The sequence below is a fragment of the Channa argus genome, chromosome 2 (assembly GCF_033026475.1).
Source record: "Channa argus isolate prfri chromosome 2, Channa argus male v1.0, whole genome shotgun sequence".
Taxonomy (NCBI): Eukaryota; Metazoa; Chordata; class Actinopteri; order Anabantiformes; family Channidae; genus Channa; species Channa argus.
In genome coordinates, this window is record NC_090198.1 from 29,537,671 (window position 1) to 29,816,083 (window position 278,413).

Genomic DNA, 278,413 nt, shown 5'->3' on the forward strand with positions numbered 1-278,413 from the left:
TCCTGAGTGTACTCAATTGAAGTGGACCCAGAGAGAGAGACAGAGCCAAGCAATAGGGAAGGTAAGGACGGTTTTATCGTGACTGGATGCACAGTTAGGAACAGGAGGAAAGGGGGATGTAGGTGAGGGGGCGCCGTTCATGGAGGGGGAGACTGGCAGGAGGAGCTTGGAGTCCCGATGCAGGAGGGAGCGATGGGGCGGTGAGATGCTGGAGGAGGGAGGTTGGAAGCCAGGGGGCAATGAGCCGTGGGATCGAGGAGCTGGAGAAGAAAACTGGGCGAAGTAACTGGGTGACTGGAGGTTCTGTAAATGTGGTGAACAAAACAAGGATGTTTTAACGAGTTCAGGTAAGATGGCTAGAGTTCTCTGATACCGTGGGGTTACTGACACGATCTGGCAACTTGTGGTGTGGAGGAAACCGGTATATGAACAGCTGTCATCAAGGTGAGTTATTGCGTGCAGGTGTGGCCACTACTGCAGCTCCAGGTGTGTTAAAACACAGAGACACACACACACATACACAAAAACAGACAGGGACTGTGGGGTGGGGAGAGGAAGACAGGGGAGCGGGTGCTGTGATGGTTTTAGAACGTCATAGGTCATAATTATGCAGAAAGAAGTAAATGCTGAAGGCTTCACAGACCTTCAAGCTCCACTGTGTGAGCATCGTGTACTATGATAAGTTCTACATTGACCTTGTTGTGAAATGTCTATTGAGTCTATGAGTTTGACTCTTAGCAACGATTTGGCTCAAAATTGTAACTATGCAGCTTTTAATAATCTAAATTATTACCAACGTAAGTCTCCTAGTCAGTTCTTCAAGACAGAGACTAACATACAAATCCAAAATGATTAATTCAACAAATACTAATTTTATGTTTACAGTCAGATCAATTAGTAGATTTTGTTGAGCAGCTGCTAAAATGTGCTTTATTAAAACACCACTGATATGCAGTTAATATCCCTCCTGGTTGAGTTATCACCCACTTATTCCAGAAACCCACTAAAAACAACAACAACAAACCACAAGACTTCTAGAACAATCTCTTATGGACAGATGAGACCACGCTGGAGTGATTTGACTTGTCAGTATTGTCCACGTCTGTTTTTGGCTTCATTTTTGGTAAATAAGTGATGATACAGAGTTTTATGTTGTTCTTCTGAAGTTGTGTTTGCTCAATACTAAAACTTTTGAAACAACATTTATTAAAAGACTAAGTTTGTATTTAAGATTAACAAAATAAAATATTAAATAACTTATTGCTTTTGGATCATATTGTGTTTGCACAAAGTTAGATGAGATGGCAGTGGTGAAAAGTAAAGTGCATTTACTGAATCTAAGATACTTGTCTTTACATTTCAGAGGATAATACTGTAAATGTACTATTGTACAATAATCAGTTATTTTCTGAGTTATTGTTTTGTTACTAAAGGAACAACTTAATAAAGAAAGACACAGACTATGTATTATTAATATCCAATTTATTAAGAAGTGATCAAAGAAATCAAAGTAGAATCAGTTTAACATTCTGAATAATGATCTTGAGTAACAAAGTCTAATATGCAAAACCTTCACCCCCCAACATCCTCCACCTCACAACCTCAACAAGGCCTGTTTCAAGCAAAGAGCCACGGTCCTGCTTCAGGTTCTAGATGCTTCTGTTGCTGTCGCTTTGTTGATCTGGGCCTTTGGTGTAGTCAGGGCGAGTTGAGGTATCTGGAGGACGGCCCTTTGCTTTAAAGTCCTGCTTGGACAAAAACAAGACAAAAACAGGATTATTAACAATCACAGATTACAGCTGTTACAGACCTGTTTTGCTGGTTTGTACCGTTCTGCTGTTAGATAGAAATCTAATCTGTTTGTGAAATGTGACACAGTCTGTGACTTCAGCCTCTACAATCAATGTTTATTGAACCTTTATCCTGTAGACAATCATGTCCAGTGAGGCATAAATATGAGGTAATAACGCCTCAGTTCGTTGGACTGGACTAGTTGGTGAAGCTGTTTTCCTGGAATAAATAAGAGCAGCGTCCTGCATCAGACGCGTTAGGAGAAGCTGCTGAAAGCTCGCTGGCTAACTAGTCCTCAATATCAGGATAATGTGCAGCGTTCAGGCCGAGATCTTTCTTCTAAACTGTGAAGGACTGTGATACCACTAAGTATAAATGTTGGCGCAAGAAAAGTAAAAAAAAGATTCAGATCTAATGAACAACAGGTAACACAGAGTTTTAATCTGAGGTGTGAGACTTGATAGCAGAGTAGTTATTGTCACTCACAGCACTGGTAAAGCCTGTTGATACGGGCGATGTCGTTGGAGCTCATCTGGGTCGCGCCCCCAAGGACCATGTTAGGGTTGCTCTTGGCGCTGATGGTTGGCAGGCCATTTTTGGAGAAGGCGTAGCTGTAGGATGAAACACACAACACTTTTGGTTTATGCCGTACACTCTCAAACACACACACACACACACTTACTGATGTGCTGTACGTCATTGTTTCTGCGCAACACACACTCACTTGGGGTAATGCATCACAGAGTTGAAGTCGTAGGGAGTACCCAGGTTGTTCGTCTGCACCTTCATAAAGTTTGACTCCATTCCTGCACAGAGCACAGCAAAATATTCAGAATTGTCCCCTTTTGAAACTTGTCATTGACACAGACCACGTCTGTAAAGAAAAGGTGTTTGTTGTTAAACTGACCTGTTTGAACGTTCTGTGTGTATATATTGACATATGAATCTCTGTCAGAGCGGACGTGTTCATGGTGGAAGCCGAGAGCGTGTATAACCTCATGTTGCACTGTGCTGTAGTAGATGCAGCCATTTCTCTGCAGGGAGATCGGCTGTTGATTCCTCTGACGGCCCACGTAGGACCAACACCTGAAAAACAAAAGCACACTCACTCAGAGAAGTCACTTGTCATGTCCCACAGCCCCCAGTCCTTTGCACATCATCCTATTCCAGAAATGTCAAAGCTGAATTATAATGGTGTAGCTGTGTGTGTATGTGTGACTGTTCCTACCCTGTTCCAGAGTAGAAGATCAGGTAGTCTGCCTCAGTGGACCTCCAGACAAAGCGAATGCAGGTCGACTGGTGGAAACTCACCAGAGCCCTAATGATGACGTCACGCTCTTGTGAAGCTGTGGACACACAGAACACAATCAGTGAATCATGATTCAGTTTCCCTGAATCTCAGATGGAGACGTTTGTAAGTGCGACACACTGAGCTTGTTCAACATGCAGTACACAGTGTTTAGACTGTGATTTGTTTCACTGTAGTGAAACTTCTGTAATGGTGACTAGAACCACACAAATTGACATTGACTGGACTTTTTACTGTCCAAAGTTTCTGTAACTTACAGAAGTCACCGGTCATGGCAACGGGCACATAGACGTAGGATCCAGTTTTGGGCCACTTGCAGCCAATGGCCGTGCAGGGGTCAGCGTTCCTCTTCAGATTTGGCATAATGTCCCCATGAGTCAGTGTTTTTGCTGCAGAACAGACAGACATTTTTATGAATATCCAACTCTGCAGTTACATGATTGAGATACATTTGTTCTTGACTCCTGCTTTTATTTCATTTAATTCCTGCTGCCTAAGAAAATAGTAAAAACTGATGAATATTCTTCTGCTTGTTTAATCTGACCCAAGGCACAAATCTAATCTAAGATAATAACTTTTCTCTTAAGTCCTGTGTTTTGTGGTCAACCTTCATATGACAAACTTTGAATGTCTAAATACAACATCACAGTCCTCTGTTCATTACATTTCCCTTCACAGCAATATATCTCTTTTGGTTTGTGGCCTCATGTACAAACAACCTGCATTAGGGTATGTTATAAGGGGGACGGTCTGGTTTTCTTTGTGCCATGTTCATATTTTGGCCACAGGAATTTAATTATACAAATACTCACTTAGGTTGGCATTGGTCTTGGCAATCATTTCAAAGGCATCTCTAGTCTCATCTGGAGAAAAACACAGAGCAAACAGTTGAAATGTAAATCATTAACATGTCAGATGTGAAGGGACAAGAAGGGGAAAAAAAATCTAATTTTACTTTGGACTGAGAGGACTTGTCCACTTTTTAATTCTTGACAACTCTGCAACACAGAAACACAGAAGGACACGTTTTGAAATCATGTTTTCTACGGGTCTCAGTTTGTTTTATCCCAGTGCTGAAAGACTCAAACTTACTGAAAGAATGGGCGTCAACGAAAGCAGGAGGAGGAAAACTGGAGTCATCGTGATCCTTTTTCAGCTGAACTTCAAATCTGTAAAAAAAGAATCTGACCAGTGTTTGGTCATTAAAGATTAAATCAGGCAGATGCAGTAAGTTCTGAATCAGCCTGGTATAGAATAAGGAGCAGATGGAGATCAGAGGAGTTTACCTGATGTAGGACTCTGATGCTGGATGCAGCAGGTTCTCCTCTCCTCAGTCTTTATAGGCCGCTCACAGGGGGTGCGGCTGATCTGAGCCTGTCAACCCCTCGGTATTTTGTTTATGCCACTGCTGCAGTCAACGCAGGTCACAATACGCTTCTGGGAACGATCAAATGGAATTTAATATGTACTAGAGGAAGTATCCAAGCCCTTTGTTGACTGACAACAAGTGGTAAAAACAATTCATTCGTCCCGTCAATCAAATATATTTAAATAGATTTAGAAGATGTGTGATGGGAAAAAATAAAAATTTTAAAATGTGGTGACAGTGAAAAATAATTTGTTAAATAGATTTAAAAAATGGTTTAAGCTTTCATAAAAAATAAAAGATTTGGTTTTCAAATCTAACAGGACTAGTAGTTTCATACAGATTTGTGACATGAAAAAGTTCCTGGCAAAGCTATCGTAAGGAGGGGCAGCAAGAAAACCCCATCTTTAGTTTATCACCATCCATTTTCTGCTCATGCTCATAACGGAAATCAGTTCCAGGCTATAGGTGGATCCTGCAAGGGCCGAATAAAATCTGGTGGAGGGAGCCTGTTTGAGATTTAGGTCATACAAGTCAAGATCCATAGTGTGGAGAAGGGGAAAGGTAGATGCACAAAACCTTGACCAACCAGTTCAAAGTCAAGTTTGATGGCACTGTTATTCTTACCATCTCAGAGAAGAAGTAAAAGCCTCGGGAAGTTTGACAGCTACAGACACAGAATCCATCCAAGCAACTTGCACAGCACTGGATGCTGTGTCTGTAGCTGTCAAACTTCCCGAGGCTTTTACTTCTTCTCTGAGAACAGGCTCCCTCCACCAGACTGGATGCTTGGTCACAGACTCTGGACCCTTTCAAACTGCCAGCAAAATTATCTACACATTCAAGTTTGTCCATTCAAGTTTGTCCATCCATGAGATATTTCACAGTGACAACAGAGCCTCCACATGTTTGCTTGAATCCCCCCCCTCCACAGTTGATTATTCCTGCAGAGGTTGTTTAAAAATGTCTTTCATTTGTGTAAATGCAAACTTTATTATTCTCATCTCCTAGTTACCTATGAACTTTTCAAACAATCCCACTATTTCTGCTTTTTAATGAATTAGTGTGAAAGGGTTTGCACTGTTGAAATGATTTTAAACTTTCAAGAGGTGAAAGAAGATGTGGAAAAATAAATTATTGAGTGAGCAGAAGGTTAACATGTCAATAGTTTTCCAGAATTGTGATTTCAGGGGATAGAACACGCATTGAAATCAATCAAGTAAAGCAGGAAATAGTGAAAACGTACCGTGTAAAGTTAAAATAATTATGCGTTTGCACACTGGTCTGGATGCTGTATTGTATTGACGTATTGGAATATTCATGCAGAGGTAGTGTCATTTTTTACATTTCTATAAATGCATACTTTTTTATTTTCACTTCCTGCATATTTTCCCCCGTTTCTGGTTTTCCAAAAATTAGTGTGAAAGTGTTTACACAGTTGATTTTGTAAGTAATATTACTTAATGACTCCAATTGAACAAGTAAAGCAGGAAATGTTGAAAACTTATTCATCCTCTTTGAGCTTTCACTTTTATCTTTTGTTGTAATGCACCTGCTAGTGGTTCTCTGCTAGTAGAACAATACAGGTCATTGGAATGTTCCAGTAATGATGCAGCACAGTGAAACTAACCACTGTAGGAAGTGTTCTTGCCCTTAAATGACACTAAGTGGTGTTTGCTTCAAACCACACAGCTTCAGATGTCATGTTACTAAGTCTGTGTACAGTAGCAGACATATAGCAGATGATGTTGCTATGTTTTTGATTGAATGTTGCTAGTATGGATGTCAAACTGTAAGATTTTGAATATAAATTGCAAAGCTCTATGAATAAAGGATTTCTGACACTTACATGAAAAGCGTTACAGATCTGCAGTTGTTAAATAAAGGCTCCCACACTGCCAACACGTTACCATTTGAATTAATACCAACAAAGAGAGACGGTGCATCTGGATGGTGCTGTGATTTGCAGGAACGGTACAAGAACAACCCCAGGAAAATACAACTATTGATATTTGTGCAGCAGCTAAAAAAAGTCAGTCGGACCTGAACAGATCCTTTTAAAAAGCCTTATTTGGGCCCATGAGCAAAATCCATATTTAGTGTTAACTGTGAATATTTAGTTTAAGTCTGTTGCAAATGTAAAACTTCTGGAAGTTAACAGAGCACTAAGACTAAAATGCATTATGTCAGTTGAAAGTGGAAAAGCCTGGCATACTAGAATCCTTTGGCAATTTCTGGTGTATGAAGCGCTAATATCAACAAATACTGCAGGCAGAGTCACAGCCCTGGCACATAAGGCTCAAGGCAGAGCTGCACTAAAATCTTTTCCAACACCCCCCACATTGATATCACCAAAGGGAAAGAGAAGTGAAAACTACTCCAGGAGGAGGTAAGAACAGTAGGAGAGGAGGACAGGACCTGCAGAATGATGGCAATGACTCAGTAGAATCCATCAGTGCTGGAATCAAGTGGGCAAAGAAGACTTGTCTCTCAAATCTAGCAATCGTCTTGAGTCAATTGAATTGAATTCAACTTTATTTAAATAGCGCCAATTCACAACAAAGTCATCACAAGGCACTTTACAGAATAAAGTCAAGACTATAAAGACGAATAGAGGAAACCCAACAATTCCCCCTTGAACAAGTCCTAGGCAACAGTGGAGAGGAAAAATCTCCCTTTAACGGAAGAATGCTCCAGCAGAACCAGGATCAGGGTGGACGGCCATCTGCCTCGACCGGTTGGGGTGAGTGGAAAGGGGAGAGAGAAAAGAAAAAAGAGCAACAAAAGCAACAACAAAGCAGATCAGAGCAGAGGGCCAGCCAGGACCTCTTATGACATCAACAGTACTAGTACTGGTACTGAGTGGGTAGTCTACTTCCTACCAGAGTACTAGACTCTGTAATGGACTGGCAGTTGGTGGTGGACCTTGAGGGGCAACCAAAGGTCTCCCAGTACACTGTAGCCACCACCTTGGAGGCCAATAGTGTTTGATTCCACACAGCAGGTTATGCTCAGGGAGTTGACAGTACCTTGGGAAAAGTGCCTGGAAGATGCAATTAAGAAGAAGCTTATCAAAAATGATGGCCTGGTCAGAAAGTGTGGCTGGAGAACAAGATACTTTACAGCAGAGATTAGGTACAGGGATTGTGCAGCCCGATCTCCTCTCAGCCACAATGCCAAGCATGCATTGCAGCAAAAAGCCTCAGGGAGGCTACCGGGTCAAGAGGGAACAACCACAGAGGAGCTCATCTGCCGAATAGACACAATTTCGGATCTGATCAGCTAAAGCTAGGTCACTTGGAGGAGGGTGTGTGATGTCACTTGATAATTCCAGGAACATCATTGGAGATGTGTCCAGGAGTATCAACAGGACTTTTTAGATACTGGACTGAAACATTGCGTGGTACACTGTGGCCCTCATTTCTTGAAGTGTAGTCCCAGACAACTTCAAAGGTTCCACATTTCCTTTACAGATTTAAGTTCATTTCTGTGTTTTGACATATTTGTTTAATGTCTTAGTACAGTTTACCGAAAATGACATAATCACATTTTGATATTTAATAGGGTCAGAGAATGCAGCACTTAATGTGGAAATTGTCGATTTATAATTTTGGAGGTAAACCGGTAAGAATGAGTTGGTAAAGCACAAGCCAAAGGAATTTAGTTGCATCACACTTTCTAACAATGAAACCTTTAACAAACATTTTTTTTAGAGGAAACACTTTCTACTTACGTCATAAATGTCCAGGAATCTACACATTCAAGTTTGTCCATCCAAGTTTGTCCATTCAAGTTTGTCCATCCATGAGATATTTCACAGTGACAACAGTGCCTCCACATGTTTGCTTGAATCCCCCCCTCCACAGTTGATTATTCCTGCAGAGGTTGTTTAAAAATGTCTTTCATTTGTGTAAATGCAAACTTTATTATTCTCATCTCCTGGTTACCTATGAACTTTTCAAACAATCCCACTATTTCTGCTTTTTAATGAATTAGTGTGAAAGGGTTTGCACTGTTGAAATGATTTTAAACTTTCAAGAGGTGAAAGAAGATGTGGAAAAATAAATTATTGAGTGAGCAGAAGGTTAACATGTCAATAGTTTTCCAGAATTGTGATTTCAGGGGATAGAACACGCATTGAAATCAATCAAGTAAAGCAGGAAATAGTGAAAACGTACCGTGTAAAGTTAAAATAATTATGCGTTTGCACACTGGTCTGGATGCTGTATTGTATTGACGTATTGGAATATTCATGCAGAGGTAGTGTCATTTTTTACATTTCTATAAATGCATACTTTTTTATTTTCACTTCCTGCATATTTTCCCCCGTTTCTGGTTTTCCAAAAATTAGTGTGAAAGTGTTTACACAGTTGATTTTGTAAGTAATATTACTTAATGAATTCCAATTGAACAAGTAAAGCAGGAAACGTTGAAAACTTATTCATCCTCTTTGAGCTTTCACTTTTATCTTTTGTTGTAATGCACCTGCTAGTGGTTCTCTGCTAGTAGAACAATACAGGTCATTGTAATGTTCCAGTAATGATGCAGCACAGTGAAACTAACCACTGTAGGAAGTGTTCTTGCCCTTAAATGACACTAAGTGGTGTTTGCTTCAAACCACACAGCTTCAGATGTCATGTGACTAAGTCTGTGTACAGTAGCAGACATATAGCAGATGATGTTGCTATGTTTTTGATTGAATGTTGCTAGTATGGATTTCAAACTGTAAGAGTCTGCTGCACACTTTAATTTTGAATATAAATGCCAACACTTTACCATTTGAGATGGTGCATCTGGGTGGTGCTGTGATTTGCTGGAACGGTACAAAAACAACCCCAGGAAAATACAACTATTGATATTTGTGCAGCAGCTAAAAAACTCAGTAGGACCTGAACACATCGTTTTAAAGAGCCTTATTTGGGCCCATGGGCAAAATCCATATTTAGTGTTAACTGTGAATATTTAGTTTAAGTTTGTTGCAAATGTAAAACTTCTGGAAGTTAACAGAGCACTAAGACTAAAATACATTATGTTGCAAAGTTTTACTTAAGTAAAGTCTTGAATTTGTAACCTGTGTAACACGAGTGAAAAGCTCTGCTAGCAAAAAGACTAATTTTGAAAAAAATGTGCCGCACATTAAATAAAAGTGAGGTTTAAATTAGTGATGCTTCAGTGTGTATTACTGGCAAAAGTGGGCATTAATTACTTTTAATTACTTCAATTAGTTACTTTATGTAGTACTTTATCTTTTATGAATTTCCCTCCATAATATGCCATAATGTCTTATGTTCTGTATTAACAGTACACAAAAAACACTGAGACAACTTTTATAGTTGTTTAGCTCAGCTCATCCATTAAAATGGAAATAAGAATTCATGAAGTAAAGGTGGTTCTTATTTGGTGCTCGTGTGGAATCAACGTGTCAAAAAAGAATGTTGCAATTACACACTGGGTCTGGATGCTGTAGGTGTCACACATGTCCTGTCCACTACAAGGACATTGTGTTGCAAAATATATAGTTTTGGAATATTCATACAGAGGTGGGGTAAAAAAAATTAAATTCTATAAATGTATACTTTTTTATTCTCATTTCCTGGTTATGTTCTGCCTTTTTAAACAATCCCCCTGTTTCTGCTTTGCAAAAAAAAATTGTGTGAAAGGGTTTGCACAGTTCAAATTGTTAAAAAAACTTTTATTTTGTAAGTAATATTACTTAATTAATTCCAACTGAACAAGTAAAGCAGGAAACAGTGAAAACGTATCCAACCTGTTTAAGGTTGAACCTTTTTTCTTTTGTCGATTCGTAGTTATGCATCTGCTAGAGGACCTATTGTAGTAGAACAATACAGGTGACATTAAAGTTCCAGGAATGGTGCAGCAAAGTGAAAGTAACCACTGTAGGAAGTATTCTTGCCCTTAAATGACACTAAGTGATGTTTTCTTCAAACGACAGAGCTCCAGACCTCACGCGACTAATTCTGTGTTGCAAAATGAATAAAACATTACGCTGTAGTTGCAGCTTAAACTAAGTTAGTTCAGCTTGAATTGAAGTCACAGAGATGCCCGTTCAAAAATAAACACATAGTGAGGTTTTCTAAATCTAGAAACCAAAGCTCCTCATGAGATGCTTTTATTGTCCAGATACTGTAAGAGACAGTTGGTCTGCTGGTACGCAACAAATTAAACTATTTAGATTCAAGATTCAAAAAACTTTATTATCCCATGGGGAAATTGTGTTGCCTTGTTACAGCTGCTTTCCACGAGAAAAGTAGAAAAGAAATTAAAAAAACTTTCACCAAACCAAGACAATAGACAAGTACAAGTACAAACTACCGATCAAGAAAAAAGCCAGTAAACAGAAATGAAATAAAAACATTACTATTTCTCCTTTTTACAGAAGGGGGGTGAGTTGAACAGTTTAATGTCCACTGGGAGAAAGGATGTCCTGTGCTGTTCTGTGCAGCCAGCACACAGTGGACTGGGTGGGAGGGATTGTCCAGGATGAAGAGGAGTTTGGACGACGTTCTCCTCTCAGCCACAACATGCAGAGAGTCCAGCTTCTCCCTCCTCATTAGTTTGTCCAGTCTGTTACTGTCTTCCACCTTCATAATGCTGCCTCAGCAAACCACAGCATAGAAGATGGAGCTGGCTACAACTACAGAGGAATAAAGCTGATGAGCCAAACAATGAAGTTGTGTGAAAGAGTAGTGGAAGCTCAGCTAAGGGCAGAGGTGAACATTTGTGAGCAGCAATATGGTTTCATGCCTAGAAAGAGTCCAACAGATGCAGTATTTGCTTTGAGGAACCTGATGGAGAAGTACAGAGAGGGTCATAGGGAGTTGCATTGTGTCTTCGTAGATTTAGAGAAAGCGTATGACAGGGGACAGAGAGAGGAGCTGTGGTATTGTATGAGGACGTCTGGAGCGGCAGAGAAGTATGTTAGAGTGGTGCAGGACATGTATGAGAGCTGTAAGACAGTGGTGAGGTGCTGTAAGTGTGACAGAGGAGTTCAAGGTGGAGGTGGGTCTGCATCAAGGATCAGCTCTGAGCCCCTTCTTGTTTGCTCTGGTGATGGACAGACTGACAGATGAGGTTAGACAGGAATCTCCATGGACTATGATGTTTGCAGATGACATTGTGATTTGTAGTGAGAGCAGGGAGCAGGTGGAGGAAAATCTAGAGAGGTGGAGGTCTGCTCTGGAAAACAGAGGAATGAAGCTTAGCCGCAGTAAGACAGAATACATGTGTGTAAATGAGAGGGACCCAGGTGGAACAGGGTCCCTCTCAGAAGCAGGTATAGGATTCTAGGGAGTATGCCAGGCAGAAAGTGGATGATGATAAACTAAAGATGGGGTTTTCTTGCTGCCCCTCCTTACGATAGCTTTGCCAGGAACTTCATGTCACAAATCTGTATGAAACTACTAGTCCTGTTAGATTTGAAAACCAAATCTTTTATTTTTTTATGAAAGCTTAAACCATTTTTTTAAGCAAACTCTTTAATCTATTTAATAAATTATTTTTGACTGTCACCACATTTTAAAATTTTTATTTTCTCCCATCACACATCTTCTAAATCTATTTAAATATATTTGATTGACGGGACGAACGAATTGTTTTTACCACTTGTTGTCAGTCAACAAAGGGCTTGGATACTTTCTCTAGTACATATTAAATTCCATTTGATCGTTCCCAGAAGCGTATTGTGACCTGCGTTGACTGCAGCAGTGGCATAAACAAAATACCGAGGGGTTGACTAAGCTCAGCCTGTATCACTATCACATCAGCCACACCCCCTGTGAGCGGCCTATAAAGACTGAGGAGAGGAGAACCTGCTGCATCCAGCATCAGAGTCCTACATCAGGTAAACTCCTCTGATCTCCATCTGCTCCTTATTCTATACAAGGCTGATTCAGAACTTACTGCATCTGCCTGATTTAATCCTTAATGACCAAACACTGGTCAGATTCTTTTTTTACAGATTTGAAGTTCAGCTGAAAAAGGATCACGATGACTCCAGTTTTCCTCCTCCTGCTTTCGTTGACGCCCATTCTTTCAGTAAGTTTGAGTCTTTCAGCACTGGGATAAAACAAACTGAGACCCGTAGAAAACATGATTTCAAAACGTGTCCTTCTGTGTTTCTGTGTTGCAGAGTTGTCAAGAATTAAAAAGTGGACAAGTCCTCTCAGTCCAAAGTAAAATTAGATTTTTTTTCCCCTTCTTGTCCCTTCACATCTGACATGTTAATGATTTACATTTCAACTGTTTGCTCTGTGTTTTTCTCCAGATGAGACTAGAGATGCCTTTGAAATGATTGCCAAGACCAATGCCAACCTAAGTGAGTATTTGTATAATCAAATTCCTGTGGCCAAAATATGAACATGTCACAAAGAAAATGAGACCGTCCCCCTTATAACATACCACTATGCAGGTTGTTTGTACATGAGGCCCCAAACCAAAAGAGACATATTACTGTGAAGGGAAATGTAATGAACAGAGGACTGTGATGTTGTATTTAGACATTCAAAGTTTGTCAGATGAAGGTTGACCACAAAACACAAGACTTAAGAGAACAGTTATTATCTTAGATTAGATTTGCGCTTTTGGTCAGATTAAACAAGCAGAAGAATATTCATCAGTTTTTACTATTTTCTTAGGCAGCAGGAATTAAATGAAATAAAAGCAGGAGTCAAGAACAAATGTATCTCAATCATGTAACTGCAGAGTTGGATATTCATAAAAATGTCTGTCTGTTCTGCAGCAAAAACACTGACTCATGGGGACATTATGCCCAATCTGAAGAGGAACGCTGACCCCTGCACGGCCATTGGCTGCAAGTGGCCCAAAACTGGATCCTACGTCTATGTGCCCGTTGCCATGACCGGTGACTTCTGTAAGTTACAGAAACTTTGGACAGTAAAAAGTCCAGTCAATGTCAATTTGTGTGGTTCTAGTCACCATTACAGAAGTTTCACTACAGTGAAACAAATCACAGTCTAAACACTGTGTACTGCATGTTGAACAAGCTCAGTGTGTCGCACTTACAAACGTCTCCATCTGAGATTCAGGGAAACTGAATCATGATTCACTGATTGTGTTCTGTGTGTCCACAGCTTCACAAGAGCGTGACGTCATCATTAGGGCTCTGGTGAGTTTCCACCAGTCGACCTGCATTCGCTTTGTCTGGAGGTCCACTGAGGCAGACTACCTGATCTTCTACTCTGGAACAGGGTAGGAACAGTCACACATACACACACAGCTACACCATTATAATTCAGCTTTGACATTTCTGGAATAGGATGATGTGCAAAGGACTGGGGGCTGTGGGACATGACAAGTGACTTCTCTGAGCGAGTGTGCTTTTGTTTTTCAGGTGTTGGTCCTACGTGGGCCGTCAGAGGAATCAACAGCCGATCTCCCTGCAGAGAAATGGCTGCATCTACTACAGCACAGTGCAACATGAGGTTATACACGCTCTCGGCTTCCACCATGAACACGTCCGCTCTGACAGAGATTCATATGTCAATATATACACACAGAACGTTCAAACAGGTCAGTTTAACAACAAACACCTTTTCTTTACAGACGTGGTCTGTGTCAATGACAAGTTTCAAAAGGGGACAATTCTGAATATTTTGCTGTGCTCTGTGCAGGAATGGAGTCAAACTTTATGAAGGTGCAGACGAACAACCTGGGTACTCCCTACGACTTCAACTCTGTGATGCATTACCCCAAGTGAGTGTGTGTTGTGCAGAAACAATGACGTACAGCACATCAGTAAGTGTGTGTGTGTGTGTTTGAGAGTGTACGGCATAAACCAAAAGTGTTGTGTGTTTCATCCTACAGCTACGCCTTCTCCAAAAATGGCCTGCCAACCATCAGCGCCAAGAGCAACCCTAACATGGTCCTTGGGGGCGCGACCCAGATGAGCTCCAACGACATCGCCCGTATCAACAGGCTTTACCAGTGCTGTGAGTGACAATAACTACTCTGCTATCAAGTCTCACACCTCAGATTAAAACTCTGTGTTACCTGTTGTTCATTAGATCTGAATCTTTTTTTTACTTTTCTTGCGCCAACATTTATACTTAGTGGTATCACAGTCCTTCACAGTTTAGAAGAAAGATCTCGGCCTGAACGCTGCACATTATCCTGATATTGAGGACTAGTTAGCCAGCGAGCTTTCAGCAGCTTCTCCTAACGCGTCTGATGCAGGACGCTGCTCTTATTTATTCCAGGAAAACAGCTTCACCAACTAGTCCAGTCCAACGAACTGAGGCGTTATTACCTCATATTTATGCCTCACTGGACATGATTGTCTACAGGATAAAGGTTCAATAAACATTGATTGTAGAGGCTGAAATCACACAATGTGTCACATTTCAAACAGACACAAACAGATTAGATTTCTATCTAACAGCAGAATGGTACAAACCAGCAAAACAGGTCTGTAACAGCTGTAATCTGTGATTGTTAATAATCCTGTTTTTGTCTTGTTTTTGTCCAAGCAGGACTTTAAACCAAAGTGTCGTCCTCCAGATACCTCAACTCGTCCTGACTACACCAAAGACGCAGATCAACAAAGCGACAGCAACTTGTCCTAAATGTGTAAATTTGCTGCATAACTGTGCAAATGTGGGATAGAAATCTGAAGCCCCATCATGTCTCGGTTAGACCCTGTTCCTATTAGGTCTTGTTGTATTGTTAATAAAACCACATGATCTGGTATCTGTATCCACAGAAAACCCCACCGATGTTACCAGTCTGCAGCTCCAGGCCAGGTTGATAGGAAACAATTAACAGCTGAAATTGAACATGTAAAGAAAACATCAGGTTTCTGTTTCATCTTTTTAGAAAGAGACACTTTTGAACCAATTACAAGCATCTAGAACCTGAAGCAGGACCGTGGCTCTTTGCTTGAAACAGGCCTTGTTGAGGTTGTGAGGTGGAGGATGTTGGGGGGTGAAGGTTTTGCATATCAGACTTTGTTACTCAAGATCATTATTCAGAATGTTAAACTGATTCTACTTTGATTTCTTTGATCACTTCTTAATAAATTGGATATTGATAATACATAGTCTGTGTCTTTCTTCGTGAAGTTGTTCCTTTAGTAACAAAACATTGACTCAGAAAATAACTGATTATTGTACAATAGTACATTTACAGTATTATCCTCTGAAATGTAAAGAAGTATCTTAGAATCAGTAAATGCACTTTACTTTTCACCACTGCCATCTCATCTAACTTTGTGCTGACACAATATGATCCAAAAGCAATAAATTATTTAATATTTCATTTTTTTAATCTTATATACAAACTTAGTCTTTTAATAAATGTTGTTTCAAAAGTTTTAGTATTGAGCAAATACAATTTCAGAAGAACAACTTAACAAACGTGGACAATACCATAGACTTTCTGGGAGGAAACCGGAGTACGCGGAGGAAACCAATGTGAGCACAGGAGAACATGCAAACTCCACACAGGAGCCACAGTCAGCAAACTAGATTCTAACCAAGGGTCTTAGGTTTGAGGCTGCAGTGCCTCTTTCCAAATGACCAAATGAAACCATAAAAAAGTGGTTCATTTTATTTTGTTATCTGAAAAGTAAGTGAGGTACCTCACACCTGATACCCTAGTATCATCTCATTTGCTCACAGACCTTGTGGACTCACAGGTTAAGGTCTGCAGTTGGACCCTCTTGGGGGAGTTGGATCAGGCCAATGTATTTGTCTCCATTCTTTACACGACCAGCTGCTGTCAGTGACTTTCAGCTGTGGAAGATCAGGATCAGTGGAAAAGGGAATGATCTGCTTTAGGGGGATGTGACACTGTCTTAGATGAGTCTCCAGATCCCTTAGAGATTATTACAGTGAATGTCAGTTAAGTGTATCATCTTTGACAGGGTCTAAGTTTGATCCGAGTGTCTTGGAATGAACAAACATTTCACCCAGCAAAAGCTATGTCTCACTGTCAAGCATGTTTGACCCCCACCTGTATTCACACCAGCTACTGTTTCAACAAAACAATCTATTGTTCCTCACCGTCACACCCCCACCCCCACCCCTGGCTATAGGACAAGGGGAAACTACACAGGGTGACAGTTCCAGTAAAGTACGTATATTACAATAGGAGTCTTCTCAGATTTCTCTTTAAGTCATGTTGCTGTACATGTTGTATCATATATACAGTATTATAGCTCTTTAAGACTCCTTTTAAAAATATACTTGTGGGAAACTTGAATTTTCCTTTACCACAACATTTGCATATTGTAGCTATGATGGTAAAGATTAGAGAATGTAAGAATGTTAGAGTCAAGATTAGGAAACTAATCATCTTGTGTAGCTTTAATTTAAAAATAAATTGATCATCACTGTTATTACAAATCCTTGACGGTGCAAACGTCTGACCTCTATGTTCATGCTTTATACCTCACTGCCCTGATAAAACTGTGCATTGTTTGGTGGTTCTAATCCTGTCCGTGGGCCGGCTGACGTTTGTCAATTTATTACAGAGACTAGAACATGAAATTGGGAATAAAGGAACTGCACTAGGTTGGTTTAAATCTTATCTGTCTGATAGATTTCAATTTGTTCATTTTAATGATGAATCCTCCATGCACACAAAGGTTAGCTATGGAGTTCCACAAGGCTCTGTGTTAGGACCAATACTTTTTACTTTATACATGTCTCCTTTAGGCAACATTATTAGAAAACACTCCATAAATTTCCACTGCTATGCTGATGATACCCAGCTATATTTATCTATGGAACCAGATGAAAAGAATCAGTTAATAAAGCTTTAAGCCACCAAGACATAAAGGCCTGGATGTCCCACGTTTTACTTCTAAACTCAGACAAAACTGAAGTCATAGTATTTGGGCCCAAAAATCTCAGAGATATGATGTCCAACCATATTGTTACTCTAGATGGCATAAGTCTGGCCTCCAGTGCTACTGCAAGGAACCTTGGAGTTATTTTTGATCAGGATTTGTCCTTTAACTCACATATAAAACAGATCTCTAGAACAGCCTTCTTCCACCTACGGAACATTGCCAAAATTAGGAGCATCCTGTCTCAAAGTGATGCCGAAAAACTGGTCCATGCATTTGTTACCTCTAGGTTGGACTACTGTAATTCCCTACTTTCAGGATGCCCCAGTAACTAAAGAGCCTGCAATTAATCCAAAATGCTGCAGCAAGAGTGCTGACTGGAACTAGCAAGAGAGATCATATTTGACCTTCACTAGCTTCTCTCCATTGGCTTCCCATTAAATCTAGAATAGAATTTAAAACCCTGCTTCTTACATATAAAGCTCTGAATGGTCAGGCTCCATCATATATAGAAGACCTCATAGCACCATATCATCCCAGTAGACCACTTCGCTCTCAGAATACAGGCCTACTTGTGGTTCCCAGAATTTCCAAAGGTAGAATGGGAGGCAGAGCCTTTAGCTATCAAGCTCCTCTCCTGTGGAACCAGCTCCCAGTTCAGATTCGGGAAGCAGACACCCTCTCTACTTTTAAGTCTAAAACCTTCCTCTTTGATAAAGCTTATACTTAGTTATAGTTATGCTGCTATAGGTTTAGACTGCTGGGGGACCTACCCCCCGATGCACTGAGCTCCTTTCCTCCTCTTGACCATCTCTCCTCTCCTCTCATCCAGCAATTGTCACCACTGTATGTCATTAACTCTGTGTATTGTCTCCCGTAGTTGTCTCTGTCCTTCTCTGTCCCCCTCTCTCTGTCCCTTTCTGCAGGTGTCCCTGGCTTTGAAGCTGTGTGTCTTCCAGCGTAACCCGATGTTTTGTTGTTGCTTTTTGTTGCTCTGTTCTTTTCTGTCTTCACTTTCCACTCCCCCCAACCGGTCGAGGCAGATGGCCGTCCACCCTGAGCCTGGTCCTGCTGGAGGTTTCTTCCGTTAAAGGGAGTTTTTCCTCTCCACTGTTGCCTATGGCTTGCTCTCTATACATCTTTATAATCTTGACTTTATTCTGTAAAGTGCCCTGAGATGACTTTTTTGTGAATTGGCGCTATATAAATAAAGTTGAATTGAATTGAATTGAACTGTCCTGGTTCTGATCCTGTTCCTGGGTTGGCCGAGGTCTGTCCTGGTTGTGGTCCTGTTTCTGGCCGATGCTTGGCACCTCCTGCTCCTGTCTCAAGGCTGGTCGATCCCACCACCAGTTCTGATCCTGTTCCTGCCTCAGAGTGGGTTGATGCCGCCACAGGTTTTGATCCAATTCTTGTTCTTGTCACTGGGCCACCCGACATCTCCCTTGCTTTGGATCCTGTTCCCGCAGTCCTCCTCCGCGACCTGCCTCCGGATCGGCCGATATTTCTCCTGTTCCTTGTTTGGATCCTGCTCCTGGAAGGGTCGACTCCGCCTCCTTAGGTTGTGCTCCTGCCCTGCTCCTAGTCCCAAGCTGGTTGCCTCCCCTCTTGCCAGGATAGTCTACGCATCACGAGTTCCTGTTCCCAGCTGACCGGTGCAGCAACAGTCGCCCCTTCAGGTCCAGCACCTGGTCCACAGTGGGTGAGTTCCTCAGCTGCCTCTGGGTTGCTAGATCTCCCAGCTACTCAGGGCTGAGGAGGCTTCCGCCCCAGACACCGGCCTCATGCCCTAACCCTAACTGAGAAGTTATAATACTGTAAAAGTAGAAGTCATGGAAGTTAAAAAAAAAAATGGGAGAAAGAATTAAATCAGTCAGTTGTAGCTGCAGTCTCATAGCTAAGGAAGTTCATTCTCTAAAGAAACTGATTGAAGGGCTCCCCACACACACAATGTCAGTTTTTTCCAGCTTGAGAAAGTAAAGAGTGTCTTTTATCTCTGGGATGTAAGAGGAGGTCGTGGTGATGTCGGCCACTAGTCTCCTGGCCAGAAAGATGAGAAAAGCTAAGGCATCTTTTTAATACGGTGGCCCTGAGAGCTCACAGCACTGCAAATCAAGAAAACAACTTCAACAATTTGACCACACAGACGCAGCATTAAGAAGCTTGCTGCAAATAGCCACAAACACAACAGGAATGTGTCCGGGAGCAACTAAAAATACATTTGCAAATCTAAATATCTGTCAGTTTGTGGTCCCCCCTGAATACAGCGCTATGACAGTCGTCCACTAAAAAGTGACAAACACTTGTTGCCATAGTTTCTTACAGTAGCTGACTCTCCGTTAGTAGGTTGGTAACAACAAAACAGAACAAGCAGAAAAGAAAAGGAGCCTGTGCAGGAAATGTTTGACTTTTAACTGCCCCTCCTCATTGTAGCTTTGCCTTTTGTTACCCAGATGTTTTTTTCCCATGTGTCAGAAACAATATCAAACTCCTGGTCCCCTTAGTTTTAATAACTTTATCTTTAACTTTTGAAACCATTTTTAAACCAAAGTGCTTTTAATTTGAAAAATGTTCCTTTTAGTTTTATGTGTAAGGCATTTTCTCTTCCAGCTGCTTTATGGTATAAAGTCATTTGAAGGACTGAAAGCACCTGAATGCTTCCTCCAACATTGGTTAGCTTCATTTTGATGCCTCTTTCCTGGAACGTGTGACCTGCATTGTTCCACTTCAACAGCTTGAGACAAGCAGTTGCACAAAGAAAATTCCCGCAGGATGTCTGAGGTAAACTGGTATCAGTAACACAGCAGCTACACCCTGTGTGAGCTGCCTATAAAGACTGAGTAGAGGAGAACCTGCATAGTCCTCCAGAGTCCTGCTACATCAGGTAAACTCCTCCTACCTTCATCTTCTCCGTATTCCTGTCCTGGCTGATTCAGACCTCACTATTTCTGCCTGATTTAATGCTCAATGACCAAACACTGGTAAGATTTCTTTTACAGATTTGAAGTTCAGTTTGACCATGATGACTCCAGTTTTCCTCCTCCTGCTCTCAGTGATGCTCATTCCTTCGGTAAGTCTGAGGCTTTCAGCACTGAGATTAAATATTTCTTTAAAAGCAGTTAGTTTCTAAATGTGTGATTGTGTGTCTTTGTGTGCAGAGTCTTCTGCCAATAAAAAGTGGGGAACTCGTCTCAGTTCAAAGTAAATGTTCTTTCCTCTTCTTCTCACGTCACATCTGACATGTGGATACAGTTTAATTTACATGTTTGCTCTGTTTTCCTCCAGGTGAGACTTTGGATGCTTTTCAAGTTATTGCCAAGGCGAATGCCAACCTAAGTGAGTGACAGCATTTGTATAATTAAAACATGAACACGAAGGGGAAAAACTAGTTACTGTAGTGAACATAATGTAAGTCACTCAAAGTTTGTCAGAAGTTGGACACAAAACACAGAACTTTCCCACAGGCGACTGGTTCAGGTCCACTGTAACTGCTGTTTTTGGCACAAGTCACGCAACTATTTTCTACTAATCAGATCAGCTTTTACTATTTTCTTTGGCAGTAGGAATTTAATATTTAATATAAAATCACAAATTTGATGGACATAATAACTCAAAGAAAAGCACAGCATTTAGAAAAAATGTCAATAAATCATATAAATGCTGAATAATGAAAAAAATGTCTGTTTGTTCTGCAGCAAACACACTGACTCACGGGGACATTATGCCCAATCTGAAGAGGAACGCTGACGCAAGTGGGCAAAGAAGACTTGTCTCTCAAATCTAGCAATCGTCTTGAGTCAATTGAATTGAATTCAACTTTATTTAAATAGCGCCAATTCACAACAAAGTCATCACAAGGCACTTTACAGAATAAAGTCAAGACTATAAAGACGAATAGAGGAAACCCAACAATTCCCCCTTGAACAAGTCCTAGGCAACAGTGGAGAGGAAAAATCTCCCTTTAACGGAAGAATGCTCCAGCAGAACCAGGATCAGGGTGGACGGCCATCTGCCTCGACCGGTTGGGGTGAGTGGAAAGGGGAGAGAGAAAAGAAAAAAGAGCAACAAAAGCAACAACAAAGCAGATCAGAGCAGAGGGCCAGCCAGGACCTCTTATGACATCAACAGTACTAGTACTGGTACTGAGTGGGTAGTCTACTTCCTACCAGAGTACTAGACTCTGTAATGGACTGGCAGTTGGTGGTGGACCTTGAGGGGCAACCAAAGGTCTCCCAGTACACTGTAGCCACCACCTTGGAGGCCAATAGTGTTTGATTCCACACAGCAGGTTATGCTCAGGGAGTTGACAGTACCTTGGGAAAAGTGCCTGGAAGATGCAATTAAGAAGAAGCTTATCAAAAATGATGGCCTGGTCAGAAAGTGTGGCTGGAGAACAAGATACTTTACAGCAGAGATTAGGTACAGGGATTGTGCAGCCCGATCTCCTCTCAGCCACAATGCCAAGCATGCATTGCAGCAAAAAGCCTCAGGGAGGCTACCGGGTCAAGAGGGAACAACCACAGAGGAGCTCATCTGCCGAATAGACACAATTTCGGATCTGATCAGCTAAAGCTAGGTCACTTGGAGGAGGGTGTGTGATGTCACTTGATAATTCCAGGAACATCATTGGAGATGTGTCCAGGAGTATCAACAGGACTTTTTAGATACTGGACTGAAACATTGCGTGGTACACTGTGGCCCTCATTTCTTGAAGTGTAGTCCCAGACAACTTCAAAGGTTCCACATTTCCTTTACAGATTTAAGTTCATTTCTGTGTTTTGACATATTTTTTTAATGTCTTAGTACAGTTTACCGAAAATGACATAATCACATTTTGATATTTAATAGGGTCAGAGAATGCAGCACTTAATGTGGAAATTGTCGATTTATAATTTTGGAGGTAAACCGGTAAGAATGAGTTGGTAAAGCACAAGCCAAAGGAATTTAGTTGCATCACACTTTCTAACAATGAAACCTTTAACAAACAATTTTTTTAGAGGAAACACTTTCTACTTACGTCATAAATGTCCAGGAATCTACACATTCAAGTTTGTCCATTCAAGTTTGTCCATTCAAGTTTGTCCATCCATGAGATATTTCACAGTGACAACAGTGCCTCCACATGTTTGCTTGAATCCCCCCCTCCACAGTTGATTATTCCTGCAGAGGTTGTTTAAAAATGTCTTTCATTTGTGTAAATGTAAACTTTATTATTCTCATCTCCTAGTTACCTATGAACTTTTCAAACAATCCCACTATTTCTGCTTTTTAATGAATTAGTGTGAAAGGGTTTGCACGGTTGAAATGATTTTAAACTTTCAAGAGGTGAAAAAAGATGTGGAAAAATAAATTATTGAGTGAGCAGAAGGTTAACATGTCAATAGTTTTCCAGAATTGTGATTTCAGGGGATAGAACACGCATTGAAATCAATCAAGTAAAGCAGGAAATAGTGAAAACGTACCGTGTAAAGTTAAAATAATTATGCGTTTGCACACTGGTCTGGATGCTGTATTGTATTGACGTATTGGAATATTCATGCAGAGGTAGTGTCATTTTTTACATTTCTATAAATGCATACTTTTTTATTTTCACTTCCTGCATATTTTCCCCCGTTTCTGGTTTTCCAAAAATTAGTGTGAAAGTGTTTACACAGTTGATTTTGTAAGTAATATTACTTAATGACTCCAATTGAACAAGTAAAGCAGGAAATGTTGAAAACTTATTCATCCTCTTTGAGCTTTCACTTTTATCTTTTGTTGTAATGCACCTGCTAGTGGTTCTCTGCTAGTAGAACAATACAGGTCATTGGAATGTTCCAGTAATGATGCAGCACAGTGAAACTAACCACTGTAGGAAGTGTTCTTGCCCTTAAATGACACTAAGTGGTGTTTGCTTCAAACCACACAGCTTCAGATGTCATGTTACTAAGTCTGTGTACAGTAGCAGACATATAGCAGATGATGTTGCTATGTTTTTGATTGAATGTTGCTAGTATGGATGTCAAACTGTAAGATTTTGAATATAAATTGCAAAGCTCTATGAATAAAGGATTTCTGACACTTACATGAAAAGCGTTACAGATCTGCAGTTGTTAAATAAAGGCTCCCACACTGCCAACACGTTACCATTTGAATTAATACCAACAAAGAGAGACGGTGCATCTGGATGGTGCTGTGATTTGCAGGAACGGTACAAGAACAACCCCAGGAAAATACAACTATTGATATTTGTGCAGCAGCTAAAAAAAGTCAGTCGGACCTGAACAGATCCTTTTAAAAAGCCTTATTTGGGCCCATGAGCAAAATCCATATTTAGTGTTAACTGTGAATATTTAGTTTAAGTCTGTTGCAAATGTAAAACTTCTGGAAGTTAACAGAGCACTAAGACTAAAATGCATTATGTCAGTTGAAAGTGGAAAAGCCTGGCATACTAGAATCCTTTGGCAATTTCTGGTGTATGAAGCGCTAATATCAACAAATACTGCAGGCAGAGTCACAGCCCTGGCACATAAGGCTCAAGGCAGAGCTGCACTAAAATCTTTTCCAACACCCCCCACATTGATATCACCAAAGGGAAAGAGAAGTGAAAACTACTCCAGGAGGAGGTAAGAACAGTAGGAGAGGAGGACAGGACCTGCAGAATGATGGCAATGACTCAGTAGAATCCATCAGTGCTGGAATCAAGTGGGCAAAGAAGACTTGTCTCTCAAATCTAGCAATCGTCTTGAGTCAATTGAATTGAATTCAACTTTATTTAAATAGCGCCAATTCACAACAAAGTCATCACAAGGCACTTTACAGAATAAAGTCAAGACTATAAAGACGAATAGAGGAAACCCAACAATTCCCCCTTGAACAAGTCCTAGGCAACAGTGGAGAGGAAAAATCTCCCTTTAACGGAAGAATGCTCCAGCAGAACCAGGATCAGGGTGGACGGCCATCTGCCTCGACCGGTTGGGGTGAGTGGAAAGGGGAGAGAGAAAAGAAAAAAGAGCAACAAAAGCAACAACAAAGCAGATCAGAGCAGAGGGCCAGCCAGGACCTCTTATGACATCAACAGTACTAGTACTGGTACTGAGTGGGTAGTCTACTTCCTACCAGAGTACTAGACTCTGTAATGGACTGGCAGTTGGTGGTGGACCTTGAGGGGCAACCAAAGGTCTCCCAGTACACTGTAGCCACCACCTTGGAGGCCAATAGTGTTTGATTCCACACAGCAGGTTATGCTCAGGGAGTTGACAGTACCTTGGGAAAAGTGCCTGGAAGATGCAATTAAGAAGAAGCTTATCAAAAATGATGGCCTGGTCAGAAAGTGTGGCTGGAGAACAAGATACTTTACAGCAGAGATTAGGTACAGGGATTGTGCAGCCCGATCTCCTCTCAGCCACAATGCCAAGCATGCATTGCAGCAAAAAGCCTCAGGGAGGCTACCGGGTCAAGAGGGAACAACCACAGAGGAGCTCATCTGCCGAATAGACACAATTTCGGATCTGATCAGCTAAAGCTAGGTCACTTGGAGGAGGGTGTGTGATGTCACTTGATAATTCCAGGAACATCATTGGAGATGTGTCCAGGAGTATCAACAGGACTTTTTAGATACTGGACTGAAACATTGCGTGGTACACTGTGGCCCTCATTTCTTGAAGTGTAGTCCCAGACAACTTCAAAGGTTCCACATTTCCTTTACAGATTTAAGTTCATTTCTGTGTTTTGACATATTTGTTTAATGTCTTAGTACAGTTTACCGAAAATGACATAATCACATTTTGATATTTAATAGGGTCAGAGAATGCAGCACTTAATGTGGAAATTGTCGATTTATAATTTTGGAGGTAAACCGGTAAGAATGAGTTGGTAAAGCACAAGCCAAAGGAATTTAGTTGCATCACACTTTCTAACAATGAAACCTTTAACAAACATTTTTTTTAGAGGAAACACTTTCTACTTACGTCATAAATGTCCAGGAATCTACACATTCAAGTTTGTCCATCCAAGTTTGTCCATTCAAGTTTGTCCATCCATGAGATATTTCACAGTGACAACAGTGCCTCCACATGTTTGCTTGAATCCCCCCCTCCACAGTTGATTATTCCTGCAGAGGTTGTTTAAAAATGTCTTTCATTTGTGTAAATGCAAACTTTATTATTCTCATCTCCTGGTTACCTATGAACTTTTCAAACAATCCCACTATTTCTGCTTTTTAATGAATTAGTGTGAAAGGGTTTGCACTGTTGAAATGATTTTAAACTTTCAAGAGGTGAAAGAAGATGTGGAAAAATAAATTATTGAGTGAGCAGAAGGTTAACATGTCAATAGTTTTCCAGAATTGTGATTTCAGGGGATAGAACACGCATTGAAATCAATCAAGTAAAGCAGGAAATAGTGAAAACGTACCGTGTAAAGTTAAAATAATTATGCGTTTGCACACTGGTCTGGATGCTGTATTGTATTGACGTATTGGAATATTCATGCAGAGGTAGTGTCATTTTTTACATTTCTATAAATGCATACTTTTTTATTTTCACTTCCTGCATATTTTCCCCCGTTTCTGGTTTTCCAAAAATTAGTGTGAAAGTGTTTACACAGTTGATTTTGTAAGTAATATTACTTAATGAATTCCAATTGAACAAGTAAAGCAGGAAACGTTGAAAACTTATTCATCCTCTTTGAGCTTTCACTTTTATCTTTTGTTGTAATGCACCTGCTAGTGGTTCTCTGCTAGTAGAACAATACAGGTCATTGTAATGTTCCAGTAATGATGCAGCACAGTGAAACTAACCACTGTAGGAAGTGTTCTTGCCCTTAAATGACACTAAGTGGTGTTTGCTTCAAACCACACAGCTTCAGATGTCATGTGACTAAGTCTGTGTACAGTAGCAGACATATAGCAGATGATGTTGCTATGTTTTTGATTGAATGTTGCTAGTATGGATTTCAAACTGTAAGAGTCTGCTGCACACTTTAATTTTGAATATAAATGCCAACACTTTACCATTTGAGATGGTGCATCTGGGTGGTGCTGTGATTTGCTGGAACGGTACAAAAACAACCCCAGGAAAATACAACTATTGATATTTGTGCAGCAGCTAAAAAACTCAGTCGGACCTGAACACATCGTTTTAAAGAGCCTTATTTGGGCCCATGGGCAAAATCCATATTTAGTGTTAACTGTGAATATTTAGTTTAAGTTTGTTGCAAATGTAAAACTTCTGGAAGTTAACAGAGCACTAAGACTAAAATACATTATGTTGCAAAGTTTTACTTAAGTAAAGTCTTGAATTTGTAACCTGTGTAACACGAGTGAAAAGCTCTGCTAGCAAAAAGACTAATTTTGAAAAAAATGTGCCGCACATTAAATAAAAGTGAGGTTTAAATTAGTGATGCTTCAGTGTGTATTACTGGCAAAAGTGGGCATTAATTACTTTTAATTACTTCAATTAGTTACTTTATGTAGTACTTTATCTTTTATGAATTTCCCTCCATAATATGCCATAATGTCTTATGTTCTGTATTAACAGTACACAAAAAACACTGAGACAACTTTTATAGTTGTTTAGCTCAGCTCATCCATTAAAATGGAAATAAGAATTCATGAAGTAAAGGTGGTTCTTATTTGGTGCTCGTGTGGAATCAACGTGTCAAAAAAGAATGTTGCAATTACACACTGGGTCTGGATGCTGTAGGTGTCACACATGTCCTGTCCACTACAAGGACATTGTGTTGCAAAATATATAGTTTTGGAATATTCATACAGAGGTGGGGTAAAAAAAATTAAATTCTATAAATGTATACTTTTTTATTCTCATTTCCTGGTTATGTTCTGCCTTTTTAAACAATCCCCCTGTTTCTGCTTTACAAAAAAAAATTGTGTGAAAGGGTTTGCACAGTTCAAATTGTTAAAAAAAACTTTTATTTTGTAAGTAATATTACTTAATTAATTCCAACTGAACAAGTAAAGCAGGAAACAGTGAAAACGTATCCAACCTGTTTAAGGTTGAACCTTTTTTCTTTTGTCGATTCGTAGTTATGCACCTGCTAGAGGACCTATTGTAGTAGAACAATACAGGTGACATTAAAGTTCCAGGAATGGTGCAGCAAAGTGAAAGTAACCACTGTAGGAAGTATTCTTGCCCTTAAATGACACTAAGTGATGTTTTCTTCAAACGACAGAGCTCCAGACCTCACGCGACTAATTCTGTGTTGCAAAATGAATAAAACATTACGCTGTAGTTGCAGCTTAAACTAAGTTAGTTCAGCTTGAATTGAAGTCACAGAGATGCCCGTTCAAAAATAAACACATAGTGAGGTTTTCTAAATCTAGAAACCAAAGCTCCTCATGAGATGCTTTTATTGTCCAGATACTGTAAGAGACAGTTGGTCTGCTGGTACGCAACAAATTAAACTATTTAGATTCAAGATTCAAAAAACTTTATTATCCCATGGGGAAATTGTGTTGCCTTGTTACAGCTGCTTTCCACGAGAAAAGTAGAAAAGAAATTAAAAAAACTTTCACCAAACCAAGACAATAGACAAGTACAAGTACAAACTACCGATCAAGAAAAAAGCCAGTAAACAGAAATGAAATAAAAACATTACTATTTCTCCTTTTTACAGAAGGGGGGTGAGTTGAACAGTTTAATGTCCACTGGGAGAAAGGATGTCCTGTGCTGTTCTGTGCAGCCAGCACACAGTGGACTGGGTGGGAGGGATTGTCCAGGATGAAGAGGAGTTTGGACGACGTTCTCCTCTCAGCCACAACATGCAGAGAGTCCAGCTTCTCCCTCCTCATTAGTTTGTCCAGTCTGTTACTGTCTTCCACCTTCATAATGCTGCCTCAGCAAACCACAGCATAGAAGATGGAGCTGGCTACAACTACAGAGGAATAAAGCTGATGAGCCAAACAATGAAGTTGTGTGAAAGAGTAGTGGAAGCTCAGCTAAGGGCAGAGGTGAACATTTGTGAGCAGCAATATGGTTTCATGCCTAGAAAGAGTCCAACAGATGCAGTATTTGCTTTGAGGAACCTGATGGAGAAGTACAGAGAGGGTCATAGGGAGTTGCATTGTGTCTTCGTAGATTTAGAGAAAGCGTATGACAGGGGACAGAGAGAGGAGCTGTGGTATTGTATGAGGACGTCTGGAGCGGCAGAGAAGTATGTTAGAGTGGTGCAGGACATGTATGAGAGCTGTAAGACAGTGGTGAGGTGCTGTAAGTGTGACAGAGGAGTTCAAGGTGGAGGTGGGTCTGCATCAAGGATCAGCTCTGAGCCCCTTCTTGTTTGCTCTGGTGATGGACAGACTGACAGATGAGGTTAGACAGGAATCTCCATGGACTATGATGTTTGCAGATGACATTGTGATTTGTAGTGAGAGCAGGGAGCAGGTGGAGGAAAATCTAGAGAGGTGGAGGTCTGCTCTGGAAAACAGAGGAATGAAGCTTAGCCGCAGTAAGACAGAATACATGTGTGTAAATGAGAGGGACCCAGGTGGAACAGGGTCCCTCTCAGAAGCAGGTATAGGATTCTAGGGAGTATGCCAGGCAGAAAGTGGATGATGATAAACTAAAGATGGGGTTTTCTTGCTGCCCCTCCTTACGATAGCTTTGCCAGGAACTTCATGTCACAAATCTGTATGAAACTACTAGTCCTGTTAGATTTGAAAACCAAATCTTTTATTTTTTTATGAAAGCTTAAACCATTTTTTTAAGCAAACTCTTTAATCTATTTAATAAATTATTTTTGACTGTCACCACATTTTAAAATTTTTATTTTCTCCCATCACACATCTTCTAAATCTATTTAAATATATTTGATTGACGGGACGAACGAATTGTTTTTACCACTTGTTGTCAGTCAACAAAGGGCTTGGATACTTTCTCTAGTACATATTAAATTCCATTTGATCGTTCCCAGAAGCGTATTGTGACCTGCGTTGACTGCAGCAGTGGCATAAACAAAATACCGAGGGGTTGACTAAGCTCAGCCTGTATCACTATCACATCAGCCACACCCCCTGTGAGCGGCCTATAAAGACTGAGGAGAGGAGAACCTGCTGCATCCAGCATCAGAGTCCTACATCAGGTAAACTCCTCTGATCTCCATCTGCTCCTTATTCTATACAAGGCTGATTCAGAACTTACTGCATCTGCCTGATTTAATCCTTAATGACCAAACACTGGTCAGATTCTTTTTTTACAGATTTGAAGTTCAGCTGAAAAAGGATCACGATGACTCCAGTTTTCCTCCTCCTGCTTTCGTTGACGCCCATTCTTTCAGTAAGTTTGAGTCTTTCAGCACTGGGATAAAACAAACTGAGACCCGTAGAAAACATGATTTCAAAACGTGTCCTTCTGTGTTTCTGTGTTGCAGAGTTGTCAAGAATTAAAAAGTGGACAAGTCCTCTCAGTCCAAAGTAAAATTAGATTTTTTTTCCCCTTCTTGTCCCTTCACATCTGACATGTTAATGATTTACATTTCAACTGTTTGCTCTGTGTTTTTCTCCAGATGAGACTAGAGATGCCTTTGAAATGATTGCCAAGACCAATGCCAACCTAAGTGAGTATTTGTATAATCAAATTCCTGTGGCCAAAATATGAACATGTCACAAAGAAAATGAGACCGTCCCCCTTATAACATACCACTATGCAGGTTGTTTGTACATGAGGCCCCAAACCAAAAGAGACATATTACTGTGAAGGGAAATGTAATGAACAGAGGACTGTGATGTTGTATTTAGACATTCAAAGTTTGTCAGATGAAGGTTGACCACAAAACACAAGACTTAAGAGAACAGTTATTATCTTAGATTAGATTTGCGCTTTTGGTCAGATTAAACAAGCAGAAGAATATTCATCAGTTTTTACTATTTTCTTAGGCAGCAGGAATTAAATGAAATAAAAGCAGGAGTCAAGAACAAATGTATCTCAATCATGTAACTGCAGAGTTGGATATTCATAAAAATGTCTGTCTGTTCTGCAGCAAAAACACTGACTCATGGGGACATTATGCCCAATCTGAAGAGGAACGCTGACCCCTGCACGGCCATTGGCTGCAAGTGGCCCAAAACTGGATCCTACGTCTATGTGCCCGTTGCCATGACCGGTGACTTCTGTAAGTTACAGAAACTTTGGACAGTAAAAAGTCCAGTCAATGTCAATTTGTGTGGTTCTAGTCACCATTACAGAAGTTTCACTACAGTGAAACAAATCACAGTCTAAACACTGTGTACTGCATGTTGAACAAGCTCAGTGTGTCGCACTTACAAACGTCTCCATCTGAGATTCAGGGAAACTGAATCATGATTCACTGATTGTGTTCTGTGTGTCCACAGCTTCACAAGAGCGTGACGTCATCATTAGGGCTCTGGTGAGTTTCCACCAGTCGACCTGCATTCGCTTTGTCTGGAGGTCCACTGAGGCAGACTACCTGATCTTCTACTCTGGAACAGGGTAGGAACAGTCACACATACACACACAGCTACACCATTATAATTCAGCTTTGACATTTCTGGAATAGGATGATGTGCAAAGGACTGGGGGCTGTGGGACATGACAAGTGACTTCTCTGAGCGAGTGTGCTTTTGTTTTTCAGGTGTTGGTCCTACGTGGGCCGTCAGAGGAATCAACAGCCGATCTCCCTGCAGAGAAATGGCTGCATCTACTACAGCACAGTGCAACATGAGGTTATACACGCTCTCGGCTTCCACCATGAACACGTCCGCTCTGACAGAGATTCATATGTCAATATATACACACAGAACGTTCAAACAGGTCAGTTTAACAACAAACACCTTTTCTTTACAGACGTGGTCTGTGTCAATGACAAGTTTCAAAAGGGGACAATTCTGAATATTTTGCTGTGCTCTGTGCAGGAATGGAGTCAAACTTTATGAAGGTGCAGACGAACAACCTGGGTACTCCCTACGACTTCAACTCTGTGATGCATTACCCCAAGTGAGTGTGTGTTGTGCAGAAACAATGACGTACAGCACATCAGTAAGTGTGTGTGTGTGTGTGTTTGAGAGTGTACGGCATAAACCAAAAGTGTTGTGTGTTTCATCCTACAGCTACGCCTTCTCCAAAAATGGCCTGCCAACCATCAGCGCCAAGAGCAACCCTAACATGGTCCTTGGGGGCGCGACCCAGATGAGCTCCAACGACATCGCCCGTATCAACAGGCTTTACCAGTGCTGTGAGTGACAATAACTACTCTGCTATCAAGTCTCACACCTCAGATTAAAACTCTGTGTTACCTGTTGTTCATTAGATCTGAATCTTTTTTTTACTTTTCTTGCGCCAACATTTATACTTAGTGGTATCACAGTCCTTCACAGTTTAGAAGAAAGATCTCGGCCTGAACGCTGCACATTATCCTGATATTGAGGACTAGTTAGCCAGCGAGCTTTCAGCAGCTTCTCCTAACGCGTCTGATGCAGGACGCTGCTCTTATTTATTCCAGGAAAACAGCTTCACCAACTAGTCCAGTCCAACGAACTGAGGCGTTATTACCTCATATTTATGCCTCACTGGACATGATTGTCTACAGGATAAAGGTTCAATAAACATTGATTGTAGAGGCTGAAATCACACAGTGTGTCACATTTCAAACAGACACAAACAGATTAGATTTCTATCTAACAGCAGAACGGTACAAACCAGCAAAACAGGTCTGTAACAGCTGTAATCTGTGATTGTTAATAATCCTGTTTTTGTCTTGTTTTTGTCCAAGCAGGACTTTAAACCAAAGTGTCGTCCTCCAGATACCTCAACTCGTCCTGACTACACCAAAGGCCCAGATCAACAAAGCGACAGCAACTTGTCCTAAATGTGTAAATTTGCTGCATAACTGTGCAAATGTGGGATAGAAATCTGAAGCCCCATCATGTCTCGGTTAGACCCTGTTCCTATTTGGTCTTGTTGTATTGTTAATAAAACCACATGATCTGGTATCTGTATCCACAGAAAACCCCACCGATGTTACCAGTCTGCAGCTCCAGTCCAGGTTGATAGGAAACAATTAACAGCTGAAATTGAACATGTAAAGAAAACATCAGGTTTCTGTTTCATCTTTTTAGAAAGAGACACTTTTAAACCAATTACAAGCATCTAGAACCTGAAGCAGGACCGTGGCTCTTTGCTTGAAACAGGCCTTGTTGAGGTTGTGAGGTGGAGGATGTTGGGGGGTGAAGGTTTTGCATATCAGACTTTGTTACTCAAGATCATTATTCAGAATGTTAAACTGATTCTACTTTGATTTCTTTGATCACTTCTTAATAAATTGGATATTGATAATACATAGTCTGTGTCTTTCTTCGTGAAGTTGTTCCTTTAGTAACAAAACATTAACTCAGAAAATAACTGATTATTGTACAATAGTACATTTACAGTATTATCCTCTGAAATGTAAAGAAGTATCTTAGAATCAGTAAATGCACTTTACTTTTCACCACTGCCATCTCATCTAACTTTGTGCTGACACAATATGATCCAAAAGCAATAAATTATTTAATATTTCATTTTTTTAATCTTATATACAAACTTAGTCTTTTAATAAATGTTGTTTCAAAAGTTTTAGTATTGAGCAAATACAATTTCAGAAGAACAACTTAACAAACGTGGACAATACCATAGACTTTCTGGGAGGAAACCGGAGTACGCGGAGGAAACCAATGTGAGCACAGGAGAACATGCAAACTCCACACAGGAGCCACAGTCAGCAAACTAGATTCTAACCAAGGGTCTTAGGTTTGAGGCTGCAGTGCCTCTTTCCAAATGACCAAATGAAACCATAAAAAAGTGGTTCATTTTATTTTGTTATCTGAAAAGTAAGTGAGGTACCTCACACCTGATACCCTAGTATCATCTCATTTGCTCACAGACCTTGTGGACTCACAGGTTAAGGTCTGCAGTTGGACCCTCTTGGGGGAGTTGGATCAGGCCAATGTATTTGTCTCCATTCTTTACACGACCAGCTGCTGTCAGTGACTTTCAGCTGTGGAAGATCAGGATCAGTGGAAAAGGGAATGATCTGCTTTAGGGGGATGTGACACTGTCTTAGATGAGTCTCCAGATCCCTTAGAGATTATTACAGTGAATGTCAGTTAAGTGTATCATCTTTGACAGGGTCTAAGTTTGATCCGAGTGTCTTGGAATGAACAAACATTTCACCCAGCAAAAGCTATGTCTCACTGTCAAGCATGTTTGACCCCCACCTGTATTCACACCAGCTACTGTTTCAACAAAACAATCTATTGTTCCTCACCGTCACACCCCCACCCCCACCCCTGGCTATAGGACAAGGGGAAACTACACAGGGTGACAGTTCCAGTAAAGTACGTATATTACAATAGGAGTCTTCTCAGATTTCTCTTTAAGTCATGTTGCTGTACATGTTGTATCATATATACAGTATTATAGCTCTTTAAGACTCCTTTTAAAAATATACTTGTGGGAAACTTGAATTTTCCTTTACCACAACATTTGCATATTGTAGCTATGATGGTAAAGATTAGAGAATGTAAGAATGTTAGAGTCAAGATTAGGAAACTAATCATCTTGTGTAGCTTTAATTTAAAAATAAATTGATCATCACTGTTATTACAAATCCTTGACGGTGCAAACGTCTGACCTCTATGTTCATGCTTTATACCTCACTGCCCTGATAAAACTGTGCATTGTTTGGTGGTTCTAATCCTGTCCGTGGGCCGGCTGACGTTTGTCAATTTATTACAGAGACTAGAACATGAAATTGGGAATAAAGGAACTGCACTAGGTTGGTTTAAATCTTATCTGTCTGATAGATTTCAATTTGTTCATTTTAATGATGAATCCTCCATGCACACAAAGGTTAGCTATGGAGTTCCACAAGGCTCTGTGTTAGGACCAATACTTTTTACTTTATACATGTCTCCTTTAGGCAACATTATTAGAAAACACTCCATAAATTTCCACTGCTATGCTGATGATACCCAGCTATATTTATCTATGGAACCAGATGAAAAGAATCAGTTAATAAAGCTTTAAGCCACCAAGACATAAAGGCCTGGATATCCCACGTTTTACTTCTAAACTCAGACAAAACTGAAGTCATAGTATTTGGGCCCAAACATCTCAGAGATATGATGTCCAACCATATTGTTACTCTAGATGGCATAAGTCTGGCCTCCAGTGCTACTGCAAGGAACCTTGGAGTTATTTTTGATCAGGATTTGTCCTTTAACTCACATATAAAACAGATCTCTAGAACAGCCTTCTTCCACCTACGGAACATTGCCAAAATTAGGAGCATCCTGTCTCAAAGTGATGCCGAAAAACTGGTCCATGCATTTGTTACCTCTAGGTTGGACTACTGTAATTCCCTACTTTCAGGATGCCCCAGTAACTAAAGAGCCTGCAATTAATCCAAAATGCTGCAGCAAGAGTGCTGACTGGAACTAGCAAGAGAGATCATATTTGACCTTCACTAGCTTCTCTCCATTGGCTTTCCATTAAATCTAGAATAGAATTTAAAACCCTGCTTCTTACATATAAAGCTCTGAATGGTCAGGCTCCATCATATATAGAAGACCTCATAGCACCATATCATCCCAGTAGATCACTTCGCTCTCAGAATGCAGGCCTACTTGTGGTTCCCAGAATTTCCAAAGGTAGAATGGGAGGCAGAGCCTTTAGCTATCAAGCTTCTCTCCTGTGGAACCGGATTCGGGGAGCAGACACCCTCTCTACTTTTAAGTCTAAAACCTTCCTCTTTGATAAAGCTTATACTTAGTTATAGTTATGCTGCTATAGGCTTAGACTGCTAGGGGACCCACCCCCCGATGCACTGAGCTCCTTTCCTCCTCTTGACCCTCTCTCCTCTCCTCTCACCCCGCAATTGTCACCACTGTATGTCATTAACTCTGTGTATTCTCTCCCGTAGTTGTCTCTGTCCTTCTCTGTCCCCCTCTCTCTGTCCCTTTCTGCAGGTGTCCCTGGCTTTGAAGCTGTGTGTCTTCCAGCGTAACCCGATGTTTTGTTGTTGCTTTTTGTTGCTCTGTTCTTTTCTGTCTTCACTTTCCACTCACCCCAACCGGTCGAGGCAGATGGCCGTCCACCCTGAGCCTGGTTCTGCTGGAGGTTTCTTCCGTTAAAGGGAGTTTTTCCTCTCCACTGTTGCCTATGGCTTGCTCCAGGGGGAATTGTTGGGTTCTCTCTATACATCTTTATAATCTTGACTTTATTCTGTAAAGTGCCCTGAGATGACTTTTTTGTGAATTGGCGCTATATAAATAAAGTTGAATTGAATTGAATTGAATTGTCCTGGTTCTGATCCTGTTCCTGGGTTGGCCGAGGTCTGTCCTGGTTGCGGTCCTGTTTCTGGCCGATGCTTGGCACCTCCTGCTCCTGTCTCAAGGCTGGTCGATCCCACCACCAGTTCTGATCCTGTTCCTGCCTCAGAGTGGGTTGATGCCGCCACAGGTTTTGATCCAATTCTTGTTCTTGTCACTGGGCCGCCCGACATCTCCCTTGCTTTGGATCCTGTTCCCGCAGTCCTCCTCCGCGACCTGCCTCCGGATCGGCTGATATTTCTCCTGTTCCTTGTTTGGATCCTGCTCCTGGAAGGGTCGACTCCGCCTCCTTAGGTTGTGCTCCTGCCCTGCTCCTAGTCCCAAGCTGGTTGCCTCCCCTCTTGCCAGGATAGTCTACGCATCACGAGTTCCTGTTCCCAGCTGACCGGTGCAGCAACAGTCGCCCCTTCAGGTCCAGCACCTGGTCCACAGTGGGTGAGTTCCTCAGCTGCCTCTGGGTTGCTAGATCTCCCAGCTACTCAGGGCTGAGGAGGCTTCCGCCCCAGACACCGGCCTCATGCCCTAACCCTAACTGAGAAGTTATAATACTGTAAAAGTAGAAGTCATGGAAGTTAAAAAAAAAAGAATTAAATCAGTCAGTTGTAGCTGCAGTCTCATAGCTAAGGAAGTTCATTCTCTAAAGAAACTGATTGAAGGGCCCCCCACACACACAATGTCAGTTTTTTCCAGCTTGAGAAAGTAAAGAGTGTCTTTTATCTCTGGGATGTAAGAGGAGGTCGTGGTGATGTCGGCCACTAGTCTCCTGGCCAGAAAGATGAGAAAAGCTAAGGCATCTTTTTAATACGGTGGCCCTGAGAGCTCACAGCACTGCAAATCAAGAAAACAACTTCAACAATTTGACCACACAGACGCAGCATTAAGAAGCTTGCTGCAAATAGCCACAAACACAACAGGAATGTGTCCGGGAGCAACTAAAAATACATTTGCAAATCTAAATATCTGTCAGTTTGTGGTCCCCCCTGAATACAGCGCTATGACAGTCGTCCACTAAAAAGTGACAGACACTTGTTGCCATAGTTTCTTACAGTAGCTGACTCTCCGTTAGTAGGTTGGTAACAACAAAACAGAACAAGCAGAAAAGAAAAGGAGCCTGTGCAGGAAATGTTTGACTTTTAACTGCCCCTCCTCATTGTAGCTTTGCCTTTTGTTACCCAGATGTTTTTTTCCCATGTGTCAGAAACAATATCAAACTCCTGGTCCCCTTAGTTTTAATAACTTTATCTTTAACTTTTGAAACCATTTTTAAACCAAAGTGCTTTTAATTTGAAAAATGTTCCTTTTAGTTTTATGTGTAAGGCATTTTCTCTTCCAGCTGCTTTATGGTATAAAGTCATTTGAAGGACTGAAAGCACCTGAATGCTTCCTCCAACATTGGTTAGCTTCATTTTGATGCCTCTTTCCTGGAACGTGTGACCTGCATTGTTCCACTTCAACAGCTTGAGACAAGCAGTTGCACAAAGAAAATTCCCGCAGGATGTCTGAGGTAAACTGGTATCAGTAACACAGCAGCTACACCCTGTGTGAGCTGCCTATAAAGACTGAGTAGAGGAGAACCTGCATAGTCCTCCAGAGTCCTGCTACATCAGGTAAACTCCTCCTACCTTCATCTTCTCCGTATTCCTGTCCTGGCTGATTCAGACCTCACTATTTCTGCCTGATTTAATGCTCAATGACCAAACACTGGTAAGATTTCTTTTACAGATTTGAAGTTCAGTTTGACCATGATGACTCCAGTTTTCCTCCTCCTGCTCTCAGTGATGCTCATTCCTTCGGTAAGTCTGAGGCTTTCAGCACTGAGATTAAATATTTCTTTAAAAGCAGTTAGTTTCTAAATGTGTGATTGTGTGTCTTTGTGTGCAGAGTCTTCTGCCAATAAAAAGTGGGGAACTCGTCTCAGTTCAAAGTAAATGTTCTTTCCTCTTCTTCTCACGTCACATCTGACATGTGGATACAGTTTAATTTACATGTTTGCTCTGTTTTCCTCCAGATGAGACTTTGGATGCTTTTCAAGTTATTGCCAAGGCGAATGCCAACCTAAGTGAGTGACAGCATTTGTATAATTAAAACATGAACACGAGGGGGAAAAACTAGTTACTGTAGTGAACATAATGTAAGTCACTCAAAGTTTGTCAGAAGTTGGACACAAAACACAGAACTTTCCCACAGACGACTGGTTCAGGTCCACTGTAACTGCTGTTTTTGGCACAAGTCACGCAACTATTTTCTACTAATCAGATCAGCTTTTACTATTTTCTTTGGCAGTAGGAATTTAATATTTAATATACAATCACAAATTTGATGGACATAATAACTCAAAGAAAAGCACAGCATTTAGAAAAAATGTCTCTTTGTTCTGCAGCAAACACACTGACTCATGGGGACATTATGCCCAATCGGAAGAGGAACGCTGACCCCTGCACGGCCATTGGCTGCAAGTGGCCCAAAACTGGATCCTACGTCTATGTGCCCGTTGTCATCACTGGTGACTTCTGTAAGTTACAGGAACTTTGGACCCCAAATAAACAGTCCAGTCAATGTCCATTTGTGTGGTTCTAGTCACTATTACAGATGTTTTACTACAGTGAAACAAATCACAGTCTAAAGTTGAGTTGAGATTAGTTGAGTTGAGATTCAGGGAAACTGAATCATGATGGAAACGGGAGTTAGTCTGATTCACTGATTGTGTTCTGTGTGTCCACAGCTGCACAAGAGCGTGACGTCATCATTGGGGCTCTGGTGAGTTTCCACCAGTCGACCTGCATTCGCTTTGTCTGGAGGTCCACTGAGGCAGACTACCTGATCTTCTACTCTGGAACAGGGTAGGAACAGTCACACATACACACACAGCTACACCATTATAATTCAGCTTTGACATTTCTGGAATAGGATTATGTGCAAAGGACTGGGGGCTGTGGGACATGACAAGTGACTTCTCTGAGTGAGTGTGCTCTGTTTTTCAGGTGTTGGTCCTACGTGGGCCGTCAGAGGAATCAACAGCCGATCTCCCTGCAGAGAAATGGCTGCATCTACTACAGCACAGTGCAACATGAGGTTATACACGCTCTCGGCTTCCACCATGAACACGTCCGCTCTGACAGAGATTCATATGTCAATATATACACACAGAACGTTCAAACAGGTCAGTTTAACAACAAAGACCTTTTCTTTAGAGACGTGGTCTGTGTCATACAGTTATTTGTCTAAAACCAGATTAGCCACAATGACAAGTTTCAAAAGGGGACAATTCTGAATATTTTGCTGTGCTCTGTGCAGGAATGGAGTCAAACTTTATGAAGGTGCAGACGAACAACCTGGGTACTCCCTACGACTTCAACTCTGTGATGCATTACCCCAAGTGAGTGTGTGTTGCGCAGAAACAATGACGTACAGCACATCAGTAAGTGTGTGTGTGTGTGTGTTTGAGAGTGTACGGCATAAACCAAAAGTGTTGTGTGTTTCATCCTACAGCTACGCCTTCTCCAAAAATGGCCTGCCAACCATCAGCGCCAAGAGCAACCCTAACATGGTCCTTGGGGGCGCGACCCAGATGAGCTCCAACGACATCGCCCGTATCAACAGGCTTTACCAGTGCTGTGAGTGACAATAACTACTCTGCTATCAAGTCTCACGCCTCAGATTAAACTCTGTGTTACCTGTTGTTCATTAGATCTGAATCTTTTTTTTACTTTTCTTGCGCCAACATTTATACTTAGTGGTATCACAGTCCTTCACAGTTTAGCAGAAACATCTCGGCCTGAACGCTGCACATTATCCTGATATTGAGAACTAGTTAGCCAGCGAGCTTTCAGCAGCTTCTCCTAACGCGTCTGATGCAGGACGCTGCTCTTATTTATTCCTCCAGGAAAACAGCTTCACCAACTAGTCCAGTCCAACGAACTTAGCCGTTTATTACCTCATATTTATGCCTCACTGGACACGATTGTCTACAGGATAAAGGTTCAGTAAACATTGATTGTAGAGGCTGAAATCACACAATGTGTCACATTTCAAACAGACACAAACAGATTAGATTTCTATCTAACAGCAGAACGGTACAAACCAGCAAAACAGGTCTGTAACAGCTGTAATCTGTGATTGTTAATAATCCTGTTTTTGTCTTGTTTTTGTCCAAGCAGGACTTTAAACCAAAGTGTCGTCCTCCAGATACCTCAACTCGTCCTGACTACACCAAAGACGCAGATCAACAAAGCGACAGCAACTTGTCCTAAATGTGTAAATTTGCTGCATAACTGTGCAAATGTGGGATAGAAATCTGAAGCCCCATCATGTCTCGGTTAGACCCTGTTCCTATTTGGTCTTGTTGTATTGTTAATAAAACCACATGATCTGGTATCTGTATCCACAGAAAACCCCACCGATGTTACCAGTCTGCAGCTCCAGTCCAGGTTGATAGGAAACAATTAACAGCTGAAATTGAACATGTAAAGAAAACATCAGGTTTCTGTTTCATCTTTTTAGAAAGAGACACTTTTGAACCAATTACAAGCATCTAGAACCTGAAGCAGGACCGTGGCTCTTTGCTTGAAACAGGCCTTGTTGAGGTTGTGAGGTGGAGGATGTTGGGGGGTGAAGGTTTTGCATATCAGACTTTGTTACTCAAGATCATTATTCAGAATGTTAAACTGATTCTACTTTGATTTCTTTGATAACTTTTTCATAAATTGGATATTGATAATACATAGTCTGTGTCTTTCTTTATTAAGTTGTTCCTTTAGTAACAAAACAATAACTCAGAAAATAACTGATTATTGTACAATAGTACATTTACAGTATTATCCTCTGAAATGTAAAGACAAGTATCTCAGATTCAGTAAATGCACTTTACTTTTCACCACTGCCATCTCATCTAACTTTGTGCTGACTCAATATGATCCAAAAGCAATAAGTTATTTAATATTTTATTTTGTTAATCTTAAATACAAACTTAGTCTTTTAATAAATGTTGTTTCAAAAGTTTTAGTATTGAGCAAATACAATTTCAGAAGAACAACGTAAAACTCATATTTACCAAAAATGAAGCCAAAAACAGGCGTGGACAATACTGACAAGTCAAATCACTCCAGCGTGGTCTCATCTGTCCATAAGAGATTGTTCTAGAAGTCTTGTGGTTTGTTGTTGTTGTTTTTAGTGGGTTTCTGGAATAAGTGGGTGATAACTCAACCAGGAGGGATATGAACTGCATATCAGTGGTGTTTTAATAAAGCACATTTTAGCAGCTGCTCAACAAAATCTACTAATTGATCTGACTGTAAACATAAAATTAGTATTTGTTAAATTAATCATTTTGGATTTGTATGTTAGTCTCTGTCTTGAATAACTGACTAGGAGACTTACGCTGGTAATAATTTAGATTATTAAAAGCTGCATAGTTACAATTTTGAGCCAAATCGTTGCTAAGAGTCAAACTCATAGACTCAATAGACATTTCACAAGAAGGTCAATGTAGAACTTAACATAGCAAACAATGCTCACACAGTGGAGCTTGAAGGTCTGTGAAGCCTTCAGCATTTACTTCTTTCTGCATAATTATGACCTATGACGTTCTAAAACCATCACAGCACCCGCTCCCCTGTCTTCCTCTCCCCACCCCACAGTCCCTGTCTGTTTTTGTGTATGTGTGTGTGTGTCTCTGTGTTTTAACACACCTGGAGCTGCAGTAGTGGCCATGTAACGTCCTTACAATGTTTCCTCCTGCTAATGTGCTTAGTTCAAACTTTTGATTTGTTTTGTGGCTTTTATTTTTGTAACTTCCTGTAAGACGGATGTGTTTTAATTTGAAAGGACAGCTAACACGTAAAAAGGGAACGAAGCTTAACAACGGTAATAGACGGTAAAAGGTAACAGACGGAGAAATAAAACAAGACTAAAGACATTAAGGAGACGGTTACGGACAGTGTCTTTTTGTGTTTAGCTCCAGTTGAAAGTGGTAACAAGGTTGGTTTTATGATTTATATAAATTTGTAAGATATTTGAATTTTGTGTTGATTAAGTTGTTAAATTGTCTTTATGTTAGCTTAACGTAAAACTGCTATACGACGTATTAACGGTCTAATATGGTTTGAATTTATTGTTTTGTCTGTGTTTACTTTGTGTAGCTCTTACGTTGGTTGGAGGAAAAGGATAAAGAAAATAAACAATTATCAGACCATCAGTAATTTCTGCTACAGTAAGAGCTCGCGCCTCAGCTGCTCCGCCCTTCATCATGGTCATAAGGTCCTTAAGGCAGCAGAAGTTGGTCTGAAACTTTGAAGAATTAAAGATAAAGAAGGCTACAATGGACATGGAGGTTACAGAGGCCTCATCTGCATTTGCTAAAGACGCCAACCAACAGATTGCAGATCTGCAAAGGCAGATTTATGAATACAAAGGCTTGCTTGAAAATGCAACTGATAACACAAGACAAGATATCAATAAGACATTACCGTGTACAAAAAAAATGCTCGCTGATCTACAGCACCAAATTAAAGACACTACAGAGGTTCTTCGCCGCTCAGAACGTACCAGAACACCAACTGAAAGGATGGCCGCTTACCAAAGGGAAGAAACGACCAAAAAGGAAAAGAGGCTGATTGGCTTATATGAACATTGGAAAGTTCAGGTACGTAAGGCAAGAGAAGAACTAAAGTCAGACATCACTGAAACTGAATTGTAGACATTTTCGAGAAAGAGAAGGACGACATCATGAAACTCTACGCTGAAATTAGAGATTATATAACACCAACAATCGATTTAAGACGGAAAGTAGATGCATGTGAGGCAGTGACCGGTGACATAATTAAAATCCTATATGAAAGATTAACTGGCATTGATGGAGACCTTGATGCAGAAAGGGAAAGATGTCGCCTCCGTGAGCTGCTCAATCAAGACTATGCCCTTTCCATTTATGGTTCTACTGCTGCACAGTCAAACATCACCCATAGCTCCTCATCTTCCTACGTTGCAGCAAAGCGAGCAGAGCTAGTTGCAAAGGAAGCAGAGTATATCATCCTTCTAGAGGAAACCAAACAAAAGGAAAAGATAGAGGAACAGCACAAGAAAGAATTGGAAATTCAACTCTCTGAATTGGAACGTCTGCAGGCTGGAAAGGATGTAAAGGCAGCGAGAGCCAGGTTGGAAACATACGACAGAGAAATTATTCAGATGACTGACATTCAGCCAGTTGAGACTGAGCAGGTGAGCCCAAATCCTGTATCTAAACCTCCTGCATCACATCCATCCAACACTGCCATATTTTCAGCACCTCCTGAAGTCCCTGTACTAGCACAAGCTGTTCAGGACAGTATGTCCTATGCCTGAGCTGGCAGTGTTCACTGGTGAGCCAATCCACTCCACTGAATGGAAAGCCTATTTCATGTCACTTATAGATCGAAAAGGCATTTCCCCTGCTGATAAGTTTTATTACCTCAAAACATATGTTAGTGGCCCAGCTCGTAAATGCCTTGAAAGGACCTTCTAAAGAAACGATGAAGAGACGTACCAAGATGCCTGGAAAAAACTTAACCAACGACATGGCCAGACATTTGCTATGCAAAGAGCATTTAGAGAGAAATTTGCATGCTGGCCAAAAATACAGTCTAAAGATGCTCAAGGTCTTAGAAACTTTGCAGACTTTTTGAATGCCTGCCTTCAAGCTATGCCTCATGTGAAGGAACTGGGAGTATTAAATGACTGTGAAGAAAATCAGAAGCTGAAACAAAAAACTACCTGACTGGACAGCAGCCAGATGGAATCATCAGGTAGCAAAGGCCCTTATGGAAGGCAAAGAGTTTTCCAGTTTTAGTGCATTTTCTACATTTGTGTCACCAGAAGCAGAGATTGCTTGCTACCCAGTCACCTCCATCTATGCTCTAAGTTCATCTGAGGCTCGCAGTGAAAGGGGAAATTTGAAGGAAATCAAAAGAAACAAGGCAAGTGTTTTCAGTATCCAATCAGCTGTGGATTGTGACAAGCAAATATCACCAAATACAAATATAAGATCAGTATGCATGTTGTGTTAGGATACTCACCGACTACACAAGTGCCCCAAACTCTTGAAAAGGTCTCTGACAGACCGTAAGATGTATGTTAAGGACAACAGATTGTGTTATGGCTGTTTGAAATCAGGTCATGGTGTAAAGGAATGTCGACGCCACCTCAGGACCGTCTACTAGTACGTCAGTGATTGTTCCAGTGTGGGTGTCACCTGTTGTAGATCCATATAAAGAAAAACTGGTGTATACATTGTTAGACACTCGAAGTGACACTGTTTTCATTGACCAAGAGGTAAGCCGTAATATGAAAGCAGATGCTTGTTCAGTGACCGCCATGATGGGAAAAAATATAGTTGTAAGCAGTGAGAAGTTGTCTGGTCTTCGCGTTAGGGGTTACAGCTCAGCCATACACATTCCCCTTCCTCCCACTGACACAAAGGACTGTATACCTGCAAATCGTAACCACATACCCGCATGTGAAACAGCCAAATGCTGGAGACATCTATCATCAATCAGTGATGAAATTCCCCCACTCCTCAGTTGTGAAGTAGGTCTCCTCATAGGCTGCAACTGTTCCTGAGCCTTGGCACCTAAACAAGTGATAATAGGAATAGATGATGAGCCCTATGCTGTACAAACAGACTTAGGTTGGAGCATTGTTGGCAGAGCAACACCTTGCCATGACACAGAAGTGAAGAGCAGTCTTTGCCACAGGGTTTCTCTCAAAGTGGTTCCTCCACTAACACCCATGGAAGCAATCCGTGTTTTAGAGAGCGACTTCAAGGATGCATGTGGAAATGAAAAAACTGTGTCTCAAGATGATCTTGTCTTCCTCAGCAAACTGAAGGAAGGAATAAGGAAAAACAAGGAAGGACATTATGAAATGCCTTTGCTCTTTAAGGAAAGGCCACATATGCCTGACAACAAAGAGACTGCAGAAGTTCGACTCAACCATCTCAAGAGAAAATTCTTTGGAGATGAACAGTATAAGGAAGATTACATAAGGTATATGGGCGATATTATCCAAAGAGGCGATGCAGAAGAAGCCCTGGAAGACGGACTGCCTGGTGAAAAATGGTATATTCCACATCATGGCATCTATCATCCTAAAAAACCTGACAAGCTCAGAGTCGTGTTTGATTGCTCTGCTAAGCATAAAGGCACCAGCATCAATGAGCATCTTCTGTCAGGGCCAGACGTGATAAACAATTTAACAGGAGTACTCATACGATTCCGACAACATCCCATTGCCCTGACATGTGATATTGAAAAAATGTTCCATGAATTTCATGTCCAGGAGAATGATCGCAACTACCTCCGCTTCTTATGGTGGAAAAATGGAGACTCAAATGTACAACCACAAGAGTATAGGATGAGAGTAGACCTCTTTGGAGCAGTATCCTCCCCTGGATGTGCAAACTATGGGCTAAAACACCTAGCCAAAGAAAACGGTCTCTTATGTCCATCAGGAGCCAAGTTCATTGACAGAGACTTTTATGTAGATGGGTTACATGTACCGAGGGTGTTAATAAGGCCATAAAACTAGCAAAGGAGGCACGTGAATTATGTGCTAAGGGTGGTCTATGTCTACACAAGTTTGTGTCAAACAACAGTGCTGTTCTGCAAAGTAAACCCACATCAGAACACGCAACAGACATTACGACAAAGGACATTGCCTTTGACGGCACGCAAATAGAGAGAGCATTAGGGATTCAGTGGAATGTTGAAAGTAATCTTTTTACATTCAGCAGTGCTCTGAAAGAACAGCCTCCGACACGCCGGGGCATGTTGTGTACTGTTGGATTCATATATGACCCCCTTGGATTTGTCGCCCCCTATGTGCTATGTAGGAAAAGAATCCTTCAAGAAATGTGTCACCAAGGTACTGAATGGGATGACTCACTACCTGAACACCTTAGACCATGGTGGGAGAGTTGGAAAAAGGACCTTGTCAGTCTTAGAAAAAACATAGGTAGCTCGCTGTTATGTTCCTACTGACTTTGGAAAGGTTGTGAAGCGAGAATTGCATCATTTCTCTGATGCTAGCGCAACTGGATATGGACAGTGTTCTTACTTGAGATTGAAGAATGAAGCTGACGTGTTTCTCCCACAAAGGTGACCACTATTCCACGTTTAGAACTGACAGCTGCAGTGGTCTCAGTTACAGTGAGTAACATGCTGAGAGAGGAGCTAACTTACACCGATGTGGAAGAATACTTTTGGACGGACTCCAAAGTCATCTTAAGCTACATAAACAATGAAGCAAGGTGCTTCCACACATTTCTCGCAAATAGAGTGAAAAATACGTCATAGCACAACTCCATCAAAGTGGTTTTATGTTTCAACAAATGAAAACCCTGCTGACAACGCATCCAGAGGAAGAACAGTGGATGAACTACTTTCATCTAACTGGTTCATGGGTCCAAAATTCCTGTGGGAAAAAGAAATTCAGCCTCCAAGTAATGATATTGTGGAGCTACCTATTGGAGACCCAGAAGTAAGAAAGGTACAGACACTACAAAGTCACTGAACTAGTGAGTCTTGCAGACCACCTGTTGAAATTTTCATCCTGGCCCAAGGCTATTAGTGCTATTGCACACCTTAGAAGGCGAATCTTGAAAGACAAATCAGAAAGACACGCAACGGTTGTAGAATGACAAGATGCAAAGTGCATCATAATCAAAGACTTGCAGAAGAAGTCACACGAGGAAGAAATAAGAACAATAAGTAAAGGAAATCAGCTGCCAAGCAACAATAGGCTGCATTGGCTTGATGTCTTTCTTGACAAAGAGTATTAGGGATTCACTGGAATGTTGAAAGTGACCTTTTTACATTCAGCAGTGCTCTGAAAGAACAGCCTCCGACATTCTTCAACACTTCCAAGTTCACTCAAGCACCCAACAGTAATTCCCAGAGAACATCACATTACAAAGCTGATAATTGCATACTACCATGAAAGGGTTGGACATCAGGGAAGGGCTTCACCCTCAATGAAATAAGATCTAATGGCTATTGGATCCAAGGTATGGATAGAGCTGTCACATCTTACATTCACCAGTGTGTGACTTGCCGGAGATTAAGGAGACCTGTGGAAGGACAAAGAATGTGTGATCTTCCTATAGAACAAATCGAACCATCTCCGCCTTTCACATACTATGGCATGGACTGTTTTGGGCCTTTTATGACCAAAGAAGGTAGAAAAGAACACAAAAGATATGGCCATCCACATAGAGATGCTGGAGGATCTGTCAACCGCTGCATTAGTCAATGGTCTGCATGCTTTTATTTATCAGTGAGACAAATTAAGTGTGACCAAGGGACTAATTTTGTTGGTGCCAAAAATGAACTCTGCAAAGCTTTACAGGAAGTTGATGCAAAGAAACTGACAACCATCCTGGCTTCAAAGCAATGTGACTTTGTAATGAATGCAGCCCATACAAGTCATGCAAGTGGATTTTGGGAGCGACAGATTAAAACTGTAAGAAATAACCTCAGCTTCACTCTCTCACTCCTCCAGGCAATTTGTTAAAGAGGATCTGTATGGACAAAAAAGATGGCGACAAGTGCAATACCTGACAGCAGTTTTGGACTTGCTGGAGGAAGGAGTACCTCCACAGCATTACTGTTAGACAGCGATGGCACACACCTAAGAAAAACATTCAAGTAGGTGATGTAGTAATAGACACAGATTAAGTTCACCAAGAATGGAGTGGAGTCTAGGAAGAGTGGACCTCAAGGAAATTAGAAAATCTCACACTTATTCACTTGTTCACAGGAACGCAGAAGGACAGATGGTGGTAGACTTTGCAAAGAGGATGGAAATGGCTGTAGTGAACACTTTCTTCCAGAAGAGGCAGGAACAGAGGTGAAGAAGGTGCAGGACTTTAAGTACTTAGGGTCAATGCTTCAGAGCAACGGAGAGTGTGAAAAAGAGGTGAAGAGGCGAGTGCAGGCAGGTTGGAACGGGTGGAGAAAAGTGTCAGGTGTGTTGGGTGATAAAAGAGTATCAGCGAGAATGAAAGGAAAGATGTTCAAGACTGTGGTGAGACCAGAGATTGTTGATCAGCTTAGAGACAGTGGCACTGAAGAAAAGACAGGATGCAGAGCTGGAGGTAGCAGAGCTTAAGATGTTTTCTCTGGACATCCTCAATGATTAGAATTGTGATGCATTAGGTAGTTTTCCCCAACCGCTGCAGTGCCTTGCGCACGGCGACAGTGCAGTTCCTGTACCAGACTGTGATACTACTGGTGAGGATGCTCTCTATCGCAAATCAGTAGAAGTTAAACAGGATGGCTGAAGACAGGTGGTTCTTCTTCAGAGTCCTCAAGAGAAGATCACTGGTGACCCTTCTTGACCAGGCTGGAGGTGTTGGTGGTCCAGGACAGGTCCCCTGAGATGTGGGTCCCCAGGAACTTGAAGCTGGCAACACCTTCAACAACCATCCCATTGATGTGGATCATGTGTACCAGGTCTCCAGGACCAGTCGCTCAAAGCAATGTGAGTGCTACAGGGCGGTAGTCGTTCAGGCACTTTGGGGTGGAATGTTTTGGCAGTGGCACAATGGCGGTGGATTTTAAGCATGTAGGCACAGCTGCTGAGACAGATTGAAAATGTAAAAACCTCAGCGAGCTGACTAGTACATGCGCTGAGCATGTGTCCGGGGATGCCGTCGGGGGCAGCAGCCTTGCGTGCGTTGATCCAGCTTAGTGCAGCATAGATGTCTCTGGAGGTCAGTGCTGTTTAATAAGTCTGGGTCATAGGAAGCTTTGACGGCAGCTTTTCACATTAAAATACAGGGTCACAATTTAATGAACCATTTAAAACAATATTCAGCTGCTCATATGAAGCTGTGAGGCTGCAGTGCCTCTTTTCAAATGACCAAATGAAACCATAAAAAAGTGGTGCATTTTATTTTGTAATCTGAAAAGGAAGTGAGGTACCTAAAGCCTGATACCCTAGTATCATCTGATTTGCTCAAAGACCTTGTGGTCTCATAGGTTAAGGTCTCCAGTTGGACCCTCTTGGGTGAGTTGAATCAGGCCAATGTCTTTGTCTCCATTCTTTACACGACCAGTTGCTGTCAGTCACTTTCAGCTGTGGAAGATCAGGATCAGTGGAAAAGGGAATGATCTGCTTTAGGGGGATGTGACACTGTCTTAGATGAGTCTCCAGCTCCCTTAGAGATTATTACAGTGAATGTGAGTTAAGTTTATCATCTTTGATGGCATTTGGTTTTTAAAAAAAGGCTTTACATCAATCAGCGAGAGGACGATGTTGTCAAACTACAGCTGTGCATCTACTTCAAATGTCTGTGGTTTCAAAAACGGTCAACCAACCATTGCTGCCAACAGTAATCCTAACCTGGTCATTAAGAGTGCAACACAGATGAGGCCCTATGATACTGACAGGCTTTAAGTAACTACTGTTACATATGTTAAAACTCAGTAAAATCACACAAAATGTGTATTCCCATGTAAAAGCAAAACAGCACAAAAAAAATTATATTTTTTGTTATTGTTAATAGTTTTTTGTTCATTTGTTTGTTTTTGGCTCATCATCCAGTTGTCAGATGATTTCACCAAAGGCCCAGATCTGCAGGTCTGCAAGAATATTACAGTAACTGTGCATATGTGAAGTCCTGTCACAGTTAACATCTGCTGAGTATTTCAGATGTGTTTTATTTTTAATAAATTTGCAGATATTTCTAAAAGTCAGTTTTCACTTTGTCACAATAGGTTGGGTCTGAAAACTCACTGAACAGTACAATGAAGTTAATTTTTCATTAGTGAATCGAACACATAATAATAAATGTTGATGTCAACTGGCCAGATTCTGTTAATGATCCTTTTTTATGCTCGGTTTAAAAATGTGTCTCAGGTGATCAGCTCAAACTACCAAGACAGATGAAGTCATTACTCAAACCACATGCTGAGCTGGTCTGGGACACAGCCGACCACATAGTTTTTGGACAGGTGTAAACAGGTAATGTGTCTGGGCTGTCTACATGAGATGTAATCGCTCAAAACACATTAACACCAATGTGAACAGGGCCAGTGAGGCCACGAATCAATAGTGAGTCAACTGTAAGCAACAGATTTCACATGAAGATATTTCTAAAATATCAGTATTTTCCCCTCATTGATCTTCATTGATCTGTTCCCACAGGTTCCTGCAGGTCTGGTGATGGTAAATACTCATCTCCTGCTAACCATAGTTCTTTCATTGTTTAAAGTAAGAATTGACACATGCTGTGGAGCTTCTATGTTATTTGTGGACTCCTTTAGCAAAAGTAAGCTTTCACTGCTCTCTACTGGCCCAGATGGTGTATGACACCAGTAGTTAAAGAAAAAATCCACTGTAAAAATATTTCAGTGAGCATGTTACAGTGATTTTTCACCTGCATTACAACTGGATATAATCATGGAGAAAAAAAGCAAAGCATCATAAACTTGAACAATGAGTTAATGTCACCAGGTGATTTATTTTGGACCCATGTCTTTAAACCTGTGGTTACACACTGCTACTTTCCAGATTTGGATTTAGAGAAAAATCTACATAACACAACAACACATATCGAGTACTGCAGATACTATATACGTAAAAAAGAACCTTTATTCTGAATGATCAGACCTTCTGTAAGAAGGTAGAAGAGGGCTAACTTCATTAAAGGAAGGGCATTAACTTCACCTCCATCAACCAGCTGCAATGTTAACTTGTAACTGAGTATTTTCAGATTGTTCAAAGTCACTACTTACTTTGTCCTGGTCTAGGAAAAGTACATGAAATATGTAATGGTTGAGTTCTCTTTAGTATGAAGCCATCTTTGACTAATGTAACATGACCTTTGATAGAAAATACCAATAAGGAGATTTAAACAGTTTTAATGACCAAAAAGCAATGTTTGCTGATTAGCTGCAATCAATAATGAATAATGTAAAACTACTTTTAGAAGTTTTCCCTATTTTGATAAAAAATAATAACTGAAATTCAGCTAGACAGAGTCCCCAGACAGAAAAAGTGACATGTGAAGTAAAAGACTAGAACTAACAGTAAGTGATGTCATCATGGGGTGCTGTAACACAGGAAGTTCTTTATGTCCAAACAGTCTCTGGTCTCCAAAGTGCCCGTGTTATTCTTGGAAAAGGCTCCACAGTGCTGCCAGGGGACGGGGCGGGTGGGCAGGTCAGAGAACATCATGTCTGCACCGTTGATCCAAAACCAGTTACCAGCCAGGAAACGTAGACCTGTCCACACCTGAGGACAGGAAACAACCGATAAGTGTGCTTGGATCCCCTGCAGTCCACAAAATGGTGAAGTCAATTTGGATTAATACATTTTAACATTTCATACATCCGTACGACAACACCTTACTATCATCTCCCATATGTTCCACTCTGGAGGATATAACTGGGTCCTCTGGCCAAATTTCCCTCAAACTGAAGAAGCTACTTTGATGAGTAGTGAAATGTTTCCAACCAAGAAGAGAGAAGTCAGTTGAATTTAGCTTATTTATCACATTTACTAGAAGAATGAGACCTGTAAGAAGACCTTTTCAGCACTGTCGGCTATTTTGTGAGGTTTAAAAACAGATGCATCCATGGCTTAAGTCGCTATTGATTTTGTTAGCATGAAAGCAGAGCTCTGCTTTGTGGGAAACGACCAACAGGGGGCGCTCCACACACTGGGAGATGCAAGATTTCATAGTCCCAGAATCAGGTGTACGAAGTGCAAACTGTCTGGTGTAACCATTTATGTAGCTAAAAAGCAAAACACATTTGGAAACAGCTGGAAATGAAATTTTCTGGCTTTACTGTCATTGGCCATAAACACATATAACTTCAGAAAAAAGATCTCATGTTATTACATCTTATAACTGTATATCAACTAACATAAAGCCACCTCATCAGTGTCGGCCTCCGTGACCTTGCTCATCACGTAGTTGTGTTCTTCTCCGGGCTGCACACTGACCAGCTGGTAGGAATTGTTATTTCGAGACGTGAAGGTTTTGCAGTATTCCAGCGCCTCCTTCCAGGTCTTATTCTTCTTCACGAGGACCAGGTTGTCCTTGACACAGATGAAGGGATACCGATCGGAGCAGTTTTGGGTAGTGAGGGTTTTTTTCAGAGAGTAGATGGCGACGCAGTCTCCGTTGTCCCCTTCCTGGTTTGGGGCCCAGTTTGTGTAGTCAGACAAGCCTGTGCTCCACTTCCATGTGGTTCCTGCAGAACAGATGTGCAGCAATGAAGAGAAGGTGACAGTTAGCGGCTAAAAACAGGCTCCAAGTGTTCTGAGATACAGAACAAACAGAGGAATGGTGATTGTGTGATTGTGTTGGTCTTTACCATCTCTGTACAGTCCAGTCCAGAGGGGGAAGTCCTGCTCATTGACAGCTGAGTCCAGGTAGTTGTATTTAATAATGGCCAGATCATTGTACAGCTTCCTGCAGTACTGCTGAGCGTCAGACCAGGTCTTTGACTGATTTATAAATATGTACTTGTGATTGCCGTCTTTGTCACAGATGAAGAAGTAATATTTTTCACAACCAGTGCCATAAAACCTTTTTGAGAGAAATATTACAAATAAATTATTGTATTTATTTATGTGTACATGCATATGAACATCTTTATTGGAGCACATAAGCTAAACTGTAAGTGAAAAAAACATTATTCAAAAACTATATTACTTTTAGAGGAAAGATATGCCAAATGTTTTAGTCCAGGTGATTTACCACAGATCACATTTTGCACTACTGCTGACGATTTTATATGACATATATATCATATTATATATCAAGACAACACTGCACAACAACTCACATCTAACCTAGTGATTTTTAAAATTCTCCACTCTTAAAATATGAATTGAACAAAGTCGTAGAGCCAGGGCAAGGAAAGGTCTGTCACATGCATAATAACCTGCCTGGGATTTAATGGATGTGCTTGCAAATACGAAGAGTAAGTCACTGGGTATAAATCTGCTAAATATCGAGTCCTGTATAAAGTTAAGGTTGTAGTGATCAATGTGGCGCAGTGGTTTATTTACATGTAAGTAACATTAAGCTAGTTCTGACCAAGCAGTTTGATTGGACAAGACGGATTCCATGGGACGTTTAACTGTATGTATCGCTCCGCTTCACCGCTGTTCTAATAACCGTTAATTACGCTAACTGCCAGAGAGAAGAGCAAAAATGCAGCAAACACAGTAAGTCAAGCAGCATGAGCTTTAAACTGCTTTCAGACTTGGCTAAATCTGACAAAAAAATAAATATTAAGTCCGTTAATACAGTTTTAAACTGTTCTTACTGATAAATGTACATGAATCCAATTAGCTTGGCCACAGCTGGCTGTAAGCAGCCGTGTAGTTAAACTAGTGCGCAGGAATTCACTCCTTGTCCATGTTGCTTAGCAACAGTCAAGTCAGGTACAGTTTCGGATCTATTATTGTTGGCGGAGCTAAATAACTGATTCGATGAACAAATATTAAACAGTTGTTGCTTATTACTGTCAACCAATAAATAGTAGAACAGTTGGGTAAAAGCAGTATCGCACTCGAGGTCGTGCTGTTGCATAACTTCGGCCACGAGCAAACGTGCGTGCAGCAGCTGAGCGTGTAAAAAATTACAGCAAGCAAATTACAAACGTCTTTCATGGTGGATTTGCTACTCGTTAGTTTGAACACCACATTGCTGCTGTCACCTTGTCATATTCAAGTGTTTCTGGACACAGGACCAAACTGTGCTACAGCTGCTGCTTTAATCTTTGCTTTGTCCTCTGGGCTGCGGTAGAAACACGCCAGTACAACATGTCAGCCTTCGTCAGAAGATCGAACCCACGATGGAATAGTGACTACACACTAACAAAAGCAGAAACACGCTACATCTATAATAGAAATCTTATAAATTACTACTTTTAACTTTAAAATGGAGCTAATATTTTTCAGCATTAGTGTGTGTGTGTGTGTGTGTGTGTGTGTAGTTGTATTGAACATTTCACCAACAGCTGTTAAATGACAGAATTATTTTTTCAGTTAAACCAGTAAAAGAATCACGAGAGAAACAAAAAATGTTCATATCAATCTAATTATCACTAATCTCACTCTCACTGGCAGGTAACTGTGCGTAATAAGAAGGCAAATGGTCAATGTTTTCTTGACCTTTATCTTTTTATTTATAAGTGCATGTGATTTGATGATACTTAACATTGTTACGAGCTTTAAAATCTCATCACCTTCTTTCCTCGTAACTGACGTAAACACAGGTATTATTAGGCTTTGTCTTCTTTGTTGCCCACGGGTAGAAATGGAAATGTTCTTCATTAGGCCAAATCCAATAGCTGTAGTTGTGGGTAAATTGCTTGCGCAGGCGGAACCATGCATGATAATTGTTCAATTTCAAAGTTTCTACATCTGACTGATTGTAGATGATGGCCAAGTCGGTGTAGGAGCTATTTAGAGAAAAGAGAAAAAAAGAAAAAATTTTTGAAAAGAAACCTACCAGAATAAATAGTATTTCAAGATTCAAACAACTTTAAATGAAATAAAAACATTACTATTTGTCCATTTTTAGTCCCAGAATCAGGTGTACGAGGTGCAAACTGTCAGCCACAACATGCAGAGGGTCCAGCTTCTCCCTCCTTATTAGTTTGTCCAGTCTGTTACTGTCTGCCACCTTCATATTGCTGCCTCAGCAAACCACAGCATAGAAGATGGAGCTGGCTGCCACAGACTCATGAAACATCCACAGCTTGGTGCTGCAGACGGTGAAGGACCTTAGTCTCCTTAGAAAGTACAGCCTGCTCTGTGCTGTTTTCTCTATATTGATGCTGCATTAACTGATCACTCAAATTTATTGTCCCGATGGACCCAGTTGTTGTACTGCGAAACAACTCCCCCCCTGCAGTGGAGAGTACTGTACCAAATACTGTGATTGAACCTATTCCAAAGGAGCAGCACAGTACAGTACAGTAGTAGAACAAAAAACAACATTGCATCAGGGTAAACGAGAGGCTAAAGTCAGATTCTAGAAAAAGTGAGACTTTAGTTTCACTGTGTGTGAAAAAGAAAATCCCTTCTTCTTCAATCGACGTGTGTTTACACACAAGCAAACGGTTTGTGACAGGTTGTGCTTCAGCCCTAACTCTATCCTAACTGCTAAGTAGGACATGCCGATTCCTTTATTTTACTGAAATTTGTGCAAGTCACAAAAGAGAGAAGTCATCTGAGGAAATTGTCCTGATTGAAGCAGAAGGACCAAGTGGACCAGTCATAGTTGTAGCAGGCCGTGTCGCCACAATGTGTGGTTGTATTTTTGAGGAGGTGCAGGCTGTGGTGTAGGGTCCTACTGCATAGGGTCTCTGAGTTACCTACGGCATCTAAATCCAGCTCTGTCTTAAATGTTAACGTGCAGTGATAATATCTTTGTGTAGTAGCTTAAATTTATACGCCATTAGGAATCTTAGTATTCATGAGTTAATTAGTCCAAAAGAAGAAGAACAATGGCAGCTGTGATTAGTTTCGACATAAAACCTGATATTGCATAAACTGAATATTGGACCTATTAATGTACTTGAAATGAAAAATGTTTCTGTAAATGTTTCTGTCAATGTCATCTGCAACCATTCAACATGTAACTGAAGGATTTCAGTCTGAGCCTTTTTAACTGCAAATTAAATATTTTAAGTTGTTGGACAGTGTTTCCAGTGCCAGAATATTTCGATGAAGAAGAAAAGCTGCAGGAAATGTAGAAGCTGCCAGTAAAATAACTGCATATCTCTAACACCTGCTACTTTCACTGCCCAAGAAAATGAACATGAACCTGAATCCTCTCTGAATTATTCGGAGGTGGACAGTTGTGGTTCTAAGACAAATGATTCAACACTTATCAGACGGGTAACCACCATTTGTGGTACACATGTTTCCCTCAGGGTGAATTTTAAGAACTTTATTGAACCTCAGACAATCAACATCATCATTGGGTTAAAATTTAGATTTGTCAAATAATTAGAGGTGCTGATGGACGGAGATTTTCTAGGATCATACACGACTTCTAGGTCACTTTAAATTAGTGTAACTACAGAGAGTTTATGTTTCATCTATTTTGCTCTTTTATTCCATGTTATTTCCACAGTTCATTCAAGCCTCACTTTAAATAAGCGGAAATAACTTCTAACAGACGTCTTGAAAACAAAGAAGACCAACCTCTTGCAGAATGTTCGGGCCTCCCGCCAGGTGTAATGGTTTTGGATCGGCACCAAACTTTTCACCAGCACTGATCCCAGGCCAGACATGGAACAGGCGAGGAGGACGAGGAGGAATGGTACTAGGAGGCTGCTCTTCGTCATCATCATAGCCACGGTTCTGCTGTAGAATGGGAGTCACACTGTAAACACTGTGACCTTTTCAACATTTTCTTTGCTAAGCAGATAAAAGCTGACGGCATCATAATATCTCTGATATATTAGTTAGATGTGAGCTTGTAAAAAAACTATTCAACCATCAATAATCAGTAATCAGTACTTTATTTTGAGTCAGTGGTGGTACCTGTTACGATGTGTTGAATTGCTGTGAAGACTGGCTGCTGTTCGACGATCCTCCAATATTATGTCTCACGTCTTTGAGTTGGTCATATCAGAACAATCATTTGACTGGCAGATGCTCTTATGTCAACCATCAACTGAAAGTCACTGCAGAAAACATTTGACTGAGGACAAATGAGGAAAACATTTTCCTACAGACTTGAAATAATACAAACATATTATGACCCAGAAGCAACACAAGACGCAGGCAAATGAAGCAGTTTGTATTGTTTAATTTGTGCTGTCAGAGTCACATGAGGACATTTCAAATCGAACGTTTAGTCACTGCTCCAATTCTGCTCAGGATAAACCTACATTTTACTAAATAAAGGACATTTATCATGGATTTTCTTTATAATAGGAGTCAGTTTAGTCCACTACTGCTAACTGCAGACCAGCCATTCATGTTTTCATTGCTGTTTTCTTTTTCGTGATCTCTGCATTGAGCTGTCTGAGCGTTGCCACGACCTCCGTTTATGTAGTGGAAAAGCAGAAGTTCATAGAGAACAAATGCTGCAGTGGCTCAGGGATGATTAGACCTGAGTCTGTCCCTCTGTGGTTCGTGTTGGAGATTGTCTTGTTGTCTCGTCATGTGACTTACTGTGACTGAATGATTTACAGCTGTTTAAATAAATATTTCCCATCACCGTTTCCCAGATTACAATTTTCCACACATAATATTATTTTCAAATTATATGTTATTACATGTATATTTTTAATTTAATTTTTCCAAAATCCAAACACTTTACTAACATTACTAACTAACAGACACTAAAAGGATACGTGTAACATGTCCAAACTGTAACACCAAGTCTTTCCGTACTCTGCAAATGCTCTGAGCTGAGCATCTGTAGTCTGGTCATAATTCTCTGATGAGATTTTCCCCACAATTACTACAGTTTTAATATAAAAACAGCTTTCAGCTTTAACATTCATGTCTTTGTGTGTGTTCGTTTTTGGGGGTTTCACATTCTTCATTATTCTATTATTTAAATGTCTGAGTTCACAGTGAATTCTAGGTTTATGACACTACTCACTAACACACACATTTACATTTAGTCATTTAGCAGATGCTTTTCTCCAAAGCCAAGATCTGTCAGGAACATGTTTTCTGACAGGACTTGGCTTTGAATTCTGTCTTATAACACTCAACATTTCAGCCCAGAATTAAAATAGTTATAGAACATAAGCTAAAATTAATATTCTTTTAGAAATACATACGTACACAGAAATACATAGTTTTAGAGTATTTTATTAGTGCAGATTAGATGATAAAAACTGAAATGTAAGAACATAAATAATTATGATAATAACCTGTGGTGATTGTCCTGTTCAAACTTGAAATTACTTTACATTTTAGGACATAAAACAACATCATGCATTGATTTTCTCCACTGTTAGTCACTTTTACAAATCTTTGAAGGGGTGGACTGACTTTCTTTGTCCACATAAAGGCTCCAGTGACTCTTTGTCTACAATCTGATGTCAGTACTCTCAACCAATTTAAGTTAGTTAGTTAACGTCCGTGTTAAAGTTTCGTTGTTTACATGACCTTCAGTTACAAAGTCAACAATCAGTGTTTCAATTTATCACAATGAAAGACCACACGTTATTTCCTGTGTTGCTTTGGGTTTGTCTGCTGTGAACTTCAGCTAAAATTCATGACCTTGGCTGTTTAAAATCCCCTCTACTCACTCATTTTCTACTTCCTATATAATACAATATATATATGGTACACTGAGTAGTTCACTCAGTAAGCAGCCAATTGGCCTGTTTGAGCTGTGCAACAGTAATATTCTCATCTAGCTGTCTAAATTTTACCTTAACTTTAATACAGTAAAACTGAAACTCACCTATTTCATGTGGTGAAACATAAATAACCAGGATTGAATTCTGTGTTATAACATCTCAGGGTGCTGCAGCACCTATTTTATGAAACACTGACCTCCTATAGAGGCAGGATTCATTCTTTGACCTGTGGCAGATAAAATGAGAATGGTAACAATGCAGAGTCACTGCCAAACTCAAGCATTTGTCCAAACCCAAAGGCCGGATAGAGGGGTTCAGTGAATGTGGAGTGGAAGGTGTGGATGTGAATCCTCTTGATTGAAGAAACTATGGAGGGAAGACTGTAGAAGGACACAGTACCTGCAGAGTAGTCCAGGTACACACCTACTCTTTGTGAGTCGGATGGTTTGGGTGTATCTATTTGTGTTCGTGTGTTGTTGTGCCAGGCAGTGTAACTCTGTTTCGTGCAGCTCAGCCTCCAGGACTGATCATTCCAGCCAATACGGCAGTCATCACTGTCTCCGCTCCTCCTGATCCCTCTGTAAGTCACTCCTATATCAATCCTTCCTTTCCACTTCACCTCCCAGTAGCAGCGTCCAGTCAGACCATCGCTAGACAAAAGCTGTTTACAGCTGTCAAATCTCTCAGGATGATCAGGATATGGCTGCTTCTCTGTGACCACCACCACTCCTCTGTTGTTGGCAAACAGTAAGAGGTTTCTGTTTGCTGTGTTTGTGTCCAGTGAAAGATTGCAGAAATCTGTGGGAGGAAATAAAAATGACCCTTTTTGATCATATTAACCAGTTTGTTGCTGTTTTTTGGTTATTGTGCTGTACTGTGTCAGTCAAATCTGTCCACACATTTTGTCTTATTGGGATTTAAAAATAATTTAAGCTGTAATCTGGAGAAGGCCTGTTTTGTGGTGGTACCAAACACATAGAAGATGGTATCATCAACATAGAAAAGTGCATTGCATTGCAGATCCTAGGCTTAGTTAGATAGATAGAGATATTTATGTGCAGTGGTGCTAGTTTTATTCTTTGAGGAAAACCTTTATTAGCTATTTGGGAACTTGACGTGAAAACATTACATTTACATTTAGTCATTTAGCACCTACAGTTTGAACTCTACCACAGAGATATCGTTTGAACCAGTTATATATGTAAATAAATACAGGTTCCAGCATCAATCTTCTCATCTCATTTTCCTGACGAAATGGTAAATCAATATTCCTTCCCTGACCTGAAACTAAATATTACAAAGCTGACGAATAACATTGGTGTAGTAATTAAAATTTCAAAACATTCACAGCCTGAAAACAAAGACATTTTCCAGCTTGGTTCACTCTGTGCAGATTACGAAATGCAAAGTGAAAATAGCAGCAGCTCTTAAAATTAGTAAAAGCTTTTAAAAAAATTAAATAACATTAATTGGGAAAAGGAAAACACCTTGACTCGTCCTTACAGATATATTCAGATTTCAATGGTGACTTCTGGTGGACTGAGATCCTCGGGATGGACAAATGCTTTGAAATAATTCTTTTACACATCTTCTGACTTTTGCCTTTCCACAACTTTGTCCCTGAGATCTTTTGAAAGTGTGTTGCCATCCATAGTTGACTATTTGCTTTACCTGTGTTCAAGGAAGAGATTGTGTGTGTGTGTGTGTGTGTGTGTTATTAAATTACTAGTTATTTGTTTTAACCTATCAGAGCTGCTGCTCTGAGTTTCATTTCAGGCTGTGAAAAAACAAAAGAAATAGGAATGAAGAATGGGAACCTTTGAAAGCGGGTGATTTTCTACCATTGAAGAGAAGAGCATAAATAGATAAAGGCATCATATCTTTGTGGAGAATTCCTCATATTAATAAACAGAACAAACACAGATTTAGTATTTTTGTCATTGTAAATGTTCTGCCTATGTAGAGCCGTTACCCAAAGGGTTTTAAGGTGTTGCTTCAGATTCACCCATTCACACTCCCTGCCATACAAGGTGCTCTCCTGACCCACCAGGAGACACTTTGGCTTCAGTGTCTCACCAAGAGACACTTCAACTTGAAGCCAGGACTGGAAGTCAAACCACTGACCCTGTGGTTTTTGGACAACTGCTTAATTAACTGAGCTATAGCCGTCCTGCTTGATGCATTGTCCTGTATTTTGCAATGGTTTGACAGGTGCCCAGCTAGAAAATTAGGAGCATCAGATGTGTTTCTTTACGGATCAACTGTAAATATTTACATTGATTTGTAGTTTTGATCAAATATGGGTTAATACATAGCTCCAGAATATCAGACATGCACACATGGTCCTAGTGCAACTCTACGACAAAATAATCACCTGTACCTAAATGTTTCCAGTTTCCACTGTGGGTTTTTCACTCCAGCTTGAAGTTGCTTTATTCCAAAGTCCCCTGGATGATTAAAGGTCAGGTCCAGCTCTCTCAGATGGGAGGGGTTGGAGGTCAGAGCTGAAACCAGAGAAGCACAACCTTCCTCTGTGACCAGACATCCAGACAACCTGCAAACACAAATACTTAGTTTTAGATTCACACCTACCTTAACTAGCTACATCAGCTGAGGCTCATCCTCAGTCTCAGCTCAGTTTGGACTTCAGGGAAACACCCTGGTACAGCGATGGTATGACTCGTATGCTTCAGACTCCGTACCAGTCTACCTGAAATGTCTAAGCTGCCTCCTCATTACAGTAAAAACTTTCTGAGTAAGACTCTGTACATGTAAATTAACGTCATTAAAATGTTGTCCAATTTAGTTTCCTCAAACATATTTGTAGAATTGTTGGTTTTATCATTAAAAAATTAGGAAACAATGAAGGAATCATTTCATGCTACGTATTAATATCCTAGTTCAATAACAGAAATCAGAATCCTAAAGTGCACAGATAACTTTACTGAGAACATTATTGGCTGAAAAGTTTATACCTGAGAACCTCCAGATGACAATGAGGACTCCTGAGTCCCTCTGAGAGCAGCTTTACTCCTGTACCACGCAGGTCATTGTCACTCAGGTCCAGTTCTCTCAGATTAGAGGTTTTGGACGTTAAAACTTTGGCCAGAGCTTCACAGCTTCTCTCTTTGAGGTTACAACCACCCAACCTGAAGAACAAACAAATTAAGGGTTGTTCTGTATGATAGGAAATATGTTAGCATGTTATTGTTTTCATGTATCTCAACACCTACAGAGATGTTTTTGATGCTTTGACCACCGGCAGCAGTGACAGAAGTCCTTCCTCTGAAGCTGCAAATGTCCTTAAGTTGAAAACATCTAGATCTTTTTCTGACGACAGTAAGATGAAAACGAGAGCTGACCACTGAGAGGAAGAGAGTTTGATTTCCTGGACTCTTCCTGATCTCAGGTACTCTTGGATCTCCTCCACTAGAGAATGATCATTGAGCTCATTCAGACAGTGAAACAGATTAATGCTTCTCTCTGCAGAGCCACAGTCCCTGACCTTCTTCTTGATGTACGGCACTAGTTTGTCTTTGACCTTTGGTCTACTTCCTGTCTTTTTCAGCAGTCTTCTAAGGAAATTCTGATTGGTGTCCACTGAAAGGCCTAAAAGGAAGCGAACAAACAGGTCTAGGTGTCCATTTGGACTCAGCAAAGCTTTGTCCACTGCCGTCTGGTAAAAGTGCTTAACTTTAGATTTGTGATTTAAAGGCAGCCGCCTTCTTTTCAGTAAATTTACACCAGTGTTGATGAATCTCAATAAGACGTACAGAGCGGCCAGAAACTCCTGAACGCTCAGATGAACAAAACAAAACACCTTGTCATCATTCAGCCCACGTTCGTCTCTAAAGATCTGTGTTAATAGTCCTGAGTAAACTGAGGCAGATTTTATGTCAATGTCACACTCTCTCAGGTCTTCTTCATAGAAGATCAGGTTTCCTTTCTCCAGCTGCTTAAAAGCCAACTTTCCCAGAGCTAAAACAGTCTTCTTAGTCTCTTTGTTCCAGACTGTATCTGCTCTGCCAAGATACTTTACATTCCCCTGTTTGGTCTGAACCACCAGGAAGTGGATGTACATCTCAGTCAGGGTCTTGGGCAGCTCTCCTCCCTCTCTGGTTTTCAATACATCCTCCAGAACTGTAGCAGTGATCCAGCAGAAGACTGGGATGTGGCACATGATGTGGAGGCTTCGTGATGTCTTCAGGTGGGAGATGATTCTGTTGGCCTGCTCCTTATCTATAAATCTCTTCCTGAAGTACTCCTCCTTCTGTGGGTCAGTGAACCCTCTGACCTCTGTCACCATGTCAACACACTCAGGAGGGATCTGATTGGCTGCTGCAGGTCGTGTGGTTATCCAGATGCGAGCAGAGGGAAGCAGGTTCCCCCTGATGAGGTTTGTCAGCAGCACATCCACTGAGGTGGACACTGTGACATCGGTCAGGATCATGTTGTTGTTAAAGTCCAGAGGAAGTCGACACTCATCCAGACCGTCAAAGATGAACAAAACCTTGAACTCTTCAAACCTGCAGATTCCTGCTTCTTTGATTTCAGCAAAGACATTATGGAAAAGTTCTACAAAGCTGAAGTTTTGTGTTCTTAACAAATTGAGTTCTCTGAAAGTCAACGGGAAGATGAACTGTATGTCTTGGTTGGCTTTGTCTTCAGCCCAGTCCAGAATGAACTTCTGTGTTAACACTGTTTTCCCAATGCCAGCCACTCCCTTTGTCACCAGAGTTCTGACTGGTTCTTCTCTTCCAGGTAAAGCTTTAAATATATCCTCACAGCTGATGGTTCTTTCTGAACTTGCAGTTTTCCAGGATGCTGCTTCTATCTGTCTGGCCTCATGCTGATCATTGATCTCTCTACACTCCCACTCTGAGATGTGGAGCTCTGTGTAAATCTCATTCAGAAGTCTTGGGTTTCCCGCTTTGGTAACACCCTCAAACAAACACTGAAATTTCTTCGTCAGGTTAGACTTTAGCTTGTGTTGGCAGATGATGGCTTGGGTTTCTGAGGAAGTAACAGATTTAATCAGTTATTAGATGTTTATCACATTTATTCCCTGGCTTCATTTAATTTAGATCTTCTCCCCTTCTGTTCCTTTAAGCCAAGATCCAACTTCCTTAGACATCTTTATTATGTCGTCTATGTGTCTTCCCCATACGTCCACCAAATGTTCACAGACTTTCAGCTTTTCACTGAATCACCTGCACATCTGGTTTCCTTTCATTAATTATCCAGCCCTTAAAATATGTCTGTAATTCTCGCTAAAAAAGGCCTCCAGATGACATCACTTGGTGAGATCTTCGGTTCAGAGTATGTCATCTCGTTACTCACTATGGAGTTGGTAATCATCTGAACTCCTAATAATAGAAAACTCCTCCAGGTGATGTCATCTGGAGGAGTTTTTCAGCTAGAAGCAGAAAACTATTTAAATATAGTGAAGTCATTAATGTACATTTACACCCTGAATTAAAGCACTACAGAGCAGGATAAAAGTTTAAAACCATCTTACTGCTGTGCAGACAGTCAGCCAGCTCCTCCTCCTTCATGCTCCTCATGAAGTTTAGCGTTAGGTTCAGAAATGAATTTCTCTTGCTCTTTCTCTGCTCATCTTCTTCATCTCCCGTCAATTCTTCATCTTCTCTCATCCACTCCGAATCCTCTGCACAATCTACAACCAGGACTTTCTCCAACTTCTTCAGGTCATTCTTTATAAAAGCAACCATGTCTTCTTCAAGCCGCTAGAAGAGTAAAGTGTATCATTAAAAATGCTCTGACAGTGATGGAAAAAATTTGAATACTTTGTCTAAATCTCTCTGCTGAAGACCAACTCGTCTTAAACTGAACCATGGTGACTGTTTTCAATCTTTAGCTTATCATGCAAGATGTTGATAAAAATTTATTTTTTATGTTTTGTTTTATTATGTGTTTAATAAAACATTTCTTTGTTTGCAACTATTTGATGGTATTGAGATTCAAAGATCTTTATTAATCTCAGAGGGGATTTGCTTTGCCTTGTTACAGATGTTCCCTGTTCAGTAATACAGAAATAGGAAAAAAAACATAAATAAATAATAATAATGGCCACATTTGCAAAGTTCTGATATAATTAATTTAATCTGCTTTCTAATGCTCTGTATTAGTTAACCAGACATGTTTTAGAAAAACCAACCAGTTAATCCTAGTTTTCTTCTCTGATTTTTTCTCCTCTAAATGAATTTCTTAGTTTTCAGGATCTTTACAGGCCGAAAATTCTGTCAGAAAAACTGTATGTATCCACTCTGTCCCATCCCACAACCACTGGATTGCATTAACTTGCATTAACAGGTGGAGATAATGTTGTGCCTGATTGGTGTCTGTGCATATTCAAAGATCTCTTGTACAAAAATTTGTTTTTTCTTTTCTCTGTCAACTACTATATGCATTTAAGTTCAGCTTCTACTTGTGCAGAATGATCTTGTCACATGTATTGATTTATTACTTGTTTCATGTTATTTTATGACCGTGTTTCCTCTGTTTACAGGACAACAGGAATATGCTGTAACTGGAAAGGAAAAACTGAATATTCCAGTCACACTTCCTTAACAGTTACAGTAAATGTCTGTCATAAAAAATGTGTGCAAACAGGTTTGAATGGGGATTTTTACAGACAGAAGAATAAATGAAATTTTAAAACATTTTCAAGTTCAGCTTAATTTTTACTGTTCTGAGTTTGAAGGTGCTTAAAGTGATTTACATATATAAATCACAGCATTCACTCTGAATCCAACGTGTGGGCAAACAGTGACACATTTACATACCTTGAAAACAGACTCCAGTTTTGGTTGATGATGCTGGTCAGACCTGCAGATCCAGAAAAGATAAAGCCATTTCATGTGTGTCACATGTGTTCACACCTCAGAGTGTTGTCACTATATTTGTACATTGTTGTGGAGGGACTAAAGGATTTGGCAGAACCAAACTTTCAAACTTTCAAACTTTCAAAATATAACTGACAAAAAAAAAACACATTTGTGATCAGGAATCTACGTGATTATGATGATTATGTGAAAAATGACTGTGAAGTTTCTCTTTAATCAACCTAATGTTAATTATAATGAAAAATGTTACACCATGTTGTACTGTTGTTACCTTGACCTAATCTAACCTCCTTAAAACCTTATCTGTGTTTTTGTTACATGTTTATTTCCCTGAAATGTCGCCTGCAGATCTTGTCCATAACAATAGAACTGGGTCCTAATGAGTGATAAGCATTTGGTTTTTTTTCCACCGCAGTACATTTCCTTGCAGAACATGTGAGTGAAACTGAATATTTGAAATAATTAAGCTAAAATCAATAAAATCTGACTTTTGAAATCTTACCTTTGCTTAACATAGTTTCGGTCTTTTCTGAACTCAGTGGATTCTCTTTTAGACATGTATCTCTTGACGAACACACCACTGGGTTCAGGTGGCTCCGGTCTCTCCTGCTTTGCTGGGCTTCTACATTCAAATTCCAGGTAATGAACAGAACTTAAATAAACTGTAGAAGCTTTAAGTGCAGATCAGTGGGTTCATTCTGCCATACTATTACTTTTTGTAGTGTTTCTTTCTTTGTCCATGTTCTTACCTTGGCTCATAAATCTTCCCTCCATTGGTGAACTCAATTGGTTCATTTTTAGAGGCATCACTCTTCATGGACACACAAGTGGGCAGAGATGAGTCTGGTCTCTCTGGGTTTACTCGTCTTCAACACAACATAAGTATACAACTGGATTTAGCAGACTGTGCTGGGCAGCTCTTATTAACAGACCTGTCTGAATCTCACCTCTTCGCTCTGGACTGTCTGTCATGGAGCTTGAACAGAGCTGTTTCAACAGCAGAGACCCCATGTTTTTTCTCCTCGGCCTCATTCATAGCGAAGTGTTCCATGTCATAGAAAAAAGCTGGACTGGTCAGGGGAAATCCATTTAAAAAAGAACTTTACCAAAGGAAACATGATTACTCCAATTGCCCATTTGTTGTAAACAGGTCACCACACAATTTAGTAGCTGAGGAATCTTAGAAAATCCACCTCCAGAAAATCCAGATGAAGTGTAGCACAGCAGTGAAACACACAGCGCGCTCGTCCTCCTGACTGTGGGATTTATTTCTGTAACCTTCTCTTAAAACCAGTTGAACCTGTAGCAGCAGGGAACTGATGCTGTTTGTAGTTTGATTGTGTCTCCAATAGATGGAGCCATTTTCTCCTAAACCCATTATACAGGCGTGAAGCATTAATACTGTGCTAGAGAACACAGAGGATCCTCAGGGGCTCAGTGTGTAAAAGGCTGGATGATGGATCAAGTAGGATTAAGTCAGAGGATTGGATCCCATGACCATCGCTAGTGCCATGTCTGTCGAGTGACCACTGTAAAACCTGACTGGATGACAACATGGAGGTTGTTCTGAAAATCTGAGAGTTGATTGGTCAGACTGCTCATTCAAGGGTCTTGGCCAGTAATAGAGGAAGAGAGACAGGTCTGTAAATCAAGGGAGGGGTCAAGAATAGGCTTATTAAGCGGGGAGGGGGGGGGGTAATCTGGACCTGCTTAAATGAGGTGGGGAAGGTGCCTGTTGTGCACCTGATTGACAGAGTACATTACAACAAACAAAAATTAACATACAAAACAGGTTTATTAGATTAGAAAGGTTCAATTTGTTTGTCCTCCCACAGATTTCTGCAAACTTTGACTGGACACAAACACAGCAAACAGAAACCTCTCACTGTTTGACAGCAACGGAGGAGTGATGCTGGTCAAATAGAAGCAGCCATATCCTGATCATCCTGAGAGATTTAAAAGCTGTAAACAGCTTTTATGTAGTGATGGTCTGACTGGACGCTGCTACTATGAGGTGAAGTGGAAAGAAAGGGTTGATCTAGGAATCACTTACAAAGGGATCAGGAGGAGCGGAGACAGTGATGACTGCTGTATTGGCTGCAACAATCAGTCCTGGAGTTACACTGCCTGGTACAACAGCACACGAACACAAATAGATACACCCAAACCATCCGACTCCCAAAGAGTAGGTGTGTACCTGGACTACTCTGCAGGTACTGTGTCCTTCTACAGTCTTCCCTCCATAGTTACTTCAATCAAAAGGATTCACATCCACACCTTCCACTCCACATTCACTGAACCCCTCTATCCGGCCTTTGGGTTTGGACACATGCTTGAGTTTGAAACTCGATTTGTGTTTCTTGTACACACCGTCCTCCTGACTAATGACAAAACCATTCTGAGCCATTTTGTGCAAATCACCAACACGTGCACGCTCACATACATCTTTTTCTTATCTTTGATGTGGATTTGTTGGGTTCATTGTAAAGCAACAGCATAAAAATAAATTTCATATTGTCTGTTTCACAGCTTTCCCAATTGTGCATTACTGTTGTCATAGTATCTATCTAGTCAAGTGCAGTTCCACTGTTCTTGGATGCTGTATTATCGTATATGTGTGAGCAGTATTATCCATAAGCAGCATTTTTACTGTAGTTGTTTGTTGTGCTTTAGTAAAAAAAACTTGTTCGTGTCTCACCACATATATATTATGATTATCTTGCATCTGCCCAAAGGAAAACTGTGTAATGAAGACTGTGGGTGTTTCAACCTTTAACAACAGCATGCAAAAGAAGAGCATCACTCAGAAAACTGCAGACTGAACTTTGAAAAAATGAAAATAACAAGCTGAATATATATTAGCAGACGGTTCATTAAATTAAACCAAAATAAATAGATTTGCATCAAAAAGACCTAATTTCCCCAGTTTACCAATGAAAGTTGTAGGCTTCTGGCTTTTTGTTATCTCATTGGGGTTGACTCAAACATTCGTGTTTGTTTTTAATAATAATATATTATAATTCACCTCCTTTGTCTTTATTTTAACAAACTGAATTTCAGTATTTGTAACATTTCAGTGATCTTGACCCTTTGTGCTCAGTTCTGTTGTGTACTGTAAATACATGTTGTAGTAATGAGCAACAGAAGTGATGGTAAAGTGAGCTGTGCTGCTAGCGGAAGGACACGTGCACGCGTATGTACACGCACACAAACACACACAGAGCAGATGACGGATCAGCTGACGGTCACATGGGTCAGTCAGCTGACGCTAACGCTAACCTGCCAAACGGACGGTTCTCCTGCGGCAGAGACGGAGCTCACGGTCGGACAGGATGCCTTTCTCCGAGCTGTACTTTAACGTGGATAACGGCTACCTGGAAGGGCTAGTTAGAGGGTTCAAAGCTGGAATATTGACCCAGGCGGATTATTTAAATCTCGTTCAGTGCGAGACCCTGGAAGGTGAGATACAACGGATAATGGCTAGCGGCTAACAGCTAGCCGACAGAGCTAATTCCACTGGCTTACACAAGCTGTCATTCTCGAAGCTAACTAGCCTAGCTCGTTCTACGTTAACGATATTGCTGATTTAAATAGCTCTGAATAATTATTTTTTTACTATTGTCACTTAGTGATAACCTTAATGTTTTACAACGACAGTCTGCACAAAGTAAGGTAGATATTGAATTCAATATTTGGTTCTCTAGGTTTGTCAGCTAGCTAGCTGCCTAGCTAGCTAATCGTATGCTAACTACAGTTGAACACAATTAGCCGAGGTGTCATGTTATTCCTTCGTGAATTGATCAACGATGGGCTTTTTAGAGGAACTGAAATTACGGGAGGAAGAGATTTTTCACAATTTCAACAGTCTTGTAGTCCCATATCACTGGAACTCTCAGTCTTTTCTGGATGTCTTTAACTGGCAGCTTGTGACAGTTTTCCTGTGGTAAATAAAGCCGATTTTATTGCAGGAAACTCAGCTGTTTTACTGCAGTTAAGCAGACGCGTGATGTGAATAACATACTTCACAAGCTTGAAATCTACTAATTTACCATTTATCATGTTCTTGCACCCAGCAGTACAGTGTAGATTTCTCTACATGATCAAAACCAAACTTGATTTTTTTTTAAACGCTCAAATCAGATATGGAAATGCAGGATTCTGTGGCGGTTTCTGTCTTTTTTCCAAGCAAAGTGTAACTGACATAAAGAAAATATTCGATACATAATGTGAAGGTTGGATAAAACAAGAGAAAGATCATATGTACATAAACTGTGATGGGATTTTTGTTGCTTTTGTTTCTTTAACATAAAAGTGTCCAAGAACTGATGAAAATGTAACTTTTTGTAAAATCAGACATATTTGCAAAGACAATGTCTTTGTCTAGAAGGAATCATACACATGTACAAAGCAAATGTTCTTATGGTTGTTGCTGTGCTGGAGGCAGTTAGATGCTTTATGTTTTGTTTGACTTTAAACATAGTTAATCTGGTATATAAACTAGGTTTGGGCAAACCTGCACCTCCTATGTTTTAAACCCTTACAATGAAGCTTGTCATTGTTGGGTGAACTTTTGTGTCTAAAGTCTTCATTAAACTAAGTAGAGTTACGTGGTGACCAGGATGCAGCAAATGTCCTGTCCAACTTCTGTGCAACTAACATATTAACTAACTAATTGTTTTAGCTCTAGATCTTTATTCTTGCAGTTAGCTTAGAGGTTTCTCAGATAAACACTCTACATTAACTATAAGACATTTTCTAATTAGCTCGACCTTCTCTCTGTGTGTCTCCTGCAGATCTGAAGCTTCACCTGCAGAGCACAGACTATGGAAGCTTCCTGGCGAATGAGGCGTCTCCTCTCACAGTGTCCGTCATCGACGACAAGCTTAAGGAGAAGATGGTGGTGGAGTTCCGCCACATGAGGAACCAGTCGTACGAGCCTCTGGCCAGCTTCATGGACTTCATCACGTAAGCAAAATACAAGTTCTAACAGTTTTTGTTGTTGTTGTTTTGTTTTTTTAATAAGTAATTGTAGAAAAGGCAATAGGAGCAACTGTGCCGTGGTTTAAATGTTACCACTTTTCTACCAATGGTAGAAAAGTTTAATTGCATTGTCTGATATTTGAACATTTCTAAATCACCTGTGTTGTGTGGCCTGTGTTTTCCTATAATAATGTGATTGTCCTATGTGACCCTCTGACTCAGTTGCTCATATTGGCATTTCCAACTTTATGCTTATGTGTTTATTTGTCCTTGTTTTGGCCTGACACATAATTAGCGATGTAGCATAAAAACCAGCTCAGAGAAACATGACACTTATTGTTGTTCCTGCACCATGTTGCCAGAGTTGAAATGTGGAAAGTCAAGTGTGTTAGTTCAGTGAATAAATAGTCGAATTTGTTGAAATGTACAGTATACTGTAGTATATTGGTGGTGGAAAAAAATATTTTAATTGTGATGAAAATGAAAGTAGAGTGTAAATGCACCAGCTTAAGGGTTTTTTGTGCCGAGGTGCATTTTCGTACACTGAGCTTATATGCACTTCTGTAAAAATGACTATTAAACATGATCAGTCAGCCCCATCATATTCTTCATGGGAACGCTAACTTTGGAAACCAGCTTTCCTGTTTGCACGACCGTTAAGAATTCAGGTTTCGTGAGAAAGACAACTGTAACCTGATTACTTTAGTCCATGTAAACACACTGCTCATTACATTTTTCCAACAACAAGTTGCTGGTTTCCTTATTGAACATCATGAACAAATCTCGTTGTGCCTTAGGAAATTGTGATGGGAAGTTTCAATGTGTCCTGACATACTAAAGGATTAGTTAAGGAAATAATCAGCAGATATAAATAACTAAAGTAGAGTTAGACCAAGAGAAGGTTGGAATAGGTGTGTTTTTAAAGGGCTTAATGAAGGAACAAATGTTTGTGTGATCATTTTAAGAAGACAGGGGATTTGATGTCTCTGTTCTTGTTCTTGTTGTTCCCCTCATTCCACCACCCCCCACCCGGTGATTCAGGTACAGCTACATGATTGACAATGTCATCCTGCTGATCACGGGAACTCTGCACCAGCGAGCCATCTCCGAGCTGGTGCCCAAGTGTCACCCGCTGGGCAGCTTTGAGCAGATGGAGGCCGTCAACATCGCCCAGACCCCTGCTGAGCTCTACAACGCCATCCTGGTGGACACACCCCTGGGTATGTACCTCGAAATGAGGGCTTTAGAGTTCATCATAGTACTGAGACTGTCATAATTCAAGTCTTCAATCATCCCCGTATAAATGGTGATCAAAGAAATCCTTCCGTTTGAGTTTTACTTGATCTTAGTCCTGCATTTGATACAGTGGATCATGGATTATTGCTTAAAAAGATACAAAATTGTGTGGGCATCTCTGGATCTGCCTTTAATTGGGTTAAATCTTTGAGAGAAGAGATTATTTTTTTCCTATACATGTGGGCTCTGGGTTATATTATGCTTAAAAACATTCAATATCAAATCTATGTAAAGCTCAAGCCAATAATCCACTGAATTCCTTGCTGCAGTGTATTAATGCGATTGATACCTGGATGCATCAGTGTTTTTCTAAACTTAATAGTGACAAACTGAAGTTGGTGTATTTGGCCCAAAAACGGAAAACAACTTGTGCCACTTCACCATAAGAGCTTTGGGTGTTGTATTATAATCTACTAATATCAGAATTTTAGATATATTAGGGATCTGTTGTCTAAATGACGTAGAAAAGCTGATTGGATTACTCGGGTCTTCCAAAGAAAACTTTTACAATACAAAACATTTATAACTTGTTCAGAAACCCACACTAAGGATTTGTGTTAGAACGAGAAAAGTAGAACATATTATGTCTGTTTTTAAAGGCTGCCAGTTAGTTTTTGAGTAAGATGTTTTACTGGTTTAAAGTCACAGCTTTGACTCTAAATACATTTCTGGAAAACTAATTCTTTATGAACCTGTTAGATCCTTGAAAGCAATTTCAATCCAGACTTAAACCAAATCTGCTTTTCAAAGCCTTTGATTGAATAAGTATTAGTAAATATGTTGGGGTTTTTTTTGGTATTGTTTTATATATTTCTAATAGGATTTATGTGCTTTTAATTTTTTGGTATGTTCATATGTTATATTTATGTTGTGGTTATCTATGGTTGTATATTTTAGTACTTTTATGTCGTTAAGCGCTTTGTTTTGCCGTGTGTATGACGTGTGCTACATAAATAAAGTTGCGTCATGTTGCTTAGTAGTGTCTCAGTATGAACAGGAGATGGAGCCAAGGCTTAAAGAAGCTTTCTACATTCAGATCACTTGGATTCACAATCAAACTCTTTTCTTTTCAGCTGCTTTCTTCCAGGACTGTATATCTGAACAGGACCTGGACGAGATGAACATTGAAATCATCCGTAACACGCTTTATAAGGTAAATCATATTATAGTCACGATAAAGCTACTTCATGCAATTTTACTAAATACTTGTGTGCTGTCAGAATGTAATGCAGGATGAACTAAAACAGCAATAAGATATAAAATGGTTAAACATTACTAGAAGTTGTTGAACTTGTGGCATCAAAGTAATATATGCTGTGCATGTTTTTGTTATGTACTGGTAATTGATTATTCTCTGGCTTTTTAGCATTAAGATGGAAATAATTAACATTTCCCGTCAAATGGACCAAATATATATTTTTTATTCTAAAGTTTTAAATGAAAATATTATTTGGAATTAAAATTAAGATGTAATCAACAATGGACGATTTTGCTTTAATATTTAAACCATTTTATTTCTGTTAAGTAAAATCATTATTAAATATTAATACTGCGTCATGTGCTCTCAGGCTTATCTGGAGGCTTTCTACAAATTCTGCTCCACCCTGGGAGGAACCACCGCTGACACAATGTGTCCCATTCTGGAGGTGAGATCTCAAAATGAGCATCTTCCCAAATATCATATACAACTGTCAGATCTGCCACCTGTGGCCTCTCTGACTTTGTCCCCGCTGCAGTTCGAGGCCGACAGGAGAGCCTTCATCATCACCATCAACTCGTTTGGCACTGAGCTGTCCAAGGAGGACCGTGCCAAGCTCTTCCCCCACTGTGGCAAACTCTACCCAGAAGGCCTGGCTCAGCTAGCGCGGGCCGACGACTACGAGCAGGTCAAGGGCGTCGCTGATTTCTACCCTGTGAGTCCGAACACCAGTGGCCTGCAGAAATCACAGGAGCATTTACTCTGTCAATTTATGCAACATTTTCCTTTTTAATATTTGTGTTTTATTTTTGTTAGTCTTTAGTTTTGTATTTAACAGCATCTGAATATGTTGCCTGTGCTCCTCAGGAGTACAAGCTGCTGTTTGAAGGTGCTGGCAGCAACCCAGGAGACAAAACACTGGAGGATCGTTTCTTTGAGCACGAGGTTTGCTGTCATCACATTTTCACTTGTAGCTTCTTCCAGGAGATGAACAAATTCTATGACAAATGATCACATATTTAAATTCCGAAGGAAATTAAACGGGCTGCATAGAAGTCTTTATTTCCATAACACTGAAGCTGTTAGTCCTGATCCACAGAGTCATTAATAATAAATGGCACTTTCTTGGGAGCTGAGGCACCTGTGAGTAGATTTGCATAGAAACAAACATTGCGCTCAACTGAGGTCTTAGTAATAATCTAAAAGTTGAAAAAAATATGTAATTGTGTGGGGCTTTTTTTGCCGTTTTGATGCCGTCGTTGGGATCCAGAAAACTGCCATCACTTTATTCCTGAAAGCGCAGTATGGAAAAAAGCTCATCACTCACTGGCAAACGGCATAAAGTGGCCAGCGAGTGCATATTCGTACTCCACATGCAAACGCTAGAAACTCCACTTGCAGCCGGGGGATTCGGTTCATCTCAAGATCCCACAGAACCTGGCTGGGTTTTACACTTTGCGCCTGATTTTTATTCTCTCCAAAACATGTAGTTCCCCACACAGCACCAAAAGCAATTTTCCTGCTCGTCGTTGATAATCTGACGACGTCCATGATGGAAAACAGGGTCTATGTTTATGTTAAACACAAGCCCACATTATAGGGGGCCACTACTATTTCTTTATCATTCTCCCCCCTCCTGTATTTTTTCTGCTCCTCAGGTGAAGCTGAACAAACTGGCCTTCCTCAACCAGTTCCACTTCAGTGTTTTTTACGCCTACGTTAAGCTGAAGGAGCAGGAGTGCAGGAACATCGTCTGGATTGCAGAGTGCATCGCACAGCGGCACCGTGCCAAAATCGACAACTACATTCCCATCTTTTAAACCCCTTCCTCCACCCCCCCCCCCCCCCCTGCTCCTTTTCTTCCCCATGTCATTTCATTCTATAATGAACAGTGTCCCTGGTCATGGCTTAGTGGTAACGATTCTGATGGTTTGAAGCTAAATTTCTTCCATTCTCCACTCAAATGTGTGAATGGCTTCTCCACTCCATAGTTGTTGTCTAGTCAGGCTCATTACAGCTTTAATACATAACTTAAATACAGTTTTTTTTTTACCTGAAAAAGAATCAGATTAGACTCGTCCAAGAAGAAGCTGCTTGTTTTAATCAACTTACCAACGACACTCATTTGACTTTCAAACTTGCCTCTGATTGTCTAAACCTTCTGACGCTGTGTGTTGGTTTTATCGGCACACCCAGTCCACCTGACGCCTCGATGGACAAAGTTAAACCAGAGGAATTTTGTAATCTATTCTTCCCCCGACCTCCTAATGAGGCAAAACGCCAACCACTTCTTTGAGATCACGTTAATATTCAGGTATCTGAAACAGTCAAGGATTCAGTAAACTGCTCAATAATAACATTCCTCTACTCACCATCAGTCACCAGGTTCTGTACAAGCTGTATTTATTTCTGTTTCAGTGCTCGGTTTCGTCAGCGTATCTGGTTATTGCTGTGATGTTCCCTGAGTGAAATGTGTGAGCTCCACTTAATTTGTCTTAACTAGATTATTGTTAGATATTAAAACTCCAACAGCTGAACAGGAGCTCCCAGCCCTCACCGTCCCTGGTCCTGTGTGACCTTTCTGTAAATGAACAGAGAGGGAGCGAAATCTCGTGAGTATAAGACAAATGTAATGTTTCAACTATAAAACGATATATATATATAAATATTTAAAGATGACTAAATGATTTTTTTTTTCCCCTCATGCTGTAAAAATTGATTTGTTGCCGTTTATTTGTGAAATGTGTTGTAAATGTGACAAACAATAAAACAGACTAAAATGCACTAATGCAGGTCTGGAGAAATAAGGACTGGTCAGTGATTTCCTCACTTTACAGGTGTAAATAATTCTGCAGAAATGTGAAAAACATTTTGATGCTAACATACATTTTACACGCGTGTACGAAATTGACATATTGGAAGGAAGAAGTGGAGAAAAACTTCTCTGTAGAAATGACAAGTTTTTACATGTGAAAGTCAAATTTAAGGCTCAAACCCAAATAGAAAAGCAACAAAAAGATCAGACAGTGTTTGCAGAGCATCCTTCAGTAAATCTTAGCTGTAAGCTGTTGTAGATTAAATCTATTTCATGGTCCCAAAGATGCACAACAACCACAAAACAATGCAAAATGACTCAGAACATACAAAGCAGCACAGAATTATCAAAAACAAACCATCCGCAATAATTTCCTCTCAATCGGTGATTATACAGGTCTGGGTCCTGTCAGTCTGTCCGACCACAGTTGTCCTCAGGTTGCTTTGTAGTCAGAAAGGTCATCCCAGAGGAGCACGTACATACCCTCAGTGTCCTGAGTTTGAAACCCGCTCAGGACCTTTGCAGCATGTGATAGCTGCTCTCTGCCCTTTGCTTCCTGTCTGCTCTCCACCTGCGCCTAGTAAGGGCAGAAATGCTTAAGCTTTCATGGGAATCCATCCAATGTGTAATAAGACGCCTCAATCTGATTTTGTTCTCAGACTCACTGTTTGCATGGACGTAAAACGCTACAAATTCAAACTTCACTGGTCCAACCTGAGACCAAAGTAGAAGGTAGTGTCTAGTAGAACCGAGGTTCTCAAGGACCCCTGCTCCACTTGGTTCCAATTAACCCTCCACTACCCACTGCTGATTACCTGCATCAGGTGTTCAGGTCAACTCAGATGAGGGTGAAGACGCACGGAAATGGCATCTTCCAGCCTCTGATTGGCTGAACACACCTGATGTAGGTAATCAGCAGTGGATAGTTGGAAAAATGCAAAGTAGACGTCTCTGAAGACCAGGATTGAAAACCACTGTGTTAGAACAATGCTAATGTTCTGATGTTAGAGTAAAAGAGTAAAGAGCTTTTCCCAAAAGTAGCTGCTGAATTTAGGGTGTTAATACCACAACAATCTTAAATAAAATATTTTTTTCATTTTAATAAGGGTGATAAGTGCTGCTTGCTGCCTTTTCCCCCCATAGTCTTCTCAGCACACTTTGCTTTGTTGGTACCACCTGACCAGTGGCCCTTCAATAACGTGACAGCAGGTGGATCTGTTAAAATGATCCGACGTTTAGTTTTATACTTTTGTCAACAAAGGCAGAAAAAGGCTTAGAAAATTAACTGAGATTGACAGCAAGTGAACACAGCCTGAGGCTTCTTTGGTTGTAATTGAATCCAATCAGGCTGTTGAGCTCCAGCTGCTGAACGTCTGTCAGAAAACCTGCACCTCTCATCAGAGAAAGTTTGTAAAACTCTGAGGGAGAAAACCCACGGAGCATCCAACCATGACTTTCCTGCTGAAGACTAAAGGCCACCTGTTTAACCTGCACTGCTCTGTAGGCCTGACGGACTGGGACATGGACAAGGAGCTGAAGCTGGCGACAACCACTGACCAGTTCTACCATGGTGACAGGTTTTCTCTGCAGCATTTGTACATAATGTAGGATGAAGAGTGATAAGTCTTCCTGCTCTGCCATTCCACTCCACAGCACACGTGGACGACTCTGTTTATGTGGCAGTTTTCATGTCAGGCCTTAATTTCGACATCTCAGGCAGAACAAACAAGTGAAACCAACCGATTTTAAAGTCCATTTTGTCAGTGTGTAACTGCCTGTCTGTCTCTGACGACAGATGAGAAACTGAATGAACAGTACGTGGTCCAGAGGCCTTCTGCAAGAGCTTCAAAGAGAAAGGATGAATTCATTTGGTACGATAAAACCTCAGGTAAGCCTGGATGTAAGTGTGGCTGTTCAGAACCTGCTTTCTGTCTGCGAACATTTTCACTGCTCAAGTGGCTGTAAAATAACAATTCCACTCAAACATTCTGTTTCTTCTGGTCTAAAAGTCTAGTAGTCTGAGCATTTTGGTGTATCGTCCACACTTAGAGCTGCTGCCGGCCGTGTTTTTCCTTTTCGACCGAAAACGTGTTTGCAGTTTTTATTAAGCTGAATAACAATAAAAAATATATTATTGAGGCTACTTGGGTGGTGGAGTCGTACGGAGCGTATTATATCACCAGGTGCTTCGGATGGTTTGGCCATTTGTGTTGAATGTTACAAGTTCAACATCACAAACTGTCACAGGGACTTGTGTCTGCAGGCTGCAGGATCAGAATGTGCATGTTCACACATGAAGCCCACTAGAAGAACATCAGTGACTACATGTGGAAATTAAAGTGTACTTTTAATATCACTTTAGTAAAAGGAAAAACATTATTTCCACTTCTGACAAAGTTCAGTTTTATCTGGAATAACAGCAGCCTCCTCCAGTATTTCTCTGGTTTGATTTGATTGACAAAGCTGACTCTTGTCCAATCTTGTATCTCTGCCTTGTTCGTTATATTCTATTTTTTCCTGTGCAGACACCTTTGTGAAGCCAAACCTGTGGCTGTTTGTGAACCCAAACATCGCCTGCCCGATCCAGTACAAAGAAAACCCGGCACAGCCCTGTGAGCCTGCTGAGGAAACTGCTCTGCTGGAACCTGGACAGACCCAAGGTCCAGCTGCAGCAGGGCTCCACATATTTCCTCCCCATGATGCTTCTCTGCAGGAGGAACTGCTGCACTCTGTCATGGTACACGCTACACAGCAGCAGACACATTCAGCTGTCGGTGTGCTCTGGTGGTATTCTCCACGTTCACTGTGAAACACTTTTACGTTTGACGTCTCGATTTACATATTGGAGCGTAGTTCGTGACATGTCAGGCATTTTGTTTAGATTCCAGTCATGACATTTTTCAGCCTTGTCAAATACGCACAGTATATAAAGAGATGCAAAGCTGAGGTTTTCATGGTTTTTATAAATAAAACCTCTCTCTACACACAAATCATGAGAGAAGAGGCCCATGGCCACAAAAAGGGACCCCCCCCCCCCCCTCATACCCCCTTTCTTCTTGGTCATAAATCTGTCTGTGGTGATTCTTATAGTTGTTTTTGGAAGATTTTTTTTTTTTTTTTTTTTTTACGACTTTCTCTCTTGCTGGTAATGTGTTGTACGGATCATTGTTCAACATTTGTAGGTCATTTTGTATTTTTGTCCTTATAATGTGTCTTAATTGAGCTCATTTAAACAGTAGATATGAACAGTGCACATTTGGATTTCTGGGCCTGTTTGATCATCCATCCATGATTTAAAATGCATAATTTTGGTACAGAGAGGTTTTCTTAATAAAATTGACAATGTAAAATGTAGTAGGCTGCACTATTTCTGCAGCATCTTAACTAACTGCTTATTGGGATTTTAATCTGATAACATAATTTGTGTATTATGATGCCAATCTGAAAAACAAATTCAGTCACTACAGTTGTTTAATGATTGCGGGAAAATTAAAGTTCATTTGAAATATATACAGGTTGAAGTGTCTTGTTTGTGTGTGTGGCATAGACCTCAGTTATTGTCTAAAAATGATTAAAACACATTAGGTAGATTCAGGTTAACTCTCTACCAAACATTCTGGTAGAGAGTTCATATTCTGTTCATATTTTGGATTAAAACAAATCGACCTTTTGAGTCATGTTCTCCATTTAGTGTTTCCTTGTATCACGGCCTGTTTAAGCATGAAATCTCTGGAGTTATAGTGATTCACATTAGTTGGGACAATATTGATGTTAATATATTTTGGAATGAAGACACGTCTGACTAACGTGGCTTTAATAGTTTTTAGCCAGAATTGGAGGTCTACATATGAACATGCTACAGACTGGGTTGGTTTTAATATTTGTCCGTTATGGTGAATGTGGACAATGATTTAATTTGGAAATTGCTGTTCATAAAATACCTCATTTTCTTTTCAGCAGCAGTAAACTTGCGCATTGGATCTTTTGTGTGCTTAAAAAAAACAAAACAAAACAAAAAAAATCATATTCAAGACTACTGCAGGACTCAATGGATGGATTCAAACAAGTTTTTCTTTCCTCTATCAGATGAGGAGTGAAGACATCTCGTGTCAACCAGTCAAGAGCAGACGAAAGGGGAGGTCCACAAAGATCAGGGTAAGGTCCTCACTCTTATCAAACTAACTTACTGTATGTAGTTATGAATCTTTATTATCAAAATATAAAGACTGGAAAGTTTTTAGAAGCTTTAATTATGCTTCAGAAAAAAAAACACATTTTGGTAAAAAAATTCTATGTTTAAGTCCGACACAACTTGTTTGCTTGAGTTTCTCCTGGGTGCTCAGGAAATGCCAACAAAAAACTGGAATAAATGGCCTTTGAATGTGTTTGTGCCTGTTTGCAGGATAATAAGCCCCTGAAGCCAGGATGCTGGCCTCGTCCGCCTGTCAATTACTGCATCCTCATCGCCTTGGCCCTGAAGAGCAGCCACACCGGGAGCCTCAAGGTCCAGCAGATTTACAACTTTATCAGGTAAGTTTCTTCTAATTACATCCTAGCTACTAAAATTTGGGCTGTTAATGCATCGTTTAACAAAACCTTTAAACACTGTCTACATTCTGTACAACCACCTTTTTTGGTGGATTTAACCTTGTCTCCTTCATATTCCTTCCTGCCCTTTCTTAGAGAGCACTTCCCCTTCTTTCAGACCGCTCCAGATGGCTGGAAGAACACCATCCGTCACAACTTGTGCTTCAACAGCAGCTTCCGCAAAACCTGCAACCAGTTGTGCAGAGACGGCAAAAGGAAGTCGTGTTTTTGGCACCTGACTATGGACGGACATCGCCGGCTATCAGACGAAATCCACACCTTCAAGGGAGAATCCTTCAAGCAACTGGAGAGGAGCATGCCCCACCCAGGTGACTCATGATAAAACACGATGCCTTGAAGGGGTGAATTTAGTGAACATCTACGTGAAACATTCTCTACTGACCAGACTTGACTATCACACTAACTCAACACTATTAGGTAAATGATTTCATGAAATAAGCTAAATAATTTACTGCAGTAAGGAACAGTCAGCCCTCACTTTGATTAGGTCCCCATTTTACAAACAAACGGGACACGGACTTCACTAGACCTCTGAAGGTTTGATGTGGAATCTGGCACCAAGGCATCAGTAGCAGATCCTTAAAGTCCTGTCAGTTGTGAGATGGGTTGTCTGTGGATCGGACTTGTTTTTACAGCACATTCCACAGATGCTTGATTAGGTGCGTTATCCTGTCCCAGCAGGACATTGCCCAAAGCGTCATATCTTGCCATCTTCCCATAGTAGATCTTGGTGACATCTCTTACCTGGGTAAGAGACCCACACTGACCCTCCCACCCACATGATGTAAAACAAAATGGGCTTAATCAGACCAGGCCTTCGTCTTAAGTTGCTACGTGGTCCACTTCTGATGCTCACACACCCATTGTACACATGCCCATATAGAATAAACTGCCACGGATTGTGTGTTCTGACACCTTTCTGTCAGAAATGGCAATAACTTCCTGTTTGTTTTTTAGGCAATTTTAGCTGCAGTAGCTCCTACAGGATCATACTACATTCGCCTTTACTCCCCATCTGCATCAATGAGCCTTGGTCATCTATGACCCTGTAGCTAGTTTAGCAGTTTTCCCTCATTGGACCACTTTTGGTAGGTCCTGACCAAAAGCTCTTATGGAGTTGCTCTGACCCAGTGTTGTAGCTATTGTAATTTGGACATTGTCAAAGTCGCTAAGATCCTTACGTTCGTCCATGTTTTCTGCTTCTAACACATCAGCTTCAGGGATAAAAAGCTCAGTTGCTGCCTAATACGTCCCACCCAACCCGTGTTATTCACTTACATGTCAGTGGTCCTAATGTCGAAGCTGATCTGCGTGTCTAGGTACCTGCTGGGATTTGAAAATATTGGACAATGCAGTAGCAACCTCCCCTAAAGTAATAGAGTTGTGAGATGCTGAATATTTTTCGGCTTATCCCGTGAGTTCAGGGTCACCGCAGCAGATCATTTGTCCGCCTGTTGATTTGGCACAACTTAATTTTTTTTTTTTTTTATCTGGGGGTCCTGAGGGGGGGGGGGGGGGAACCAGCACTGAACGGCTGGGGATGGGAATTGGCTGTTGGGGTTTCATGCTGAATATTCATTACTAATGAATGTTTTCTTTTTGTTGCAGATGTAATTTGGAGTTTACTTGAACGGTGATTGTGGTTGTATCAAAGTTTGCACAATAAAACATAATATGCTGAATAACTTCCTGTCATTGCTACACAGTGAATATCGGTTTGGTTTTTGTTCTGTGATTAATTGTGTTCTTAAATATTTGCAGCTAATGTGACTGCTATTATTTACTTGACACTAACAAAAGTTCAGTGAAGCGCAAATATATGCTCAGTGGTTTCATCAGTTAAGTCTGGACAGATGTGCGTGTAATAAGTTTATCAATGAGTCAAAGACTTTTTTTTTGCCAGAAATGCTGTCTAGGCATTTCTGGCATGTAACACTGACACGGGCTTACAGCAACCTTGAGTTCTTATTTTTGTTTAATACCTCAAATCTAATCAGTTCATCCTTGAGTCCAACAGACAGACATGTAATAAATCCTTTTTTTTTTTTAAGTAAGCCTGTGCAACTGGGCAGAGCAGAGAGAACTGATTCTGACTCCCACGTTAGTGCGATCTTAAGTTACACTGTAGCTTGATGGGTGCTACTGAGAAATTTAATGGTCCATTCATATTTTGTTGCATTAGATTTTGTTGCAACCTGGTAGATTTTTATTTATTTTTATTATTTTTTTTATATTCTCTCAGAATATACAAATTTTTTTTAAAAAAAAAATCACATTTGGTAGATGAATACAAACAGTGACTGGACTGTGTTCTGCGTTCATGATGTCCACATGTGACTCTAACAACAGGAACTGACGAATGCAGTGATGCGGGAATTTATTTGCTTGCAGGAACATAAACAAATTCATATAGATGAACATATGTCTTTATGATTTCAGGCCTATAGGAAAAGCTTTTCATTTGTCAACAGTCAAATGGTTTCTGAATATGCAGTGACAGGCTGCTGGTGGCTGACATAAGTTCATCTGGTAGTCAAATGATTTTTCTTCTGATCTGAAAACCTCCAAACTGTTTGTATTTTTACTTTAAGTTGGAGGCTCACTGAGCAACACTGAGTTTTCCTCAAGAAACTGAGCAGAACCCCAAATCAGAACAGGTAGGATGATTGATCAAGCTTGGTTTTGTCTGGCATTATATTTTACTCTTGAATCTGTTTGCAGATAAAAGCAGTTATTAATCTAAATATCACAAAGTTTAAAAAATGTCACATTGTTTATTCACACATAGACACATCATGGCAAAACATGAACCTTTCTACAGCAGAGCTGTGATGATGACGGTGAACAGCAGCATCCTCTTCTTCTTCTTCTGCCTCCTCCTTGTCAGCAGTTCTGTGTCTGGACTTACATCTGTATTGGCTAAATATTTTTGGCCAATCCAAAATTATTACACCTGGCAGGCGGCTCAACAGTATTGCAGGAGGTGGATTTTCTTTTATTTGGAGTCATCAGTACCTTTAAATTCTTAGCTTCTATCACCTAAAGTGAGGTTTGAATGAGCTCTGGTAATTAGGAGAAATGGATCACTTGTCTGACAAACTGATTGGTCTAGAGTTGCAGTGTCAAACCACAGTCTCACTCTACAGTTGAGTTGTTTTTTAACTTATTCTGACGGGTCATGTTTTCTTCTTTTCTATCTAACTAGCTTTAATTACAACTATGACTTGGCCATCTTCTATGATCAGACCGATGTAAACAACTTGAACTTGGGGTCATATAACGCCTGGGTCGGCCTGAGCAGGACTTTGAGTGGTTGGGTTTGGACTGATGGAGGGAACTTGGACATCAACCATCAACCCTTCCAATGGTGGGACCTGCTAAACAGGAACGCTCGCTGTGCTGTTGTCACTAACCAGCAAGGGTAAGTACCAAAGTTACTAAAGTACTGTACTTACATTCTACTTGCATGTAATTTACTGGATTAGTTAGTTTTACTTAACTGCAATTCAGCTTAAATAAAAAAAAAACAACATTTATTTTACACCTGTAGCTGCAAACCTAATGGTCTAAAAAGTGCTGATGTGATTTTTTTTTCAGGAAATGTTCTCAGCTGGAAGAAAGTTTGTTCAAATGTTTAGTCTGTTGCTAATTTTCTTGTCTTGTTATCTGATGTAGTTCACAGAGCTCGCTCAAAATCTGAAGCAGGACTTTCAATAGTTCAAACTTTAAAAACAAAAACCCTGGACTAACTTTGAAGTTTTTCCCTTTTAATAAAATCAAATTTGATATGAATCAAATAATTCTGCTGTGATTTTGATTCATTTCTCTCTAAAGGTTCGATGTGACTGATTGTGGAGAATATCACTTCTTCATCTGTCACCAGCATGGTCACCAGGGCTACACTTTCGTAAATCAGTCGAAGACGTGGTCTGACGCTTGGCAGTACTGCAGGACTGAGTACGATGATCTGGCAACTATCAGAAACCAAAACGAAATGGACTCAGCTGTCACACCGCAGGACTTCCCCCTCTGGACCGGACTGCACAGAGACGGTAAAGACTAACAGGATTACACTTAGTTCTTTTCTGATGGTAAACAAACTGTCATCTCCTGTTCATTGCTGCACTTTAACATCTGTTCTGCAGGAGGAACATGGAGGTGGAGCACAGGCTTGTCTGCCTACAGAAACTGGGACCCAAATCAGATTGGGGACAATGGAGACTGTGTCGCCATCTCTTCTTTGAGCAAAACGATGACCACCCAAAACTGCTCTGCTCGGTATCCCTTTATCTGCTACAGAGACAACCTGGTCCTGGTGAAGGAGAACAAGACCTGGGAGGAGGCGCTGAAATACTGCAAAGACCTCACGTCTCCAAATAACAATCCCCACCAGCTGGTCAGTGTGCAGCCCAGAGACGAATACAACTACATGATGAACAAGGTCATAGAGGCCGACACTGATGAGGTGGGCGACACATGTAAAACATGATCTGTCTTTATAGGGTCTTTTGTGTTTAGGTTGGACAAGTGACAGGAAGTCCACCTCCACCAACCAGCTGGTTCAACACAGCTAGAAATTTGAGGGAAGTGTGAATCATATTATGGTATAAAAGCAGAAGGGCAATTACACCTTACTGTCCCTGTCAAGAAAGAATTAACGGTTTACTGCAAAATGACAAACTGAGCGTAACGAAAAGGATTTAGGGGAGAGTGTGTGTGTGAGAGAGAGATATCAGACTCAACAAGTTCCACCAATAAAAATCTTTTTTTTCAGACCTAAACCAACCAGATTTACGTGTCTATATTTTACTTTAATCCTGGACAGAAATTGAGGTATTAGATTGACTGTTATATATCCAAGCTGGTTTCCATTTAAACCAGTGAACCCAGCAACATCCACCATCAAGGTACCATGAAGATAAACATTGCACATAAAATATCTTTTCTGAGGCCTTTTGTTGGATCCATGGAGGATCATTAGGTTGTTTCCTGTCCTCAGGTGTGGACAGGTCTACGTTTCCTGGCTGGTAACTGGTTTTGGATCAACGGTGCAGACATGATGTTCTCTGACCTGCCCACCCGCCCCGTCCCCTGGCAGCACTGTGGAGCATTTTCCAAGAATAACACAGGCACTTTGGAGACCAGAGACTGTTTGGACACAAAGAACTTCCTGTGTTACAGCCGGTGGTGATGACGTCATCGTCTGCATCAGAGGCTTCCCCATCACATTCTCTCTGCATCTAGAATCTGTTAATCTTGACACTGCACCAAATCAATATTAGTCTTGTTCTTTAGATGCTTTTAATGATGATGATTTTGCTAATGCTAATATTTGTCTCGCTTGGCCAAAAATTTTCATGCTCAACTCATTTGAGGTAAACACACAGTCGCTGTTCTTCCCTATGTGTCACTTACAGTTCGTCTGATGAGAGTGAAACATTTCTTCTCATGGTACTTTCATGTCTTCTCCATCTGCTAAATGACTCAGTGTAAATGTAGTGAATGATAAATGACAGAAATGGTGCGTTGGAGAGAGAGAAATCTTATTTACCGAACAGCTCCAGACTGAATTAATTTACATTTACATTTGGTTCTTTGGCAAATGCTTTCAAAGAGTGTTGGAAGCTGCAAAACAGTTCTGCCTTCAATAGTTTTTGCAGTGAAGCTGCAGATTTAGTTTGTTGCACAGGTGTAGGTCTGCTGAGCTAAAGAGCTGAGCTATGATTAACGTGCATTTAACTTTTGTAAGTACTTTGGAAACATGTAATAAATGGTATGTTAGATGTTTATTAATGTGTAGTGTTTTTGCTGTAGATGTACAGACGGGCTCTTCTGCTTTCATTCTGCAATTGGAACCATAATAGAGAGACAGAACCCCCCCCCCCATGTGCTTTATGTGGGGGCCTTGTCATGTTGAAGGAGATCACGGAATGGACCCTCCTGCTGTTTGTCCTACATTTCTTGTTTAAAAGATCTGTTATAAGACCCCAAAATGACCACAAAGAGATGCACGATAACCACAAGTGACAAAAAAATGGCCCGAAACAGATGCGAAACTAAAACAGCCCCACAATATTTAAAATAGTCCTGAATTTATTAAAAACAGACACGAAAACTAACACAATCTCAAAATGACAAAAAACAGACACAAATTTTCCAAAAAAATGTATCATTTCAACCATCAGATTCCGAACCACAAAAATTAAAGGGTGGGGGGGCTTGTCCCATGTCTCCTGGCCATCGGCATAGAAATGTTGCATCGCAGGATAAAAGTGATCACTCAGAATAAGTTTGTATTGATTTGCAGAGAACCTTCTTTCTAAGGAGACAAGTGGACTGAAATAATTCTCCACTCATTGATTCACATTTTTCTTTTACTTTGTCACGTTTCTGTCTTTTATATTGTAACTGTGTGTTATATTACTATCTGACTATGCAGCAGCTGAACTTTACAGTATGAGCATCCACAGGAGAGGAGGTACGTTGTTCATTGATGCATTAATGACTTGCACTAACAGTCACGGGATCCTGTTCCAAGTGTTGGGTGGTGCTCGTTTTAATGAACTGAACAGGTAAAGCAACTGATTTGACTTTCAAATTAACCTCTGATCTTGCAAACGTTGTGATGCTCAGTGTTGCTTTTTTGCAGCATGCTCAGACCACCTGACCACGGCTGTGGGAATAGGTGGACGTTTGGTTTGTTAACCTCCCGGCGCAGCAAACACCACGCAGCTTTCTAAACTTGTTAATTTTGAGACATATGAAAGAGTTCAATGTCCAGAACACTGAGTGTTTTAGATTGAATCACTAGGCTCAAAACATGCACTGACAAACCCTCAGCAATGAAAAAGAAGTGAATACAGGTTAAATACTATCTGTGCTCCTACAATGAACCCTCTTCAAAGTCACATAGAACTTCTCTTGCTGACTGGATCTAAACTGTGTCCGAGATTTCGCCTAAAACTAGAGTGAAATGAGTGGGTTTCACAAGAAAAGGAAAACTACAATAAATGATACTAATAGCATAATATTTTGTATTTAAGTAAAAGTAGTAGCATAAAATCTAGAGAGGTGGAGGTCTGCTCTGGAAAACTGAGGAACGAAGCTCAGCTGCAGTAAGACAGAATACATGTGTGTGAATGAGAGGGACCCAGGTGGAACAGTGAGGTTACAGGGAGCAGAGGTGAAGAAGGTGCAGGACTTTAAGTACTTAGGGTCAACGGTTCAGAGCAACGGAGAGTGTGGAAAAGAGGTGAAGGGGTGAGTGTAAGCAGGTTGGAACGGGTGGAGAAAAGTGTCAGGTGTGTTGTGTGATAAAAGAGTATCAGCGAGAATGAAAGGAAAGGTGTTCAAGATGGATATGGTAAATGGTAAATAGTCGCTTATATAGCGCTTTACAATGTAGCTTCCCATTCACCCATTCACACACACACTCGCACACCGATGGCGGTGGCTGCCATGCAAGGTGCTCACCTGACCCACCGGGAGCAACTTGGGGATCAGTGTTGACTTGTAGCCAGGAGCGGGGATTGAACCACTGACCCTGTGGTCCATGGTCAACTGTCTTACCAACTGAGCTACAGCCGCCCGCACAGTAGGATATGGCAGAAGGATGCTCAGGTTGGAGCTGCCAGGCAGGAGGACTAGAGGAAGAGCAAAGAGGAGATTTATGGATGTAGTGAGAGAGGACATGAAGTTAGCTGGTGTGAGTGAAGAGGATGCAGAGGACAGAGTTAGATGGAGGCACATGAGTCGCTGTGGACACACCTGAGAAAAGAAGTAGTGTTTAAATAAAAGTTACTTCAGGTATGAAAAGGTTAAACACTCCTTGTGCAGAAAGGCCTTTAGTCGGTGTTTGGATTTGGTTTTATTTCATCATCCATCCATTTTCTCCTGCCTATTCAGAGTCAGGTAAACTGGAAAGTGTCCAGAAGACTGTTCAATTGTCTGAACCACCTCAATGTTTTCGTCCTGATTCCAAAGAGCAGCAGCTCCACTCTTAAACGTCTCCACAGTGTTGTGGGTATCAGAGGCACGTTGTTTGGAGCTTCACTGATCAATGTCATAAAGTCGGGAGGTGGGATAGAAATGGAAAATAATAGAAAACAATGAAAAAACAGAGAAGCTGAGCAGCTTGCAGGTAAGTTTAGAAATGATTAACACACTTCATCTGTTCTCCTTTTTTCCACTCAACAAGTTTAGTGAACGGAACTTTAACTTCTGCTTCCTGTTTAATTCTACATCAACGCTGCATGTTTGTTGTATTAATGTGCATATGCAGAAACAGTGGCTGTATGTTGCAGTTATTGTTAAGGTGGTGGTGAAGCTCTGTCTCCTGACACCGTAGAGAGACATATACAGACTGAAGAAGCCACTTGCATTAAGACCAGCAGCTCGTCTTGAGGATGTGAGCTGTTCCCTACGATGTTTAACAGCTTGGGCAGCCCCTGCTCCACAGGAGGTGCAAGAAGGTAGAGTGGTCGTCCATCAAACCCACAGTTGTTGGTTCCATCCCCGGTTCCTCCGATCAGCAGATACTGGCATAAATGTTTGCTGCCATCTGAGCAGTAACTACGATGTCTAACTTTTATTGACTGAACCTGCTTATTTGGATATTTCTTTGCAGTGATTATTTCAGGTCTCTAGACAAATCTCCCTGTCCCATTTGCCAGCAGTCAAATGGCTTCTGAAGATGCAGTGACTGGGATTAGATGAATCTGCTAGTCAAATAACTCAAAGAAGTGGGATGCACAGCTGGAGGATCAGTTTTATCACTGAAGACCGGGGACGGCAAAGCCATGCATCAAAAGAGGTAATGTCACTGACTCTACACAAGGTGTATTATTGATGTTAATGTGGTTAATAATTCAATTTTAAGTCTGATATATTTCAACCCAGTTTCCTAAAATGGTGAATAATGACAGAATACAATTGTGTAGAAACGTTAAATCATTGTAAACAGTACAACTCCTTAAATGTTAGAATTGAGAAATTATTTTCTTTCTTTTGGAAAATTGTTGCTTATTTTGAATTTGACAGCAACATGTTTCCAAAGACGTTGGGACAGGGCTCAAAAAGCAAACACTGGAAAACCCACAGGAAAAGTTTTCCAAGGCTTTAAAAAATAAAAACATAGTAAATCTTCAATATCCCGATTGGGTACTAATCCCAGAGATGAGTCTCATATTTAAATCATTTGCAAATCGTTGCATTCTCTTTATCTACCGGCATCGAGAAAGTATTCACAGCGCTTAAGTTTTTCCACTTTGTTACACCCTTATTCCAAAATGTGTAAAATTCATTACCTTCCTCCAAATTCTACAAAAAATACCCCACGACGACAACATGAAAGAAGTTTCTTTGAAATCTTTGCAAATGTATTTAAAAAAAAAAAACTGAAAAAAATCAAAGTTGATTGAACATGATTTGGAAAAAGCACACACCTGTCTGAATAAGGTCCCACAGTTAACAGATTGTGTCAGAGCACAAACTAAGACATGAAGTCAGACGAATTGTCTGTAGACCTCAGAGGCAGGATTGTATCGAGGCAAAGATCTGGGGAAGGGTACAGAAAAGTTTCTGAGCATTGAAGGTCCCAATGAGCACAGTGGAACTAGGAGACTAGTCGGGATCGAGACAAAGATGAATGCAGCAATGTACAGAGACGTCCTTGATGAAAACCTGTTCCAAAGCGACGGTTCGTCTTTCAACAGGACAACGACCCTAAGCCCACAGCCAAGATAACAAAGGCTGCTGCTATTATGCCATTATTGTTGCTAAAGGTGGTTCAACAAAATACTAAATACTTTCTGGATGCACTGTACATTTGACACATGCTCCCAATGTCAGTTTTTTTTCACCTTGTTTATTCACATCCCGGTTCAACATGACCTGCTCTTTGTGGCAGAATGGTGACGATGAGGAAAAGCAGCCTCCCAGGACCTTTCCTCCTCCTCGTCCTCCTCAGCAGTTCTGTGTCTGGTCTGGGAACAGTGCTGGTGAAAAATTTCATGCAGTTCCAAGATTTTTACACCTGGAAGGAGGCTCAAACATTCTGCAGGAGGTGGGTTTCCTTTTTATTCGAGCAGCCATCAGTGTTGGACGTTAATATGATTAAAGTGAGGCTTTAATAACCAAATGTATTTAACACAGATCAAGAGCAACAGAAGTGAGCATCACTCGTCTCATAATCACTTTGTGCTCACACTGTAGCTTTGAATCAAAGAATAATGGGCCTCACATACACACATGGCAGCTAGAACGTTTCACCTAATATTAACAAGGCTGCACTGATGTTGCTTTCTCACAAGTTGCTCTCGGTTCTCCTTGAAACTGAATAGCAGTTTCTGAGTCACACTGTTAAACAGAATCTGTAGAGGGCAACTTAAGCTATGCTAACATAAGACTTGGCGTTATTCCTCCCTGCTGTGACACTGCTTTACTTAAAATGTGTGAAACGCGTTGCACACGGAGATGGGGGCAATGAAAAGAAATAGTTTCTGTGAACAAAAGCAAACTTAAAGTTAAAACATTTTTTTACATGTTATATTAACTGTGCAGAGGAGCAGTGGAATCCTCCTGTCACACACTCATTGACCTGCCCGGTCAGCAGTGCAGAAATATTCACTCCTAAGAGTTTTGGAGCGACGCTCGCCCAACTGACCAATCACAGAAGAGCAATGATTTATGCTTGAGAAGTACATTTTTTTGGCATCTTATTTAGTCTAATTTGACCATTTTAAATACCTGAAGGGCTGTGGAGCAAAGAAAGACTGTTTCTATTTCTCAGTCATGTTAGCACTTATTAAAGCTGCACACTGGACCTGTAAAAACAGAATGGCAGTGGGAAAATGGGCATCTGGGCACAGGCCCCTCAACTCACACATTGGTTCCAACATTTGAGCCTCCTGAACACTAGAGCCTCCAGGCCTGTGCCTGATTCCTACATGGAGGCAATGTCATTTTGTTTTTTGGTTTTTTTTTTTCCAGTGACATTGTGCAGTTTAAAATGTTATGCTCAGAAAAAAAGACTCCTCCAGATGACATCGTCCGAAGGAGTTTTTCATCATTAGTTCAGATGATATCATCTGGAAGAGCTCCGGAAAAGCAGATTGACCCTGATTACAAACTCCCTAATGTGATCAACAAGATGACTTCATCTGAACTGAAGGTTCCTCCAAATGCAGACAGATAATTTCAGATTTGTTCACACGTTCTACCCAAACTAGAACCAACACAGACGAGCTGAAAGTCAGTGAAGGCGTCCTTCAACAAAACCCTTATGACAACAAACCGTTTTTAATTAGTCAAATTTACAATCACTTTTATTGTGACAACTCACTTTGTGTAACCAAACCTTTGTTTGTCCCAATAGGTCGAACTACTACTTCGACTTGGCCTTCCTGCAAGACCAGTCGGATGTGGACGGTTTGTACATGCAGCCATATTCTGCATGGATTGGCCTGAACAAATCCCTCCTGAGCAAGTGGACCTGGTCTAATGGAAGTGCCATGAACTTTATCCACTGGGCACCGAGCTACCAGTTCCAGGCCCAGTCCCTCTTGCCTCTGGGCGATGTTTGTGCTTACGTCAATTTCGTCGACAAAATGTAACGTGAGACTGTTTTTGCACCAAACATTGTAACAGTGTTAGGAATCTGAAAATCTCATGTATTTTATTTGATTTTCTGTATTATTTTGAATCATTTCTAATGGGGGCGGCAGTGGCTCAGTTGGTAGAGTGGCCGCCTACCGACCATAGGGTCAGAGGTTCGCGGCCTGCTCTTCACACATGAGCCACATGTCAAAGTGTCACTGGGCAAGACACTGAGCCCCTAACAGGCCATCCCCATCCCCAGCTGTGCAGCACTGGTTTTAACCCTGGTAGAATTTGGGGAGGGTTGCATCAGGAAGGGCCTAAGGACCAGAAACAATATCTGCATATATTTTGAATAATTTCTGAGCTACAGTCAGTTAACTTATCAGCTACAGAAGTAATTTTACTTTTTTCTATTTCTCTTTATAGGTTTTATGGCACTACTTGTGGACAAAATTACTTCTTCATCTGTTACAAGCTCATCAATGATAATTATGAATACATATTTATAAATCAATCCAAGAGATGGTCTGATGCGCAGCAGTACTGCAAAAAGCTGTACAATGATCTAGCAATTATCTCGAGCGAAGCCTTCCTGAACTCATCGGTGTTGCCGCAGGACTTCCCCGTCTGGACTGGACTTTACAGAGACGGTAAAGTCTTAACACAACCACAACTGGCTGTGCTTTTTATGAAGTATTACTTCGCAGTCAGTTTTATAAATCATCCAATGGTTGGTTTGTTTATTGTGTTTTGAGATGGCCCCAAATCTAGAAGCCAGAAAGTAGAAAATTAAGTTGCAAGTCCTCTGCTGCTTTATGCTAAAGCTACAAGTAACTATTATTGTCACAAGAAAAAGTTTGGCCATGAAAAGTGATCTTCAGTCACAAATATCAAAAGTTCTGAGCTGATGAAAAACAGTCACGATCTTTCATATCTTTATTGAAAACATTTGTTAAAGTGATGGCAACACTCGGCTTCTGATGTCACTAAACGTCAACTGGAGTCAGATGTTAGCGAAGCCTGAAGCCAGGCTCACATCAGTAGAGTAATCGCAAAGACTTCATCAGTCCACAATTATACAAACTGTTCTGTGGCTACTCTCCATAGAGGTCAGGAACCAGCCAAGATCACTCCAAAGGAACAACACATGTTCAGAGAGGTTCAAAGAGTCCTGGGCCTAACAACCACAGATTTACTAGAGTAGGTTAACATCTCAGGTATTCGAGGCAGGACACCACATTGGAAGCAATTATTCTTCCAAAACAAAAACATTGCAGAGCAGCTGAAGTTTGCTAAAGGCCGCATTAACAATCCACAACACCCCTAGAAAAATGAAATGACAGTAGAATTTTTTGGGAAGAACAGCACTGTAAAAAGAGAGAAAAGTACCAACATAAAAGCAAGTGGAGGGAGCCTCATGATATGGGGCTGCTTTGTTGCTTCTAGACATGGACCACTTCACTGTCGGGGGGTAAATGCATTCTCAAGTTTAGCAAAATATCCTACAGAATAATGTTAGTGTAGCTGTCTGCAAGCTTAAGCTCAGAGGAAGCTGGATGATCCAGCAGGATGATGACCCTAAACACGGAAGCAGGTCTACTACAGAATGGCTTTTGCTGTGGGCCAGTCAGAGCCCAGACCTCAATGCAATAGAGATGATGTGAAATGACCCCGAGCCATTTACACCAGACGCAAATAAAGACGTGCACTTAAATCTATTTTTTTTTAAAAATCTTCCTTTCACTTGCATGTTGTGAACGTTGAACACTTTTTTTGTAAGTCGCTTTTGAAGCGTCTGTTAAATGTAAATGTAAGTGAAGAATCATGATTGTTTGTGTTTTACAGTATCACTTTCTCTTCACTTGATTTAAACCAGAACATAAAGTAAACAATTTATTCTAAACAATACTGATTATGGTAATTATGGCAGAACATGTGGAGTAATTATTTTTTTTTAAAAAAGGGTCAAAGGTCACTGTTGGTAAAGGTGGAGCTGATTTTAATGTGCTGAAAGTTGGTTAACTCGCAACTTTAACATCTGTTAACATCTGCAGGGGGAATATGGAAGTGGAGCACAGGCTTGTCTGACTACAGAAACTGGGCCCCAAATCAGCCGGGGGACAACGGAGACTGTGTCGCCATCTACTCTCTGAGTAAAACCATGATTACTGAAAGCTGCTCGGCTCAGTTTCCCTTCGTCTGCTACAGGGACAACCTGGTCCTGGTGAAGGAGGAGATGACCTGGGAGGAGGCTCTGGAATACTGCAAAAACTTCACGTCTCCAAACAATGGTCCCTACCAGCTGGTCAGTGTGCAGCCTGGAGATGAATACAACTACATGATGAGCAAGGTCCTGGGGGCCGACACGGATGAGGTGGGTTTAAGTTCAGCGAACGAGTACGGTAACAACAAATGAATGACACTACTCTACCACAGCGAGGCGGCAAATCACAAAAACCTTGTAGACAGCTGTTAAAATGGCCATGTAGGTAAATATTAATGAGGTTAAAGCATCCTGGTGCAGTTCATCAACCCATTGCAATTGACCAATGACATTGTTCGTTAACGTAATATGATTGCGTTCTTTTTTTTAAAGTAAGGTCAACCAATCAGGATTTACAGTGATGTGCCTTTTGGTGCGTGTGAGAAGTTCAGCCTTAGTTGCATTTTGTTCGCATATTTCTTTTGTCTTTGCTTCTCCGTGCTTCACTCTCACTTTAATCATCACTAACAGCACTCGTTTTAAACCTGAGGATCAAACTGGCCAGTTACTGGACTCAAACAGCAACAGACACTATACAAATGTTGTGCAGCCCACCGAACATTTTTTTCTTTCCATCCACCCCAGCCGGTACACTTTACAATGAGATGATGTCATGCACACAAGATCTTTTTTACTTACACATATCAAACCTTCATGATCTGAACATAAATATTACACTTTGGTCCCTGCAGAGGAAGCTTTTGTTGTATCCGTGGAGGATCATTGGTTGTTTTCCTGTCCTCAGGTGTGGACAGGTCTACGTTTCCTGGCTGGTGACTGGGTTTGGGTCAACAGTGCAGACATGTTGTTCTCTGACCTGCCCACCTGCCCCATCCCCTTGCAGCACTGTGGAGCCTTATCAAAGAATAACGCGGGCACTTTGGAGACCAGAGACTGTTTGGACAGAAAGAACTTCCTGTGTTACAGCCCGTTGTAATGGCGTCTCCAACACCATCGCTCCGATTGTCTCTGCATCCAGCATCTCTGTTTATGTTTTTGGGTGCACTTTTGTTACTCGGTGTAAAAAGAAATGAGTGAAGAGACAAATATGTCTGTTTTTGCACCCAACACGAACATTTGGGTTGGATACCAAAAGCTTCAGCTTATAGATTCTGGCATTGTTCCTATGTAATGAGTTAAGACCAAAGTAAGCAGCTCGTTCTCTGAGGATCAGTGCTAAAGTCTTAGTGTAGTTAAAGCTCATACTCATGCTTGTCAAGAAATTAAAAATGATTAAGTTATTTTACCTTCATATTCCTATGTAGACTCTACAGTCCACATTTCTCCATCCAGGATCTCGTCCTGAATTTCTGCTTTGTTCGTCAGAAGGTTGCTTGCAAGATTGCTAAACTGGAATGAATTACTGCCCAGCAACTTATTTTAAAGGCAAAATGTTTAATATTTGCAACTGTCTGAGGTATCTGCGAGTACTAAAATGTACTTGTACTTGTACAGCCCAAGGGTTTTTTCTTTTAAACAGTTTCAATTCCTTCATTGCATTACAAATATGAATTCATTCATTTTGACTCAAGTTATTTTCTGCCCCTGTTTAGACATTTTAATCCTCATTTTACCTTTTCATTGTGCATTTTTGGTAGTTTTGCATCATTTAAATAATCTGTCTGTTTTTAGTTCTTCTGTCTCTTTGTCTCTTCATTTAGTTATTTTGTGTCTTCAGCGACCTCCTGGTCTTTTTCAGCCTGGGTGGTCCCCAACGGGGCCTGTTCAGTCATCTCTCCATGCTCAACTTTTATTAAGGCCTAATGTGAACACACACACTTTAGTAACACTCACACACAACAGACAAAATGATGAGTATAAAAAAAGTAAAAGGAGAATTTGCACCTTTCTTTTTATTTCCTAATTTAATATAGTTTAACATGTTTAATTCTTCCAAATTCACAATATATTTGTTTAAACAGACATATTTTACTGTTGTCAGATGCCTGAACATGTGTAAGATGCTGTTTAATCAGGTCCATAAACTAGATGTGAAGCAGCAGTCATTTCAAAGCTGCTGCTGTAATGTAATAAATCTATAGAAATCATTGTTATTAACAGCTCTGTTGTGTAATGAGTTCTGTGGAGACTTTGTGATGGGAGAGAAACAGCATCTGAACTGGACAGAAAAAGATGCCTTTACATATTGAATCAGCATGATAGAGATACACCCACAGAAAGACAAATTAAAAGCCAAAGGAAACAAACTAAGAAGCAAACAATGCAAATCACATTAGGAGCCTGTTCAGCTTCTTGGCATATTTGGTGATGATTTATTTGGGGTTTGGGTTCAGTTCGTCCTCGTGCCTGGTGTGTGTCCACAGTGCAGTTTTCACAGTGTTTAGCTGAGCAGACGTGGATTCAGCGATTAACGTGGAGAAGGGCCTCATCAACAACCTGCTCAATACTCATTGTGAGCCATGTCCATGGTGTAATGGAAACACTGGAGATGGAACTGAGCGCTGTCAGTGATCCGAGTGTTGCTGTGCAGAGACACACTCGCTGTAAACCACAGCTGGACGCCGCACGTAGGGCGTGTGCAGTATAACAGAAGCATCAGTGTGCTGAGGAGCAGCTGAGGTTACGCTCCTGCTGTTCCCCAGACCAGAGGACACCATTATTGGAAACATCATAGAAAATGGAGAGACTGACTGAATGAAACATAACTGAGTTTTTTTTACACTGTTCAATGAAGCTGGCAGGTTTTCAGCGATGCCTCATGCTCCTTATGAGCGAGCGATGGAAATGATCTGGATTTTGCTGAATTAATTAGTTTGACTTTCGATTTTCTTGTGAAGAAAGTGGGGAAAAAGTTAAAATGGAGATTAGAATTTCCATGACCCACTCTCACCATCACATTTGGAAAATCTGATGTCACCGTTTATTTTGTGGATGCAAATGGATCCAGACGCTGTGAGATCTTTCTATCCATTATGGAAGAAACGTTAAATATGTAAACTCACCTTTTTTTTTTTTGTCTTTATTTGAAACTCAGGAGGAAGAAAAGTCTGTCAGGGGAATGGAAAGTCATTAAATCACGTGCTTTTGCATTTTGCTCAGGGTTTGTGCTTTGTGATGTGTTGCACACCCACCTGACAAGGTTTTTCCAACATGTTGCCTTCACAGTGTTTCACAGTTTGGCCCCATTTCTATTTTTCCTGTCCACACTGTTCCCCATCCAGCCACCAGGTGTCTCTCACTCACACACCTCCCCTTTCTCAGGTTCACCTGCTCAGGTGTTCAGGATGCAGTTTCTGGCCCTACCAGCCTTCTCAGGGTTTTGCTTGTTGCTTTTTTGTTTCTTCTTCTTTCCCCTCTCAGCTCTAAATTTACCCCAAGCGGTCAACAGGGGCATCAGGAGAGGAAAACCAGGCAAATAAGTAGGAAACTAGGAAAATTTGACAATTTGAGGGAACAGTTTTTTGACTACTGGTGTGAAAAGTTATCATTTAAAACTTCATAAAGGCAATAAACAGTCCAGTTGAGCTGCCCCCAAAACCCCTTTCAGGTGGATCCCTTTTAGTTAGAATAGTCAGCTTCCTGTAATAGTCAGAAATACGTTAGGTTCAAGAACCAGCAACAGAAGTCCAAGAAAAAAGAAGTGTTTTTCCTCTGCTACCTAGTGTTTGCTGAAGACAGAGCTGGTTCCTGCCAGATTCACATTTCCTGCTAACCCTTTGATAACACTATCACAAATCCCAGCCTACATCCTGACATTTCCTATTATCCCTCCCTGCTTTTTCACACTTGGACTTTAAAGTAGCCTGTTTTTGTTTCTATCTAATCTACTGTATATCTGTCCAGCTGCCTGGCTGCCGCACTCTTTCTGTTGCAGCTCTGATGAATACCAGAGTATTACTACAAAGTCTCCTGAGGAATTGATTCATTCCAAGCTGAACAACCAGCTTTCTTGGACTAACTGCTGCTTCTTGACATCACCTTGAATTTATTTACTTGTTCTGTCTGGAGCAGATCTGCAGCGACTGCTTTCCTCTGCCCGTGACGCCATCTTTAAAGGACACATGGCAACATTTACTGCGGCGAGAGAGACTGACGGGCCAAGAGTGGAGAACCTGAGCTGCAACGTTCAGGCCAAAAGTTCACAAAGGTACCGTAAACTAACAGTAACTCGTCTGTCAACCCGATTGTGAATTTAGAAACCTGAGGGAAAAAAGACAGGAAAACGCTATTGCACAGAGGCATGTTGACACAAACCGAGCAACGAAATCTGCTCAAGTTCTTTCAGCTTTCACAGAGAAACTGTCCTGATAGTTGAGAAAGAGTTTGGTGGTGAATAAGGAACCACTGTAACACCGCTGCCTGTTATTTAACGTTTATTGTAGGCAGTGTATATGTAGTGTTTATGCAAAATATTATATTTTGCATAATATAACTCATTCTGTCCATGTAACAGCCTCCAGCATTCATAGGAGGAGTTCAAAGTTACCGTTAAAGTACAGTAATAAACACATTAACAGGACATGTGTCCTTTAAAGGTCCTCCGCTAAATCTCACTAAAGTTGTAAAACTCAAAAGTATATTAAAGGTCTGTTGTATTTTTGTCCATTGGTGGCGCTATGGGGCAAGGATTGAATGACTGCCTCATTAATTGTTTAGTTTTTGCCCTCCAGCCCACGTACACACTCCATCTGTTGGTTTCATGGTCTACTGATGAGCCAGAACTTCAGTGACATGCCAACGAAGGGTTTGACAGACCGAGCAGACAGTCTGCTGACCAGTGTTTGGGAGGGTTTGTCATCCGAGTTTTGACACCGTGTCCCACACTGTTGGTACTAGTGCAGGGTTGGCCACCTCTGGCATCGAGAGCTGCAGGCCTTCTTGTTTTCAAACTGCCCCTGCACAACTCCCATCGTCAGGTTTCTGATGACAGAAGCAATGTTGGAGGAGTTTCAGTGATACATATTTCATATATATCACTGTTCATTAAAAGTAAGGAAGTGACTTGTTACTTTCACAAAACTTGATAGTGATGCTGCCACCACCAAGCTTCACTGTAGAGATGGTGGCAGAGCCTGACCTTCAGGTGACCAAGCAGGTGGTCATAGGTCTTTTACTCACAGTAACTTCTTTAACATAAAGAGTGTGGATACAGTTCTCCAGTATCTGCAGAAGACTTAAGATCTTTTAGATCTTAAATACACAAGTCTGTGCCTTTTACAAATGATGTTCAGTATTTTCCAAAGGGGCTGTCTGTATTTTTTGCAGTTCATCACTAAGTATTAGAGAGAAACTCTCTATTTGTATTTTTATAGATGTGATATAAATTATAAATGATCAGCGTGAACCCAGATTAGACCTAAAGTCAAGTGTTTAAAGATTCCACATGTTTAAAGTTAGTCAGGTCCTGATCCCCATCTGATGCAGTACCAGTTGCACCTCATCCTTGGACTCCTGATGGAATCAAAAATACATTTTTATGCAATGAAACCTTCTCAATCATGTACTTCTCTTGGCTAATAATGGAATATTTTAGGCTGTGACTATTCCCAGATTGAAAGTTAATAAGATTAATTCAAAGTACAACAGAAAAACGACCCTTCAGCTGAAGTTAACCTGCTTTTTGGTTTTCAGAGGATAACCGTGGGGAATGTGTTGTCTTTTTCCTGCTTTAAATCTCAAACACTAAAACTCTTCCTTTGGGGAAATATTGGAGAAAACTGCTGAAGTTGGCTGTCAGGGCGGCGGCCTCGCTCTGAGCTGTTTCAAAAGTCACACTGTGTTAAGTGCTGTGTAGAAAGTGTTGCTGTAGAAACCAGTTTGTGGAGTGTTTGTGAGTGTTTCATGCTCCTGCGGGATTTAGGGGGTGTGTGTAAATCAGTGTTGGCTACAAATGCCTCGGTGACCTAATGCACATCTGTGTGTGTTGGACTGACACAGTTTTGAAGAGAAAAGTTTCCCCTGTCTTTCGTGTCTCATCGTAACATCTGAGCACAAACACAGCGGCGTGATCTGCCGAACCGCTCCGACAGTGACGAGGCTGAGCAGATCAGCTCGTCACCTCCAGAAGCCGCTCCTGTTCTGAGCTGCCATGTCTTATTCATAACCTGCTCAACAGTAACCAGATCCAACAGTGTCTTACTTCCTGCAGCCTCATTCTCAGGCTGTTCCTCATATCAGAGTCAGAACAAATAGGACGGCTTCTTTTCTGATCAACTCCTCATCAGTTATGCTGTTTATTGTGTTTCTATGCATACAGCATCATCCACGATCCTTTAGTCAAGGTCCAATGAAGATGGCACGATGATGAACAGTCATTTACAGCTGCCATCGTTCCCATTCTTATTGTATGCAGCCACAGTTTATTTAAAACATGGCTCATTTGCTAAAGCTGTTTGTGTTCTACAGGAAGTGGTTCCATCAACCTTCTGCCTGCAGACACAGTCACTCTAAAATGTCGGACCCTGCAAATTGAAACTTTCAGGCCAACAGGGCCAGATTACTAAACACCTCTTTGGCATTTATGTTATTTTAGATTTTGTCATGTCGGAGGAGACGGTAGATTGAATGTTTTTCTTTGGCTTAGTGCTTTTAAAAGTGAAGACACAAACACAAGCAGCTGTTAGCTGTGACGCGACAGCACTAACCGTGGCACCACCGCGCACCGGTGCTGGTAGGTAGTGGTGACCTACCCAAACATAACTATGAGCTGATAATGACATAATAACTCATCATGCGCAGACATGATAATATCAAAAGGCCATAACATGTAACTTAAGCCAGCACTAGAGTAAAATCCAGAATTATTCCTCTCTGCTCCACCCAGCCTTCCCTTTCCTTGCTCTGCTACATTCTGCCTGCTACATCTCTATCCAACCTTGGTCTTAGGCAGAACCCTGGGCCAGTATGAAAATATAGTAAACAAGCTGCCAAATGTGCAAATCAAACACAAATAATTAATATTTTGTTCTTGAAGTTTTTAAACATATTTCTATTAGAAATATTACAATTTAATATTCTGTAAAAAACATATTCAAAAGACTTGTGTGTGTGTGTGTGTGTGTGTGTGTATACAAACATGCTGAAGTACAGAAACACTAAAATCAAAGACGAAAAGAAGCTTGATGTCCTACTTTAAGCTGTTGACCTTTTGTTGTTTCTAGATGTTACACTCAGAACCAGACATTAACCTTATAACCACAACGGCTTCCAGCTCGTCCCGTCAGGAGGTCGGAGTGTGTTCCGCACGTTGCTTTGGCATAAGTTTTTACGCCAGATGCCCTTCCTGTCGCAACCCTCCCATTTTATCTGGGCTCAGGACCGGCACCATGGTGGCCCACAGTGGCCCTTGGTGGCTGGGCAGAACCACACCTGGTGAGGTGGGATTTGAACTTGCGGCCTTCTGCATCCCAACGCATTGCTCTGCCCTTGCTGCTTAAAACCCAATAAAATAAATAAAGAATTCATCAATTACCAAACTAAACAGTGAGATTATTAGACTGTTTGGTTGATAACTTTACTATATACTAATATATATCATCTATAGAACATTGGTAACTTCCAAGTGATTTTTTTCAATAGAGAAAAGCTGTTGTGTCACAACCATTAAGTTTTTAAAGGTTAATAACGAACCACGCAAAGTTAATTGGTTCCCCCACAACAAGCAGCTGCTCCCTTCACAATATACACACATATGTCACGGATCCACTGTTGTATCATCTTACATTCCCCTTGGGAGAGTCACATGACCCCGTTAGGGTGGGGGTGGGGGGTCAAAACGCTTCAATGAAATCCACATGGAGGGAGGAGAGAGTTGTTACTAAACAGAGAGGGAGAGAGAGAGAGAGAGGCCGACATGAGCTGCAGAGACAGAAGAAAGAGAAAAACAGAGAAGCCGCAGTGAAAGGTCCAAAACTTCAGAACCAAGATCAGACACAGGACCATAACAAAAAGAACCAGAACCCAGGATCACGGACCAGGAGCAGCCAAGTCCACCATGTCAGAGTCCATCAGAAGAAGAAGCTCCAGCAGGCAGCTCCTGCAGAACCTGATCAGGTGAGAGAGAGAAATTCTTAAACACAATCATGGGTTTGTTTTCTCACTCACACCTGCAGCATCAATGTAGCTGTTTGATAAAAGTAAAAGGAACAGATCAGAATGTTCTGCAGTAATTATAAGGTAAAATTTACTGGGTAATATTTGTCTCTTGCTTGTTCTCCCGGTACTTTTGTACCATTGGTGGAAAGTAATAGAGTTTATCTACACAGATGCGTATTTTTATTACAGCATTTCATTTTAAAAGTAAATATTTCACTTTTTGCTCCAGATTAGTTACAAATTAGTCTATAGATAAAATGTACTATAGAGCTCGGATTACTACAAGTACAATGGTATATGAAAACGCTTTACCCAAACCCCAATTTAGTATATTTAGTATTTAATATACTAATAAAACACATGGGGCCATTCTGCAAACTGAGCAGTCAAATTAGCAATAACACAAGCAGACTGAGCCTGAATCATCTTGAAACTTGACATTTAGGTAAAGCATTTGACTGAATAGTGAAATGATATCACTGTCTGCTCACTGAAGCTCTAGTACCTGGACTGCATCAGTATTGTCCAGCAATAAGTCCTTCGTTCACAGAAAATACATTCAGGTTTTTCTTCCAGTACAGTTTTCATCACTTTCCAAAATAATCCCAGCTCCCAGCAGAACGTTTGTAAAACAGTTTAAAGAGACACGGAACATTATCACCTTCATGAAGCAGGACTCATTGCAGGACTGATGAATCAGACTGACTTGGTTTTGGCTTAATGAACCTACAACAAAGGAAAAACGTGATCCGTTGTTTCCCTCTTCTTATAACTTGTCTCATGGTTGCAGGGGTGAGTTTGGAAATTAAGACGTAATGAGAATATTTTAGGGCCCGTTGTCTGCTAAGAGCAGGAAATGGCAGTTTGATTCCCGTCTCCTCTGACCTGTCAAAGCGTCCTGCTGCCAGACACTGAGCCCCACATTGCTCCTGTTGTGTGTATATTCACTGCTAAGTAGCTTCAGAGGAAAGCGTCAGATGTAAATATCTTCCACGTACCTCCACCCAGAGGAACGTGGGCCTGCAACCACATGAAACACAGAACACACACGTGCTGAACCACAAAATAAAACATTCAAAACACATACTAAAGCAAAACTAATGAATCTACATTAATGACAGCATAACATAAAAATAGCGCTATTTCCAGTTGTGAGGTCACAGTGGTGGGGAGGTGGGAGGGTGGGGGGATCCAGATTTGCCTGTTTTAATGATGCAATTTGATCGCGTCACACCCAGCAGACTGTGTTGTTTTTCCTAACTACTGCTCCTGATTGTCAGTGAGGTTACGTTACTTCGCTGCTTGGTGGAACACTGCTGTCTGATTTCACTGAAAATGATACGGAGCTCTGAGTTCAATGACTTCTTTTATAGCATCAACTTCCTTAATGGCCATGACATCATCTGGCTGAGTCCTGACCTCCCTCCTGCTAAACTACACAGAGACACACACACACACACACACACCCACACACACACAAAGAAAATGCCGTTCTCCAGGCCTCCATTGCCTCATTGTGTAAATGGTGGAAAATTTGATGCGTATCACACAGATTTCCTCTGTAACTTTCTCATTTCACATTTAAACGTTGCGTTAAATGTTCCAGCAGACCCTTGAGATCCTTTTTACAGTACCCCAGACCACTCTGCACAACAACAATAGACACGTTCAGCAGTAAAGAACAATGCAGAGCATTGACACTGATATTTGCTATATTTTAATCATTTTTTTGTGGGGTAAATATTCTGAAACCTCTTGAGCGGCGCCTGAAGCGGTATTCTGAATATTGACTCTGCAGCTGCATTACAATGCAAATCTTCTGCCTCTTATGCCACATTGGCAGAAAGGTATAGTTTGCATTTGTGCAAACTACTGTAAATAGAAATGGAGAGGTTACATCAGGCTGTGCATATGTGTAATTTGGTTCTTACTTAGCTAAAAAGTTGTTTAAAGTAGGCAAATGTGAATAGGAAGAAGAGATGAATAGGAAGGAAAGGGAGAGATTCACTCCAGTGGCTCAGTGCTGCACAAGCAAGCAAACTGTGCAAGTTCAGTCGTAATTCAGTCTACTGACCTGCTAAGGCGACGCTTTTCAGAACCACGGTAGAAAGTCAGAATGCAGATTCCCACTCACCAACAGAAAAGCAGGGAGAGCATCACAAGATGGCGCCTGCACCCCCAACAGTTTTGCCCCAAAGAAGTAGTGTCTCTACTCTCAGTCCTTTAGGGCTGTGACACACATCAAGCCCATGGTCGACCATAAGTCTGTCGGTGTAGATTTGTGGTGTGTCCAGCACCGTACGGACTTTTTAGACCCATCTGTGGCTTTTCAGCCGATTCAGCATGTTGAATCCATGGGACGACTGCGATTGGCTGTTCAGCTCGAAAAGTCAGTGAACGACAGGAGACCAAGAGCTGCCAGCACCTGCAAAGCCATTTACAACTTCTTATCCGACATATTCTTGGTCAGTGGCTATAAATGATCTGTGATGAGTGAGAGTGGTATGAAAATGGTACTCGGAGTACTTACAGTTTGTATATTTGTGGTTCCATGGTGTTACACTTTCTCTTCCTCTCACACAGGTGGACAAACATGCTAGTTTGGCGTTGGGTGTAGTCTTCATGGTGTGTTCAAGTACCAATTTTGGTAGTTGTATGCTGTGTTAAGGTATATCCAACACATTTACAATGCTTTAAAGAAATGTTACCTTGTAATTATGTAGGACTACTGTATGTCCTTGATAGAATCTGCTTCTTGGTCACTTCTAAAAACCCTTTAACCAGCCTATAAGGCAGCACTTTCCTCCTCCTTGTGTCCTTTCAGGTAGGAGGAGAAGGAAAGTAATCTGATCCATGCCATTCGTAACTATAGACACTGTCTGTAGGCTACTGCACAATGATGGAAATGACAATAAACACACAAATTTTTTTTTTTATAAAAATCCTATGGCCTGGTTTGTTAGTCCCACTAACACTGTCATCTAATCATGACATAGGAACTAAAAGGGCCTATAGCATGTAGTAAGAGTAGATTTAAATAAGCTGGCTTCATTTGCTTCTTCTAAGGTGGAAAATAAATCACGCAATTCTTTGGAGAAGAGTTTTATTTGACAAATGCGCTGCAAAGCTCGATTAGGCTTGATGGTACTTTAAGAATTCTATGCTCCTTGTTGCTGCATTCGCAGTAGCAATAATGACCTGATCCCCAGTTGAACCATTTCTCCCAGAAATGGCCTGACTAAGAAACTGAAAGATTGAATCAATTTATGAACCACTTCTGCCAAAGTGGCTTCCAGTACATCTCCATCATGATCTCATGTAGGTCACTTACCCACATAATAACGATGCCAGCATGTTTGACACAACTGTTCGTAGCCAGTGTTCTCACCCACCAGCTCAAACAATGACATTTTTGTCAATCTTTAAAAAATGAATCTGAGGCTTTTTGTGATGATCTCATTCTGGCAAATGTTTGAAGAAGCAAGGGGCTGACATGTAAATTAATCACAATTTATGGGTAAAAAACATAGCAATTCATTCACCCACAACTGGTATAAAAATGAATTATTTGCACGTAACGAGAACCAACAAGCTTGAGGCTTTGGCCTGTTTTGCTCCATGATGCTGCTGCAAAGCTGTGTTCCTTACTGAATTCAACATCTGCAGATTTTAGCACCAAACTAGGGATTACGCACACAGTGGGACCTACAAACAAAGATGGCTGCTGCCAAAAGTGGGGTAGACATAAATAAATCAGATGGACGCACTAAGAGTCTTAGATTTTACTGATTGTTGACGTACTAAATGCATAATTAAGAGATAATTGTAGTTTATTTGCTATGAATGCAGTGATGTCATCGTTTTCCCAGATGTGCAAACTCAGAGAATTGTTACTGTGGATCCACCTCATGACAAACAGCAGTGTCTAACACAGGTAACAAACACATATTCAGAGGTAGAATTAATGGAACGTTACTGCTGTGATAAACAGGAGTGCTGGTCAAAAACTAATGTAAATATCTGTCTTACACTGGAATGTTCCAGCATCAGACTGGCATTAAAAGGGCGGTTTAAAAATTTAAAAAATCAATTAACAATACACAACCTGGTCATTTGTGCCGAGGTTCTGTATCACCACAGTTCCACAGTTTTCCTCTCACCTGAAACCCAGTTTGTCTTTATATCCTGCTTCGATTATCAGAAATATAGAAACTATTAGCCTACACAGAATTCAGACTATAAACACTAAAAACACTAAAATCATCTGGAGCAGCAACCTGTCAATAATGCACCAGCTGTAGGTTTCTTCTTTTTCTCGTTGTTTCATTTGATGCACATGAAACAAGCTTCTGCAGTCATAAGACAAAATCCTTCACTGTTATTACGGGTTGCACCATCTGTGTTACTGCATGTAAGATGAGCCCCGGTCCCCTGCTGATGAGGTGTGTTTGTTAAATCAGAAGCTGGAAGATACCAACTTGTATGAAGATGGAGTTGGGGAAGACAAAGCAAACTGGTATCTTCCATCTTCTGAGTGAGCACAGCTGTTCAGGAAGATCCGCAGTGGGCAGAGCACTGGTAGTTCGAAAACAAACAAGGCAGGGGTCCCTGAGGGCGCTGGCCTATCGAAAACCTGCACGCTTAGCCAAACAAACGTAGCCTATAAACTGCTGAACTTTCAGACTGCCAGCCTGCACCGATATGCCCACACTCTGAGGTCCAAAATTTGAAATTCAATGCAAGATTCAAACCACTCCCACTCCAGAATTGCCTTGTTACAGCTGCTCCAAAAGAACGAAAACAAAAAGAACTTCCAGATTTAAAAGTAAAATAAATAAATAAATAAATCTAAGGATAAATAAATGAAGTTTACTAAACACAAGTTTACATGACTGTATCCTCCCATCAACTCTAAAGTCACCAAACTGTCCATGTATTGTTATTCTTTTGTCATTTTTCTCACGCTGTATTTGCTTATATTGACAATAGAATTTTGTTTTTTGTTTTTTTCCATATTTTTATCTAAATTTAATTGAGTTTTATTGTTATTGTTTTTTAGTGATTATTTATTATACTGTTTTTATCTTTAAATTTTGTCTCGCATTAATCTCAAGTTTAACTTTTTCCTTCGTAAAAACACACAAAAAACAAATCCCTGCGCGAGATCGAGATGACGTCATTTCCTATTGCCGACAAACCGTCATCACCGAAAAACTAAATTGATATTTTTCCACGACCAAACTTGATTTTTTTTTTTGACTCGGACTCTAAATAAGTCCACTAGGATTTGGAAAATACAGTGAAAATGTGGGTGAGTGTTGTCACGATTCTAATCGCCGTTTTGCCGAGTTTCGGGAGAATGAAGCTAGTTCTGTGACTAGCACGAGCTGCGGCTAAGCTAACGTCAAACCGGACATTACGCTGTCCGACGTCAAAGCCTTCATTTTTTTAAAATTACATTTGTTTTTATATCTTCCAAATAGATATTTATCCATCCATATAAACTACAGTCATTTTTCATAAAATAGTTTTACAGCTTTCTGTAGAGTGTGGAAGGGAAATGATGCAGCTTGTTATACTCGGTGGGAGGTCCGGACTCGGGTGCTCAGGTTCTAGTTTCAGAAAAAGAATATATGACCCTTTATTTATGCTGAAGTGGATCTGGTACATCTGCTTGGATCCTAACAACTTACAGAATATTTTTGTCCAGTTATACTAACATTGCTCTACGTAATTGTTGATATTGACATCACCCGAACACAAGTCCTACAACTTAAATGACCCTTTAGAAAGGTCACTGATTTGTACCAAAACAAAGGCAGTAGGTGTCACATTTGTAATCATGGCACAAAACGGAGTATTAAAGCTTTAAATGATCTGGATCGGGTCTAAATAGGGTGGCTTCTGATTTCGACCTGGTCTGAGGGGGCTTAGATGTTTGAAATAAATAATTGTATTTCTGAAACATTTGCTTCACAAATGTGAAACTGTCCTAAACAGTCTAGAATTAAAAAAACAAAAAACTAGTCTATATTTGTAGGAGTTGGTTTGTGGCTAAAATACAGGTCGTATTGTAATGTAAGGTTGTCTTGACTTTTCTCTTAACTGCAAAATTGAAAGCTGTGAATTGGAAACTAACCTGACTATTGGTTTTTTATAAGAAAGGGGCAAAGTCTCCAATGAAATGAATGAAGCTTAATTAAAAGTTACTGGGCAACCTGTACTATATCTGCTGAGCCACAGTGCCCCACTGCAGTAACTAGGCTAAATGCAAAAGTGAGTTCACCTAAAGTTTTGACAGTGATTTATCATTTCACAGGAAACGTTTCAAGTGCGTGAAGTCAGAGTTGGGCTGAGAGGTTGACCATAAACCATGACGTATGTTCAGGAACAATTTGAGCAGTAATATTTAGTTTTTTGCTTTCTCTTCAAAATAAGTTTGTCTGACCTGAAGAATGAACTTAGACTGATTGTCTGACTGTCTGGTTGTTGTGTTCTTAGATCACAGCAATTAACTTGGGAAAGAACAATGTCATCGTGGCCAATGAAAAAATAGAATCCAAATTGTAATAAACTGAAAATATGATTTTAAACAATGACATCAGACTGGAAAATGACTTTGTACTCAGGGTCCAACAACCAGTTCTGTTTTCAGAGGTTGACAGTTTTACACTGACAGCCAATCAAAAGGCTGACTGAGTATTTCCAGAGTTCTTGTTATTCAAATTCACTGACAAGATTTTCTCCAGACCTCTGTATGAAATGGAGTTCTGGCCATTTAGGATTAAAGTCTCTCTCCATCTTCCATCCTGCTCCTCCTCCTCCTCCTCCTGCTCTTTGTTTCTCTCCAGAGATTGAAATGAAGTGAAACAGCACAGCAGCTGGCTCCAGCTCTGCCAGATGTGCACGGACAATAAAAAGACTTATTGTTATCAAGTCCCACCCTCTGAAAAGTGAAATGCAGAATCAACTTTTTGCATGAGAGAGAAAACCAAGAAGTTTGTACTTTCACTAGCCTCATTTCACTGTTGTAAGAGACAAATTATATATATATATATATATAAAAATATAAAAATATACAATTGATCAGTGTGTAACTTTACCAAAATGATGTTGGATTCCATAGTTTTCTCTGGACCCCTGCCAAATCTGACGAGTGACGACAAGGGTCGTTATTCAACCGCTGGCTGTCTAGGTGGTGCCCAGCAAACGATGTGGGCTACAAAGACAATTGTAGACGTTTTTGGGGAAAACCTAGGCTGATCAGGAGAGATGGCCTCCATCCTACTTTAGATGGTGCAGCTTTCTTATCCAAAAATATGGCTGGTTTTATTAGACAACCAAACATCTGACAATCCAGAGTTGAACCTAGGATGCAGAGATCCAGTCCTACACGCCTCTCTGCAGTATTCTTACAACCATCACCCCCCCACAACTCCCACATACCCATAGAGACTGTGTCTGTTCCCTGACCAACTAAATTACATAAACCAAAATTGAACACGAGGAGTTAATCATGTTAACCTAAAAAAGATTGCTGCACTTACAGAGCAAAACCCCAAAACTATTAAATGTGGATTATTAAATATCAGATCTCTCTCTTCTAAATCTCTGTTAGTAAATGACTTAATAAGTGATCATCAATTCCATTTATTTTGTCTCACTGAAACTTGGTTGCAGCAGGAAGAATATGTCAGTTTAAATGAGTCAACCCCCCCAAGTCATATTAATGATCATGTTCCTAGAAGCACAGGCCGAGGTGGAGGAGTTGCAGCAATCTCCCACTGACAGCTTACCAATAAACAGACCTAAACATAGGTAGAACTAGTTAGGAAGCAGACACCCTCTCTACCTTTAAGTCTCGGCTTAAAACCTTCCTCTTAGATAAAGCTTATACTTGTTGTAGTTGTAGTCATGCTGCTGTAGGCTTAGACTACTGGGGGACCTCCCCTCCCCCCCCCAATGCACTGAGCTCCTTTCCTCCTCTTGACCCTCTCTCCTCTTCTCTCACCCCACATTAGTCACCACTGTATGTCATTGACTTTGTGATTTTTTTCATTTTTTTTACTTTTTAAATTCGTACATAACGTTTAGAAACACCTACAAACCTTTGTATTTTTATTAACTTTTGCTGATTTTATTCAATCAAATGTTTAGAAGTCGATCACAAAATCAATGTAATAATAAACGAATGTTAAGCATATTTGAACACAGAAACATGGTCAAATCACATTTGCATTCTAAAATTTACTGTCCTCAAAAAAACGTCCCTTTGCGTCAATGCCTGACAAATCTGTTATTCTACTGATTACTTTTGGAGATATTCAGGTGCCGTTTCCTCCCAGGCTTTCTGCAATACTTCCTAAAGGTCTGCTGTGCTGGTTAGGCAGTGTTCCTAAACTCTTCTCCCACCTTCTCCCACCCCAGCTGGATAAGGTTCCGATCTGGTGACGGAGCTGGACAAGTCATCACTGACAGTATTCAAGCAGCTACTCCTCTGCAGATAATTGTAGCACAAGAAGAATGCTTGGTGTTATTGTGTTGCTGAAAAATGAATTCCCCGTATGCCTCTTCAGTATGGAGTGCGTTCCATGCTGGTTGAGGATGCCTTGCACATGAAGCAGATCAACCATTCTCTGTTCACTAAAGCTTCCTCAAATCATCGTGTTTTCACCACCATGCTTCACGGATGGTGTTGGGCAGCGCTCTCTCATCTTTTATGAGCTCTGCGTCTGACACGTGTTCTCTGCTCTGACCCAAACTCCTCAAACTTTGACTCATCGGTGCAAAAGACTTTGTTCCAGTCATCTGAAGTCCACTGTTTGTTCATCTTGGCTCATTGTAACCTTTACTTACAATTTTCCGTCTTTAGTGGGGGTTTTTGCCTTGGCGACTCTGTCCATGAGGCCATCTGCCCTGAGTCTCCAGCTCACAGTGTCTGAATACACTGGACACATGTGCACTTTGGCTTTGCAGTGCGTCTTCTGCCCTGATTGGATCTAGTAACTGCAGGTCTTTTGGAGACTATAGTGTACATCCCATGAAGAAATATTTCATTTCTTGGTTGTGTCTAACAAAGAATAGTTTTCCTTTCCCAGGACAACTATAGACTGACATGTTTCTAAGAGAAACAGTTTTTGTTTAGTTTAAAATGAAAATGCCAGGTCACTGCCCCTGTGGAGGAAAAGCCAAATATAACCTAACATTATTAGTTTAGTGGACATGAACATATTTAAAGATGTTTTAACACCTGTGAAGATGTTCATGATTAATTTCAAGAGCATCTGCACAGATTTGTCAGGCGGTTTGTGCTGAAAGTAAAGTCTAAGATGACCAGTACTGCAAATGTAACTAAAGTAATACGTTACTGCCCTGGAAAGTAATATTGTATAGTTATGTGCATTCATGCGGTTTGTCCCTAACCTGTCAAATCAAAAATAGATTTTTAAACTAACAGAATAAGAACTGTAGCAGTAAATGGCTTCTGTGGCTTTGTAGCTGAATCCTGGCTGGTTTTGATGTGCTGACATCCTGTTGGTGTCCATGTTGACTGCAGGGTGACGGAGCAGCGGAGCCAGGAGGATGCTGAGGAGGTGGAGCGGGAGCGAAGGAGGAGAGCCAGGGACAGGCAGAGAGGAGAGGGGGGCCTCTCCTCACCAGAGCCCCCCCTTCACAGCGACCTGACCCTCAACACAGAGTCAGTTTGACAAACTGTCACACACACTTTACTTTCGTCTACAGGTGTTACAGCTTCCTTACAGAGCAAAGCTGTCTTAACGTTTTCTTCTTAAAACATCAGCATCCCCCATGGATATTTATTGCAAAAAAGAGATTAATTGAAGTATTTGCATCACTTTCACGATGATATGTTAAAGTTGCATTAATTTTCATCTCTGTGTAATCTGAACACATTACACTGCATCTGCTTTATCCACAGCTGACCAAAGCACAACAGCAATTAAATTACAATTAAAACCTTATTTACATATTTTCATTAAATATTGGCAGAATTGCAACTATACCCAAATTGGACATGAGCTGTCCTTGATGTTTACAGCTGCATCATCTGCAGATAACAGGTGAACAGGTGTGCTGTGCTCCACTGATCCTGCAGGTAAATGAGCTGAGGTGGTTGTTTGGTCAAGCAGGTCTCCTAAGAGAAGATCTCCTGAGTCTGCACCTAATCAAGCCTCCAACTCTTCACTGGTTCACACATCATTGATGGCTCCTTCTGACTGGAATAATTGTAGGCAACTGCTGTCGTATAATATTAATGAACTGCCACAGCAGCTACACAGCTGTGTTTAGTTATATAAATTATTCAGAGCAGTGATCTAAAAGCACTAGACTGTCTTCAGCCTCAATCTGTTATTCACAAACCCTAAACAAAGAATGAAATAATGTGTATTTTAATTTTGCTTTGCGTAGTAATTTTAAAATTAATCAAATATCTCAATGTTTAGATATTTTGCCATACTCCTTCTTGGAAAATGGTGTGAATCATTGCTTTGAGTAGATTTTGTGACCTGCTTCAAATGAAGAGACTTTAAGAGAGATTTTAAAAGTGTTATCTTGGGATAGTTTAAGCAATTGTGACTGTGATACATTCCCTGCTTGGATAAGATAAGAATGTATACGAATGAAATTAAAATGATCAGTTGTTATCTGTTGTATTAGTGCAGTTAGGGTTCAGGCTGCTGGCCTTATACAGGAGGCGGCTCTGTGGCTCTGTGTTTGATGTCTTCATGGTTACCATCTCTGTTGCCATGGAGCCTGAAGCTGCAGGTGCCATCTGTCACCTGACACCTCTCTCAACACTCTGCTTTATTAGATGATATCAGAAGGAGGTCAGCAGCAGCAGATAAACCCTCACACCCTCCGGCTGATCTTCACATTAAACGGTTGAATGTTGCTATGTACAGTGTTGCTTCTCATTAAATCAATAAACCAACCACTGATGACGTGAGGTACAAGGTTTATAAATAATACAAATGCATTATTTATTTTTTAATGCTGGGTTGTGCGGGTTGTCGAAAACATGAGTTTTACCTACATAGCAGCCTGGTGGCTCAATGTGTAGAGCATCTGGCTGGGAGGCAGAAATCTCCTTGCTCAAATCCTGATCCAAGCACCAGATGTGTCTTTGAGCACTCCGGGCTGGCTCCCCATGGACCGCCTGTGTTTTCCTGTTGCTTCCCTGAGGGAAATGGGTTAAATGATCGCAATAAAGCTTCTATTCTATTCCACATATGGTCCATTACATTATGAAACACTTGTATTTAGAATGCATGTAAAAATTTCAAGGGCAGCATGTTCCGATTATACACCACATACTTTAACATAATATATTTAGATGCATTTATTTATTTAATTTTTTTTACAAAAGTATGTATTAGCTGTAGTCAAATCACTGAACAAATGTCGACGTGGACTTCGTTTTCTCCTGTGTGTCTTGCAGCAGCTTGTATGTTTGGTTCTCTGAATTTTTGGGTCTCCTGTGATGCACACATTCACACAAAACTGTTCTCCACTCGATCCTCAGGTTCGATGAGGAGCTGAAGGCCTGCTCCTTTCTGGTTCTGGAGGAGGACGAGGGTTTCAGCGACTGGAGTCACAGGTTGGAGAACCGCCATGAGCAGGACGAGTGCAGGGCCAGGGAGCAGAAACCTTTAGCACCACAGTGGAAACCAGAGTTTGAAGAGGAGGAGGGACAGGATCCAGAGCGAAGCCGCCTGTCCCGAGAAACTTCAACAAGCCCTCCAGGGAAGGTCTGCTTCTGACACCTTCCTGTGCTTTCCGACACAGAATAGCATGACAGTAGATCACCGTGCTGACCTGCTTTGTCTTTGTTTCAGACGTCCAGCATCAAAAAGGACGTCAGGACTTCGTACAGCTCTTCAGTGTTTTTGCCACAGGACACCAGGCTGCAGCACACCACAGGCCAACCAGCAGACAGGACATCCTACCTGGCGGCAGGGACATTGAGACCATGGTGGGCTCCCCACTCTGTCTTTCAGTTTTACTTCCTCTTTCAATGTCCCAGCAATGCTTTTGTGTCTTGGTCTGTTTAAAAATCTGTTTATTGGTGTTTATTGGTGCATTGTAGAATACACATAGTAACATATGTCAGTACTTGAACTCATTTTGACTGATTAAAAGGATTCTGTATTATCAACAAACAGGTCATTAATATACCTGGTTAAAATATATTGAAAAATGGTTAATAGTTGTATATTATCAATCTACTGTGCATGCTGCCAGTCTTGGCAGAGGACCCTAATCATAGTTCTCTCCAATGTCTGTCTTACTTTGTGCTTAGCTGCTGATGTCTGAACAGTTCTGTACTAGTCAAGTTTATTGAAAAGTTCAGTTGTCTTTTCCACAGTGGAGGGGCCTGCAGAGTGGATGGGGAAGCGGAGCAGGAGGATCAGAAGGAGGAGGAGGAGCAGTTGCAGCAGCAGCAGTTGCAGCAGCAGCAGCAGCAGCAGCAGCAGCAGCAGCAGCAGCAGCAGCAGCAGCAGCAGCAGCAGCAGCAGCAGCAGCAGCAGCAGCAGCAGCAGCAGCAGCACATTATGGAAGATGATGATGAAGAACTAAGCTCCTCATATGAAAAGAAGGAAGAATTTCAACTCAGCAGGGAGACAGACAGAGAGGAGGTGGAGGAAGAGCACAAGATGCCAGACAAGGTTCCAATACTGTCGTAATACTATTAGTATTGCTGCTACTATTAAAGTTTTACTAGTGGCCCACTAGTGAAGGGAGCTGATATTTTTTATTTGGTTGGTGTTTCCATCATCCATCATCTTTGTCCACCATAAGTGTTCATCCAAATTGTCATGAAAATTGCATTGGGCAATGTCTAATTATTTCTATCGATTTCTTCACTTTCCCTAAACTCAACATGTAAAATAGATGTTCATCACACGTCCACAGTTAAAAATAGGTGCTGGTTGGACATCAGTGATCAGTGTGCAGACAAAACTCCAAAATGTTCGGGTTTCTCCCTTTGTAGTTTTATACAGAACATTTCACCAAACATTTCTTTCCCCTTAGAAAACTCACACCTCAATTTGGCTGCAAATCTGAAAGTAATAAAGGAGAAGAATGCTGTTTTGGCTTGCAGGGTGTAGAATTGAGGCATGCAGCCTGATAAAAGAAGCACTGATGTAACAAATTCCAGCAGTTAGTGCCCGTGTTCTGCCATTCATTAGTGTTTTCCCACCAAATAACTGTATGTGCAGTGAGCACCCAGTTCTAAAAGTGTGAACCATCATTCAAAAGAAAGCACGGTATGACTGCTAGTTAGGTAAAACCACTGAGTGTTAGAGATCACACTGCCAAGTATGGATTTATAAAGACACAATGGTCACTAGGGCTGACACCATTATGAGTGACGAGAGACGCCCGCTTGTCTCGTCAGGGTTTGACGCTAATGCTTTTTAGACCACTTGTCCTTTGGGTGATGTTTCATTTTCCTGATAGCTGAACTTACTTGTCCAAAATAGAAAATACCCAGCTATTAAAAGCTAAATAAATTATGAAAATTATGGACAATTCAATTTTATTAACATAAAAATGAATTTAAAGAGAAAAATAACATAAGGATTTAATGTTGTATCTGTGTTGACATAGAAGTCAGAAGTAAAACTTTACACCTTATATTTAACAAGCTAATTGATCCAGATACTGAAGGGCCTGATTCACAAATATATTTAGCAGGTTAAAATATTGTGATGACATCAATGAGTATAAAGGCATCTTGGAAGGATGCATATAAGATACTTACAGGCAGCAGTAAAATGATCCTGTTGTTACATTTAAATTAAATGGAGCCCACACTGTGACTTTGAATTTAAAAGAGAGAGTTTGATAGCTTGTTCTTCTGTCATCTAGGCAATGATTTTGCCCTCGATTTATTTTAAAAAAGATCTGAATTTTCGTTAGTTTCACACGTCTGGATGTCCTAACGAAGAGTTATATAATTACAAAAATAACACAGAGGCAAAAAACTGTGATCAGGAAAAATCGTTGAAGAGTGACATTTCAGTTTTGGTGTCGTTGTAGAGATACGTGGAAAGCAGAGACGAAAAAACTGAGGAGATAAACAGAAGATCTGCAGCTCCTCTCTGCAGCAGCCCTGAAGGCGAGGAGACGGTAAACTGCTATGGTCCCATGAGCCCCACATTCAAGGTATGTTTTGCAAAGGGTTTCACACTGAAATGCAGTTTGAAGGTGCTAGGTTACATATTAAAGTCAGCATCAGTACATATGCAGTAACCAGACATGACATGTAGTGGAGATGACCGGCAGCCTCTGTCCTTTAACAGAGACAGTTATTTAAGCCTGTAGAAAAGAGAAGGAAACAGTCGAGACTACGTTTCTGAGGGAGAAGACGACTTTTATTAGAAAAATTAGTTACATTAAAAATACGGAACAGAAAAAACAAACATCCTCTTGGACTGTACAGAAATCTGCTCTAATGCGAGGATTCACTCAGTAAAATTGTTTTGTGTCCACTCTGCTCTCTTTCATGCTCCATGCTGCTCCACCAGAAACTCCTCATTCAGTTTTACCCAGTAAGTATCACATGTGACCGTAGACACCGAGGTAGCAGGGCCTCATTTCTGTTACATTGTTGGTTTGAAACAGGATTAGCACACTGCATGAGTTTGATTTACATTAGTTCAACTGCGTGTCAGAGCTCAAGTTTGCAACATTCAGTCACATAGTACACTGTGTTTTTCCAGGATGAAGTGAACAGCAGAGTCTCAACAGACGGTAAATGCACTGTGAGTACATATATAGATGCTGGTCGATGTCAGCAGCTGATACAGATAAAGGTTACAGGTGTGGATGGATTAATAAATGACCTGCTGTGCACAGAGCCTCTTGTCTGAAAGCAACAGAACCTCACAAGCAAATGTAAACTGAGCCCAAAGAGGGAAGTGACTCAAAATGACTCTTAGCCACTTCACTCAAATCAGCACAGAAACATGCAAAGCCACAACAGATAAATGCAGTTGGCTACAAGACACAGAATATGACAACACACAGAGACACTAGCAGCTACACAGAAAAACTAAAAGTGACTGCAAAGAGACTCAAACTGACGACAAAGAAACTCAAAAAACTTGACACCAATACAAGAAATGTCACAGTGATCGACACAAAACTACTATAGTAGAGCTGAGGGGGCGTTTACCTGTCAGTTTTTGTCTTTTTTCCCCGACCTACTTCATTTAAACTGCAGCCAGTATCTTCCACCATGTGATACAGACACCATGACATTTAGACAAATACAGCAAAAGTCTGCTAATGTAATAAAATGTGCTTTTGTGTTTTCAACCTAGGATGGATAAATGCAAACTATCTTGAATAGTTCGTTTTAAAACTATTCTATGTTCCAGGTTTCAAACTCTACCCCTTAGAAACAACCAATAAGCCGACATCTTGCTGTGTGGGGGAAAAACTAGAACGAAACATTTTTAACTACGTTTTTAACTACACCCAGCTTTAATAAAAAAAGGTTGTTTTTAATGAGATCATGGATTTTTAACCTTTCACTGTCCTTTCAGATCATAGAGAGGACAGAGTCTCTGAGGAAAAGGTGAGTCTGTTTTTTTTTTTTTTCACACAACTGACTAAAGTGGAAATAATTCAATAAAACAAAGTTTCCTCATCGATTTAAACTGCAGAGGTGATCGGTTTGTTTTTCCGGTGGGATTGACTATTAAGATTCTGGATGGAGATTTTCTTAAGAAAAAGTCCATTTTAGATGCAAGTAGAACAGAAAAGTGCCGTAAAGAATAAACACAAAATAACTCCCCAAAAGTTTTTCAGATTTCTTCTCTGCAACCTTTTCTGACAGAAATACACTTTTACTATGACTCATCCGAACAAATATTCATTCTTCTCAAGCACCAACAGCATAAAGAAGACGCCGCCACCTGTTGCTGTTTGCAAGATTAACAAGAAGCTGGAGCAGTACACACACGCCCTCGAGGTAAGAACCCATGGACTTTGGGGCTTATTTTAATGTGAATTTTGCTTTTACCGTCTAAAGCAATAAGCTATTTGGGGTCTTTTTCTACTTCCTGTCAGTTCTTCCAGTTCTTCTCTCTTTGGCTCTTAAATAAGCAGAATGGATTAGATTACTAGCTGCTCTTGGCTAAAAACGCCCAATGAATCAGGCACGATCACAAAGGAAACTTGTTGAAAAATTGCAAGCAGCTGTTTATAGACCTTGTAAATTAAATCACATATAAAAGTTTTTTTGTTCAGTTAAAGGCAGAATATAGTGAATAAATGTACTTGACAGAAATTGGAGGTGAATAAAATGTATTGTAAATACCATTACTGCACATGATTTTAGACTATTTTCTATTTGCTTTTCAACTATTTATTTTTAACATAGTTTACTTCTAAACTGATTAGAACAGAAAATTCTCAAATTTTGCACCTAATGCTGTCGCAAAACTTAATGTGTGTCACTTTATTTTCGACAGCTCTCATCAAAGGAAGGCAGATCAGGCTGTCAGGCGCTGACAGACCTGACAAACCCCCCTGAACCCGTTGCTTTCAAGAAGAACCTGTTTGAGGCCAAAGACGCCTGGAACCAAAACGCCATGTCCAGCACATCATCTAAGGTTAACAGGTTAACTGATAAAGTTAACCTCATCAACCTTATCGTCTAACTTTATGTGACAGAGTGTAGAGTGCTGCTTTTTTTCTTTTCTAAAGTCAATGAATCAAACTGCAACTAAAAATAAGCCAGTCAAAAAGTATTGATATTTTCTTCTGCCTGATGGATAAAGAATTACGTTTTCTTTATGTGGATGTGTTATTCTGACTATTTCCTGTCCCAGGGTGCCGACTGTTCAAACGTTGGAGTGGCTGATCTCATCAATCAGTGGGTGAGAGGAAGTGAAGACGGGAGCAGGTGCAGCTCACCCTCCAAACAAGCTGTAAGTCACAATTCATCACCGAACAGCATGGAAAGTGTTTTTTGGAAGGTGCATTAGGTGTTTTACTGCTAAATCAGCTCTTCTCCAAAAGTTTACCTTAACTCAGATAATGTGGTTTTGCATCAGGACTTTTTTCTGTCCATTATATTTTTTGCTTCATGCAATGTCACCACATCCTTTTCTCGCATGGTATAAAAGCGGTTTTTGTCCACACAGTGTAATGAAAATGCTGATTTCCAATCATTAGTCTGTCAATAGTCATTTTTTCTCTCTTTACTTTTTAAAATTAATGTCATTGTTATGTTTGAGCTTCACTGTGCAGTATGAGGGATGTTGATATTTCATAAGTTATAAATTAAATTCTGCTTTCAGGAACACTGTGAGAGCAAATGCAAGAAAATATAATAAATCTGTCACATATCATAGAAAAACCTAAGATTCTTCAGTTCACCTCAAACATTTTTAAATAAAAAACACTTGATGAAATGTGATAAAAATATACAGATTCTTAAAGTAACAGCACACACATCTGTCAATCTCTACTATCAACAGGACAGCTCCACTGGTAAAAGATATAAATTTGTGGTGACGGGTCACGGAAAGTATGAGAAGGTCTCTGTTGACAACAGCTGCAGTGAAGACGTCAACTGTCAGTCAGGTAAAACTAATTATTAATAACCCTATACTACACATACAGAACATGTTTTTTAACACCATGTTTCATTTGAGGTGATTTTATCACTAACCATGTAAAACTAAAAGACATACTTTGTATTTAAGAGGAGATGAAAAGCAATTCACAGATTTTATTTTATGTACATTGTTTATTTTAAGCCTCGACTAACATGATTACAAACCAATGATATTTCATATTTTCCTTCTTGTAAAATCAATGAAATGGCTAAAACCAACAATGATTCGGTTCTAGAAACTGGTAGGCTCTTGTTGTTCTCTGTGCCATAAGGCTCCATTGCTGATGATTCAAAACCATGAGCCTCATTGTTGCAGTGGGTAACATGTTGTTTCATTAGCATTTATTTGTGCACTATTGACATTTTAAATAACTATTTAGCTTTGAACAAAAAGCTTTTTTAAAGAGTTGCAGCACCACATAGGAGGACTTGGTGTCTTCAGGACTGAGAGCAGAGTAGTAGGAAAATATTCAGTGATGGACTTACTGTTGGTTTTGGTCTTTTCATGAGATTTGTGAATAACAGCATAAAATCCAGAATAACACCGTCTTCGTCCTTTAATCAGGATTTACCAGCTTTTATCCATGTGTTTTTAGCTCTAAAGCATCGCAGCACATTTTTCAGAATCACTCAGTTAAGAAAACAAGGTAAAGTTTAAGCATCAGTGTAATAAATGGGGCTGTGGTTAAATTCCACATCATGATGGTCATCTTAGGGAAAACAACAGTATTTCTAATTTTTTCCAATATAGTAATAACAATTTCTTCTCTATAGCAACATGCTAATACCTACCACAGTAACAGAAAACTCCTTCAAAGTTCTGAAATATCACATTCCACGTCTGATCGCTACGTGTCTTCTCCAACTAGAAAACCATTTCTGTTAACCTCTTATCCATCCTCATCATACACTATTATTCACTTCTGTCTCCTAATTCCAAACTAAACTCAGTAATACCGTTCACTGCATCCATCATTCACCACAAAGCAGGAAGACGCTCGCCACCAACAGAACAATGCTGTTACTCTGGCTGGAAATATTTCAGCAACGTTGGACAGAAAACAATACATCCATAACTTTCTAGACTTTAGAGCTCATTTAAACTTTCCGTTTGGACTTGGACAGGTCGGTACTCTCCAACCATACACTACTATCAGAATAAGTAAAAAGACATCTTCCATACATGTGCACTACAAAACATGGCGCTTACACTGGACGGCTCATTTATTTGTTGTACTTGAACAGTGTCGGCATAACCATTACATCATGTCACATGTCACATCATGTTACGTCTGGATTAGTTTGAACTAGTTTTCACAGTATGGACCAGTATGGAAGTGGAAGACAAACAGTTCTACTAGAATCCCAAGCACCTGTAATGCAGATAAAAATCTCAAACAATGACTGTCTTTAGTTGTATTTCTAGTTATTTTTTTTTCATAATGCCCAGCCCAAAAATACAGCAGCCCATGTGGAGGTACTTTCCTGCACTGACTAGCAGAAACCTAAATCTGTTCTTCCTGGACCTTCACCCTTCATTGACCTGTTTCTTGTTTAAACTTTCATAGTTCATCAGCTCTGTTGTTCCAGGAATGTAAAAGCCCCATTTATTACACAAATGAAAACGGCACTGTACACTAACAGTCTTACTTTGTTAAAAAAAAAAAAATACAAAAAGGTAGAGCAACACAATGAAAAAAAAAAAACACTTATCAAAGTATCTACATCACATGCATTTAACACTATATTCAATCAAGATAATCAATTCATATTATGTCGTCACTTATCTGATGTTTTGCATATTTCTATCTGATGTTAATTTCACCCAAAAGAGATTTCAGTTATGAACCTTGTTGTTATTTTAATCGCAAACCTACATGAGTTCAAGTTACACATCTGTAGTTTTGGAGGAACCAAACCCTTTGGCTGTTCTGTTGAAGTCCTTACGTTCATCCTCCTGAGATTTGCGTTTAATGAGCCCCCTCTCAAACACTGCTGCTATTTTTGTGAGCGGCTTCTCTGCTGCCTCTTTAAGCCTTCTGGCATCAAAACGGGGACTGTACAGCAAAATCGGTAGACGATTGACAAAAGAAGGAACTTCTGCCTGATTGTCTTTAGAGGCCTTTTTCTGGTCTAATTCTTTCTTGCCGGCGTTGATCTGTTGCATAATTCGGTCTTTGGTAGAGAACATCTGAAAGAGCAGGGCATCCCACATTCTCAATGCTTTGGGACCTTCCTTGTTCTTAACCATGTCCTGGTTGGCACATTTGTCTGCGGATGACTTATCACTGCCATGCTGATCGTTTTTTTCTTCACTGCCACTGGAATCAGCCTGAGATTTGTCCTCCAAATCTGGAAACTTTGGTTCCTCCGGTTCTACAACCATGTGTTTCTTAAGTCGTGTCCATCCACTGAGCTTACCCATGAGGCCTTTTGGCTTTAGGGCTGCTTTTGGCTCAGCAACCTTCTGCTTAGCAACCTTCTCCTCAGCAGTTGAAGATGCAGTCGATGTCGCTAACTTCGTGGAGGGTTCGCCTGCTGGGGCTTCTGCCGGAGCAGCTGTGGTTTTGGTCTTCAGAACGTCCTTGTCTTTGAGTCCAGTTTTTTGCTGAGATGGCGTTGATGTTCCTCTGTTTGGGGATGGAGCTTTGAATGAGAGTGAGGCCTGAGGCAGAGAGGCAGGAGTGGCAGAATCAATCACAGCTGCTTTAACTATGGATGGTGTCATGTCAGTATCTGCTGCTGGCTTTGCAGGGGAAATGTGCTCTACTGGTATTTGCATTGAAGACTGAGCATTGCTGGAATGTGAGCTAGTCTTGACCAGATCAACGGGAGACTTTGAATAATCAATTTTTACAACCGAAGGTTTTGGTTGTACAGTGGCAGCGCAAGATTTTGACTCTACTTGCTTAGTGGTGGGTTCTGCATTTACAGTAAGTTTACTGGTTAGAGTAGAATTGGTAGAGAGAATGGGAGTTTCTTTGTTGCTTAGGGAGGGAAGTTTTCCTTCTTTAGTGGAATTTGATCCTAGATTTGTTTTTACCTGTTGTGTTTGGGAATTAATATTAACTTCGGCTATGGCTATAGTTTTGGATGAGCATTTTTCTGGTTGTGAGATAATTTCGGTAACTGGTTTAACAATGTTAATAGGTGTGTTATTCTGAAGATGTCTGAGAGGCTTTATTGAGTCTTTGATAATGACTGGCAAGGGTTTTATTTCTGAGGTATGGTAGTTTGTAGGAGTTTGAGAGGACTGAGGTAATGCTGGAGTACGGATTTCTATAGGTGTATTACACACTCTTGGCTCTGCTAAAGAAGAAGCTCTTGTTGGAGTCCAGGGTTTAGTTACTGAAGCAGGGCTAAGTAGGACTTTAAAATCTCTGGCAGGTCCAGCAAGGGGCTGAATGTTTGTAGCAGTGTAGTTATTTGAAGCATGGTGTGAGAGGGTTTGAGTATTTACAGTATGAATGACGGTTCCATCTACAGATTGTGGAGTCTGTTTCACTTCGGTCGGAGGGCTCACTAAATTTACAGAGGTCTGAAAACTATCCCCAGACAACATGATTTGACTTGTAATGGCTTGCTGTTCTACACTAACACCAGATGTTTTAGCTGTGATATAACCATCAGAAATTAAAGGCTTTGTCGTGGCACTGGATGCAACCATGTGTTTAATTTTTGTAGCTGGACTTGCTAAAGATTTATTATCTACAATCAGTGGCTGCTGCTCTTTTTCAGTGGTTTTTGCAGTAATTGGAGAAGCATATGTATCAGATGACCTTGACTCAGCAACGGCATTTGCAGTCTGTTTGGGGCTGTTTGTGTCGCCACTTGGTTGGGTAACGGAGTCAGAAACCAATTTTGCATCAATTGATGGCTTTGTTGTTGTGGATTGTCTCTCTAAAATCAGTCGAGGGCTTTTTGGTGCGACAGGCCTCATGGTCGGGCTGGATGGTACAGTAGGTTTAGTATTAACTGTTGGTTGACTATTGACTGCTAAATCTGCCATGACTTGCAGAACAGTTTCTGTATGAAGCTTGACTTTAGTTTCAGTAGCACGAATGCTGTTGCTGCCCAAAGTGAATATTGTTGAAGCTTCTGCAGCAGATCTCAAGTGCTGACTGTGTTTAATCTGTGGTTGTCCAGGTGAGATTGGATCTGTGTAAAACCCATTATTTATTAATCCTGGACATAGTTTGTTTGCCATTTTTTCTATTGAAGCATTAGATGTTTGTTTTCTATCAGTTACTTCTCTTGTCTGCATGTTTTCTGCACTCAGAGGCACAGTAGGAAGGTGGTCTGATGGTGTCCTCCCAGTTAGTAAACCTAATCTTCCATTGGTGGCTTGTAAATACCATTGTGTTTCTAATGCTGAACTGCTGACTCCATTCATGTTACTACTAACATGGGTTGGACGTTTGGCCTGTATGTTTGAATTGCTCGATAATATTTGAGCAGTACCACAGGTGGTATGAGTGGTTTCAATTTTTTGTGCAGCCTCTGCTGTAGCTCTGCATGGGTTTATGTAAACACTTCCTTTTTGAACAACTTTATCTTGGACATTGGGTCCTATGCTTTTCTGTGTGGCAATGCTTACAGTCTTGCTACATTCTATAGGCTTTTTTGTTGGCACGTTTGGAATGTCAGTCTCTAAAGCAAACTTGATGTCTGAAATATTGGCTGAATTGGTTGCAGTGGTAGATGGGACTGGAAACTTTAGTTCTATAGTAGGTTTTTCAAGTAAAGTAATAGTTCTGGCAGATATGTTTGGTAAGGTTGGTGCTTGAGAAGATTTCGAAGAGAGAACTACCACTGGCATTTGACCGCGACTGTAAACCTGAGTTTCTGTAATGACCTGCTGTAAAGGTTTTGTGCGTTGCTCAGCTGCAGGTACTGGGCAAACACTGGATTGTGCCAGACATACACAGGCTGTGACAGGCTCGTGTAGCAACATGGATGCTGTGGTAGCAGTAACAGATTCTTTACAGACTATTTTTGAGAACTGGGGCCCTGCGCTTGTTTTGTCTAGAGTATGTTCTGTATCACCATCTATAGGAGGCAAAATGTTCCCTGTGTTTGTCTTATTACTTAGAATGACCTTGTTACTCTCTTTAATTTGCTGCTGAATCACTTTCTGCTGTTTAGGCAACTCAACTTCAGTAGCCACTTTACTGGAGAGTGGTGTCACTGAAACAAGTTTGGTGGCATCATTTTTCCCTAAAATTAATGCACCATTCACGCTGATATTACCAGAAAACGAGGGCTCGAACTTTATGTTAGGATCAGGCAGGATTCTAAAGGCTGTTGATGGACTGAGTCCAGCGGTAGTTTGGTTAGACTGGGCCAAAGCTATGTGTTCTTGTCCTGACTGTTGGTTTCCACTTGTGAGCTTGGATTCTGCTTTTGTAGGCGTTTTCTCAAGATTGTCACCTGTCTCTTGGACATTTATCCTTTTTGCACTATGCAGTGTTTCTGCATTGGCAACTACTTTCACTAAGGGTAAGGAGGAATTCAACAGACCACTACTATGAGTCAGGCATGGAGTATTATTTAGTGCTGCCTTTATAGAAAATAGTGCCCCACTTTGAGTGTGTACCTCACCTGTTTTAGGTATTGGGATTGGGGTCTCAGAGTATGAGGCTTTTGTTATCACCACGCCACTTGTGGATTGTTGCATTGTTTTCTTTGCCAAGCTGAGTGGTGGTTCGGGTTTTACTGTGTCCACGCTAGACGTTTGAACTGATTGTATTCCAGTACTGTGAGCTTCAGACTGTTTTTCCAAGGTGTTTCCAAGCACATCTTTCCTACATGTGACCATCCATTCTGCTGGGTGCTCTGAATCCTTTGGACATGACAGAGGTTGTAAACTGTGAGCAGTAGAAACCTCCACAGAACAAGTTAGATCTCCACTGAGTTGTTTTGTTGCATTTGACACATCTAAAGTCTCTTCCGATGGGCTGACAGGGCTTTTAGGTGATGTAATAGTCCTTATCCCACCATAGGCAACATACTCAGCTGGAGTAAGCCCATAATATGTTGATCGTGATTTCTGCTTTGAAGTTGCTAATGACATTTGAGTCTCTAACAGTGAAGTTAAGGACATCCGTGCTTCAACCACAGGAGGGCGATAAGGGGATGACCTGGGGCTTGGAGATGTTTGTGCTTGCACTGAAATGTTTGGGGTATTTGGTGCAGAGAGAAATGATGGAACCTTTGGCAAAGATGAAGTTTCACCTTCTGCAACAACTGAATTTTCTTTTGGGGTCAGTATAACAGAGTCAGGAGCAGTGTGGCTTGATGCTAAATTCTCTCTGTGGTACTGGCCATTATTAGAAAAGCTTAAATTTATTGTATTCCTGTGTGTATGTTGAATCTCTCTCATTTTATAATTGCTGGCTTGTTTGACAGACTTGTGATCAACTTTACTTTGCTTTGGTTCTTCTTTGGCAGCAGCAGGTTCATCTAAATTCACCGGTTGATCCTGTGGGACCTCACTGGAAAAAGCAAGAGCTGCTTGTTGCTGGGGGCAATTATAAGCAAATAAAAGTGGGTTAGGTTTGGATATTTCAAAAATGGGCGTGGATACTCGAGCTGGTGTGCAAGAAGGGGTCTTGGGTCTTCCACTTTGGGTTCTAGATAAAGTCATTTTCTGGTCATTTTTTGACATTGACACAACTACTTTGTCCTTGAGTACAGCAGATAAAGATGACCCGTGGTAGGTTTGGTTTACTGATGTGAGGTCCTGAATGGAGGGTGGTTTAGAGATCTCATAAAATGTTGCCTTTGATGTATAAATCCTTGTTTGTGGACCATCAGGCTTAGACTCTTTTACTGCTTCAATGAGTGATATTTTGGAAGCTGTTATCTCAGAGGACATCTGACTTGGAACCAAATTGCCATTCCTGGTAAGTCTAGCAGTCAAAGACAGCGTCTGGCTCTGAGGGTTGTCTAAAATGGTGTTTGTCTCCCTCTGGCTGGGAATAAAAGGTTGTGTCTGACTGTTTGAAAGTGATGCCAGCACTGGAACAGGGGCTAGTTCTGCAACCTGAGAAGGTGTGAGGCTTGGGCAACAATTGAGGCCGGCTGGGGATAGGGCGAGGCTGTGAGTTGATATTTTAGGGATGGACTGTGGAGAAGGGACTTGAGGGACTGTCGTTACTGAGCAGTGCAAATCTGGTATCGTGTTTATATTTAAAGCAGAGGGAATAGGTTGTGCTGGAACCTGCTCAGGTGGCGAAACCAGAAGAGGCATCATAAAAGGAGTAGCGTCATCAAACAAAAAAGAGGAGCACTCATACAAAGGGGCTACTTGCTCTTCCGAAGTCCGGATCTGAGTGGTGTGGGCATTAGGCGGGAAGGTGCTGGTTTGGCCACAGGGGCTGCTCTGAGGAACTGGGAATGCAGAGTGATCATTAATGGAGCCAAATGGGAAACTGGACACTGAGGAGTTTGCAATGTTGACTGAATCTGGTGTCCTCGGGGGGCTAGACTGATCACTGTGCTCAAGGTCTGTGCTGGCTTCGTTGACAGGTGACAAACAGGAGCGAAAAGGGATGGGGGTCTGAGAGAGGCTACCTTTTTTCTTGGCTCGCTTCTTCTTGAGTTTCTGTAGCCTTGCATTGTCTTTGCCTGGTTTTGGCAGTAAGGGCGGTGGGTATTGCTGGGAAAGGTCAGAGTCCAGCCCATTACTGTAGCCGATTTCCATTAACATTCCAAACACCTGCAAGACAGAGAAGAATTCTCAGTCCATTTACATTCAGCCACAAATCTAACTGTTGAAGCATTCATCAAGTAAGACTGTCATGTAGAAGAGGGTTCCGTCATGGGTTGAAAGCAAAATTCCATTAATTGTAATCGATATCAATAAGTTTCCTTAAAAAAAGAAAAAAACACTTGTTATGCCCGACAATAAAATATTTTTGGCATTTGCTTTTATAGCTTAGGAGCTAAATTAAGAAGATTTCAGAGCAGGAATTTCATGAGATGCCAGTTGCATTATTTGAGATTCTCGATTAATGAGCAGCTGGAAATGCAGAGGAGCTTTGTTCCCAAACAGTTGGGCCACAAAATAAATTTGTAATGCCAGACATCTCAGCAGCTGATCAAGTTATCACACTTTGTTTTGTTACTGTAGCCAAAATTTGCTATTACACTATCAGTCATAACATTATGACTCCAAGCAAAACTCTTCAGCTCAGTGATCCTACGATGGTGGAACAAGTTACTAAACTCACGCTCAGCAACCTCACACCCAATATTTAAAAACTGCTGAAAATGAAAAACTCTTCTGCGTCTTCCTTTGCACTTAAATCTCTTTAAAAAAAAACTTCCTTTCTGCTCTTTCTTGCCCTTGCATCTCATGAACCAGAAACTCTTCCTCTGATAGGACTTTGCTTTGATGTTTTCTCCTTGACTTAGATTTTTGCTGCCTTGCACCTCACTTATAAATCTCTTTGGATAAAATCCAAATGACTAAATGCCGTCTAATACAGTAACTATTCCATGAATTCTACTGTTGCAAGATCCTAATTTCTCAGTTTTTAAGTTAAAACTGTCAAAGGTGATATTTCTACTCTGTTTAGTATTGAGGTCAGAGTGGGTAGTGGAGTCGTACTACAGTAGAGTTCGTTATAAGGGGAGGTGGTTCTAATGTTTTGGCCACCACTACCCACCTGATATCACCTGACAGTTTCAACCTAAAGATTATAACCTTGTAAAAGTAGAATTCAAGGCAGAGCCACTGTATTGGATGTCATAAATTGCACAGATGCTCATAACGTTCTGTCTAATCGGTGAATGATTCATATAATCAGTCATGTTTAAATACTGTAGCTGGTCTAAATGCTAATAACCTTTCTCCTCATTTACAGCTGAACTAACCTATGAGAATTTGTGAAACACATGCTGGACTTTGAACAACTGTGGAATATGTAAGAAAATCTTTTATACCATACAAATGTAGTAGCCTCCATTATCTGTATTTCAAGCTTTAAGATGCAAATGTTCATAATTCCTGTAATAAAAACAATTACTTAAACACAAAAGTAGTGAATCAAATAGTGAATCTTCTCTGTTTCTATTGGATCATGTGAGTATCAGCTCAAATATCTTTATATAAAAACAAAACAGTTCCTGGTGTGTGATGCCTCAATAAAGCTTTCAGAAAATGTGTTTCTGTTATGTTTTACTGTATAGCTGAGCTAATCATCTTCTACACTGTGCCCATTGTTTACCAACTGTACTCACTACCACAGTTTTTAAAATCTCAACTGGGTCCTGAAGATGGTGCATGACTACAAGAAGCGTCACTATTGGAAATAGAAAGGAATGTAAAGCTGTCACTTAGGGCAAAGCTACTTTGAAATGATGACAAACTACTTATGAAAATAGTCTCTCAGGACTGTTGGATTTAAAAATGACCTCCGCAGGAAACAGGAGTAAACCCAAAGGAAGATGACACATACACAAGAGTGACCAGGTTCATGCAAGGAGGTGGTGTGTTAGCATTGAGCTAATGACCAAAGGATGGGAAATGGTAAATGGTCTGGAGTGATATACAGCTTCTCATTCACACTCACAATCTCACAGATGCAGGTTGGAGTTCAGTGCCTTGCTCAAGGACACTTTGACGTGGGACATGGGGATCACACCAACAAGTGTGGGATTGGTGCAGGAGCTGCCCCGCAAAGACAATTTCTCTTGTACTGACCTTACAAGTAAACAACACAGAGGTCAAAGATCAGAGTCAGAAATAGCTGACAATAAATGCAGCAAACCTTCCTGGGCACCAGGATTATATGAAGGATGTGTCAGGAAAGGCTGAATTTTGACTCCTTTTTTTTTACTGTATGCAAAGTATAATAATATTTAAATGTGATATTTTATGGTAGTTTGTACATTCAGATTGTGACAACATGAGCTGAATTATTCCCTCTCTGCCGGAATATTGAAGTATCTTTGGGTGACACTAGAAAAGTTCAACTGTCTAATTTTAGAGTGAGGGAAATAAGAACAAACATCCTGACACCGAGCACCTGCTGCCCTGAACTCATTTAAGCTGCTGGAAATCAATCCGAGACCCGAATCCTGCCTGAGTTTAGCTGTAGAGCAACTTTAACACTAGATTGGTTTCTAGAAGCATGATATCAAACTCCATGACACATCTTCTGAATGTTTAACCGTCTCTGACCTGACCAGGTGTCAAATGTAAATACTACAGCTAGTGAGTTCCTCCAGTAAGATTTTACTGATTTAAATGTTAAATACCTCAAGACATTTCTCTCTGTTCGTGCAAAGATTAGAATGGAAACCCTGCAGTGACAGTGACCAGGCGGCTTGCTGACACATGAGAAGCCCCCCTTTTAAGGCTCTGGGGTTAGACATCTGTGACGTTTCCACTCACAGCTATGAGTTTAGCTCTGTAAGAAAATAAGTGTGTCATGACCTCAATCTCTCTGCTAAAGAACCTAATCAAAGTGAAGAAAAAGCTTCTCATTAATCACCAGGTTGCAACGTTATTACTGGAGCAACTTACTTGAGGTGGTAAGAGGTGCTGATCGCTGGATAGGCTGCAAAGCAAACAACAGTTTAGCATAAAAATGGAGGGAAAGATAAAAAAATGTATTTTAACATTAACAAAAAAGGAAAAAAAAGAATTAAAGCATGATCAGTGTTTTGTGTGCAGGGGTTGGTAACTGGCCTCTGCTCATATCGTCTATCATCTTTCAGCCGTCGCGGCACGAAATTTTGCAAAGTATAAAACATTGTTAATGTTGCATTACAAGCTCTCAGGGATATAATGTCTGATATGCATCATGCGTTTCATATCGTGCACGACCTACTATCAAATTCTATGCACGGTTTGCAGGTTAGCACCTGGCCAGCTGGTCAGGAATGTGCTGCAGTACCAACAGACACGGAGTTTGACTGCTTTACCTTCAGCGAGCGGCTGTCGGGACAAACTGCTCTCTGCTTGTTAATCCCAGCCCATAGTGCCACAGGGCCGTCTCTTCCTGAAGTGAACTGGAGCCTTAGCGAGCGAGCCACAGCGCCCATGTACGTTCCAAAAATAAAACTGCTGCCTTCAGTGTGTGTTGCAGGGGCAGACGGGGGTTTCCAGGCCACCTGAGATGGCTGAGGTGCAGCCCCTAGAGGCGGCCGGCATTCACCTCCACCTGAAGGAAGATGGCGACAGTGGTCAAAACAAATGGCCACCGACACATTTAAATGACTGATGTACAGATTCTGTAATGTTTAGGAAAAAATGCCGCTCTGTGGTAAACAGATACAGTATGAACCTTCAAAAACTGTAGAAACTGTCAAATCATAATTAATCATGAAAGGTTTAGTTTTTCTTTAAGGTTTGAGACTTCATACAGATCACATTTCTGTTCTGGTACAAATTCAACCTAAATACACAGTCTTAGTCCTGATGAGGAATAAGCCAGAACCAGTTTGTCCCAGACTCCGTACAAGTACCTACGTTTGAGTACTGGCTAAGACCCAGTACAGAAACGAGAGTTAAACCGTTTCTAAACTGATGAAACACTGGCAGACACAGCTGGTCCAAATTGCAGTGGAGACACACCTGAAAACTAAGACTTTCAACGAGCTCACAGGTCGTCACAGAGTCTCCGACGGTCTGGGAGGAACACACCCCCGACGACTGGAAGCTCTGTGGTAGAGAAAAATAAATAAAGATTAAGAAATCACACTGAGATCTTGATGGAGATTTGCAGACTGTAGAGTTTTCAGAGGAATACGGAGGTAAAGTAATGTTCTACATCCTTGGTTGTCGTCAAATGTTAAAAGATCTTTCAAATAATCTTGAGAAATCTGAGAATGTGGTTAGATTTTAGGCAGTTGGCCCTAATTTTGTCATTTGCCAACACTTATTTTAAAACAGCCTCAAACCACAGACATTATTCCACCTCCACCTACCTGCTCAACCAACATGAGACTAATGTAGTATTAGTTGCCATATTGGAGACGTTTTACAAGTATCAGACCCGATACTGGTATATTGCATTAAATATGAAATATGACTAAACACCTAATTGATTACAAGATGGAGAAGATGTAATGAAAGTGTGAGTTTGTGAAATGTATTTTTATGTGGGTGATTCTATCACTTGTAACTGTGTCATAGGTTTGTCTATTGTACAGGTGTAATTGAATAAAAATCCTGACACTGCGCTTTTTTTTTTTTGTCTAGTCGACTTCAACCAGCTCCCTGTTCTTATAATGTCACTAAACAAATTCAGGTTGAGATGAGTAATCACACATGTTCTCACACATCCAGTTATGTTGGTTCTTTGACGGCATTTGAGAAGTGGATTGGAAAATGCTGGATTTAATATATGATGCCAGGACAATAAGATCAGCACCAACAGAGCCATCAGCTCTCCATGGCCTCCAACCACGAGCGATGGTGTTATCAGTGACAATAACGTCAGTAGTGTCAAAATCTACCTATTCTACCTGAATGAATTATTGAATTTGGTTATTTAACTTGGGTCCTTCATCTTTATGTTTACTGGTTGAAATTAAAATGTATAGGTTGAAAAAAACTGACTCGTTGTAAAGTGTCAGCATCATTTTAAACTTAATTAATCATCACAGAAAAATCTTCCAGAGGTGTTTAGATAAAATATAGCACATAGACACAGCAGCAAAAATGGGTTTATCAATACATCAGCACATTGAATTTGAAATGAATCAGTGAGTGAAGTCAACACTTTCAGCTTTAATACGACCGGTTGAAAAAAAGTGTGGCATAAACCACGGACGTGACCAAATGCTGAATCTGTTCCCTCGACAAGCTTTGCCAGGTGCCTTTACGGCAGCTGCTCCAACTGCTACACAAAGTAAGTTATTTATGGTAATGAGTAATAAACTTGTTTTTTTTCCTTCATCAATAAAACACACTCTACTACATTCAAATGGGTTAAAATATAAGAATAGGTTAACTAGTAAATAGAACAGAGAGGAGATGCTGCAGCAGGAACTAGATTTTCAGGTCTGCTAATCTCATTTGCTGCTCTACTCAAGTGCCATCAAACGCATCTAGTTGAGTTACTGACGGTGCAGCATTCTAATCATTTTACTAATCAGTAAGCTCTAATTTTTAGTAGCAAATAGAGAAAAACATTAACCGGAACCACATAGCAGTTGCATATTTGCAAGGACAGAGGAGACACTCTGGAAGTGTTGGAGTAGCACCTTATGCCAAAAAACAATTTCAAATTATAGGCTGCAAAAAAAAAAAGCAGCCTATAATTTGGATGCTAACTAATTATTAGTATTAATATCAGAAATGTAAACTCAAACTGAGTGAGTACGTGAAAACAAAAATGATCGATTTACAGTTGCTTAAAGTCCAGCAGCAAAAGGTTTGATGAGTTCAATTAAGTGTCAGAATGAACCTGAAAATAGACAAAGGAAGATTTATAGATCGTACATGTATAGTCCATCTATGCTTGTTGATTGTGGGTTTGACCAAACGTGCTAAAACTCACCATCAGAACATTCAGTTCATAATTTCAATTGTTTTTTTAAAAATTCAAATGGCACTAAATATTAAACAAAGGTCACTTACAGTGTGCAAGTGCAGTTACACTTTCATCAAACAGTTGAAAGGCTTTTTTCATTCTAATTCAACACTATAATTTAAATGTTTTACAGCCTTTTGAGTTTTCATATAGCTCATATTTTGAGCTAAAATTACAAGGGAAAGTCGCCTTTTCAGTGCAGCTGCTAATGTTATTTTTATAGAAAACTTTTTCTGAGCTCAAAACGCGTTGTACCGAACCTACTGCAGGACAGACATTCATCAACAGTTCGTACAAATGTTGACATGAATGTCTGTCAGTGTTGAGTGAATAACAGAAAATTCTACCTGGCACAGTTTATCTGCTTAAACTCTACTAATCAACTCTGCAGCACTGTTGTTGTTCAGAGCTGAGACTGATCTGGGGATCTGACAGGCTCTGTCACACTGGACATTGTGGCTCTGCGAGTCCTACAAATATAGCATTGGGGGGTAAATGGCAAAACGCAAGGGCAACCACAACATTTTGACCCGGCTCACAAGGGGTCACTGGCCTTTGGTGAACTGCAGAGTGACAAACTGTACCTGTGTTCTCTGATAGCAGGATTCGTCCCAGCTGTGCAAATTTCATTCAGGCTGGCAGGTCTGTGATGGAGGCTGGTCTCATCGCACACTGGTACCGTGAGATGTTCGTGAAATTCGTCAAACTTGGATCTGAGCTCGAAGCCTGGAAACTCTGCCTGAAGGTCCATCGCTGCAGCCGACGCTTCAGCTCCTGCAGTACGATCACAGGGTAAACAGTGGCTGCTACTCGGGCCAGTCACTAACCTGAACTGAAATTCCTCATTGTGCAGCTAAAGTTGAAAGTGACTACAGTGAATTTGACATTTTTACCAACTCTTCTCTCTGGACTTTGGTAGCAGGACAGAAAAGCTAAGTTAGGGTTCGTATGTGCATACGATACATTTGCTGATCCAAACTGTGTCGACAAAGGAGGATGTTTAGTTCCTATTTGCTGGTGGTTGAATAAATACATGACGGTTGCCATCATCTACAAGCTAAAACAGAGCCTTAATAAACAGCTAAATGCTTATTAAACAGCTCCATAAATCACATTTAAGTGACGCGTCGATAGTGATCATTCTATTTTACTCTAGTTCTATTATTGTTAAATATTCTCTTACTCTACTGAGTGACTAATTGAGTGACTGGTTGATAAAGTGGCTGGTGCGCACACACACACACACACACACACACACACACACACACACACACTTTCCCTCCATTGTCTAGATGCCAAGCCTATGTGTAACCCACCCCCTCAGCCTTCTATCACTGTAAATTTAGCAACAGAAGCTTCTCAGCTGCTCCTTTCCAAAACCTGAGCCCTCCTCTTCCATCCACAGTATTTCATCCATCTCCTTCTCCAGGGTCATGGCTGCCCACCCCTTCCGCACATAACATATATCACACACACACCAGCCAATAAGGTCCTGATGAGCTCAAGTATCATTATAACACAAGGACTTATTCTCTGAGCGGAGCTTGTCTATTCTTACAGAACTTCATACTCATCGTCCGAGGAGCTTCTCGTCCACGCTGAGGTAAGACCACCACAGACAGGCAGGGGCCCTCAAGTTCCTCATCTGAATAATACAAGAGGTTTCCATTTGATTTCCCCTTTCAAGCCAAAATCTTTCAGGTTGTACATATTGTTGCATTTGTGTGCAGCAGAAAGTGCTTTAGGTGTTGATGACCGAGAGGAAACGGATCTGTGTAACCTCAGAGATGTAGTCATGTTCTGCTGCATGTCAAATGTGTAGTTTATGTTTGAGGTGGTTAGCAGTCTGGCTCAAGAGTGGGAGCTGCGTTTTTCGCCCCTCTGACTAAGATTAATGTACTTTTATGTAATTAAATCAGATGTTTTTAGTTTCAACAGCCAGCTTGTGTTTCTAGCCTCTTTTTAATTTAAGATGGGAGCAGAACTTGTGACCTCTGGAGGGAAATACATGAATGTTTTTATGTAATCAAAAGTAATAAAACCTGCCAAATGTTCTGTGAAATTACAGCACTTTTACACCTTCCGTTTATGCGACCAGATCATCGTGTCCAAACCTCACACAAGCTGCGAATGGACTTTTGCCGCTTCTCTTTTCCATCTCTTAAATTTCGTTTGATTTCTTTAAAGAGCAGAAACCTATTTCATCACATGCCTCTGAAATCTTACAGATTTTTTATATAATCAACTTTTAGTTTTTTTTTCCTGCTAGGTCTGTTTTTTTAAAAGTGATTCTGCGCCGTAATGGACATAGTGTCACTGTGTGAACATCTGCATGAATCATGTTCGTGTTCACAGCCTTAACGAGGTTAATATTCATATTCTTGTTTTAGGTTCGGCCTCCTTTATCTCCATTATCTTCTTTTCTACATGTTGTATTTGATCATTACAAAATTCTCCTTCTGTAACCTCTAGTCCGTATGCTGATCTTTAAACTCACAGCAACATCTTGCTCGACCTCAAAACTATGTTGACATTTCAGATATATGCACTTTTGAGATAGTGATGATCCTCAACATTCCTTCATTGATCCTTCATTCAGACCCGTGATGGGTCTCTAAATTTGTCTCATCTTGGCATTTCAAATTAAATCACCTGTCGATCGACTCAGGGTGCGATTTCCCTCTGCGGTTTCACCTGCCTGATCAGTCTTTCAGTTTCTGTGCCAGTTTTGGTTTTACAAAGACTCAAAGCCACAGTGTTCCCATACTGGAAGAATGAGGTGACCACCCACTAAATATACTGAGTGCTGAAGTGCTGGTATGTACTGAGCGAACGCTGGACACACAGAGGTGAGGTTGCTGTCAGCTGTAGGTCGATCACAGAGCTCATTTGTTGGAGATGGCTGCTGATTGGCTGCCTGAGTTCAGAGGATCCTCCCGCTGGACTGAGCCGAGGGATTAAAGCAGCTATTTGGACACAGTTCCTCAGCTGATGGGTAGAAATATAACCCAGAACTAATCCTTGGAGTCCTCTGCAGCTGTGCCCACCGCCAAGTGTGAAGGAGTCATCCAAACACACTTTATATTTAAATATATATATATATATATATATATATATATATATATATATATATATATATATATATATATATATATCTCAAGTATGGTATAGTTGTATATGGTGAGCAGAAGTCCTCCCACTTTGGCTCCAAGAAGGGCCATCTCCTTGCCCCCTTAGAGACATAAAGGTCACTGATGTTCTTCAGCTGAGCTTCATTCACACTTGGGCTGACTGGAGGCTTCTGTATGAACAGCGGAAGCTGCGGTTGATTCCAGGAAGAAGCCACGGCTGAAATGAAAATTAGGCAAAACTCGTCGAGACAGCACTTTTCCACTGCATGCTACCAACACAACGTGACGAGACTCGACTCAAATTTTTGGTTTTCTATCACACAAAAGTCGAGCCGCAAAAGGAGAAACCACTGCAGACTCCCCACTGGTCTGAAAGACACCACTATCACTGTTTAAGCACTTTTTCCATTCATCTGCCTCCAACCTCTTGGTTGAATTTGTCTCCTCTTGACAAACTAATGAATCAGGAACAGTATTCCTTCAATATCCTCCATTGTTCCTGTGTGCACGCACTGACAATTGTGTCACCACGCTGTCATGCAGCAAGTTACCTTGAGGGCTACTATCTGCAGCGGAAACTGAAGTACCTGCTACCAAAACCAAGTACAGTAGAGTTGCGCCAAATCCGTACTGCTGGGAAAAAAATAAAAAATAAATACAAAAAAAACGCTACCTGAGATGGTCGTGAAAAATATACAATAATCTCTCTTCCATGTCTGGTGTTTATCTAATTGGGTTTAATATTGTCCCTCTACTCCAGTACAATGAAGCTGTACAACAGTCACAGGCCTCACATTAAACATATATCAACTGAAAACATTTACTGCAAAGCACAGGTTCTAATAAGTTACAGTGAAGTTATACTATCTAAATCCTCCCTCATTTAACAGAAATACTAAAGTAAAGTACAGGTACCGCACATTTAAACAGATTAAAAGTACTTTGAACCACTGATTAAATCTTCCCCCAAACAGCTGGTCCAGGACTGTTCAGTCTGTAAGGTTCACATCATTGGTACTTGTGTCACTGAAGCCATTGTTAGAGTATTTAATGCTGCTTTTTCATTCACTGTGTTGTTTTACATGTGTTACGTGCAAACTACACTATCCACTGAACTAACACTGAAATTTGGAGAGAGAAAAACTACCTTTGTCAGTACTACGTGTACTGTACTGCATGGCAGATTAGTTCAGGTTTCTAACCCTTTAGAAACATTGTTAAAAACTAAACCGTGGTGCTTGGCCCCTTCGGTATCTGACACCTTTTTGAAAAGCACTGAACAACAGGGTCTTTGTGGCTTTCAAATGTCGGTGAGAACCTCGCTCTCTAGATTCAGATTTTTCTTCTTTCATCTCCCAGTAATCACCTCAGACTCTGTTTTGTCTTTTGAGTGAGGGGCACAAAGAGAAGCAACCTTACTCAAGCACACTTTTACATCTGGAACAGAGGAGCTGGAGATTGGACAGGCCACTCTGTAATTGGTGGACAACCTGTTCCACGTCCTGAGCAACTGCCACTGAGTTTGGACCTACTGGACTTACCTATGTACAATAGCTGTCTATAAAAGACTTAAATCACCTTCAGTGACATCATCATAATCTAATCTTGTTTTGAATATTAGATCAGTCACAAAGGACATTTTTCAAGAACCAGTCATTTAAATTTTAATACTTGAAATAAATTAATCAATTATACTAAACAGGATTTCATAATATTGCTTTAGACAGCTTAGCTGCCGTTTTTGGAAAATCAGTTCTTTGATGGTCAAATTGTTGTAGTCTACTCAGATAATTAAAAAAAAAAAAAGTGTTGTGACTTAAGCTGGAGTGATTATTGTTTCTGCTGCTGTCTGAACCCTGTCGAATTACCACACTTCATCTTCCCCCTCAGGTGTGAGGTTTGCTGTCACCATGTCCGACACTGAGGAAGTGTAAGTGACTGTCACAGTCAGTAACCACACACACACACACACACACACACACACACACACACACACACACACACACAGCTGCCAGATGTGTTTGACTTGCCCTTCCTTTCTTTTCTTTCCTTTCTTGTTTTTTCAGAGACCAGCTTGACGGTAAGTGACAACTATTCATGTGTTTCAATTATTATAAACAACAAAATGAATTAAATCATGTTTACGAGACAATGGGCCCCAGAGTACAGAGGTGTAAAACACCCCCAGCCCCAGTTAGACATTGTGGTTGTTTGTCTCTTTTTAAGGCGTTTTATGTGAGTTGTCATTATTTAGCATCCGTGTGTCTCCTTGTGGTCAGTTTGAGTCATTTTGTACAAATTGTAATTAACAGTGACTTCATACAGAGGCTCTGGCTCAGGAACCACATTCAGTAATCTAACCATACATGTAATTACCAGAGAAAATTAGGATTTCAAAAAGTCGATGTGAAATATGCTTATTAAATGTTTTTTCCAGCTTCAGCTTTCACATGAGTATTGTCTCCTAAAATACTTTGACCTGCTTTCTGATGTTGCATCACCCCTAAGTGGTGATTTTGAGAAATGCACCCTTAGCGCTCTGTAGTTTGCAATATTGCTTTTTCTTTTTCTTTGAAATGTACCGATAAGAAACATTAATACATGTTTACTATAGCCTTCCCAGCATGTGAGAAAACACAAATTGTAAATGCTTTTATATGGGTAACTTTCTTGAAAATATCTCTACTCAAAGAACATTTGAAATGTAATTATGAATTTGTTTCTGTTGTCCTATTATGTTTTTCCAACCCTGAAGAAGAGGAAGGTAAAAGACAAATGAATCAATTCAACACTTAAGATCCTTTTCCACTGCACTAATTATTCAGCCTGATTCACCCTTAATTTGATGTGTTTGACTCACACCTGCTCTTTCTACAGAATTAACTCACACATCCAAAGAGTCTTATCAGGAAATTCATAAATGCAAAGCTGACTAGTAAACTTCATTTTGGTTTAATGGGAGATAAATGGTCAGCAGAACAGACTCAGCTTTTAGAGTAATAATCTGCAGTTAGATGCAGAGCTATTACCTGTCAGCGTTTCTCATATTTGTGCAGGAAAATACAGAGCGATTGTGTGAGAAATGTATTTTTATATTTACCATTTACATGAGAGAGAGAGAGAGAGAGAGAGAACTAGAGTCTAGCTGTCAGTCAAACGTTTTCTAATTAAGGGTGACATTTTCGGACGGAGTGATGTTTCAAATCACATGGTTAAAAAAAAAATGTAATAGAGCCTCTAGGCTCTACATTTATTTTCTTGACATGTGATGTGACATGGTCACTTGTTGCATCAGGGCAACTGTCAACGACCTCATTCACACAACGGCCGTATTTTAAACAGTGAAGATGAAAAGCTATTCCAAAAGCTATTAAAAATCTTTTCAATGAACATCAAACTGGCAGCAATATATGAAAGAAAATAAATAAATCAGTCCTATCTCAATGCATTTAAACAGAAATTAGCGATCTGTAACAACTTAGCCTAGCAGACGACCAAACCAGTTTGATGCTCAACAGAGTTTTTAATTAAGAAGATTAATCCTATAGTTTTACATTTACATTAATTTCTTATTGAATGTACCCTACTTCATAACGGTTTAGTAATAAAATACAATTATCATTTAAAATGCATATTCTGTGTTTGCTTATGCTGCCTTTGTTTTACGATAGATTCAAGACTGGACAACTTTATTGATCCCATAGGGAAATTGTGTTGCCCTGTTACAGCTGCTCTCCGCGTGAAAGTAGACAGAAAGGAAAAGAACATCCACCAAACCAAGACAATAAACATCCGGGATGTTTAAAGTCCGAGCGAAATTCAAAATCCATCCGTTGCAGGTCTGCTGCAGCCCGATCAGCTGTTCCCGACTGTAAACAAATGAGCGGCTCCAGCTGCATACAGCTGTTCGCAGCTTGAAGCAGAAAAAGTTCCACCGACCGCATGATCAGAGAGGACGAGCTTTACACAACTGGATACTTTACTATACTAAAATGTAAGAGAGGGGAAAAAAATTTAATTAAATAAACAAAAGGAGATAGTTTTCCATCTCAACAGTTAAATATGGCTTCGGTGTGAAAGGTCAACTGACTTTCTTTCATCATCATGTGTTTCTCTTTCTGTTCTCTAGAAGCAATGTTTCCATTGTCTCTGTAACTAAAGTAATCTTTCACTTTTGGTCTCTAATGGCTCTGTCATGTCTTTGGTCTTCATTAACGACCTTCTGCGACACCCTCCATCTCCCCGGTGGTTTGGTGCATGCTGCGTGTCCGTAGCCCAGGAGGAGGTAGTAGAAGTAGAAGTAGCCCCTGAGGCGGAGGCCCAGGTAGAAGCAGAGCCAGAGGTAGAGCCTGAACCAGAGCCAGAGCCAGAATCAGAGCCAGAGCCACAGGAGGTGGTGCAGCAGGTGGTTCATGAGGAGGAAGGTACGTGGCATGGGCAGTTCGTTCATCCTTCGGCCGCAGGACATTCAGTAGACAGAGAGTCCTGATATCATCAACACGCTGCAAAACAGCAGCACCAGCTTCTTATGATGGAGCCTGACTGTGTTTTACAGTGCATCCACAAAGTCTTGTTACAGCCTTCTTTCAAAATGGATCAAATTCATTATTTTCCTCAAAAATCGACAAACAATACACCATAATGACAACGTGAAAGAAGTGGAAGTTTGCAAATGTATTATTAAACAAATACAAAATAAATACATCACATATACATGGAGTGGGCCACTCAAGGACATTCACAGAGTTGTCCAGCAGCCCCTCCTGTTATCTTGGCTGTGCTTAGCGTTGTTGTACTGTTGAAAGATGAACCGTTGGCCCAGTCTGAGGTCCAGATGCTCTGGAACTGGTTTTCATCAAGGATGCATCTGTACATTGCTGCATTCATCTGTCCCTTGATCCTGACTTGTCTCCCAGTTCCTGCCTCTGAAAATCATCCCCACACCCTGATGCTGCCACCACCATGCTGTAGGGACGGTATGGACCAGGTGGTGAGCGGTGCCTGGTTTCCTCCAGACATGACACTTCAGGCCAAAGAGTTCAATCTTTGTTTATAGAATTTTGAGAAAAATAATGAATTTGATCCATTTTGAAATAATGCTGCAACATAAGAAAATGTAGAAAAGGTTAAGTGCTGGGATACTTTCTGGATGCACTTTAAGCCACAAGCTGGTCCAAGCAAACGATTTAATCAACTGCAAGTTAAACCGTGCTATGGAGATTCAGATCTACTAAAGCGCCTTAGAGGTTAAGCTCTTCTCCAGCCATAATTTGATCTGTACTTATATCATCTAGCTTGAATACAAATAGAATACAAATTGAATGACAAGGTCTTGTTATGCATCATTTATAATCACAAAACCTGTAAAAATTAGATTAAAAAAATACTGTTTCAAAGTAAATGTGTATAGAACAAATATAAACCCACATTTTCCGAAAATTCTAATTTTTAGCCACATTCCAACTTTGCATGTACTGGTGCAAATTTCTTAGGGGAAGGTCTGAGTTTAGCGATTGAAAATTAACATAACCTCACACTGACCTCCCCAGATTTAATTCCCTAATAGCTGTGACACTACACAGACAATGCCAGTTGCACTTTAGTTCGGTTATGTTGATAAACCTTAAAGTACCTTTTAGTGTTTTTTTTTTTAATTTATTATTAATAAGTGCATTGCAGCAAACTTCTGGGCTTTACTTTATAAATGTCTCCAGTTATCACATCACACAACATCAGCTGACATGCAACCAAAACAAAGCACTTTGTCCCGTTTCCAGCATTATTACTCCGTGTCAGAAGTATATTTTGCATAAGAGCTGTTGAGCATTCTGAAAGGGGGAAGAAGAAAATCAGCTGCCTTTACATAAACCACCTGGCCTGTCTTCTCTGTAACCTTTTTTCCCCCTCATTATACGTCTCATTTTTTTGTTAATATCCATTTGCACTTTTTGTATTTTGGCAAACTCATGTTGCAACTGAAAGGATGATGGCTAATGTAAAAGCCAGCTTTCTTCACCTCCCTTCAGGCCATGTTTAGCACCATTCGATCTGTGTGTAGATGACGAGTGAGCCTGGCTCTAAAGCATTTACGTTGGGGTGTTGCGATGCAAAGCGACCATCCTTCACCCTTACTATTGAAATTCTCCATGGAGGTTTGTTTTGTTCAGATGTGTTTATGCTCTTTGCAAATGCACCGTTGGAGCTACTGCGGAAGTCCCAGGCTTTAACGTACGCTTGTGGAAAAGTGCTTCTATGTTGCTGCTTTGGCGTCATCAAAAACATCGGCAAATCTAGCTGTACAGTTTCAGAAAGGTAGAATTGTTTCCAAACCTCAACATTAAGAACTGAAAAGCTGCCTGCAGTGTTAATGCAGGGTAAATGCATGACATGGGACTTGTGCAGTCGCTGCCACAGTCTACAGAAACACCTCAGTCTGGTAAATGTGCTTTATAAGCTGTGCAGAGAACAGGAACAGGCTGCCCACTCTCATCACTAATGATTTCTGTTCTGCTCTTGCTTTGGACGCTTGCTGCATGCAGACGCCTATGAAGAGGAAGGTATGTGGACTCGAATTCATCCATCCCTGTCAGAGGGGGAGTCTTTCACACCTATCACACAAGATTTAATTTCTAAATGTTTGCTGCACTAATTTTCCTCATGATCAAAAGAACACAATAATGCCTTTTGCTTAAATGTCTGGACCAGCTGACAAATACTGAATCACGGTCGAGGGCCCCACTGCTCATCTGTGCTTCTTTTCTTTTTTGCATGAATGTGTCCTGCCAGGGGAGGAGGGAGATCAAGATGGTAGTTTGTATTTCCTGCTGAGTTACTGTTACTTTGCCTGCGGTGTCCTCCCAAATTGTTTTTCTTTTGTGTGTCTGTGTGTGTGTGTGTGAGGATCCCATAGTAAACTTAAAAGCTAATCAAACACTTCCCAATGCCAGTTGTGTTCAGAAAAAAAAATTAACAGTAATTACAAAGTCAGTCGTACGTGTCCTATTGTGAAAGTGTGACCTGATGTAATCTTCCAAAAATGCAACTATGAAATAATTGATGTTGTGATTCATGATACTGATCCCAAACAGCACTGTATATGTTCCTGATTACATTGGTTTGATTTACACACTAAATCACAACAAATTAACATTGTGAAATAGAATCATAAAGTAACAGTGGCCTTATTTTGTGTATTAACCTTTAAACACAATGCACAGTAAAACTGATTTAAAATAGTCGTACTTACAAGAATTTCCTAAGTAACAGACATTTTTGGGAAACAGTTAATGTAGAATAAAGAATACAAATAGTCAGGATCATATTTTTTTTTTTTTTTTTTTTTTAACACAAATCAGATTTTTTACCGATGCTTCTAGACAGAGCCAAAGGCATTTTTCAATCCTCAGACAACACAGACAGACATGAAAGTGTCATCAATTCTCAAATTTCTCAGAAACAGTTTGAGTAATGTATTTGTTTCATTTATTTTCAAATCAGTATTACTGGGTATTTGCAATATTTGAAAAAAAAAAAAAAGGAAGACAATTAGATAATTAGTCCACTGATGGAAACTATTGTTCAGACTCACACTTACATTACAGAGATTTACTGAAGGTGTGAAACAACTTGCAGCCCTCAGATGTAACTCAGCTTGTCTTCATGGATCTTTCCCCCAATTAACCAGCAAATCTTTAGACTTGTTCCCTAAAATCTTTGTCTCTAATAGTTTGCTCTCTCTCTTCTCTCCATGTTGCTGCTTTGATGAAAAAACCCAGAGGAGAAGGCAAAGTTCAAGTGAGTGCACTTACTGCTATTAATTACAATATTTGAAATAAATGACCTCATTTCAATATTAATCAAATGTTAATTTAAAATGAGCACATTTGTTATTATTAGATTTTATTTCACCTTAAGCATAAACAGAGGAAAATAATATATCTGTCCAGCATCAGTTATAAGCCATTGAAAAACCAGTTTAAAACCAGCTAAAACATAATCTTTTACACTGTTTGTATTGTAAGATACTTGTCAAAATAATTGGTATATCATGTCTATCAACAGGCCTGCTGCTCCTAAGATCCCTGATGGTGAGAAAGTGGACTTTGATGTAAGTTGACAAATAACAAACTATGAATAAGTTTTCCAAACTCAGTGTTTACAGTTAAAAAAGTTGGGATGTTATGTGAAAAATAGTTTTTAAAAAAATTTAACAAATCTTGAAAAATTTGATCATGTGATGCCAGCAACACATTTAGGGTCTAAACTGCCAGCAGCCCAGTTTAGCCCCCAGTCTCTTTTAGTACAGAGCCATGTTGTTACCACATTAATAAATGTGGTTTGATGTTATGTTGCCAAAATAATAAAGGCTAATCCAGACAAACTATGAAAACAATGTGCATTTAACATGGTTTGTAGTGGATAATCATTCAACAATCAATAAACATCAACACAAATAGCCAAGTGCATAACTTAAAATGTCTTAAAAACCTAAAACTTAAGAACAACTACTGTAACGGGACGTCAACTTTAGCACCATCTCTAGCACAACTGCAGATATCAACAAATGTATTGTAAATTTGTTGGATGTGTTTTCATTAGGAATATCTGAAATGGGAATTTTTCCTAGCAAAATTCTTATTGCAGATATCCCAAATATATACATTTGACAAAATTCTTAAAAATGTACCTACATTTCTGATAAGGGAACATTTGCACCAGCTAAACGTGCATTTAATATTAGGTTGATGACAAACTATTTTTTTTCCCCCCCTTTTTGCCATTTCAAAGTAAAGGGATGCAAACATTTCCGCCCAGTTGTATAAGCTTTAAATAGTTTTCACTGGGTTGACAGTGTTGTGATGCGGCTGGCTTTTGTACAAGAGCAGTTAAGTCCAAACTCGGAAGCACTTTTCCTAAATTTGGAGATGGATTTGATGGCACGCAATGTTGTTCTCCTCTTATAGTTTCCAAGATGGAATGTCTGTGACTGTGATCTCCTTTCTACCTCATACAGGACATCCAGAAAAAACGTCAAAACAAAGACCTGGTTGAGCTGCAGTCTCTGATTGATGCTCACTTTGAGTGTAGGAGGCAGGAGGAAGAGGAACTGATCGCTCTTAAAGAAAGAATTGTGAGACTTCAGTTGGCCTTTCTGTATCTCATCATTAGGTTTTAGGATGCAACGTTGTTTAGTTCCAGAAGTTTGGAAATAAACATTTAAAGCTATATTTTCTGAACATTGCAGAAATCATTACTCTATTGCCTTGTGATTGGTGTGTTTAGGAGAAGCGTCGCGCTGAGCGACATGAGCAGCAGAGGATCCGTGCTGAGAAGGATAAAGAGCGGCAGGCCAGGCGGGAGGTAAGCAGCTCCTGCTAAAATCAACTTAGAGTGAACTTCAGGCTGTGAGCTGTGTCACACTGGCTTCTACTGTGTTATCGTTTTACATCTGATGTAGCAGTGATGGTGTTTTTTTTTTTTCAGTGAAAGTGGTTTTTAGGCGTCTGGAAAAGGTTGAAATGCACCAGTAGGTTGGTTTCATGGGCTGCAGCTCAATACGCTTTTGAGATGGTCATGATGAAAACCAACCTTTTTATTGGCTGAACTTCAGCTGAGTTTCACCAGGCTACACACTACTTTACTTCATTGTGGGTAGTACACAAAAAAAGATCTGTTGTACTTGGAGTTACCTCGTCCTGTCATGCACAGAATGATTCCTATTCTTATTCTTTCCTTTGATGGCAAGGCAGTGCATTCATTTCTTAATCTTTGTAGTTTTAAGGGACAGTCAACAAAAGTGATGCTTTTTTCCCCAAAGTGACTTACAAGTCACAAGGCAGCAAAAATCTAAGTCAAGGAGAAAACATCCAAGCAAAGTGTTCACATTAGTGGTGAACCTGGGTACTACAGCTTACTCCAGTACATTTTGTGGCAGTTACACATCTGTCTTCTGGTCAATACTCATTTTAATAAATGAAATTATTAATGGCAATTACTCAACAATGAATTTAATTTAAATTAAAATTCCTATTTCAGGCTGAAAGACAGAGAAAGGAGGAAGCCGATGCCATGAGGAAGGCTGAGGATGAAGCCAAGAAGAAGATTACGCTGACCAACATGGGATCAGGCTACAGCAGCTTGCAGAAGGTAGGTATTTTTTTTGTTGTTGTTGTTTTTTTCTTATGATTTTTGCTCCAACCACATACAAAGCAGGTATTGAATTGATGTATGTTTGGGAGGACATGGTTGTTTTAACTAGCTGAAATTCTTTAGATTGAGCACAAGAGGGGAAAGAAGCAGACTGAACGAGAAAAGAAGAAGAAGATTCTGGCAGAGAGGTGCAAACCCCTGAACGTTGAAGACCTCAGTGATGACAACCTAAGGTAAAATACAGGAGGGGGCAAGAAGAAAAGTCCCTCTCTATATAATACAGCATAAAAACCAAAGAGAGCGTTTTAGGATGTAATGTCATAGTATTTTTCACCTTCTAACACAAATAGTGTTGAAAAGTTTAAGTTGAATACATTGTCATTACATGTCCTTCTGAATTCGATTAGTCACTAACAGTGAAACCCACATAGTCATTCTTTGAGTATGTGAAATGCAACATTTTTCCCCTTTTGCATGTAATAAACTTAATCCTTAAAAAGGTCAAACAAATATCACTATTCCTAGTTTTCTAGAAAGACTATAGCTAAAGATTTGTGGACATTGGGTAGACATTTGTGCATTGTCTACCCCTTTAAATAATGCAATGTCATTTTTTTATAGTTGATTATCATTTTAAAAACTTCCAAGAAAAATTTGTAGTTAACAAAAGCATTTATTTATTGGAAACATGCTATAAATGATATAAAGAAACGTGAAACTCCAACCAACAACTAGCCCGACAACTATAACATGTAATCAAAGTTCCAGGTGACCCGCAGAGCATCATCGGTTACTTTTCCTTCACTTGAAGTGATGCTCTGTTATAATACGCTCAGAGACCAACAGACACAAGCTGTGTTCAGAGGTCGCATTAGCAGACATGTTTTTGATAATCAACTTGTCAAATACTGGTGGGTTTGTTTTTTTATGCTGAGTGACAATTGTTGTGTTACCTTGCATGGTTGCTTCAGCACAACACCTGTTCCAGCCCCACGCATGTGACTTTACTGTTTCGCTTTGACACTAGTGTGGTCTCCTGCTCATTGACATTGGGGTTTGGTTCTGTGGAGGCCGTTTTCACTACAGTTAGCAGTCTGCAGTTAAATAAAGAGTGGAGACTCACGGAATCTGTTCCACTAACACAACCATCAACAATATGAGAGAGCTAATTTAAAGAGCTAATTTAGCTCAAAAGAGTTCGTTTAGGAATATTGATTTGAATTATATTGCAATAATTCAAAAGATTGACAGCTTTCTGCCTTGCCCAGCACAGTGGAACGTGTTCCACACATTGAACTGGTGTTTGGAGTTTTACACCAGAGGCTCTTCCTGTCTCAACCCTCCCATTTTATCCGGGCTCCAGAACAGCACCAAGGTGGCCCTTGGTGGGTGGGATTTCATCTTTGCGGCCTTCTGTGTCCCAACCCAATGCTCTACCACTGAGCCACCAGACCGCCGTACATTGTAATAATATAATAGATATAATAGATAATAGATATAATATAATATAATAGATTATATATATATATATATATATATATATATATATATATATATATATATATATATAGATATATATATATATATATATATATATATATATAGATAGATAGATATAGATAGATAGATATAGATAGATATATAGATATATAGATATAGATAGATATATATATATTTTATTGCACATAAATATAAAAAATTAGACTAAGCAATTCTCAAATCTCAATTTTTTCAGTGTTCAAACTCAAGAAAAACATGATTCAAAGATATTATTATTCTTTAAAAAAAAAAAAAAACGGCTATATGTTGTTTCCCAATAACTGTGGCCGTGTGAAATATTTATACAAAAATAAATAAATAATCCATCATTAGCAAGACTGTTCTCCTTTGCCATAAATCTACATATACAAAGAATTACAGTGGGAGCAGCTGTGCCACAAAAAAGAAGTAATAATCTAAAGTGGTTGCATATTGGGCTCTGAACATTTCCTAAAAACAGGAGACATAAACTCAAACTCTGTACATTTGCCTTCAACAAACCTGGCGCACACACACGGAGCCTGGCAGATGTTAAGACAGTGCTAGTTTTTCAATGAGAGGCCAGCACACAAAGACCAGTGAGACAAAGAGTAGGTAGGATGTCTGCCACTTCCACAAAATGGAGGCATCATCACCTTTCTTTGGTATATTGTGGCAACTTCACCTGCTGCAGCTGCTATCATTCACCGATTGGCAAACCACATATGTCCAGCTGTCTCCAAAAAAAATATAAAAAATAAAAAAAATACCCCTGACAGCTGATGTAACTTTCCCAACTGTAACTGCTGCCTGCTGGCGTTTGACTGACCGCACAGAAAACACTGTGTATTTTAATTACATCACAAAATCTATTTATATAAACAAATACATTTGATATATTGCCCACACCACTACAAAATGTCCTAGTTTCATTCTGAAAAAAACAAACCCCCAAAAAACAGTACAATTAAAAGATGTCATAGCACAGTAATATAACTTTTTATTATATAATCATTTTTTTTGCAGTATGAGTCTGTGTTGGTTAGTAAAGCCTGTTTAAGACGTACAGGTACATTCTAGTGCTGCCCTCAAAGCCAATGTCATGTTCAAAACTTTATGCTCCACTGATCTAATTTTTGCATGATATAGGTTAAAAAAAAAAAAGAAGCTTTGAATTAGTGACTGGGTGTACGATGGATTCAGAGCAGAACTTTCAGAAGATTGTTCATTGAATCTTTGGTTTGTGATTTGCCAGGGAAAAGGCAAAGGAGCTGTGGGAGTGGATGCGCAACCTTGAGGCGATTAAATACGACCACTGTGAAAAGCTCAAGAGGCAGAGATACGAGGTCAGTGAGCAACAGTGTTCTTGGGTATCTTACTCCTGGTCATCAAATCTCAGCCTTTGCTGTTTGGATTATCAGCAGTGACACCATGTCAGTTGACATCACTCCTCCCTCATCATGCCCACAGTCTCTGATGTTGAAATAATCAAAGACAACATAAATCATCTTCATATATCTGAAGATGACGTATGTATGACTTATGTATAGTGGGAAAATCATGACAAGATTATTTTTTTCCAGTCTTTTCATGTTAGTATAACTCCTTTGTTACATTTATGAAGCTAATTTATGCTTATAAAATAAGCCAACTTTGGTGAAGATAGTCAGGGTCAGGTGGTTACTGTCTTGTTTTTAAAGCTCATTTTTTGCTCTCAACAGTAAGAAAACTATAAGCATTTTAGGCACAAACTGAAAAACACATGAAAATGAAATGTCTGAAAACCACTAACAAACTGAAGAGCAACCAGGGGATGAGATTTGGGGCTAAAATAAAAGGAGAAAGTCTTCTGCACCTGTGAAGATGAGCCATACCTGTCTGCTTCAATCCCAACTGTCGGTCTTTCAGGTCATCTCCCTCAGAAACCGCATCGATGAGCTGCAGAAACAGTAAGTACACACACTCAGAAACACACAAACGGATTTATCAATCTACAGGTACATGCATACAGTGATCCTCCTCTGGGTAAATCGGGTTATAACAGCAGCAGTTGTTCAACAAGGGGAAAAATTTATGTTCACATATCTAAAATAATATTGGGAATATTAAAATAAAATAAATATCAGGTCAACTGTGGATCAGGAGATAGAACAGTTGCCCAGGAAAGAGTTGCAGGAAAGAAAAGATTTGGGCCCATTAATAATAAAAAGGTTTAGGTACTAGCTTTTGTTTTTCATGTGTACATTTTCATAACTGTCCTATTCTCCCAAATCTAAAAGGTGACACCAAGTTAAATATTTTAATCAATATTTCTGCCAAAGAGTAAACAGAGACTTGAAGTAACTCAAATGTGCAGCTGGCAAGAATTATTGAGAAACAAATGACATGTGAACAAACGTTAAATAACAAACCCACAACAAAAGTGTCCTTAAAGTCTAAAATAAATAAAATGTAAAAGAAACATGCGATCAGACAGCTAAAATCTTCCTTCCTCATAGGACAAAGGCAACATTTCTATAAACAAATTATTTACAATTGGTCCACAACCAATTCTACCTGTAGGAGGTTTTGGAAACTTAAAAACTTGTCACAAATGATCTGCTGCTTATTGGAGGCCAAAGTGGGTGGTGGAGTCGTACCGCAGTGCATAATAAGATGATGTGGTTCCAATGTTTTGGCCAAAACATTAGAGCCACCTCTTAATATAATCATCAACATTCTGACAGTTTCAACCTATAAACTCATAAATGATTAGCTTGTAAAAAGAGAATTCATGGCAGAGCCACTGTATTGGATCGCATTAAATTACACAGGTGGTCTTAATGTTATGGCTGATGGTTGACGTTACGGTTAATGGTCACAACGCGACTAAAAGTTGCATTTGAGGTCAACTCACCTTTAGTTCACACGGAGTCTATGGAGAGAACTTCACCATAATCAGCTCATGTTCTATCAACAGTGAACTTTAGTTGTTGCACGGCTGTTTAAGCTAACATGAACTTTTTCACGTTTTTCACCAAATTCCTCCATCACATGGTTTCTCTGGATTTCTTGCTGTGGATATTCGCCGTGAAAGTGTTAATTGCCCAACTTGGTAGCTGCCGCGCTGATTTTTGACGGCAAACCGGAAATATTTTCCAAAGTCTCGTCTGCGACATTAGCTTCCCCGCAACAGCGCACAGTGCACACAAACTTGTTAAAGGTCAGCCCCGCCTACTCTGGTACATTCTCACGTGTAATTGGCCAAAATATGAGAGTGACGTTGCCTGAAAACTTATCACATTCACAATCGTTAAACAGAAAAATAGAAAAACACCTGCCTCTTGGCGACTTCTTCGAATCCAACTCATTTATTATTATTAGAATTATGACACACATTTGTTTCAGATTATAACTTGTAAAAAAAATAACTTGTATAAATTTGTAAACAATTATTTAATATAATGTAAAATTTCACTTTTCTCTCTACAACTTTTCTTCAGTATTCGTACAGTGTGTTGATATTCTCTAAGTTAAACCCTCAATGTGCAGTTCTGATTGTGTTTTTGCGTTTGTGCGCCTTGTAGCAGCAAGAAGGGAGCTGCATCGCGCCGCAGGAAGTGAGAGGCTCCTCGGTGTCATTCAGGCCGGACAAGAGACACGGTCCCTCTAATACACCGGAAGCTCAGAGGCCGGAGACACCTGCATCTTCGCCAACACCTCGACGTCTAACCGCCTGTGTCTGCATGAATGAAATGGTTTTCTGGAAGAATTTAGTTCCAATAAAGACATTTTAAAAATGTCATTAACCTGTTTGTCTAATAATAATAGTAATAATATTAAAAGTCCAGACACTAAATGTATTATTTAATGATATTCATCGATCAATGTGTTTGTCCAAAATTGTATGATCTACCTGATTAGCTTCCTGCATATTAACAATAAAACTCCAACACAAATAATTTCTGATCTAATACAACCTGGATTTTTAAAAATCGTATTCACTTAATAAAAAGCTTTCGACTGCATCTCCTAGTTTTCTTTAGGTGACACCACAATTATTTTATTGGTGGGGCTAGAAGGGATTTTGGTATTTGATGTTGGTATATGATGGGGCCAAAGAGAAATTTGAAATTAATAAAAAGCTCATAAGGCACATAACATATAATTTAAATGTGTGTGTGGTCCTGCAGTATATTGCATGTAGATCATAGTAGACTAATAGAGGCACTACAATAGTTCTGTAACTTCTCTTTATATTTCAGTCATTGAGAGAAAATGTTGTTATGAGCTCAGAGTGCGGCTAAGAGACATAATTGAACTGGATGAAAGGGTAAAAATTGGACCAACAAACATGGGAAATAGAACAAACACAGTTTGCTATATCAAACCTCAGATGATTCTTAGTGGGCCTGTTGCCCCATCTAGCTCCACCCTGACACCACCCACCTTAGGTTTTCATTAGTTGTTTAAAGTTTCTGCACATCACAAAATGTTTTTAAGACAAATAGGCACTGTCTGATATGCAGTTCTATTCTTTCCTTAGCTCCCCAATTCAGTGTCAATTCAATGTGACCATAATAATCTGTTTCACATTGGTACTGTATGTGAAGTCATTTTCCATATAAAAATATAATCAATATTTTTATTGATTTGGTTTTAAGCCTGCTACTTCAGTGTTTTGGTTTCATCACATATCAAAATTAGTTAGAAAACAGTGTAGAGCAAATCAACATTAATAGCAGTGTCGAGATTGTAACTAGATTCAGGGAAACATGAGTCCAAGTGAAGCGTGAAGCTGCTCTGTGTCTCTGCAGGACGTGCTAATACAGCTTGGGAACAAGTTCACTGTAATCTAGGCAGCAAACAAGCAGTGGAAACAGCTTGTTTCCACTGCCCTCAAGTGGCAAAAACAGAAAAAGTAAATCACTTTAGAAATACTGTCTTCAGGGAAGAAAAGAGAAGAAAATACTTTGTATGTACAGTACAGGAAGTTTGAAGGAAGGCCTGCAAAGATTTTACTTAGGACAGGAAGTGAGAATGTAATTTAAAAAAAATAAAATGTCACTCATAATTAATGTATAGAAACATATGACACAACAATCGTAGCATCCATTGTGTTTGTGTGTGTGCGTGTGTGTGTGTATACATGAATAAGAATCTTGTATTTACAGATGTACAGACTGGTCCTTGTCTGCAGCAGAAAGCTGTTTGAAGCATGTTGAAATTTATCCAACACACGACCGTCTGCTGTTCATCCAGGAGGCTAAAAACTGGAGCTGAAGAAACTAATGTTTGTACCCAAACCAACAGAGACTCAAAGGGAACTAGTACCTCAGCTCAAAGCCCCTGTGTCAGTAAGGAAGACAAGGACTTTGCAGGAATATTTTGTCAGACCACTTTACACAAAATAAATGAACAAGATACGTTTGAGTCCTCATCTTCTTTTGGTTCAGAGCGACTCAAAGAGACTGTTGGAGGCACTGGAGACAGCAAGACGGTTTTGAGGTGATCCAGGACCCTGGGGGACCACGCTGTCTCCTAGGGGGGCCACAGTGGAGTCTGTGCTGATCCGCTGTACGATGCTGGACAAACAGTCCAAACTGGAAATGACAAATGGTTTACTGCTGCTGTAATCTGCAGAAAAGAAACAGGAAAACTGATCGTTTAAAATGTTTTCATGAAGAATGTCTCAGGTTAGTTTGTCATAAGGCCATGGTCATATGTAAGGAAAGACAAAAAAAGTGATTATGTTTAGACGAAATGAGTCATTTCAAATGTAATGACCTAGTTGAATGGCTGTTACCAGGTGGTATCATGCCCGTGGTTAGGCTTTAGTAAGCACACACTGCACCTACTAGTAGGTCCGAAGGTGCATATCATCAATATGTGTATTTAAAAGACTCCCAGCAGAGCTTTTCATTCCTAAACCTGCTATGATCGGCTTTTATTGTTTTTACCATGATGACAAAAATTTGGCACGTGATAAAAGCTTACTGAGCTGACTGGGAGGTGGATTAGGACATTGCCAACCTACATCTATGTTTCTGAACACCACCAGTAACAGCCATTGATTTCAGACAAAGATGGCAGACTACCAACCTCAGCAGGAATTAGTAGATGTTAGCCGGAAGTTGTTAGTCTTTGCAGGAGATTAACAAGAGACAAGCTTCTGCAAAAAAGTTGACAATTTCCAGACCATGACAATATTGGACATTAGTCTGTTAAAGTAATGAAGAAGGCATAATTATGAAGAGAACTGATGGCGTTAAAAAGCTAAAACAGGCTACATGCAAAGAACATATACGAACACATCTTCAGTCATGATTAAACATTTAATTTAAATTAAATCAGTCACATAAAGCTCATAAAATACTGACCGTCTGCTGTGTGGCTGCAGTACGAACTGTCACTAGTTTCACTTCTGGCTGAACACGGGGAGATGAAATCCATCTGCAGACACAGACCAGACAAACACAATTAGCTACATGACCCATAATAAGATGATTCATCAAAGTACAATTTACAGTTGTTGATCAAAATGAAACTAAAATTGTGTACACTTTCACTTTTTCACTGAATTACTTCATTGTGCGTCATTAGGAGTGAATAATGATTTGCCGTGGTTGTGATTGTGGAATGAGTTCAGCCTGTCAAGATGTAATCATCTGTCACTGCCACTTTTCATTTTGCATTTCAGCCTTTTATTAGCATGCAGGTCACAAGGTCAGATGAATGAAATCATGTTTAAGGGACACAAACAGTATCTGCTCACATTTGCTGCAAAAAAAAAAAAACTAAAGTAAAACCAAATTGTGTTTGGTTTGCTCAATTTGTGAGCTGCCCTTCTATTGTATACGTATACAAGTTATGTCCTTTGGCCATTTGCACAGATACAAACATAGATAGAAATAAATGAAATAAATAACCAATGCATGTTCAACATGCGAGAAAATCTGATCCTGCATTTATTTCCATTTTTCCCACACAGATACCAAATATATACAGTAGTAAATCTTTTCAACTCAAGACCTGAAGCAATATTTTAATATTTTAAGTATTATTTTAATACTATTACTAGGATTACTAATAGTAGAATTTGTTTGTGCATTTAAAAATTCCAGACATTAAACTTAATCACCGTGGCCAAAAATAAAAACACATTCCTTAGATTTCAGGAGGCAGCACATGAACTGTTCAGCTGTTCTCAGACTCACCGTGCCATCGGAGCAGTTGGAGCGGGGGCTGGAGGCGTCTGAATCCCCCCCGTAGTGCTCCAACGGCGTGTAGAAGCTGTCGTCCTGGCCGGACCTCAGCAGCCCCTGCAGGGACTCAATATAGCTGATGGCGTTGCGCAGGATCTCCACTTTGGGCAGCCGTTGGTTTGGATTGGAGGCCGTGCACCGTTTCAGGGTCTCAAAGGCGTCGTTCACCTTACTGAGCCGCCGTCTCTCTCTCATGGTCGCCGCTTTTCTTCTGTCTGCGTGCGTCGTCTTTCTCTTGCAGGCCTTGCAGGCCCACAGCAAGCAGTGTCCTTCCTGGTGGAGGCCTCTGGGGGCCCTCACATGCTCATCCTCCACCTCTGCAGTAGGGACATGGTGCAGACCAGCGTGCATCAGCCGAACATCCAGGTCGTCAAAAAGGTTCATGGTGTTTAGGCAGGGGTCATCGTAGAGGTCATCCACAGAGGAGAGAGGGAAAGGAAGGTCAGACAGATCCATGGGCCTCTACAGACAGTTCCCTGAGAGAGACAAGATGGTGAAGAGGAGAAAAAAGCTTCTCCAAGTGTCCCTGTGATGAATGAAAATGAAAAACCTGCCCTGTGTCAAACTTAAAGTAAAGTAGTCGGGGTAAGGAGAGGAAGCCACCTGCTGAAATGATTTACTGGCTCGACTAAAAAAGTAGAAACAGTCTCCAGAGAAGTGACAGGGATTTTAAAGGGCCAGTCTGTGGAACTTTGGCTGCCTTGGCTTTGGCTTGTCTTTTTAAAGGAGTCAGTGTGTAGGCGGACCTGTGGTGTGAGTGACCAATGGGCTGAGGGGTGTGTGTTAGTGTGAGTGTGTGTGTGTAGGATGGGTTAAGGTCACAGAGGTGAAGCCCAGCAACAAAAAGGAAGCAATAAAAGAGCAATTAAGTCCATCTTAACAAATCATTCGGTCTGTTCACGAGTCTGATGTTTGAACACTCAAATATTTATTCCTCTCTGGCTTTAACACTAAAATACTTTAAAGTCAAACAACAGCATCACTGAAGTCTGCAGAACAAGTCAACCTGTATCTGTTGGCACATTTATCACTTGTCAAAGAAAAAACTAAACCAAACGACATAAAGATGGTGCAGATCCCATTTAAAACAACTACTGTGCACAAGAGAAACAACTATATTGTCCCAACAGTTGAACCAAAGCCCCTAAAAAGCAACACATCAACATCTCTAGTCTATTTTTAATGTGTTAAATTCTTGTCCCAGTTTTACTTAATCACAAAAGTTCCAAACACAAATGTGTGTCCTGAAAATGTAAAAAGAAAAAGTGCAACATCTCTGATGGGCTGTAGCTCAGTTGGTAGAGCAATTGTCCATGAACTATAGGGTCAGTGGTTGGACTCCCAGTCCTCCTGGTTATGTGTTCAAATGTCCCTGGGCAAGTCTGTTCAAATAAAAGCGTCCCCTAAATGTCCAACTGTCACTGTAACATTGCATCGTCTGACGAAAAGCAGATTGTTCATTAGATTTTGCAGCATAGACTCCAAACAGCTTAACAACAACACTTCTAATCATCTGCTGTTTGTTATTTGTGCTATGATTAAACTAATAAAACTATTGAAAACTCTCTGAGTAATCGCTTTAATTACACATGGAATCTGTTGAGTTGAGCAAGCAAAAACTTTTACAGCTGCACCTTTAACCAAGTCACTGAAGCAGAGTCATTAGAGAAACCAATACATCGAGCACTTTAGTCCAGTTGCTTCTGACTGACGGACATGTAAAACCTCAGCGCTCCGGCCTGACGTCCTGCTGAGGAGGCCGTAACCTCACAGAGTCGTCAGGCCTCTGATCTGAAGAAGATGGGTTTTTGGAGTTTTAGGGTCATCACTGGACAATGGCTCAAGACAATTTGTCCAAACAGGTGAAACAGTCTGGAGTCACAGACTGACTGATTTTTTTTATTTGTTTGAAGGTTTGAAGTCGTCGTTTGAACGACTGAAATCACAGTTTCGTTGTATGAATATATTGTGTATAAAACACTCTGTCATGGAGCTTGTTCCTGAGATATTCACACACACTAGTTCACAGACAAGCAGCATGTCAACTATCATTTAACCTGGTGACAAACTCGTAAATTTAATAACTCCAGGGACACTAATGATAAAAATATTACAGTGCATAGTTTTATTATTACATTCACTTTTGTCGTCATTTCAGATTGAATTTCTGATTGTCTGGACAACTTAAAGAAATGTTTTCGTGCTTATTTCATGTCTTGGAAATGTGAGATTTTTCACAGCTTCAGAGTTACAAGATCACAGCGTGGGACAGAGCAGCTCAGGTGTCCTCACAACTTAATGAGAAGGCAGTGCGTTAAATTTAGCAGCTCATGAAATCTAAGACCGGTGCCCTTCCAGTTCAGGCTGGTATTATTTTGGAATATCCCCCAACTCTTACACCACCTCCAATCTGTGGGTCACATTCAAAAGAGCCAAAAGAACACGGGCCTGACTTAAACACTGCAATGGAGGCGTCACTTTGGCATCATTTTACATTTCTGCATCTCCGTTAAACATTTATAAACAGAAATACAAGTGTGTTCTCATTTACAAGATTCATTACATTTTATGAAGTCATTCATTGTGCAATAAATCAGCGGCATTGTCACAATCCTGACCATCCTAAGTGCTCAAACAACAAAATTTTGTCCATGCCACACTATGGATAGATTACCTTCCAAGCACAGGCCTCCTGGCCTCTGGGACGCCCTCTTTCTGTGAGTCTGTGAGTTTAACGGTCCAATGGCGATTACTTGGAGAGCAAATGAAAAACGGAAGCTCTCGCAACTAAAACTAGAAGCACATGTAAACTGTGAAAAGGCAGCAATAGATGTTAGATTAGATGTTTTTCTAATTTATAGAAAAAATGTCATTTATCTTGGACTTGTTGTTGACTGACTGCTTTAACACTCCTTCATAATTTCTCATCATGAAAGTATGAGTGTGATGTGTGAGAACAACACTCCTACACACTCCTCCATCCTTTACGCCACCAGGTTCCTACAGCTACTTCCTTAATTTGTTAGTTCTACAAATGTGTGGGAGCTTCAGTGTGTGTGTGTGTGTGTGTGCGTGCCACTTAAAGCTGACTACAATAACATATATTATGTATTGATAGACCGGAGTTTGATGTAACGTTAATCACACATTGACACATTATGATAATGAGGGCGTTGAGTTCAGTTGGACCCCATCAAACCTGTCCTCCTGTTATAGACGTGTGGCACGCAACCTTTGAGTTTTCCTATGTGCAGCGAACACAGCATAAGCTCCTGTCAACCCCACGTCCACTGGTAAAAAACTAAATCAGAATGACCTCTAGAAACACCCCAGTGAAACCTCCTCATCACTTCCACTGGTTTTTAGTTTATTGGACACAGTAAGAGAGAGGACGACACATCCCACGTGTCTGCCAATTGTCCCGTAGTTATTCAAAGTCAGTTGGCTTTCTTCAAACGGAAGATATCATATTTTTAAATTATGAATGTGCCTAAACATTTTCAAGAGGGAAAGTTCAGCCATGTCCCAGCTGTCTCTGGTACTGCATTCGTCCTCAGTGCAGATTTCCTCTGCATTTTAACTCTAACGCTTTTAATCCCATTTCGCTCTGTTCGGTTTTACAGGAAACATCTCCTGTTTCAGAAGGACCCTTTATGTCGCACTAGGAACTGATCAGTTCATAAAGTGTTGTTCACCGGTAGGAAGAAGCTTCTGCTGACTTTCTTTCTTCTTTCTACTTATTTCAGCTCAGTTTTTGGCTTTTGTCAGTTGCTGCTTCTTTTTTCTTTCAAGTAAAAACAAACACAGTAAATCTTTGTCCCTTCACCTGTCGTCACCATCAAAGCTCAAACGAGGAAACCATGAACCGTCAATCTGATCTGATCTGATGGACAGAGGGACCCAAACAAACTGCCCCCCCCACCCCCAACCCTGTTTTATGACTCCTGTTAACACTCAGACCAAAGTGATCATCGTCTGTCTCAGGAGATGTTTCATTCCTTTTGTACTTTAGAACATGCAAAAAAAAATCTTTTCTCATTGTTCCTATGGTTTGCAACCAAGGGTGATGGCAGCTAAACACATGAATGATGTGTTTACCTTCAAAACTGTCTTTTGAACAACTCGTATGACAGGTGTAGAGTCTATCTGTGATCAGGCTGAGTGACGCTGCCACTGGGTCACTGTGAATTACTACTTCCTCCTGCCTGGCGAGGTGCTTGACCTCTAGATCTACACTGATGGGTGTGGCTAACTGTTATAATGGGATGGAAGCCGCCTGCTGGGAAACACACATGCTGGTAGTGATGTAACATTGTGTAGGTTTGGGTGAACGACCTCAGGTCTTGGATGAACATGAATCTCTGCTGGAACATTAACACAGGGTTGGAAAATCTATTTCTCGGATACAAAGTCAAACGCACGCGTCTGAGTAATAAACTTCCTGTTTCAGCTTCCAGTCATGTTCAGCCACCTACAACCTCCAGATAACCCATCCAATCTAAATTTAGAAAAACACAAACGGCAACATCACATTTTGTGTGAATTTGGCACTTGTCTCAACCATAATGAGAAAAAAATTAAAGATAAAAATAAAAGTTGTTACAGGTGTTAAAAAAAGTGTAAGGACAGTGAAATGAACTGCAGTGTCAGCGCAGACTCGTCACTCACCGCAGAACCACATTGTTTTAGTTGCTGCTGTTGGTCAAAAGCGGCTAAAAGTTGTGCAACAATCGATTGACAGATCCACAGACAAATCACAAAACTCTGCTGTCTTTGCTCATAATTAAAAATTCATACAGGACATTTTCGGTGACAGGGACCAGGAGATGGGTGTAATAATTCCTTCTGCTTGATGGGGAGTAACATGTTGTACAGTGGCTGCACAAAGTGATGTTAAAGATGTTAAAGACCAGAAAAACAGCAGCAGAAACACTGGGATTTTGTAAACGAACACATCACGACAAACAGCTGTAAATCACCACACACACACACACACACACAAAAAAAGCACCTTGCATCAATGTTTTTAATTTTAATTCCCAAACATTATATGAAGTGTGTTCTCTTACCTGCTGGTTTGTAAAATGTTTCTGTATCTGACTGCAGGCTGCAGCAAACAATGTCGCTGCGGCAACATGCAGGAAACAGGAAGCTCATCTGTTAATAACAGAGTAGAAACAAAAACAAAACTTTAACCTAAACTTCACTGAATTTATCAATGTACATTTATTAATTATACATGATGTACCTGAACATGTGCCTGAGTAACTGTGGATACACATCCATCATACTGGTTTCCTATTCAAACTTCATATTTTCTGACAATGTAAACATCTTTGGAGACGTAACTGTAAGTTGCTGAACGCTACAGAAACTCTCAGTTGAACATTGTCTCTACATACAACAGTCTCTGAACACATGTCACTGTGCTGAGTGAGGCGTGTTGTCAGTCAGCGGGGTTTATCATCCACAGCCTGAAAATATGAGTCATGTTCCTGTTTGTGCACAGTTAACACAAAGCCAGCCGAACATACTAAAACCTAAATGTCACTTCAAATGCTGCAGTTGCATTATACATGTGTCATTTAAAATGCACTTACACACAGGGAGTGAGGCCCTGCAGCGACTGCAGGACGACATGAGGCAGCGGCAGCAGCTGCTCTCGTCACTGCTCACACACTCCGACAATCTGCAGGAAAAGGAGATTTTCAAGGAAACTGTCTTTTCAGTCATTGTTCCTGAAAATTCTCTCGGTTTTCCCCTCGGTTATGAAACAACACTGGAGTTATGAATCATAGCAGAAGAGAGAACAACCACAGAAATGTCTGGATTAAATGAGTTCTGGTTAAGCTTTGACGGGGAGGTTACAACACAAACAGAAAATCCCCTAATGTTAGACAAAAATAACAGGATGCAGTAGGTGGAAAGTTACGAAGTGCATGATTAAAACTATTAGTTCTTCTATTTTCTGTACTTTTCAGAGGGACATGTGCAATCAGCTACATTTGTATGACAGCCACAGTCATTTGTGTCTTCACAGATAAAACATGATTCATGTGCACAGATTAAAAGGATTACATTTTGTTTGACTGTCGGTTATAACACACAGTACCAAATTCATTTTTATTTTTATATTTTATTTAAGGAAGTAAAACAGATGTGTCTGCTGCCGCCACTCGCCTTTGGTCTTGAGAACAGATCAGGGCTTCATTCCTCTCAGGGGTCAAAGGTTAAATCAATTCAACCTGTTCTCTCTATCTGCTCCTGCTGTGACAGAGCTGTCAGGTCACTGGACAAATGTCCAGCTCCAATCCTCACTCTCTGTCCCATGGAGGACATCATCCAACTGCTGGGGTCTGGTCTTGTCATCAGCAGCCTCCAATCTCTAAAAGTTTTTTCCTGTCCTCCTCTTCTTTGTGGGTGGAAATCAGCCACACAGTGACAGCAGCAGTGACGGCGCTGATTCAGAACAGTCGGATCCAAATCTGTTTGCTTTTCCAATTTGTCTGAACGAACATTTGAGAAATGAGCAGAAAATTACAGATTTCAAACCAATGCAAATAGTTAAAGTACTGGACTGATGGGATGTCAGGCTTTGAAGGTTTATAGCAAAACAATAAACTTATCATCTTTAAAAAAACATGAAAAAGTTTGCTGTTTTGGATTTGACTTACATTCCGTCTCTGGTCAACTTATAACTTCCTTCATATTTCTTCCAATGAAGGATGAGAGCAGCAATTTCTGGCATGTGGCAAGCAAACAAGGCCTACGTGCATGAAGAAGAAAAGAAAAGGGACTGTAGAGAAGGTACTTTCTCCCAGTAACTAGGAATCACCATCCTCCTGCAGTTTCCTGTTAACTCGGTGACTTCAGGGACATACAGTAGTGTGCGAACACGTCCTAGGGAGAACTAAAAAAAAAGGAAGAGCAGGTGCTGTACTTTTACTTTAAAGAAATGTCTAAAGTCTGAAAGAGGAAGCCAATATTTACAGATGTTTGAAGACAAGAAGAACGAAGCAAAGACATCACAGCTGATTGTCCTGTCGATCTGTGGTAGAACAATTAAAAGTAAAATTAAGGAAAATAAATGTCAAACACAAATGGTGGGTTCAAACATTAGACATTCACAACTAAATCTACCATTTGCTGTAACAACAACCGGTATTTAAAGGCTAATAACTGTTTCATTAATTGCAATTGATTTTTAAATGGAGCGACCCTGTCACCGGAGTGGAGACAGAAAGTTCACTTTCTCACTTTGTTCACCATGCAACAATACTTTTTGCTGTTATTAATATTTCTGATATGTTGAATTAATACATAGTCGTTCATAAACCTCACAGATTTACAGACACGTGACATATTGTTTATGTATGTTTCCTGTATTTTACTGTGTTATTCTTGCAAAATACAAACAACATTAAAAAACTTCAAGAAATGATGCGTTTTGTCATTTAAGTGTATTTTAATAGATATTAAATGTAATCTTTAAAAAATGTTTCTCCTTTTAAAAATGGTTAATTTAAAATATTTACAATCCATTTAATTTGTAAATTTAGCCACAATAGAGCCAGGAAACAGGGCACGTGAATCCACATAGGAATCCTGATTCAGATGTGTGAGTACAGTTAGCAGCAGCGTCAGAGCAGTGCACAAGCACTTTTGTGCAAACATGCTGCAAACTACAATGATGGACGATGGCTGTGTAAGTTCCTAAACATACTGATGTGAAAAAACCTGAATCGACTCTTCAAAAAAACCCCACATGCTTAATTTCCTTAGCAACTTTAATGAGTTATTAGTGTTAAAAACGTAGTGATGCAGTGTTTGATGATTTTAATGTCTTTTTCTGATGACTCTCTGGCCCCCGCTGTTTTTCATTTTTCATTCATATGTCAAAACGTTGACGTGCAGTTGGAGTCCGGAGGTGCAGCTGTTGCAGCGGGATTACCAGGGTGAGCTGATCCCTCGCAGCCCCCGCCCCCCCAACACAGCATTGCTCCTCCGACCCAAACACAAACTAAGAAAGTGAGTAGACGTTAGTAGGATTGACTGCACTTTGAAAGACTCTGTGGTGCATTCAGGTTATTTTGCACCTTCGGACTCCTTGGGGTCTGCAGCCTTCTCATTGGCTTATTATTGTCGAATTGCTGGTGTTTAACTAACAGGACCTAAGCGCTGGCTGGTCTGATGTGAAGAATAGAGCCGTATTAACATTTCAACCTCGGCACTGACAGAACAAGCGTCAATCCGGATTCTTTGCTGCTCCAGATTCCAGTTAAGCAGCACTCAGCAGTTACACGATCATGACATCAGTGCATGCTTCCAGCCAGCTGGACATCAGCAGTCATACCAGCGGCTTCATCACTGTGAGCTTCATCGCCTCCGCCCTGATCAGATGATAACTATGTGCCCTTTACCAGGCCCGGAGCACAGGCTTACAAGAGAGTGTGACCGGTTGAAATGAGGTCAGGCTGAGATCTGTGGTCACATCATGCAGGGTGCCATTCCAAACGTAGCTGATATTCATCCATTTCCACAGGAAAGGAAATGCAAATATATGACAGTTCCATTCACTAGGTTAATATTAGTGAGCTGGTGGGGCATCAGGATCCGAACAACTGGTGGAACTAGTTCTCAGGTCATGTGCCAATTAACCACCGCAGAAGAAGAGATGAGAGCAAAACAATGTAGAAACATTGAGGGAAACACATTTGTGTTTGAGAAATGTTCATTCTGCTCTTGAGGCTGCGAGGAAAACCCCTAACAGCCCATTCCCAACCCCAGCTGTGCAGTGGTAGAAACTGTGTCAGGAAGAGCATCAAACTGTGCCAAATCAACATGCGGACAATGATCCGCTGTTGTGACTCGGAACTCACGGGATAAACCGAAAGGATAAAAGTTTTTTTTTTTTCACCAACATATTTAATGCACAATGAGCAAGTACAAATATTCCTGCTTCACATTATCAGGCTAATTTAAAGTTGTTTTTCCAGGAGATGGCAAAATACAGGGACGGCAAACGTCTGCACTATTACAATGAAAAAACAACTTTTCCATTTCAAATGCACCTAAATATGTTAAAAAAACATTACGTATGCATAGATTTTGTCTATCAACATAACAATTATTGCACAGCTAGTATAAAGGTTCCAACAGAGATTCAAAGTTATTTTATAAAGACTTTATTAAGGGGGGTGCACATTGTTGCAGCTAAGGTTCGAGTCAAGTAGTGAAAATTATAAGTTTATCATTATTTATAATTATTATATTATTAAATTTTACCCCCCTTGATAAATTCTTTCTGCAATAACTTCATTTGATTTGAAGGAATGTTCATACTAGCTGATGCATTCGTTATTATGCTGACATACATTTCCCCTTAAATGATTTAAAATTAGCAAGACACTGTGAAGAAAGACTATTTGTACTAGCTTATTGCGCATTAAATATGACGACTTTATCAAAAACATTTATGAAAAAACTTTTTACTCTTTTTGACATTTTGAAATAAGGCGATGCAAACCTTTCCACCCAACTGTGTATTCATTCATTATATCCCTTTTTTTAGCTACCCAAGTAATTTAACACCAGCACCTGGATATGTGGCAGGAAATTCATTATGAATAAATCCAGGTTAATTTCTTTTAGTCTGAAACAATGATGCTATATTTTACGAGTAACATCACCGTAACTTTAGGAGTTAAATGTCAAAACCAGTGCCGGCAGCTGCAGACACCCAGTGCATTATGCTGCGATCCATTAACCGTGGAGCCATGGAAGGAGTGTGACACTGTGAGTAATTCAGGTTCACAACAACACAACAAGCAGGAGTCTTAAACATACAAACATGGTGGCAACACGACCACAGGTGGAAGACGGTCAGTGTAAAACCCAATAGTGTTGAGGCTTCTCTAAATTTCCAAGATGGTAATTTGACTTAATTTGTCTTCCAACTCAGAAAAGACACCGTCGCAGTTTCAGTGTAAGGCATCATTAGTGACCGTGTGGATGCAGAAGGAGCTTTTACTGCCTCGCTGTCTAATAAACGGAGAAAAGCCTGTTTGGTTTTTAGGAACAATTTATTGAAAATGCAAATGTACATTTGTATGATACAAATCCTCTTTAACTTGACTATCCAGGTGGATCTGCATGACGTGAACAAACAAGGTAAGAATTTAGTTCACACACTCCTAAAACTTTCTTGACGTGCACTTTTTTTCTGCTGAACCAGTTTGGTCGGTTTGTTCTGCATCTGGGCCGAATGCTTCGCTTCTCTCTGGGTTTTTGTGCACAAAATGACTGTGCTCTATCGAACTCCAATAAATAAATAAAGTGCTCCACATACAGCTGGATTTTAATCAGTTAATACACCTCACTAGCACTGATTGTTAGAAAAATACATGTTGAATCAGTGGATATACAGTTTATTGTCTTTCTAAAAGGGAAATGTCTACGAATTTGAGATTGCAAATCATTTCAAAGCGTCTGGATACAGAGTTATTTACAAAACCACAGCACGACATGAGGAATTCTGGATATTCTGAATTTGGGTTTCCAAACAGAGGATGCCAGTGATGATGATGATGAGCTGAACTGAGCCTAGGTGTTGTTCCCTGTGACCACAATCGCAGCTCGGGGTTCGATTCCTGGCGTGTAAAACGAATTTTTGTGATTCTTTGAGCTTTTTAGTGGAGGAGAAGCAGGAGTGAGTTCTCACTGACTTTCTCCTTCAGTGAACACCGTTTTCTGCAGGCTGACAGGGAGCTGACAGTGCAGCACAGCATGAAGTCTGCAGCCTGTGCAGGTGTCATGCTCCAGATCATCAGATCATCCCACTGCAGAGGTCAAGGGTCAGCTGAGCTGCAGAATCGCCTCCCTGCCAGCAGAGGAGGCAGAGAAGCTCACAGTGTGATAATTTAGCCCCTTAAGTCAAGGGTTTTCAGTTTTAGACCGAAAGGGTCCCCATCTCTGCTTGTTTTCCAACTAAGTCTGCCCCACTCACTGCTGATTAGCTGCTATCTTCCAGCTTTTGAGTGACTGAACACACCTGATCCAGCTATTGAGCAGTGGGTAGTGCAAGGATAGTTGGAAAACAGGCAGTGCAGGGGTTTGGGCATCAGTCATGTGGTCAATCACAGCTCAGGATTCTGCTCCTCAACATCACAAAACAACAAGTTTCTCCTTCCTCTCGCTGATGGTCTTTTGAATCTGTACGCCGTGCGTGTGTTTGTATCGCCAATGCTCAGGACCACTGGCAGGAGCAGTCTGTGGGCTCCTGGATGGTGTAGCTGACCCAGGTTGAGTTGCTGCTGCAGTAGAGCTGCACAGAGCGCCGCTGTAGCCCCGTCTCTCTGCAGCACTTGCAGAAGCGAGCGTAAGTGTTGATGTTGTAGTTGTAGATGCTGGCGGACGGACACTTCCCGTCACATGAGACGATGTTGACCTGCAAAGGGAAGCGGAATGTATGTCCATTACTGTAACAAATGAAAGGAGCCAAATCAGCAGCTGCCACTGACAGTACTGCTACAAAACTCACCGGCCTGTTGCTGCGGCAGTCGTTCTTCCTGATTGTCATCCTCACCGTCACCTTCTGACACGACTTTCCGTCTTCTTTACCTGTTCACAAAAAGTAAAACCAAAAGAGCAAAACATCCTGTAGAACATAGTTAAAGTGAAAGAAAATGTTTAAATACACGGCAAACAGCAGGAAGACGAAAACAGGGATGACGGGACGAGAAGAGGCTGGAAGCACTGAGGCTGAGGCAAAAGCTGTTTTAGTGGAGGAGAAGGAAGTTGCAGAAATCATAGTTAGAGAGACACAAAGGAGGAAGCTTTGCAGTCACTTCATGCCTTTATTGCCCACATAAAACAAATGCTTTTAACCCTTAAGAGTCACCGATAATTTTTTTTATATGGTGCTTTTTGCTTTTTTTGTCCTTTCGGCTTCTCCCGTGGGTTCGGGGTCGTCACAGTGGATCATTGTCCGCATGATTTTTACACCGGATGCCTTCCCGACGCAACCCTCCCCAATTTCTACCGGGCTATATGGTACATTATGGTAAAATCAAGTTTTCTAAAACGGCTCAAGGCTCCTAAGGGTTAAACGTATTAATTAGAAAGAGAAGTTTCTGTGAACATGCTCCATCCACCTAGTGCCATTAAAAGATGTATAAATATTTAATATTCAATAATCACATTTCTTTCTGGGTACATTTGTTTTCTTACTGTGTAGTAAAATAACAGCAGTTTGGATTAAAATATAGGTAATATATTAAAAATTATAATTGTGTGTTTAAATATATTTATTCATATACCTGTCTATCATTTAACAGACTTAGACTATTCAGACCCTTTCACGTCATTTATGTTTTTGATTTTCACATTTTTCTGAAAATATGTTTTCACTTTGCGGGTAATTGTTGGTAGAGTGATGGGAAAAAAATGCATTTACTTGGATTGTAAATAAATTTACTATGCAGCAGTTGTGTGTGTTTATTCTGACAGCAGCTGAGATTTATCTTTTTTATGCCACTGTGCATAAAAACTAAGAAAAACAACAGGTCATGAACTTAAAGTTGCTGCGTTTGGCTTTTAGTCTTAGTCAGATTACGATTACAAATCCCATCAGCCCCTTTATTATTATTATTACAGCACAATCCGTCCTCTATCCAGACTTACTGAGTCAGCACATCGTCTGCAAACAGGGCAAATTAAATTTTGTTTTTATTTCAAAATCATTTCAGTTATTTAGCTCATGTTAGCAGAACTTTCAGTTATTGACCAAAATGGTTTCTGATTATTATTTTTTGTTTTTCTTGAACACGAATAGTGTTCGATAGTAAAATAATCACAAAAATTCTATTGAAAAATGTAAATAATTTATACTGCTGTTCAGGTTTTGCATTGTTAGATCCTTATAAAGCACAAGGAACATGTCATTTATCATCTTGGCATCTAATAGACTCTAAGTTGTTGTTGTTAAGTGTTTCTCACGAGTTTTATCTTTTTTTTTTCAGATGTTCGTAGCTTGTTACGTAATAAAGATAATCATTTGTTGCAGCTGGTGATTTTTAGTGTAACTGTCACACAGCTGCTTTTCTGCATTGAGTATTTTATGATGTAAAACTTTAAAGTACCTGATCACATCCTAGTTACAAAAGCCTAGAGTCCAACTGTAAACACACAGCAGCGTTAAAAACCCAGTGGCCGTGCTGCAGCATGCAGACCATCTACAGCGGCTACATGTTGGGTGCAAGGACCCCCGACACCACCACCACACATCGAGATCTACTGACACATGCAGACGTCTAAGCCCGACTACTGGGCCACTACCAACAGTACATTGTTGGCAATCAACAATGCACTGCCCAGACAGTGCTAAATGGGGAAAGGGTTTAGCCATCGTGTACGTGAGCCATAGGGAGGGGCGGGGGCAAATAGGGGTTTCTGTCCTCTCAAGTGTGACATCACTTTTTGGCCCACAAGATTTCGCCATTTCCTTTAGGGATGTAAACTTGTTTTACGAAGGGTCAATGACTTTAATGGCTTTTTTGTTACACGGTGCAACACATGCACAAATGATGATTCTGATTCCCTGAGACCTGAAATGAGACAGCATTTGAGAGGACTGTTCTGCAGAGGGGAGCTGGCTGCGGTCCTGTCTTTTCTCTTTCTTACTGTTATGGAGGGAGTACATTGTTGAACATCAACAATGGCACTGACAAGCCTTGTTGTTTTGGTACCTTGTTCACAGTTTGTGTTAACTGTGGGAGTCAAGGGGCTAACGGGGAAAGGGAACAGAGGGAATCCAGTACCTGGTGGGATTGGTACATGATGGTGAGCTGCAGCACATTAACCACAAACCCACCTGCGTGTCATCAGATGCTTTTCAGTGAAGGCTCCTTCAGTGCTCTACCGCTGTGCAAACTTTATGCCGTTTCTCACTGAGAATTGGGGCCTTCACTGAAAAGCGCACTGACTGATCTCTAATCTGAATAAACAGCAGACACATGTAATGGAAAACAACAGCTGAGCCAAAACGGACAACGTGGTTGAAGAATTTGGACTGAAACAGACAAAGTGAGGGGCGAACATGTCGGACACATGTTGAGCGGCAGGTGAAGTTGCTCTTCAGTGTCGGCTGCAGCCTACAGCGCTACACTAACTACAGAACTGTTGCTACGCTCAGATCAGATACTCACATGTTTTGCAGCATCCGTCCATGTAACTTACGACAGTTCCACCAATCTGAGTGCAGACGAGAGAGTCAAAACAGTCAGAACATTTTTTAGTCTCTTTAGTCACTCATGCAAATGTTCACATTCACGGCTTTTACGTCAGCGATTCTCTGACTTTCTTGGTTTTTGTCGACTCAGGGTTCAGATGGAATCTCCTGTATTTCACTGACAGGAGAATCCAGAGCAAAACAGGCCTCTTCATATTTCAGCAGTCCACACTAAACACCTGAAGGCCTGCGTTTATCGGTTAGTGCATCTACTGACAATTACATCACATTTTTGTCAGCATGTCCCATCTGTGTATGAATACAATCACTCAGTTATTATGGCCCAGAGCCAGAAACAGGGTGGAAGATTATTTAAGCGGATGGTGCTTTTGTTCAAACGTGACCAATGTGAGACCCTGTATGCTGTGGCAAGCAGTAACAATTGAACTCCACTGGCTCCTGCAGACTTCCTGTGGTCCTGCTCAGGTGGAAGGAGAACTACAAATAGGTTCACACAACTGTTTGGATCATTGTGCAGCCAGTGGTCTTTAACAAGGGTGTTTTTTTCTCTTTGTTCCTGTGTGTTAATTATGGCATAAATCACTGGTTGTGTCTGTTTTATACTAAAACTCTACACTCATTAAAAATGATGGTATGTAAGTGACAGATTTCAGGGAAAAAACTGCCACATTCTGTGTGGAAGCCCAAGAGAAGTAGTAATAAAGTCCAATCTCTCTTTTCACGTACAAGCATGTTTTTTATACTGTCTGTAAAGTGAGAGGATGCAGTAAAACTACAGGATGTAACTTGTACAGGAGACAATCTCTTCTAAATGCTTCTAACCAATCAGAGAAGGTCAAACCCTGTGCATCTCATGCAGGCTGCCTTGTGCATATCTATGAGATGCCACAGCGTCAGAATTTGGCATTCAGACTGATCTCCAGCCTCAGGCTGCACAGATTCACAAAAGCTGCAAATTGTAGCTTTAATCAGCTCATTATGGAACAGAAACGGTGTCTTACAGCAGTAAAACCCTGAATAAAGCTTCATCACTGCCAGCTACAGTAAAAGACGTTTTAGCTTTTCCTTTAGAATTAGGATTGTAATTTCACACAGATGAATAAAAACTATGTGGTTAAATGTGGAGGTGTATAACATTGTGTGTGTCGCTGCACACTGACCTTCGTGCACTCTGTTTCATTGAACGGGGGGCAGCTATAGGAGTAGGAGACGAGAGTGGGCCCGGACAGAGTGTCAGCGCAGTCGAACTTCATGCAGTTTGACACCCAGGACTTCCCCGGCTGTAAACACATCAAGGACATCAGCTGCTGAGGTTCACCAGCAAAGAAACGGAATCAAACTGTTCGTCCAACATCATCTGTGAAACACTAACAGGGGCTGATACAACAGAGAGCTGAAAATGAACGACTTCCTACCTTATAGAGAAGTGCTGTCCCGTTCTCATGCTCATACAGACAGGAAATATTCTTACAAACACCGCAACATGTCGACTGGTCTTTGGGAGGGATGTAGATCTGATTCTGAAACATTTAACGTTAGTTAGGTTAATAATGAAAGAGAAGAAGAACATTAGTGTAAAAGCCAAAGATAAAAATCTATAACAAACCTAGATTTTGTGGAAGGGTCTGAATTCAAGAGCACATTGTTCAATTTGAGAGCATACTTTAATGACTTTTATGTTCTGATATTTTACACTGCTCACACTCCCAACTGTCTGTGCTCTCAGATTTCAAACCTTCCTCCTCGCACTCAGGTGCTGCTGTGCGCTTAACTTTTTCTCAAAGTTCTACAAACAGTATCCCCACACTGACAACGTAAAAGAGGTCTGTTTGAATAAAAAATGAAGAAAATCACATGTACATAAGTATTTATGGCCTTTGCCATGACACTCAAAATTAAGCTCTGGTGGATCCTGTTTCCACTGATCATCCTTGAGATGTTTCTCCAACTTGATTGGAGTCGACCTGTGGCAAATTCAGTTGATTGGACATGATTTGTAAAGGCACACACCTGTTTATATAAGGTCCCACAGTTAACAGTGCATGTTAGAGCACAAACCAAGACATGAAGTCCAAGGACTAATCTGTAGACCTCTGAGACTGGATTGTATTGAGCACAGTGGCCTCCATCATCTGTAAATGGAGAAAGTTTGAAACCACCAGGACTCTTCCAAGAGCGGCTGGTCGGCAAAACTGAGCGATCGAGAGAGAAGGGCCTTAGTCAGGGAGGTTGTCAAAGAACCCAATGGAAACCAAATTCTCTGGTGTGATGAAACAAAGATTGAACTCTACAGTAAAGCCTGGTGGTGGCAGCATCATGCTGTGGGGATGATTTTCAGAGGCAGGAACTGGGAGACAAGTCAGGATCAAGGGACAGATGAATGCAGCAATGTACAGATGCATCTTTGATGAAAACCAGTTCCAGAGCATCTGGACCTCAGACTGGGGCGACAGTTCATCTTTGAACGGGACAATAACCCTAAGCGCAGCCAAGATAAGAAAGGAGACAACTCTGTGAATGTCCTTGAGTGGCCCAGCCAGAGACTTGAACCCAATTCAACATCTCTGGAGAGATCTGAAAATGGCTGTGCATCGACGCTCCCCATCCAACCTGATGGAGCTTGAGAGGTGCTGCAAAGAAGAATGAGAGAAACTGCCCAAAAAATAGGTTTGTCAAGCTTGTAGCATCATACTCAAAAAGTCTTGAGGCTGTAATTGGTGCTAAAGGTGCTTCAACAAAGTATTAAGTAACAGATGTGGATGCTTGCGTACATGTGATTTATATTTATTATTTTTTTTAATACATTCTCAAAGTTTTCAACTTCCTTCACGTTGTCATTATGGGGTATTGTTTGTAGATTTTTTAGGAAAATAATGAATTTGATTCATTTTGAAATAAGGCTGTGGAAAACATTCTGGAAACACTTTAAGATAAGATACAGTGAGCATTGCTTCACTGGGAGCAGCTCCTGTTGTACAGTCTGACAGCTCCTTCAGACACTTAGGATGTAACAGGATACAACATGTATAAAGCTGGAACTAGTTCCACTTTTCCAGACAGTTTTTACCCGAATCAGAAATAGAAAAATTATTTGTTATTTGAATATTTTGTCAAAATGCAGAAACCAGAGGTTTGTATTCTGCCTTTCAGGAATTTTTTAAACCCACAAATCGAAATCTCAAACTCAAAGATACTAAAGTTGCAATTACCTGCAAATACAGAAGGATTGTTTTTTGTTCTTTTCTAAACTCACATGTGTTTGAAGAAGAAGAAGAGGACTGAGATGGAAAAGAGGAGGAATCAGAGCAAGAACAGGAAGATGCAAGATCTTACTGGCTGGCAGTGGGTGGAGCAGTTGACGGTGGAGGTGCGGAGCAGGTGGAAGCCACTCGCCGGGTCAAGGATGCGGCTGCACTGCCTGCTGTGACACAAGCCGTCGTCTCCGCGCTCCAGCAGAGTCTGACCGGGCCGCAGCACACCACGCTCGGCAAACACACACACTGCCTCGCGCACTGAACACACACACAGAGGAGAGGTCAAAGGTCACAGCCAGACAGTATAATCTCCTGGACTTCATGTTTTCTTATGACCAACTGGGATCTTGTTGTTGATGTTGTTATTTTTACACTTTTTTAAAAGATATCCTGCTTCTTTTTAGTGTTTGATTTATGTTTAAAATCAAATCTACTAAATATAAAGGTACTGAATCTGAACACTGCAAAATGTGTTATTATTATGGAAGCAAATGTGCAGCAGTGCTCACCACACTTGTATCTTTTGCAGGCGCACTGGTTCTGTGGGTCGGACAGGAAGGCCCGGTCCAGCTGTGCAGCTTCTCCCTGCAGAGAGCGAACAGAATATTTCAGTGAAAAGAGTAAAATACCAGTGAGACACATTGTAAAAAAAAAAAAAAAAAAGGGAGTAATTTTAAACGTCTTAATTCATGATGTTCAAACGGAGGGGACATTAGAAGACAGGACATACCAGTCCACATTTTGGGGAGGTAATCTTCTCACAGGAACACTCTGAAAACATAAAGGATCGTCATGTCCACATTTCAGCTACATTTTAGCAGATCGTACCTTAATAACAAAACCTCTATATCACCATAAACAACACATATTAAGTTCTAAAGTAAATTCAGATTCAGGAAACGCCTGATTGAAACCTGCTAAAACACTGTCACCTGAATATCACGTGAATTCCAAACCCAAGCTGAACACAGCATTTCAGCATCATGTGCTGATTCCTGTCGTCAGTGGTTTTACAAGACCTACCGCAAATTTGGTCGGGACAGCAACGCTCTGGACTGGACACCGACACCACCGACATTGCAAGAGGACAGCTAACCTGAGGACACCTGTAGGGCTCACACACTGCACTCACACACATACACATCATTTATGCATTGAGAACACAACGGATACATCATCAGGGTCAACTGGAGCAGCTCATAAAGCAAGTGTGTGTGCTCTGACCACATTGGTAGGTGGGGCAGCAGCGGTCGGTGGTGTTGCTGTCGACTGTCAGCACCTCGCCGTCCTGGCAGAGAGGAAGCATCGCCGGACAGGAAGAGCACACTGCGGGAAACACACACTTCATTCAAGACACTGTTGACATTTGAAAACTGTACAATGTGTTGTGCAAAGGATTGAGACACTTCCGTAGCTGTGGTCACAGGGACAGAATTACTTTAATCAGATTGAATCATTCTGATTGGAGCTTTCGACTTAAGTGTTTACATGGACACCGATCTGATTATATGTCCATTCCAATGCTCAAAGCATGAACAAAATTATACATTTTTTTTTGCATACAAAAGCGTTTCTGCACGCTGTGATGCAGTTAGGCTGCTGGGAATTTAATAGAGGCAGCACGGTGGTAGAGTGGTTAGTGCTGCTGGCTTATGGTTAAAATGTACTGGCTGGCTGCAGCCTCTCTCTGTGGTGTTTCCCTGTTCTCCCACAGCCGTGCATCTTTAGTTCATTGGTGAATGTGAGTGTGAATGGTCTGTGTATGTCTGTCTGACAGACTGGAGATGGACCCCAACCCTGATCAGGAGAAGTGGTTTAGATACTGGATAGATGGATGGAATTTCATAGAAGATGAATTTGCGGGCTTCATTCATGTCAACAAATAACAGAACGAACTCAGCAAGAACCAAAAAAACTTCCTTGTATCCCTTATTGATATGGAGCAAATGTGCAGAAAGAATATATTTATTCCAACATGAAAAGATCAGATCAAATTCCTGTCGATAAAGCTGCTGTCACTCAGATTAAAAATTCATTCAGATCAGGTCAGTCTGTTCCAAATGATGTGGTTACACGATGCATTTTCATTCAGACTGGGCCCATAAAGTGGTTATCAGTGTATGTGAACACAGCTGGACACACCTTCGGATCAGGTCAGTACCAAGACAAACTGTGTGCAGGTTTTTGCACTTCATTTTGTAACTAATCATTAAGTCCTGTGGAATTCAATTTTGAAAGTCTGCTAACGTCACTTTCAGTGCCTAAAACCTTTGCACAGTACTGTGCTGCAAAACTTCGAACTGACTGCAGATGTGAGCCAGGCAGCAGCTGCCGTCGGCTCTGGTGGCGACCAGAGTCTGGTCCTCTCTGCAAGTGGGAACGTCTGACTCGCAGAGCTCAGGGTCGCACTCTGTAACACACACACAGAAGCACAAACATTTGCCAAAGTGGTTTGGGATGTTGAACGTTTCAACTTCTGGGTAAAGATACTGGTCCGAGGTGAACTCACCGCACACAAAGTGAGGACAGCAGGAGTCCTGTCTGTAGTACGACACTAGCTTCTCCCCGTATTGACACTCGGGAGGCAGCAGGTCACACAGGCTCTGGTTACACACTGCAGAGTCAGGGAAGAAATCATCTCTACTGAATTTGGTTTGTCATGTCATTGAACACTTGTGACCCACAGCCTGAAAGATTCGCTGATTCTCGGACATATTTCAAACCCCTCGTGACCTCACCGCAGATTTTCTGTGGGCAGCAGCTGGTGTCGTCGGCCAGGCTGATGATCACCTCCCCTGCTCGGCGGCACGCGGGCGCCGCCGCATTGGAGCAGTTGTACTCCACGGGGACGATGGTGTCGTTGTCGCAGCGGTACATGCAGCAGGCGTCCTTCGAGGCTTTCCACACCTCACCGTGTGCACGAGGAATGCCAGAGCTGTCCGTGCAGGCTGCGCACACACACACACACACACCAATTCGTAACAGGTTTCATACAGTTTAAAGTTTATAGAGCCAAGACTCTACTAACCAAAACTCTCAACATGTCCCACTACTTGCTCACTATTGTGGTTCAAAAGTTCTGATCAAAAAGATAAAAAACTGATGATTCAAGCACAATATGTGCACTTAGATGTTTAGATTCACATCCCTGACAAGATAAAGTCTGAAACTCTACGTCCTCATTTCATGACAGAGAAAAGAAGAACGACGAGTCCTGCAATACATCATGTGCCCCCCCCACAAATTTACTGCACATCACTGCATTGCTTTGCATCGTCTTTTTCATAGTTCATGTTTGATACGTGCTGCTCTGTTGTGACGGCTGCAAAAACCCACCACACTTCTCGGGTGAGATACACAGGGCGGAATACGGCCGGTGTAGGAGCGTTCCCTCAGGACACACGCAGCCCTCGGTCAGGCCGGAACAATGGTCGGGATCGGAGTCGAAGTCGTGGTTGGGGCACGAGTGAGACGTGCAGGCCGGAAGACAGGCCTGATACCGCAGAGTGTCGGGACACAGGAAGGCTGCGGGAGGAAACGCAAACATGTCTTTTTGTTATTTGTAAAGAAATACAAGCTGCAATCAAACCCAGCACTGCCACATTCGGGAGATTACACTCCTGCTCAAAGTTAGAAACTCCACGTACCAACAACATGTAGACGTTGAAATCGGCCAAAGTAAGTCTTTACACTTTAAAATCGTTTTAAATACAAAACATATTTTCACAGCTAAGATTCTGACATATGTAGGCATCAAAAATGAAACTGATCGTGGCTGAATGCCCTTTTGCTGTTTGACAGTCTTGGCTCTTTGTCACAACGATGATTTACTGGGGCACTTGAACACAGCGGAGCAATTGCTAATGTTTTAGCAATGGCTGAGTTTTGGACACTCAGACATCTTACGGCAGTAATCTGGCCTCCTCCACTCAATGCAGATGTTGAATCTATGGCACGAAGCCACGTAGGCAGCCAGAGCAACGCACTGGTTGTTGACGTACTCGGAGTCTCGTACCCAAACCTCACAAAACGTGCTGGGTGGAACCTGAAAAACAAAGACAGAATCCGATCAAGTTTACTTTAAGCTAATAAATTTGATTATTTTTATAAAATGCAAAGGAAAACAAAGAAATTATGATTATTTTGTATCCAGTTCTTTCAAATCTGAATTCATTTAAATCATCTTTATTTTAGGTCAAATTACAGTAAATACATGATAATGATTTAAATAATTGGTTCATATTGTGTTTAGGTATCAATTATTTTAATATTTGTTCTAGCAAAGCCAGGGGTGCTCGTTCCCGTATAAGGCAAAGGAAAATTAGTTGACAGGTTGACGTACGAAGGCATGGCAGGGGGCGAAGGCGGGGTTTTGCAGCATGTCCAGGCAGCTGGAGCAGTCGCTCGTGGAGCAGTTGTGCTCGCGGCGGCGGCTGTGGCTGACATAGCTGGTGGTGTTTGGAACCTGCCAGCTGTCGATGAAAAGATCCGTGTCCTCGCTCACACCCACCACGGTGCCGTTGGCCAGCGTGAGGTCATTGGTTGGGTCTCCATCACAGAAACCTCGGGTGGGTGTAAGATTCACAGAATCATTTAATTCATTTATAAGCTGCCAAGTGTGAGGAAAGCAAAATCCTACTGCAGGAATAAGACCACTCTTACCACAGACACCCATGGTGGGAAGCTTGTTGCTGGAGCTGTCGATCACCATCATGCCGGTGCTGTGGTACCACTGCAGCTTAAGTCCGGCCGGGCTGCGGATCAGGTACATGTTTCCTGTATCGTAGATCTCAAAGCCATACTTTTTGAACCGAGGTTTGGCGTATCGTGAATTAATGTAGAGCTGAAAGATAATGAAATGTTACGTGACCGGTTTTAGTCATTTTATATAAGATTTTATGTTCCTGTCAAAGGAAGCGAGCACCTCTTACCCTCCTCTGCAGCCTGTTGATGAGAATATGGTTGGATTTGTGTGTGATGTTGAGAGCCACCAGACACAGGTTGGTGAAATTCCAGAGAAGCTTCAGAGAGGAGAAGAAAATATGGTTAAAAGAACGATTGTTTAAGCACTTGGGTGAGTGTGATATTGACTTACCGGTGACTCTGAATCCGCAGGGCACTCCTGAACCACAACACTGACGGTCTCATTGGGCAGCTGGGTCACGATGTATGAGGCAGCCTTGTAGATGGCAAAGCTGTTTCCATCAAATGTGATCACGTTCAGGTCTGGAAACATGGAGCAGCGACCTGGAACATTTCGAAAACATAATGATGATAAAGTAAAAGCAGGCAAAGACAAGAATCTGCCACAGGTCTTGGAGGAGGTTCAAATAAGAGCTGGTCGCTATTATCCAGGTAGATTCACAGACAGACAAAACTTTGTGTGTTTTCCTCACATGGACAGTCCCACTTAGGGCAGCACTTGTCTCCATTGACCAGGATTGCGAAGCCGAGCAGGCCACAGTTTGGAGGCTCAGAGGTGAAGGGGCAGCTCTGGGATTTGTTGAACAGGACGAGTTGTTTGTTGACGCAGATGTACTTTGTGCACTCGTCGACAATCTCTGCGTACGGAGGCTGGAGGAGAGCAAATTAAAAATGAAAAATAAAACCGGTAATCACACAGCAAGCAGATAACGCACAGACGTGTTTAAAACCAGAAGAGGCCCCAGGAAAACACATCTGTCATTAATTATGTGAGGAGATTTAAACTGTACTGCACAGCCAACTTCACATAGTATGAAGTGGTCTCATGCATTGACTGTTAAAATACACTGTTAATAAATGTTTCTATTGCACTAATTCAGGAAAAACAAAGGGAGAACTTCAACACTGGCTTCTGCTGTGTACGTCATTAATACACTATTCAAAGAGCAGCTGCTGCTCATATTGAGAATTTCGCTTTCTGAAATGTTCCACCGACGACTCGGTGGATCTAAACGAGTGACAAATGACAATAAAGAGACAGAAAACATGTAGAAATATACTTATGATGTCATTCTGTTCCTAAGCATGAGACTCAAAATCAAACTACTGTACTCTGCCCAGTCCTCCCTCTCCACGCTCTGTTATGCTTTATTTTTTAGTTATTGACAATCTTTTAGAAGCTAATATCTCTGGACAACTGCCAGTGCTGTTTTATCTGAGCATATTTCTGCTAATAGATTTTTCAAAAGCTGTGACATACTGAGTGTATCAGGTAGATGTACGATAAATGAACTCACTGTGCACATCCTTGTTGCTGATACAGCCATGGACATTGTCCCCTCCACAGTGTGTCTGGTCATTCCCACTGGAGTGTAAGGAGATGCTGGTGCAGAAAGTGTTGTTGCACTTGGACTGGTGAGATCCACTTTTGCCATGGTTTTAACTGTGGTGACTGCTGGGAGCAATGTCGTTGCAGCTGTAGGAATGTGGGTAGAGATCAGTGTGTCAGGTGGAGGCGTCAGCGGTTGGGATATAGAGGGTCTCACGTCAGTCTCTTTGGTTGTCAGAGTTTCCTCAGATGTTGTTGACTCTCTGGCAGTGAGGGTGGGGACGGCTGTAGATGTGGGTGTTGTCAGAGTGGGAACAGGCAATGCCGTGGTTATGGCAGTCAGAGCTGGAGCTGCTGCGGTTGTGTCGGCGCGTTCAGTCGTACTCGCTGTCGTGACGGACTCTGCGGATGTTGCTATGGGTGTGGATGGGACTGCTGAGGTACTTGTGGTACTTAGGCTTGGAGTGATAGTCGGCGGGCCATGAGTGGTGGATCTGGTGATCACAGTTGAGGGCCTGGCAACTATGGTGACCTTCGCAGTCACTGGCCTAATGGTTGACCTCTCAGTGATCCTCGGGGTAACTCTTGTCGTCATAGGGACTCTGGGTGTCGTCCTGAATGTTGTCGTTCGTGTGATAGTTGTTGTAGCAGGTGTAGCCCTTGTGGTGGACACCAGCCGGGTGGTGACTTTTTCTGGGAAAGTCATTGGCTTTGGAGTTGCTGAAGTTGTTGTGTACAGCATAGACCAAGATGGAGGGGGCGTAGTTGTAGCTCCTGTGGACACCTCCACTCTGCCCGTCACTGGACGTGTCGTCTCTGTAATTGGCTGTATGATGACAGGTCTGAGCATTGTGGTAAAAACAGCTGCTGGAGCTTTTGTAGGGGTCGTGGTGAAAGGTGTCTCAGGAGCACCGGGAACAGGTGGAACCACTTTACTGGTTTTAGTGACTGCAGCTTCTGCCGTTTGAGGAGACGTAGTCTGGGAGGTGGCAGGTGTGGCAGCAGCTGATGTTGCAGAAGTAAGAAGAGATGTCATTGTTGTCACAGGAATAAGAGGCAGTTCAGTCATTTTAGTGGATGTGAGCATGTGAATGAGAGCTTCAGAAGTGACCTCTGGAATAGGCTTTAATGTGGGACGGTAGACCGGGGTGGAGGAGGTCTCCCGATGGGGGGGACGCCACAGCTCAGTAGTGTGCATAGTAGAAGGGGTGGAGCTCTTGGTTGTTGTTGATAGTAGTAGAGAAGTTGTTTGTGTAGGAGACAGTGGCGATAGAGTTGGTTTTGTTGTGACAGGAGAACCTGTGGATGCAGTGGATATTTCTGGAACCAGTGGAGGTTCTGCAGCTGTGGTCTGAGTGGTTCTCCCAGTTGATGAGACGGCAGCAGACCAGGAGGTTCTTTCAGTGTAAGTTGTTGAGGTTGACAGAGGGGAAGTTGTGGTATCTGTAATCTTCTCCAGTGGAGGTACGGCAGTTGTTGTAGTGTGTATAGGTATTTCAGATGCAGTGGACTCCGGTAGGGTCACTTGCTTTGTTGTTGTCCTCCAGTCTGCAGCAGCTGAAGTACGAGCCGGTGGAACAGTTGTAGATGGTGCAACGTGGACAGTGGTTGTTGTTGTTTTTGATAACTCAGAAACTGTTGCAGTAGAAGTTGTTGGTTCAGGAGGAGTGGGATACTGAATCTTCTCTGTGGCAACAGGTGGTGTTGTCTTCCTGGTGGTGAAAGGTGCAACGGGTGTAACTGATTCTGTGGTCGGTGCTGGAACAACTGTGGAGATCGATGCTGTTTCCATTTTGACAGGAGGTAAGGTCGGCAGAGGGGAAGCAGTTGTGCGTGCCGTGCTGGGTATCCCTGGATGAATGGGTGTAGTCGTGGTTTGGGGACGTCTCGCCACAGTTACTGCCTTTGTGCTGGTGTCTATGTACGCTGGTGTAGTTCTGATGGTGGTCCTGTCTGTAACTAAAGACGTCTCAGAGGAAGGAGCAGGACTGGAAGCTGTTACCGCTGGAGGAACTGCAGCCGAATGTGTTGTGGCCTCTGTGGTCTCTCTTGTTGGGTGCACAATAGGAGGAGGGGTGCTGATTGTGGGTCCCTCAATGAAGCTGGTTGTGACTTTGGTTGTGACGAGTGGAGGCAGGGAGTCGGTGGGTTTTGTGGAGGAGGTTAATAGTGCGGTGACGTTGGAAGGAGTGCTGCTTGTTCTGGACGTGCTGGGGCTGGAGGGGCTGACGGTAGATCTGGACGTCCATACTGTCGTAGCTGCTGCAGTGGTGGGTAGAGTTTCAGACACACCAACAGTGGACAAAGTCTCCACTACCTCTGGCCTGACATCAGGGGGCACTGATGGGGATTTGGGAAGTTCAGGAGCCGCAGATGGTGAAGTGGCAACTGGCCGGGTCGCCTCATCGTGGGAGGTCAGGGCCTTGGAGGAGGTCTCCGAGGTCAAAGCAGGAGCAGTGGTGGTAAGACCGGTGTGTGGAGGAGGGGGTTTAGTGATGGGTGTGGTTGCGAAGGAGGTGGTGCCAACGGAGGTGAGAGCAGTGGACGGTGTTGCAGGCTGCCCAGAAACTGGGACCTTGATGCCTGAAACCAAACAACAGAGCGTGTGAGGAGTGGAAAACGTTTCCTCTTTGGGATAGAAGAGTTAGCAGTAATGTTTTAGCAGGAAAGTTCTACTTTTACCATCCGTTAAACCAGAATCCGTATGATTTGTTCTGACTAAAACCTTTTATGCTGCTATCTTGGCCTCGTCTGCCTGGTGGAAAATGCCTCCAATCTCGATAAGACTTATATTAAACAGAGTGTATTCGTGATGGAGCCAGTTGTAAAATAAACTTGTGCATTAGTAATGAAACAGCTTATAGTGTTGTTGGTGAGGGTTTACAATGCCAGGCCAAAAAACAGGCCTATATTCAGGCCTATATTCTGTTGGACCTCCTTTTGCTTTGATTGCAGCAAACGATTGCTGTGACGTGGACATGGACATGTGACTTAAGCAAGGTTCATTTATATTCACCACGATCTTGTGTTGAAGATGGGAGATGATGGTTCACCTCGTTCCTTCCAGGCTTTAATAATGCGATTGCACAGCCCTGAACCCAGTTTTGGTTGTTTCAGTCTCATTAGTTGTTTTCTTTCTTTGCATCAGTGAGGGTTGAATAACTTGTTGCCATCAGAAACATATTAATCAGTGCAGTAACTTTTAAATTAAAGGCTCTTGCACTTTTTTTGCTTTTTAAATCTAGGTGGTTACATGTTTTTTGGACAGGCAGTTTAAAAAAAAACACCATCACAGATCATTTAATGATAATTTTACAGAGCAGTGCATCACTTGCTGCAACACTCCCACAACTCAACAATAATAGTGACTAAAATCACACTTACAGTCTTCAACATAGACACATCGACGGGTGACTTCATCCAGGACCATGTGGGGGGGACAGACAGGGAGACAGCCCTCGACTCTGCAGAGACAGATGGTTGTGCATGGAAAGACGTGTTTTCTGCATTGGGTGTCACGTTTGTTAACACATATAAAAAGTACAGTAAGGAAATGTAATCTAGCAGGAAAAGTCAGGTGGATTATGGGATTTATTGCTCATTTAACTGCTGAATCGACATTCTAAAGGAGAAAGTGGCCTCACTGTGGGATGGTGCCGCAGGCTTCAGCCGACGGATCGCTGCAGGTCTTGAAGCAGGGGCTGACGCAGGAGTCGTACCTCCACTGACAGCGAGGAGCTGGTGGGGCATCTGGGTTGGAGCCTGACAACAACCACACAACGCTTTAGATTTAGCTTCAAGATACCATGGAAACGTTACACATTTCAAACAATGTTCAACAAAAACAATGTTCATCCAGCTTGTTTGGTCTTTTTTTTTATGTCCAGTCAATGTCAACATCACCAATGCAGAAATGACTACTCTCTTCAGATGTCACTGATGTCCTGTAAGTAACATGTTGGTTAAAGTATATTAGCTGTTTGCAATAACACTGTTTAACACTATATGAATAATTTGTGTTGCACAAAACATTTGTTGCATCACTGAGATAAGTCTTCAGAAAATGGGATTAATCAGCCTAATTTGGGTTTTTTGGGGTCATGACCCACAACAGCTGAGTTTTACTTTATATACTTTAGTTACTTGCAAATGATGAAAACTAAACTTATTACACCTTGCTGAGTGTCTTCACTATTATGAGAATTTAATTCCATTACTTTGCTCTGTGAGTGCAGTCTCAGTAGCCCAGACTTTATCTGTGTGATGTGTTCACTGCTTGTGGGTCATTTCAGTGCTGCTGACCTGTCAGTCTGAATAGCGTGGCCTTGCGGAAACTGTCAAAGTGTCTGTATTTGAACAGGTGGAGACGAGGCAGCGCAGCGTAGAGGAAGAAGCCGGGTTTGGCGTGGGACTCCAGCGAGTCGTAGCCAGGGATCCAGGTGTTCCTGTGGAGAACAAAGGTGGCTCCTTCCCAGAATGCCTCGCTCTCTTCCCACTTGGCCAGCCTCACCTGGCTGCCGGGGCTCACGTAGAGGAAGTGGTTTGGTCTGTCGGCTGCCTCAAAGGAAACCCTTGACGTGTCTGTGTGCATAACAAAGTCAGTAAATCAGTGTTTGTTCTAAAATAGCTGAAGCGGATGAAAGCTGGCGAATCATGTTGTAGCATGTTGGTTTTCACACAAACACATTTCTACATGTTCATTTTTTCATAAGTAAAAACTCAGAGATACAGAGTTTAATGGAGCAAAATGTCACAGTGTCTCTCATGCAGTAAACAGTAAGAGCAGCTTGTTCCAGTCTTGGCACGTTGACCAGCCTGCAGCTCAGGTTCCTATATTAGCATTCGGCTATCTGATCTCTGAACCTGTCCGCAACTGGAAGTCAATGGAACTCCATCTGCTCCATCAGTGTTTTCACTGGGACGCTCAGATTTTTCCAAACACTGTTGAACGCAGAGGAAACAGTGGAAGAGGAGAAGACCAGCTGGCTGGTTTTCAGTCGCAGCAGAAAGAGCTGCTCTCCAAGACTCTCAGATTCAAAGATTAGCTCGAAAGGAACAGATGGCAGGAAGGTGGAGGAAAAGGGGACGTTACTGAAGGATGCAGTGAGCGAGTGGATGGTAACACTGCTGCTCAGGACTTCTTATCTCGCCTGAGATTTAAATGACAAAAGGTGTTCGAAAGCATTTTTGCACCTCCAGTTTCCTACTTCCAACGTGTGTGGGTTTTTAATGAATTCTTTCGGTAAATGCCTTTGGTTGAGACATGGCTCAAAGACACGTGGACCCCGAGACGGCTGTTATCCACTGAGAACAAGCTTTGTGTTAACAATGAATCAAATGTATAAGACGTCGTTCGTGGTGATGAACCCACATTGACTCTACAGTCTCTATCAGATCAGGAGAAGACAAACTGGATCTTTCTTCTACATCTTCAACATCAAGCAGTTTTAATTACTCTAAACTTAACTGGACCTCAATCACAGAGAATCAAGATCTGAAAACACTGATGGGAGTCAGTATGGAAGGAAATCACCTAGTTGCCATTAAGGTAAGAGGAGTTAAACTTTCAGCTGAAGGAAAAAACATCTACACGCTGATCAAACTTTCCCAAACTCCACTACAGAAGTGTCCTTTCATGCTCTGATACTGTATCTACTGTAGCATGCATTAGTAAAGCTCACACACTAAATAAGTGTAAGATAAAACTATAAAGCCCCCGAACTAAACACGACGTTCCCACACTCGCTTAGACATCGAATTCAAGGACATTTTCTGTCATCATCCAGGTCTTGTTTAAGGAAAAAACTCAAACAATAAATAGGGGGAATTTCTTGAATTTTGTCTTCTGGGACATATTAAACTCCTTTATGTGGATCATACATATTCTTCAGAATTGTAACACATCAGTGAGTTTAGCTTCTGTTTTCAAATTAAAATCAAGGCCCTTTAGGATCATTCATTACAAAACATTTAAGGACCTTTTTTTTTTAAGCCTGGACACACGTTCTGGTTTTGCAACATTTCATCTCACGGTTTGTAATTTTTTTTGTGAGCATCTCATGGTCCTTTTGTGTCCTGTAACTGGGCTCTTTCAGTAACGTCAGGCCCACGAGGCCCCTGATGTCTGCAGGAAGAAGGAGGGCTGCTGGGCAGAAGAAATCAGCGACCTCGGGATTATCCTCTGAACTCACCGTGCGGCCGGGCTCTGCTGAGGCCGGGCGTCATCATGAACTCTGAGAGGATGCCGGTGGAGGAGCTGAGGTTGCCCCGCTGCAGGAACACGGAGCCAGTGGACCTGCTGGCTGCCAACAGCATCCGATCCCTGAAGGTGATGAGCCTGAAGGGGCCTTTACCCAGAACTGGACAGAGTGATATTAATACACTATATAAAACGGTGATTGACTTCACTATAGCTTTATTGCCACTTTATGATGTATCAGTTAATCCTGCTCTTATTCTGATCTCATGTCTTTTACAGAGAAAATGAATAACTCTGCAAACTAGACAATTAAATATATGAAGACTGATGGTTGCCTAGTACATATCCAGCACACAACAATAAGGTCAGGGGAGAGATTTTAGTACCTTTGTTGTAGAATTCACAATCATGCGCTGCAGAGAGAAGCACAGACAGTTCAAATAAGGCCTTCTGTGTTGTCTAAAACATGCAAACACTGTCATTTGACTTCCTGTGTTGGGACTCACGGCACAGTGAGGGGGAGCGCCAGTCAACAGGGACACCCTGGTGGCAGCAGCGCTGGGCGTACGCCGCCACGCTGGTGCAGAAACACTCACAGTCGCCTCCACGGCTGCAGGCGCATGTGTCTGCCAGGCAGTTCATGTAGAACCAGGTGACGTCCACCTGGACAACGAAGATTAAACACTTTTTTCAGAACGTAACAGTGATTGATAGTTTAGTCCAAGAGAAGCACAAAGTGCAGGACTGAGGTCTGCTGGTGCTGTACTCACCACTGGGTGGCAGGCCTGGAAGACCTCACTGAGGAGAACGGCACATTGTCGCTTTGCAAAGGGCTCCCTGAGTGGACTGAGGCTGCAGGGGTGTCTGATATCTGGACTGTTCACACACTGAACACACACACAACTTAAACCATTCTTTACTGTACGTTTATGGGGTTTTGCCACATTTTGTTTGTCATAACCTTTTACAAAGCAAAGGAAAATATTCTAATAACATAAATATATGGAGGACACAGCTCTGAAGGTTAAATGTGGAAATTATTAACATTTATGTGCCTGCACAAATGCAATCCAACCCTGCTGTGATGTACAGAGTCAATTATTTTTAATGTATTTTTGAATTTCTTTTTCAAACAAAATCTGATATTTCTATATTTTGTTGATACTTCAATTTTCCTTCTATGTACAGAGAACGTTTGCCTGTATGAGCCTGTAAACCCAGAAATAATTGAATATAATTCCATCTTTGTGTTTAACTATTAATTACCGTAGATTGTTTAAAATTTACTTCACATAATAATCCCTGACTTGTAAAAATCTAAAAGAGTCTCACCATCCACGGTGGAGGCAGTTTAGTTGTTAAATAACTTCATTTGAAATACTTTCAAATGAAATATGACTGTGATTAAAATCCCTGGAAGTTTAAAGACAGTTGAAAAACACATAAATTCATCATCGGTCACCACGTCCTGCTCTGTCTTCAGAAACATCATTTCCCAACGTTCTGCAGTGAAGTGCTTGCACGTATGTTTTACTTTAAACCTGAAGGTGGCGGCGTCTGTCTCACCTCCACTGCTGTCCAGCTGTTTCCAAATTCCTGTGGCGTCGGGGAGTCAATGTTGTCGGGCGTCCGCATCTCATTCGCCGTCTTCAGGTCGAAGTTTCCACACAGGCCACTCAGTTTCCCCTGAACACAACGCCAGCATCGCTCTTTAACCGTTTACATTTCTGTACATCGCTCGTCTCTTCATATCACAACATCATTAATGTCAAATATTCTGTAGCAAACACAGTCAAGCATCTGTTGTTTTTATTTTCAGAATACTGTTCGTACCACTTTATACTTCTACTCCACTGCATCTAAGAGCAAAATATTGTAGTTTTTACTCTACTGCTGCTTTAGTTGCTAGTTACAAAATACTACAATATCACAAATCAGTTTTAACTATGAGCCTTTAATTAAAACTAAAACTTAAGTCACATTTAATCTGAAATGTGCGCACTGGCCCAACCATTTTAAAAATGTAATTTTTTTGGGAGGGTTGAGGGAATTACCGTTACTTATGGAAATGATTTATTTCTGAATTTAATACCAACCAAACAATGTAGAAAACAATCCTCAAAAGTAAAACATTCTGTATAAAATCTTTAATCATATTCTATATCAAAGCTACAACATCACAATACACATTCATCAGTTCATTCTTTTTTTCTTCTTCAGTACTTTTAATACTTTCTGGGTATGCATACATACTTAAATTCAGGCCTATTGTACTTGGTGGTAGTACAAGTTTGACTTCAGGAATCATTACCTGAGGGGGGGACGAGGGGTGACAGGAAACACAACATGGCTGATGGTAAGTGAGGAAACACTGCTATGAACAAGCTTTCGAGCCTGTGTCCTACCTGCCAGCGAGGTCCAACTTGGATGTGGACGGTGGTCCTGCGGTCCCAGAGGACAGTCACATCTTCCTTGGGGAAGTGAATCACTGTGAAGTATCCAGCCGGCCAGATGAACATGCTCTGGTTCCTGTCAATCACACTGGATGGATTCTGCACAGAAACGAGTAGTTTGACTTTAAAGAAATGCTCCCAAAAGTTACACTTGCAGTGACGAGTGTACTACACGAGGAGTTAAACACGTCTGAGACTTACTGGCCTCCCAGTGTCATCATCAAATACAACGAAGGATCCTCCGATGTTGATCAGCAGGGACTTCCTGCAGATGACGCCGCTGTCGAAACAGTCGACGTTTTCAGCTGTAGCACTTAGCATCACATCACCACTGCTCTGTGGAGCAGAGATAACGCAATCACTCAGTGTCAAACCCAAGGAGAACTGCTGACAGTGGGCTCCCCCCACGGCAGGTGTCACCCCCCTGCCAGACTGACAAGGTGGTAGCTACTGTATCTGGTGCAGGACTTTCAAAACAAGAATGAACCAAATCTTTTTTTCAAATGTGCCACCCTATTTTAAGTGTGTGTAAAAAATTCCACCCTACAGGCAATTTAGGGTCATTATTTAACCTAACATGGATTTCTTTGGACTCTGGGAGGAAACTCAAGCACAGGGAGAAAATGCAAATTCCACACAGCAAGTGTGGAAAAAACAAAAGTATTGTTTTTGATACTGACTTATACCTGAAGGGCTGTGCAGAGTGTGGCAGAGCAAAGCAGGGAAGGGCTGGATGGAGTCGCTGATCATTGTACAGTTTTGTCCTGGTGCAAATTAAGATGCTTATTTACACACATATTTCCACGTATTATACCACTAGACTCTACATTAGCTCTGCATTAACTTGTGGACTGGAGGAGATGGGGATCGAACCTGAGCTGCTAATGCAACAAGAGGTTCTTATTTTCCAGAAACTTTAGGAATTAACTTGTGCTGTTCAGGGACATGAAGTGAAGGCGCAAAGCCAAATAGTAAAAGAGAGACTTAAAGTATGCAAAACCACTGTTTCAGTACCTTGACAAGATAAACTTTGCATGCGCCAACGTAGTCAAACAGGAGGCCGTCAAATGTCCTGTAGTGGCGATCGCCGTAGGCCGTGCACATGGAGGGACACGGACGAAACACACACTGGAACGTCCCGTGCTGGCAAACGCTACAAAGACAGCAGAGCTTTAGCAATTTAGCATCAACTTGTTCCCACTTAGAGTGAGGACATTTTGTCATGTCCCGGGTTTTACAGCAGGCAGAAAAGTGGCCGGTGAATTGTCCAAGGCTGAATATCAGGTCATTGGGCTATTAGGCTGTCATCTACATCTTCTTCTGTGGCCGCAGTTTGAAGAAGAAATGAGGGGATGGGAGAATGACTGAGATCACTGGTAGAGTGCTTCTTTTCACCAGTGATGAACAGTCAGAAATCAAAGAGTCACACAAGGCCCTGCTCTGTTTCCGAGGCCTTTTTTCTGCCCTCTGATAGCACAGAATTATGGATATCAGGTGGCCACTTTCGTTGCTCTGACAATCTCAGGACTCATCGCTTTCAGGCAAGAATCTGACTCTAAAGAATTAGCAACATTGTTGGAGATTGGATTCAATTCCCCGTAGATGTTGTTGGCAGATGATTGGAGAGTAAATTACAAATTTGTACACCATGGAAAAATCACATAAAGACCAACTGCAGCAAGGAAGGAAAAGTTTTCGACTGTGTGAAACTTTGATCCGACTCTATATGTGTCCGAGCATCCACAAATGCAAGCACGTACCACTCGTGGCAGGGGGAGGAGACTCTGTCACCAGGGTAATACTCCTTTCCTTTCCACAGACACGGGCAGGCTGCAGGTTCAAAGCACTCGTCTCCGTGCTTCAACAGGCTGGGGACAAAGACAAAGAGCAGGTCAAGGATGCAACCACATCACCCAGAAGGAGATATTCACGAGTTTGTCTGCTGAAAATGATACCATACCTCAGTACTATCACAAGGTCAAAACACTGTAAACAGGATGGGAGATCATCCTGCTCATACTGACTCTTAAAATAGTACAAAAAAGTTTTTCCAAAGTTGAATACAGAAAAACAACCCATGACTGCTGCATGATAATGATGATAAAAAGGAAACAAAGGGCGGCAGGGTCAGCTCGGAGGTCCAGCTTCCTCGGGCCATATTTCAAAGGGTCTCTGGACAAGACACTGAACCCCCTAAGCTGTCTAAAATAATCCTGGTTAATTGGGGAGGGTTGTGTCAGGAAGGGCTTGTGTCAAATCAGTGTGCGGACCAGATGATGTGCTGTGGTGACAGGATCAGACTAAAGACTGGCAGACCTCAACCCCCCTCCCAACGTTTTGTGCTCGATTTGAAATGTTGACTCAAGCACCAACTTATTAACAATTAACTTTCTGTCAGTCAAAAATGGATTAATCAACCAATCACCATGGTTGTGGTGCTGAGGACATCTTCCTTACTGTCCAACATTGTGTTTAATTTCGTTCCTTAAGGACCAAACCCATCAGTACATGTGGTCCCACTTGAAGATCTCAGATATGAAGGCAACCACACGTAAGCTGATGACGGATACTCAGCTCGACTTCATTTAAAGCAAATATCCAAGAACAGGATCCTATGAGGTTATAACACAATCATTATTTAGAAGCTCCTGATATCAGGACTGTCCTCTGGCAAGAGATGGACAGAGGAAGAGCCAAAGCAGGGGAAAAAAGAAAGAGCGGGAGATATTGAGGGGTGGGCGACACGGATGAAAAGCTGTAGCATTCGTTAGCTACATGAGAAAACCAGACAATTAGGATTCTCAGAGATTTAGAGAGAGAAACGCTCTTTGTCTGGATGCCTCCATTTGCTTTCCACTCTGCGAGACGAAGCTGATAAGTATCTTGTAATATCCAGGCTTGAGCTACATGCACTGACAATGAAGTGACATACTGAATGGTCCCGCCACAAACCTCAGGTTCATCTGAGTAGAGTTACACGCCAGATAAAACGGCGCTAACAGCTTCCTTTATCCCCCCGCCAAGCTACTGTATCAATTACTCTGATCAAAGATTCTAAAATCCATGCATGTGCATGTGCTCATCATGAATAAATCCTCATAAACACAGCTCCGATTTTGAATATTACGCTGCCGTGTGTGTAAAGGCAACTGAGGACGATACTTGGAGTAGTGACTAAATTGGTGAAAGCATCTGGTTATTGTGTCAGGTTTTGCAGATGCCTAGTTTAATTGGTCCAGCATGGATGGATGGATTAGTGAAAAGGCGTGAGGAGAGAGAAAATAATTTAAAAGAGACGCTAAAAAAACGAATGTTACAGAGACGCTTAACTAAAGTTTAAATAACCAACAATTTATACAAATTTTGCTGTTGCGCCAAATATCAACATCAGCTACCAAAGCACATTTTCACTAAGAGAAGGAATTTTATCCCCACTCTCTCCTGACCAGCATATAACCAGGCAAACAACTGGAACAACTTTTACTCATGTATGTGCTGTAACCAAAACCAAATTCCTGTGTGCTGCACGGTCCTGTGTTGCACCTGAAAGTCCAGGTTCAGCTGAGTTCAGCTGGGCTAATGGACACAGCATGAGGAATGAATGAATGAATGAATGGTCTACATTTTGATCATAAACAAAGTGAGCCATTGTGAAGGAAAACACAATGGATCCTTCTGTCAACACGTCAACTAATCATTTCCCATTACAGGTTTTAAGTCCTGCAACAGGTGAATACCAAACTTTTGCCTTTTAGTGTAGTTTTAATATGAGACATGAAGCAGCTGCTGTTGGCGGACTTCAGAAAACAACAACCTAAAAAGAAGACATGGAGACGGTAACGAGAAAAGCAGCTTCTTCACTTATAAGCTTCTAAAGCGAGACTCCCATTTGCAAGCAGACAATTTCTACTTGGTTAGTACGTTTTGAGTTCTTTGCAGGATCAAACCTGGGTCGAACTTCAAACCCAGGAGAATGAAGCCTGCACGGAAAACATCAACACTGAGGACAGTGACATCAGACTCACATGGGAGAGTGACGGAGGATCAACATTTACTCCGACACTCACCAACCTCTGGAGCAAATGCTGGGAATGATCAGAAGTCTACAGCACCAGGTCAACAAGGAAAACAGAATCGGGGATTTTACTAAAAACCTGTGTGTGTCCGAGCTACGAAAAACTCCAAACAGGACAGACAGGGTAAAAAAGACGAGTGGCGTGTTCACATTTCAACCCTAACAACACACTGAGGCAGAAGCTCGTCCACACTAACGAGAAAACATCCAGACATGAGCAGAATGTGGAGCAGTATTTGTTGTCGAATGCGGCAAAGATGGCGCTGATTTATACGCTGCTGCTTAACAAATGCAACATGGGAGACCAAGACTCAGCAGTCCACCCACACCTGAAAGACAAGAGTCCATATTTTGGACAGAGAAGACAGATGGCTTGAAGGAGGCCGTCCACATCCAACTGGAACAACAATGGCTGAGGAATTAAACGCACCTGACGATTGTGTTCTTTCATTACAGGTCCTCAGGCAGCTGACTGCTCCCAGAGCAGTGCGAACTGTCACAGGGAAGTAATTTATTACTGTGCACAATCGAGAGGGAACAAACATCCACATTATTTTGGACTTTGACCATCCTCGCGTGTTCTGGACTGCATCCAACCAAACCTTAAATGTCTGTTTTTAAATTTAAAAAGGGTTTTTTGTGTTGTTTAAATGGTTGTGTGAAGTTAAACTTCTTTTGTGCATATGTGCTGTACAATTATGTCCTGTTGAAAGAATTGGCCACAGAAGATACTGTAAGACAGGAAAGTCTGTCCTAACAGAGTCAATAAGCAGCTTCAATCCATTCCAATGCTGCTGTTCATTTTCATATGTGAATGTGATGCATCAGGTGAATCAACCAGTGAACTTTTAAAAGTGTCTGATGGTTCCTGCACTTTCTAATCCAGACACCAACAGGCTGAGTCCAGGCTGAATGAGCTCCCTTTGTACCACAACCTCGTTAGAAAATTAGATCAAAACACTCTCAGGTTTCAGGGATTTATTAAACACCGTACCATGACTGGCAGCCTGGACGTCAGAGGTGTCGTTTCCATAAAGGTCAGCTTGCTTTTCGTGGCGAATGGGAATAGGTGAATCACGGCAGAGGTGATGTACGGGTGGCCTTCTCTGTAGCTGACCGACCTTTTCTCTGTGTCACTGTATCTCTTAATGTTCGACAAAACATCGAACAACAGCCAGAAATAAAACAAAGAAGTCATATTGTAGACAGAATGTCAGCATCCGTAAATAAAATATGACGGTTGTAGTGTCGTGGTTTTGTGTGTGGAACCTTCAATGGTTTTCTAAAATACAGTGAACAATGTGTCGAGAACTAGAACCCAAGAATACATGAACATGGGCGATATTTTCTGGGTAATTTTAGTTTATCACAGTACAGGCACAGAGTCAGTACAGAAAATAGAGGGATATGTTTTGTGGCCAATAGATTCAACTGTGAAATATCTTGTCAAAGAAAGAAATTTAAGGGGTCCAAATTAAATATGTGTTTTATTACGCTTATTAATAAATTGGCTAATGTATCGTAACTGGATGTTTTCACATTTCCAGATGGGTATTTGTTGGGGGTTCTTGTGTTTTTGGTGCCACATGTTTTGGATTTACAAGAAAAAGAAAAGGTTAAAATGATCATTAATAACCTTGTTAGTGAACAAGCCCTAAACAGTCGACCAGCTCTAACATAAACCCTGGAAAGTCGTCATAAACTAGGACATGTTTATACGTCCTGCTCATATTGATATCGGGATGACTTTTGGTTGATGTCACAGAGTGAAACCACTTAACCCCCCGGGTGACAGCCAGAGGGGATTAGAGAGATCCGATGACTGTAACCTACTCACAAAATGTCTGTCCACCTCATCTCCTGGGTTAAAGGACTTTTGTCTCCCACAGCTGATCTGGAGACTGGTTCGAAATATGGCCATTAGCAGCCATGACGTTAATGCAGCGAGGGACGAGCATTATGGGTTCTGTTGTGCCCAGATCTAATTCCTTTAGCTTCTAACATATCAGCTTATGTTACTCAGAAAATGCCAAATGTCAATTTAACGATCTGACCAAACGGACTCGGCGGAAGTTTGAAAACCTTTAAAAACTAATGCAGCCTCTGCTGGCCTGAACATTCTGCACACGTGCACACGTGTTGAAGGAACCTTGCATGAAAAAAAAAAAACACGAAACGCTGTTGCTACAGCTTGGAGAAACGCTTTTAAGGACCATCAGAAAAACTCCAACCTGACTCTGCATACGCAGAATGTGTATCGCAATCCAGTACCCACATCCTTCGCAGCTGGCTAGTTATCATCACTAACATGTTTTATGAAAACCTGAGGTTTTAAGCCTTCTTGGTTTGTTAACATTTGTATCAATGTATTCCAGCTTTGAGGCCACCGTTTTCTCTTTTTAACGGTAAATTGTTGGGTATGTTGGACTGTGAAGGATCCATAAGTTGGAGCCTTTGTTGTCGGTGGAAAGAAACCTGCTTTTGTTGACCACAGTTGAAGACTTGAAAATGGGTATTAAATCATATAGAAATGAAAACATCTCAAAGATGAATGTCAGGAAATTATTGCAGCAAATTCCAATTAGACGTCAGTGGACCAGGGGACAGCTCTAAGGCTGTAAAAACCAAGCCTGCTCTGGAACACAATGTCCAGTTGTCTTAAATGCTCATGGATCCGAGATGCAAGAAAACAAGTGGGGGAAAATATAACTTTCATGACCTCATGCCTAACAGAAGAGATTGAATGTGGTGACCAGCGTCACCCAGACGGGGGAATTTATGTTCCCTGACTCAGTGTCCACCTCCTGATTGTGTGACATTTTAACCAGTGTGTTGTCTGACCTACTGGTGACCTCAGCTACCCAGTCTACCTCATACACTCACAGCTTTAGGTTTCACCAACATCCACGAAACATTTATTTATCAGAAGAAAAATCAGTGTCTCTCAGAGCTTCAACCTGATTCAGCATAAACACAGCTTCAGACAGCTAACTACCAACCAGTCCCGTATCTGTGGCTACTCCACACAGTCATTCCTGTGCGTGTGTTTGTTGGCTGAAATCCAGGCTTTGCAGGGGGTAAATGGGATTTTTCAGAATCTAATTTTCAAATGACTATAATTACTATAAGTACAGAAGTGAACTGAAAGCAGCAGGGATGCGTTTCAATGCACATCATGTTTTTTTAAAGCAATAACATCACTCATGAATTAACAGTCTGGTCAGTCGATTTCACAGCAACAGACACGGCCTCACTCACCCAGCAGGGCAGGTACATCCAGCTACACAGGGCTCGTGTGTTGAGCAGGTGAGGTTGAGCAGGTGAGATTCACAGGTGTGCTCACAAGCAATGCCCCGTCCCGGCGGGAGGGCGTCCTCCCCCTCTGAGCAGTTCTGGTAGAGTTGACCCGCTGGACACAACCCGTCTGCGAGACATGAGGCAGAAAGGACAAGTTCAGGGGTCCACCAGGGTTCTAATTAACATCAAGAAGCGACTTCATGTGACGTCTCCTCTGCTCAGCTTCAGGAGTAAGAGAGGATGCAAGAACGTGTTTGAGAGGACTCACCGCTTTCTGGTGTTTGGGACACGAGTTTACCGTTCAGACAGAGCCTGCAGGGGGACACGCAGAGGTCTCACATGATGAAGATACATCCACATGTTAAACCTGTTTATCAGCTATTATTCACTTACTACTGCACAATTTCTTTGATTTTAACACTTTTAACTCTCTGCTTTGCAAAGACTTGTTGGGACTATGAGAAAGAAGACCCTTAAAATACAGAGTTACACCTCAGCGTGTTGTAGCAAACCGCTCAAACTGTGGCGTCTAGGTAACATTGCAGCGTGCAGGGCTTTCGATTTTTACTGAAGCCTTGTTTAGAATATTAGCATATAATTCTAAAGAGTCATCCACGGTTTTCAGCCTGATGAAGACACAGAACTTAAAGAATGTGGCCCACAGCAAATCTGAAACTTTCTCTAAGCCTCTGTTTATCTCTGAAAATGGTCTTTAATTACTTAATTAACACCAAAGGATGAAAAACAGAAACAGAAAAGAGCAAAAAGTGACATTCAGATGTGGGTGAGATCTGAGGAGGATCTTACTGAACACCTGCTGACGTCATGATCACATCTCCCGGCTCGTAATCCGCCCCAAGGAAACTGCACGGACACTCGCTCCTGTGTTTAGAACACACCAGATAACACAGATAACACACAAACACACAGAGAAAATAACAGTTCACATCAAGGATCCATGTGCAGGACTTGAAATGAAACTTTGAGTATGAGCACATGGCTTTGAATCAGCTGACTGAACATGTCCAGAAACATCCTGAATCCAAAATGACTGCTTAGGTTCTGAGTGACCACATGCTGCTCAGTTTGTTTAAAGAATTATGTTGAATGTGGTTTTGTGTTACATTAAACTGAGTATTTCATGTACTGGGGGACAGATCAGGAGACTTGGGAGGAGAAATCGGCGAATTTTGCAGCGAATGCAAAGAATAAAAAAGAGCAGCAGGTCTACGTAGCAGTGTAGTGTGTTGAGCAGAGGCTGAAAGCCTTTGTAGCATATAGGCCAGCGGCACACATCGGCCTCTGTACTACAAATTCTTTCTCACTGGTTATCAGGTGTCTGTGTCGTACCCCGCCCGAGTGGGAATGAAAGGGGGGTTTCACGGTGAATTCCTTGATGTAACTCTATCACATGGTAAGTAAGGCACCGCGCTGCACTAGGATGTAAGAACCCGGGACATTTAAGAGGAATTAAGCTGCATGTCTTCTAGGGCAGAGCAGGCTGAAAGGGAGAGGTCCTCTGGCTCTGTAACGTCTGCAGGAAAGATACAAGGCTTTCCACTTAAAGACTGACCCAAACTTCAGAGCAGATACAAATATCACTTTGAAAGGGGCTGTTTGGGCACAGCAGCAGCCAGAGCTGGAGCTGCTCTGATGCACAACTTGGCCCCCAGTTCGCTCCTGAAACAAACGCTAACCTGACAAATGCAGCACAAAGTGGCTGTTGAGAACGTTCCCTGATGCAAAGATGATCCGTGTGCTGCAGCTGTGTCCATGTGTTGTTATCTGCTGCAAAGAGCTGCCAACTCCTCAGCCTTACCTGTGTACACAGGTGTGTGTTCGATGGTTGTAGAAGGATCCCTGAGGGCAGACGCAGCCCTCCTCACACTCCTCCCCACACTGCTGCGGGACGGACAGGGCAGAGCATCGGCGCTGGCAGGACGACACGCAGGTGCCGTACTGCATGGTGGCAGGACAGGTGACCGCTGCCGGGAGATATTGTGGACAGAGGAGACATTTCCACATCATCACATTACATTATTCCGTACGGTGACTTACAGCAAAGTGTCATTTCACATTTGTACCATTGTTACATCACGAAAACACCACATGTGCTGATCATTATCCAGAGCAACATTACGCCAACGTGCAAACAACCTCCTAATAATGTTTCTTTAGTGTTATCCGTTAATAATTAGGTGCTGCTGGACTTTTAACGCTTTGTGTTTTTTTATAACCTTGGTGCAATAAGCACCTGGTGCATATCTGGGGACCAACCAGAACCTCCAGGAGGTTTTCTTTGTCATAAATGAACCATAAATGCAGCATCAGTAGCAGCTGAACATCCTGCAGACTAACTTTGCGTCTAATGTCGTACAACAGGTTGAACACTCACCACAGTCGTGTATCTGAGAACGAAAGTCAACGATGACAGAGAATCTGCGGCAGTGGTGGGCGTAGTGGGCCAGTGCTGAGCAGAAGCACGGCGTGCCGCACTTACAGGTGTCTGAGCGGCACTGCTGATGGAAGGGAGCCGGACTGAGGTACTCGTGGCAGGCTGAGAACAGATCCCCGTTGAGCACCTCACACATCTCTGAGGCATACGCCACTGAGCAGGGGAAGAGCTTTCATTAAACATCACACTTGACTGTCCCATAACGGTCTACATGATGTTTGACAGTCAATCTATCAGTCGATATTTATTGTCATCAGGAAGAGGAAATTTGATTTTCAGCAAGGTGAACAGCAGATTATTTAGTCTGTTTGTACTCACCACAGATCCACGCACATTAAAAGAAAATCTGTGTAACTGTCCACTAAGGCAATTTCAGATTTCTGTATGACAGGTAATGTAGGACAAGTGGAAGAAAATCTAAAGTCAACAATCTTGTCCTCTGTGTTAATCACTGTAATGGGGAAAAGATTTTTGGCACCGAGATACAAAATCTTTCACTATGGCACCATGAGCCTGTTGTGTGGCTGTATATTAATATTTCTGCAGTTGTTTCTGCACAAATACAGAGCTTGAGTTCGAAAATGGACAAATGCCTCTTTTGCTGTTTCACAATAAAAGCCCTGAACAAATGTGCTTATTAGATTAGATTATATGTAATATGTTAACATGTTCATATACTACTTAAATCTGGAATAGACCCTGTGAATAAATACATAATAATCCCTGATCAGCAAATTTAGTGACCAGAGCCTGAAAACTGAAAGCCTACTGTCTAAAGTCTCGCGTCATCATCACCACAGCGTATCACGCGTGATGTTTTATTCTTCTGACGTACGTTTCTGTTACTTCACATTTAAACCAAGAGGAGATGCTGAAACAGAAAAACAAAGCTGAGGAACTGACCGGCCTGCTGGTGCGTGTCACAGGGGTCGAGTTGGGGCGGACTCAGGCTGGGGGAACAGGCCGACGACACTCTCCAGGCGTTTCCGAACAGCTGAGGAGTGCTTTCGATCATGCCAGAGGGAGATCTGCAGGAGGACCACAGAGCGACGGGATTCATGACTCTGTTTTTCACAGCAAAACTGATTACAGCACCGTGATGCGTGAAGCTGTTTTATGATCTGAAGCCTTTTCACTTTTCTTTCTAAGCTCCTCATGTTGGACCATCACACAGTGACAGTGACAGTTTCACTAACAGCTCTGTCATTTCCAGGATAAAACATTGACACAACCACTGAGAAAATGTCCAGAGAACTGCACATGAGGTGAGGAGCCACAGAAATAAATCCTTTAACGAGGAGGAAACATGAGTGTGAAGCTCTGTGCTTCTCTTGGAGCTTTAGTTTGTTCTTCATACCTGATTTGATGCAAGTAAACACAGTGGATGGTCGTAGCCCCACGGAGGACTGGTGCATGCTGCTGCTCCTCAGTCCATCAATCATATGAATGCATGAATCGGCAGGGACCAGCTCTCAGTGCAGTAACACCTGGAACTGGCCTCGCTCTGCTTCACATTTCCCTCTTTCTGGGCACATGGCACAGAGAGAAGGAGAGGGAGGCAACGCGAGGTCAAGTTCAGGAAACGTTGTTTGATGGACTTGACATGGCAGAGTGAATGTGACATTCAATGATCCTCATTTAAAGATGCAGTTTACCATGAATTCAGCAGCTTTATGTCTGACAATAGACTGTGAGTCTGGGGGGTTTCGCTCTTGAGCAGTGAATGCAGATCTCTGTAGACAGAACAAACCCAGCGTAAAGTTACTGCATGCTGGCTCAGCTTTCAGTGCTGCTAACATGTCAAATTAGTCTTAGAAAAAGACCATGGGAGGAGGAACTGATAGTGGAGAAAGAAGTAAAAAAAGTTTAAAAAAAATTAAATCTACTTAAGTACAGATACTTGTACTTCATTACTTTCTTCCACTGTTGTCGCAGCACAAACTGACCCAAGGTCTGCGCTGCTTTGGCATCAGCGTTCGCTCACAGACGTCTGAAGACACCTCCCTGCAGTGTTGAACATGTTAGCAGCCTGTCTGCGGACCCTCGGGCAAAGTGAGCCCCACTTTTCTTCTTAGCAGCATATGACCACTCGATGATCGCCCTCTATAGTCGGCCATTACGAAACGGTACAGTTCACCCTACCTTACCAACCGTAACATTCTTGTTGAAGTGTCCAGTTGGCCGCTCACCTGGCCCACATGAGATAGTTTATCAGAGTGCGAAGCTTTTTGATGGTGAGCCACCAGTGTACATTACAGAGTGAGAGAGCACTTTACCATCGCCTCCCTCTGTCTCTGAAACAGGAGTATGCCCTCTCATTTTAAACTAGAAGCAGAAGCGGAGGTTAACAGAGGGCGCGGGAAGGGTTAAAGGTCAGCTGGCGCACACTTACAGGAAGTCATCTTGAATGTTGCCGTTGAAGGTGCCGCACAGCCCCACCGTGTTTTCCTTCCACAGCTCGTTGGCCTGCAGGTAGAGACGAAACTCCTTCCAGCTGTACTGCAGACGCAGGCCGAACGCCGTCTTCACCTGCAGGAACATGGACGACAGCTCCTGGATGTGGAAGGTGTCTGTGGGAGGAGGACATTTGGGCTTTCAGGTGGACATCAGTGCATATGCATTCACCTCTGCAATAAGCTTTTACAAACATCTTATTTATTAGATTTTATATTTTTCAAATGATGTCCTTAAACAAATGGCTTTGTCCAGCAAAGAGAAATCCTCACGTCTGAGCTGCTTGAACCAGTATGATTTTCTGAATCGATTTATCAAATCCTCACTCTTCTGTGCTTCGACTTTTCATCTTTTCTTTGTTTTGCAGCTGCACATTCGATCGGTTGATTGACCGAAATATTGGCTCATTCTCACACAGTTCAGCGCAAAACACAGAAAGCCTGTTCACTTAATTGACGGAATGCGCCTGCCATGAAAAAGCTGGCTCAAAAAGGGACTAATACTCAGAGGGACAGCATTCTGTGCGACACAATGGAAGCTCTAACTCGGGAAAGTATTGGGGGAAATTTTTAATTCAATGGCAAAGCTGCCATTCAATCTGTCTCTGCCATGACCCACAGAGTGCTGAAAGAAGTCGGGCGCTGCAGGTGAACAATGTTGGAAGATGATAACAGATGAGGGGTTTACCATCAGAATAGGGCAGGGAGATGTGGTACTGTCCGGCCATGAAGACCTCTCCGACGTGACTCAGTGTAATCTCTGTTCTTGGATCCTCGTCAATAACCAGGTTAACTGATTGGATGCAGGCCCCGTCCAAATTCTGCAATTTAGACAAGATGGCGTGATAAGAGACTGACATTTTCCCCAAACAGAAGCAATTCTCTCTCCCTCACAGACACACACACACACACACACACACACACACACAGCAACACATTAAGAGCAAAATAATGAGACGAAATTGAGTTAAATAACAAGAGAAAAATGATTTTATCCTCAAATTGTCAAATGTCCGTAGGAATTAGCCCACAGTGGCTTTCAGCACATACAGAGCAACAACAGACCTCAGGTTTTCATTACCGGACAAAAAACAAAGGACACGACTGCTGTTGTCTGCATGAGGACATTTGGACTGCTTGTGAGTTAGGCAGGGAAGGACGTGGCTTCAGTGCAGCTTACCGTGGCTGCTGATCCGCACATCACTGAAGTAAAGTCTGATTAATTACTTTGCTGCTCTGATGTTTCTCAGAGTGAGGAAGCCTGTGCATCAGTGACAGTAAGCGATCTGTCTCTGTGAATTGCCTCTTTCAGAACTGGCTGAGCCCCGTAGCTGAAAGGTTTTTGCACCCGCGACCCCCTTTTCCCCCTCCTCTTCTACTTTTCCCATCATTCGCCTCCTGTTTCCACATAACCTTCTCTCTGTCCAAGTCTCCCACCCTTCAGATGCCTCTCTCCACCTCTCTCTTCACTACAAAGCTGTCCACAGCACTGTCAGTCAGGCCAGATATGCTAATCCTGTTCGCTTGGCTGTTACAGGTGTCAGGCCTCGGGTCTGATGAGTGGGACATCTTATATCTCGTCTCCACCCCAGTCTGCTGAGCAGCTCAGAGGCTGCTGGGAAATCAGAGGCTCTGAGAGCATGGGGAGGAGAGGAAGCTCTCAGTCTGTAGCCGCTTTTCAGGTTTCAACAAAAAGGACCTGGACTCAGCAGGAATAACCGAGCACTTAAATTGTGATGCGATCTAGATGGAAGCTAAAATAGAAAAAAAAAATCGCTTTTGAGCAAGAAGGTTTTGAAAATAAAACTCACGGCTCCACAGGGGGCGTTCTGGATGATGACCGTGAACCTCCCCGAGCTGCGGCTCTTGGCGAGAACATACTGACATGTTGCAGGGAAGGTGTAGATCCGCCCGTCGAATGATTGGAAATACATATCACCAGTTACCGAGCACTCGCCTGCAGACAGTGAGACATTCTTCACTTATCTACATCATTTATCTGAGGAAATGTCAAATGTCAAATTATTCTAAAACAAGAACAGACAGAGGTGGATCGAAGAAAAGATCGTAATGTTCCTCAAATTAATTCATCCACAGTTTGATGTTAGCCTGGTTCTTTTTCAAATAACAGCAGCGGATGGAGACACAAATTTGTTGGACACTGGTGGGTTGTGATTAGCACTACGTGTGGATTTGACTTGAACAGCTACCTACATAGCAAGAAGATGTTCAGAATATAGCATCTTGAGGAAAAAAGTGTCTTTTTTAAAGCATCTTTGGCTACTTTCCTACATCATTGCACCCTGCACTGTGAATTTAGAGCAAAATAAGGAGGCGCAGACCTGGACAGCTGTAGTCAGTGCAGTTCCACACTCCACCCACGCAAGTGCTGAAACAGAAAGCAGAGACGTCCACAGGTGGGAACATGAAAGACTGAGCTAATCAGCAGGATCACTGACAGAAACTGGACACACAGGGCCCAGGTGGTCAGATCTGAGAGGATTAAAAGGAAAGCGTGGAGTCTGCAGGACAATGTGCTGGGTTTTTTAATACATGATGAGAATGTGTAATGCAACATGGCCTCACAAAGTCTCACATGTGCCCATATGGGGTCCCAGGTGTCAAGCAGGTAAAACGAGATTTGTCAGATCGTGGAGTGTAGTTAGAACCATGGTTTAAACACTATGGAAATGCTGGAAGCCTTTGCAGTTTCACTTCTTCACAGAATAAAAAAAACAGCATTTACGAGTCAATTGTGGCTGTAATTCAGTTTCTTTGTCCACAGTCTGTAATGGCGTAGGACGTTGAGACAAAGGTCAAACACTGCTCACCAGTTGTTGCATTCCTCCTGCAGAGTCTGTCCAGACGGGTAAAACATGCCGTGGTATTCACAGGGACAGTCAGATGGCATCACGCAGACGCCGTCCTCGTAAATCAGCCCTGGGGACAGACAACAGCAGAAGATTTTTTTTTGTGTGTGTTAAACGGATCTTTGTTGGAACAGGTGGAATCTGAACTCACCCTCTGGGCAGTAGCACCCATCCAAGCAGGCCAGCTTGCTGTCGATGCACGTCCGCTCCAGGCTGCAGGACTCCGGGCAGCAGCTGATGCACTCCCTGTACTGCAGACTCAGAGGACACTGCATCGCTGGTCCCGAAAACGAAACATAACATTGATGTTAAATGGGGGAGTTTAGCTACTTCCATCCGAATGACCAACGGAACCCAAATGCATCAAGACAATACAACTTCCATTAGGCAGCCTGCCCCCCGTGACTCCACTAAACGTTCTGTTAGTCATAACATGTTTGTGGGAGTTATATTCTGTATTGTCTCCTATATCTAAGTGCACTGCTTTAAACAAAGAAAAATAATTGAGACAATCTCTCATAATTGTCCACATCTCATAATAATGAATTTTTATTATTAGAAAATAAAGGTTTTAGTCAAAACACAGGAATCTGAAACTACACTCTCTGCTCTAGTATGAAAAATCTTTTTTATCAGATGAACAATTGTAAATTAAAGCAGCCAGATGTTCATCCACTTCCTTGTTGCTGTTGTGTTTGGTTTAACCTTGTGTGCAGCTTCTTGGCCTCCTGTCGCACACACACACACACACACACACACACACACACACACACACACACACACACACAAAACACCTGGAGAAACGTACCACAGCGAGGAATGTGCTGCCTCCAGTCATGCAGAGGGTGGTCAGCGTGGGCACAGGCCCGGGCATACTCACTGAACACCTGGCACACCTCATCACCACTGGGACCCGACCTTCAACAGAGTGACAGAAAGAGAAAGATTGTTTGAGTGGAGCCAGCGGACTTGTGTCCACAGCGCCAGGTATGTTGCAGCTCCAACAAACAGCGACCGGCCAGCTGCGTCTCCACAGGAGAGGAAACCGAAAGCTACCTGCGCTGAAAGTCGCAAATCTTTGTAGTATGGCTGCATCAGTAATGTTCAATCTCACAAGATACATTTGTTTGTGAACACAGATGTTTTGTGTTTCACAGAAAGTTCTGCTCCAGGTCAGTGTGAGCTGTAGTAACAGGGCTGCGAGGGCTAGTGTTACTCACAGAAGGAGGGCACGTTCAGGATCATGGACCAGAGCCACTGAAATACATGGAGTGGAGTCATTTTAAACCAGAAAGCAACAAAAGTGCTCACAGTCATCTTTTTAAAAAGACTCCAGTGAGAAAAACAAGGCAGCACTGGGGACATGAGTGGATACATTTAAGACCAAAGTTAGTGGATTCACGTTGAATTAATGTAAGTTAATGGTACTTAAGCAATTCTGTAAAGAAAGTGATGTGTGATAATGGACATTATCTGTCGAGTTATTAGTCAGTAGAAACAAATGGAGTTTATGCTGGTTTCAGTCCATTCTTGTGTCCACTGTGTACTTTTAGATCTCGCTGCAAGACGACGACAAAGTCAGACATGGTCAAATCTTCCACCAGAGGCCACCAGACGTCTCAACTGACAAAAGTGCAGAAAGTGAAGTGAGGAAGCTAAAAACCCTCATTTCTCTGTGATTACTTGAAGACCGGTGAACGATGCTTGCGAACTGTCTGTACGTCGTCCACCACTGGATAAATGCTGACTCTGAATCTTCCTGCACACTCACAAATTTCCCTCCAGTTACCAAAGTGCTGGATCGGAGCCCGGAGACGGCGCAGCACTGCTGCGTCTGTCCGCCTCCGATTTCCAATCGAGTCAGTTCAGGAAAATGCATGACGGGAAGCGAAATGCTCTTTTTTCCCTCTTTTAGTAGTGAAAAAAAAAAAAAAGACACACTCAAAGTCATCAGGTGCCTACATGTGTCTAAACTAAGGAGACACAGTGGCACTTGATTAAAATGATTATTTATCCATCTTGTAGCCACAGTAAGTAGGCGGCTCATCAACTAAATCTTGATCTTAAATGTGTAATTTTTAGTAAAAGCCTTAATATTTTTAAATGGTTAATTTACTCATCAAGTCTCCAGCGGGGCACAGGGGACTAAATGATTGTCCAATAACACTACTTAAGAATTAGCAATCTCAATTTATTCGTACACCTAGATACGAGTCCTCATTGTCCCTCTGACCAATAAAATGTAGAACATTTAACTCATATGGAATTAAAAGGTCTCAAGCATTTTGAATTTAATTCAGTGAACGCTGAAGAGATGAAGCCTTAGGATTTTATGGGCTCGGCCTGAACCTTCACCATCGGTGACCAAGAGGACACAAAGTCAACTCTTAAACCAAGACAGTTCCTGATGAGAGACCTGATTCCCTGAATGTCATATGTGCTGCTCTTTTGCTGCCAGAGATCAACGTAGTGTTTGCGAATCTGTTGTTCTTACATGCAGAGGTCATTGGAGCAGCTGGCCATGTAGGACAGCGGGCTGACGAAGTCGTGGCAGCTCTGAAATGGTGGATCCAGCAGCATTGCACACACCTCCTCCACTTTCTGCAACACACAAGGGCACATTTTTTAGGAATCATTCAGCAGAGTCATTTCCAACTAAACAGGTGTAATCAGACAAAACAACCTGAGTGAGATACTGCTGTCATTTTTTAATTAGAACTTGCAAAGTGCCTCTGAAACAAAGATGAAATTCCTGCATTCACACATTTTCCTCTAAAGATAAAATCCCTTTTCACGGCAGACTTAACAAGAGACTTTATGTATTCTGTGTAAAATTTTTAATCAAAGCAAACAAGTGAAGCTGAAGACAGTGACCCTCTAATGGATTTTTTCAAAGTGTCTGTACCACATTAACTAACCTCATTTCTACTGATTTCAAGTCGGTTACAAGCTTCATTAACCTGAAAATAACTGTGTTGTGTTTTCTGCTGTGGTTTTGCTTTTGCTTTTGCAGCAGGCAGCACACAGTTGCTGTCAGACGTCTTACCAGCAGGACGTGAGCGTCTACTGCAACACAGGGCGAAGAGAAGCCAGAAGGTACCATGGGACAGTGGGAGTGGTGCGGCTCTGCCTCCGCCCAGCTATTCCCGAACATCTCGATTTCTTGAGTCAGCATACCTGGAAGAGAGCAAGAAAGAGATGGAAAACCAAGACCTGAGCGTGTATCTTCGATTCAAAGTTGTAATTTCACCACCACACTGTCTAATTTCAGACCATGTGTCCTGATTTGATCCTGATGCTACAAGCTGCTTTGTTCTTGAAGTAGTTATGTTAGTGCACAGTCTGTTTGGAGTTTAAGAGCTGAAATGTGTCATGGAAAACTTTCTTAGATGGTTGGACTCGGGCGAATGCAGGTGACAGGAGCAGAGCTGCTCCCAAGTGACAACTTGGTTAAGTGTCTTTCTAAGCACTGACATGATGATATTTCCATGTGGGCTCTAACTACACGTAGCGACACATTCTGGCCCACACGTCCAGCCTGGATCTCACGGCTCGCGGCATTGTCACACACAGATGGTCCTACCGTAGCTCGTCTTCAGGTCGTCCTGGACGTCCGCGTTGAAGTTGCCGCACAGGCCGCAGGGTCTGCCCACAAACTCTGGGCTGAGTTTGATGTAGACGGAGCCGCTGCGTCCGTCCCAGGCCAGCGTGAAGCCGTGCTCCTGTGTCACCAGAACATACCGCGAGATCTGCTCCAGCTGCAGGTCGTGGAGGTGATGAGGAAGCTGCAAGCTAAATACAGAGACTGTGTATCATCCATGAAAACCAACTCCAGCCTTTTCCTCTTCAACAGATATAATTTTATATTCTAATAACACATGTAATACATGCTACCACTATAATTATTACCGCAGTGTGTAAACGATGCCTACATGTGCACTTATGTGCTTTAAATTGTCTCTTGAGGAACAAATGAGTCACCTGAACCTGATCAAACATGTACTGAGATAAAGAAGTCCTCAAAGAGGGAAAAGGGACTGATAAATAATTTTTATTACAAAAACATTGGTTGTTGTGTTTGGTGTTGCACCGCTGACCTTTGACCTTTGAAGGTTACGTTGGAGGCGTGCAGTCGGAGCTCGCCCTCCCACGGAAGGAAGATGCTGACAGACCTGTGGCAGGTGTAGGGGGCGGAGCCACAGCTCGGGTCATTGTGGATCTGAAAACAGCGAGTTGGAAACGCGTCCATCAAAAGTCGCATCAGAAACACTGTGATGCACTGACATGTTTCCAAAACAAAGTGTAGGGTAGAAATGTAGCTCCCAACATGCCAACTAGAGGGAAGACATTTAGTTCACTGTGTGCGGGGTAATGTTGGGTTGAAAGGTTTAGTTGAGAAGTTGAGTTAAAATTGGACTGAGCTGGTTTTCAAGGACAAGGCCAGATCCTGGATGGATCCATTCAAAACAGAAAGACGGGGTGTTGTGAGGTCGCTATCGTGATATTACTGTATGAATTTAAACTTTTTTAAATGTATTACTGATCAGTTTGGAAACAAAAGACTTAGGCTCTATTGACGAGTGGACATATGCCAGAATATGAAAACCAGAGTAATTTTGGAAATAATGCTAAATCAATAAAAAAACATGTATTCCCCCCATGGGAGGAGATATGGAACAGCCCAGTAAAAAGTATAATTAAGGCATCAGCAGCCATCAACCTCTGTCTCAGTGTATTGACCTTTTTCCATTTGACTTTTGAACCTTTTCTACCTCCTGACTGATTATTTTCAAGTTTGAAGTTTTCAAACGGTGAACAAATGAGGAAGGAGGTTAATAAGTTGAAGAAATAATAAATCACAGGCACCAATGTGAGAACAAGTTCTCCTTTAAAACTGGTTTAAATGCTGAAACCCAACCATAAAATCTGACGCCTACGTTTGCTATTTTATAGGAATTCTGAGAAAAGGAAAAGGTTCTGTAGCACTGTAGTTTTATTAATGCGGCTATGAGTATATTACCCGTGCTCACAATGCATTTGGATCTTTTCTTGTTCCTTTTTGGTTTTCCCATCTGCAGCTACACTATCTGCTGCCTTTTCAGGGGAACAAAGTCTCGGTCTGTTGCAGATGCTTTCAAGGCATAGGGGGTAATTGCAGTATTTAATGGTAATTGACTCTAATAACCAGATAGCTTTCACTAATCTTCAAAGTAAATCTTCTCCTCAGGCTGAGACTGAACCTTGCAGAAATCAGAAAGGAGAGTGTTTTAGAGAAGGACACAGTCTGAACTTTGAAATTTCAAATGGAAGCAGGCGTCGAACTGAAACCTTGGGCTGGATTTGTTTCATCCTGGTGCGGGAGAGTCTGGACTGACCTGGATGACAGTGCTGGCCTGGGTGGTTTCCTCACAGTCCCTCATCAGGGTGTACGTGCATCGACCGGGGAAGTAGTAGTAGAGTCCATCAAAGGTCTCAAAGTTGTACTGACCCCACGTCCTGCATGTCATCTCCCTTTCGAAGCCAGGATTTGGAACTGGACACATGATTCAGAGGAAAGGAAACACAGACCCTGAGGATCCATTTAAAGTCGTCCCTGTGTCTAATAAATACTCTCCTTTTACCCTGCTGTCTCTTTAGCTGCAACATTTTCTTCTAAGGGTCATTTCTGTCTTTGTCTGGATCCTGTTTTGTGTTGGACAAACACTATCCGCTCAGGGAAACCTGACATTTCATGCTTTGTCCCTCACTTGTAAGATTGTTCAGACAAAATGACTAAACCGCTGCTGGAAATGAGGCTGATACTTCGAGGTGAACCGAACAGCAAACATGCGGAACTGAAGGAGTGAATGAAATAAGACTAAACGGCTGTAAACATTGTTAGAAAACTGCTGAGAAAATGCAGAGGACATCACATGTTATTCCAAAATGAAATGTTTTCTTTAAGTTCATGAAGTGAAAACCACCCTCGGCGTTTCTCATTTCGGCCATTCAAATTGAAAAAGAGGAACAGCAGCTGTGTTGGCAGGGTTTACCTGTCTGACATCTGTGTCCAGTGGCCTGATACAAACTGCAGTCACACGACTCCGACTGAAAGCACTGTCCCCCGTTCAGGCAGGGAAAGACACATGGCACCGCTGAGACAACAAACACACAATTAAACTGCTGCTCGTCCGACTGGAAACACAAGAGATCAACAACTTTCTCCTCCGAGGTCAGTGATACATCTGGCCTATTAATCAACTGGTTGTTGAGTTAAACATCAAATTACAGTAAAAAAAAACAACGGACTAACAAACCCCAAGTTTTGCACTGCAACATAAATCTAAAGAAATGACCAAATGTTCCATACGGAGTTAAACACTGGACAACCAACAACAGCAAATTTGAGAATCTACGGGTCAGATTCATGCAAGATGTGCCATCTGTCTGCTCCACCTCCACCTGTCAGCGCTCATATGGAGAGTTTTGGGGCCCCGACAAATGTTGCAGTCTCTAAACGCGCCACCAAACACACAACGAGGGCTCCTCACCCTGTACTCACAGCATCTGCTCAGTGGGCTTTGCAGCATGTCTGCCCAGTCAGCCATGTCCCACACAAGCACAGATACCATACAGGGGCTTGTGGTGAGGAAAAAGGGGGGGGATCAGATAAAAGCTGTTTTCCTTCTGTTCCCTCTGGGGGGGGGGGTTAAACAGGGGGCTCATTTGTTGCCTGGTTTAAATCACATTATAGATTCTTTAAGAGTGAGTTTCAACCTTAAAGCTCTTTAGAAAAAAACAGTGCAAACTGATGATAGAGGAGATAAAGAAGTGATGCTTTTTCAGGGTCCTGAGCTCAGTCACTCATTACTGTTTACAACCCTGAATATGTAAACTGCATTCTGTGTATTGAATACTTGAAACACAGAAAGGTTGAAGCTTCTACAACTAAACTGACTCCTCAACACCAAATGGTTTATGATCATTAAGCTGTTGATTGATCAGATTACATGCGGCTTGCTTGGCCTGGTTGGTGCAGTCTTATCAGCAGGATGCAAACACAGAAACCCACAGGTGATTTGTGATGTTGCAGTTTCAAACCAAATTCTTTTTACAATTCAACACCTGTATTAGTTATAAGCCTACCTGGAATCCTCCGTAGTGATGATCGCAAGGCTTCCTTCGCCTGCCGGGTCAGCAGTGAAATATTGACTGGACGTTCGTCTGGGGAAAAGGCTGCTCTGACCACTGATGATGGAGCAGACGACGACTGGTTTGGTGATGCTGAGATACTCTGGGATTGGTCAGATGGTGCTGACTTAAGCAGTGTTTGATTATGAGATTCTGAGCTGTACGAGAAGTGGTGTGATGTGCTTGAACTGGTTATGGATTGATTAGGTGATGGTGAGATGGTCGTTGACTGAATAGAAGATGCCGAAGTGAAAAATAGCTGGTTTGATGTTTTTGAGACAGTGGGTGATTGGATTATTGATGATTGGCTGGATTTTGTGGTGCTGCCTGCTGAATGGTTAGACACAGTCTCGGTTGGTGCATTGCTCACTGGTGATTGACTGGACTTTCTTGTGCTGGAAGCGGATTTGCTAGATGGTACTTTGTTTGTTGGTGTTTGACTACCTGTCGTGCTACCTACTGGTTTTATTCCAGATTCAGTGCTCGTTGGTGATTGGCTGGCTGTTACTGTGCTAGTTGGTGATTGAGGGTTTGATGTTGTGATGACTGATGATTGGTTAGCTTGTGTTGTGGTGGTTGGAAAAGCGCTGACTGGTGTTGTAGTCATTGGTGATTGGCTGGTATATTTTGTGCTGCCTGGTGATTGGCTGTATTGTTTTCTAGATGCTGTGGTGGATGGTAATTGGTTGTATTGTGTGCTAGCTGATGATTGGTTGGTTTTTGTTGTGGTACCGCGTGACTGGCTGTTCAGTGTTGTGGCTGTTGGTGATTGGCTGGTTTGTGCTGTGCCGCCTGGTGACTGGCCGGATGATACTGTCTTGGTTGGTGCACTGGTTGGTGGGCGTTTGGTTTCTGTTGTGCTGGTTGATGATTGGCTGGATGTGGCTGCAGATGCCGGGTCAGAGCTGAGGGTCCAGGAGGACGTCGGCATCCTCTCTGAGCTGAAGGACGTAGCAGTCCTGTTGAGCATTAAAGTACTGGAGGAAGATGCGTTGGTCTCCAGTGCAGCAGCTGATGTCTGGAGGTCCTTCAAGGAGAGAAACTGTATCAGCAAGTATTCGTTCAACAATTCACTCATATAGCATCACCTGATCCTGCCTGCTTATGTTTCAGTGCTTCTTGCACCAACTACATTAAATCTGATTATTTTCATATTGGACCTTGGTACTGTTTGGCAAAGAGAGCAAAAACCCAGTTCCAGCAAACCAAAATTAAGTCCTTGTAACGCTCTTCTTTCTTTTTATTAATTCCAGAGTTCAACATAATATCAAGCAAATCTGGAAAAACAAGCTCGGGTCTCAGGTGACAGATTAATAAAGATCTGATTAAAATGAAGCACACTCGAAACTTTTACAATTCTGGGTTTTGTTAGGGCAAGAATTCCTCCCAGAATTACAAAGATTGTTGCCAAACCGAGTCCTGACTGGTGAGGATGGAACTGAAGCAGCGCTGGGAAAGGAAGAGGCCGGAGAGAAAAGAGCTGTCATCCAGCCTTCATTACTCCTCGGTCACTTCCAGGACGCCGTTGCCAGCACCAGCTCCTCTTTGTCGTTTGCGGCGAGGAGACGTTTACCGAGTTCACTGAAGCAAAATGCGTTTTCTCGCTGGCTCCAAAAACAATTTAAGCTTCACAGAAAGAGGTTTTTCATGCTGTGTTGGAAAAAGAAAATGCTCACAACCTGTGGAATATTTTCACTGTGAGCCTCTGTGGATACCTGAGCTCCTGAACTGAGGCTTTCATGTCAAGCAGCGTGAACAAAGCAGATGGCAAAGGTGAAGAACGGGGGGTTGAATGTAAATTATTAATCGTCGATCGGTGTCAGAGATGTTAAAAGTCAGAACCAGATGTTACAAACGGATGCAACAATGAACAATGACTGAGCCACCGTGTGCTCAGACATCCGACGTGGGTTCTGCCCTTTCGACCTTTGACCTACGCTACTAATCGCTTTGTCCGTCTACCAGAGGCCGTTGTTTCGACCGGATTCTCACGTCTCTCTCAGACAAAAGGCAGAGAGACTCTTGTAGGGAAAAAGCGAGACGACAGAGCAGCAACTGCACATTTCTGCTCTGACGACCAAATGTCCCTTTACTTTTCCTCCTAACGCGCTCGTCAACAAACAATGTATTTTCCGTTTATACTATGTGTCACTGAGGTACAGTCTCAACCAGATCTCATGGGACATTTGTACATTTTTGCGGAGAAATGAATGTATTTCAAATACTCTAGAAAAATCTAACCACAACTAAACTACATTTTCCCACTTAATATGCTGCACATACTGTGTTTACACCTTTGTGTTTACTCATATTCTGTACATTATTCCTATTCATACAATGTCTGTGGATCCACAGCCACAGTTTAGGCAAAAAAACAAAGTATTGAAGTGCAAACTTGGAGATACTGGATCGCACAAAAACACATCTTGATGTGCTGGTCTGTTCTTTTGTGCTTTGGTGTGAGTGTTGGAGATTTTTCGCTGATGTCTGACTGCAGTGTTTCGCCGCCCGAAGCAGCTCCATCAGCATCAATGATCAATGCGGCTGCCTACCTGCCCTCCCTGGGAAGAGGTGTCCCATTTCTGCTGCTTTATCCTGCTGCTCCTGCTGCTGGGACACAGAGAACAAGGACAGGTTTGTTTCTGCTCCAGTCTCCCCCCCCCCCACCAACCCCAACCCCCACCCGGACAATACAAACCCACCAACAACCAGGAACCAACCAAATCATCAAACAAGTCATCTACCATGCAACCAAACAACTGCTGCCAAGGAGCCAAATAAAATAAAAAAACTAACTTACAGTTAACCATTATTGTCAATAAAGGTCTTTGGACAATAATTCAATAAAGTCCTACAAATTGTGACAATGTGCAGTTTTTCAGTTTCTTACATTGTGCCACATTCATTCCAAACCTACTCATAAAAATACTTTAAATAATATTTGAAATAATAATAATAGAAAACACATAAAATAATCACATTTGAGAAAAAAGTGGTGACTTTTTGTTGCTTAGAAATTATTTTTAGTTAGTGAATAATGTGATTCACTTGCAACTGATTAATCATCTAATAATTCCAGTCTAGGACGAACAAAGAAACATTTTTTCTGTTTTTATTAATTCAAATCATAATTACTATATGTTATAGGAATAACTGTGTCAGAGTACTTAGGAGAACTGGTGCTTTTTTCCCGTTTACTGCACTTTGCATTGAGTTAATTCATAAAAAAAACATTTTCCTTTCAGGTGTCACAATGCAAACAGCCAACATCAAAACAGCAGCAGAAAAAATCACACCGCACTGCTTTTGAAAGAGACTTGAACATCACTCACTTATTAAACTCTTCCCAGTTAGAAACGTTCACTCTCTCAACAGCCCAGGAAAGATGCGCTGGAATCAGGGAAATCAGTGAGAGAAGAGCTTCGGTGAAAAGACAAACCCACACTCTGACATGTGTTCAGAGACTAAACATTTGGCTCTTTTTCACAAGAAATGCGTCAACATAACGGAATATTTTTCTCATAATTCTCATCACTTCAGCAGATCAGAGGCTTCTCCCGACAGGTGACTCACCTTGATAAATTAGGAGAAAATACAAAGAGAATAAGTGAAAACGCCTTTTCCAGCTACGTCTTAAATGAGGATCCATTCGTGTTTCGCGGATCCGCAGTCAGTCGGGTGTGGACAGCATCACCTGATGAAAACCCCGCGGCTGGACTCCCGCTGCTCCCTGCGCTGCTCCATCCGGATCATCCCCGAGCGGCCGCCGCGCGCCCCAAGAACCGCTGCACCTGCTCATTAGCATAAATTATGCACAGGTGGGCGCGCGTGTGGGCGGGGCCGAGCCGTGGAAAAACGCCGATGATCTGCCCTCTGGACTGCGGTGATCAGCAGGAAAGAAGAAGGCAGCAATTTAAAGAGAAGCCACTTCAGTTCGCAGACAGGGTTGATTTTCTGAGTTTCATTTAAATTAAACAAAGACAACAGTGAGGTACTTTATGATTTCTGTTATATCAAACTTTATAAACATTTATGACACGTTAATAGTGGAGCCTCACTGCAGCAGCAGAGGTAAGAATATGGTGATCTGATGCTTTAGATGGTAAAAGAGCTGAAATAAATATAGATATATAACCCAAACTGTAAAATGATGTATTAGTGGAAATTGTATAAAATTAATCAGCAAAGTAACTGTAAAGCCCCTTTGCTCCAGTACTTAATCAGCCAATAGTATTTTATTGTAACATTTCCGAGGCACATTTCAATTCAACACCAGCTGCATTTAATTTTTAATTTTTAATTTACATTTCAATTTTTAAAAAGGATCCTTACATTAAAATTAGTCACAGTAGGCTCTTTCTCCTCTGTTCATAATCAGCAGCAGCAGAACTGTGATGAAAGTTTGGTGCTGAAAGTTTGTCTTGACTCGGTCTCTGCTAACTTAAAATTACATTTTGTCAAATGAAAAACCGCATTAGAATTTACACTGACATTGAATTTAGAGGTTTTAAAAAGCAATGGAAAATGAAAACCGTGAGGGGAGAAAGTTTTACAGATTTAAATTGAGAACATAAAAATGATCACCTGACTATTTCCTCTGCTACCACCTACAGGCCGAAACGTCACCTGGAGACTGTGCGAACAAACATGGGGCTTTGTGGATTTTAATCACCTCATTGGCCTCAGTTTGTGAGTTACTTTGGTGATGTATCAACAAATGTGACTTGTGATTGTCGATAGTTTAGGCTTTTAGTCATTTTTAAACATTTAAGCGTGTAATATTTTGCAGTATTTTCCAGATTAGGGTGAATCTTCATTTTTTGGCCTGAACCCAACACGTCTAACATCTAATATCGCTGAGGTGAACCCAGTGTCACTGTGTGCACAGTCTGGTACTTGCAAGTGAAAGTCTGGTTTTCGGCGGAGGAAACACTTCCTGTGTCTGTCTGGGTTAAAAGGCCTTTGACTAACTGAAGTCCTCAGAGACCCCCAGCGTCTTTGTGTGGCCCAGTCAAGAGGTGTCCACTTTCATAAATGGGAACACGACCAGTAGAGGAGAGAGGGGTGCAGACTTGGGTGGGGGGTGTAATTAAAAGAAAAACTGTAAAAAGTGGTTTTACAGTTTTACAAGTGGTTAAAAAATAAAAAATTCAAAAGGTTGCAGTAGGAATAAACCCGCTCTCGCCATTCGCTCATGCAGCCTCCCCAGCTAATGACAGGGTCAGCAGTTTGAGTCCCTGCTTCCCCTTAATGTCCATGTGTTAAACTTTCCTTGTTCAAGAAACTGAACCCAAATTGTCTCCGGTGGGACAGGCAGGGCCCTGCATGGCAGCTCTGCTGTCACTGGTGTGTTAATGAATTGGTGACTGACATTGTGAAACTATTTGGCTGGTGAAGTCAAAACCAGTGTCTTTCGGCTTGTCCTTTTAGAGGTGGCCACAGCGGAACGTGTTCAGCACCTCGATTTGGCACGAGTTTCTACGCCGGGTGCCCTTCCTGCCGCAACCCTACGATTTTAATCAGCGCTGGGGACCGGCACCAAGGTTCCCCCTGGTGTGGTGGGATTCCAACCCAATGCTTTACCACTGAACCACCAGGCTCCTTTGTCAAACAGAACGACAACAAAACTAAATCAGTTCATTGTTTTAAGTTTGAAACATCTCAGTTTCAAGTCAAGAACACTGAGCCAACACATACAACTGATTACTACTTTATGAAGTTAGGAGGCTGTTTTTCGCAGGCAGAAATAAAAGTACATAAACTGTTTATTTGTGAAATGATGTATGAAAAAACAAAATGTCCTGTTAAAGAGTTTCTCTTTTTCAATTATATTTTTCATTAGCTAAATCACCTTTTCAACTTATATAAAACGTTTCGACTTATAAACCGTCGTTAGTGCCACTTCCGCTTCACTCACAGAACTGAAATAGCAGTGAGATAAAACTGGTGGTCCATCAAAATCAAAAGCAAAGAAAATAGGAATAACTACCTCATTGTCTTTTGTTTAAATCAAACATTTGTGTATTTAGCTATTAAAAGTAGCAGCTAAAGACAAAAAAAATCCAGCGTGGCAGCAATAAACATTTAGTAATCAAACTGTTTGTTGGTATGATGTAATGACTTATGCTCTGTAGCTGTAACTGGGCTGTGAATGGGATGAAACAAACACATCAGTCGTGTCTCCTCTCAGTTACTGTAAATCTTTGTTCATTGTAAGTCTAATGACAACTACTTGTACAGACTAAAGATGTATCACAACTTGAAAAAGGACTAGAACATTTCACTTTCTACACATCAGTAAATTAAAAATGCATAACTATGTACACAATGTTTGATTCATAAATCCACCTTTTGAAAGATTTTACACTTTAAAAAAAAAAAGAAAAAAAAAACAGCTGTCAGAAAACTGTAAAACACTGGTAAATGTACAGAATTTAAAGAGCATCACTACTTGTTTCTTTTTGAGCTTCAGAAAACCAAAAGGACACCATCAGTCAAACCTACACGCCGTGTTTTTTGAGTGGAACCCTCTCGTTAGATGTGGAGTAAGTCCATACAAACAAACTGAGCCTCTGAGTTCGGATGTTAATCTACAATCTCTCGTCCTTTCATTCAGGAAACTTTTACTGTTTTGACCTTTATGATTTTAGGTGATGGAGTACCTCATAAGTTAAACAGCAGATTAATAGTGGGTTAACACACTGGTTTTGTTGTGTGCAGCGAGTACGTTTGTGAACTTAGGTGGTCTTTGGATAGAGAGTCCCGCACGCTACCTGGCGTGCTATGTTATCTGGGCCGGTGGTTTGAGAGCAAGAAGTCCTTGTCTTTGCAGGTGAGACAGAGTTTGAGATTCCTGAGTGACCCCCCAGCGGAGTAAAACGCCCAGACGCCCATCAGAAACAAGATGATGTAGGTGGGAACAAGGCTGGCGACATACTCTGGGTTCTGGAAGGTCTACAGGAGAAAACAAGAAAGTGCATCAACGTCCAACCTTTAGTTTTTTTCTTATCTGTCTATGTCAGATTTATATCATCATCATCACAAAAGTCAAACAAATGAAATGTGAAATAATTATTCGACAATCTAAATAGATTATTATATTTCGTCAAATCGTTTAATTTACAAATCATGTCAAGTCTTATTTTCTACAGCTGTTCTCAAAAACACCAGTCTCTACAAGAACTTCAAGCAACTGCGAAGCCCACGTCCACTATGTTATCTCACCATCAGCGACACTCACCAGACAAGAAACCAACAGATGACTGAGGACGACAGCTGCCAATGCCCACCAGCGCTGCTTCTCACAGGCATCAAAGAAGACGACGCCCCAGAACATGTGAAGCAGGATGATGGCCATGGTCATAAAGGCTGAAAGAGGGGAACAAAAACCGCTCTTACAATCAAGTGATAGGCCTCCATTATATTCCAGGACAGACTTTTAAGGGTTTGTCTACATGGACCCCGTCACCACACGTACAATACAAAAAAAATGATGGCGATCTATGTGTGCAACAGTTCATGAGGAACAAGAAACAGGATAATGTATATAGTGTATATTAAAACAGTGAGAAAAAAAAAAACGAATGCTACACAGGAAGTTACACTGGAAACAAGTTAATGTACATAAAGGCTGGTCAGATGCCAAAACCCTGCACAGTGCTCTGTAATACACTGCCAAGAGTTTACAACTCTAGAGACTTTTCAACAGCTGTATCGTGTAGTATTTTGTCAACTGTCCGGTTCTAGGGCATAAGTAGAAATGCTACATTCAATTTATAAACGTATCTACCATGAATGTGGCTGGTGCAACGCTTGCCCAATATCATCATGTTGTGTTGTAATCACTGAAACTTCTTATCCAGATGTCCTCGTGGTAATTAAATTGTGATATTGTTAAATATATCGGTGCGTTGAAGGCACAGAGTGTACTGCAGGTCCCACTGCGGGAAAACTGTCATCCACCCTCTGACATCAAACTGGCAGAGTGGGAGTTCATTTTCCCCAGTAAAATCATAACGTGAGTATTGGTACCTGAAGACAGAAAGTAGTGCTGCGAGTCTCCGTGGATCCCCACAGTCCCTGGTCCCACAGAATCAGCCAGGATGTTTACCACAGAGAACGCTCCACTCATGAAGCCGAAGCCGAGGCCGGAGACTGACACAGAACAACCATGTTAAATGACAAATCATAAAAATTATAATATTCAGATTTATACTAAAACTGTGTTTCCAGTCCATATTTACTTGTTTATTTGAAAGCGAAATAACTCTGATCTACTCAAGTAACTGCAAAACACAGAATTGCAGGGTTACAGGAAGTGGAAGTTAGCCTGTGAGAGCCGTGCGGCTAAGTTTAGCTAGAACAAAAGCCTTTTATTGATTTTCCCCTTAAAGTTACCTGTGAATGAAAAATATAATTTTACATTTCAAGATGCAAATAACTAAATAAAACATCACCCAGTCTGATTTGTGATGGCAAACAAAAGCTCGCTAAATCTTAGCAGATGTTGTGACAGACTAACTGTACCGTAGGCCAACTGCCGTATGGATATCGGCATGGTTTCCTCCTGACTGAGTGTTAGGAGGCCTTCATTCGCTTTCCTGCAGGAAAACAGATGCCAATGAGAGGTTTTCAGGATTAATATGATAAAAGAGGTCAGTCAGTGATACAGCAGAGACTGTGTGACAATAACGTGTAAAACTGTCAGATGTTTTTGAATGTTTTAACTTACTTCAGCAGCTTATAGTAGGCAAAGCGGAAGGTTTCCTGCAGCAGGACCGACAGCACCACGCCAAAGATGAGGAGACCTTTCTGCTGCGCCGCGCTGTTCTTATTACTGATCTGAACGGAGATGAACCACACAAGGGAGGATAGCAGCAGAGACACCAGCCAGAAAAAGGCTCTGTGGAGAAACACACACACACCACAGTTTAATATATGAAGGAACGGTCAGAAACTGCCCGTGCCACTGACTTAATTAGGATGTTTGAGGAGAAACCAAAACGTAGTATTTGATTTTAGCCCATTTACTCTTTCAATTCAATGTATTCAAGGTTGATTTATATTTTGGAACCTCACAAATGGATTTGAAAGTGGAACTTAAGCCCAAATAAAGTTGACAATTTACACAATGTACTCATGCAGTGTGTGTTGATGGAGGCAAAGAGCTTAAACTACTTCACATGGGACTGTGGTGAAGGGATGGAGACAAGGGGGCCCCCAAAGCGTCTTTTGGTAATTTAACTGCCATGACAATGTGTAGTTCAGTGGTTTTGGAGACCAGTGACAGTTGCGTTATCTGCAATCTTGAGGAACTGCCGAATGTGGTACCTGTAAAACGGTTTATATCTGCTAGGCCTTAACTAACGTTACTGTGAAATTCGTCTGCTCAGTTTTTATACACAGGTTTCAACGAACACTTCCTGGTTGAGGCTTATCACGGACGTTAGCAAACACAACGTAACTCCGCTTCCAACAAGCCTGTTTTGCAATGCAGTATTACTACTTTAGCCGTGTAACATTAATGAAAATACTCCCTACACCACAGGTAAGTGTGTAACGTTGAGTAACCTTAAAAGCAGGATGGCCGAAGCTGGGAGCTAACGCTTGTACCGTTAGCGGCTAGCAGGCTAGTTTTGGTAAATTCCGTGTGTTTCCCTATTAAACACAAAAGCAGGATCGATAAAAGCCTGCTGTCATTCAGATGCGTTTACTGTGATCCTGCTACGATGAATACAGATCGCAACTCTCACCCAGCAATGAGGAAAATGACCCGAAGCGGCTCCCGTGCGATGGTAAACAGGAACAGAGCGATGGCCGGGCCGAAGGCGATGAAGGTGCAGCCGAAAAACACTGCCGCCGTCATTTTGGCTCTTCGCGGAGGAATCAGCGGCAGCAGCGAGACTCAAAGCGCCTTTTCTCTTTCCCGTATAACGTAGATTTACGGACGTTTGTCTTTAAACTGTGAAAAGTGTGGCCTCCCGTTGTCCTACACCTCCAGCGGCGTATCACAGGGTTTTCATGACGTCACATTATCATGTGACCGGGCGGACCAAAAAAAAAAAAACTTTTCATTTGGTGGACGTTAGTTCCTAAAGCTTGGGAGTACGGAAGTCACGACGTCATGTCACCGAGTCCTCCAGCGTTTTTTTTTTTTTTTTGGTGCAGCAAAAATATTATTGATGATTACTGGACTTTTACTCCACTATTCGTTGGGAAATATTGTACTTTTTCTCCACTTGACAAGAACGTTGTTCCTGGAATCTACTGTAGTCACTCTCCCAGGTTGGGGGTCACAGCCCCCAGTGTTCCTATTAGCACGGCTACCACTTGTGCCTTGTCCTTCCACATGCTAACTGCTCTTTCACGCATTGGTATTTCTCAAGCTTCTCGTGTTCATTCTACATCTACTACTACAGCCTTGTACTTCTGTTTGTCTACAACTACTATGTCAGGTTGCTCAGCCGTCACCAGTTTTTTCAGTCTGTTTCTGGAAATCCCACCGGATCTTAGCTCTGTTTTAGGAACTAACGTCTCCCCTTTTTCTTCTGGTTTCTTTGCAGCCAAAAGTCCAGCTGTGGCATAGCTGCCATCTTTTAGATTCCTTTACTCTCTACACTTTCTCTTTTCTTCTTTTGATTAGTCATTTTCTCGTTTGGCCATCTGACTACAATATATCCTCTAAATCCAACACTCGTTGTTTTGTTATGTCTCTTCTGCAGTTTAACATGACATGCTCCACTCCTCACAAAGCCCAGTCTGATGTTTCCTTATTACATGGAGTTATTACATGAAATGCTCTTTAACTTACAGTCCTGCTCTAAACCCCTTCTTTTGGCTTCCATAGATGTGGGGGTGTTTTCTGCCCAGTTGCACAGGGTCCCGATGATTCCTGATGAACCTGATGTTATTTACCAGTGCATCAGTTTCCGTCCAAGTCAGTTTTTGTCCAACCCCTCTTGCTGCTGCACCTCTTGTCCATCATAAGCTTGCCTCCATGACCTCTCAGGTTTATCTAATATTTTTTTAGAAGTGTTTCCAGGGCAACACAAATGGCATCTCACCTACCTCTGCTTGCACTGGACATATTGGAAAGGTCCTAAACTGAGACTCATTGCCTGGGTCTGACTCCCATCGACCATTCTCAACCTGGATTTGGATGCAGAACCATATGCAATACTCCTGCAGTATCATTTGGATCTGATAAGTGCCAAGTTTATATATATATATGTAAAAGTTGAAATATCCACTTCCCAATCCAAGCCTACAATGCATCTCATGGCAGTTAATATGTTCCTTCCATGAAAGTCTGATGTCACAGTGTTGCTCTAATATAAATTCAAATGATGATTTTCTCTCACCCTTTTCCTCATTTCATCCCCCATATTTCTACTTTACTTATTCCTTCTTGTAATTTTTACATTGCATATTGTGCTTCCTTCCCCCTCTTCCATAATGCTCCATCATCTGCAAACAAAGAATTTCCCATATCTGGTGTTATGCTATCAAATATATTAATCCATCCATCCATTATCTGTAACCACTTTTCCAGTTCAGCGTTGCAGCCTATCCCTGTCACTCGGCCAGGTGTGGGGTCCACCTCGGACAGTTTTCCTGTCTGTCTCAGGGCCAACGCAGAGAGACATACACGGACCGACAACCACTCACACTCATATTCATAACTATAGGTCAATGTAAAGTCACCAATTAACCTAACATGCGTGTGTTTGGACTGTGGGAGAACACCAGGAATTCAAACCGGTGACCTTCTAGCTATGAGGTGATCGACTTTGTCAGATGACCAAGAACGTACTACAGGTGTTCTACACACCTGCTTGGTCAGCTGCTACATGAATGTCAATGCAGTTATTCATTATACATATTTTAAAATGTTATACAATATAAGTGACACAAAGAGAAACAAACACAAAATTGTGTTGTATGCAAAAAGAAATATATTTATTTAACATAATGGTACGTGAAAAAACAACACTCCAGGATGCTACAAAGAACACCCCTTTTTAAAAACACATTTAATCAGAATTTTACTTTAAAATCACACTTTTATTCATTAAAGGATATTTAAAATTGTAAATAAAAGGATCAGAATCCTGTAAACTTGAGGAACCATAAAGATGCTGAAGTATTGAGATCCAGCTCACCTGGACCTTTGCCCCATGGTAAAAACCCAAACTGTCATTCGTTGTGATTATAGGTTAAAGAATTTTTCATTCTCACGCTGCACACGAGCCAACAACTTTGTGTTTGCCTAAAGATAACCAGGAACCCAGCAGAAGCATTTGGTCACTGTACTGAGATTCAAGACAAAGTGACATGGATACATCTAAAAATAACATTCCAGTTTCAAGATGAAATGCTGAAGTCATGCCAGTAAACGGAATTCAGGTAAACTAGTTCTGCTTCATACTGGCTCTATGCTACATGCATTTTGTGTTCAGTCATTTTAAAAAAGCTCTGCTCAGGTTGAGGAGCACTCAGCAAGATGGCTACTGTCACGGTAATGCCGCCGCCGCTGCTGCTGCTTCTGATCGCTGCTACGTCCGCACAGAGCTACAGCTACTTTGGAGGTTCAGTGGCCTTCACACGAAAAGGACGGGATTCAAACGGCGCGTATGAGGTATGTTTGGGAGTCATGGGAATCTCCTCAGCAGGGAGATGCTGTAACATCCTGTCTGATAGTAAGTTTGCATTCAGTGCATTTCACATCTTTTATTGTGTTGTGGTCAGCTCAGATTGGGAGCTAATTAATTTCAAAAGCTAAATATTTACATGTTTTAATTTGTCCATACGTAGATTTTTAGATGGGGATTGGGTCATGTCATGTTTCAAAGCTATTGTGGTTATTTGGTTTGAAATGAGACAATGGACAGGCTCTAATAAAAGTTAAGTTTTTTTCCAAGATGACTGTTAAGGTTTTGCCAAAGATAAGAAGCTGAACGATTATATAGCATTTTTAAAGTCTTAATTTAATTTGTGAGGATAACGTCTTCACTTTCAGTTCATGAAAGTTCGCCGTTCGAAAAAATCGATAAAAAAGAAAGGTGAATGTCATTAGTTCGAGACAAACAAACATCGGTCACGTGCTTGCAGGACGGCTACACTTGTTAATATGGCGACTGTGGGTCTGACACCTTGAGCACCAGCACATTAATTGCTAATAATTCCTATGGCCTGGATTGGTGCCAATATGAGACGGTGACAAAAATAAAAGTCAACAGCAGCCTCCCCTTTGCTATCAGGTAAGGCTTTTAACAAAAGTGAAAAATGACCATTAGATTTAATAATAATAATAATAATAATAACAATGATAGGCACGTTTAGATAAAGTTTTAAGGATGTTAGATTCTAAAAGTGTGAAACCTTTTGGAAAAATCTTGTGGCTGCTCTTTGAGTGTTTGCCTCATTCTGGTTCCACATTAAAACATTTTTAGAAGAAATTCATGCAAACAGTGTTTAAATTAAGAAGAAACAAAAAACAGTGAGAATAATCTGATGACAAAGATGCTCTGTAAAGTTTAAGTAAAACCTAGTTTGAGCATCATAAAGTAACAAAAGAATTATACAGTATGTGCGTTGCTACTGAGAAGAACTGAAGTATTATATATATTGTACATATGTTATTATATATTATAGTAAACTGTGGAGAATATTGCTACACTATCCTCATTACTCAGAAATGTCTTTGAACAGATATCCTGCTACACACAATACTGACGGATACTGGAATGAAAATGACAAACAGTGGGGAATGTTGGCACACGTGGACCTGGGAATCCGGTCTGATACTGGCCAAAGCAACAGACCCCCAGTCACTTCCGTTCTGCCACTTATCAGGTAATTACCATCCTCCCCGGCTTTGGTTTGTTTTACACCGATTTGATTTCTGTTCATTTAACAATAAATTGGTCTTGTTATGAGAAAAACACTTAAACACACACTCTGCCACATTAATCACAATAACGTTTATCACGTCAGACAGAAATGTGGGTGCAGAACATTCGCTGATGTTTAACCACTGAGACACTGAGGAAGAAAGGAATTTGGGAATATGTTCAGTCTAACTTGTGCGGCTCTAAATCTCCAACTAGATGTAACAGCTGATCTTACTCAAACAAGATTTGGGAAGAGTCTGTTGTAATATTATGAACCAGAGACAGCATCATTTTAGTATATTCAGTTTGAAAACTTGTCTCCAATATGAGCTACAATTTTTTGACATATGTGACACGTTGTTTTAGACACAGACTGCTTTTGATTCACTTTATTGGTGCTTGACAGAGTTCCCAGGAACTGTCCACGATCATTCAACGTGACAGTGTTCGACCCTGATGGCGACCAGGTCAGATGCAGAGTACCAACAGATCCAGACACAAATGAGTGTAAGCTGTGCAGTCTGCCCAGAGACTTCTCTTTGGATCAGGTAATCATCAGATTCACAATCAGGAACTGTTTATTGCCTGGTACAGTTAAAAACACTTTACAGTGTCAGGTGCAAACACAGAATCTAAAATATAAAGTTAAAATACAAATGGGCGAAACACAACAAAGCTACATTTAGTCATTTAACAGACGCTTTTATCCAAAGCGACTTACAAGTGAGGTACAAGGCAGCAAGAATCTAAGTCAAGAAGAAAACATCAAAGCAAAGTCCTATCAGAGAAGTGTTCACAGTTCACGAGATGCGAGTGCGAGAAAGAGCAGAAAGATTTTTTTTTAAAAATAGATTTAAGGGCATAGGAAGATGCGGAAGATGCGCACAGTCTGGTAGCTCGTTCCACCATCATGGGATCATTGCGCTGAAGAGTTTTGCTTGGTGTCTTCTGTGCGGTGCTGGGACACCAGACGTCGTTCGTTGGCTGACTGCAGTGGGCAGGAAGGATTGTAGACTTGAATGAGTGAGCTGAGGTCAGCGGGAGCCGTCGAGTTAACCCCCGTGTGAGCAAGAGACAGAGCTTTGAACCTGATGCGAGCAGCTACAGGAAGCGGGTGCAGAGATCTAAAAAGTGGTGTGACATGTTTCCTTTTTGGCTGATTAAAAATGAGGCGAGCTGCTGCGTTTTGGATAATCTGCAAGGGTTTGATTGTGGATACTGGTTACACTAGTAACAGAGCGTTGTAGGAATCAAGACGAGATGTGACCAGCGCCTGTACAATGAGTTGGGTTGTATATTCCGTGATGTAGGGTCTGAATATGACATATGTAAATAACAGAAAAGATAAAAAAAAAAAAAAACAAGAAATTGGGGGAAAAGCTACATTGTGATGAAGTGAGTGTTCAGCGCGTCCATTATTTTGCAGAGTGAGTGCACGTTAGAGAGGAATATCCGGGGAGCACGGTGCGTAATCTGCGCCGGCGGAGACGCACAAGCACATCTGAGCCTCCTTGATTAAAATAGCATTAAATCCGCAGTATAAAGCCAAAAAAGGTGGAAATAAATCCACAGGGATAGTATCTCTGAAGTTCATGAGCTCTTCCCAGGAGTAAGAGCCACACGAACTGTGACAGGGAACTGATTTAAAACTAAAATCCACCAACGACCACGGCTGCAGCATCAGCACCATCTTTCCAAACAGCTGCTCCTTTAAGCGAGCTGCCTGTGCAGTTCTCTGTGTTAGGTGGGGGGCTGTACTTTAACACTGAAACGTCACAAATGTCAAGACGGGTCTCAAAGTCTTACTCTCGCGTTTCTTCTGATTTTCAGTGGACAATGACGCCCCTTCATGCCTCCATGGTGATTTCATTCCCATTTTCTTGAGGCCAACTCTGAGTAATGGAGTAAACCTTCTTGCATTTGTTAACAACACCCTGGAAATTAAAGTCAGAACTTCAGCACAATTTGCCACGTAAGGAATTTTTAAGGTTAATTTCTTGGAATGAGAATTATACAATACAGGTAAATATACTCACTGCTCAACTCATTAGATACATTTTTACAATCCACTTTAATCCAGTACAGTGGATTCACCATGAATTCTACTTTTAGGTTATCATTTCTCAGTTTAAAGTTAAAACTGTCAGAAAGGTAATAATTCTACTATGTGTCTATTATTATAAGAAGAGGTGGTTGTATTCATTTTAAATATGGTGGCCACCTGTTCACGTGTGTAATTGACATATTCTGCTTACAACTTATGTTTTTTGTTGCAAAGTCATCAAAGGAGTGTTTCTATTGCAGGATTATGGACCTGATGGTCACTGGACCGAGTGGACTTTCAAAGCAGAGGATCTCCACAGAAGAGTTCTGAATACAGTGGACACCAACACAAAATGAGTTGGATGATCATTTTCCTATTTGCTTTGTTTCTGAAGCAAAAACAAGGCAAGTTTCAAACTAATTCTCTTGTGGATGTGTGTCAAATAAAATCAAATCCAAATGGTTGCACACTAACGTTCCATCATTTTTTTCACTTGTTTTATTATTGGTCATACATGGTCATGGCCACCACTGGTGCATTTACTAAATAATTGCAATAACTTAATATTTTCTCATATTATTGGATTTCATAATTTTATGTCGTTGCAGAACATATGCAGGTTCCTCATTCAGTTATTATCTCATGTTGTGTTCCAGTGACGACAACTCTGTCTTTCACTCAGAGCTGCGCTGTGTGATTGTTTATGTTGCTCATCATAGTTAGTTCTGCACATTTTAATTAAAGTAATGGTACTGCGGTGGTTCTCAATCCTGGTCTTCACGGGTCTGCACTCTGCTGGTTTTCCAACATTCCCTGCATAACTTAATGCTGAAAACCTCCATCAGATGTGTTTAGTCAGTCAGAAGCTGGAAGGTACAAATTTGCAAATTTGTTTTCCTCCCACGTCACCCTTATCTATGTGGTACCAGCAGGCGGAAGTGTGGGGTTAGATACGAAGGTCGCAGAGCAGGGTCCTCGAGGACCAGGATTTACAACCGCTGGTATACTGTGTACTGTAGTTTGAGGAAATAAACCTTTCATGACATGGCAGCAGCTGCAGAATTTTAAGCTTGAGCGTTTTATTACTTTTAACATCTAGTTTGAATCTTTAACCCCCTTCTGTGTTATATGTCACATTGTTCAGAGGCCACGGTGACATGTAATCAAACCACTATAATGGTGGAAGTGAAGAAGGACGACCTCATCAGACACAATGAGAACAACTTGCATCTAAACGACCTAATGGATCCTGCCTGTGACCTGGCAGCAAGGTCCAACACAACCCACCTTATGGCTGTCATGTCGCTGAAGACCTGTGGAACCAAGATAGAGGTACACAATGTACAGTGTTGTATTTCCAGACATTTGAATCAGAAGTTTTGTTATTGTTTGTAATTCATGCAAATGTGCTCGGTTCAATTTAGTTATCGTTGTTAACCTGGCTGATGTACTGAAGTCAACTTGGACATGATTCCTGACTCCAACTCCTGTGCTAAATAGAAAACACAAGTAACCCAACAATAATAAACCTCAAGATTGACCTAAATTCAGTCACAAACATTATCATACCTCTGAATTGGTGTTATCAAGCCCAAAGTTATGGTTCAGTAGGTACCTACTACATACCTGTAGATAACTCCCATCAATACAATCTAGTGGTTGCAGTAAATACATCATTTGTGACATAACCTAAAAGTGAAAGAAGAAAGTGGGAAGGTGACAAACCACATGTTTTTGAAACGAGAGGTCGTTAGCAGTAGTAGCTTCTTGATTCGGTCCCTATTTCTAATACTATTCGTTATTTTTATTTTGCTTTCAGGAGGATGATGATAACATCTTCTTCAAGAACCAAATCACAACGTCTGACACTAATGAAACTATTTCCAGGACAAATGATGTGGAGATCGCCTTTTTATGTGTCTATCCAAAGCGAGCCAACATGACCTTGGGATTCACACACAAAAACCCATATTCCTTCTCCGAGAAAAGCTTCGGTACTTTCAACTTCCAGTTTGAATTCTTCGAGAGTCAGCTGTTCCAAAATCAAATTGCTGCCAGCAGGTACCCAGTGCAGTTTGACCTCCAACAGATGATATTCATGCAAATAGACGCATCCACATTCACTCCCACTTTAGAGCTGTTTGTCGAGTCCTGCAGGGCGACGCCATATGACAATCCCAACTCACACATCAGCTACAGCATCATTGAAAATGGGTACACAGTAAAAATCCATCAGTCTCTTTGTGTTTTACCTATACGCACATTTACTGTTTCATGTAAATGGAGCGTGTTTGTGGTAACTTGTATTATCAGAAATTAATCTATTGCTGTTGTTGCTACAGGTGTGTAAAGGATGATACAGTGCAGATTTACTCCAGTTCACCATCTCAGTTCAAATTTGGAATGGAGGCTTTTGAATTCATTGGTGCTTATCCAGAGGTAAAATTACTTTAAAACCAAAAACTACTCTTTTTCTAATAAAATATCAAAGCTTTAGTACCTTCCACTAATTAAGAGTAAGGTGACATTGGTAGTAAAATTATAAAAAACCTGCTTTTCCAAGAAATACACAGGCACTTCTTTGCGAACCCTTTAGAAGTTTCTGTACTTCTGTAAAACAATAACTCCAATACTCGCACCTGATTGTCATCACGTTGACTGAAACAACTGACTATAATTTGGAACTTATGGAACGGTATGGAACTCAGACTTGGTGTGGAAGTCATGATTTAAATGTTTAATTGGGCATGAGTTTTACATCAGATGCTCATCCTGACACAAGGAGACACTGGATTGTGTCTCCTTGTGTTTGCCTTTTATGATCTTTCGTACATAACATGAAATATTACAAAAAACCCACACCTGTGCCCCATAATAATCCTAAACCCGGCCTAAGCTGCACCTCTTCTCCCACACTGGCACAATCAAGTTTGCTCAGTTCCAGGAAAACTTCAATAGAAGGCACAGCCTTAAAAGGACAATACTAGTGTTGAGGACATTTGCATATCAACTCAGTTTGAATAAACGCTGGCTTTGTGCCTGCAAGAAATTAGAGCCTATTGTCTTTAGCTAGAACAGCAGTGACTTATGGTTTGATGAGTGTGTTGTTTTTGCTTCAGCAACAAACAAAATGCAGAACAATCATCCTATGCAACATTCTTCCCTGATAATAAAATACCATCAATGTTTTATGACTTGAAACCCATCAACAACAAAGCTTAGGCAAAACTGTGGAGACGCATCATTTAGTGTTGGCTGTGAAAACAGCTTAAAGCTGCATTAGACAATTCCTGACCACTGGAGGGAAGAAAGAATCCAAAACATGGGAAACTATCAAATTGGAAAAGAGACATGAAAAACTGAACATTATCATTTGGACGTCTTGATCATTGTGGTGATGCAGGTTTTATCACAGTATTTTCTGAAAATCTTCAGAGTTTGTACAAAGTACACACTGATCAGGCAAAACAATATTACCACCTGTGCAATTTAATACATCCAATACAGTGGCTCTGTGATGAATTCTTCTTTTATAAAGTTACAATTTAGATAGTTTAGCCACCTTTAGTAATTTGAAACAGGGTGAACCACCTCTTCTTATAATGCTCTCCAGTACAACTCCACCACATTTTGACCTCAATAATAAACATGTAGAATTTCCACCTTCCTGACACTTTCAACTTAAAACTGAAAAATTATAACATTGTAAAAGTACAATTCATGGCAGAGCCCCTGTATTGCATTAGCTTGTACTTAATGTTGTGGCTAATCATGTAGGTTTGGTGTTTTAATGGTATTTACATATACAAAAAAGTTGAAATGAATTGAATTTATTCTGGTTAAAACCAACGTGATCTGCACAACAAAAACTGTACATGTGGAAAAAATAACATTCTCCTCACTTCATGAGCATCACCTGCAGCTCAGTAACCCCACCAACACCTCCTGCAGCCTCAAGAGACACCCAAACAAGACAGGGCAGGGAAATATCTTCATGCGAAGATGAGAATCACTTATTATTTATTAGATATGTTTAACTGCGTTAATATTGATGCCTACTCAGTTTATATTAGTTAGTTAGATACAGGCTAAAGCTAATAAAGTCAAACAATAACAGATTAGACTCAGTGTTAATAAGAATCAAATAAAAAAATAATGAAATAAACAACTTAGTGAGTTAGGTGTGAGTCTAACGTAGGCAGTGAAAACTGATCAATGCAAATGATCAATTGATGATGATGAAGAAAAGAAAGAAGAAGCGAAAGCAGAAGCAGCCAAAACAGCAGTTTGGTACTTCTGTAAAAGAATAACTCCAATACTCGGACCTGATTGTCATCACGTTGACTGAAACAACTGACTATAATTTGAAACTTGTCTTAAAGTCTGATTAAGTTTCTTGTTATATTTATGCTGGAATACTGTAAACCAGCTTCTCTTTCGTGAATTAAATTATCCTGAATGCAAAACATTAACATTAAACCTCCTTTTGTATTGGATTTAAAATATCTGATTTGATAAACTCCCAGTGGTAGTTTTATGCAGGTAACATTTAGTAGAAGTTTGGGGATTTACAGGTAAAACATGGAGCCAGTGTCCATCGTTAAGAGCGTCCTCTGACTTTACCTCTGTGTTTCTGCAGGTGTACATCACTTGTACAGTCATCCTGTGTGAGGCTGGGGTCCCGGGGACAAGGTGCTCTCAGGGATGCACGCCGTCCAACTCTCCCGGCAAAAGAGAAGTTGCAGCCCAGACCAGCAAACACTCCATTTCCCAGGGACCTCTGCTCCTGGTCAAAACTTCTGCCAGCAAAGGTGATTGTGCATCTACACAACTCTAAAAGAGTCTAAAACAGTTTCAATAAAAGCAGAATCTAGAAAAATAAAACCATAATTGTTATAGGTTAAGATAAGACTTAAGTGATTCACTGGGACAATTCACAAACTTACCTTCAACTAAGTTTTTTCTTTTCTGTATTTTACCACGTCATCCACTGTCCGTGCTTGACCTGTGGAATAGTCCTGCACATCTAGAAGCCTTCACTCTCCTTCACAACCAATATTATAATTGGACTCTCATCAGTAGGGCTGGATACACATTACATACCAAGTAATTGTTCCTAAGTTTCAGTCTTTCCTTTTCCATTTCAGCGTCTGGCCTGAGTCTGAATCTGGGCCTAAACGTCCTCTTGATTGTTGGCTGCCTCCTGATATGTGCAGTGGTGATCTACAGATCCAGGAGGTTCAAAGCTAATGCGTTTGCTATTGTCTGACGCAGACAGATGAGGGAGAAGCTACTTTCATCAGAAGAGAAAGTTTCTCACCTGGTGTTTGAATCTTGAAGTACATGCTTTTTAATATTTTTGAGGTTAATGGTGATTTGACTCACTTTGATCTTCATATTAACATCTGTACTCTTGTATAATTGTTCTACTTATCAACGTATGTTGCATTAAAATGGGGTGATGTTGAAATAACAGAAAATTGAAGTAGGACGCAGAGCAACAAACAACACAAGCCAAATGCCAATAAACACAAATTGTTTTATACTTTGTTGCACTTATGTGACATGTGTCAATTCTTAAAGTTAAAAGAAAAAAGTAGCAGCTTTAGTCTGATTCTACACTCAAGCTGCAACTTTTTCCACTCTACTGCAACTCTCAGCTCTAGTACTTCAACAACTGTTCACATGTAAAGATTATATTTTATGCTTTGCTTGTGTTGGTTTCTTTTTACTTCAATGTAACTTAAATTAGTTTTTGTATTCTGATTTTAAATCACTGCAATATTCAGGTAGTTCAATCATTGTATCACGTCACAAGTTTTGGCTGTGGATGCTTTAAAGGTTTATCTATAAGTGATGAAGAAAATTAAATATAACATTTAAGTTTAATCTTTGGCAGTGTTTATGTTGTTGCTTTCATAAGAAGGTGAGGAAAAGTCAGACAGAAGTAAAGTTAAAACCTCTGCCAACATTTCAGGTTGTCACATGACATTGTGCCAGATAAGGTACAAGAAACATCCAGAGGTTAACTGACCTTATGACTTCTTTAAGTTTAAACAGAGGCATCATTAGAGTGTAAAGACCATTGATCAGTCAAAAATTGTTATGTAACATTCTTCTCTATTAAGGTTACATGCAGAAGTTTATCTGCTGATGGTCTCAATTTGAGGCATAGTTAAACGTTTCCATGGTGCCACATGCAGTTTCCATGTAGGGGGATGCAAACTAAACCAAAAACCTAAAATAATAATGTTTCACATTCAGCAGGTACAACAATTCTTTTATTTTCAGAAGTAACAAAAGGGCAAAGGAGTGCATGTATGAAATAATTTAAAACATTTTTTTTTTTATATTTGACCAGGATTTGTCCTTTACCTCACATATAAAACAAATCTCTAGAACAGCCTTCTTCCACCTACGGAACATTGCCAAAATTAGGAGCATCCTGTCTCAAAGTGATGCCGAAAAACTGGTCCATGCATTTGTTACCTCTAGGTTGGACTACTGTAATTCCCTACTTTCAGGATGCCCCAGTATCTAAAGAGCCTGCAATTAATCCAAAATGCTGCAGCAAGAGTGCTGACGGGAACTAGCAAGAGAGATCATATTTCACCTTCACTAGCTTCTCTCCATTGGCTTCCCATTAAATCTAGAATAGAATTTAAAACCCTGTTTCTTACATATAAAGCTCTGAATGGTCAGGCTCCATCATATATAGAAGATCTCATAGCACCATATCATCCCAGTAGACCACTTCGCTCTCAGAATGCAGGCCTACTTGTGGTTCCCAGAATTTCCAAAGGTAGAATGGGAGGTAGAGCCTTTAGCTATCAAGCTCCTCTCCTGTGGAACCAGCTCCCAGTTCTGATTCGGGAAGCAGACACCCTCTCTACTTTTAAGTCTAGGCTTAAAACCTTCCTCTTTAATAAAGCATATAGTTAGTTATAGTTATGATGCCATAGACTGTTGAGGTTGTGGCACCTCAGGGCCACCGTACCAGTATTTTTTAGTAAAATCATAGTTACATTGTTACCTTGTATGCAGTTGGGGATAATTATGCTCCACCTCTTTGCAAATCTCCTATAATTTATTTACTACAAATCATTCTTGAACACATACGCAAGAGATTTGCGTAATTCAATGCCAAGGGCTTGAAAAAGTTCAGCCTGAATGTTCAAAAAAAGAGGGAAAAAAAGAAGAAATGTTTCTCCAGTTTACCTACTTCAGAATTAATATTCCTGCAACATGCAAATAAACTTTACCGTTTAGAAAATTATATAGATATATAGATATATATAATGGTGATTTTCAAAAATGCAAATGACAAATTACATTTCTCAGGCTTTCATTTAGGAATGTGTGGTTAAAAATACTGCTGTGACTCTGAAGTGAACCTTTGCTTTGTGTAATACCTGCAGGACGAGATCCTATTACTTAAAGCACTTGTTACTGTCACTCCGCCTGCAGCACTGCAATGTAATTGGCATTGTCGTGTTGTCATTTATTGGAAACCACGGTTTAACCTGTTGTCACTCAGCTCACATGACGAAGGAATTTAAAATCATTATGAAATGCAGCCCGGTAAAACTCGTTCTATTCCATAGTTCACACGTTCAGTAAATGAGCTGGATGTTGACAACGAGCCTGACTGTCCTTATTTCCTCGCTGTAAAACATTTCAGATATGCTCCTGTTGAGGACAGACGCTGCGCGATGTCTGCTCTGACACTGTTGTTGCTGTGTCTGCTGCTTGTGCTCTCAGCTGCTTCTGCACAGAACTACAGATATTATGGAGGGTCCGTGACCTTCACCTCAAAAAGACACCAGTCAGACGGCACTTATGAGGTATGTTGAACTTTGAGCGATGAGGGACGGAGTCTCACTGACATCTTTTGCTGGCAGAGAAGTTTAACAAATTCTGAGATAGTTTCTACTGCAATCATTTAAAAAAAAAAACATTATTCTTGCTTTATCCTTTTTTGAGAGAAGAAGCTTAGTTTACGTCCTTTAACCAGGAGCAGGATGTTGAAGTTAATTTCTGTTTAAAGACGATAGTGGAATGAAAGAGTTTCATTTTACTCAGCTCTACAAATGGCTCCATGAAAAAGGATCAAAATATGATATGAGTGGATCTCAGATTGTATTATACTACAACATGGACCTGATGTAATGGGGCAAATTACCCAGTAGGGTCCCAGCCCCTCATGCTGTGATTAGAAAGAGCAGTTTGTAGAACACACGGTGATGAATTCCGTAGCCAGAGTTTGCTAGTAATCTAGTTTAGCCAGAACTGAAGCACAGACAAAACCAAACAAACTAAAAACTTTGTTTTTTTTGTTTTAATTGTTTCATTTGTTTGCAGGTGGAACTTCGAGACAAGCAAACCACAGTGGACTGTAACCAGAATGTCTATGCTTGTTACTATGGTGACTGTGGGTCCCAGGTCCAGACCACCAACACGTTCATTTCCAGTAATTCTTATGGGTTCAACTGGTGCCAATATGAGAAGGTGACAACAATAAAACGCACCAGCAACCTGCCCTTTGCCATCAGGTGAGATTACTGCGAGTTGATCTGATGTAGATAACGCGTCAGCAGGCTGAGTCCACGTCCTCGCTGAAAAAAGCTTAAACATGTTTGTTGTCTTAGTGGAGGACGTGTGCACTTTAAGGAAAATGTAGATACTCTGTTTTCACTTGAGTAGTATTAGGCTAGTACTTTTGGAGTACTTTTACTATTCTTAGTAGATTCATTTTACTTTTATAAAGTACTTTAGGTAAAGTGTACTGCTTAGTACTTTTTACTTGACTAAAGAATTAGTGATACTTTTTGTGAAGAGTTTTTTAGGCCCGTACTTTTATCTGAGTACTGCACACAGTGTATCAACGTTTGCTGCGAAAGAAAATCATTTCCCTCATTTTCTTCACAACTGGACACGATGAAGGAGTGAAAACCACCTTTTCATTCACAGGTTTAACTCTTTAAAAACTAGCTGTATTTCTTCCAACAGATATCCCACTTCCTACGATTACGCATTGGGCAAAGGATACTGGGTCGGAAACGCCAAAGGTCCACAGAGGGGTTTGGCAATGATGGCACACGTGGATCTGGGAACCCGATCTGACACTGGACGATCCAACAGGCTTCCTGTCGCTGCTATTGTGCCTCTTCTCAGGTAAAGAGCATTTCCACATCTGTTGGTGTTGAATGACACTGATGCTTTTCATTAGCAAAGAAACCTAATCAGACAAACATGTATAGAATCCAAAAGTCACTTTCCGTTACTTCAGAGGATATTTGACGGACCGGACCCTTAATACCCCAAACATTAACATCAACCCAACGTTGAGATGGTATTTTCTGATCGGGCCGTGTTGTTTATCCCAGAGTACCCAGAAACTGCCCACGATCCTTCAACACCACAGTGTTTGACCTCGATGGAGACCAGGTCAGATGCAGAGCACCAAGGGATCCAAGTACCCACGAGTGTGGGCTGTGTGAGGACACAATCGGTTTCTCGCTAGATGAGGTAAGACACATTACTGTTTGCTTGCTCTTGTCCAAATTAGTGGAGGTGTCTGTGGAGGTATGGACCCCACCAGGTGCAGTGGGCGCATTGAAATATTGTGTGAAACAACATATTTTCTTTTCCCTGTTACTAGACTTCCTGTTCGATAAGGTTTAGTCCCACCGACAGAACTGGAAGTGGATACTATCCAATTGAACTAGTGGTGGAGGATTTTCCCCATGACTACATTACACTGTCATACTCTGATGGAGTCTCCACATCTAAGGGACCATTTTCAGGGCGGAGGCGTAAACGTCAAGCACAAACCACCACCACAAAGGCACCAACCACCACCACCACAACAAAAGCACCAACCACCACCACAAAAGCACCAACCACCACCACTACAACAAAAGCACCAACCACCACCACAAAGGCACCAACCACCACCACCACAACAAAAGCACCAACCACCACCACCACAACAAAAGCACCAACCACCACCACAAAGGCACCAACCACCACCACTACAAAAAAAGCTCCAACCACCACCACAAAGGCACCAACCACCACCACAACAAAAGCACCAACAACCACCACAAAGGCACCGACCACCACCACAAAGGCACCAACCACCACCACAAAGGCACCGACCACCACCACCACAACAAAGGCACCAACCACCACCACAAAAGCACCAACCACCACCACTACAAAAAAAGCTCCAACCACCACCACAAAGGCACCAACCACCACCACAACAAAAGCACCAACAACCACCACAAAGGCACCAACCACCACCACAACAAAAGCACCAACAACCACCACAAAGGCACCAACCACCACCACAAAGGCACCAACCACCACCCCAACAAAAGCACCAACCACCACCACAAAGGCACCAACCACCACCCCAACAAAAGCACCAACCACCACCACAAAGGCACCAACCACCACGACAAAGGCACCAACCATCACTACGACAAAAGCACCAACCACCACCACAAAGGCAACAACAACCACCACAGAGGAGCCTACAACCGACACCAGCACAGAGGAGCCTACAACCGACACCACCACAGAGGAGCCAACAAGTTACACCACCACAGAGGAGCCTACAACTGACACCACCACAGAGGAGCCAACAAGTTACACCACCACAGAGGAGCCTACAACCGACACCACCACAGAGGAGCCTACAACCGACACCACCACAGAGGAGCCTACAACCGACACCAGCACAGAGGAGCCTACAACCGACACCACCACAGAGGAGCCAACACGTTACACCACCACAGAGGAGCCTACAACCGACACCACCTCAGAGGAGCCTACAACCGACACCACCACAGAGGAGCCTACAACCTACACCACCACAGAGGAGCCTACAACCGACACCACCACAGAGGAGCCAACACGTTACACCACCACAGAGAATCCTACAACCTACACCACCACAGATGAGCCTACAACCGACACCACCACAGAGGAGCCAACACGTTACACCACCACAGAGAATCCTACAACCTACACCACCACAGATGAGCCTACAACCTACACCACCACAGAGGAGCCAACACGTTACACCACCACAGAGGAGCCTACAACCTACACCACCACAGAGGAGCCAACACGTTACACCACCACAGAGAATCCTACAACCTACACCACCACAGAGAAGCCTACAACCTACACCACCACAGATAAGCCTACAACCGACACCACCACAGAGGAGCCAACACGTTACACCACCACAGAGGAGCCAACACGTTACACCACTACAGAGAAGCCTACAACCTACACCACCACAGATAAGCCTACAACCGACACCACCACAGAGGAGCCAACACGTTACACCACCACAGAGGAGCCAACACGTTACACCAACACAGAGGAGCCTACAACCTACACCACCACAGAGGAGCCTACAACCTACACCACCACAGATGAGCCTACAACCTACACCACCACAGAGGAGCCAACACGTTACACCACCACAGAGAATCCTACAACCTACACCACCACAGATGAGCCTACAACCTACACCACCACAGAGGAGCCAACACATTACACCACCACAGAGGAGCCAACACATTACACCACCACAGAGGAGCCTACAACCTACACCACCACAGAGGAGCCTACAACCTACACCACCACAGAGGAGCCTACAACCTACACCACCACAGAGGAGCCAACACGTTACACCACCACAGAGAATCCTACAACCTACACCACCACAGAGAAGCCTACAACCTACACCACCACAGATGAGCCTACAACCTACACCACCACAGAGGAGCCATCACATTACACCACCACAGAGGAGCCAACACATTACACCACCACTGAGGAGCCAACACATTACACCAACACAGAGGAACCTACAACCTACACCACCACAGAGGAGCCTACAACCTACACCACCACAGAGGAGCCAACACGTTACACCACCACAGAGGTGCAACCGACCTACACCATAGAGGCACCCACCACAAATCTTTATGAAACATCAATTGCTCCTTTAAGCAAGCTGCCACTGCAGTTTTCCGTTTATGGTATGGTTATTCTTTTTATTAAGACTGTGGATACAAATAATAACAATATATCGTTCTCTAAAAGATTATTTCTCTGATTTCTAGTGGATGGGTACAGTGCTCCTTCGTGCCTTGATGGGGATTACTTTCCCATCTTTTTGTCACCAACTCCAAGTAAGGGAGCAAATCTTCCTTCATTTGTCAACCACCCCCTTAAAGTCAAAGTCAGATCATCAGCTCAATACAGCACGTAAGGAAATTATACCTTAATATTATGGTAATACTTTATCACAAAGTAAAACGTAAATTTATTGTGGACACACTTTTAAGGAGAGCTTCTTTACGATGAATTAGGAATATGGTGGGAGCTTAATTACAAAATGTTGTTATAATATTAGTAATTTAGGGCAGCACAGCAGTGGAGTGGTTAGCACTGCTGCCTCACAGATAGAAGGTTCCTAGTTCGGATCTACATGCCGGCTGCAGCCTTTTTGTGTGGAGTTTGAAAACGAGTTGTGGAGTTTGAAGGAAACGATCCAAACACATGCCTGTTATGTTATTTGGCGATGCTAAATTGCCCGTAGGTGTGAATGTGAGTGTGAATGTTTCTCTGTATTAGCACTGAGATAGACTGGAGACCTCTCCAGACCCTGACTCTCGCCCATTGACAGCTATCTCTGGGCGACTGCCACCCTGACCCTGAAAAATGTGCTGCATTTTCTAAAGTCATGTTGTTATTCCAAGCGAGATCTGTTGCTGCTACTCATTGAAGCACATTAATCAAATGTGCTTGGAATTATTGCATCAGCATTAGATCCTAAGTCTTCTAACCAGTTCTGTCTGCCTATTGCTTAAGAGTCCATGTGTATCTCTGTGAAATCTCAACTAAAAAGCAGCTAATTCTTTTTTTTAATTGTTGAGGCTCAGACTCATAGATCAATGCCTTCTGTCTTATAGTATATAAGGGTATTCTGAGAAAAATATTTAATGAGTTTAAAATCACAACTTAGATTGATTTGTTGTTTATTTGTTTAAGGGAATAATATTCTCTAGTGCAATGTTGTGAACATTGTCTCTCCCATAGGATTTATGACCTGATTGTTACTGGACCAAGTGGCATTTCAGTGCAGAGAATCTCCACAGAAGAATTTGTCATACAATGGACACCATCTAAAAATGAATTGAATGAGATTTTTCCCATTTGCTTTGTTTCTGAAGCAACAGACAGGTAAGATTTAAATAAGCCACATAGAGAGAATAGGCAAAATACTACGAGATAGTATCTAAACATATTTTTTAGAGTTGTCATGTCATTTTACAAGGTCCTTCCACAAAACAATCTGCTGTCTGCATTTATACTCCAGGTACAATCAAGTCTATCAGTCAGAGCTGCGCTGTGTGGCTGCTGATGTTAGACAGCACGGTTAGTTGACCACATTTTCATTCTAAAGTTACTGTTCATTTATAAGTCTATAAGTATTTTTTTATTTTTTTGATGGTATGTGGATTCACACGTTATACAAATTAACTCAAGAAGATCATTTACAACAAATGTTTTATTTCAGACATTAAGAATGTTTAGCGTGAAGCTTTGAGCTCCACCTTTATCACTTCATCACTAATAAAACAGTTTTACACATCTCCCATTAGAGACCACTGTGACATGCAGCGAAACGACAATAACTGTGGAAGTGCAGAAGGACGACGCCGTTAAATACAACCAGAACAACTTGCATCTGATCAACTTTACAGATCCTTCCTGCGACCTGGCAACACTTTCAAATTCTACTCACGTAGTGGCTGTAATTTCACTGAACGCCTGTGGAACCATCGTAGAGGTACAGCTCAGAAAACTCAGAAAGTTTCAGACACCCATCATTAACCACATCTTGGGGTTTTTTTTTTTTATAGTTTCTTTACATTCAGTACTTTTCAAAAATTCAGTTCAACTCATCAGCAGGAATTAATTGGTAAAATACTTTGATTGCAGAGTCACTTACATTTTATTTAAGCTGATGGTGGTGTTGTCTGAATTCAACATGCATCAAAATTCAGTTTACACAGGCAATAGTCTCTTTAACACTGACTGCAATTTTGTTTTACATTCAGGAGGACGAAGATAACATCATGTTCAGGAACAAGATCACATCCGCTGACCCGAATCAAATTATGTCCAGGTCAAATGAGATCGAGATCCCCTTCCTATGCGTCTATCCAAGGCGAACCAACCTGAGCCTGGCCTACGTACACAAAGACCCATACGAATTCACAGACAAAGGCTTTGGCACTTTCACCTTCCAGTTTGAATTCTTTGAGAGCCAGCTCTTCCTAAATCAGATTAACGCCAGCAGCTACCCAGTGGAGCTGGACCTCAAGCAGACGATGTTCATGCAGATTGAAGTAATCACACCCATCCCCAGCGTGGAGCTGTTTGTGGAGTCCTGCAGGGCGACTCCCTATGACGACCTGAACTCTCGCGTCAGCTACGCCATCTTTGAAAATGGGTTGGTTTTATGTCCATGACTGTTTGCTCTAGATGCATCTTTTTGTAGGAGTTATTAAGATAAATCCTTCTTATAGTTTCAAACCTGTGTAATTGTGTTTTCCCAGGTGTGTGAAGGACAAATCAGTGCAGCTTTACCCTGGCTCCCGCTATCAGCTCAGATTTGGAATGGAGGCTTTTGAGTTCATTGGTGCTTATCCACAGGTAAAGTTAAAACTAAAATATGTTTTGTTAAAGCTTTAATGAAGCCAGTGTGACTTTTATCGTGCTGGATCAGACACAACATTATGACCAGCTGTGCATTTTAATCCAATCCAGTACAGTGGCTCTGCCGTGAAATCTACGTTTACACGGTTACAATTCCTCAGTTTTTAGGCTTAAAACTGTCAGAAAGGTGATCATTTGACAATGTTTATTATTGAGGTTAAAGTGGGCAGTGGAGTTGTACTGGAGTGCATTATAAATAGGGTTTGGTTTGTTATTTTAGGCCTTTTCTAACTAATTTTCTAATTTGCAGACAAGTTAAAATGACCCACCAACATAAAAAAACAAAAATCAACTGCATGAATTTTGAATCCCTCAAAAGAGACTAAACTGAAAAATGTTAAATGTTTTACTACGATACTACGATGTTTACACTTAAAATAAGATGATATAAAACAAGCCTTTATTCATCCCATGGTGGGGAAGTTTCCATGTTACAGTAATAATAATAATAATAATAATAATAGGTGGAGTGAATGCAGTGCGCTTTTGTAATACAAGTTCCCCTTTAAATTCCACTGAGAATGCGTTTTAGCAGTGGCACAAATTTATGTTAAAACAGACAGAATGTGCGGAGCAGAGCATCTGCAGTGTGAGTGCTGCCCTGGTGTGATGACAGAAAGGGGATCTGCTGCACAGAGATTAGTCACTAATGGACATTTTCTTCCAAAAAATATGCTGTTAGCTTTTATTGTTATGACCATTATTTTGGTCGTCACCACAACAATAAGTTTGAATTATGTCAATATGGTTTTGAAAAAAAATTACAGCTTTCTACAACTTCTTCTGACTTTTGCAGGTGTACATCACTTGTTCAGTCATCCTGTGTGAGACTGGGGTCCCTGAATCCAGGTGCTCTCAGGGATGTGTCCCATCAGACTATCGTCACAAAAGAGCAGCTGCAGCAGAGAGTAGCACACATTCCATTTCCCAGGGACCTCTGCGCCTGCGTAGAGCTTCTAATGGCCGAGGTGAGTGTGAAAACTCGCTAGTTTTCCAATTTGTCAAGCACGTCAAGACAAAGCTAAAGCGTTTTAAACCTTCTTTCACAAAGGGGATAATGTTACCTTTAAGGGAAGTCGTGGCACAGTTAGTAGAGCAGTCATTCTCTAACATTTTTATATATTTTTTTGCATGTCAGCATCTGGCCTGATCATGAATCTGGGCGTGAATCTCATCTCCATTGTCAGCTGCCTCCTGGTATGTGTGGTGGTGATCTACCGATCGAAGAGGCCGCAAGTTAAATACCAGCTCCTGCCGATGTCTGACCCAGACTGAAGACAGAAAAGCTTCTTTAATATGCTGTAATCTACAATAAAGACCCCTTTTAAAACAGTGACAAATATATCCTGTTGGTGTTTTAGAGGCTTTTTTTCATGTTGAATGTCACTATTGTGCTATGCTAATCAAACATGTAGATTTCATTGAATGTTCTGGTTTGATAAAAAAAATGAGAGATGCTGCTTCATTGCATATTCAGAGAGATGGGTTCCGATATTTCTATTGTCAAAGAGATTAAATCTTATGGAGGTGATGTGGTTCGTAAAGATAAGCTGCTCGTTAATGATGCAATCTGAAGGAAACAAATTTCAAGTTAACACAATCTCAGTTTCAAATGGTTTCAAAATATGCAAGATGTCTAAACCTTCTTTCTGACATGTCAGTCATACACTGTTAGCAGTCAACCATTCTTACTTTCCCATTCCAATTATATTTGCAAGTATATTCACAGGGACATTAACACGTTTGGATACGGTCTGAAAGTTTTCACCTTTGACAAGCTTCTCTATGATATTTTCCAGATCTACTTAGACTCATCACTCTTTTGTTTCTCTGGTCCATGGTCAGTGTGGTGCACACAATGATGCCGAACAGCAAAGTGATGACTTTTCACCAATAAAAACAGGATAAATAATAGGAAAACAGAAAAATTCCCTGGAAACCAATCAGTTATATTCTCTAACAAAATGTATTGTTTCTATTTTCCATTGTGGGTTTTTTCATTTTGTTTGTGGAAGCGACCAATAATTCACACCTGTCTGTGTGTTGTGTTCTGAAAATGAAGGTGTTAAAAAAAAACGCAGAGTTGGCCAAATGGTCAGAGATGGAAGGTGTTTCAGTCCCCAGATCCTCCAGATTGAATCGATACCCTTATGTTGTCATTAAGCAGGGTCTTTAATCACAATTGATCTAGTGAGACGTTCTCTCTTATAGCTGGATGTCTGATCTCCACTTAATTCAAAAAGGGACAGAGATGCACAAACACTGTAAAGCGTGTGATCAGGGGATTCTTGAAAAATGAGGCATCCTCTAAACTTGTTGTTGTTCTTACAGAGAAGTAAAAAAACAGAACCTTAAAGACATTCAAGTGTTTGTTACACAGATACTGGGAGCCCAACATTACAAAAGTGAAGCCCAACGGGAGGTTTAACAAGCCTCAGAGGGGAAACAGGAAGCTTTGGTTGGAGTAAGACTGGGCTCAGGTTAAGCTCAACACCACATGACTATTTTTTTTGCCTTCATCCGACCATCCAGCTTGAATACTAGCTGATAAAAACACTAGATGATAAAAAGAATTACATTTATTTAATAAAAAAATAAGATCCCCGTGAGCAAGCACTATGCAACAGTTAGAGGAAGAACTGGCTGATGACCCAGCTGCTGCCCAACAGCACTGCTGGATTGACAGCAGAAGGAATTAGCAACAACCTTTCTTAGCAACTGTTTAAATAATTCCAGTAAACAGCCTCTATGTTGACTGAGTCTCTGACGTCTGTCTTTGTGGTCCTCTAAAGTAGGCAATTCAATCACATGTCCCCCATCTGCTTATCAGAAACTCCTCTGAGCTCTGGAAAGCTACAGCTTCACTGGAAAGGAGGAAAAATCTTCACCACAAATTAAATCACACACTTGTCTTACTTTGGTGCACGAGAACTGTTAAATTGTGTGTGTGGATTCAGCTGGAGGTAACTTCCTTAGCTTTTCCACCAGAGGGGGCTACAGACGACATATTTTCCTTCACCTTGGACATTTGTGCAGATTTGCAGAGTGCAGTGTTCAGCACTGATGGGAGCACAGACTTACAAAAGCATAACTTTGCTCTCTTATGTCTATAGGACATCAGCCAATAACTACTAAGAACCAAGGGCTGTTTTCGTGAATAAAGGTTGTTCTGCTATTCATGGTCTGCTTACATATCACTTTTATCCAAAGACCTTTGCAATGTCGCTTCAAATTCCCCTACTTACACAAAAAAACTCTCTCTCCCATTAAAGACAGCATCTGCCATGCAAGGTGACAGTTTCCCGGACATTAAAGCACCTTTTGGTTTCAGGTAAGATGTCACATAACTACAGTGCGTATGCAGAAAAATTATATTACTGAGTTCTAATTACTGATCTCATTTAAACTCCGTGCAGCTTTAATAAATGTTGGCTGGTTGGTTGGTTAACTGTTATTGATTCAACCATGAAACTAAAAAACAGTACGTTTCATGGTTGAACATCTGGGTAAACATCAGCTGTCCCTCTATTACACAATCAACTGCTTCCCAGAAGAGAACAATGCATGTGAACAACCTGTGAAACCTGTCAAAGCAACTGCACATTTTCATCATTAATCAAAACCTGCATTTCAGTGACTGACAATGCACTGACGTTGATCAGCTGCAGGGATTTTGAGCTGTAATTCAAAAGTTGATTTCTTCCGATTTTTTCTGACACGGTGTCACATGTGAAAGGTGTGTGAGAGTCTGAAATGTGACCCTTAAAGTAGCTGCAGGTGCAAAGCATCCACAGGTATCTAAACTGTCTCCCTCTGCTGCAACAAGTGGCCAAATTTGCCTCGAGTGTTTGTCATTTAAAAAGAATCTGATTAGTGAAAAAAAATCCAGTGGTCGGATTTGTTGTTAGTGTAAATACTGAGAGGGAATTTGGTGCCAGTTCAGCTTTTTTTATGTTCTGGATGTTCACACCAACAGGGTTGAAGATCCTCTGTAGTGACCGTATTTCAAAGAGCCAACATTGCTAAACTGCTAAACATTACTTTCTTAGCAACAAAATGTGTTTTTCTAAGGAACATTTTTGATGTTCTAAATATATTTGTACTGTTTTTCTGAATTAATGAATAAAATACATGTTTTGAAAATAAACGAAACGTAACAATTGTGGTTATGTCAGATGTGTAATGTGCAGGACTGCTGTGCGGGAGACGTGAGTTCAACTCCCACTTGAAATTCAATAGTATTTAGGCCTGTGACAACGAAGCATGAACAATAAAACACCAGTGTTTACTACAGTATGTGACTCCAGCATAATGGACTGAGTTGGTGACTATGTTGACTTGTTATTTATTGAAACTACATTCTACCTTTGGTCATTTTGAGAATTCAACGAACATAAAACATGAACAGTCTGACAACAACAAGCTCATTCGCTGAGTGTAGAAAACTTTTACTCTGAGTGAAGGTTTTCCCACGTGTCTCCCAGGAATCAAAATCTCATGCCATCATAATACATCATTGTATATGTTTTGTTTTTTTTTACAATGTTTTTGATTTTAATCTAGCATTCTCGATATTAACTTAGTAATTGTAAAAAAACTTTCTTGTACGGAGATATGAGATCTTCAGAGAGGCAGACCTCACTGCAGGTACGTGGAGTACGTGGTGAACCTGTGGGTTTCCATCCAAACATCATCAGAGCAGAGCTGTCCCACCTATTACTACACCTATTACTCAATCAGCTGCTTCCCCGAACAGAAAATTTAAAGTGACAAGAATGTAGCAAGCAAGAATGTCGGAGGTACTGACGATCTGCAACACCGATAGCAGAATGCGAAAGTAAATTCCCACATCACTAAGAAAACAATACCTAAAGCAATGTAGTCAGGTATAGACAGTTTTGCTATCAGTTCTAAAAGGTCTTTGTATGACAAGTCCAAGGCCTCTCAAAGTGCTGTTATGATGATGAGTGACAGCTCAGTGACAATATAAACACGGGTTTGTTTGACAGCAGGACACACAGTACAACAGGTACATGCAGGTCTGAGAAACAGAAACTTAAAATGCCAGAAAGAAATAGTGAGGGAACAACTACTGCATTTGTCTTTTGATTTGTACTTGTAGTTTGTCCCACAGCTCTAATGCTGCAGGACCAACCCTGAGCATAATTTCTCTGCAGATGATTTATTTTGACCTACGTGGGCTAAATAAGCTTGAAACTGTGACATAAAGACATGAAGGCTGCTGTGCCGCTGCCGTGTGTGTAGATGTCTTTAAGATTGATTTATGGTCGTAGAAGCTTTAAAAAAACATCATGTACAGCACCTGATTTTGTCTGTTAAATCCAAACTAGTTTTTAAAGGTTAATCTCAGCACTTTTGAAACGTTGTGTTCAAACTTTGGCCTTAGCAGCTCTATACTACCTTAAAACTAGACATCCGACCATCTACCTGAGCGGCTGCAGCTCAGTTGGTAAAGCAGTCGTCCATGGACACGGGTTCGATCCCCGCTCCCAGCTACATGCTGAAGTGTCCTTGGGCAAGACACTGAACCCCAAGTTGCTCCCGGGGGGGTCAGGTGAGCACCCTGCATGGCAGCCACCTCCATCGGTGTGTGTGAGTGTGTGTGAATAGGAATCAACATTGCAAAGCGCTTTGAATAAAAGCTTTAGATCAGTCACCATTTGCCATCTACACATCTTAAAGCTATTTATTTATGGACATTACTGCTGAGCCTGAGAACTAAGGTGATTTATTGTCTCTCAACCTGCATGTCCTATAAAGGTGGAGCAACAGGGTTTGTCTTAACACTGTTTTGCTACAACGTAGCACATACTGTACATGCTGAGAAGATGAGATGATGAAATCCAACAATGTACATAATTCAGGAAAGAAAACAACTGAGTTAGTGATTATGTTCCTTGCAAAAGAATTCATCACACTTGCAGCTGAGTTTGTAGTTGTACATTTAACGACGACACAGTTTCACTAAATGTACATTTTAAACTGTGTGTTGTGTTACGTTGGATTATTAAATGCCAGAACCTAGAAGTTAACTATATGAATATTTATTTATATTAAGTTTTGATCAGTGCAGAAAAACTATTGTTCCAGTTCACAAAAAGCAAAAAGCTGAGAACAGGTAATAACATAAATAAAGTTTGCTTTTCTTGAGGAAAACCAGCTCTTCTTCATGCTTTAGATTTTACGTAAATGCACGACCTGTTCAAAAACTAATAATAATAAATAAACAAAAAACTCTGTTTCCTTGTGGCTGAACATTTAAAAAAGGCACCTACTGACTCCTACTACTGAGGACACATCAGTCAGCAGGATGACTTCTCTCCTACTGCTGCATCTGCTGCTTATGGTCTACGCTGCATCTGCGTGGTGGTACAACTACAATGGAGGCCAAGTGACGTTCACTCCAAAAGGACAGAAGCCAGATGGGACTTTTGAGGTATGTTTGGGTGTCATTAGATTGTAGATCCTGCCACATCCGTGATCATTAACAATAAATTATTTTCTCTTAATTGATCTCTATATGACAAAGTTGGTTTGACGACCAATCGTCTGCTCACATTTCCTGATACAGCTTCTCCACTTTAAGGCTTGTTAGCTCATTACACAATCCGTTAGCTACTTAACCGTGGACATTCCAAATGTACATTCAAGATTCAAGATTCAAACCACTTCTTTGATCCCAGAGGGACATTCTGTTGCCTTGTTACAGCTGCTGCTCCACGTGAAAAGTAGAAAAGAAATGAAAAACCAAACCAAGACAATAGACAAGTACAAACCACCGATCAATAAGTAAGAAAATTCCAGCTAGAGGAGTAAACAGAAATGGGAGGGATTGTCCAGGACTGAGACGAGTTAGGACAAGCTGGCTCCCACAGATTCATAAAACATCTGCAGTTGAAGGACCTTAGTCTGCTTAGAAAACACAGCCTGCTCTGTATCTAACCGGAGCAGGTTACATTTGCATCAGTTATTTCTTGGTTTTGTGACTGATTTTATTGTTGACCGTTGTCTTATGTAGTATGTCGAATTTCAAAATGACTTCTCCGATTCTGAGTTGATTAACTAACATTAAAAAGTGACTTTTGAAAAAGAATGAAAAATTGAAAAAAAAAACCAAAAAAACTGAACCATGAGGACACGTACCACGTGCACATGGTATGTTTAGCTCGTAGTTCATTGCCAGCTTCGCAGCAAACATTAAATACACTTACAACGAGGGGCTCAGCAATACACACCGCAGCTCTTGTCCATTCAGCATTTGAAAAAAAAAAAAAAGACTCCTAAAGCTGCAGAAAGGAGATGGATTATGATCTTTAACAGAACCACTTAGTTTAACTGCCAGTTATGTCACGTGAAGCTCAGTGGGCAAAGACTCAGGCCCTTCTTTCCTTTTATTTTATCAGGAATACAAAGCAAATTGAGACACCAAGAATTGGAATCAAACAGAATCCAGAAGATTCCCACCCAAACTCCTACGGCTATGAGCGTTTCTTGTTCTCGGGTCTCTCTTGGTAAAAAAATGAGACAACCTGCATAAATAAAGTTAAATAAATAAGTACAATAATTTTCATTGACACCCACTGTTACAAATCTTCATTGCATTAGATGATGAAGAAACTCTGGGTTGGATTTTGCAAAGAACAGGTTGAAACAGGTGAAATTTACAATAAAGTTAAGGATATTCCACCTGCGTGTGAAACATATGGAAAATGTAAAAGTTAATGCCACAGTCATATTATATGATGAAAGTAGGGCGTTTAAGTAGATGCATGCATGCAATGGTAATTTCTTCATCTCAAACTATTTATTGAAACAAAAACTAAGTGGTGGATAAACCACAACAACAAATGTCAATGTCTCAATAACTTGTCATGCGTCCTTGAGCATCTTGGTCTCATGATGTCAGAATGTGAACAGCATGAGGAAGAAGACTGTTTAAATACAAACTGTCATTGAACCAGAACCAGTCAGTTCACGGATCAGACACTTGTGATTTCTGTGGTTATTCACCTTGTCAGAAAACAACACGTTATGTAATAAGTACTGAAAGATCCAAAAGTTGGACACGTGCATTCAAATGTTTAGAGAAGGTCAAATCCAGTTCACCTGTAAAGGTTGGACTGCATTTTAGGCGCATTGTCAAATTTCCCCTGAAAGTCGAACATCCCTAACTTTTTGTGAGTAGTGGATACTTCTGCATACTAACTGAAATGGTAACTTTACGTTTGAAAAGGAGGTTTGATAATGTCAGTGTCATGCCGTCACAGTAATGTGTGATAACAGAAGCAATCAGTCCCCCTTTGTTCACATCGGTGTAAAGCTGAAATGACATTTATGGTGGATGCATTTACTCCATGATCATATTAAATTCTCTGCAGGTGGAATTTCGTGACCGGCAGTCCTCACCCTCCTGCTACCAGAACAGCTACACTTGTTATTATGGTGACTGTGGATTCCAGACTGAAGGTGTCACTTCATACATTACAACTAATTACTATCCTAACTACTGGTGCCAAAACGAGCTGAAGACTGTGAGACACCTCCGCAGCAACCTCCCCTTCGGGATTAGGTGAGCTGTCACTAAGACGTATTTGTTCAAGGATGAAGGTAAAATCTGCTTTGTTTTACACATGTAGATCAGTGTTTCCCACTGTGGCCTCCTCAGGACTAGGCTGAGGAGCAACCTGTCAGAGTCTCAGTTAAAGATGTTACCCACTAGATGTTGATAATGACTAGCGACTATGCACAGTGTTCCAACTTCACGCTTCAGTTATAATCTACTGTTGGCTCCTCACCAGCAGCCTGCTAAGAACTCATTTGACTTGGATCTCTGCAAATGACAGTAAACATAGCGATCGAGACCGAGACAGAGGGATGGGCCGTGCAGATCAGACAACGTATCTTTTCACATACAGGAAACATAGTCGGCATTAAAACGTTACACATAATTTTCTGACTGATGAAACGGTCCATCAACCCAAATAAGATAAAAGTAAATTATAAAGAAAATGTGTTCATAGCATAAAAAGACAATGACAATGTTGATATCTTCGACCAGATATTCCGCTTACTACAACTATGATTATGGGATTGGATACTGGATCGAGAACCTCAGAGGCTACAATACACCAATGAAAATGATGGCACACGTGGACATGGGAATTCGATCGGATACTGGTCAATCCAACAGTCCTCCTGTCACCACCACGGTCCCTGTTATCAGGTAATAATCACCGTTTCCTTTGTGGTTTGTTGGATTACATCAATGCTTAGAATACCAACTAACTGTAACAGATCCCAACGTTAAAACTAAGCCTTGACCTTCAAACGGCCTTTTGATATAGTGTCAGACTGTCATCACCATGCAGAAAGGTCCTCAATAAAACGAAAAGTGGTCTCCACAAATATGTCAGTATGTAGAAACACTTACACAACTCTGTGCTGTATCAACCATTATTTGAGACAGACTGTTACTGATGTGTTACAGAATACCCAGAAACTGCCCACGATCCCTGAATTTGACAGTGTTTGACCCTGATGGTGACCAGGTCAGATGCAGAGTCCCAACAGATTCAAGTACAAATGAGTGTGGGCTGTGTGGCCTGCCCAACGGGTTCTCTTTGAATCCGGTAAGAAGTGTGGAGTTATCCAAACTCTTTTTCCCCCTAATGTCTGCAACTTGAAAGACGATTGGATAAAGTATTTAGCAACTGCTAAATGACTAATTGTATCTTTAAGGAGGATTAGCACAATAATATGTAAATTGGTAGAGATTAACCAGAGGTGTAAGAAATGATTTATGAACCCTTCACCTTATATCGTTTGTTAATGCAGGTGTAACTGGCTGGTTGGCTACAAAGAAAAGGTTTAAGGGAGTTTAATAAAACACGAGTACAGTGGTTCTTTATGCTTATACTGTATTCTAAATCCAAATACTATCACAAAACTATGGTTAAAACGTGGTTTATAAAATGGATTCCAGTGACAAAGTCTAGTCTGTTTCTCTACTGTACCAAGAACTTCAAGCATCTCAGGATCTTTCTTAAATCTTCCCTCTTTTTTCATTGTAACAGAATTCCTGCTCCCTGACATATACACCTGCAGGCTCCAGTTATGGATACTATCCCATTGAGCTGATGGTGGAGGATTTTCCCAGCTCTTACATTTCAGTGTCCTATTCTGACGGCTCCTACACAACAAAGGGACCCCTTTCAGCCACAAGACGTAAACGTGAAAACCAACTATTTAACACAACTTCAGAAAAAAACACCACAGAAGCAGTAACGATCAACTCCAGCACACAAACTACAGAAGTACCGTGGTGGGTCCCAACCAGCACAGAACAACCGACCACCACCTCAGGAGCAGCGTGGTGGGTCACAAACACCACTACTATTGCAGACACAACCACAGAAAACCCAACCACCACCACAGCTGCAGTGAACAACACAGCCCCTTACCAAACATCAGTTCCTCCTTTAAGCAAGCTGCCTCTGCAGTTTGTTGTTTATGGTTTGTTCCTATTTTTTTTGTTTGTTTGTTTTAATGAACAATTTAATGTGACAAAACTATTAATTTATCAAAGCCTGTGCCTTTATTCATGTGATCTTCAGTGGACAGTGACGTCCCTTCGTGCCTTGATGGTGATTACATTCCCATTTTCTCATCACCAACTCCGAGTAATGGAGCAAATATTCCTGCGTATGTCAACCGCACCCTTGAAATCAAAGTCAGATCATCAGCTAAATTCACCACGTAAGGAAATTTTCGTTCTAATTTTTTTATTTTTTTTACCCTTTTGATAGATTCTTTTATCCAAAGTGATTTACAAGTGAGAGACAAAGTTCACGTCGCCATGTGGACTGGAGGAGCTGAGCACTAAAATCCTGGCCCAGCATTTGGCGGATGACCTGCTCCTCCTCCTGAGCTTAAGCTCCTCCCTAAAATATTATTAGTTTGCCTTAAGTTTTAAAAACCTTCTCTTGGGCCTTATTTTGTCATGAGTTACTGACTGAATCTTTATTTCTTTGACAGCTACCTATCATACCTAATTAATAATTTCCTGTAAACTCATTACAATGTTTAGAAATATTTTCCACATTCTGAAGGTTTGAAGACTTTGTTTTTCTTCTAGGATTACTGACCTGGTTGTCACTGGGCCAAGCAGCATTTCAAAGCGGAGCATCTCAACAGGAGAATTCATCATCACGTGGAAACCAACACAAAATGAACTAAATGAAAACATTCCCATTTGCTTCTTTTCTCAAGGATACTACAACTAGTAAGCTTTTCATACATCTAATTGGGCAAGATGTGATTCAACCTAGATTACATAGTTAGCATTTAACACAAACTCAGGTCAGATTTGTTTTTTGTCACATTTCTTTACTTTCATCTTATATTACATCTACTTTAATTCAATTAAAAAACATGGAGTGTTTAAACTGAAATGAAAAATTTGCCTTTAACAACAAAAGGTTCAAATAACATTTTGTTAGATTTCTTTTCCCGTTTTTGTGGTTTCAGATTCAGTAAGTTAAAATGTAATTTAAACTCCTCTCTCTCCCATTTTAAACTACAGCTATTACAGCTATTACGGCTACTTCTATTGGTGGTACACCTACCAAAGCGTTCACTCACAGCTGCGCTGTGTGACTGTTGATGTTGGACACCATGGTTAGTTGACTACTTTGAAATACTTTTAGTATATGGGTTTTACTTACATATGTTCTGCGGGGGCTGGACTGTGAAAGATTCTGTCATGAAAGTTGTTCTGAACATTTCTGCAACTACACCAGGTTCATGTTAAATTATCAAGTGCTGAAATGTGTGTTCTAATCGTTATATATGGAGAGAATTGCGTTGTGACTTGTAGGGCTGTGTGGCCTTAACTTTAGAGCCACTTCTTCATATAATAGATGCCAGTACAAGTCCACCACCTACTTTGACCTCAATAATAAACACATAGTAAAATTATCACCTGAGAAATTATAATCTTGTAAAAGCAGCTTCATGACAGAGCCACTTTATAGGATGGCATTAAATTGAACAGGTGCACTTCATGCTGTGGCTCATCGCTGTTAATATTGTTAGAGATTTGAAATTAACTATGGGCACATGAATTACTCGTCACATCGCACAGCCCTAACAACACATGAGCACAAATTTAATTTGCAGCTTGAGTGTTTTATGTTTAAAGCTTCAGCCTCCAAACCATCACAACCCTGAACATGTTATGCATTTCACACTGTTTAGATGCCAAAGTGACATGCAGTGAAAAATCTATGAAGGTAGAAGTGGAGAAGGACTCCGTCATCAGACGCTATGAGAACAAATTGCATCTGAACGCCATCACAAATTCTACTTGCGACCTGAAAACACTCTCCAACTCAACCCATCTGGTGGCTGAAATGTCACTGAATGAATGTGGAACCTTTTTAGAGGTAGAGCGTACAAACCTAACACAGTATGAAGTCGATCCAGACCCTTAAATCAAGTGTCTATTTGTTTGATTCAATTTCAGGAGGATGACTATAACATCTACTTCAGGAATGCGATCACATCTGCTGACACAAGTGAAATTATTTCCAGGGACAACGATGTTGAGATCGCTTTTGAATGTGGCTTTCCAAAGCGAAACAACCTGACCCTGGGATACATACACAAAAACCCATACGTCTTCACAGACAAAGGCTTCGGGACTTTCACCTTCCAGTTTGAATTCTATGACAGCCAGCTGTTCCTAAGAGAAATTGCTGCCACCAGGTATCCAGTGGAGGTGGATCTCAAACAGATGATGTTCATGCAAATCGAGGCGAATGCCTCCATCCCCAATGTAGTGCTGTTCGTGGAGTCTGTCAAGGCGTCTCCGTATGACAACCCCAACTCTCAGATCAGTTACACCATCATTGAAAATGGGTAAAGAAAATGCATCAGTTTCTTCATCTAATACTCCACCACATGCATTTATATTATAAATGCTTATTTCTACATCACATTTCCAGTTTAAAACAATGTCACCATGTTGTCACAGGTGTGTGAAGGACAAAACAGTGCAGCTTTACCCTGGCTCCCAGTCTCAATTCAGATTTGGAATGGAGGCTTTTGAATTCATTGGTGCTTATCCACAGGTAAGCAGGTTACTTTCTTTAACTCTGTTTTACTTGTTTTATTTACATCAGGTTATTAAAGCTTTACTGCCTAAATAGTAAAAAGAAAAGAAAACTGCCTTTTTCACCCAATGGAAATGCTTTGGTGTGTATGTACCCAATGACCTCTTTCCCAGAGGTCTTTGCACCATTTTGCTATTATAGGCACGACACAGCCTTTTTTTAGCCAAAATCAGAAGTAGTAGTAGTGAGCTGCAGATAAAACTGTATTTGGAAAAGATATGAAATAGTACAACAGCTGGAAAACAACCAGCTTCGTTACGTATAATCAGCAGTGGCCAGCTGTTTACAGCCTCCATGTTTCTGCAGGTCTACATCCATTCTACCGTCATCCTGTGTCAGGCCGGGGCCCCAAACACCAGATGCTCTCAGGGATGCCTCCCATCCAACCGTCGTTACAGAAGAGAAGCTGCAGCCGAGAGCAGCAAACACTCCATCTCCCAGGGACCTCTGCGCCTGGGAGGAGCGGCCAACAGCCAGGGTGGGTGTCCACTACTGTTCCACCTCCTTTTGTGCCCCTACCTACATTTACAGCACTTCCACATGATCCATGAATCCTGCACTTAGTCCTCCTTCCCAAAGGACATAATGTTCAGGTTTTGTTTAGACACGTGGTGTGATGCATTCAGGGGCTGTACTACATTACACAGAGGGGACCTTCTGTTATTTAAACCCATTCCCTTTTCTAAATGTGTGGACAATATTGAAACCACTGTCAACATCAGCACCTTTCACCCAACATCATTAAACACAATCATGGACCAATTGTCTTTTACGCGGTTTGGAGATAGTTAGTGAGAATATTGTAGTTGTGAATTATCCAAGCAATTAACATTTGTTTTCACTGTATTTTATCATTGGACATCTGACAGCCAAGGTGAGTCCAAGTCCAGACAAATATTCTGTTTAATTACACAGTGTTACACGTGCTTGCTGTCTGCCTGCTGCACAGATAAGACAAATGCAGCACTGCGTGGCTTTATATGCTCCTTGTGGGAGTTACATGGATAAACAGTACAATTGTGGGATGGACACTGCAAAAGAAAGTTCCACTATGGTGGTTCAAAATGCTGACAATCAAAAAGGGGGCTTACTTGTAGCCGGACACAGCAGGGGATTGAACATATGGTGCAGTTGGAGGAACAGGTGAGTGAGTAGGGAGAGCAGAAACAGGCAGAGCAGGGCAAATTCCAGATCAGAGGTCCTCAGACAGTGTCAAGACAGAGAGTTTGAGGTCCACAGAGTAGATTGGGTCAGTACTGTAGGAAACAGGAACTGGACAGAAAACACTGGGGAGACAGGAGACAGGCTTTGGCAGAGTACTGACAAGGTCCAGGTCTAAGAATCCATTATCCAGATGATAGAGTACAGGGTCAGGTTCAGAAAACTCAGGTTCAGATCCAGTTAACCGACACAGAGCAGTTAAACAAAGCAAAGTCCACAATCCAAGAAACAGAGTCAATAATAAATTCAGAGTTCTGAGCCAGGCCAGAAAGAAACACAATGCAGAATCCAGGTCGGTCGAGCAGAGTTCAGATAATCAGAAGGACTTATGAAGCCAGGGGGTCAGACAGGTGATCAGGTTTAGGGACAGATTCGAGAAGTAGCTGGTGAGCAGGTGAGCTGGAGAGTTCAGCAGGCAAACTGATCAGACAGGCAGCCGGCTGGTTAGTCACCTGGCAGGTAGGCAATAGGCAGACAGGTTAACAGGCTGGCAGGTTAAGGTTCCATCCAAACGACACGTCGAGAACGGCTGGAAGACTCAGTGAAGTTATGCAGAGAGACAATCTGGCAGGGAACTGATGCAAGAGCCGGTTTAAACGTCCAGGGGAACAGGTGAAAACAATTAGGAGTGGTGATTATTAGTAGGCCAGACAAGGCAGGATGTGGAAACAGGGGAATACGAAATAAAAGGGAGGCAGGAAATGGAACAGAAGACCGTGACAATGGTTCTGTCCAAGCTGGGATTCATTCAAACATGCTTCAAACACAATGAACCTGAGCACTGTGTAGGCGACACATCCTGCTCAGAGTATAAATGTATTTTACTGGTGGCATCTCTGCCACATCTGGCCGATTCCTTCACAAATGGATCAAATTCAATATTTTCCTCAAATACCCGATAATGACAACATGAAAGAAGTTTGTTTTACATGCCAGAGCACAAACCGAGACATGAAGTCCAAGGAATTGTTTGCAGGCCTCTTAAATACATATTTATATTAAACCCATTTTTTGTCTGTTTTGTTTTCCAGCATCTGGTCTGAGCATGAATCTAGGCATGAACCTCATCTTCATCATTGTCTGCCTCCTGGTGTGTGGAGTGGTGATCTACCGAGTGAAGACGCCTAAAGCTAAATACCAACTCCTACCGGTGTCGGACTCAGAATGAAGACCAAACATTTAAAAGGATTAAATATGACTACAACCAATAATAGTCTCTGATATAGTCTGACTTTTTCTTGGGTACTGATGGTATTAATCATTGTCACACAGTACAGATGTTAAAGAAATGTAAACAGGGGCTACCATGGATTTGAAACTGTGATAAGTTTATAAAAATCTGCTTCTCTAGGAAAGATTTGTTTGGACAAAGAATGTCTGCAAAAATCTTTAGATACTGTTAAATTATGTAAAATGTTAGGTAAGTTTGCCCTTTAATATGAAATTGACTTTCACAGTTGTGTTATAGACATGTAATCTGAATTACACCAAACGCTGATGATGATGATGAGGAGGATGATGTTGATGAAGAGGATGATGATGTACCCCTTTGCCTACAATTCTTGTGTTTTCTTCTCCTTGTGAGCTGAGCTGTGCAGCTTCTGCAGCTTATCCATGTCTATAACGTGCGTAGTCCATAAAAAAAACAAAACATTTAAAACACAAATCAAAATATCAAGCTGATGAACCTCAAAACGACAAATCATAATGTTTTTGGTAACCGTCACTTATAGTTTTATGCTTCATGCTGTCTTGTGGAAATGACTGGTTTAAAGCTTTATGAGCAGCCTATATTCAACAATCTATCACAATATAAGCAATAAACGTGATTCTAGATTTTTCTGTCTTGTCTATTTTATTTGCCACCCATGCTCGTTTCAAGAGGCAGAGAGGGAGATGATTAACACTTTTTAGTTGTCATTCTGTCTCTACATCATTTAGCTTTAGTCCAGATTGCTGCTGCTAACTGTTTAACAAGGTCTTAAACAAGTTTGATCTGCACTTTTAAAAGCTGCAGTGAAAGACAGTACTGGCACCAGTGCAGTTACTGGCTTCTAAAAGGTTTTTTTTAGCAAAGGTTTTTTTTTAGCTTATTTCTTAACTATGACTAATTAAAGGCCAACAGCAGAATGTTATAATTTCTCAGTGTTTAGGTTGAAACTGTCAGAAAGGTTTAGAACTAAGATTAGAACAAGCTTCTAATGTTCATTTTAAATATTAGAAGATGAGGTGGGGTGGGGTGGGATTCGAACCCGCAGCCCTCTGCCTCCCAAACCCAATGCTGAGCAAACAGGCCGCTTTTCCCTTTTTAAAAACTAGTGTTAGCATCTTTTAGCTATGTTAGCCAGTTAGCTAACTTTGATATGTTCACGTGGCGTTAACGTCTGTTAGCATGACAGTAATATATGCTGCTAACGTTGTGTGACACAAAAGAGACAAACTGCGCACTTTTCCGAACCATATGTTGGAATATAATTTTTTATTTCCACTATGCAGTTGGCTTTAGCGTTAGCTACTCACCACGGAACTTGCCGGGCTATGTTCAAGTATCACATGACAGGAGCCATCGCTTTGTCTGACGGAGGCCGGATCGTCCAACGGAGAAACCGGTGTGTTCCGCAGTTCCGCAGCAGACTTCCACACTTTAGAATTCAGTATTTCAGGTCAGTTTCTGTGGGCACTGATTCAGTCAATGCTCACATTTATGATGCTAATGTTCCTTCATCTTTTAGTTAACACCTTACTTTCAACGACCATCTCAACTGACGCGTCCTAACCCGAGGTTGGTTTTCTAGTCTTACACACCGCACTGTGACAAACAGGCTGGACTTATGTTGTCCCTCCGAGACGTTACTAAATCCATCTATTTCTATTGTTTCAAACGGTCAAAGGCTGCATAAGAATTATAAAATAAGCCTCAACCTAACACTAACAAATCAGAGCTGAAATGGGATATAATGGCTGCCACTTTTCATAATACTAATAAGTTCATATTTCATAATACTGTAACCCTATCACACAATATCGATGATAAAAATTACATTTAAACTGACACTAGATACAGATATATAATGTTTGAAGAAAGGCAACAATTTCTCCACCTTCACACACTTTAACACACTTTCACACCCAGCACAGCGTGACCAGGTCTTTATCTTGAAAACATTATCTATTAAGCTATTTGAATGAAACAGCAAAAGCTTGTTGTCAAATAGTACATTTTAGTTTCTTTGTGTAAAATGGCAACTGCAGCAACAAAGTTCCTGCTTTTCTATCTTTTTTTTTACTTTGTATTTTGTTTCTTATGATTCTCAGCAAGTCTGTAGAAGTGGCTACATAACAACATGAGGAATTACTCTTTCACTTTCTCTCTAGAAGTTCAGGTGAACTGAACCATGAGCTGGTCTTACTCTGTATATCCACAGAATCATGTTTTCACTGCGTGTCAAAGGACATTTCTTTGCTGATCAGCCTTTTAGACTCAGCTCAGACTTCATTTACTTCCTTGAATATTTAGATGGGACACTGGCTGCTCTTGGTGTAAGAAACACACAGATGGCGGCTGATATGAAAATGCCCCAAAATGTGTTCCATTTGTCAAAATTCAAATATTCAAACCAGGCACCATTTATCTGTGAGGCAGCAGTGCTAACCACTGAACCACCGTGCAGCCATGGTGCAGACTAAACAACGTGCTGTTACCACCACAAACCGTATCAAGGAGCATTGTTAAACACACTGATCAGCTGCTTATTTTAACATTCACGCAGCTCAGAGAGATACAAACTGCGTAGTGAACTGAAGCAGTGTGAGCTGTGATCACTCGTCCTTTTGACTGTCACATTGATTTTTGCCCACATTGCTGCCTATGTTTGCATGTGACCTGCCAAGAGAAAGAACACAAACACTGAAACAACACATGTTGTGTAGTAATCTAGAAAGACGGGCTGCGAGAAACCAGCTACGAACTAACTTCCTGCGATTCTCTACCCACTTACTGGCCTTGGTGTTTATGGGATATTGCTCTCTAACCCAGTTGCTCCTTCATGTGAGAACGGACTATGGGTCTCAGTGTTTCTGTGCCCACCACCTTGAAAGCGAGCGTCCAGGATGTGAAAGTGTCAGAGCACCTTCTAGTGGAAAAGAGAAATTAGAAAATATTTGCAAAATGTGCTATTTGCTGTGGAATTTTCTGAGATTTGTTTCAGATGTGAGTGAGTGAGGGACAATGAGCATGAACGTCTGTACAAAGGCGGTGCATCCAAAATCACCTCATCAGGCCTTTTTTCACCTCTGCGGGGGCAGTTTTTGGTTACGTACAGAGGGTGACATGTGTTGTACAGATTTTAAAAGCCATTCATTTTATTTATTATTAACCCCATCATCAATATATATATATATATATATATATATATATATATATATATATATATATATATATATATATATATATATATATATATATATATATATATATATATATATATACATTTATTGATAAAGCATTTTAATAACAACATCGTGTTGACCACAGTACCACACACACACAAATTGCAATCTTAACAATAAAGGTAAAATAAGACAACAAGAAGCAACAGAGCAAAAGCCTTATATGACTATAACACCCTGTGTGAGGTTTTTAAATCTTGCTATAGTTGCTCATTGTCTCTTTTGAGACTAACTTGACTATTAATGTAATTCTGCTTATTACTGGTCCAGCTGTGCCACTGGAAAACCTTTAAAGCTCTTTATGAATTCATTAGTGACTGACCTGAAACACAGAAATAAAAACAGATTTCATTCTTTGTCCAAACCGTCCAACGCAGTCATTACAACTAACTAACATAACAAAGTTACTTTTTCCATCGCTAATCAAACCAGAAACTTCTCTCATTTGTGGCAGAAAAGTCATGGTTGAAACTTCTGACCATCATTTCCCCTCTGGATTTCTATTAAAGTCAGTGGATACAAATGTAGGTAACTTTCCTACCTGCTCCACCAGGGGGGTCGATGACTGTAACTGTGGTCACTAGTGCAGATGTTTCAAAGTCATGACAAGAACAGAAACCTGCAAAAGCTTTTTCTATTCAGGCTATTTAGCAACATGCATTTTGTCATGTGATACATTAAATTTTTAGAAACTGCACCATTGTAAGTCATTGTATGTTTGTTTTTTGGGGGGGGAGTCTTTTGTTTTTGACGTTTCTTTTCAGAAACTAAACCCACAGATGCTGTCAAACAGCTTAAGGTTAAATAAATAGTTTGAGCCGAAAACTTTACAGCAGTTTTACAGGGAAGCCTTGTCATTTACTGTGCGTAGCAGCTTCACCTCCAGTTTTTTACAGGTGTACGTCCACTGTTCAGATGTCCCGTGTAAGATTGGGGCCCCTGGATCCAGGGTCTATCTGGGATGGATCCCATCCCACCATTGTCAGAGAAGAGAAGCGTCATTGCAGAGAAGCAGAGCCTCCACTTCCCACTGACCTCTGCACCTGCTTAATATTTCTGACGGCCAAGGTGAGTGTACATGTATAAATGTTAGTCCTTATTTCAGACCTCTGGGTATGTGGACTAGCAATCTACTCTTCTTGTTGTTAATTTGAAAACATTAGGAATATTTATCAGGTGTTGCTTCAGAACAGTTTGTGACAGGAGGAGTAAGTACTGTAATTATGTGGGTGTGTTTGAAGATGGCATCAGAGAGGTATTTGGCTTTCTCTGCTTTAACCTATTGTTATATTTAGCAAGACAATATGTGAAATGCAGTTAGGACACTTAGTCTGGTAATGTCAGCTATGAGCGCTGCCTGGCAGAGAGAGGGTTGAAAGACCTGTCATAGGTTCCTGGCAAGCTAAGGAGTGACTGGGAGAAATAGAATTAAAAAAACCTTCATCTGCACGATGTTTACAGGATTTCAAAGAACACGTGTGCATGAACATGTGTAGGACCTGTGACTGATGACTCTGTTAAATCTATAACACCAAATGTCTGCATTTATTTAAAAACGTACAGAGACACTATATTCTGCACAACAGTGAGAAGAAAAGTTCCTTTCACACAACAGTGGTTCAAATTTATATATTTATTCACTAATAAAAAAGTCACTAATGGCAGAAATCAGCTCAACAATATGTGAACAGTTTATCCAAATATTGGCAAATGCCGCCCAGACAGAGCTGCTCTCTCCTTCACCACAGCGCTGGCGTCTCAGTCCTGAATGTTTCAGATTCTGTCTCACACTCGCCAAACAAATGTCATTAGTTATTCGACTTAATGAAATCCATCTAGTCTTCACATCCCATCACAACCAACCTGTGCACATGTCATGCAGTTCATATGATGCAGTGAATATAAAAGAAGTGTTTTATCCTTTTCGCCATTTCACACTAAATGGATTCAAACCTTTGCACACTGAAAAGGTGTCATTATATTTCTCTGTTGATACAGGTGAATGTCGTCGTGGACCTACACTGGGATACACACGTGTTTCTTTTATACTTGCACCGAAAACCGAAAGCTATTGATCTTGTGTTGTCATAACCCCCATAGAAGAGAACTAGTCCAACAAGCTCCTCATGGTCAGTGGTTTCAAATCCATCATGTAATTACATTTGCAATTCGTTGCACAGTAACAGGCAACACAGGCTACAGTTTCTTCACATTTCACAGTCAGCAACATTGGTCTATAGAAGGGATTTGGTGGTTATGTGTCTTCATAGGTGGCAGATGTTGCAGTCGGTGGTGTTGAAGTCGGAGGGGTCTGGGATGGGTTGCTGAGAATGATGATTTAGCAGAACTGTTGGCCACAGAGCTTGTTTTCTGTAATTGCTTAATGAAAAAATAGAAGCTGAGGTTATAGCTGTACACAATCCTTTGAAACTACAAGCCGGTAAAACAAGTTCTACTTCATGTTTTATACTCTTAGTAAATAGACATGTGATCATTGGAATTCTGCTTATTTCCTTATAGCTACATATTTAAGAGGCATTGCTCCTGTTGAGGATGCATCACTCAGCAGGATGGCTTCTCTCACGCTGCTGCTGCATCTGCTGCTTATGGTCTCAGCTGCATCTGCATGGTACTACAGTTTCTATGGAGGCCAAGTGATGTTCACTCCAAAAGGACGGAAGCCAGATGGGACTTTTGAGGTATGTTTAGGTTTTATATATGTCTGTGTGTGTTTATTATTGAGGTCATAGTGGGTGGAGGAGATATGCTGGTCTGCATTATAAGAAGAGGTGGCTCAAAAGTTTTGGCCCCCTCATCCATTTTAAATAGGGTGACCAAAACATTAGAACCACCTCTTAATAAAGTCTTAATAAATGTACCTAATAAAGTGGCCAGTGAGTGAATATAGTTAAACTGGCTTAGTAGTTTCATTTGTTTTTTAATTTATTATAAAACTAATATTTTCTTTTTTTAAAAAAACAAAAAAGCTTCCAAACCTCAAACAGAGGTTCCCTCTTGTGCACAACTTCTTCTGGTGCTTCCTCCATCTCTATTTTCTGTTTTCTACAATGATGGAGCCCCTCCCAGCTACTTTGCTAGATTTATCCAGCCTTTGTTTATGTGTCTGTCTTCTGACAGCCAAACCACCTCTGCATGAGTAATCCACTAGTACTTTTGACAACGCAGAGTTCTCTGCTCCTGCACTCATTTCTAATATTAGGCATTTTTTAAAGCAGCTATTCTGGTTTAACTTTAAACAAATATACTAGCTCACTGCATGCACTCTCTAAATTAGGTCTGTGACGTCTGTTATTTAATGTTTTCTTTGCAGACTGAGACGTCTGCATATTGTTAATCAATAACTTATCTAACAGAGAATATTCATCCCTCAAATTTGACAGTACCACTGTCACATTTATGGCTGATGTATTTTACTCCATAATTATATTAAACTCATTACAGGTGGAATTGCGTGACAGGCAGGCTTCACCCTCCTGCTACCGCAACGACTACATATGTTACTATGGTGACTGTGGATACCAGAGTGAGAGCAGCAGCTCCTTAATTAGTAGTAATTACTATTCCAACTACTGGTGCCAAAATGAGATGAAGACTGTAAGAAAACTCCGCAGCAACCTCCCCTTTGCAATTAGGTGAGCTGATTTTAGGATTTTTGTTATTTTGTTTGATTTCCTTAGAGACTCATGTTGCAAACTAATTACAATTTTTAACTAATTTTTAAACATAAACGTAGTACAATTGACTAATATATTGTACTACTGCAAAAATGAAGCGTCTCTGGAAAAGCTAAACTTGGTGGTTCAATATCAAGCTAAAAACAAAATTTCTGATGACCAAAGCCGTGTCCTCATCACCATTTCTGCTCTTGCCTTCAGGAACGGTACAGAGTCACCTGTGCAAAGAATATATTTACAAAAACAAAAATGTATTACATGTGCCATAAACCATTTAAACTAATAAGAAATGAATGAGACAAGACTGGACAATATAATAAGTTGTAAGAGTTACAATGATGATAAAGTAATGGCTACTTATTTACTAATTATGAGGATTCTTTTGAGAAATTCATTCTATTAAATCTATTCTATTCATTCTATCAATCTATTAAATGTCTTCCACTATGGTCATTGTTCACCAGGATAATCATGGATACACTTGCTGTTTCACATTGTACCATTTAACAAATAATGTTAAAAATGATATTACATGATGCTAATTACTCAAACATGTCTTTCAACAGATATCCAGCTTACTATTATAATTATTATTATTATGATATGGGATACTGGATGGATAGCCTCAGAGGCTACAATGCTCCAATGCACATGATGGCACATGTGGACATGGGAATCAGATCTGATACTGGTCAGTCTAACAGCCCTCCTGTCACCTCATCGGTCCCTATTTTCAGGTAATGACCATCATTCTCTCTTTTGGTTGGTTGTGTCACACTGATCCCTACAGCAAACTGATTTCCATTTGATTCATAAAAGAACAGTTAATTAGCTTATCAGAAAATCACACATCATATCATTTTCATTAAGATGGTGACAGATAGTGTGAGCTGACACTGTTGTGCCCTGTGTCTGCAGATCAGCTTGAATTTGTTTGGAAGTTAATCGGGTTCTTTATTCACCATTCAATGAAGCCTTCATTAATTTTGCTCTTCTGTCCAAGTCGAGGGAGGTTAGCTACAGACCAATGGGCTGTAAACCTCTGGATGATATTGTGCAGAGTGGACACAGGAACATTTAGACCTCTGGAGATGGACTTGACATTGTCCTTGTTTTTCCAAAATTTTCTCTTAAATCCACAGATGTCTCTTCACACTTCTTTCTTTGCTCCATGCTCAGTGTGACACAAACACAAGGGCTGAGTCAACTTTTCTCCATTTTAACTGGTTGTGTTGAAAGTGTGATTACTATATTCCCACACCTGATACTTGACACAGGTGTGGCTGAATACAAATTACTCAAGCATCACATGATTGAAAAGCAAATATTTCTTACAATTTTGATAAGGTGCCAATAATTTTGTCCAGTGCATTTGTGAGTTCTGTGTGAATTTTTTTTATCAAGTTTGACTTTTCTTTTCTTTTCTTTTTTTTTGGTTGTTCCAGTGCAAACACAAACAATAAGCATGTTAATACCAGAACATTTACAATTGGAACAACTTTCTGAGGGAAGAGTTTCATTTTCTGACAGAATTGCAGGGTTGCCGATATTTTTGCCCATGACTGTATAAGACCCATAGTTTGGTCTTTGAATCGTTACCAAGACCTTCATGCCTAGACCTCGACCTCAGCAACACAGCTAACTTTAATTTAAAACTAATTTTAATTTTGAAAACAACATCTTACCCTTCAAAGGGTCCTGATGACCACCCAATTAAAACTGCTAATTAGTCCAAACATATACTAGTGCTGGACAAAGTGCACACATACATTATAGCATTCAGGATTTGTATTATTTCAAACACAAACGCTTCCTGATTCTGTTAATTAACTTGTGTTACAGAATACCCCGAAACTGCCCACGATCATTCAATTTGACAGCGTTTGACCCTGATGGTGACCAGGTCAGATGCAGAGTACCAACAGATTCAAGTACAAATGAGTGTGGGCTGTGTGGCCTGCCCAGTGAGTTCTCTTTGAATCCGGTAAGAGATTTATCCAAACTCTTTTTCCCCCTAATGTCTGCAACTTGCAAGACGCTTGGATAAAGTATTTAGCAACTGCTAAATGACTAATTGTATCTTTAAGGAGGATTAGCACAATAATATGTAAATTGGTAGAGATTAACCAGAGGTGTAAGAAATGATTTATGAACCCTTCACCTTATATTATTTGTTAATGCAGGTGTAACTGGTTGGTTGGCTACAAAGAAAAGGTTTAAGGGAGTTTAATAAAACACGAGTACAGTGGTTCTTTATGCTTATACTGTATTCTAAATCCAAATACTATCACAAAACTATGGTTAAAACGTGAGTTCTCCAGTGAGTTCTCCTTGAATCCGGTAAGAGATTTATCCAAACTCTAATAATTACTGTGACAACAACAGCAATTATTTACAGTATTTATTTACAGTAAATATAACAATATGAATAACCAGTATGTGGTGCCCACAGATATACTGTACATAGATCTTAAGCCCATTGTTGAAGGATAACTTAAGTCATTTAGTAAATTAATCGTATTTCCCCATTCAAACATCAACCAAAAAGGATTTTTCTGCTCATAAGGAATTTCATTCCAAAACACTCTGTCATGAAGTCGTAGAAAAACAATGTTGCAGCGTTCAGAAGAGCAACAATATTTAGGGCAACATACTTAAACACTCTCGAAACAATCTTGATACCTAAGTCGAAACATGTCACCAGCTGGAGTGAGTCTGGCTGATGTATTTAATTGTTTTTGTGGACGACAGCAAAAGCACTGCATGCTAACCCAGGTCAGAGACTGACATTTACAAGGAATGAAGAGAAATCATGGTTTGTTTTAGTGCTTTGCATAGTGGAGTAAAGACACTGCTCAGAAGTCGTTTCTAAGAAACACTAGTAGACCTGCCCTCCGAGAGCAAAGTCTATTGGGATTATATGGTGCTAGAAAATCCTATGATACGATGGAGATTTGTATGTGAGAAGGCAATTCTGGATTTTATAGGAAGCCAATGGAGAGAAGCTAATGAAGGAGAAGTATGTTCTCTTCTGCTAATTTCAATCAGCATTTGAAATAAACTGGAAGCTTTCTGTTCAGGTTTCCTGGGACGTCCTAACACTAGGGACTTAGTCTAGTTTTTTGGCATCACTTTGAGACAGGGTACTTCCTAATTTGCCACTTAGGCCTTTCAGTCTACACAGAAAACCCACAATATGCAGTAGATTAGAAACACACAGAAAAATAAGAAGGAAAAGTAATTTACTGATCTTCAGTTTATTGACTGTCAGTGTGATTACACTTATAAAGCCCCCTGTGTCTCTAGTCTCTGTGGAAGAAGGGAAAACAGCTACTAACAGCTAAAATACACAAATCAGTACATATACTGTACCAGAGACTGTGGGAACCTCATGATTGGCTGAATCTTTTAAAAGTATGTGACGTCTTTTTTCAACAGAATTCCTGCTCCCTGAAATATACACCTGTAAGCTACAGTACTGGATACTACCCCATTGAGCTGGTGGTGGAGGATTTTCCCAAGTCTCACATTTCTATGTACTATTCTGATGGATCCTATGCCACAAAGCAACCATTAACACAGGGAAGGTATAAACGTCAAAGTGAAACCATCACCACCACAGAAACACCAACTACCACCACCACCACAGAAACACCAACTACCACCACCACCACAGAAACACCAACTACCACCACCACCACAGAAACACAAACCACCACCACCACCACAGAAAGACCAACCAAGACCACCACAGAAAGACCAACTACCACCACCACCACAGAAAGACCAACCACCACCACAGAAACCCCAACTACCACCACCACCACAGAAAGACCAACCCCCACCACAGAAACCCCAACCACCACCACAGAATATCCAACCACCACAGAAACAACCACCACCACAGAAACACCAACCACCACCACAGAATATCCATATACAACCACCATAGTGGATACAACCACCACAGAATATCCAACCACCACAGAATATCCAACCACCACCACAGAATATCCATATACAACCATAATAGTGGATCCAACCACCACCACCACCACAGATTATCCAACCACCACAGAAACAACTACCACCGCAGAAACTACCACCGCAGAAACTACCACCGCAGAAACAACTACCATTGAAGAAAGAACAACCACAACAGAAACACCAACCACCATAAACCGACCATCAGTTCTTCCTTTAAGCAAACTGCCTCTGCAGTTTATTGTTTATGGTATGTGTATTTTTATTCATACAGATTTATTCAATCAAAAGTATTAATTTTGTTCTCAAAGTCCGTCTCTCCTCTCATGTGATCTTCAGTGGACAGTGACGTCCCTTCGTGCCTTGATGGTGATTACATTCCCATTTTCATGTCACCAACTCCGAGTAATGGAGCAAATATTCCTGCGTATGTCAACCGCCAGCTTGAAATCAAAGTCAGATCATCAAGTAAATTCAGCACGTAAGGAAAATGGAATTTTAAAATGATAGTAGGATCCTTCTTTCACAGCGACTTCTTACAAACGTATCAATAACATTTCCTGTAAAAGACTTATTATAATGTTTAAAAATCGTGTTTCACGTTTCTTTTGTAGGACTAATGACCTGATTCTCACTGGACCAGGTGGCGTTTCAAAGCGGAGAATCTCCACAGATGAATTTGTCATCACATGGACACCAACAGACCAAGAACTGAACAATCATTTTCCTATTTGCTTTGTTTCTGAAGCATACTACCCCTAGTAAGTTTTAAATCATTCACCAACTTTTGAGAAAGATGAGCTTTAATTTAAAGAAGAAAAAAGAGGAAGTTACATTGCTTCTATTTCATGTATTTTCCTGTCACAACTTGCTTGGTTAAGGTGATTCTAAAATTCTCCTTTCTCTCTTTCTCTCTCAGCTATTATTATGGGAACTGGTACTGGTACATCAATCAATTCATTCACTCAGAGCTGCGCTGTGTGACTGTTCACGTTGCACATCATGGTTAGTTGACTATTTTGAACTTCAATTTACATGTCAATCAGACCAAACGTTATTTCCATAATGTGTAGAACAGAAGTTAAAGGTGTCTTTAGTTATTAGCCTTTAGACAGCAAATGGATGATTAGCTCACAGGAACTATGGCAGAACCCTGGTTAATAGAAGGGAAACTCCCTTAGTCAGCAGAGTGATGATTGGATGATTGTTTTGGAGAGTAATAAAGCTCTGACACAAAATGATTGATGACATAATGTCAGCACATTACCACATGGATGACATGTTCAAGGAAATTTCAGTTTCTTTGAGATGGCAGGACAAGCAGGATGTTCAGCTCGTACACGTTATTATTGTTGCTATGGTTAATGATTTGACCTTTACCATGACAACATCACCACACCATTAAATAAATGTTACATGTTTCACGCTGTTTAGAAGCCAAAGTGACATGTGATGAAAGGTCAGTGAAGGTGGAAGTGGAGAAGGACTACCTCATCAGGCGCTTTGAGAACAAATTACATCTGAACGAAATCACGGATTATTCCTGCAACCTGTACAGACTGTCCAACTCGTCCCACCTGGTGGCCGAAATATCGCTGGGTGCCTGTGGAACCTATGTAGAGGTACAGCACAGAAACCTGCAGCACAGTGTTGAGGGTCTCTACAGGGTCTCTACTTTCTGCTACTGAGAGAAACTGCAGTACCTAGCTGCCATACTAAAGCATACTGGCACTGGGCACCTGTGAATGTTCTGTCTTTAATCTGAAAAACCACTTTGAATATTGCTGTCATTATTGCTATTAGTGATTAACAGTTGTGACAACTCACTCACTTATTTTTTCTGTTTGGCTTTCAGGAGGATGACTATAACATCTTCTTCAGGAATACGATCACATCTGCTGACACAAGTGAAATTATTTCCAGGAACAACGATGTTGAGATCGCTTTTGAATGTGGCTTTCCAAAGCGAAACAACCTGACCCTGGGATACATACACAAAAACCCATACGTCTTCACAGACAAAGGCTTCGGGACTTTCACCTTCCAGTTTGAATTCTATGACAGCCAGCTGTTCCTAAGAGAAATTGCTGCCACCAGGTATCCAGTGGAGGTGGACCTCAAAGAGTCGATGTTCATTCAAATCGAGGCGAATGCCTCCATCCCCAATGTAGTGCTGTTCGTGGAGTCTGTCAAGGCGTCTCCGTATGACAACCCCAACTCTCAGATCAGTTACACCATCATTGAAAATGGGTAAAGAAAATGCATCAGTTTCTTCATCTAATACTGCACCACATGCATTTATATTATAAATGCTTATTTCTACATCACATTTCCAGTTTAAAACAATGTCACCATGTTGTCACAGGTGTGTGAAGGACAAAACAGTGCAGCTTTACCCTGGCTCCCAGTCTCAATTCAGATTTGGAATGGAGGCTTTTGAATTCATTGGTGCTTATCCACAGGTAAGCAGGTTACTTTCTTTAACTCTGTTTTACTTGTTTTATTTACATCAGGTTATTAAAGCTTTACTGCCTAAATAGTAAAAAGAAAAGAAAACTGCCTTTTTCACCCAATGGAAATGCTTTGGTGTGTATGTACCCAATGACCTCTTTCCCAGAGGTCTTTGCACCATTTTGCTATTATAGGCACGACACAGCCTTTTTTTAGCCAAAATCAGAAGTAGTAATAGTGAGCTGCAGATAAAACTGTATTTGGAAAAGATATGAAATAGTACAACAGCTGGAAAACAACCAGCTTCGTTATGTATAATCAGCAGTGGCCAGCTGTTTACAGCCTCCATGTTTCTGCAGGTCTACATCCATTCTACCGTCATCCTGTGTCAGGCCGGGGCCCCAAACACCAGATGCTCTCAGGGATGCCTCCCATCCAACCGTCGTTACAGAAGAGAAGCTGCAGCCGAGAGCAGCAAACACTCCATCTCCCAGGGACCTCTGCGCCTGGGAGGAGCGGCCAACAGCCAGGGTGGGTGTCCACTACTGTTTTGCATTCAGGGGCTGTACTACATTACACAGAGGGGACCTTCTGTTATTTAAACCCATTCCCTTTTCTAAATGTGTGGACAATATTGAAACCACTGTCAACATCAGCACCTTTCACCCAACATCATTAAACACAATCATGGACCAATCATCATTAGAGTCTTTTACGTCTTTTACGCGGTTTGGAGATAGTTAGTGAGCATTTTGTAGTTGTGAATTATCCAAGCAATTAAATCTAACATTTGTTTTCACTGTATTTTATCACTGGACACACAGTAGTTAATAAGCTTCATACTGTAAATGCATATATAATATACTTTTGTTGTACCTGAATTTTAGCTTATGTTTTCTCTGTTTCAGTGTCCAGCCTGACCATGAATCTGGGCATGAATCTCATCTTCATTGTTGGCTGCCTCCTGGTGTGTGGAGCGGTGATCTACAGAGTGAAAAGGTCCAAAGCGAAGTACCAACTCCTATCAACATCTGAGTCGGACTGAAGACAGAGAAGTTCCACACAGACAATTTGAGGGGATTCGCTTTGACAAAAGATTCTCAGCTACAGTTCATATCTTTATTCTTATTCCTCGTGTATTGGTGGTGTTAATCATTGTCAGTACGGACTTTTAAAAAAAATGGTTTGAAACATTGTAAAGTACTAATAGAGTAATTACACTAAGAAACTGTATCTTTTCGTGCACACATGCATATTGTTCCAAAGGTGCTTGGGAAACATGTTTGCCTTTTACCATGAAGTTAACTTTCACTGTTGTGCTAAAGAGGTATAATCAAATTCTCGCTAACACGATGAGTGTTTCTGTTTGCTTGTTTTTAGTGTCATGGTGAGTTGACATGTGACATGCAAATGAGAGCTTTAACAGTTTATGGGCAGTTTGTATGCAACTATTCGAGACACTGTGAAGAATAAAACTTGATTCTATACTTTCCTGTCTTCTTCGTTTCATTTACACCCCACTAAAAGTGGCTTTTGATGAGTCACTCACTCCAAAAATATGACAGGGAACAGCCAGAGTCATCGTTCACGCAAAACAAAGCGTGTTTATTCTGTGTACTGTGAACATGTGTGTGATAGGAATCAGTACATTATCACTTTACTTAAAGCACCGACTGCCATCAGTCAGCCTGCAGGTTGCAGGTGGGACAGGACTGATGCTAGCTGGACTCACTTCTGCGTTACTTTTGTGGACATATTGTCCGCTTGTGTCTAGCTTTTAATAAATACCAGAACACCAGGTCATACCAGCTCTGCAGTAGCCTCTGGGCTTTGCAGTCAGGGAACGTCAGGTGTGGAACTCTGAACACCTGACAACCTGAAACTTGTGCAAGTAGGAACATTTTATAAAATACCTAAAACTTTATTTTTAAAAAGCTCTTCCTGTAACTCTGTAACTGTGTCTGTATAAACTCTACTCTCATATTCTACTAATTTCAATTTCCAGGTTTTTGTATTTGCTGAGCTTCTCAGCTTCTTTCAGCATCATGTTCCGATCTTGTCTCATTTATATTTGGCGATTTGTTGGAATAGTACGATCCGTTTGTACTGTCACGTCCCACATGCTGGTAGTGTCCCTGATTTAAAATCCCATTTTAGAGACATTTCATACCATTTCTCAGTCATGGCCAGTGCAGAAATCGGTTCATATTCCCCGTCAGAGCTAGATCCACACACCGTGCAGGCGACCTTGGTCTTTATTTTCTCAGCCTTTGCCAGGAGAGAGCATTTTCACAAGCTTAGTGCAGTTATCCTGCTGGGGACTGTTAAAATCCCTGAGACCAGTGATAACTGTTGTGGTCTAGAAATTCTCTCAGTGTTAACATTGGCTTGTTGGACTGTGGTGATCAGCTCCGACCTGACACCAGGCAGACGGTGCTTTTCCCGTGCAAACTCATCATTGCACAATAAATAGCATTGCTGTTGTTGATGACAGTTTATTCGTAGCCATTGTTGTGTTTAAGGCTCTGTATTGTTCCTCTGATAGTCACAGCACAACATTATTTCTGAGTCTTAATATGGTTAAAAAACCTCCAATATCCTGTTACATTGATAAAACAATACCATTCTGAATTTTTTAATGGTGTTTGGCATTATGTTACTCAAATTTCAATATAGCGTGAATGTATGTGCTGTTGGCTGGAAAACAACAAATACAAACTGTGGATAAATCCACTACAACCTCCTGCAGAAGAACGTGCAGCTTCTGACACTGGGACAGTCTGTGCTTTCCAGTCACGTGAAAGTTAAGCCATAGTAGAGAATCTTAGAGTTGGGCGTAACATGCAACACATTGTGCGTGATACAATGTGGCCGTACTAGTATTGCAAGTCAATTATTGTGCACATAATGTAGTGTAAATAAATTCAACTGGATGATTTTTGTATTTCATATCTAATAGCCCATATGGAACATAAGGAAAATAAGGTGTTATTTGTTCATAGTTGTCACAAACAATATGCTAAAAAAAAATAATAAGGGGGCAGCTGTAGCTCAGTTGATAGGGCAGTCATCCACAGACCGCAGGGTCAGTGGTTCGATCCCTGGTCCCGGCTATATGTCAAAGGGTCTATGGACAAGACACTGAACTATCCCCAGCTGTGCAGTGCTGGTCCAAGCCCGGTAGAAATTGGGGAGGGTTGCGTCAGGAAGGGCATCCGGCATAAATACTGTAACAAGTCAACATGCGGACAACGATCCGCATTGCACTCAAAGGATAAGTTGAAAGGACCAAAAAAACAACTACTGTACTATGACTATTTTAGTTATTAACTTTCCTCCCCTCTACTATCTGCCAGTGTTCTTTTTTTATCCCTAGCTGATTGAACATGAATCTGGGCATTAACCTGTAGATCCAGAGTGTGGAGCTCTGAAGCCAAACACCAACTCCTGCTAATATCTGAGAGAATTTATGCTTATTGTGCTTATTTGGCATATTGGTCACTTTAAATTTGAAAAACAACATCCCTACAACATAGATAAAGAATGTCTGCAGTATTAAAAAATCACTATGCAGTGAGTCACTCTAAAAATATGACAATGACAATGAGCTTGTGAACTAAGAGAATGTCAACAGTCTTTATCCAATTAGGGAGCCAAGCACTGTGACTTTATGCAACGTGACCTGCGTGTGAAAAGCCGCTGTCAATTATCACTTTGTCTTGTCTTCAGTGCCTGTCTGATGACCGGTTACAGGAAAACTCAGGTTACAGGAATCTGGCTTGGTGTATCGCTGATGCCAACTGTGCTCACGGCTGGAATTTGCATACAGCTCTCGATGTACTGTGTGCTTTTTGCATGAATTACGTAGTAATAAAGCACCATTTCATTTGATCCACCTGACCCTGAACGTTTGTGAGTCCCCTGCACTTTAGTGGCTCTCAGACACCTACAATTTAGATACACTATGTTCAACACATGCAAAAATAAAACAATCCAATGTGTAACTGCATCCAAAAAACTGCCTCATGAATATCATAGCAGATCCACAGACCTACACAACACAAGCTTCACAGCCAATGCTTTCATTTCTCATTGTTTGTCAAACCTTTCTTTCAGTTCATACACATGAAGAAGAATTAATTTCAAAGTTCAACTCGGAGACTTGTGAAAACTGACACTTCAGCTACAAACAAATGTTCAGCACTTACTGCTGCATTCTCCTCCTTAAAATGTTCATTTTTAGTGTCTTGAATGATGCCACATATCAAATCATAATGAAGCTGACTTTATTTGAAGTCACCAAACGAGTCATTAAAATGTAACCACTGTCTTGATTGACGGAGGAAGGTCTATATAACAGCATGTCTAATCAAATTCCCATCTCAGTGCAGTTATGCCTGTTGGCACATCACTTGACATCTCATTGTGTCCTGATATGACATTAAGTCATCAGTTACAAGAATCTGAAAATAACATCAGTAACTACCAGTAACTAGGAGGTCAAACTGGTCTGACAAGTGTGTGTATTTGATAAGAATCATCACTCTTGTTAACAACAGATGATGACAATAATGTCCTATTATATAATGTGATGTTTCATCCATTATGAAAGCAAAAGCATTTACTGAAGCATTTCTCTGCCTAAAACCGAAAGTTCTCATTCATGGAACCTGATTTTAAAATATTGCTCATCTTATCTAGATTTCCACAAATCGTATGTGTTTTGTTGTTTTGAGTTCAAGAAAGCATCTGCATTTGTTACTGAACACACACACGTGGGTTTTTCACCACCACACTCCGGACATACAGTAGGTGCTGACTTAGCAAAACACCCATTAGTATATTATCCACTTATTATTTTTAACTTCATTAACTGAAACAAACAGGATTTAAATCTTAATCTTAAACATTGATTCAACAGTGAATTAATTGACTGCTCGATATAAACTGTTGTGCACATTCATGCAGCCTGCAGCTCCGTAAAGCATGATCTGTTCAGTGCACTGACTCATCCTGTCACCTGTCAAGCACATCGTGTTTGTTTGTTAGCAGGTTCACGGGACACACACACACACAATGCCCACAATGCATGTGCTGCTGCGAATGGAACAAACAACATGCTTCTGAGAATAACAGTGCATTGTCCCGTAAAGAGTAATGAAGAAATACAGCCTGTTATGGGAAGACGAAGGCGTATACACTGTACTGGATTCTTTAAACTGTTGTAGTTGCTACACTTGCACGAAAGCATCAAAATAATTTATTCACAAATATTTCTCAGTGCACCACAGTGGTGGAGTGATTAGCTCTCACAGCTGAATCCACCGGCCATCTGCAGCCTTTCTGTGGGGAGTTTGCACACACTCCATGGATCACAACATGGCCCCGTGTCCCCCCCAAAAAAGTGTATGTGCAACTTAAATGAAAATGGTGAGTTGCAGCTGGATACACTGTGCAGTAGAATTTCCACCTGTTCTTCTGTGTCTGGATGCAGACGACCTGCATGTTTGTGGAGCATGTCTCCAGTCACAGGTCAACAGAGAGGTGGAGGACAGAAAGCACAACAATATCTGGTTTCCTTTTTTCCTTTGTTTTCATACTCGGTCTATAATTATCATAATCCATGGGCCACAGAAGACCAATGAGCACAAAAGCAAAGCTGATAGTTCCCAGACAATCATCACGCTGTCTTCGGAAATGCTGTCATTTCTTTTGTGATGCTGCCAAGATTTAACATAATTCCTAATTATTCTTTCAAAATGTTAAGAAATAAAGAAGCAGCTGTAAAATAAATCTACGTACATTTCTAAAAGTCAAAGACAGACAGTGTCTGCATTTTCAAACTACATCTCTGTTCTTTATTTCCAGGATTTCAGATCTGTAACTTTTGAACTCACTAAACTGATACTAATACTTGAATAGCAAGTTTACATCAGTCAAGACAGTAAGAACGTAGGCTCTCTGTACCCAGACGGAAGCCACATTTTCAGTCAGTGACTACAGTCCAATGTGAAATGAGAGCACTCTCTGGTGGAATAGAAAATATATGACAAAATATTTGCAGCTTCACATCTTGGTGTCATCAGAGTGGAGAATCTTGTTCCTCGCGGACTGAGAGTCATTCAGGCTTTTTTTTTGTAAACTCCAAGCAGCTTTCATGTGTTTGGATGGAGGAGTCTGCCGTGTTGCCACTCTGCCATGAAGTCCAGATTGGCAGAGTGCTGGAGTGATGGTTGTCCTACTGGAACCTTGTCCCATCTCCACACAGGATCTCTGTCTGAGTGACCATCAATAGCTCAGTTTGGCCAATTGACCAGCTGTTGGAAGACACCTGGTTGTGCCAAACGCCTTCCATTTGAGAATTTAATTTAAATTTTCAGTCCAGATGTAGAAACATCTCTGCAATGATCAAGAGAAATTAGATACATTTAAAAGTGTTATTGCAAAGGGTCTGAATATTTAAGTATGCGTGTTATTTCAATTTGTCCCTTTTAATAGTAAAAGATACTGAAACAGATACTGGATGGATTATGTTCAGATGCAACATATTTTTGAACAAACAACATCCTGTACCTACAGAAGAGGTCAGAAGGAGATGATAGTGGGGGATAGTGGTTGTACATGTGCAGGACTGTCACACTCCAGATTCCTGTGAGCCGTTACCTCCAGGGCACTTTGGCTCAGCTTACAGAAAGACAGTGGTTAAGTTTGAAGTATAAACAATGAACATGATGTGATTGTTTTGGTAATTACCCAAACCACAATCTAACTTAACCAGTTTGGGAGCTAACCAGCTTCTGAGAGAACACGTCTGAAACTATTTTATTGTTATGTTCAGTATCACCATATTTTTGACTTGCCTCTTACATAATTGTGAATATTTCATCATCATGGAAATTAATGCGGTCGCACTGTGTTTTGTAGAATGGTTGTATGGAAATTTATATTTTAGGACTTTTGTTTTTTCTAGTCGAGACTTGGGCATTTTAGGTGTTGATCTTGTTACAAACTTGGCCCAGGTTTGCCACTAGGACGGGAATCAACGCATACAAAATGTTTCAAATTGCCAATTACATTTATTGTACCTTACCAAAATCCATGATGACAAATCTTTGCTGTAGGGTGCAAATGCATGAGAGCAAGCATGTATGTGAGGGTGTGGTGAAGAACACAGTAAAACAATCTACACAACTAAAGATGCCATGAAAAAGAGCAGACTGCTCCGTCAAAGAGACAGACAGCTTGGACAGTCAGGCCTTTATAGCCTGTGCCGCTCCTATGTCCCAGGTGCAACCATTTCCACTGATGACCCACCCAGGCTCCTGCTAGTCAAAGCACAAAAGAACCATGGTAGCACAGCCAGGAAGGAGCTGTCACAATGTTCCTGTTGTACCTTTGATGAAGACATCAAAGAAAAAGAAGTAACTTTGTGAGAGAAGGTCGACACGAAGAATCGGCCGCACGTCGAATGGAAGTGTTCAGTGCAGCTGAACAAAATACTGAAGGAGTGTGTGCTGCTATGTCTCATCCTATCACCTGTCTAGCTTCTCACCGTTGTTGGTCTTAAGCAGGGACTGGTGCAGCAGACACCAGCACTAGAAGCAGTTTCACAGAAATCCCCATGATGGTGCCTACGTGTATGTGCCACTGCCCGGCGAAAATAGCACAAACAAAATACCTTCATCTCAGCTACATGGCAGCTTTGTTCTGTGGAGAATGATGTAGAAAGACTGGCTGTGTGGATAGATCTGGATATTTTTACATGAGTGGGATTTTTGTCTGTTCATTTAAAGGTGGTTCATTTAGGAATTCACCACTTTAATATTGGTCTTTTTTTTTTACCATATTTATCACAGGACAGACATTGGAGTGACCTTATTTACATATTGTAATGATACTGGTTTTGTGATTGTGTATCCAAAACCTGAAAATGCACAACACATTCAAGCAGGGATCAGCACACAGAATAATCGGCAGATGAAAAAATCTGTGAACACTGTTTTTAATATTTTCTAAAACTCAAGGAAATAAAACATGTGCATTTTCAAAACCTCAATCAATGCAGCCACAAGGGGGCACAATCCAGCATCTTCTTGTGTCAGTCTGGCTAAAAGCAGACGCTTGTGTCAGGAAGGGCGTCCGATTTAAAACATATGCCAAGTCAGACATGCAAATCACTGAGGTGATGAGACCAGAGATGTTGTTCAGCTTAGAGACAGTGGCACTGAAGAAAAGACAGGAGGCAGAGCTGGAGGTAGCAGAGCTTAAGATGTTGAGGTTCTCTTTGGGAGGGACGAGGATGGACAGTCAACCAGTTCTTCCGATTCATGTCACAACATTTTAACTTTGTAAATTCACAAAACTAATAATATTAAAAGTGACTTTACAATCATCAAGATGTACGAGGTTTAAGGTTCAGGTTATGGAAACAATAGACAGGACCATCAAATGGAACAATCAATAAATATTACACAAAGTATTGTTTACACACAGATAGAATTTGCCTCTTTAATCAATGACCTTGAGTTGTTTGTGGAGTCCTGCAGAGCTGCACCATATAACAACTACAATGCATTTAATCACCATCGTTTATTATTACTCATACATTAATGTGTAAGCAGCTTTTCTCTGTTACAGTTGAGGTGGGGCTGAATTTTTTTGTATAGGGCTTCAAGTAATAGATAATGTTTACTCAAAATTAATTTCCTTGTTATTTTTTCAATTACTTATTTTAATGTTCAGTTTGTGGCCAATAAAAATATATATACATCATATATAGATATATAGATATCTATCTATATCGTATATATATATAGATATCTATCTATATCTCTATCTATCTATCTGAGATAGCTATATATTGATATCTATCTATATAGATAGATATCGATATATCTAGATAGATATATCTACATATCTATATATAGATATGTAGATATAGATAGATAAATAGATATTTTTAATTAAAAAATCACCTAAATGTTACCCAAATATAAGCAGCAAATCCTTATAATGAGGAGATTAGAACATTTTAAATGAAAGCAGCCCAACCCCATCCTGGCAGTACC

The 278,413-nt window shown here is 41.0% G+C and overlaps 20 protein-coding genes across 44 annotated transcripts; 13 read left to right on the forward strand and 7 right to left on the reverse strand.

Annotated features, from left to right (window-relative positions):
- Nucleotides 1-1,467: 1,467 nt before the first annotated feature.
- Nucleotides 1,468-4,445, reverse strand: LOC137106894 (hatching enzyme 1.2-like). 2 transcript variants are annotated; one of them, XM_067490948.1, is made up of 10 exons: nucleotides 4,387-4,444; nucleotides 4,193-4,284; nucleotides 4,056-4,098; nucleotides 3,913-3,963; nucleotides 3,358-3,489; nucleotides 3,020-3,137; nucleotides 2,699-2,877; nucleotides 2,516-2,597; nucleotides 2,278-2,402; nucleotides 1,468-1,745 (listed from the first exon to the last, which is right to left on the reverse strand). In XM_067490948.1, coding segments are annotated over exons 2-10 (780 nt in total). In that variant the 5' UTR covers nucleotides 4,241-4,284; nucleotides 4,387-4,444; the 3' UTR covers nucleotides 1,468-1,743. The 2 variants fall into 2 exon arrangements, with proteins under 2 accessions (XP_067347049.1, XP_067347039.1); XM_067490938.1 differs by lacking the exon at nucleotides 1,468-1,745 and having other exon boundaries at nucleotides 2,270-2,402; nucleotides 4,387-4,445.
- A 7,822-nt stretch (nucleotides 4,446-12,267) lies between these two features.
- LOC137106888 (hatching enzyme 1.2-like) lies at nucleotides 12,268-15,534 on the forward strand. 2 transcript variants are annotated; one of them, XM_067490924.1, is made up of 10 exons: nucleotides 12,268-12,327; nucleotides 12,430-12,521; nucleotides 12,616-12,658; nucleotides 12,751-12,801; nucleotides 13,225-13,356; nucleotides 13,577-13,694; nucleotides 13,837-14,015; nucleotides 14,117-14,198; nucleotides 14,310-14,434; nucleotides 14,975-15,534. In XM_067490924.1, coding segments are annotated over exons 2-10 (780 nt in total). In that variant the 5' UTR covers nucleotides 12,268-12,327; nucleotides 12,430-12,473; the 3' UTR covers nucleotides 14,977-15,534. The 2 variants fall into 2 exon arrangements, with proteins under 2 accessions (XP_067347025.1, XP_067347015.1); XM_067490914.1 differs by lacking the exon at nucleotides 14,975-15,534 and having other exon boundaries at nucleotides 14,310-14,442.
- Nucleotides 15,535-29,310: 13,776 nt separating this feature from the next.
- LOC137106911 (hatching enzyme 1.2-like) lies at nucleotides 29,311-32,579 on the forward strand. Of its 2 annotated transcripts, XM_067490994.1 has the most exons (10): nucleotides 29,312-29,370; nucleotides 29,473-29,564; nucleotides 29,659-29,701; nucleotides 29,794-29,844; nucleotides 30,268-30,399; nucleotides 30,620-30,737; nucleotides 30,880-31,058; nucleotides 31,160-31,241; nucleotides 31,355-31,479; nucleotides 32,020-32,579. In XM_067490994.1, coding segments are annotated over exons 2-10 (780 nt in total). In that variant the 5' UTR covers nucleotides 29,312-29,370; nucleotides 29,473-29,516; the 3' UTR covers nucleotides 32,022-32,579. The 2 variants fall into 2 exon arrangements, with proteins under 2 accessions (XP_067347086.1, XP_067347095.1); XM_067490985.1 differs by lacking the exon at nucleotides 32,020-32,579 and having other exon boundaries at nucleotides 29,311-29,370; nucleotides 31,355-31,487.
- Nucleotides 32,580-37,344: 4,765 nt separating this feature from the next.
- LOC137106902 (hatching enzyme 1.2-like) lies at nucleotides 37,345-40,019 on the forward strand. 2 transcript variants are annotated; one of them, XM_067490973.1, is made up of 9 exons: nucleotides 37,345-37,407; nucleotides 37,496-37,538; nucleotides 37,623-37,673; nucleotides 37,995-38,126; nucleotides 38,337-38,454; nucleotides 38,596-38,774; nucleotides 38,909-38,990; nucleotides 39,104-39,228; nucleotides 39,772-40,019. In XM_067490973.1, coding segments are annotated over exons 1-9 (783 nt in total). In that variant the 5' UTR covers nucleotides 37,345-37,356; the 3' UTR covers nucleotides 39,774-40,019. The 2 variants fall into 2 exon arrangements, with proteins under 2 accessions (XP_067347074.1, XP_067347064.1); XM_067490963.1 differs by lacking the exon at nucleotides 39,772-40,019 and having other exon boundaries at nucleotides 39,104-39,236.
- A 10,084-nt stretch (nucleotides 40,020-50,103) lies between these two features.
- On the reverse strand, nucleotides 50,104-58,166 carry LOC137106946 (macrophage mannose receptor 1-like). The gene is made up of 5 exons (XM_067491040.1): nucleotides 55,823-58,166; nucleotides 53,854-54,069; nucleotides 51,970-52,184; nucleotides 51,527-51,846; nucleotides 50,104-50,881 (listed from the first exon to the last, which is right to left on the reverse strand). The coding sequence occupies exons 1-5, from the start codon at nucleotides 55,969-55,971 to the stop codon at nucleotides 50,690-50,692; spliced, it is 1,092 nt and encodes a 363-aa protein (XP_067347141.1). The 5' UTR covers nucleotides 55,972-58,166; the 3' UTR covers nucleotides 50,104-50,689.
- Nucleotides 58,167-58,488: 322 nt separating this feature from the next.
- Nucleotides 58,489-66,080, reverse strand: LOC137106925 (protein NLRC3-like). 6 transcript variants are annotated; one of them, XM_067491006.1, is made up of 9 exons: nucleotides 65,762-66,080; nucleotides 65,564-65,680; nucleotides 65,317-65,436; nucleotides 64,755-64,797; nucleotides 63,467-63,695; nucleotides 61,182-62,961; nucleotides 60,924-61,097; nucleotides 60,329-60,502; nucleotides 58,489-58,746 (listed from the first exon to the last, which is right to left on the reverse strand). In XM_067491006.1, the coding sequence occupies exons 1-9, from the start codon at nucleotides 65,863-65,865 to the stop codon at nucleotides 58,641-58,643; spliced, it is 2,847 nt and encodes a 948-aa protein (XP_067347107.1). In that variant the 5' UTR covers nucleotides 65,866-66,080; the 3' UTR covers nucleotides 58,489-58,640. The 6 variants fall into 6 exon arrangements, 2 of the variants coding, with proteins under 2 accessions (XP_067347107.1, XP_067347114.1); XR_010912042.1 differs by lacking the exon at nucleotides 58,489-58,746 and adding an exon at nucleotides 60,541-60,658 and having other exon boundaries at nucleotides 60,329-60,452; XR_010912041.1 differs by lacking the exon at nucleotides 58,489-58,746 and adding an exon at nucleotides 60,541-60,667 and having other exon boundaries at nucleotides 60,329-60,452.
- A 1,992-nt stretch (nucleotides 66,081-68,072) lies between these two features.
- On the forward strand, nucleotides 68,073-75,095 carry LOC137106964 (V-type proton ATPase subunit d 1). The gene is made up of 8 exons (XM_067491056.1): nucleotides 68,073-68,273; nucleotides 69,608-69,779; nucleotides 70,836-71,014; nucleotides 72,164-72,243; nucleotides 72,659-72,736; nucleotides 72,827-73,003; nucleotides 73,156-73,233; nucleotides 73,947-75,095. The coding sequence occupies exons 1-8, from the start codon at nucleotides 68,147-68,149 to the stop codon at nucleotides 74,106-74,108; spliced, it is 1,053 nt and encodes a 350-aa protein (XP_067347157.1). The 5' UTR covers nucleotides 68,073-68,146; the 3' UTR covers nucleotides 74,109-75,095.
- Nucleotides 75,096-75,228: 133 nt separating this feature from the next.
- Nucleotides 75,229-81,174, forward strand: foxr1 (forkhead box R1). Its single transcript, XM_067491066.1, has 6 exons — nucleotides 75,229-76,673; nucleotides 76,899-76,991; nucleotides 77,629-77,840; nucleotides 79,190-79,258; nucleotides 79,506-79,633; nucleotides 79,787-81,174. The coding sequence occupies exons 1-6, from the start codon at nucleotides 76,553-76,555 to the stop codon at nucleotides 80,028-80,030; spliced, it is 867 nt and encodes a 288-aa protein (XP_067347167.1). The 5' UTR covers nucleotides 75,229-76,552; the 3' UTR covers nucleotides 80,031-81,174.
- A 657-nt stretch (nucleotides 81,175-81,831) lies between these two features.
- Nucleotides 81,832-85,934, forward strand: LOC137106954 (secretory phospholipase A2 receptor-like). The gene is made up of 6 exons (XM_067491051.1): nucleotides 81,832-82,368; nucleotides 82,500-82,694; nucleotides 82,917-83,132; nucleotides 83,546-83,763; nucleotides 83,857-84,176; nucleotides 84,711-85,934. Exons 2-6 carry the CDS (start codon nucleotides 82,507-82,509, stop codon nucleotides 84,900-84,902), a joined length of 1,134 nt encoding a protein of 377 aa, XP_067347152.1. The 5' UTR covers nucleotides 81,832-82,368; nucleotides 82,500-82,506; the 3' UTR covers nucleotides 84,903-85,934.
- A 780-nt stretch (nucleotides 85,935-86,714) lies between these two features.
- LOC137106982 (macrophage mannose receptor 1-like) lies at nucleotides 86,715-96,568 on the forward strand. Its single transcript, XM_067491077.1, has 6 exons — nucleotides 86,715-88,523; nucleotides 89,619-89,774; nucleotides 91,086-91,319; nucleotides 91,736-91,959; nucleotides 93,364-93,683; nucleotides 94,318-96,568. The coding sequence occupies exons 1-6, from the start codon at nucleotides 88,510-88,512 to the stop codon at nucleotides 94,507-94,509; spliced, it is 1,140 nt and encodes a 379-aa protein (XP_067347178.1). The 5' UTR covers nucleotides 86,715-88,509; the 3' UTR covers nucleotides 94,510-96,568.
- An 869-nt stretch (nucleotides 96,569-97,437) lies between these two features.
- LOC137106992 (lymphocyte-specific protein 1-like) lies at nucleotides 97,438-128,450 on the forward strand. Of its 3 annotated transcripts, none has more exons than XM_067491112.1 (14): nucleotides 97,442-97,680; nucleotides 111,184-111,324; nucleotides 113,170-113,395; nucleotides 113,483-113,619; nucleotides 114,013-114,313; nucleotides 115,692-115,817; nucleotides 116,180-116,203; nucleotides 116,375-116,416; nucleotides 117,203-117,234; nucleotides 117,546-117,630; nucleotides 118,133-118,273; nucleotides 118,493-118,591; nucleotides 119,144-119,249; nucleotides 128,154-128,450. In XM_067491112.1, exons 1-14 carry the CDS (start codon nucleotides 97,595-97,597, stop codon nucleotides 128,177-128,179), a joined length of 1,572 nt encoding a protein of 523 aa, XP_067347213.1. In that variant the 5' UTR covers nucleotides 97,442-97,594; the 3' UTR covers nucleotides 128,180-128,450. The 3 variants fall into 3 exon arrangements, with proteins under 3 accessions (XP_067347232.1, XP_067347213.1, XP_067347224.1); XM_067491123.1 differs by lacking the exon at nucleotides 97,442-97,680 and adding an exon at nucleotides 101,342-101,585; XM_067491131.1 differs by lacking the exon at nucleotides 116,375-116,416 and having other exon boundaries at nucleotides 97,438-97,680.
- LOC137106988 (mucin-2-like) lies at nucleotides 120,710-130,959 on the reverse strand. Of its 2 annotated transcripts, none has more exons than XM_067491089.1 (3): nucleotides 130,871-130,959; nucleotides 130,219-130,457; nucleotides 120,710-127,003 (listed from the first exon to the last, which is right to left on the reverse strand). In XM_067491089.1, the coding sequence occupies exons 2-3, from the start codon at nucleotides 130,336-130,338 to the stop codon at nucleotides 121,172-121,174; spliced, it is 5,952 nt and encodes a 1,983-aa protein (XP_067347190.1). In that variant the 5' UTR covers nucleotides 130,339-130,457; nucleotides 130,871-130,959; the 3' UTR covers nucleotides 120,710-121,171. The 2 variants fall into 2 exon arrangements, with proteins under 2 accessions (XP_067347190.1, XP_067347201.1); XM_067491100.1 differs by lacking the exon at nucleotides 130,871-130,959 and adding an exon at nucleotides 129,818-129,851 and having other exon boundaries at nucleotides 130,219-130,330.
- Nucleotides 130,960-134,291: 3,332 nt separating this feature from the next.
- On the forward strand, nucleotides 134,292-151,638 carry LOC137107000 (troponin T, fast skeletal muscle isoforms-like). Of its 3 annotated transcripts, XM_067491144.1 has the most exons (15): nucleotides 134,292-134,436; nucleotides 137,855-137,894; nucleotides 138,031-138,044; nucleotides 140,239-140,388; nucleotides 142,504-142,521; nucleotides 142,751-142,771; nucleotides 143,740-143,758; nucleotides 144,026-144,071; nucleotides 144,978-145,094; nucleotides 145,247-145,324; nucleotides 146,000-146,110; nucleotides 146,237-146,346; nucleotides 148,887-148,977; nucleotides 149,540-149,580; nucleotides 151,198-151,638. In XM_067491144.1, exons 2-15 carry the CDS (start codon nucleotides 137,875-137,877, stop codon nucleotides 151,232-151,234), a joined length of 873 nt encoding a protein of 290 aa, XP_067347245.1. In that variant the 5' UTR covers nucleotides 134,292-134,436; nucleotides 137,855-137,874; the 3' UTR covers nucleotides 151,235-151,638. The 3 variants fall into 3 exon arrangements, with proteins under 3 accessions (XP_067347245.1, XP_067347255.1, XP_067347265.1); XM_067491154.1 differs by lacking the exon at nucleotides 142,751-142,771 and having other exon boundaries at nucleotides 134,293-134,436; XM_067491164.1 differs by lacking the exons at nucleotides 142,504-142,521; nucleotides 142,751-142,771 and having other exon boundaries at nucleotides 134,293-134,436.
- A 157-nt stretch (nucleotides 151,639-151,795) lies between these two features.
- On the reverse strand, nucleotides 151,796-160,561 carry LOC137107009 (myoblast determination protein 1 homolog). Of its 2 annotated transcripts, XM_067491187.1 has the most exons (5): nucleotides 160,476-160,561; nucleotides 159,945-160,032; nucleotides 154,828-155,351; nucleotides 153,991-154,063; nucleotides 151,796-153,247 (listed from the first exon to the last, which is right to left on the reverse strand). In XM_067491187.1, the coding sequence occupies exons 3-5, from the start codon at nucleotides 155,329-155,331 to the stop codon at nucleotides 153,063-153,065; spliced, it is 762 nt and encodes a 253-aa protein (XP_067347288.1). In that variant the 5' UTR covers nucleotides 155,332-155,351; nucleotides 159,945-160,032; nucleotides 160,476-160,561; the 3' UTR covers nucleotides 151,796-153,062. The 2 variants fall into 2 exon arrangements, with proteins under 2 accessions (XP_067347288.1, XP_067347280.1); XM_067491179.1 differs by lacking the exons at nucleotides 159,945-160,032; nucleotides 160,476-160,561 and having other exon boundaries at nucleotides 154,828-155,553.
- Nucleotides 160,562-164,945: 4,384 nt separating this feature from the next.
- otog (otogelin) lies at nucleotides 164,946-213,474 on the reverse strand. The gene is made up of 56 exons (XM_067491200.1): nucleotides 213,176-213,474; nucleotides 212,935-212,992; nucleotides 212,155-212,212; nucleotides 209,558-210,629; nucleotides 208,465-208,566; nucleotides 207,808-207,965; nucleotides 206,530-206,651; nucleotides 206,016-206,224; nucleotides 205,479-205,609; nucleotides 204,927-205,033; nucleotides 203,241-203,350; nucleotides 202,584-202,709; nucleotides 202,394-202,502; nucleotides 201,905-201,951; nucleotides 201,374-201,519; nucleotides 200,251-200,383; nucleotides 199,502-199,679; nucleotides 198,013-198,137; nucleotides 197,050-197,262; nucleotides 196,474-196,639; nucleotides 195,462-195,536; nucleotides 194,923-194,966; nucleotides 194,616-194,781; nucleotides 189,043-189,150; nucleotides 188,297-188,435; nucleotides 187,484-187,618; nucleotides 187,235-187,381; nucleotides 186,396-186,515; nucleotides 185,600-185,716; nucleotides 185,336-185,492; nucleotides 185,216-185,242; nucleotides 184,822-184,989; nucleotides 182,933-183,211; nucleotides 182,275-182,392; nucleotides 182,015-182,094; nucleotides 178,599-181,213; nucleotides 177,774-177,951; nucleotides 177,473-177,624; nucleotides 177,309-177,398; nucleotides 177,040-177,220; nucleotides 176,720-176,940; nucleotides 176,284-176,422; nucleotides 175,714-175,902; nucleotides 175,116-175,325; nucleotides 174,887-174,991; nucleotides 174,683-174,787; nucleotides 173,602-173,703; nucleotides 173,401-173,499; nucleotides 173,108-173,148; nucleotides 172,887-172,962; nucleotides 172,457-172,635; nucleotides 170,539-170,643; nucleotides 170,284-170,403; nucleotides 169,080-169,125; nucleotides 166,415-166,494; nucleotides 164,946-166,321 (listed from the first exon to the last, which is right to left on the reverse strand). Exons 1-56 carry the CDS (start codon nucleotides 213,249-213,251, stop codon nucleotides 166,121-166,123), a joined length of 10,560 nt encoding a protein of 3,519 aa, XP_067347301.1. The 5' UTR covers nucleotides 213,252-213,474; the 3' UTR covers nucleotides 164,946-166,120.
- Nucleotides 213,475-215,347: 1,873 nt separating this feature from the next.
- aph1b (APH1B gamma secretase subunit) lies at nucleotides 215,348-219,615 on the reverse strand. The gene is made up of 6 exons (XM_067491291.1): nucleotides 219,355-219,615; nucleotides 218,334-218,504; nucleotides 218,129-218,202; nucleotides 217,634-217,756; nucleotides 216,843-216,970; nucleotides 215,348-216,556 (listed from the first exon to the last, which is right to left on the reverse strand). Exons 1-6 carry the CDS (start codon nucleotides 219,465-219,467, stop codon nucleotides 216,389-216,391), a joined length of 777 nt encoding a protein of 258 aa, XP_067347392.1. The 5' UTR covers nucleotides 219,468-219,615; the 3' UTR covers nucleotides 215,348-216,388.
- Nucleotides 219,616-219,636: 21 nt separating this feature from the next.
- On the forward strand, nucleotides 219,637-231,427 carry LOC137107395 (CUB and zona pellucida-like domain-containing protein 1). Of its 9 annotated transcripts, none has more exons than XM_067491284.1 (12): nucleotides 219,637-222,007; nucleotides 222,085-222,239; nucleotides 222,713-222,861; nucleotides 223,313-223,456; nucleotides 223,901-224,042; nucleotides 225,325-225,466; nucleotides 225,799-225,942; nucleotides 226,683-226,870; nucleotides 227,358-227,752; nucleotides 227,881-227,977; nucleotides 230,178-230,349; nucleotides 230,686-231,427. In XM_067491284.1, the coding sequence occupies exons 7-12, from the start codon at nucleotides 225,891-225,893 to the stop codon at nucleotides 230,805-230,807; spliced, it is 1,026 nt and encodes a 341-aa protein (XP_067347385.1). In that variant the 5' UTR covers nucleotides 219,637-222,007; nucleotides 222,085-222,239; nucleotides 222,713-222,861; nucleotides 223,313-223,456; nucleotides 223,901-224,042; nucleotides 225,325-225,466; nucleotides 225,799-225,890; the 3' UTR covers nucleotides 230,808-231,427. The 9 variants fall into 9 exon arrangements, with proteins under 9 accessions (XP_067347385.1, XP_067347386.1, XP_067347387.1 ...); XM_067491285.1 differs by having other exon boundaries at nucleotides 219,637-221,781; nucleotides 221,877-222,007; nucleotides 222,085-222,861; XM_067491286.1 differs by having other exon boundaries at nucleotides 219,637-221,381; nucleotides 221,817-222,007; nucleotides 222,085-222,861.
- Nucleotides 230,753-241,696, forward strand: LOC137107075 (mucin-22-like). The gene is made up of 15 exons (XM_067491249.1): nucleotides 230,753-230,877; nucleotides 233,220-233,382; nucleotides 233,900-234,090; nucleotides 234,548-234,712; nucleotides 234,925-235,066; nucleotides 235,200-235,385; nucleotides 235,650-237,603; nucleotides 237,688-237,832; nucleotides 238,667-238,810; nucleotides 238,947-239,005; nucleotides 239,233-239,420; nucleotides 239,692-240,086; nucleotides 240,193-240,289; nucleotides 241,149-241,320; nucleotides 241,491-241,696. Exons 2-15 carry the CDS (start codon nucleotides 233,251-233,253, stop codon nucleotides 241,625-241,627), a joined length of 4,107 nt encoding a protein of 1,368 aa, XP_067347350.1. The 5' UTR covers nucleotides 230,753-230,877; nucleotides 233,220-233,250; the 3' UTR covers nucleotides 241,628-241,696.
- A 4,956-nt stretch (nucleotides 241,697-246,652) lies between these two features.
- LOC137107343 (uncharacterized) lies at nucleotides 246,653-256,602 on the forward strand. The gene is made up of 13 exons (XM_067491277.1): nucleotides 246,653-246,809; nucleotides 248,752-248,942; nucleotides 249,432-249,596; nucleotides 249,861-250,002; nucleotides 250,447-250,885; nucleotides 250,987-251,128; nucleotides 251,508-251,654; nucleotides 251,955-252,049; nucleotides 252,629-252,816; nucleotides 252,897-253,291; nucleotides 253,407-253,503; nucleotides 253,852-254,023; nucleotides 255,798-256,602. Exons 1-13 carry the CDS (start codon nucleotides 246,684-246,686, stop codon nucleotides 255,932-255,934), a joined length of 2,436 nt encoding a protein of 811 aa, XP_067347378.1. The 5' UTR covers nucleotides 246,653-246,683; the 3' UTR covers nucleotides 255,935-256,602.
- Nucleotides 256,603-261,757: 5,155 nt separating this feature from the next.
- Nucleotides 261,758-270,832, forward strand: LOC137107317 (uncharacterized). Of its 2 annotated transcripts, none has more exons than XM_067491275.1 (13): nucleotides 261,758-261,914; nucleotides 262,678-262,868; nucleotides 263,477-263,647; nucleotides 264,753-264,894; nucleotides 266,349-267,144; nucleotides 267,234-267,375; nucleotides 267,509-267,655; nucleotides 267,814-267,899; nucleotides 268,329-268,516; nucleotides 268,750-269,144; nucleotides 269,260-269,356; nucleotides 269,705-269,876; nucleotides 270,254-270,832. In XM_067491275.1, the coding sequence occupies exons 1-13, from the start codon at nucleotides 261,786-261,788 to the stop codon at nucleotides 270,388-270,390; spliced, it is 2,793 nt and encodes a 930-aa protein (XP_067347376.1). In that variant the 5' UTR covers nucleotides 261,758-261,785; the 3' UTR covers nucleotides 270,391-270,832. The 2 variants fall into 2 exon arrangements, with proteins under 2 accessions (XP_067347376.1, XP_067347377.1); XM_067491276.1 differs by having other exon boundaries at nucleotides 270,261-270,457.
- The last annotated feature ends 7,581 nt before the right edge of the window (nucleotides 270,833-278,413 follow it).

Coding starts and splice junctions, on each gene's coding strand:
- LOC137106888 (XM_067490914.1), top strand. CDS start 12,474: ATGACTCCAGTTTTCCTCCTCCTGCTTTCGTTGACGCCCATTCTTTCA. Junction 12,659..12,750: donor ACAAGTCCTCTCAGTCCAAA/GTAAAATTAGAT, acceptor GTTTTTCTCCAG/ATGAGACTAGAGATGCCTTT. Junction 14,016..14,116: donor CACACAGAACGTTCAAACAG/GTCAGTTTAACA, acceptor TGCTCTGTGCAG/GAATGGAGTCAAACTTTATG.
- LOC137106992 (XM_067491112.1), top strand. CDS start 97,595: ATGGCAACATTTACTGCGGCGAGAGAGACTGACGGGCCAAGAGTGGAG. Junction 111,325..113,169: donor GACCTGACCCTCAACACAGA/GTCAGTTTGACA, acceptor CTCGATCCTCAG/GTTCGATGAGGAGCTGAAGG. Junction 113,396..113,482: donor CAACAAGCCCTCCAGGGAAG/GTCTGCTTCTGA, acceptor TCTTTGTTTCAG/ACGTCCAGCATCAAAAAGGA.
- otog (XM_067491200.1), bottom strand. CDS start 213,251: ATGGATCCTCATTTAAGACGTAGCTGGAAAAGGCGTTTTCACTTATTC. Junction 205,034..205,478: donor TAGACGCTCACGTCCTGCTG/GTAAGACGTCTG, acceptor TGTGTGTTGCAG/AAAGTGGAGGAGGTGTGTGC. Junction 201,520..201,904: donor CACTGACTACAGCTGTCCAG/GTCTGCGCCTCC, acceptor CACTGTCTGCAG/GCGAGTGCTCGGTAACTGGT.
- LOC137106911 (XM_067490985.1), top strand. CDS start 29,517: ATGACTCCAGTTTTCCTCCTCCTGCTTTCGTTGACGCCCATTCTTTCA. Junction 29,845..30,267: donor CAAGACCAATGCCAACCTAA/GTGAGTATTTGT, acceptor TCTGTTCTGCAG/CAAAAACACTGACTCATGGG. Junction 31,059..31,159: donor CACACAGAACGTTCAAACAG/GTCAGTTTAACA, acceptor TGCTCTGTGCAG/GAATGGAGTCAAACTTTATG.
- LOC137106902 (XM_067490963.1), top strand. CDS start 37,357: ATGATGACTCCAGTTTTCCTCCTCCTGCTCTCAGTGATGCTCATTCCT. Junction 37,539..37,622: donor GGAACTCGTCTCAGTTCAAA/GTAAATGTTCTT, acceptor GTTTTCCTCCAG/ATGAGACTTTGGATGCTTTT. Junction 38,455..38,595: donor ATCTTCTACTCTGGAACAGG/GTAGGAACAGTC, acceptor TCTGTTTTTCAG/GTGTTGGTCCTACGTGGGCC.
- LOC137106946 (XM_067491040.1), bottom strand. CDS start 55,971: ATGATGATGACGAAGAGCAGCCTCCTAGTACCATTCCTCCTCGTCCTC. Junction 54,070..55,822: donor GCCCGAACATTCTGCAAGAG/GTTGGTCTTCTT, acceptor TTCTCTAAATAG/CTCCTACACCGACTTGGCCA. Junction 51,847..51,969: donor GACTGGACTGTACAGAGATG/GTAAAGACCAAC, acceptor TCTGTTCTGCAG/GAACCACATGGAAGTGGAGC.
- aph1b (XM_067491291.1), bottom strand. CDS start 219,467: ATGACGGCGGCAGTGTTTTTCGGCTGCACCTTCATCGCCTTCGGCCCG. Junction 217,757..218,128: donor CATACGGCAGTTGGCCTACG/GTACAGTTAGTC, acceptor GTTCTGTGTCAG/TCTCCGGCCTCGGCTTCGGC. Junction 216,557..216,842: donor ATCTGTTGGTTTCTTGTCTG/GTGAGTGTCGCT, acceptor TTTCTCCTGTAG/ACCTTCCAGAACCCAGAGTA.
- LOC137106954 (XM_067491051.1), top strand. CDS start 82,507: ATGGCAAAACATGAACCTTTCTACAGCAGAGCTGTGATGATGACGGTG. Junction 83,133..83,545: donor GTTGTCACTAACCAGCAAGG/GTAAGTACCAAA, acceptor TTCTCTCTAAAG/GTTCGATGTGACTGATTGTG. Junction 83,764..83,856: donor GACCGGACTGCACAGAGACG/GTAAAGACTAAC, acceptor TCTGTTCTGCAG/GAGGAACATGGAGGTGGAGC.
- LOC137107395 (XM_067491283.1), top strand. CDS start 225,891: ATGAGTTGGATGATCATTTTCCTATTTGCTTTGTTTCTGAAGCAAAAA. Junction 226,871..227,357: donor CCTGTGGAACCAAGATAGAG/GTACACAATGTA, acceptor TTTTGCTTTCAG/GAGGATGATGATAACATCTT. Junction 227,753..227,880: donor TACAGCATCATTGAAAATGG/GTACACAGTAAA, acceptor TTGTTGCTACAG/GTGTGTAAAGGATGATACAG.
- LOC137107075 (XM_067491249.1), top strand. CDS start 233,251: ATGTCTGCTCTGACACTGTTGTTGCTGTGTCTGCTGCTTGTGCTCTCA. Junction 234,713..234,924: donor GCTATTGTGCCTCTTCTCAG/GTAAAGAGCATT, acceptor TGTTTATCCCAG/AGTACCCAGAAACTGCCCAC. Junction 239,006..239,232: donor TGCTGATGTTAGACAGCACG/GTTAGTTGACCA, acceptor ATCTCCCATTAG/AGACCACTGTGACATGCAGC.
- LOC137106988 (XM_067491089.1), bottom strand. CDS start 130,338: ATGGGCGCTGTGGCTCGCTCGCTAAGGCTCCAGTTCACTTCAGGAAGA. Junction 127,004..130,218: donor CCGACAGCCGCTCGCTGAAG/GTAAAGCAGTCA, acceptor TCTGTCTTGCAG/GTGTTTGGAATGTTAATGGA.
- foxr1 (XM_067491066.1), top strand. CDS start 76,553: ATGACTTTCCTGCTGAAGACTAAAGGCCACCTGTTTAACCTGCACTGC. Junction 76,674..76,898: donor CACTGACCAGTTCTACCATG/GTGACAGGTTTT, acceptor CTCTGACGACAG/ATGAGAAACTGAATGAACAG. Junction 77,841..79,189: donor AACTGCTGCACTCTGTCATG/GTACACGCTACA, acceptor TTCCTCTATCAG/ATGAGGAGTGAAGACATCTC.
- LOC137106925 (XM_067491006.1), bottom strand. CDS start 65,865: ATGGAACACTTCGCTATGAATGAGGCCGAGGAGAAAAAACATGGGGTC. Junction 64,798..65,316: donor CGAAACTATGTTAAGCAAAG/GTAAGATTTCAA, acceptor CTGGATCTGCAG/GTCTGACCAGCATCATCAAC. Junction 63,696..64,754: donor AACTGGAGTCTGTTTTCAAG/GTATGTAAATGT, acceptor TTACTCTTCTAG/CGGCTTGAAGAAGACATGGT.
- LOC137107000 (XM_067491144.1), top strand. CDS start 137,875: ATGTCCGACACTGAGGAAGT. Junction 148,978..149,539: donor TCAAGAGGCAGAGATACGAG/GTCAGTGAGCAA, acceptor TCGGTCTTTCAG/GTCATCTCCCTCAGAAACCG. Junction 149,581..151,197: donor ATCGATGAGCTGCAGAAACA/GTAAGTACACAC, acceptor TGCGCCTTGTAG/CAGCAAGAAGGGAGCTGCAT.
- LOC137106982 (XM_067491077.1), top strand. Junction 91,320..91,735: donor GTCAATTTCGTCGACAAAAT/GTAACGTGAGAC, acceptor TTCTCTTTATAG/GTTTTATGGCACTACTTGTG. Junction 93,684..94,317: donor TGGGGGCCGACACGGATGAG/GTGGGTTTAAGT, acceptor TCCTGTCCTCAG/GTGTGGACAGGTCTACGTTT.
- LOC137107343 (XM_067491277.1), top strand. CDS start 246,684: ATGACTTCTCTCCTACTGCTGCATCTGCTGCTTATGGTCTACGCTGCA. Junction 248,943..249,431: donor AACCTCCCCTTCGGGATTAG/GTGAGCTGTCAC, acceptor ATCTTCGACCAG/ATATTCCGCTTACTACAACT. Junction 249,597..249,860: donor ACCACGGTCCCTGTTATCAG/GTAATAATCACC, acceptor GATGTGTTACAG/AATACCCAGAAACTGCCCAC.
- LOC137107317 (XM_067491275.1), top strand. CDS start 261,786: ATGGCTTCTCTCACGCTGCTGCTGCATCTGCTGCTTATGGTCTCAGCT. Junction 264,895..266,348: donor GTGAGTTCTCTTTGAATCCG/GTAAGAGATTTA, acceptor TTTTTTCAACAG/AATTCCTGCTCCCTGAAATA. Junction 267,145..267,233: donor TCTGCAGTTTATTGTTTATG/GTATGTGTATTT, acceptor TGTGATCTTCAG/TGGACAGTGACGTCCCTTCG.
- LOC137106894 (XM_067490938.1), bottom strand. CDS start 4,240: ATGACTCCAGTTTTCCTCCTCCTGCTTTCGTTGACGCCCATTCTTTCA. Junction 3,138..3,357: donor TGCCATGACCGGTGACTTCT/GTAAGTTACAGA, acceptor GTGTGTCCACAG/CTTCACAAGAGCGTGACGTC. Junction 2,878..3,019: donor ATCTTCTACTCTGGAACAGG/GTAGGAACAGTC, acceptor TTTGTTTTTCAG/GTGTTGGTCCTACGTGGGCC.
- LOC137107009 (XM_067491187.1), bottom strand. CDS start 155,331: ATGGATCTGTCTGACCTTCCTTTCCCTCTCTCCTCTGTGGATGACCTC. Junction 154,064..154,827: donor CCAACTGCTCCGATGGCACG/GTGAGTCTGAGA, acceptor CTGTGTCTGCAG/ATGGATTTCATCTCCCCGTG. Junction 153,248..153,990: donor CTGCAGCCACACAGCAGACG/GTCAGTATTTTA, acceptor TCTTTTCTGCAG/ATTACAGCAGCAGTAAACCA.
- LOC137106964 (XM_067491056.1), top strand. CDS start 68,147: ATGCCTTTCTCCGAGCTGTACTTTAACGTGGATAACGGCTACCTGGAA. Junction 69,780..70,835: donor AGCTTCATGGACTTCATCAC/GTAAGCAAAATA, acceptor CCGGTGATTCAG/GTACAGCTACATGATTGACA. Junction 71,015..72,163: donor CCTGGTGGACACACCCCTGG/GTATGTACCTCG, acceptor TTTTCTTTTCAG/CTGCTTTCTTCCAGGACTGT.